General features: G+C 37.5%; 4 protein-coding genes across 5 annotated transcripts; 2 read left to right on the top strand and 2 right to left on the bottom strand.

The window, feature by feature from the left end:
- Positions 1-21264: 21264 nt before the first annotated feature.
- Positions 21265-195727, bottom strand: VPS13C (vacuolar protein sorting 13 homolog C). Of its 2 annotated transcripts, XM_045823142.1 has the most exons (84): positions 195533-195727; positions 183929-183972; positions 181795-181837; positions 178715-178810; positions 177018-177119; positions 162748-162813; positions 162360-162469; positions 159406-159465; positions 157000-157059; positions 155818-155898; positions 153853-153910; positions 152323-152450; positions 151203-151309; positions 150472-150643; positions 149197-149259; positions 145070-145199; positions 144318-144412; positions 138509-138651; positions 137473-137665; positions 136365-136479; positions 135594-135730; positions 134520-134643; positions 133066-133183; positions 131979-132108; positions 131085-131163; positions 128605-128744; positions 125026-125179; positions 122973-123052; positions 120931-120990; positions 119362-119524; positions 118121-118237; positions 117373-117476; positions 117002-117169; positions 116208-116512; positions 114551-114698; positions 113919-114027; positions 110275-110411; positions 107294-107450; positions 106686-106765; positions 106196-106255; positions 105382-105538; positions 103578-103694; positions 102203-102306; positions 101637-101804; positions 99898-100202; positions 98870-99017; positions 93388-93538; positions 90481-90590; positions 87657-87826; positions 86085-86341; positions 84723-84952; positions 82962-83054; positions 80383-80748; positions 79946-80032; positions 78541-78696; positions 78110-78374; positions 77220-77380; positions 76105-76226; positions 75266-75560; positions 73306-73695; positions 71563-71667; positions 68461-68625; positions 66960-67088; positions 66543-66676; positions 64359-64485; positions 60526-60761; positions 54857-54998; positions 53662-53802; positions 51816-51897; positions 51635-51704; positions 50143-50254; positions 49909-50022; positions 47096-47235; positions 45055-45136; positions 43950-44063; positions 42690-42765; positions 42102-42265; positions 40779-40824; positions 37429-37552; positions 35940-36054; positions 31606-31694; positions 24851-24974; positions 23449-23532; positions 21265-23189 (listed from the first exon to the last, which is right to left on the bottom strand). In XM_045823142.1, the coding sequence occupies exons 1-84, from the start codon at positions 195630-195632 to the stop codon at positions 23088-23090; spliced, it is 11205 nt and encodes a 3734-aa protein (XP_045679098.1). In that variant the 5' UTR covers positions 195633-195727; the 3' UTR covers positions 21265-23087. The 2 variants fall into 2 exon arrangements, with proteins under 2 accessions (XP_045679098.1, XP_045679099.1); XM_045823143.1 differs by lacking the exon at positions 162748-162813.
- LOC123808480 (60S ribosomal protein L36-like) lies at positions 141748-142066 on the top strand. The gene is given in 2 exon segments (XM_045823144.1): positions 141748-141924; positions 141926-142066. Coding segments are annotated over 2 exon segments (318 nt in total).
- A 7438-nt stretch (positions 195728-203165) lies between the features above and the next one.
- Positions 203166-207132, top strand: C2CD4A (C2 calcium dependent domain containing 4A). Its single transcript, XM_045823054.1, has 2 exons — positions 203166-203244; positions 203754-207132. Exon 2 carries the CDS (start codon positions 203803-203805, stop codon positions 204805-204807), a length of 1005 nt encoding a protein of 334 aa, XP_045679010.1. The 5' UTR covers positions 203166-203244; positions 203754-203802; the 3' UTR covers positions 204808-207132.
- A 75276-nt stretch (positions 207133-282408) lies between these two features.
- On the bottom strand, positions 282409-283865 carry C2CD4B (C2 calcium dependent domain containing 4B). The gene is given in 3 exon segments (XM_045823325.1): positions 282409-282722; positions 282724-283588; positions 283790-283865. Coding segments are annotated over 2 exon segments (1140 nt in total). The 5' UTR covers positions 283551-283588; positions 283790-283865; the 3' UTR covers position 282409.
- Positions 283866-288358: the final 4493 nt, after the last annotated feature.

The following is a 288358-nucleotide window of genomic DNA, read 5'->3' on the forward strand; positions in this document are numbered from 1 at the left end:
TCCCAGACAAGAAAAAACTAAAGGAGTTCATCATCACCAAACCATTATTATATGAAATGGTAAGGGGACTTATTTAAGAAAAAGAAGAAGATCAAAACTATGAACAATAAAATGGCAATAAATACCTATCTATCAACAATCAAATCTAAAAAACAAACTAAGCAAACAAGAAGAAGAGAGACAGAATCATGGATACGGTGAGTGTTTGGGTGGTTGTCAGAGGGAGGGGTATTTGGGAGATTGGGTGAAGAGGTGAGGAGATTAAGAAATATAAATAGGTAGTTACAGAATAGCCATGGGAATATAAAGTACAGTAGAGAAAATGGAGAAGCCAAAGAACTTACACATGACCCATGGATATGGACAATGGTGTGGGGATTGCCTGAGGGAGTGGGGGTGCTGGGTGGAGGGAGGTAAAGGAGGAAAAAAATGGGGACAACTGTAATAGCATAATCAATAAAATATAATTTTAAAAACTACACTTCTCCCCCTGCTTTACAGATTTGAAAACTGAGGCTCCTCGGGATGAAATATCTGCCAAGGGCACCTGACTAACGAACCAAGAACTCAAGCCTCTCAGCTCTCTAGTCCCGCCCCTCCTTCTGTATTTTCTTGCCACCTGGGGCTGCGGCCTTGGGCACTCACCTTCATTGTTGCCCTCTCTCCATCTCTCCCCCAGCAAACAGGCACTGAGCTGTGCACAAGGTCACCCACCTGCCCACAATCCTGGGTTTAGGGAAGCCTGAAGTCCGGGATGGAATTCAGCTCACAGCCTTTAGGATCCACCCTTGGTGGGAGTTATTCCACCCCCTGCTGAGAGTGTGGGGCTCACTGGTTCTCACCCAAAGTGATCTCCAGGTGCAGGGCTCCTCCCCACACACCTTCAGCAATAAAACTCTTAGGACCTGGGTAAGGGACAGCTCCATCAAGTCGCAGCTAAAACGTGCAGACAATACCTTCTCAGGGAAGCCTTTGCCCACAGGCACTGGCGTGGACCTGCATCCTGGTTCTGGGCTCTGAAAGGGGTTCCATGGCCTTGGCTACCTGAGAAGTGGGAGCTTAGTCAGCTCTAGAGGTGACCCCCTATGCCCTAAAATCTTCTCCACAAAAAAGGCATCCCTCTGTGTTTCTGAAGGTCATGCTCTCCTTGAGGGATTGCTGTTTCTGAAAAGACATAAAAGTGACACCTCAGGAAAACACAGCTCGCAGTGAGGCAAGCCATCAGACTCAGAGGCTACAGCAGGTGTCCCTCACCTTTGCCCCAAGCCCAGGAGGCCAGAACAATGGGTTCATCTCTGAGCTCATTCTGTTACCACTTCCCTCCCAAGTGGCCATGATGACATACCTCCTCAGCTCTCCGAACAGAAGCATCTGTGTCCAGTTCACCTTTAGTCCCCATGTTATCTGGTCCATAAGCACATAACAAGTATTTGTTTAAAAAGGATCTTGAGAACCTCTAGTTGACCAGAAAAAGGCACAATAGTAGTGGTTATGTTTTTACTGAGTTCCTTCTATGTGAGTGGTGGAAAGCCCTTGATAGTCACTTATTTGGTTCTGAGAACAACATATCAATGGGGCACTACTACTCTCCACCTGCTGATGAGGGATGAGGAAATGGAACCAACACCAGGGAGTGCTGGGCCGGGACCCACACCAGGCAGTCGCGCCCGAGCTTGCTTTCTCAGCCACACTGCACAGCACTGCTGGATTCCTACCAAACAAAGGAGGGTCCCCTGGGGTCTGCCTTTCCAGCATGATTCAGCTTCATGCTAATTTTCCTGGCACATAGTAGGTGTTCTATGAATATCTATAAAACATTAATAAATGAAAGACACCAATGTTGGCATAAAAGCAAATGTTGGAGAAATGCTAAATACATACAACCTGTTCTGAAACTCCAGGAGTCCTACCTCCCTGTAGGCATGTATGTTACATGTGTGGGTGTAGGTGTGTCTCACACACACACAAGTCTGTGACCTCAAATTTAAGAAACTGAATAATCACTTCTACAAAAAAAGTTATAGGTTCCTCCACCCTTAAAAAGATGTGCTTGAAAACGTCCCACACTGCAAATCAACGTTGATTCTGCTAATTTTGCTAAAATGACTAGAGCTAATGGCACCAAACCTCTACTGATTTCATATGACAGCACCCGGGGCTTGGCCGAACTACAGGAGGTGAAAGCCTAGAGCTCCCAGGTGGGCAGCAGTGGGGTCTGTCAGGCTCCTGCCCTGTCCCCCTACTTGTGGGAGCATGCGAAGACCCATAGCGTGTGGCCCAAGGTGCATGCCTGCACTGTGGTACACAAAGCAGGCACTTATAAATGCAGGTGCATCCATTGTCTTGTGTGTGTGGATATGTGCTGTGCCCACACGTCCCAGAGGTCCACATTAGTCCCACATTTAAATATTCTGTCACCATTCCCCTAATGCAGCCACACATGTCAGAAACACATGTCCAGTTTGGGGGTTCAGAAATGGGTTGTCGTACCACTGTACTGTACATTGTTTTGCCCCCCCCCCCACCTCCCCCCACCCCCAGTTTATAACACTTTCCCTAAGACATAATAAGCAAAAAAAGGGAGGGGAGCAAATAATCTATAAAAGTGGAGCTCAGAAAAGGAAGTTCAGAGAGAGACAGGGGCAAAGGCAATAGTTTTGGAATTCCTAAAGGTGAGCCTCCTCCGGAAAGATTTCACTCAGCATCTGCCAGTCAAAGGGACAGAGGGTCACTGGGCTGGGTTTGCCTCAGCCACTCAGCACTTTTTCCAGGAAGCCCCTTTACTTTAGAATTGGTCATCCCCTGTACCTCGAGACACTGGTATTCTGGAAGCAGAGTTCTTTCTTCTCCCCTTTTAACAGGTTCATAAATGTGAAGTCCGCGCCACTGCGAGCCAACTCTCAGTTGCTCCATTTTGCTCACTTTGGAGCTGAGTTTCTGTCCTAAAACTGAAAGTAAGAACCTTAAGTCACTCCGCCACCCTGTGGTCAGAGGAAGAACTGCGTTCTTCACGCGGGACAGAAGCTGTGCTTTGGAACAATGAGGTCTCAAGACAAATAGAATTTTTAATCTATAATATAAATGAGCACTTCCTAAAAGACTCCAAGGTAGTTATTAATTGGACTGTAAATTGCCTGTTTTCACACAATTATCCACAAATGATCATGTGCTAAAAGGGAGCGGTTTGTCTATTTCTGGGTGCTTTGTTCTATAGAACAGAATGGTTAGAAGCCACCTCCAGGATGTGTCCAGTTCATCCTCCTGCCTCCAGAAAGGATGCCCTTCAGCCTGCCCAGGGAAAATGCATCAATGCCATTTTCTGAAGAGTATCTGGAGGAAACGTCACACTCTTTTGATACCACACACCCATGTGAAGGCCAGGGAGACAGAAGGTCATCTCTGAAGTCAAATCCAAATTCCTACTGCTACAAAGACCTGAAAAAAATATGAGCAATCCCTTTGGAATCAAAACATGTGAGTTCAAGTCCTTGTTCAGCACTTACTTGCTCTGAGCCTTGTTTTTCTCATCTGTGAAGTGGGAAGGACAAGAGTCAGGCCTCATGGTTATATACCCATCGTTATACCCAACGACATAATGTTTGCAAAAGTGTGTTGTAAGGCATCAAGTGGCGTGGAAATGTGGCTCCTGGTTACTCTCATCAAATGTTTCAAAGAGGCAGGAGTAATTCATACCAGGCAGGTTGCTCAAAATGAGGTCCTCACCAGGAGAAAGAAGGAATGGGGCGGGCAGGACCAGACCCACAGACATTCATAATAGCCCTGCCTGGAGAGCATGCTGAGAGGGAGCCCACCCACAGCACAGGGACCTCTGACTGATCTGATGGTTAAAATTTAAGACAAGTGCAATCCACCTCACCCATAAAATGCCAGTGCAGGAGCAATGCTGGCAGGGGGCAGGGGGCCAGCAGCAGTGCTGTGACAGAGAGCCCACCCTGATCAGGGAAAACATCTGTTCTGGATTTTCTGGAGTTCTGGTTTCCAATATTCCAGTCTATTGCTCCCATATGGACATATGTGCTCACAGGGGTCTGGCCATCAGGGTTCTGAAGATAAAATCCCCAAAACCCTGGGATCCATCATAATTCATTCCTGCAGTGCCTTCTTTAAACAAAGAGAAAATTAAAAATGCAAAATCTTCACTGGGGTTTCCAAAATTCCAGCCCTGACGTGTACGACTTTCATAAGTCCCCACCCTCTTCAGGAAGTGGAAGGGTAACTTCTAGAGGGAGCCCTGAACTCCAACATGGACTCAGAATCCTCCGGAGTCTGGAGCTGGCCCCAACTGTCTCCTGCGAGGAGGATGAGAAAAGACCCCTATTTGGAGCACTGGAACAGCTGGTAGCTGGGCGTCCTCTAGTGGAAGATCAGAAAAAGACAGTCTGGAAATTTGCAAAATGAAACCTCAACATTTTGAGCCAAGTGAGGTTTTTTCTCCCAGATTTTCTTTCCTCTGCTGCAGAAGTGTCGGCACACATCTGCTTCCACGTTGACTGGGCTGCGGTGGCTCCTACCATCCAGTTCAGGGAACGACCTTCAATTCATAACAAATCACAGAAACCTTGGAAAATTTTCTGAACAGCAGCTCTCCCTGCCTCCAGGAAAAACAATGAAGTTCGGTTTTGGGGAAGCCTGACTCCCTTGATGTGTTTCCCAAATGGTTCTCCTGGTTCAGGGAACTTTCAAGTCTGGGCATCGAATCCAGGTGAAGCCCTTTCAAATAGGAGGTCTGGAACCCGAGACAAAGAGGGGTTGTTCTTTTTTAAATGCATCACTTCATTTGCCAAGCATTTTGGTCATTTTATTAGTCCCGTTAAAGCCTAAAATCCATCCTGCAGCGCACACCCCTTCCTATGAACCTGATTCCAGTAATGCTCCAAGCAGATGCACTCTGCTCTATTTTGCAGGCATGCACGGAGGTGGGCCTACATATTCATGAAAATTAAAAATTGTCATTAAAATGGAATTATTTCAGCACTGTGTATAAGGATTATGAATATTGGTATATAATAGATTTTTGCAGTTAATTTTGGCATGGTTTTAGATACTGATACAACCTATTAAATGTAATAGTATTTGAATATGGATATTTAACAGAAATATTGAGCAAAATTTATAAAATCAAAGATCACTTGGATATGACGATTAGCTCTCTTTTTACTTGGTTCCTTTGAGCATTGAGTGCAATGCCTGACAGTTCACACACATAATCTTGTTTAATCTTCTCAACACCTCTCCGAGGCAGGTATTATCTCCATCTGATTGTGAAGGAGACTAAGCAGAGCCACTAAACGACTGTGCAGGGATTCACAGCTGTCTGCTGCAAAAGCCCAGGGCCTCTGCACTCTGCTTTCCTGCCTCCTGGGTCTATGCTGTAAATGCTAGCAAGGAAAACCCACTTCTAAGTGCCCTAAACCAGAAGATGCTGATTGAATGAAAAAAAAAAATAAGACAAATAGAATTTCAAATCAGGAAGGTCAAAATAAAGTTAATGCTTAAAAGGAAAAGGATGTGCATTCACCATAGCATTATTTACAATGGTCCAAGATATGGAGGCAACCTGGGTATCCATCAGTAGATAACTGGACAAAGATGCAGTACATATACATAATGGAATACTACTCAGCCATAAAAAAGAATGAAATGCTATTTATGACAACATGGATGGACGCAGGGGGTATTGTGCTGAGCGATATAAATCAAAGACAAATACCATATGCTTTCACTTATACATAGAATCTAAAAACCAAAACAGAAACAGACTCATAGAGAACAGCAGAAGGGGGTGAGGGGAAGGGTGAGAAAGCTGAAGGGGAATAAGCAGTACACATTTCTAGTTATAAAATAAACAAGTGAAGGGGATGTAAAGTACAGCATGGGGAATATAGTCAATAATATCATAGTAACCTTGTACAGTGTCAGATGTGACTAATATAATATTGTATTTAACTATATTTTAATTTTTTAAAAGGAAAATCACATAGTGTAGACATTTGGCAGAAGGTTTTCATACAAACATGCCTTTATATAAGAAATGCGGTCCAATTCAAATGATACAAATACTTTGAACCTTGAGGACCAAAATCAAACTGTGCACAAAACGGTGGTAAGCCTGGCTGGCGTAGCTCAGTGGATTGAGCTCAGGCTGCGAACCAAAGTGTCGCAGGTTCAATTCCCAGTCAGGGTACATTCCTGGGTTGCAGGCCATGACCCCCAGCAACCGCACATTGATGTTTCTCTCTCTCTCTCTCTCTATGTCCCTCCCTTCCCTCTCTAAAAATAAATAAATAAAAATCTTTTAAAAAAAAAAAGGTGGTAAGGAGTCCCACAAACGCACAACATCCAAATCTACCACAAAGCACGGCTTCTGAATAACACATTCGAAAACACATACAGATGCTCCCTGCAAAAAGACTGTGGCTTTTCTCTGGGGCACTTACTAAAACACTATAAATAATGTAAAAAATAACTTACTATGATTAATTAATCTTAAACTTCACTTTTTCTAAAATTAAATGCCTCCAGTCGAAGGGCCTGGCTGCTTGGGCTGGAAGGAATTTAGTTAGCATTTATAAACTGTCAGTGTGAATCTCTTTTCAAAAGACACATGTGATTATTTTAATTCAAGAAGCCAATTCAGCGTTTATAAAAGGTAACTAAATCCATCAGCATGCCCATTCATATCACTTTTGCATTAATAAGACTGTGCTCCATAATTTAATTCTGAAGTATATACAATTCAAGTGTGTTTAGATTCATAATAATTATGCACATATTAATATATAAGTTTATTGCAAGAAAATTTAAATAAGAAAACTTCATTCTCACAATTTCAAGAGCAATGAAAATTGTGAAGTTTCATTAGACCTGAGGGTTTCTTGTTTACCTTGGTGCCTCCCCAGCCCGAGGGCCCAGGAGGCAGAGACTGGTTACGCCTGGGTCGCAGCGGGCACAAGGGTTGGCCCCTGGCAGGCGCTCCCTATGTGTTCCTTTAATTGACCTGAGCTAACAACTTCTGGGTTGCGGTTTTGATGTCTAGAAAAGTTTTTAAATTTCACCAGGGACAAGTGTGCCTGCCATTCTTTAAACGAACTCCACGCTCATTGCAGCGGGGGCTTTTTCCTCCAAGTTCAAACCGCCCAACCCCCTGAAGGGCTGGAAGAGCTTCAGAACCAGCCAGCTCCGTTCCAGACGGGGAGCGGGCTCGGGGGAGGCCGGCGCGGCCCGGACACGCTCCAGGCCTAGCAGCCAAACGCTGCTCCTCCCAGGCCGCCGTGCGCTGGGCCCTCGGGGGCGCCCTCACCACAGAAGAGCAGCCTGTGCCCGACACAGAGCGTCGACCTCCTTATCCGCAGCAGCTCGCCAGCTGTCCCGTTCTCCGAGCGGGGCAGCCAAGACAGACACAACCCGCAGACGCAGCACCTGGCCGGACGCTGAGGTGGGCGCGCTCTGAGTCGCGGCCCCGGGCCGCCGGGAACTCGGAAGGGGGCGGAGACCAGAGGGCAGGGGGCGGGGCGGGGCGGCGGCGGGGCGCGAGGGAAAGTCGGGTGTGGAACCACGTGCGGCTGGTGGGAGATTTGCCCGAGCCCCTCGAGCGCGGCAGGGTTGCCCTGGCTCGCCCCCTGAGCCGGTGGTCCCGGGAGGACCAGGGCCACTCTGAGGGGACGGACACTATTTCCTCACGCAAAGGCATGGCCGGTAGTTCTGTCACGGCAAGGATGAAAACTGAGGCCAGGTTCCTCTGAGGAAATGGGTGGGACATCATGTTCCTCCAGGAGACCACGCTACCCCTGTTTATCTTTGTGTGGACAAAGAGGTGGAATCAAAAGCAAACGTGTCTAGAAGCAACCAGCTAACCGCCCCAAAGCCCCGGTCTTAGTTCATGGGATCCGCCCTAAGGCATGTGTGTTTCCAATTGGGGCGCGGCGCGGGGGGCGGGGGGCGTGCTTTAGAAGAGGGAGATCTCCCACGGAAAGGTTCGGTTCGGGATCGAGGCCGAACGCGGTGGGCACGAAGGCGGGGCTGCGGAACCTGCGGGCGCCCGAGGCCAAAGCTTCCCCAGTGGGAGCCCGACTCCCGGCAGGCAGGCCGTCCGTCCGAGGTCCAGAAACGCTTCCTTACCCAGAACACCTCATTACCTCACGTTGCCCAAGTAATTCTATCAATGAAATAAAAAAGTTAGGTAGAGCTAATTAATAGTGTTAAGTACCACTTAAATTACCTTTCAAGCGTTCTCAATTACCTTAGGAGCAGCCATTGACAGTCGTTTGGTATGTGAGATATGAATCCACGTTAATTCACTCAGCGGGTCCCCCAGAGCCCCGGCCAGACCATCCCTGACAGCCTGGCTTCAGCTACCCAGCCGTTTGCACCAGAAAGCAATGGAATCGAGTGTCCCTAGGAATTCCCTGCCACCTAGTCTGACTGGGTACTTTTACTGCATCCTTCATGGTATTTGCATCTTCGAGGAAGAAAACAAAGCAGACGCCTGCACGACGGGCAGCGGTGTGAAGTCGGACTTCTCCTCACGGCTCTCCCGGCGGGCCCCTGCTTTCCCTGGGCGGATGGAGGTCGCCGCTCTGCAGAACGACGGCCTCGTCTTCCCTCCCAAGTTCACGGACGGTGCCCTGTGTTCGCACCAGCCGTCCTAGGTCAGAATCAAACTCGGCCACTTTTCTGGGAGACCTCAAACGTCAAAAATCTCCAATGTCAAAATCTCAAAATTTCGTGTGAATCAGTTTTTTCAGGGGAAGAAGAGAATACCGGTTTTCATCTCTGCGATTCTGGGCCTGAGGGCCAGTGTCTGGGGAGCTTGGGGGAAGGAAGCAGAGGCTGGGGGTCTGCTTAATCGAATTGGTAGTTTTTTCTTAACTGCTCCCCGTTTTCGGAGGGGCTCCTCACACTGCCCACCCCTGGGCCTGGTCCCAGAGCCAGAGCCTCCGGGGTCAGTCTCTCCAGGGTACAACCCCCCCCCCCCCCGCACCCCCGCCCCAACACACACACACCACACCCTGCACACCCTTCAAAGTCCAGAGAAAGATACCAGCTAGCTGGGGAGGGGACAAGGGAGAAGTGAGCGAGTCCTCATTACAGGATTCACTTTAAGGCTTGCAGGGAACCCTCCTGTTGTCAGTTCGCTACCAGCGGGGAGAGAGACCCGAGTCAGGAGCCCCCCCTCCCTGCATCATTGGCTCCTGTCTGGCTCCCAAAACACCAATTCAAGGGAGAGACAAACGTTGTATAGTGGAAATGAGATAGCAAGTTTATTTGTGAGATATAAACAAGCGCAAAGCTGCAGCAGGCACCCTAAATGCCCCACGTATAGAGGAGATGAAGTTGTTAGTAAGCTTGTCAGCAAATTTATTCTATACTTGAGCTGAGACTACAAGTGGATACTTAGCTAATCTAAGTACGCTGACTGTTGGGGTTCAGGGGTTACAAACCTTAGCTAGCTTCCAGGTACCCCTCCTTTCCCTTCTAAATCTTGAGAATAATGTACAGCTGCAAAGGCTTTCTTTCTCAGTTAGCAAAGGCTCTTTGTCTTAGTGAAACTGTTAGAGGCCCCCTTCCCAGCATAGGCCCCCCTCGGCCCCCTGTGCAGTCCCATTGTGATGTCCAGAACACCCTGCAGCCTCAGTGAGATTGGTACAGAAGCCCCTGTCCTCAGCACAGGCCCAAGGACTCCCGCCTCCTCCTGCGCCGTCGCCATGTTCAGGACCCATGGCAATCTTATCTCACCGAGCTCCGGGCTGCTGAGTTAATTGGTGAGACACATCTCCCTTTTGCTTCCACCCTCCTGTATTACGTTCTTTGTTAGATTGTAATGTCGGGAGCCCTGCCTTTATTTCCCTCTGGCTGCTCATTTCTAGCTGCTACCTAACAAGTTCCCCCAGACGTGGCTTCCTTCCTTTAAAAGGCTCCCCAGTGTTCCTCAGTAGGATCAGCTTCTCTCTGCTTTTGGGCACGCCCCACCCCACCAAACCCTCTTAAGGGTCTGCTCCACCTAGTTTGTTTAAGTGGATTACAGTCAAATCCCTAGACTTCCCTCATCTGCTGTTCTCTCCTTGGGGAGCCATACCTTTATAATTCATTTGCAATTGTCTGGGTGGGCTATGGGGAGCCAGCAGACAGGCTCAGGGATGCCACCTGATGCTTTTCAGCAGACACCCCCAGGGTGGACCCCTCTCCCCTCATCTCCCTGGCCTTTTACCAAGACCCAGAGCTACCTCAACCTTTGCTCTCTTCCACTCACAGCCTCCCCTCTCACTAGGTCACTCCTTTCTCTACAGAAGGTTGTGGGGCTCTGGTCTGTGACAGCTTTTGCTGCATTCTGGGCTCAGTTCAAGGTGGGGCAGGGTGTCCAGTTCCCCCAGCAGTGCTAACACAGTTCTTCAGTTCAAATATTATCACGACCACAAGGTCATGCTTCTTTCCCTTTCCTTCTTCCCTCCCTCTCTCTTCCTCCCACCTATCTGCCTTCCTTCCTTCCCTTCTTTTTTCATCTTTCTTTTTCTTCTTTTTTTCTTTCCTTCCTTCCTTCCCTTTCCTTCTTTCCTTTTTCCCTTCCATCTTCTTTGTTTCTCTTTTGTTCTTTTCTTCCCCCTCCCTCCCTTCCTTCCTTTTTTCCTTCCTCTCTCCCTCCCTCTCCCCCTTCTTTTCAAATATGAAATGTTTTGAGTACATAAAGTGTGAAAAATAATCCATAAACACACACATACCTACCACCTGTATTTGACATATGCTAACATTTTGTGTTTTTGCTGTCATTCACTCCCATTTATCCTGAATGAACAGATAGATCATCATGGACACACCTAAAGCCCATCCTTCTCCCCTCCTATTTCTTCTCTCACTCCTCCTGCCCCAAAATAGTCAGCGCCCTTAAGTCAGCATGTGTAATTTTCATGGGCCTTAAGTTTCTTGCAACTTACTTTCCCTCAACGTTTTGTTTTTTAGATTGTGTGTGAAGAGAAAGTGTTCATTTCTTATAGCTGCTAGTTTAGTATTCTTTTGCATGTTTTTTATCTACTACTGATACAGTTGTTTCCTTTTTTTTTTTAATTTAAAGTGTTGCACTGAACATCCCTGCATATCTACCTATTTTGTCTTTACTTATTTGAGAGTTTCTCTAGATTGGATACCTAGAACAGAATTGCTACTTTGCACATGTTCAGCTGTGGTGGTATTGGCAGACTGCTCCCTCCGGCGCTTTCACACCCCATCAGCACTGTTCTCCGGTGCGCACATCAGCCCATCCCTCGCGACTTCGGCTGTCCTGGAACTTCACATGTTTTCGCCAATCTGACAGATGTGAAAGCACGTCTCGTTTCAATGTGCACATTCTTGACTACTTTTCACATTTCCTCTTCTGTGAATTGTCTGTTCACTGTCTTTGCCCATTTTTCTATTAGGTGTTTTCTTTTTCTTACTGAGCTGAAAGAGTTTGTCATATAGTTTTCATATTAATCCTTTGTCATTTATACATGAGGTGTGTACATACTCTTTCCTGGTTTGTGACTTGTTAACTTTTTAAAAATATTTTATTTATTTTTTTTTTTAGAGAGAGGGGAAGGGAGGGAGAAAGAGAGGGAGAGAAACATCAATGTGTGGTTGCCTCTCACGTGGTCCCCTACTGGGAACCTGGCCCGCAACCCAGGGTTGCGGCATGCCTGATTCCCAGGCATGTGCCCTGGCTGGGAATCAAACTAGCGTTCCTTTGGTTCACAGCCCGAGCTCAATCCACTGAGCTACACCAGCCAGGGCATCGTTTAACTTTTTAATGAACTTTTCTCTCACAGAAAATTCTAGTTTCCCAAGACCATAAAGATATTCTCCTGTATTTTCTTCCATAAGTTTTAAAGTGCTGCTTTGTATATAGGTCTCTTACTCCTGGTATTTATTTTAGTGTGTGGTAGCAGGAAGAAATCCTACATTACATTTTGCCATATGGATAAATCAATTTCCCAAACAATATTTATTGAATAGTTTATTCTTGCTGGCTGAAATTTGTGTGTATGTGTGTCTGGATGTGTGTGTCTGGGTGCAATTTTTATTTTTTATGTGTAACATCTAGAGCTTATTTTCTTTTTAAGGCTCATTTTTAGTGTGAGAAGATGGCTGATGGCTTTTATTCCATATGAATGTGAAAATGTTTGGGGAATTGAAAATTGGCCAGCGTGGAGAAATGGAACAAAGCAATATTTAAAGAAAAAAGTCTTTATGTGTGGAAAGGGCAAAACAATCTTTATGTGTGGAAAGGGCAAAACACCACAGTTTAGCTCCTGAGAAATCCATCAGGAAGAAAAGATGTGAAATATTTCCAGTTTTCAAACTGCTACACAATAGGAAGGATGTGAATCTGAATAATTATCCAAGTTTAAAACTAAAGTTTGTTCTTGCCAATTTATAAAGTCCAGATTATTTTAGTCAATGAAATAAAGATGTATTTGGGGTGATGACTCCTTTCTCCTTTATCTTGTCCCTCCTGAGCCAGGTGGTATCTTGTCACATGGTGGGCAAGGACATTCGGCTCCGGGTCAGGGAGGGGCCTGCCGGGCCAGAGGCCAAGGGGCATCAGGTAAATTTGGGTACAATGGACAAGTTATGAAAAAAAATTCTCGTAATTTTTCTGGAGGTCTAAAACAACGGTGCCCCACCTTCCTTTCTGAAAGCTCTGGGGAAAATGACCATCTGGGTTTTTGGCATTCTTCAGTTCCTGAAAATTTATTGAGGTGAAATTCGTATTAACTACTAACCATTTAAAACCATACAGTTCAGGGGCATTTAGTGCACTCATGGCGTTGTGCAGCCACCACCTCTCTAGTTCCACGGTTTCTGTGTTGCCCCGACCGGCGTGCTCCCTTTAAGTAATAACTGCCATCACCACTGCCTGTCCTGGCCCCTGACGACCGCTAGTCTGCTTCTGTTTCTGCAGATTTGCCTATTCTGGATATTTAGTATCAAAGCAACCATGCAAATTGTGGTTTTCCATGTCTGGCTTCCTCACTGTAATGCTTTTGAGGGTCTGCCCCCGTGTAGGATGTATCGACACTCCATTCCTCCTCGTGACTGATGGGTGTCCCAGTGCATGTGTACACCACCATGTAGCTATCCACCCATCCCCCGGTGGACATTTCAGTTGTTTCCACCTTTTGGCCATTATGAGTGATGCTGCTGTGCTGGGCTGAAATTGAGTGTTGCCTTGGAGGATGAATGAATTAGAATATATAAATCACAACAGTGCCTTGGACTTACACAGCAAGAATCATATGCTTTATTTACTATTATTATTATTGTTTTATTACATATTTCCTTATATACATGGGTCTGTTGTTAGTATCTAAATTTGTTTCATTTACTGATTTCTCTGAAAATATAGTATTGTTTTAGTGACTAGTTTTTGTGGTGAGCTTTACAACCTGAAGAAACAAAACATGCCCTCTACTTGATATTCTTCAAATTGACTGGAACATTCTTGGCCTTTCACCCTTCCATGGGAATTTTTAGAACCGCCTTTCAAGTTCCACACAAAAAAATCATTTATATGTGTGTGTGTGCGGGGGATTTATATATATGGATTGGAAATTTGGGGTTGGCCAAAAAGTTAATCTAGTTTTTTCCATTAAAAAAACACACATTTTTCATTTTCACCAGTAACTTTACCAATTTGGCTATTTTGAGTATGTTGGCTATCTCCCACGTGGTATAATGCTGATTGTTCTCAATTAATGTCTTGATTTGATCACTATTAACTTTGACTCGTCTACCTGGCCATGGAGCATCATCATCCAGTGAGAAACCTCCAGCGTGAAATTTCACAGACCTCTTTTGACATGATTGATCCGTCACAGCACCTTTTCCCTGCACTGCACAAATTTTTTTTTTGCATTTCAGTTGCATGTTTACCTTTCTTGAAATAAAGCATAATATGCTGAAAATGTTGCTTATTTTCTTCCATCTTCAATATTGAAATGGCTACACAAAAGTTCATCAATTTTGATGGTTTTTTAAAAGCACACAGACATGACAGCTGTCACAATATAATCTAACAAAACTGTTCCAAATGGAGTTAAAGACAGCTAAGTGCTATTGCCCAGCCATTGTACGGGAAAAAACAATCAAACTTTTTGGCCAACCCACTGCAGTGGACATTCTCATTCTCTGTGTTGCTTCTCTTTATGCTTCCCTGTATTCCAGGAAATGTATTGAGTCGGTTCTGTTTTCCAGCCCAGTAATTCTTACCTCAGCCATGTTTACTGTTGGGGCTGTCCACTGACTTTTTGTTTCAATGGTATTTTTTTTTTTAGATTTTATTTATTTATTTTTAGGGAGGGAAGGGAGAGAGAGAGAGAGAAAGAGAAAGAGAGAGAGAGAAACATCATTGCTGGGGGTTATGGCCTGCAACCCAGGAATGTACCGGGGCTGGGAATCGAACCTGGGACACTTTGGTTCCCAGCCCGTGCTCAATCCACTGAGCTACGCCAGCCAGGGCCTCAATGGTATTTTTCATTTCTAGAAGACCTATTTGGTTCTTATTCAAATTTGCCCTTTTTTATAGTAACTTGCTTCAATCCTTCTCTTTAACTATATGTTTAAATATTTTTAAGCCTTATTTTTAACCACATCCATTTAATATTTTTTATTGGGTATTTCTTTTCCTAATTTCTGAGTGATCTAACCCTGGCAGTGACCTACCCTTTTTCTGATTTGGTAAATTAACCCATACAAATCAATCCACATGGTTAACATTTGCAATCCTTTATCCAATTTCAGATGACAGGGCTGGCCAGCAGGGGGGTTTCCTGAGAGAGGGTGATTGTCTTAGTCCATTTGGAAAACTATAGCCAATATACCACTAACGTGGGGGCCTATAAGCAACTAACGCTTATTTCTCACGGTTCTGGAGTCTGGGCAGTCCAAGACCAAGGTGCTGACAGCTCTGGTGTCTGGTGAGGGCCCACTTCTTCACAGACCAGGTGGCACCTTATCGCTGTGTCCTCACATGATGGAAGAGGGAAATGGGTATTTAACACAAATGGAATCATACAAAATGTGACCTTCGAGGTATCTTTACAAGGGCATGAATCTAATTCATGAGGGCCTCCTCCTTATACTCAATCATCTCCCAAAAGCCCTTTCGTAATACCATTAACTTGGGGGTTACAGTTTCAACATGAGAATCTAGGGGGGCGTAAACATTGAGTCCATTGCAGCAGTGTCTTCTGGAGAGCCTGTGTGGACCTGGCCTGAGCGACGACTGCATCACGCAGCATGGGTCCTCAGACAACGGAGGGCACTGCTGAGGGTGCGGCCCTCAGCGGGAAGAGCAGGGTTCCATTTTCACAGCGAGAGCCGGACTCCGGGGGGCGGGCGGGGGGGGGGGCGGGGGCGTGGCCATTTCTCTTTGCAGATCCTGGGCGCTTGGGTGCCTGCACTCTCCACGGTGGGCCGTCTTCTCTCCCAAAGCCTAGCAACAATGTCTCACATTCCCTCTTGTTGTTCTGTTAAAGTCTTTGAGGGTTTTTTAAGTTCATTGTTCAAAATATGTATTTAATGTCTAAAGGGATATTGTGAGAAATCCTTAAGTAACATCTCACACTTCAAAATAACAATTACAAAACCCATCATTTTATCAATATCTGTAAAATCCATAGAAATCACAAGAAAGTAGATCTGGTCCAAAGGTCTTATTTTCAAATGAAGAAACAGAGACGAAGGAATTTTTTTTCATGGTCATTGATTTTTAACTTTACAATACCACACAAATTCACTCAATTTTAATTAAAAAAAGATTAAAAGGATAACTCAATATTCTTGTGTAAGTTACTAGATTAGTAGATTGCAATAATGGGGAAAAGTATTACAAAATGGGAAAATTGTTTTATGTAATTACCTTAATAGGTTGGGATACTTGTTACTCTTAAAAAATTGGTGGAAAACAGGGAATTGTCCAAATGCCTCTCTGCCTTGGTTGGCTCCCACAGCACTCATTCAGACCAGTGTACCATGTCTGAGAGAGGCTCGGATCAACCGCTGTGTTTAGGGAAGAGCCATTGAGCTTATGGGATGCTGTAGGTAGAATGAGACCTTGGACTTCCATGGTTTACTGAATGAGGGGTAGGACATGAGGCCAGCCTTGGAGTCTAAGTATGCAGCACTCGTACATACAGGCTTCTACAGACAGAAGAAGAGTCTCTCTTAGTCTGATTTGGGACTGAGCTCAATGGATGGAAGCCACAGGAAGACAGATTTATGTTGAACATAAGAACCTTCCAATCTTGGGCGATTATAATTCTATGAACTTAAATACAACTAAAACAAAGGCCCTCAAGTGAATTATTTTCCCTCCGAAGTGATATGAAAATTAATCCACTTATAAGAATAAGACTACTGGTGCTTCTAAAAGAACTGCATTATAATTCAACGTTAATGGATTGAGTCATTAATTTTAGGCAGAATGGGCAATATATTCTCATTCACCAGCGAGTCATGGTTAATGTCTTAATGGTCCTTATGAGTGTTTTCAATAGTATCCATTCACCATCTGGATTGTAATAATAGTCATGCAAGATTTTACTGTTTATTGGGGGTTAATTCAAAAGAAGCATTTCCTAAGTCTCTACATTTAACCATAACATTTTTACATGGGCAAACAATTGTTTCCTGCATTGTATTTACGGTCGGTAATTTCAGATATATTAAAATGTCACATTAACCTTACAACTTATTCCAGATTCTCTCAAGTATGACTCCATTATCTTGGTTAAAAAAAATCTATTACTCCCATAACCCAGTCACTGATATTCAAGTGATTGCCGAGTCCAGAAAATCTTTTTTGAAAAAGAACTCTGTTAACCTGCAAATTCATATCCCCCCACCTTTTTTATTTAACTATTTTTGAAAATGTGAATCACCCTGAATTGAATTAATCAGAGATTTGATCCAAAGTGTCCAAGAATATTAAGAATCTTCAACAGCCCTCCAGTGTGAGGAGAAATGCTCTCTGTTCAAGTGTGGCATCTTAATCTAAATCATCAATAAGTGCTTGCTGAACTGATTTGCAGCAGCATCCTTGGGTGAAGCTAACACTATAACTTCCATCCAAACTGCCATCTTTGAACACCTGCTCACTCGTTACATTATTACCCCGTAATACGAGGTACTGTGCTTAAAGATACAATTTCCTCCTGGTGAGCCCCTAGCTAGCTGTGAACTCTCTAATGGTTTGATTATGGTAGAGCACCATGCACTGGATTCTTCTATTCTGGCTGTGCATTAGAAATAGAGGCAAGTTTCATGTCCTATCTCCAAAGTTTTTATTTCCTAATTTTTACACCTCAAAAACCATGTTTCCTAGTAAACTGCCACAATAATATTAGGTCGTATGTAAAAATTCTCTAAGAAATATTTAGGGGAAGGGCCAGGTTAGATTTTGAGTGTTACTATGGGAATTGCCTAAAACATAGATGAGAAAAAACATAGATAACGCTGATAAGAGCACATGAAGTTCTAAAAAAAAAATCCAAGAAGCCAGCATTGGCCACATTCTTTTGCATTTGACACAACTATCCTGCTTCTAGCAAGGAAGAAGAGGGAAAAGTGGAGATAACAGAGGGAGGATGGCAGTTATTGGGTCATAGTTCAGCTCCTATCTCACCATAGGATGTGGGGTAAACCAGTTAGTGTCTTGTTTCTATCCCAGCTGTAAGATTAATTATGTCGATAAACTTTTTCAGTGAAGGATCAGGTAGTAAATATTTTAGGTTTTGCCGGCTGTATTGTCTCTGCCACAACCACCCAACTCTGCCACTGTAGTGGGGAATAGTCATGCAAATGAATGGATGTGTCTAGGTTCCAATAAAACTTTATTTAAGAACAGATTACTGGGCTCATGCCCTGCTGTTTGCCAATTACTGACAAAATATCTACCTAATACAAGGAAATTAGTAATATTTAGAGAGTTACTGTAAAAAGAAAAGATAGGGAAAATAATGTATAAAGGATTTCTAATTTATAAAGACTTAAATGAAGATGACGAAAGAGGAAGGTGGTTTGTTGGAGAGAAAAACTGATGTTATCAAAATTTTCTAAAAAAAAAAACCCCAGTAAAACCCAATGACCAATATCTGAAATCTATTTTTGATGAAAATTATTTAGCACATAATTTAAACCACAACTGGGAAAAATTAAGCTTTACAGTCAGTCTCTGGGGAAGCCACATGGTTGTTCTTCAAGTTAAACAGAATCCTACAGAACTAAATCCTCTTTGTAAAGTGTCCACTATTATTTTAGCGAATAATACTGTCAACCTAGAATCATGCTGGCTTATTTCATTACCACTCTAATGACTTTCACACTGGCTGTGAATTCTAAAAACCTGTAATCTACCAGGTATTTACTGTATTTTGCCATGGAGAATGCACACTCACGTTTTTGTGCACATCATACCTGGGATTATGTACTTATTATATCCATGTATAATGCACATCCTTATTTTCCCTAAAAAATCTGGGCAAAAAAAGTGCACATTATACATGGCAAAATACAGTACTTAATATACAAGGGGGGCAGAAATCATGACTATATTCTTTGATTTGCACTTTTTCTCCAGTTTCCATAAATCTTTATGATGCACTATCTATCATATGACGGCGTTTCAGTCTCCTCTATGTCAGCAGCGATTACCTTGAACACATCATCAGAATAACTTGCAACTTACTGTGAAATGGAACTAGCATGGTCTGAAGAGGGAAGACTCTGTCCCTCATGCCTCCTCCTATAGTTTGTGATTCTTCTGAAATTTGAGAAGCAACTTAAATAAATTGATAATTTTGAGGGTATACAGATCTATAATCTCTTACCTGAAACTCTCGGGACCAGATGTGTTTCAGAATACAAACCCTTTCAAATTTTAGGAAGCAATTGACTTCACACACCAATAGCTCACACACCTCCAGCTAGCCTGCTGCAGCGCCCCTTAATCAAATGTATTCATCTTGCTGCCGCTAATAGAATAAAGACCACAATTAGCCTCATGTCAGTTTGGTTCAGAATTTTGCTGTCAAATGTCTTTTGCTTCAGACTTATGAAAAGCCTTTTGGTTTTCAGAGCTATTTGAATTTTGGTGAGGGACGTTGGGTCTGCACTATGCAAAAATAATACAAACAAAAAGCCTTTCTGAAGGCTTTTTCGGTTCAAAGAGTCCCACAATGTGGAGTATTTGAATACTGCAGACTTAGCTGAAGAAACTTTCAGGGATGAATTCAAGAACAATAGTCCTAAATTCTTACACTATAGGGAGAATTACCATTAGAAAAGTGCTCACTCTTAGCTGCTTTTCCCAGCCAACCCACTTTCATCAGTATTAGTGGGCAGTTGGGCAGAGATGCTCAACCAAAAGGACTCGTCCCTTGAGGACAGATGGTTCTGAGTAATCTCCTATCCTTTAAGAATCTTTAGTTTCCACCCCAATAAAAAGATGGTTCTTCTAGCTCTGGCAATGACTGCAACTCTCTATTTAACTGGCACTGGTGTTTGTAGCTCCTTAAAAGTTTAAGTACAGAACATTAATTTTTAGTCATGGCTGTACCTTAGAAACACACATGGAGCACTGTTAAATAGACAGACACAGGCAGCACCAGATCAACACACGCAGAGACCCTAAGCACCAAAAAGACGATAGCATCCTCTCTCATTTATAAGTCAAAACCAAACAATACTATATCACGAAACTCATGCAAGGAAATCTTTCCAATGATCTCCCCAGTGGAGAAAGGGGGTAGGTGGTGAGAACAAAAAAGACAAGAGACAGAAAGACTAATTGGGCAGAAGCTTCCCATCCTGTGTGGATCCACAAGGCTCCTTAAGAGTCTTCAAGCCAAAGTCTGCTGTCACAGGACTTCCATGTCTTCTGGGGATGGGCCTGTCCTGGCATCCTTGTCACTCACAGTCAATGTCTGACAGAAACCATAAAAGGCATGGCCTCATGCAAATCCAGCTGTGATTTCAAAGTGTGGCAGCTGGGCCCTTGGTCAACTACTGGGTTGGCCAAAAAGCCCATTTTTTCTGTATGATGGCTCTAGTAGTACTTTGTTGTATTTAACTTCATTCAAAACAATATTGTTAGATTGTATTGTCCCAGCTGTCATATCAGCGTGCATTATAAAAAACTTATCAAAATTAGTGAATTTTTGTGCACCCATTTGAATATTGAAGCTGGAAGAAGATACGTAACATTTTCAATGTATTATGCTTTAGTATTTCAAGAAAAGGAAAAAATGCAACTGAAATGCAAAAAAGGATTTATGCAGTGTATGGTGAAAGTGCTTTCACTGATCGAACTTGTCAAAAGTGGTTTGCAAGTTTCTTGATACTATTGATGTTTTGGCCAAATAATTCTTTGCTATAGGGCTGTCTTATGCATTGGAAGATGTTTAGCAGCACCCCTGGCCTCTACCCACTAGAAGCCAACAGCGGTCAATGGCTGACACACTCAAAATATGTAAATCAATAAAGTTATTGGTCACTAACAGACTTTTTGGCCAACACATTTTCTGTATTCTTCCTGTGGTCCTTCTGTGCCACCGACAGCCGAAGTGGTAAAGGGATTCAGTACCCTCAGGAAAACTGTTCCCTGATTAGCATCTTATAAAGCCCTCCATAACTATTTTTTAACTGAATTTATTGGGTTGACATTGGTTAATAAAATTACATAGGTTTCAGGCGTACAATTCTATAATATACATCATCTGTATATTGTATTGTGTTCGCCATCCAAAATCAAGTCTTTGTCCATCACCATTTATCTGCCTGTACCCTCGTCTACCTCCCCCACCCGCCTTGCCCTCTTGTAATCACCATACTGTTGTCTGTGTCTATGAGTTTGTTTGTTTTTTTTTTTTTTGCGGGGGGAGATTTGGCTTAATCCCCTCACCTTTTTACCCAGCTACCCACACCCTCCTCTCCTCCTCAGTTAGAGAAAAGACAAATGCCATATGATTTCACTTATACGTGGAATCTAATAAATAAAATGAACACACAAAATAGAAACAGACTCACAGATACAGAGAACAGACTGGTGGCTGGCAGAGCCCTCCATAACCATTCATCTAACTTCTCACTGTCAGAGGGTTGGGAGAGGAAAGGGGAAAGACATACAAAGTAAAAACAAATGTTACTTACACACCCACGAAGTTCTTACACCTATAAATATTTAACACAAAACCACAAAGTTTTCACATCTGTAAATAATATACCAAATGTTTTATTTCTCTCAGTAGTTCATACACAAATAATGGACTCTGAATGCATTTTAGAAACAGGAAAGACATTATTACACTTAACCAAGAAATTATTTATGTCCCAGGGGATTAAATCAAATTAAATGTTATCAATATTTGACAATTTTCAGAGATGAGGAATTTACAGGTTTCTATAAATTTTTCTTAGTTCCATGTTTTACATATCATCAGTAAAATAAAATTTCTTAAAGGACATTGTCAGTAACTGTGATTCACATAAAAACATAATTAGATATCTGAGTCCTGATTCAGTTTTACAACACAAAATGCTAGCTCATTTGCTATAAAATTATATTTGTACAGTTCCTTTTAATAAACAACAATTAACTACTGATAAATTCTGTTTAATCCCAGAACTTTTATATATAATACTTTTCTTCACAGAAAAAAATAATGATGTGGAAAAGGCAAAGACCACCCTCCTGTATCAAACATCAAAAATTTAAGGAAATAGTTATTACCTCGTCTTTTTGGGGAATCTGCAGTAAATAATAACTAGAAAAAATTTTAAACATTTTAAGGTCAGTCTCAAGAAACATGAATAACAATAGTAGAATCATTAACACGCGTAAACAAAAACAGAGCAAACCAAGTGTGTCCACATCTTCATTTCATAATTAATTCAGTGATTTGAAATAAGTGCCATGTTAAAAACCAAGAGCAAATTTAAAGATTTATCCAAGGAAATTAAGTACTTATAAGAATTTTTAAAAAAAGCTTTAGAAGGCAGTGTATCTTTGATCAGCATAAACAAGCTGCAGAAAAGGACAAAAATAATACTGGACTGAAATGATTCTCACAGGCATGCTCTCTAAAAAAACACACTTACCAATTACTTTCCACAGTGTTGTTAATATATGTCTGATTTTACGTATATGTGAAGCAACTAGAGATTTTTCATTGTTCCTAATAAGTATTTAAAATACACTTCTAGGTATGCATTATAATTAAGTATTAATTTATAATGCCCTTAAAATATTTCAACTTATAAAAAGCAATTTCTGGATATATAAAAATATGAATTTTTTCATATTTCTAAGTCATGAAAACAAAGTACAATATTTTCATGTATCAGCAAATTGTAATTGTGCCACATAGATTCATCTTGAAAGAGCGTGTAAGTGATTTCCAAAATTGTATACATGGTACATTACAGAGAACAGAGTATTGATATTTCAAGTTTTGTTTTTCTGTAGGTCTTTATATTATAGAAAAAGGAAGAAAAAGGAAGAAAAATAAGCACCAAAGTAAAACATTTTTATTAGGGGGACAATGTTTTCATGAAAATAAAATAGAAAGCATCATTTCTGCCTTTAGTATATTACCTAGTTTATCAAAAATGTTATCTCAGCTCACTATTGAATAAAGTATCCAATATTTTTCCAAAACCTCTCAAAGAACATTACTCATTCTAAGCTCCTTTCTTGTTCTTGAGTAAGGACTTTGTTTAATTAAAAAACAAAATTATCCTTTGCTTCACAATTGTAACATTAATGGAAATTTCACTCAGAGTCTGAAGTGGTATTTCTTTGAAGGTCTGACCCACTCAGGGGCAATGTAGAGTGGATTATTAACATATACGTGGTTACAAAATTACAGTCAAAAGTAAAGGGGAAAACATGGAAAACCCAATATCTAGCAATTTTAGCAAAAATATTAAAAAACTAAAGCACTGCTTTAAAAATCCTCTTCGGTAAGATAAAGAACAGTGATTTATAGACAAGACTAACGCTTGGTTCTCTCCAAGTAGCAGCCCCCGAGGATCTGTGATTAAAATGGTGTTTGGGGCCTGAGGAGTTTCAGTGACGACTGCTTCACCAGTTTTTGCTGGTGTCTCACTGACTGTGCATCCTCAATGGCATGACACGCTCTCTGTAAAATAAAATATTTATTATAAATTGTAAAGAGAAGTACAGGCTAATTTGATGGAGGAGAAAGGTGCAAAGGCAAGAGTTGGAGCACTCTTTGGAGCTACTAAGCTCAAAGCATATTATTTTAAGCTTATATATCCATTCAAATATAACTGGAAGATCTTCTGGGAGAAATAATGGGTGTCGTTAACTATAACACATTTTAAAAATATCTTTCAGCTACAAAACTGAGGCGATATTCTTTGAAAGAAACCGTTTACCTCTGCTGTGGTGGCATCCTGCAGCTGAATTTGCCGGACGTAGGCTTGATTGGCACTGTCTTTTTTGTGGAACAGACCCTGGTCCTATTTCAAAAGAAAGAATGACACAAAAATTATTCTGGGGAAGAAAAAAAATCATAACCTTTAATTGGATGCTTCTTAAATGTCAACTCTATTTTATAAGCATACAAAATACACACAGTCAGATGGAATAAAAGATAAATCATTTTGGTAGAAGAACAGCAGTTCCATATGTGAGCTCTTAGAATTTATGAAACTGTGTGAGTATACATCTATCTGTATAACATAATGGCTTTTTGCAGGCTATGATAAATAGCCTACAGGAACTCCACTTGATAACTCATTACATCTGACAAATCAAAAAAACCCTTCTTCATTTCCTTGGCTGATAGATAAAATTCTTATATAATGTAGAATACATTGAGTCAATTCATACCACTGATGTGAAAGAAAAGTGATAACCGAGGAACTGTAATATATATGCACAGTGACACGGCCTTTCCTAGCTTGAAACTATGTGTCATTTATTAAGGTACTCTTTGATAAAATTCTGACACTCTACAACGAAAGAAAACTGAAATATAAAATGGTATAGTTTCAAAGTTTCTTTCATTTGTAAACTCCTATGAAAGAAAACATAAATTAAAAATAATAGTATTTGTATCACTATTAAATTTTATGATAACTGTTTTTCAGGAAATTTGAGTAACAGAGATAAATAACATCATTATTATTCAGGAAAGAATACAGTATAGAAATTATCATCTATAGAATGACAATTTTTAGTTTCTTTTAAAGAGGTGAAAGTAAATATATTTTATTATCATATACAATAAAAAATTATGTATTTCAAAGCAGAATGAGTCTTGAGAACTGAGCAAAAGACAGGCTATCTTTTTTGTTAATTACCTGCTATGTAATGAAAAGTTCTTCCTTAGAAAATGATGGAGAGGAAAGACTTGAAAATATTATATACGTCAAAGGTTCTGGCATTCTACAAATGCCAATTCTAAAACATGAGTGTTTTAGACATAATATTTATAATAATCTCCTAAAAGCCTAAAAAAGGGAATCTTTCCAGAAGTATCTAGGATTAGACAGAGCAAAATAGGTATCCATATGAAATTAAAAAGATCTTTTATTTACTAATGCTTTATTCTCCCCAAAAGGAAGCACCAGCACCCTAATTCTATCAGTAGACAGACCTGATGTTTCACTCTACACAACCAAGGACTGTCAGAAAATAAGGTATAGTAGACAAGTAACAATAACAACCCTTCAAATACTTTGTGTAGTTAACTGTAAAAATGAGTCAAAAAGCATTCATTTCCACTCATTTAACAAATTCTTGGCTCTAGAAATGTGATTCAAGTTTCCTTACCTTAACTGAAATGTTTAGCGTATTTCTAATGACTCTAGGAGGAAATACAAAATCTTCAAATGGGTACTGCCAGTCTGTAGACATCAGGCTGAGGATCTCAACTTCCTTTATACACAGCACTCGCCTGGTTTGCAAAGGAAACAAAAATATAGTGAGTGATAAACACAATGATTACCTCTAATATTTCACTCTGATGGATGGGATAGCTAGTACTCAGTAAACAGTATAACCTGGCATTAAAAATAGTATGCTTCACATAAAAACGTCTAGATAACTGTCAAATAAGGAGCAAATATGGCACCTACCAATTAACAAAGCAGACTTTCAAAAATTCTGCTTCTGCCAATCTTGCAAAATTTATAAAAGTGTCATTTTTTTAATTGACAAAAAACTGAGATAATCTTTAAAACACATAGAAACAGGCTGTACTCTCCTCATCTGGGAAGCAATAGGCAGAAGCTCCTGAAAATGTCTTACTTGGAAAATTATTAATTGCTCTTTACTGTCAATCATTTATGCCTTCCAGTCAGGAACGAACGTGCAGGAAATGTCACACAAACCCCAAATGTCAGCAAAGATTCACAGCAAAGGTTTGAATGCGTTAACACTAATGTACTATATATCACAGAGTAAGTATTCTGTTTTACTCAACAGCAATAAAAATACAACAAAACCTTTAAAGGGTATGCACATTGATTTCCCACTGTCTGATTCAGATTAATCACTGATATAACTATACTTGACTAAAGTTTCTCCAAGAGAAAGCAAAACTAGGAAAGTTGACCTGTTAATTCTATAGCTATCTAGTGCCAGAGAAACAAAAAGACAGGGTTTCTGCATGAGAGGCACTCAGCAGCCAGAGGGGAAATAAACATGAAATAAATGCAACAACACAGGTAGGTAAGTGCAGTAGGTAATCTGGGGGGCACAGGAGAAGGGGGCTGAGTGTATTGGTGAAGTAGGTGGCCTGAGAGCTGATTCTTGAAAGGAGTTTCTAGGTGGGAAAGGGAAATTCAAGTCCAGACAAAGAGAACAGTGCATTGGCATATATGAGGGTACAAAAAAGGGAAGATTTACCTGAGGAATGTGGAGGACTGGCTGGAGGACCAGGTATATATGAAGATGAGAAAATTAGCTTAGTGCCAGATCTTAGAAGGATTTTTTTTTTTTTGCCATTTTAAGAAATTCTGACTTTAACCTACAGGTAATAGGAAACGACATGATACAATTTTACTTTAGAGTCATGACTCTGGCAGTCATGGGGTAGAGGTGGGATAGACCATCAAGGTAGAAGTTATTTTAATAGTCCCATCAGGAATCAGTGAGAGTCTCAATGAAAGCTATAGCTGTGAGGAGGGAAAAAGAGCTAGACTCCAGATGCTTATAAAGTAGAGTTGGATGCATTTGATGACCGATGGAGAACAGGAACCAAAACAGGCCTGTTGCATAATAATTCTCAGCAGAGGTGCTATTAAAATTTGGGGCTTGTGTGGGATTGTGTTGTACACTGTAAAACGTTCAGCATCCCCAGCCCCAGCCTGCTAAGTGCCCTTCAATCACTGTGACATCCTCCATTCCCCTACACATTCCAAACAGTCTCTAGGAATCGGGTTCCACTCCCTTCACCTCCTCCCCTGGTAGAGAATCAGATGATAGAGTGAAGAGGGAAAGCTAACCATTACAAATCACTGTGTCAGATGCAGTTCACCATTCTGATTGTCTCAGAACTCTCTCTTCTCTTGACCATACCAATAATATTTTTTTTATTTAGGGCAAACACTAACATTTTTAAAAAGATTTTATTTATTTATTTTTAGAGAGAGAGAAGGGGAGGGAGAAAGAGAGAGAGAACCATCAATGTATGGTTGCCTCTCACATGGCCCCCACTAGGCACCTGGTCCACAACCCAGGTATGTGCCCTGACTGGGAATCGAACTGGTAACTCTTTGGTTCACAGCCTGTACTCAATCCACCGAGCTACACCAGCCAGGAATAATATTGGTTTTCTACCACCTTAAATCCCCTTCATTTTCTTTCTCACTGTTTATCAGAGCTCAAATCTTGGCCATCTTCTATTTGACACACTCAGGGTCCAAGACTCAACTCCAAATCTTTATTCAAACATCAATGGTTTATATCTGTGTATCTGCTACTGAGGAATCTGTACTTTGATATCTCAAAGCTGCAACAAAGTTAGTCAATTCCAAAACAAAACAAAATCATCCTTTCCCTCAAAGTGCTATAAACAGTAATATCACTACTCTTGCTCCTTGATCCCCAAACCAGAAAGGTATCTTGCACTCCCTTCTCCTCCACATCCAATCAGCCACCAAGTCCTGGTCTTAGGGCTGCTCCCTTCTTTCTATTCTCACTCTTTTCGTTTTGGCCTCACCACTTCCTATCAGAACAGCAGCAGCAATCTCTGTGGTGGACAGGATTCTGAGATGTGTCCCAAGATCCCTCATTTCCTGATACACAACTCCATATAATCCCCAGGACTATGAATATGATGCATTTCACCCCTATGATTAGGTTTTGTTATAAGGCACAGGTGACTTTAAGGAAAAAGTTTATCTGGGTGGGCCTGACCCTTTAAATCTGGGTTAGAGACAGAGAAGTCGGAGATTCAAAGTGCTATTGCTGGTTTGAAGGTGGAGAATGCCACATAACAAGGAACGCAGGTATGCTCCAGGAGCTAAGGGCAGCTGCCATCTGACAGAGATGGAGGAAACGGGACTGTTGGTCCTTCAACTGCAAGGAACGGAATTCTACCAACAACATTAAAATAGCTTGGAAGGGGATTCTTCCCAGGAGTTTCCAGAAAGGAAGCCTTGTGAGACCCTAAACAGAATCCAGCCATGCCACACAGGACTGGAGACATGTAGAAATTGAGATAATAAATCTGTGTTGTTTTGAACTGCTAATTTTAAGGTAATTTGTTGTACAGCAACAGAACACTAATACAGTCTCTAACTGGCCTCCTTGCCTCTCTTCTGATCCTCATCCACCCAGCATTCGGACTGCTGCCAGAGATCTTTCTAAAGCACAATTTTTTTATGCTACTCCTTGCTTTCAGGCCTTCAGTGGGAAAGAACACCAGAGACTTATCTGTGTCCCATGCACATATATCTCTGTGTGAAAAGCTGCAATACTGAATAGTAAGTCTTCAATTTTAAAAAATTAATGATTTCCCATCACTTTAATGATGAAGCCTGAACCCTTCTGAGAATATAAACAGACATCTATGACTCTTGCGTCATCTCCCAGCACTTCCCTATGAACATCCTACTACTACCCAGCCATTCCAAACTGCTCTTATTATCAAAGTGCCATAATGTTCTATGTATCTGCTTGCCTCTTGTTTACCTGTATGACAGCTCCATACTCTACAGTACTCAGCATAAGTACCTCCTCATTAGAAAGCTCCCTAACACCCTCCCTATGACACCTTGGTTCCCACCTTACTGGACCAAGAGTCTTCAGCCTCTGTACATCACTTTATCTTAGCACCTATTACACTGTGATGTCATCAATAATTTGTAGTTCCCCCCTATAGATCAGGAGGGAACAGAAGATGTAACTTTCATCTCTGTGTCCCTATATGTTATACACCGATACTGCAATGAACTCACTGTTTATATTCCCACCTCCCCCAATTCATATGTTGAATCATAACCCCCAATGTGATATGCTGAGGTGGGACCTTTGGGAGGTGATTAAGTCATGAGGATAAAGTCCTTGTGAATTAATGCCCTTATGAAAGAGGCCCAAGAAAACTTCCTTGCACCTTCTGTCAATGTGAGGACACAGTGAGAAGAACCATCTATGAACCAGGAAGTGAGCCCTCACCAGACACACAGTCTGGCAGCACCTTGATCTTGAACTTCCCAGACTCCAGAACTGTGAGAAATAACGATTTGGTGTTTAAATCACCTGACGATGGTATTTTTGGAACAGCAGCCCAAACAGACTAAGACAGATGTTTTATTTTTTTTAAGTCTGCTCAGAGAACAAATTCCTAATGAAGATTACTAAAATAAAATATTACATAGGAGTTAGGACCAACTAGTGGAGCTACCTAATAAATTTAGGTTGTGAAAACTCATATTTTGTTTCTAATAACTGATTAAGAAAAAATATAGAGAGATCAAGTTTTGGATAAATTTCAATGTGAAAAAATTAAAAGCCCTATGTATTGAAAAACTCAATGATCATTAAAGTGTTAATAATACACTGAATAAAAAGGGCTAATGTCACTAATACATATAATGCTGTTAAACTCAGTACGCAAAATGCTAATATAATGAAAAACGAGTAAAAGATATGAAAAAGCAATTCATGGAATAAAAAATATAAATGGATGATGAGTGTATTAAAATGTTCATACTCATTAGCAATCAAGTAAATGCTAATTAAAACAAATTATTTTCTACCCATTAAATTAGCAAAAACAAAAAAGTTTAAATAACACCTAGTCTTAGCAAAACGTGCTTCTAGTTGTACGTAAAAGAACTGATACAGCCTTTCTGACAAATGGCAATAAATAGAAAGGGTCTCAAAAATCTTCACAACTTTTAAATCAACAATCCCACTGATAAGAATTTACATGAAGGAAATAATTACAGAAAAAATACTTAGCTGCAAAGATGTGTTTATAATAATACAATATTGGAAAAGAGAAAACTGAATGTCAAATATTTAGGCAGCATGGAAAATAAGGTAATATATCCATAAATACAATATCATGTAGTCATGAAATATCATGTTTTCAAAAAATATTTAATTGCTTGTGAAGATGACCAGAATATATACTATTAGGTGAAAAAACCCAGGTTAGTTCAATACACACGGTGCATTGTTTTGTACATAGTTTTTATAAATTACATATACTGCAAAAGTCTGATACACTAGCTAATATCTCTGCATAAAGGGATTGCTGGTAAAGACTATTTTTAGTGGTTAATGTATAATTGTTATTCAAACTAGAACATTTTTAAGAATGAAAAGGATAGCCACTAATAATTACCTGGGGACAAAAAGTACAAGCCAGCTCTGTCCAAGGCAAACTACAGCTTTAGTAATTTTCATTTTCTTAATTATTATCTGTATCAGGAGTGGGCAAACTATGGCCTGTAAGCCAAATCCCGGGCCTATTTTAGTAAATACAATTATACTGGAACACAGCCACCTCATTCATTTACATATTATCCACAGCTGCTTTCCCGCTACAAGGGCAGAGTTGAGTACAGATGGGAAGCATGAGACAGCCCTTGAAACCTAAAGTTTTTTTAAAGATTTTACTTATTTTTAGAGGGAAAGGGAGGGAGAGAGAAAAGAAATATCAATGTGCAAGAGAACCACTGATCAGTTGCCTCTCACAGTAACCCCAACTGGGGACCTGGCCCACAACCCAAGCATGTGCCCTGACAGGGAATCGAACTGGCAATCTTTCAGTTAGTGGGATGATGCCCAGCCCACTGAGCCACACCAGTCAGGGCTGAAGGCTAAATTTTTAGTATCTGGCTCTTTAAAGAAATTTTGTTGGCTCCTAAACTATACTATCTATAATAAATAAGCATAACTTTAGCAATAAAAATTAAGAGTTATTTTTTAAAATTCTAATTTTGGAATAAATGCTATTTTTGTGTAATCATTAAAGATCAAACAAATCAGTATAATGATAACTATGTCAATCAAAGAAATTTCTGTTAGAAAGAGTCTACTACGAGGAGACTAAGTCATTGTAGTGGTCAGGAATGTTATTTTTCTAACTGCCTCCTGAAAAGCTCTGTAAGTGACTATTTAAAATTAGCATGATTTTTCAATTTACTTGAAAACCCATATGTATAATACATTAATGTATACAGTGATATTTCCACAAATGAGTAATCAAACAAGTACTAAGTATTACCAAATAAAAAATAAAAATTTACTGGTTTACATTGCCCAGTGTTGATACACAATTTCAAGCTGAATTAATGCATTGCTATTGCAGCTAAACACGATACAAGATACACATAAACATTACTTTTGGTCTAATCGAATAGATATAACAGCTTGTAGGTTTAAGTGTGAATCCTATTATTTTAGGTTTCCTTTCTCTCCTTCCTAACCAAACATATTTAAACGCCTTAGTAGGGAACCTAAGGCAGATTTTGCCTACTCTAAGTACTTTGCCTCAGTCCTACAAAAATACATAACTTAAAAAGTTTAGAAAATTATTAATCTATAATTGTCATTTTAGAATAAGTGATGCAGGGAAAAATCTCAGGAAAATAAACAGTAGTTTGGTCAAAGTTCTTTTATTTAGAGGAATTACCTATAACTCCCAAAATATTCAGAAAAAACCCCACAGAAATGTCATCCTTTAAAAAAGGTGTGCTAATAATCCAAAATAAAACATAGTGAGAAAAAATGATTCATGAATTCGCCCTCCATAACTAGATTTATAATTCTCACATAACTGTACCACTACTGCACTTACATAAAGTCTGTTCTAGACCCCATTTCTCAGTAGCTGTGTAACTTGGAGATGCCACTCAACCAAGCTGAGCTGCAGCTGCAGCATCTCCAAAATGAAAGGGTCAGAACAGGTGATCTCGAAGGTCCCATCCAGATCTGTGTTTTTGTGATTCTATGACAATGAACATTTTGCAGTTGAGTATAGTTCTCCACATCCTCTACAATTTTAGTCTTCCAAATTCTTAAGGTTTATATAATTTACAATTGGAAAAATGTCACTTGAAAGTTAATACCTATTTGTAATCATAAGGATTGTCTTCTTGCTTCCAGAAACAGCACAGTGATATCGGTAAGTCTCTCCTTCTAACTTTTTGATATGATTCTGGGGGGAAAAAAACACAAGACTTAAGATTTGGGTAATGTGTGCATCCAAATAGTATTTCAAATACTGCATATTAGCTAATTATAATAACAATGCTAGTTAGGAAAATATTACTGGATGCAAAGCACAATTCTACATATTCGCACTTAAAGTTAGATACTCATCATGTATATATAAATTAAATTCTACTGTTCCTTAAAAGACAAATATGTATTACATGCTTACTAAGTGATCCTCTGGTAAATTCACATTTTGTTCTGTAATAACTTAGAAATTTTAGAATATCTACCAGAAATAATCACACATTTTCATTCACGAGAACATGAACATATGCTAATATAAACAGGAGACCTTAACATCACAGGGGTTCTTAACCTGGGGTCCATGGAAGCTCTTTTGGAGGACTATAAATTACCCAAAATAGAACATAAAGTTTAAAAAATGTAGTTCTGCAGCCTCTTTCAGAGGATGGTTCATATTTTTCATCAGATATTTATAAAATGCGTGTGATCATTCTCAAAGGTTAAGAACCATTGGTTTTACATAGAGGTAGAGATATACATAATAAAATTCCAAGATAACTGATATTTAATGTTTTTATAAGCCTTATAGATTAAATATTCATGAGCAGTATATGTATTTTATCAAATTATGTTCCTGATAAAGAAGGAAACTTAATAATATTAACACAAAGAACTTCTAAGCTTTCAAATAACTTACAATTTATTGTTAAAGACAATTACAAGCATAAAATAATTCAAGTATAAATAGTAGCACATTAAAATACATTTACTTTTCAACTACCTCAAAACTATTGTGTCTTGAATTAGTCAACACATTAAAAACCAACAAAATAGTTATTATTTATAATAAATGCTAATGAATTATTGATATTATCAATATCATATTGATATTAATATGATAAAATTAGATAATATAGATAAAAACACAAAACATAAATATAACTATAAATAACACCTTAACATTTTTCACCCCCCAAGATCTTAACATTTTCTAACCAAAAATAGTAAAAAACACAACACCAATATTAAAAGGATAATGAAATCAATAATAATCACAAGCAGAGAAGGCATACTTGCTATTATTTCAATGCATAAATACATGTTTTTTTAAAGTCCTTGGTTCCCAGTTATTTTTTGATAATTATGAAAATATGAACAAAGATGAATCCCCAAGGAACTGGGGTCTCATCTTCAGAATGAACTCAGAGAAGTGGAATTTAACAGTCAGTTGTTTTAAATCATGCCTGTGTGAATTAGCTGAAATCTTTTAACATCTACAACTTAATTTCTTTAATAAAGAGGAAATGAAAAATATATTCAGCACTGAAATTTAAATGTTCAAATATTTAGATTTGAGACACATTATACAAAAAAAACTACCAACTTTCCATCTTTTATGCATTTTCATTAGTTATCAATCTATTGCCATCTTTAATCCATTGAAAGCTTTTAAAGTATAATTTAACACCGTGACATACTACAGAAAGAAACCTTGTTTATGGCTCTACTAACAACCACGAAACTCCGAGATTCAGACGAAGATGTTCAGTCACTGATGGCAGCAGATTAGTTAATAAAATATTCATTCTCCCATCCCAAAATATAACTTGAGAAATTTACAATATTTAGCAAATGCATTCAATTTTAAAAGTAAATTCTAAGGAAATAATACAAGATATGAAAAAGCACTGTGTATAATGTTTATCACAGCATTATTACTGTTATTAAAATAACAAACAATTATAATGTCAAGAGCTGGGAATAGTCAAACATACAATACAGTTACCTCAACAGATGGTAATGCAAGAATTAAGAATGATGCATTTCTACGAACATGAATATAATTAAAATGAAAAAGCGAAGACACCATTTTAAAAATATCATCATAAATATGCAAACCAAGATGAATATTAAATAAAAACTGGCTATATATATCCCATATACACCTATGTATGTATATATGTGTGTGTCTGTATATATATATACACAAACAAACACACTTATGTAAACAGTAATTATTCTAGGAGAACAGAGGATAAGTAGAAGAGTATATCCTATAAAAACACAGTATTTGATTTAATAACTTTCAAAGCTGAGCATTAAAGAATACAGAGAAATACTCAGAAGAAAAAGAAAATGAAGAAAATCAAAAGATTCCCAAGTAAATTACTTAGAAGGTAGCCATATAACAATAAGGGCTAGGAGAAAAGAATTTTGTACTTTAGTGCTATTTAATAGTTACACATTTTCTTATGCATGGTCACTTAAAGACACCCTTAATTTCTCTTGTATATCCAGCATAGTCTAGATAACCAACACATGTATCATACATAACTGATGATAGCAAGAGGGGGAAGGGATGAAACAGCCTAAATTTCTTGATTCTCCATACCTACCCCTGCCACTCAATGAGAAAAACTACTAAATCCTCTCATTAATGTACAATCATTCTATTTCTTCCAGTAACATTAAGTTAATCAATCTTCTCAAAGGACTTAAAAGCAAAAAAGGTTGGCTTTTAAAAATAAAGATATCTATAAATTCAAGAGCAACATAAGCAGTTTGCCTAATTTACATGTTCAACTTTTATTTACAGTAGCTAAAACTAAAGTGACTTTGAAATTAGCATAACCAACAAGGAGATTCGATTTTTGAAAAGTATAAATGCTAAAGGCTGAGAATGTATGTAACACAATTATTAAATGGTTGCCATTTATCCAGTAAGAGTACCAAGAGTACCAGTAAAAAAGATAGAGATGAAGGGAACATATTCTCAAAATTCATGTGCCAACTCTTATTTGAGGTCTAATGACAGACCCAGAGCAAAGATACTTCAGTTATTAAAGCATATTCCCCCGAAGGGCACACAATGCAGTGCGCAAAGAATGTAAAAACATACACCTGAAATATGTATGGTTTTATGAACAGATGTCACCCCAATAAATTCAATAAAAATAAAAATAATAAAACACATGCCCCAGTTAACATTCTTATAAGCTGGGTAAATTTAGGGTGACTTGTGAAACAAAGTTATGTAATTCCATCATCAAGATTCACAAACAGAAGAACACATAATAGATTGGAATAGTTTGAACGTAATTTTCTTTTTTTTTACTTTATCTGAAATGCACATGAGTACCATGAGAAAGAAAAAAATTTCAAAATGACAGTTAAAGTGTATGCTTCTGAGCTCAATAAAGTTTTTCACCAACTAAATGGAGAAGAGAGTCAATTTCCTGAATCATTTAATCTTTTATATCAATCTCTTACTCCTGTCCTGTGAAGTGTTATCACAAATACCACCATTTTTATTTGTAGTCAAGCCACTACAATAAAAAGTTCAGATAGAGATGAGTGTTGTAAAGAAAACTTCATTAAAATGGAATCTTGATCTAAATAAACCAAAGATAGTCAATTAATACCACAAATTTGTTTTGATTTTTAAGGATGAAATCAAGTAGTAGTATAGGAGACATTTACTCCTGTATTTCCAGTTCTTGCTGTGTAGGCAGAAAAAGAAAGAAAATAAAGTTAGAAGCATGCAGAAAAATAAAATGTAATTATATATAATCAAAACCATAGGCTAATAACAATCAAGAGTCATTCTATTTTAAAGTCAAAGTAAGAAACATTAATAAATTTATTTTGGGGAAAGCTCACCATGGGAGTATATTTATAGAGGTATGTATTATTTAAATATAGTAAAGTTAAAACTGAAATAAAAGCAAAAAAAACTTTTAATTTTTTAAGGTTTGAAAATATTATAACTGCACATAATCTTTTTCTTTCCTCCAGCTTCTGTTCAGTTGAATAAATCTAGATTTACCGAGTAGTTCAAATTAATTTGGTTGAGAGAAAAGGAAGCAGTGAAATTCCAATAATTAGCTACAAAGCAGGAAACCAAAATTAACAATGTTAACTAAACAAACTACTGCACAAGTAGTAATAAAGCCTATGACTTCTTTTAACATTATCCTTTCTGTACAAAAAAAAACCTTTGTTCCTGTACAGAAAAAAAATTACCAGTTATTCCCACTTAGCAGATTACACTAAAATAAAACAAACAAATAAATAATCAAATTCTACTCTACAAACCATGTTCCCTGTGTAATCCCTAAAGAAGTTCATGAATCAGGAACTTTAATAACCACCCATGAAATTCTGACCGCATAAATCTTTAAAATCAAACGTCACTCATGACCATGAAGAACAGAATTTATACCTCAAATAAATCACAGCCCTCGGACGCCTGTCTGTCATAGGGGCGAATGACGCCATCTTCGTGGATCAGGCGAGGGGGGCGGAGCCTAGACACCTCCTCAGTTGACTCTGCTACCCTGTATAAGGCATTGGAATAAGTGTAAGAAAATACGTGAGAATCTTTCAAAATGATACAAATATATATGTTGATTAAATACTGTACTATGTTTAATATAGACACTTTTATTTTATTTGACTTTTTTTTTGAAGGAAATTGGAGGAGCTTGGAGTAAGGCAGACTTGGTTTTAATGCTTTTTGCATTATTTTGGGCAGGTTATTTAAAATTACTGTTTCTATCAAATATTGATATAATATGGAACATAGTACAGTCCTTTAATCAATAAACAAACAAGCAAATAAAATATAACCAGAGACACTGAAATTAACAACAAACTGACAGTAACCAGAGGGGAGGTGGCAGCGGGTAATCGGGGAAAGCGGGGAAGGGTTTTCGGGAACATGTAGGTATAAAGAACATGTGGACAAAACCAAGGAGGGGTGGGATCAAGGATGGGAAGTGGGGATGGCTGGGGTGGGGGGAATAGAGGGGAAAAATGGAGACAACTGTACTTGAACAACAATGTGAAAAATAAATAAGAAAAGAAAAAGAAAGGCAGTGACTAGGTTGTTCCCTCTTTGTGTCCTTAGTATCTAGCACGGTGCCTAGCATATAATAGGGATCAGTAAACGCTGGTCAAAAAAAAGAGAAACTGAGTCATAAAAAAGGTCTCCTCTTACTCCTTTCTGGAGGCACTCTACCTTGTGAACCTATCATAGAGCAGGCAAAATATTTACCCATTTATGTATTCCTAGCAACAATTAGCACATACAAGGGGCAATTAGCACATATGAGGGGGCCCTCCCAAAATATGGAATTATCTTCTGGAGGGTGGGCCCCCTGTAGTACAGGTTTCCCCCGCTTGGTGAGTGTTCTAGGAACCCATCCGTATCAGTGTACCAACAGGCACTATTGTCAGAGGCTGCATTTGGCTTCAGTGAATTATTTTTAAAGACTTAGTGTGTTTGTCCATTTCAAGATGGGTGATTTATGAGCTCAGCTGCCCAGTCCACACTGAGTGTTCAGCAGTTTTTGACCAAAAACGGCACAACTCCCATGTCCCACCTTCCCTATTCACCCTTTCTCATCCTGAGAGACTTTTCTTTTGTTTCCGCAGATGAACAGAGTCCTCAAAGGGAAATGTTTTGCTGGCATGGAAAAGGTGAAACAAAAATGGCAGAAGCACTAAAAGGCATCAAAATCAGGGAGTTCAAAAACTGTTCTGAGCAGTGGGAAAAATGTTCAATAGGTGTATTGCATCAAATGGAGAGTACACTGAAGGTGACTGAAGTTTAAACATGTAAGAATAAATACACAATTGTTTATAAATAAATTCTGGGTGCTTCTGGGTCCCCCCTCACAGACACATACCTTACACATATATTTAATTACCTCTGAATTCCTTGGAAGGTACTGCTGGCCATATCTATGATTCCTCCAGTAGGACCAGCCACGGCACCCACAAGCCCTTTTCCAATTCCTTTAAAGAATCCAGCGGCTCCTTCCTTTTTGGCACCTTCATAAAACCAGATAATGAATGTATAAAGATATTTTTAAATAATCAAGTTTGAACACAATAGAACCCTGAGCCAAATCCCAAACTGTTTTACATAGAAAGCATCTAAAATCTGGCTTTCTAAAGAAGTTAAATTTGACAATAATATAATGAAGAGTGGTTCTCAAAGTGTGTTAAAAATGCAAATTATTAGGTCCATCCCAGACCCACTGAATTAGAAACCCTGGGAGTAGAGTCCAGCGATCTGGGTTCAACAAACTCTCCAGGTAATCCTGGGGCATGCTCAAGTTTTACAACTAGTGATTCAGGAGTTCAGTCAGTACTTATGCCTAGAAGCTCTAAGAGCTGACCAGAAAACACACTTTTTTAAAAACAGATTATAATGGGGGGAAGGGAGAAGGGTTTTCAGGTACATCTATAAAGGTCAGATGGACAAAACCAAAGTGGAGTGGTGGAGGGAAAATGGAGACAACTGTACTTGAAAAACAATTAAAAAAAATTTTTAAGTCTGTTTATTTATTTTTAGAGAGAGGGGAAAGGAATGAGAAAGAGAGGGAGAGAAAATCAATGTGTGGCTGCCTCTTATGTATGCCCCTCACTGGAGACCTGGCCCACAACCCAGGCATGTGCCCTGACTGGGAATGGAACTGGTGACTTTTGGTTCACAAGCTGGCACTCAATCCACTGAGCCACACCAGCCAGGGCAATATATTCTTTTTTTTTATGCTAACCATCAGAAAATTTTTCAAGCAGTGTATTTTTAAAAATATGTATATAAAAACATTATTGAAATACAATTCACATACCATATAATCTACCCATTAAAGTATACAAATTATGGTTTTTAGCATATTCAGAGCTGTATAACCATCACCACAATCAATTTTAGAAAATTCCTATCCTCTCAAAAAGAGACCCTATGTCCATTAGCCATCATCCTGTTGGGAACCGCCCTGACTGGTATCAGAGGCTGAAACCCCCACCTAGCTAAGGCTAAGGGAACGCCCTTGGAACTGTAAGCCGGCAAGGAGATAAAAGCTTATCTTCCTGGCAGGAATGCTGCTTCTGCTGCTTTATTCATAACTGAACCCCCAAAAAGCTTGGTCGGTTAGCCAAAGACAGGTAAGATTCCCCACGGGGGAAACGACCTAAGCCAGGCACGATCACTTTTGGGAGGCCCCCCCAAAAGAAGGACTTGGGGGGCTGCAGCAAAAGGGGGTGATGGACCCTCGCTCCTCGGCTTTGAAATAGCCTGAGTTCTCAGCTTCTGGGAGAAAATCTCCTTATCTCTTGGTTACCTAGTTCCCTTGCTCCACCTAAGCCTAAAACAATGACAGGGTGGTGCAGCTCGGTACTGAGAAGTGCGGATTCCCTGGGTGATCAGGCCTAAGAAAGAACATGTAAATTACTGTGAAACCTCCTTTGTTTAGAATGCTCTCAGTTGAATGAGAAGGGTCTTAGGAGGAAGTTATTTTGTTCCTCAGTCTTACAGCTCTTTGACCCCAACTCAATAGACCAGCAGAGTTCTTTGTTTTCTATAGTTCCTTACTTCCCCCTAATGAGTACTGTACTTTACCTGAATTATTATGCAAAATGAGCCTAATAAAAGCAGGTATGGACGGTAAATCAGCGCGCTCCCCACTAGGGGGGTGGCCATTTCGTCCCTACTTCCCCACAGAAACTAGTTTGTCTCTGTGCATGTGTTGTTTTTTCTCGCGTGTGTTTCGGCGAGCCATCCACAGCGTTCCGTGGTCACTGCTGGCCGGTGACCCACGCGCAACATCATCCCCCATTTTCCCCAGCCCTTCCCCACCCAGTCCTATGCAATTTACCTCCTTCCTCCTACCAGTCGGACACAGACAGCCACTGATCTACTTTCTATCTCTATTGACTTGCCCAGTGTGGACCCTTCCTACAAATGGAATCATACAATATGTAGTATGTTTAATTAGCTTTTTCCACTTACCATCATCATGTCTTCAAGGTTCATCCATCTTGTATGTGTATCAGTACAGATAGTCTCAACTTACAATGGTTCGAATTATGATTTTTGACATTGCAGTGGTACAAAAGCAGTACCCATTCAGTAGAAACTGTACTTCAAATTTTGAAACTGGGTCTTTTCCTGGGCTAGCTATATGCAGTATGATACTGTCTCATGATGCTGGACAGCATCAGTAAGCCACAGCTCCCAGGTAGTCATGCGACCATGTGGATAAACAACCAACATTTTACAATGTACTAGTAAATGCATTCTCACCTATGACATTTTAAATTTAAAATGGGTTTATCAGGATATAACCCCATCATAAGTTGAAGAGCATCTGTACTTGATTTGTTTTTACAGCTGAACAATGTCTCACTGTATAAATGTGCCACATTTCATGTATCCATGTACTCGTTGATGAATATGTGGGTTGCTATTACCTTCTGGCTAAACATATCATGAACATATTTCTGTGAGTATTTAGGTACAAGTTTTTAGTGAACACACGTTTTTAATACTCCAGGATATATAGCTAGGAGTGGAACTGCTGGGTACATATGTATAAATTCTGTATTTATTTCCACTTGTCCCAGTATTGTTTGTTTAAAAGGCTATTCTTTCTTTATGGAATTATCTTGCCGACCTTCTCAAAGATAAATGAACCATTTATGTAAGGTTTTATTTCTGGAATCTCAATTCTACTCCACTGACCTATCTATATGTCTGTCCACATGCTAGTATCACACTGTCTTAGTTACTGTAACTTTACAGTAAGCTTTTAAATTGGATAGTGCAAGTCCTCAACTTTGTTCTGTTTTTTTTCAAGGTTTTTGGGCTATTTGGGGTCCTCTGAGGTCCTGTATAAATCTTAACATCAGCTTGTTAACTTCTGCAGAGAAGCCAATTGGGATTTTTATAGATATTGCACTAAAGTAAAGTGCTTTTTAAAATATGATAAAAATAAGTCAGTAGCTATTGAAGACCCAAAGGAATCTAGTTTATGAGCCTGCTTAAAATAGCATTCAAAGTCTAAACTGCAGTGCACTACTTAACCCCTCCACTTTCTGAGGCAAGTACATTACATTCATTAAACAACAATTTAGGACTATGAACACAAAATTAGTCAGAAGTTCTCCCAGTCAAATACCTGGTAGCAATAAAATCTACTATGTTTACCATGAATGAACTCTTCATGTACAACAGGAAAATTTGCACAACAAGGAAAGATTTTCAACCTACCCTCTACAGGTTTTGTTATTATTCCAGTCACCCCACCAACAACTCCCTGAAAGAGAAATCAATCATGAAGTCAAATCTGAATGGAAGGTGCTTAATTTTAAATCAACCACTAGGGGTCTCTACAGATGTACTAGAGAAGACTAAAAACAGGAGTTACATATCTGATAAAGTGAACATGTACACAAAGGTGAACATTATGATTTTTCAAATTATCACAGCAAATGTTAAATGAAAGCACCTTGTAGAAGTAAAATTTTACAATAGAAATAACAGTAAAGCAGGTGGAAAGATTCTTTTTTGTTATTTCATACAGTATTTTTTGTTTTATTTGTAATTTTATTCTTCAATTACAGTTTACATTCGCTTGATTATTTTGTATTTGTATTAGTTTTGTATTTGTATTTAGAAATCTTGGTTTCTATGTCAGAAAAATGAGTGAGTTGAGCCAAATATTCCTTAATATCTACTTATAATTTTAATGAGATTACTTTCTAACTTGGTGAAAATGTGGAAAATTGACAATGAAGGGACCTCTGAAAGGTAATAAATAATCTGACTCAGGAGACAACATACAAATTACAAATCACTGACACAAGCAGAGCGGTTATAGCTTCCTGAAATTTCTAAAATTAAAATAGTAACATGTTTACACATTCTTAATAACTGTCGAATAATGGAAGTAATTAAAACTACCTGCATATTATATAAACACACAGAAAGAGAACTGAAGGATACAGACCCTAATGAAGAGATCAGATACCCCTGCAAAGAGGTGAAGGGTGATCAAAGAGTACTTACAGCCTTACCTTAATGATTTCATTGCTTATTAAAAATTATGAGTTCTTATAGTTACTTAAAAGGAGAATATTCATATATTAGCTATAATTAAACCATATTCATATATTACATGTATAATTTTTAAAGTACTTAAAAGTAGTGAATGGCAGTTCCTGGTTTATAACCCAACTTTTATACCTTCCTTATAGAATTGTCCATTGATGATGCCCTAAAAAACTCCTCCTCCCCCCCACTTATCAACATTTACTGTATTTCTCTGCTTTATTTCTTCCCCTTCCACATTAGTGCTAACTTGCCATCATAATGGAGTTCTCACTCCAACCCAAGTGTCAAACTAAGTCTGCAATTTAGGGGATAGATCTGATGATGACAATGGGGAACGAGAGCAAAAGGGAAACAGAAAAGTCCACAATGTATCCCTACTGCTACTCTGACAGAACCTGACTCACAAGCAATACTGAGAAAGTATACATTGTAAGGTATATAAAGGTTGAGGGCTTCTTGAAGATTCAGGAGTAGACTTACACGCAGGAAACCCTTTCCTCCTCTGGCCAAGCTGTCTCCAAAATCTTTAGGTTGTCGCCCCATTTCTTCTCTTCTTTTTTGCTGATATTCCTTGTCCAATGTAATTGCTGCCAAACCTTTTCCAACAGAACCAGTGATTCGAGATACAACTCCTGCTGCACCGCCTATCAAAAGGCCCAGAGAGGTCAGTCACATTGTTTCTTGCAAGAGCATTACCACTATACACAGCACAGGACTGCTCTAAACTAACAGCTGCTTAAATGCCTCTTATACACAAAAATGCAAAAATTTATTTTTCTCATTTTCAATTTACCATGAAGAGAAATAAAACTAGTTAAAGTGTCGATACATGGACTGAACAATACAAAGACATATTTAAAAAAGCCAGCAAATCAGTGTTAAATCATTTTCCATTTAAGAACAAGAGAATACATCTTTTAGAAGGGATTATCAATAAAGTGATCACTATAAAATATAGTAATGTTTTTCATAAACAATGCATTCTTAATAATTATAATAAAATATACATATACATACATACATACATACACATATATATATACATACATATATATATATGATACATACCTACTGTGTGTCCAAAGAGACTTCTTACCCCAATCACTAACCCCTCAGCAAATTCTTCAGGGCCTTGTACAGCACCCTAGCCAGAAAAAACAAATTGCTATTTAAAATCTACATAAGTTTAAGACTTTTACTCTAGTATTTCTGAGTTTGCATGAAGATATAGAATCTGTAAAGAGCCATAATGTTGTGATGACACAGTTTTTGCCCTCAATTCCAAATATTGATGGAACACCTACAATTTTTGAAGACACTTCCGACCCATGTGATCTCAATATGCCCTTTAAGATGACAAAAACTGGATAGGAATAAATCACTGGCCTCAGTCACAATCTGAAGTTGGCCTCTCAGCACCAAGTTCCACCAGAACACTAAAGCAAGTCACACTGGTAACAAGACTAACAGCCCACATGGTATTGGCTCCCTTCTGTCATTTACTGCCTCTGCTTTGTCCTTCTAACACCCTCACTGCTTTGGGGTCCTGGATCCTTCAAATGGTGGAGAACAAGTTAAAGTCTTAACATGAAACAAAATCAACTTTTCATGCCCCATTAGCTCCTTCCATAGTGGTAAAACAACCCTGAAATGGTTTTAATCTATGTAGCACTCTTCCTTACAAGTACAATCAAACCCTGGAAAATGTGGACATGTTTTATTGCCCAGACACTAGAAGTGTTCAATTAATTCTAAAACAATCTTTTAATGTCACCTCAAGTAATTTTAAATAAAAATACATAACTGATATATTTAAAACATGTTATTAAACTGTTTGGGGTGACACTGACTAATAAGGTTACGGACAACACCAAAGGGGAGTAGGATCGAGGGTGGGACATGGGGACAGCTGGGGTGGGGGTGTATGTGGGGGGGAATGGAGACGACTGTACTTGAACAACAATAAAAAAATTAATTTAAAAAAAGATTATATAGGTTTCAAGTGTACGATTCCATAGTACATCATCTGTATAATTGCATTATAGTGTGTTCACCACCCAAAGTTAAACCTCCTTCTGTCACCAGATATTTAACTCCCTTTACTCTCATCTACTTCCTCCCACCCTCCTTTCCCTCTGGTAACCACCTTATATATCTATGAGTTTTTTGGTTTTTGTTTGTCTAGTTCATTTGTTGCTTTCTGTTTTATTTTGTTATCTGAATATTATTGTTTCCAGATACAGTTTAAATACAAATTATTTGTAATTAAAAAAAGAGAACATCCATTTTCCTATAACTATACTTAATATAAATAAAAGACCCCGATACCTGGAAGGGTTCATAGAACAAAGCTTCAACTCCTTCAGATAGACCTCTAAGTAATCCAAATGGGTTTCCAAGTACATCCAAGCCCAACACGAGAACATACATCTGTTTCAAGAACTAAGAAAAAGAAATTTAGGTCCTTTACAACTGTTGGAAGAAACAACATTAGGATGCAATAGAAAAAGAGGGAGTGCTGATTAAATTAGGTTGTTAAAGGAATACTATGCTAAATAACCACCACAATGTTCATTAGTTGACCTTTCACAATGTGCCAGGCATTATGCTAGTACTTTACATGGGGCTTTCAAATTAGACAGAACTAGGCTTGAGGCACAGCCCGCTATATAGCAGTTATATAACTTTACACAAGTCATTGAGTCCCTGGAGGCCTCAGTCTTCTCATCTGTAAAATGGGAGGTACATTTTACTGACCTTGCATAACTGCTTATGCATATTAAATGAATATATAATTCAGTAATTGTTATTCAGTTTTAATATTGTTATCACTATTAATATGAAACTACTTAAGGAAATAATAACGAAAACAAGAAACAAACGAATATCTATGCTTATTTGAACATTCAATAACCATAACGTCTATACACACCTTAGAAGAAAGGCCTTTCCAGCAGAGGAAGGAAAGGACATGTCACCCTGGAGTACCATGTTGTAGCAGTGGGGCCCTAGTGCCCTGAAACAACTTCTATGTTTCTGTGCATACGAATTGAACCAAGGATAACTGAGGCATGATGAGGAAGCTGGCTTAGAATTCCTCTGGCAATTCTCCTAGACTATGCTTAGAAACTGCAGTCATTGAAGAAATAAAGGGTAATGACTCCTAAATCACTATTCTTTCCCAAAGTGAGTAAATATATTATATAATTGCAAAGGTAAAAAGGCACCAGAAGAAACTTTTGAAAGTTATGTATAAGAGGAAAGAATTAAAGAAATAGAAACTAATCATTCAAGAAAACTACTAAGTAATGAGATTGCAAATTGAAGTAAATTAGGTAAACATTACTACACACACTGTATAATCATATATAAATGTTTTGTTACACTATTTTATGAAGCATATTCCTTATGAACTATTATGATGGAAAATTACCTGTTCACTATAATGTCTAATAACACTCCACATGAGCTGATCTCTCTTGTAAAACTGGTATCGAATTTCATAATAAGCAAGTCTAGGGAAAGAAAGAGAAATTCAAAAGCATTAGGATTATATTCTGAAAAAAGAAAACAAATTTCAATGATAAATAAATCAATGCTGTTTCTATCACAGTTAGATTTGTACATGTGCCACATATAATTTATTTTTGAGATCTTAATATTATGGTAACAAAATTATTTAAACAGTACATTCTCACAAAAGTCTTTCATAAATACATAACAAGTAAAAAGGTTTGAAAAAGTCAATCATAATTGTACCACATAGTGGATTTTTAAGTTTTTTCTTCTCTTGATTACCACTTTGAATCCTTTTCCTTCCTCTGTAATTTAAAAACATTAATATGCATTTTTACATAAAACATTGTGGATAAATATATCTATTACTCAAAATTCTATATAACCATTTTGTGGAAAGTATCATAACAATGTGCTGTGAAACATTTCTAAACTTTAACATAATAATTAATGTTGCCATGTATATTTTGAATATAACACTTTGGTTAATTTTAAAGGCTTTTGAACAAAATTTCCCCAAAAAGGGTTACTGAGTGAAAGACTAAAAACATTTAAGACTCTGGATATATATCACTTTCAACTCATACAAATATTTTTTTAAGTACCAACTTCTCAGACTCACCCCATCTACTTCTAGGGCTGCTCATACTTTTAAATCTTTTTAGAAAATTTTTATTTATTTTTAGAGAGAGGGGAAGGGAGGGGGAAAAAGGGAGAGACACACCCATGTGGAAGAGAAACATCAATCTGCTGCCTCGTGCATGTTCCTAGCTGGGACTCCGGACCACGACCCAGGCATGTGCCCTGACCTGGAATCAAACCTGCAACCTTGTGATTTGCAGGTCAACACCCAACCCACTGAGCCGCACCAGTCAGTGCTTCTAAATCTTTCATGATTTGCTTTAATTTTCACATATTATTTGGTAAACAATAAAATATAATATTTCAAATCTCTATCAGCCACTGTATCTTCCCTTTTGTGAGTTATGTCTTACTGTCCTCTGGTAATAATATGAAGTCTTTAGTTTTTTCTCATCAATGTTAAGAGTCTTAATCCTTTTTGTCATTATATTTTCCCAATTCTTTTTTGTTTTCATTGATTTTGTTAAAGTGTTTCCATTGCTTAAATTTCCTTTATTCAGAGATTTGATAGCAATTAACTTCTGTTTTTTTTACTCTTTTCAATTTGCATTTATATTTTAATTGAGTTCTATGAAATTTGATAGTGAACGAGTGAGTTGAAAATGATATAAATTATGTTTTTTCTCCAAGTAACTACTTGTTCCAATATTATCAATGAATATTCAATTCCATAAACAGTCATTGACTATACATATCTTTAGCACTTATTAAATACTATAGTATTAGATGTACAAGAAGCTATTATCTACTTTGCCTTATGATTATATTGAATTCTCACTCTGTAGCTACATATTTCTAAATATAATTGTCTTAAAACATGGTCGATATATAATATCTACTGAAATAATTCAATTTTTATTCCAGCCTTGGCTGGTGTGGTACAGTGGGTTAAGTGCCAGACTGCAAACCTAAAGGTCACCAGTTCAATTCCTGGTCAGGGCAAATGTCTGGACTGCCGGTCAGGTGGCTGGCTGGGATCATACAAGAGGCTACCAATCAACGTTTCCCCTACGCACACAAGGATATTTCTCTCCCTCTCTTTCTGCCTCCCTCCCCCTCTCTCTAAAATATACATAAAATCTTTATTCTACATTAATGTATTATCAAGATATTAATACCTGAAGGAAACATAAGATTCTTTATCTTTATGAGTAAAATTAGCATACAAAGAAAATAATTAGGAACCAAACTCTTCAAGAAGTAGCAAGGATTATCATTTTTTAAGGTAACATTCTAGTACAAATGGGGAAAATTAATATCCAGAAACATAACCTCAGTACAAAAGCCTCCCAATGCACTTTTAACATAAACCTTACTTGAATATAAGATCATCCACGTCAGTCAGGGTAGCACCTATGCTTTTCAATAGCAGATTGATGGAGTGAACTGCAATCATTTCTTGTTTTTCTTTGTCTGACTCTTCACCTCCAGAACCCAAAGACAGACTCAAATGCAACTAAAAGAAAAATAATGTTCAATAAGTAAAAGTTAAAAATAAATTTACATATGTAGAAACCAGATCTTTTATTTACTTATTTTTTCTTTAAAAAATTTTTTCTTGAATTTACAGGGATGACATTGGTTAATAAAATTATATAGATTTAGGTTTCAGATATATAATTCTATAATACATAAGAAATCTTTTTTAAATTATAGTTTACTGTTTATGCTATTACAGTTGTCCCAATTTTCCTCCTTTTTTACCTTTTGTATCTTTTAGATTCAGACAAATGTTATATCTTTCATTAGAGTCCTAAAGAAAGCTACTATTTGTTACTCTGCACATAAGTATCATAGAATAGCTCATTCCTAGCTGATGCTTGTATTTTCTTATAAAATAACAAATTAGTCTATTGAAATTTAGAACTATAATTTTATTCAGTGTATGAATATTATTGTGTTTATACGGAGGGGACCAAAACACTTTACAAAGATAGTATAATCACTTTAAGAAGAAAAACACATCAAAAAGCACACAAGTAGATTACCAGTCAAGATAATGAATAATCATTTATTTTCATCCAATTAAGGTAAATAACTTATGACAATAATTAGAACAATTGTTATAATTATAAGTAACAATAACAAGTAACAGTAAGTGACAATTATGGCAACAATTATCAAGCTGCTAAATGAAATTTTAAAGGGGCAGTAATTATGTTTTCAGCTTCCACAGAAGCCCTCCACTTCAGTACTTAAATATGAGACCTTCACATTCCCACTTAGCGTACTCTACTTTATGCTGTATCATTAGCGCAGCAGTGCCAGAAAACACAGGTCAAATTACCCCCTGTGTAAATACAGCAGATTCTCTCCTTTCTCACTCTGCCACTCCCTAGGCATTTAAAAAAAATTCTCACCTGCAAATATGTTTATTGATTTGAGAGACAGAGAGAGAGATGTCGACTGGTTGATTCCCATAGGTGCCCCAACCTGGGATTACCTGCAACCTAGGCATGTGCTCTGACCGGGAATCAAACCCGCAATGTTCTGATGTATGGGATGGTGCTCCAAACAACTGTGCTACCCGGCCAGAGCTCCCTTGGCATTTTACCTAAACAATATAGAACTCAACAGAGCAAACTTGGGGTAAGGCCAGGAAAGCCTGGTTGTTAGGTTTTTTTGTTTGATGTGGACTTTTGCCCAACTGCAGATTGGAGTGTGTTGGGACCCAGGAAAGGTGAGTTTAGGTGGACAGAGATCCAGCCTTTCTCTAGGGCAAAGTCACAATGAAATAAGAAAATAACTATGTACAACCCATGGACATGAACTAAGGCAGGGGGTAATTCTGGAGGGTTGGGGGTACAGAGTGGAGGGGGATTAAAGGGGAAAAATTGGGAAAACTGTAATAGCATAATCAATAAAAAATACTTAAGAAAATTTTAAAAAGAAAATAACTATGGTTCGTGATCTTAGTTATTCAACTTTATGGCACAATTCCCAGAGTGCCTTAAAACATAATTTATCAACCTTTTTTTTTAAGATTTTATTTATTTATTTTTAGAGAGGGAAGGGAAGGAGAAAGAGAGAGAGAGAAACATCAATGTGCGGTTGCTGGGGGTCATGGCCTGCAACCCAGGCATGTACCCTGACTGGGAATCAAACCTGCGATGCTTTGGTTCTCAGCCCATGTTCAATCCACTGAACTACGCCAGCCAGGGCAATTTATCAATCTTTAATACTCCCTTACATTATAAACTCCATGAAGTTACTTTATACCTCTCACAGCAACTCTGATAGTAGACTTTAAATAAATACTTGTTGAAGGTGTTGTTCAATCTCAAAAAAACCTTATTTTCACTTAATTGAGGAGAAATTGTGTATAAACTACAACATAAAACAATATCAATTTTAAACCTAACACTGTAAATGTCTGATACCACCAAACTATTACACCAATTTTAAATAATTCCATTTTATATATCCCTCACTTAGCTAAATGGATTGGAGAGTGCAATTAAAAAATAGTGTGCTGTGAACAATTTTTGAGAATGTAATGGATCATCAATTTTTTAAAGAGTTACTTAATTGTAAATCTGGCCCATTACACAAGTTTAGACCATTATGGTGGATAGCATTTGTGAATTTCCTGAGCAGTCACCTTCCCCTATAAAATCTAAAAAGAACAACAAAAGAAGAAAAGGAAATGGGTTCATAAAGTACAAAATCAGACAAATGAAAGGTATCCAATTTTCTACTCCCTTAGTTACAACCAAATGTTGGAAGGGGTAAAAACACCACATCAACAGTGTAACACCTACTTCAGCATTTTTACATTCTGGTGAGGGCACCCATTATAGCTTTCTGTTTAGACAGTATAGCAGTTACAAAGCGCAACCAAACGTTAAATGTTGTTGAGCACTTCTTTGCTTAATTAAGAAGTGCTTTTGTCAGCTTCTTCCTTGAATAAAGGGGTTATTAATTCAAGGCTAGAGAATGTGCTCTAGTGGTTTCTCTACAAGAACTATGGTTGTACATGTGCTGCAGAGAACTGTCTTAATTATTTCAATTTATCACACAAAATTCTCACTGAATATTTGATGCAACAAATTAAAACCCATGATTGTACACAGACCCTTTAAAAGTCCTACAATTCTGTTAAATGTTCAAAATGATAATTACAACAAACCTTAACAGGAGAAATATGGAAATGTTCAAAGAAACTAAGAATTGACATATCAGTCATTGAAGTCTCCATTAGTTCTGTGTTTAGAGCATCGATATCTTGCTGGATTAACTGTGTCTGAAAAAAATTAAATCAAGAATTTCTATTTTAATTTTTTTCTCTACTACAGTTATTTCAAAGTATTACTAACTTAATTTTTCTAATTTTATAATTTTCCCAAGAAATAAAAATTATTACCCGTTTTCTTTCGGCTTCAGGGTCAGTTGTTGGGGTGAATAGTGCAATTAGAGCTCCCAGAAAGCCCTGATCAACTTTTAAAGCCATTTCCTGAATGAGGACCATAAAATACCTAAGGGGAAAAAATTTTGAAATAAAAAAGTGTTTCTATACAACCTAGTAATTTTCAATGTTTAAACTTTGATTTCGGCCAAAAGCGCCAGTAAGATCTTACTCCTTCATCTCTTAAAAAGTGTTATGTTAACAATTTATTTCCTGGGCACCCTTTCTTAGGCACCTTCTGAAGGATCTGTTCCAAAAAAATTAGGAAATAAACTGAAACAGACAAAGACTTGGAATCAAAGTGGTAAAGAGAACAGCAAAAGAAAGACTTAAGGTTTTAAAGTAAACAGCTCATTTCAGAACCACTGAATAGAGAGTCTACAAAGGAAATCTCTAGAAGAGGTGGTAGGAGGCAAATAGAATTGAAACAGCATCTGACATGTCTGAGCCCTAGGAAAAATACTACTTACTAGACTATGGCAGATACATGGGAGCATGTAGCAATGGGAACACGCAAGACTAAACCAAAAAACAAGATAAATTATTACTGCCATAAAAATTAAAAAGTTGTCTTGTAAGGAAATATATTCATTGATCACTGCTTGGCTTGGCTTAGTAAAGATCAAGATGGTTCTGGAGAGCATTATGATAAGTGAAATCAGGTGGTAAAAGACAAATACCATATGATTTCACCTGTAAATGGAAACTAATCAATAAAACAAACAAGCAAGCACAATATAACCAGAGACATTGATTTAAGGACAAAATGACAGTAACCAGAAGGGAGGTAGGAGGGAGCAATGGGGGGAAAGTGGGGAGGATTTTCAGGAGCATGTATAAAGGACCCATGGACAAGACCGAAGGGGGTTAGGATAAAGGGTGGGAAGTGCGGATGGTTGAGGTGGGGGACAGTGGTGGGAGGAAAACAGAGACAACTGTATTTGAACAACAATAAAAAAAGTTAAAAAAATAAAAATAATAAAAAATAAACAAGATCAAAGTAAATTTAGATTGATTTTTTCCACTTAAGTAAAGATTTCACTAAAGGTAATACTTAGTATTTAAATCCCAAATCCCACATTTATGATATTACAGAACAGACAAATACAAGTAGATGATATAGCATGAATTGTCCAATTTTTAAAGCCCACAGCAACTGCTTTGAAGAACACACCTCACAAACATATATATCATTTATATTTCACTGATTACATGCATACTAGTTGGAGTTACAAAATGAAGAAGGTGGTTGAAGGGATTTTGTACTTTAAAATATATGGAGGCTATTATAAAAATAAGTTTCAACATAGAAAATTACTTGACCAAAAGTGGATTAGTATGCTCAGGTAGAAAATAATTTTTATGTAGAAGTCACTAAAGAGTAAAATTTATTTTCAAAGTAGATTCTCATTTTAAATTCCTTTAGATAAATAGGGGAGTAGTTACTTACTTGAACTGTAAGACTTTACTGTACTCATTAAATCTTGTGATGATGCTCACATCAATGAAAGGTTTAGGTTCTAAGAGGAAGATGGAAAACAAGAAGGCAATCAAGCTTTATGTCAGGTAAAAGTAATATTTACTTAACTTTTATAAATAGGGTATGCCTCAACTTATTTTTTGTTTTTTACCTGAATCCAAAGCAATAGACTTTGGAGGGGCCACAGGATGAAAGACAACAGGGAACATTGTACCTGGTAACTGACTATCAACCTGAAAAAAAAGAACAACTCACTCAGCAAGACTTAAAATAATTTAAACTTTTAGTTTCAGAGACGACATTACAGATGCTACTGATTTCATCATAATTAAGTACCTGTGTGTATATGTGATACTATTAGAAGTTTCACTTTAGAGTTTTATGCTCAAGGAAATAAGAGAAAGACAAATACCATATGATGTCACTTACATGTAGAATACAATGAACAAAATTACTAACAAACAAAATAGAGCTAGACTCATAGATACAGGGAACAGACTGACAGCTGTCAGGGGGCTGAGGGTAGGAGGGCTGGGTGAAAAGGTGAAGGGATTAAGGAAAAAACCCTTACAGACACACAACAGTACGGTGATTACCCAAGGGAAAGCAGAGTGAGGGGAGGCAGGCGAGTGTAAAGGGTAGCTAAATGGTGATGGAAGGAAACTTGACTGGGGGTGGTGAACACACCATATAATATACACATGGTGATCAGAATTATATACAGATACAGAATTATATGCCTGAAACCTATATAATTTTATTAACCAATGTCACCCCAATAAATTCAATAAAAATAAAAGATAAATAAATCCTTATACACCTCAGCAAGGGCAAGCTTTTTTTATATAAAGAAACATATAAATATCCTCATCACTGCATTAACATTGCGCAGCATGTACATAATTAATGGAAATACTTGTACCTATGGATCATGTGAGATTTTATTTTATATAAAAATTTTTTAAATTATTTATTGATTTGAGAGAGAAAGGTGGGGAGGGGGAGTGGGAGGGATAGTGGGGGAGAGAGAGAAAGACAGACAGACAGACATTGACTTGTCTCACTCACACATTCATTGCTTGACTTTATATGTGCCCTGACCAGAGACTAAACCCTCAACCATGGTGCACTGGAACACCACTCTAACCACCTGAACTACCTAGCTAGGGCATCATGTGAGGTTTTAACCATTTATAACTTAAGTAAAGTGTAAATGGAGACTGGATATGAAATCAAAGGAAGGGTGGAAAGAAGAAAAAGAATAAAAATGTCCTAAATAATATTTAGCAGTTAAAAGGAAGAGAGTGAAGGAAGAAAGAAGGGAATAAGCAAACAAGCAGCCAAAACAACCCCCAATAAAGCCCTCTCTCATTCCCAAGGAGAATGACAAAAGAAAACCTGATCTGGGGGCTCCCATGAAAAATTCAAAGGAGTAAAAATAACAACTGCAGTGCAAGGCAATACTGTTGCAGGATAATTAGTCAAATTAAATAATCTTAACAGTGAAAAGGGGTTTGGATTTCAATAGAAGGTCTGTTGAATCCACAGGAGAGGAGAATCCACCTGAGAGGAGACTACATATACAAACAAAAATGTTACAATAGATGTTTGAACTTTGTAAAAAAATTTCATCCCCAAAATTCCCAAAGTGATTTGATACAGATGCTCCTTCACTTACGATGGGGCTATGAGGTTACATCCCAATAAATACCGTAAGTCAAAACTACATTTAATACTATGCTGTGGAGTATCAGCTGTCACCCTTGCAATCGTGTGCCTGACTGGGAGCTGTGGCTTGCTGCTTCTGCCCAGCATCACAGGAGTATTGTACTACATATCGCTACTGTTGGGAAAATAACAGAATTCAAAATTCTAAGTATAGTTTCTACTGAATGCTGATTGCTTTCGCACCACTGTAAAGTCAAAAAATTATAATTCAAACCAACGTAAATCAGGAACTGCCTGTATGTGTACTGAATTGAGGAAGACGATGTTACCTGAAGCCAATACAACCTGGCCCTCAAACTTCTCTGGTGAGGAGACTGCTTAAATTCAATCTGAATTCCTGATAAAAAGTCTCGCTTTATAAGGCATTGAATAGGGTGGCGCATTTCCATTGGAACTTTATCAAAATTGACCTAGGAAAAAAGCACATGTGTTTGTGATGAGTGAGAATTAGCACTGTAGTCCATTTTAAAAACTGATTTTCACAGATTGAAAAGGCAAAATATCTTAATCTCTGTCTTATCAAATTATCTACCTCAGGTAATCTATAGTTGAAATGTCTGAAGAAGAATCATCACTTTTCTACCATAGTTATGAGGAAAGCAAGAAAACAACTGGGGAACTTCTCAATATCATAAATTATACTTAAAATAAGCCATGTTTTGTATTTAAAAAAAAAACCTCAGTAGTACTGGACAATCCTAGGTAATTTTTAAACTTTGTTTTAACAAAGTTAAACCATGAATATTTGATAGTTTATTTTTGTCTGACACTAATTGTACAGTGTTTTTATTTTCCTCTGAGTATGGCTGACATTTACTGGGAAGCAGTGGAGGTGGGGAGCATATCTGGTGCCCAAAGGGAACTCAACCATAAGACATCAAAGACAAAGAGTAACCTAAACTGTGTGACTGAATCGGAACAAGCTTGAAACTGCAGTCAAAATTCTGGGGTCATCTTGGAGCAAAAGCAACTTTCAGAGTCAACACTGTAAAGACTAATGTAGAAAAACCCTTTTATTTGTGGACATCTACCCATGTCCAACTATCATTCACATTTAATAAATTTAATTGAGCCAGTTTTCTATAGGGTTTCCATCATTAAAATATGTAATTTTGTGCAGTCTTTATTAGGCAATGCATATGGATATTATTCGAAATATATGAAGAAGTTTCAAGAAATCTTAAGTTTTCCATAATCTTCCTAAAAGCAAAGCAAATTCCATGAAACTATCTGCCTTATAAATAGAAATTATAAAAATGTATCACAGTATAACTTAATAACAATATATTTTAATTAAAATATACTAATAAATGTTAGTCATGCCATGCCAATCCTACTAATAAACAGTGTTTATTTACTAATAAATTAGCTTCTACAGACTGACTTTTACTTGGACAATGAAATTTTACTTACCACAACCAACAAAACACATATATAAAAAACAAAACAAAAAATTTGACATACCTCAAAATTATTGTCTAGTTTAATCCAGCCATGTTCTCTTTCTACTTGATATTTCTTATAGGATTGTTCCAGTAACATTATCTGCTTTTGACTAAAAGGCTTCCATTTCTGTTTTGGTTTCATCTCCCAAACAACACCAGAACTAAAATAATTCATAAAGAAAATTAAATTAGCAATATATATTTCAGTTTGTGGAACTGACATTCAACTCAAAATTACTGCAACTATCAATCTTCTATAAAAATTGTTATTTATATAAGAGACTTGTTAAACATCAAAGTACACCTGTGTTACACAAGACCATAAAGGAGCAAGGGGAAATGTTTTTCTATCACAAGTTGGCATCAATCAATTTTCACATGTGACAAATATAATTTTTCTTTTGATTTTAACCAACCATTTAAAAATATAAAAAAGTCATTCTTACATCAAGGACTGCACAAAAACAAGTAGCAGGTTAGACAGGCTCATGGGCCATACTATGCTAATTCCTGATTATACTGTTGGCATAATGATAAAATATGACTTCATCATATTTTTATCTATGCAGCTGGTCAGTATGGATAGTGTTTACAATGTCCACACCATATAATGTACTTAGGGAACAAGAGTCAATGAAGGTAATGAATAAAATATCTACTAAAAATCACATAGATCCAACACCAATTCATGGTATAAACTCAGGGCACAAATTAGGACAAAGGGGAACTTTTTCAAGTCGATACAGAAGATCTACAAAAAACCTATGGTTAACTTATATTCAATGGTCAGAAATTAGATGATTTTTGGCTAAAAAAAAGTGAACCTATACACTCTCACCACTTCTATTCAACATTGTGCAAAAATTCCTAGATAATGCAATAAGACAAGAAAATAAAGTAAAAGGTACATAGAATAAGGCAAGAAAATAAAGTAGAAGATGCACAGATTGGGAAGAAAGAAATAAAACTATCTTTGTTCTCAGATAACATGAATGTTTATGCAGAAAATCACAAAGAATCAACCAAAAACTCATATAACTAGTAAGTTTCAAGATATAAGGTTATATACAAAAGTCAATTGCTTTCTTCTCTACCAGCAACAACTGGAACTTAAATAAAAAGCATGATAATGTTTCCATTAATGCCAAAGAAATGAAATACTTCTGTATAAACAAAATTTAACAAATCTGTGCAAGATCTATATGAGGAAAACTATAAAAATCTCCTGAAAGAGATCAAAGATCTAAATAAAGAGAAATATTCATGTACATAAGACTTACTATTGTCAAGATACCACTTCTTCCCAAGTTGACCTATAGATAAAATGCAAACCCAATCAAAATCCCAGCTAATTATTATGTGGATATAAACAAACTGATTCTAAAATTTATATTGAAAGGCAACAGACTCAAAATAGTCAACACAATATTGTGTAAGAAAAGAGTTGGAGGACTGACACTTCCTGACTTCAAGATTGCTGTAACACTACAGTAATCAACAGAGTGTGACATTGGTGAAAGAATAGACACACATCAAGAAAACAGAATAGAGAGTCCAGAAATAGACCCAAACAAATATAATCAACCAACCTTTGAAAAGAAACAAAACCAATTCAATGAAGAAAGGACAGTCTTTTCAATAAATGGTGATAGAACGACTGGACATTCACATGCAAAAAATAAATCTAGACAGAGTTTGCACATTTCACAAATGTTAACTCAAAAAAAATTATAGATCTAAATATTAAACACAAAACTATAAATTCCTAGAAGATAACATAGGAGAGAATCAAAGTGACTTTGAATATGGCAATAACTTTTTTAAAAAAGATTTTATTTATTTATCTCTAGCAAGAGGGGAAAGGAGGGAGAAAGAGAGGAGAGAAACATCAATGTGAGAGAGAAGCATCGATTGGTTACATCTTATATGTACCCTGACTGGGGACCAAACCTGCACCCCAGGCAAGTGCCTTAACCAGGAACCAAACCAGTGACCTTTCACTTTGCCGGACAACTCCCAACCAACTGAGCCACACAGGGTAATAACTTTTAAAATATAACACCAAAAGCACAATCGATGGGAGAAAAATTGATACTGAACTTCATTAAAACTAAAAACTACTGCTCTACAAACGACACTATTCAAAAAGTAGAAAAACAAACCACAGCCCCAGCTGGTGTGGCTCTGTGGATTGAGTGCTGGCCTGCGGACCAAAAGGTTGCTGGTTAGATTCCCAGTCAGGGCACATGCCTAGCTTGCCAGCCAGGTTCCCCAGTGTGGGGCATGTAAGGGCAACCAGGCATTGATATTTCTCTCCCTCTCTTTCTCCCTCTCTAAAAATAAATAAATAAAAAATATTTTTAAAAAACACAGACTGGAAGAAACATTAGCAAAAAAATATCTGGAAAAAGTCTGGTACACAAAATATAAAAAGAATTCTTAAAACTCAAGGGTACGATTGGGGGACATCTGAAATAAGGTCAACAATAAAAGAAAATGTAACATTCAAAAATATACAAAAGATTTGAACTTCACGAAAATATATTCAGATGGCAATTAAGTGTATGAAAAGATGCTCAACATCATAGGTAATTAGGGGACTGCAAAGCCAAACAGAGAGATACCGCTACACATCTATTGTTACAGCCAGATCTGGAACACTGACAATGCCAAATGCTGGCAAGGGTGTGAAGCATCAGGAAACGACATTAATTCCTCATGGGAATGCAAAATTAGTGCAGCCACTTTAGAAGACAATTTGGCAGTTTCTTATAAAACTAAGAAAACTTAATTCATAATTGTCAGAACTTGGAAGCAACCAAGATTGTCTTTCAGTGCAGGGATAAGTAAAATATGGTATATCCAGACATGGAATATTACTCAGTGATAAAAATAAGTTATCAAGCCATAAATAAATGCTTATACCATGCACAAGAATAAATTCAAAGTGGATTAAGGATTAAAGACTTAAAGTGCAGACCCAAAACCATAGAATTCCTAGAAGAAAACACAGGCAGTAAAATCTTGGACATTTCTCATAGCAATATTGTTTCTGATATATCTCCTCAAGCAAGGGAAACAAAGAAAAAATAAACAAATGGTACTATATCAAACTAAAAAGTTTTTGCATAGCAAAGGAAACCATCAACAAAATGAAAAGACAACCCACTGAATGGGAAAACATATTTGCCAATGATACATCTGATAAAGGGCCAATATCCAAAATCTATGAAGAACTTATAAAACCCAACACCACAAAACAAACAACAATAACAAGTGGGCAAATGACCTGAATAGACACCTCTTCAAAGAGAACATACAGATAGCCAATAGAGATGAAAAGATGCTCAACATCACACTAATCATCAGAGAAATGCAAATTAGAGCCACAATGAGATGTCACCTCACACCTGTCACAGTGACAATAAATCAACAATCAAGTGCTGGTGAGGATGTGGAGAAAGGGGAACCCTTTTGCACTGTTGTTGGGAATGCAGACTGGTGCAAGCACTGTGGAAAGCAGTATGGAGATACCTCAAAAAATTAAAAATGGAACTTCCTTATGACCCAGCATTTCCACTTTTGGGACTTTATCCAAAGAAACCCAAAACATGAATTTGAAAGAACATAAGCACCCCTATGTTTACTGCAGCAGTATTTACAATCACCAAGGTAAGGGAGCAGTCCAAGTGTCCATCAGTAGATGAGTGGCTAAAACAACTATGGGACATTTACACAATGGAATACTACTTGGCTATAATAAAAAAGAAAAGAAAATTCTACCATTTGAGACAGCATGGATGGACCTGGAGAACATCATGCTAATTAAATAAGCCATTCAGAGAAAGACAAATACTGTGTGATTTCACTCATATGTGGAATCTAATGAACAAACTGAACTAACGAGCAAATCAGAGACAGACTCATAGATGGAGAGCAGGCTGACAGCTCTAAAGGGAGCACTTGGAGGCGGCAGTTAGAGGGTGGAGGGATCCAGCAAGAAGGAAAAGCACTCATGGACATGGACAACAGCGTGATGACTGGGGGGTAAGGGAGTATAGGAGAATAAATGATAATGGAAAAAATGCAAAAAAATAAAGTAAAATGAAACCAACTTGCAGTTTTAAGAAAATGAGGAACATTAAAAGGAAATTTTTAGGTGGAAAAGTATATTTGAAAAGGCTAAAAACTGTATGATTACAATAATATGACATCCTGGAAAGGGAAAAACTTTGGAGACAGTAAAAAAAATGAGAGGTTCAGGGAAGAGAGATAGGGATGAACAGACGAAGCATAGGTCATTTTTAGGGGAGTGAAACTTCTCCACATGATACTGTAATGGTGGATACATGTCATACACTTGTCAAAACCCACACAATTTACAATACACAAAGTGCATCTCTTACATAGACTAGGGACTTTAGATAATAATGTATCATTCTTAGTTCATCAATAGCAACAAATATATGCACTATTTCAAGATGTTAATAATAGGGAAAATGTGGGGAGTATATGGGAACTGTAGACTCAGTTTTTCTGTAAACCTAAAACTGCTCAAAAAACTAAATCTATTTTAAAATACAATGTCGCTGACTGACTTTTCCTCAGTGCACATCCTTATTGAATGTGTACTGAATGCGTAGTGTCAGAAAAAAAGATAGTCAAGTTCTTCTAGATGACATTTTAAGATGTCCATATAAATAAAGGTCAATCTGACAAAATCCTGTAACAGCATATATAATGTTAAGGTAAAAATAAGTTATCTCAGAGAACAAGAGAGGAAATTGGATTTATATAATTTAAAAATGATTTTCATATTTAGTGTAGAAATACTATACAATACTAAAATGTATAACCAAGAGAATGTATTATTCATATATACATAAATGTATTAATACTGTATTAATGGTATTGTAATAGCATTTACAGAAAGCTTAACAGTCATGTGTTGTACAAAGTGTATTATATACATGATATCTTTATTAACTCAATGTTTTAGTTCACTAAACACATAAATATCAATAGATTCTATGTTGCTTATACATGGTCACATTAACCACTCTACACATCAGCTTCCCAAAATCCTGACTTTTACCAAGCTTAGTGTAATTAGAAAAAAACAAAATAAATAAATTCAAATACTCTTCTTATACAGGCATAAGCAGAACCAGAGAAAATAACTGGCCCTACCACTATTAAAAAGTTCTAAGTGGCCCATAAACAATTATGTACCCATGTCAAACACCACCTCCTCTATGAACCTTGTTTCCAATTCATCTGACCCACTGCTGTTGGCTTCCCCAGACCCATGCCAGTTTCTCCAACCTCTGCTGCGCAAAACAAATCAGTTGCTTCTATCTTTGTATTTCCATTGTATGTGTGTATATGTCTTTGTAGCATTTCTCTGTGTCTTTATAATTCATTTAGAAAAATACATACAAACAACAAAGAAAGAAGCAAATCTTTTTCTTCCCACCTGAGGATGAGTACTGTAAGGGCATTATCTAAGCCATCTTTCTATCTTACGTGTTTTTCAACCATCTAGCAGTAAAAACAACTGTTAAATTCCTGAAAACATATACAGTATATCAAATTCAGAACAGGTAAATGTTTACTCTCATCAAATTTGATATTATGAACTCAATGTCTTTTAAAGATTTCTGATGTCTTATCTTCCTTCTTCCATACCTGGTTATCCCAATATATGAAACTTCTTGCTTCTTTTCATTGTTAACCAGTGAAAGCCCAAGACTGTGAAGAGAAAAGGTTATTTCATGATCAGCCTGCTCCATTTCTTCTGCCTGCAGTGCTTTGGAAACCAAGGCAACATCATCAGTGAAAAGTAAAACTCTCTGGCGCCCATCTAGGAATGACACCCAGTGTATCTGGCTGTTTGCATCATATGGAAACTGTCCACATTCATCCTGGGGAAAAGAGAGACTTTATATTAAACCCACAAATGGTTTTTGTTACATAAAGATGAACTGTAGTAATTGAGAAACTTTACAGAACTTTAAAAAGCAGGAATATAAATTGGAAAACTCTAACCATCAAAATGACAAATTAAAGTTATAATCTATTTGAAAACATGCACCAATTATTTCAAATAATAATGTTTAATAGTACTTAATTTTTTTATACCTTAGTTTGAATTACCAAGTTGGTGCTCAAAAGGCACTTGGCAGGAACGAGAATAGCCTTCAGTGGCACCAATGCTATAGCTGCTTACTTGTCTCCAACAGGGACAACAGAACAGTTCAGAAGCTTATCAGGTCTCAGGTGAAACTAATTTTTGTTTTAATATTTTATAACACTGCAAACACTGATATAAATTTTGGCTGAATTTCTCATATAACCATGAAAAATATGAGCCTTGATTTATTTGGTGTTTTCAGAGATTAAAATAATGACTCCTCTTCATTCTGGGCATGACATAAATATAACCATAGCTCATTTCAACAGGCAGTACTATGTGCTTTTCATCTCATGCTTTCTTCGGAAAAAAAAAAAAAAAAACCCCAAAAAACAAATAAAGGAAGTTACCAAGAATATAGAAATAGGTGGTTTTTACTATTGTTACAATTTAGCTACGGCTCTTATTTTTTTAATATATTTATTTATTTTTGAGAGAGAGGAAGGGAGGGAGAAAAACATCAATTAGTTGGCTTTTGCCAAGCCCCCAACTGTGGACCTGGCCAGCAACCCAGGCCTGTGCTCTGACCAGGAATCGAACCAGTAACTTTTCAGTTCACAGACAGGCACTCAATCCACTAAGCCTCATCAGCCAGGGTTATCTATTGCTTTTAACATATATCAAAGTAGCCTATCAAATTTTCTTTAAACTCTAATATGCAATTGAATTGTAAAGTGTTCAGACATACCTATTAAGATGGTGCATTCTCTTTTTGTAAACTACAAAATTTGGTATGTATGCTAGTTCAATCTTAGAAATTTAAATATTCTCTAATCTGTTTTTCATCTATTTGATGTTAAAAATGAAATGAGGTTTGTTAAAATATCCTCAGGTAACTGTGTTTCATTTGATTTCCAGCATTTTAAGCTTTGTACTTTGAGGCAATGTCACTCATTGCATGAGGTTAGAGCTATCATGCCTTCTTCGTGATATTATTATATACTATTTAACAGTATTTGCTTTGAATTAGAGTTGTTCAGAAATTAAAATCAACAACTTTGCTTTCTTTTTACATCTGTTTGCCTCTTAAATCTTTACTATATCTTTATGCTTACAGTTTTCTGTGTTAGTTTGGTTAAGATAGATCTCTTAAGCAAGCAACTTAGAGTTAGATACTATTTTTTAATTTAATCTAAGTGGTTTCTTGTCATTTACTAAAAGGATTTAAACCACTTTCACTTATTGACATAACTGACGGAAACATAGGTTAGTGTGAAAAGTCCATGACTATGAAGTCAGACAGATCTGGTTTTGAATTCTAACCAGCAGTTCTGAGTTCCAATCAGGGAGACCTGACCTGGGGTGGTGAACACAGTACACTGTACAGATGATGTTACACTTGAAACCCGTGTAATTTTGTTAACCAGTGTCATCCCAATAAATTCAATAAAAAAAAAGAATTAGAGCAATATATGAAACACATATATTAGAGTAATATATGAAACACATTAATATGTGATATATAATTAATAAGAGGTATTTGCTACTTATATACTCCCTTACGCTTCTTTTTACTTTAATGGCAAGATTTTCTTTATTTAATTTTCTCAATTGCTTTAAAATTCATTTACCAGTGATTTTAGTTCTAGTAATTGATAGGGGTTTTTTTTACAAAACCATAATCTTTTATTTCTCAAATTAAAATTGAGGATTAAGTGATATATATATATCACATATATATATAAATAAATTAAATGCATGGAATATATTGTTTTTCCACTCATATGTCACTTCATTTTGTTGGCTTTGGCTTTTATTTCACCACGCTTTCACCTATTTCATAGTTGTCCTTTCTTTATAATTCAGTTGAGGATGCCAGACACACATTTTGAAAATTTTCTTCTGGTCCTCGTGTAGTAAAAAATTTTCCAGAGGTATAATCACCCTCTGAATTTACAGGATAATGTTACATTTTTCTCTTGAAGTGTCTTTGTCATAAACCCCATGTTAATTTTTTCTGGTTTGTCCATACTTAAGGAGAAAAGACCTGTTCAGACTTAGTGTTTGCCAATAATGTATGGATTTGCTTTGAACTCCCTTTCCTGTCCAACAGGGCCTGAGCAGAACTTCCTTTCCAGATCAATTAAGTAGAGAAAAAAATGGACAACTGTCTTGCTTCTAGCTCAGTTTTCATAATCTGGCAGATTATCTCTTGATGGAGGTACAATTAGCTACTTTTCATACTGCCTGGTTCTATAATAGATGAGAAACAGTAAAAACCATAACCCCTTGCTTACACTATACCAGTATTCCTTATGAATCTGACTCTATATACAGACTTTGGTATTCTTCCCTAGGATGTTATTCCCCACTGTTTCCTCGGTGTGTGTACTATTTTCTTGGATTTGTGTTGCTGAGTAGCATTAAATGTGAGGACAGGGGAAATAACACCACATAGTACAGAAGCCTCTGGTAGAGATCCTGTGTCTCTGAGCCATGTAGTTAAAAGTATCAGAGAATTTAAGCCTCTATCTACCACTTATAAACCTTGAGAAGTTTCTCTGTTCTAAAAAGCATACCACAAGCAAGCCAACAGATGTCAGCAAACTGTCATGGTGAAAACCTCCCCAAGAATCTTATAACAGAGGAACTATCAGGCTCATTTTTATGGATATTTCAGAGGGAATATAGGAGAGGGCAATTCAGTCACTGTTGGCTAATTACCATCCTAAAGCAAAAGTCAAGAAAGCTTTTTTAACAAGTGGCATTGTCAGACAATGGAATACGACACTGTATGAACTTTTCATGATAGAATATATTCTTACAGAAACTAGATGGCTGATCATTATGCAAGAGCAATTTCTATCAGAGAAAGCTTGGTAAGATAAATTCTTACACCATTCTCAAAATCTAAGAGTCTAAGAAGTAACAAATGATTAATTTAGCTACCAAAATATTGTTTCCATACATATTTCATTAAATTCATATGGGAGAATTTGCATACTCTAAGACTCCTTTAATTAACAAAAGACAGCCTTGATTGGGAAACCATGCCTAAAACCTCACAGTCAACAGTGATATGCACATGTTCTGAATAAAGCTGTTTTTCATTTAGCCTTAAAATTCCTTCCTTTTAAAATCAAGTAAAAAAAAGGAAGTACTTTGCTGATCTTCATTTGGGCAAGATGAAGGTGGCCTATTTTTGAAACAGTAAATCCATTATTTTGACATTTCTAAGATAAATTATTGGTGTGAACTATTTGCAATATGAAGTTCAAAAGTAACTTATTCTGAAATATTTCCAATTCATTTTTAGTTCAAAAACTAAAGATAATTGTGTAGAACTAGCTTGTTTATTTCCTTTGCCATCATTTACATCACATGATACCTTTAAGAGATCCTGTTGCCCTGTATTTGTTTCATATCTCCACGTAAGTTTTCTGGTACCAGTAGGATCCACCCAGGCAAAAAGTCGAGCTTGTCTTGGCAGCAATTCCACTTCTTCTTGTGTCCCACTGAAAACACAGCCAAGGGAAGATTAAAATATCTGGACCTCAAGAAACCCAGACCTGTGTTTTATTGAGGTAGAGAATGGTACAAAAATCTTGTAAAATTGCCTTTGTTAATAAAACACAACTCTGCTTAAAAATAAGTACCCGGAAATGCCCAGTAAGCGAATGGCTTTGAAGCCTGAGGTAACAGAATATTGCCCTTTCTGAGGTTGCAGTATGCTCAATCGATGCAGGTAAGATCACTGAAGTAACAGACTGGCATGAGAGAGCACACCTGTAGAAAAAGCTATGAATAGCAGCAGTGCTTAAGGTTAAGCTTTTTAATCAAACGTAATTCATAAGAAATATGAGTTGCAGAGAAAGAAATAACTGGGTCCACACTGTTGCTACTCTAAGTGTGGTCTGTGGACCAGCAGAATCAGCATTACCTGGGGGCCTGCTGGAAACGCAAAATCCTGGACCCCATCTAAACCCACTAAATCAAAGTCTGCACTTTAACAAGATTTCCAGGAGATTTTGAAATTGATCATTAAAGTTTAAGAAGTATTGGCCTATATAATCTAAAAAACTTACCAGAGAACTAAAAAAAAGTAACCAACTTAGGTTTCAATCTGAGTCTGCACTTTTAAATTTCTCAGTGAATTCAACCCAAGCCATGAGAGTTAAGAATACCCAACCCTGGCCCTGGCCAGGTGGCTCAGTTAGTTGGAGCATCATCCCCTGCCCCACAAAGCTGCGGGTTCCATTCCCAATCAGGGCACATACCTAGGTGACAGATTTGGTCCCTGGTTGGGGTATGTACAGGAGGCAACCAATTGATATTTCTCTCTCTCTTGCTTTCTCTCCCTCCCTTCCCTCTTTCTCTAAATCAATAAATATATCCTCAAGTGAGAATTTTGAAAAAATAGACAAATCTGAAAGCATTATTTTATATTTACAAATAATTACATGTATAAAATTACTTTATAATAAAACAATGCAGATTTATAATTCTTTGCAAATATAAAATATTATACATTGTAAGGGTTTAAACCTATCATTACATAATGATATTATAAGGTAAATGGAGGCAGTCTGGTTTCCTCACCCAGGTGTCTGGGCAACTAAGGGAAGCAGTTTCCCATAACCTTGAGAATGGGCCTGGTAAGTAGTGTTCTCATAGCCTTGAGACTGGGTCTGATAAACTGTTCCCATAGCCTTGAGTGGGCTTGTGTGCATAGTATGAAGCTCTGTTGCATAAGATCTGTTGGCACCCTAATGGTTTTGTCTGTGTTCTATTATTTAAGAGGGTAGGGGCTCCCAGCTGGGTGCCACATAGAGGGGACAGGTGGCACGCAGGGACATGCAGGGGGACACACAGCTTGCAGCAGGCATGGATAGCCCACCCTTGAATAAAGGCACGTCAGACGTCCCAACGGCTCCATGAATATTCTTCTGTCCCCCCAAATCCCATGTACCTGCCTGGCCTTCACAGGCTACAACACAGGTTATCATCCAAGCCAAATGACAGCACAGGTAAGACCAAAAGAATTCCTATCAGTCTGTACTATCTACTCAATGTCCACTCACTTAATCTTACTATCCCTACCAAAAAGAAAACAAAAAAACACCTTAGATGTAAATTTATAGGGAGAGGTTCACTAAGCATTATCAGATTACAAAAGGAAAATAATGTTTAAACAGGTTCACAATTCCTTATATGTAATTCTAAAATTTAAAAAACTCCAAAAGACCAAAGATTTTGCTCTAAGTTTGGTGCCAACAGTCTTTTGGCAGCAAAATCTGACCTGAAATGATGTGAGGCTATTAATCATTTTTATTTATCCCACTTGGTCTGAGTATTCATATGTTTTGCTGCAGAAATATTAATGTGTTTGATTATAGAGACCTGTCTCAAAACCTGCTTAGGGTATTAGTAATAAACAACATGTGTTCCATATTACCTTTCTAAACTCCGAAAACATTTGGAATGCGAAACATTTAGTCTCAAGTGTTTCCTAAAAGCAATTTTGGACCAATAAAAGCAAATCAGATTTTCCATGAACTCTTTTTCAGCATACCTCTGTTTATATCTGAGGGTGTTCCATGGTGTGTGGTTTATTATGAGAGCAGGTGCAGATCCCTCATGGTAATCAGAGAAGGTTATGACAGTTGAATGCTCAGCGGTGTTTACATCCACCAAGAGGGCCCCATTCTATTATAGGAAAAGAAAAGTATGTTTGAGGTACTGCTTTACCCTGCACTTACATTTGGAATCTCAATCAGCTATGTATACACAAAAAGGTATGTTTTCTTAAATCCTCATTGAAAAGAGACTGGCTCTGATCTCTTACAAATGAATATAAGTATGGTATTACATATTGATACAATAGTACCTTCAAATAATTACAAGTAAATTTTATGGCATGTTTCAATAAAAGATTTTAATGCAAATTTTAAAAATAAAAGATATTGTATTTTAAAACATGAAACCTTACCAGATCTTCTAAGCTCAATAAAGTGCCATTATCCTGTTTGTTGTAAAAGAATGGTCTGGAGGATCCTTCACAGCCCACTACTCTCACACACAGTTTGCCTGACAGATTTTCAGGCCAAAATGGAAGACACTGAAAATATAAAAGAATATCAGACTTAAAACAATTCTGTAGTATAAATAAGATAGTGGCTAATTAAGTCTTCACCTCTAAATATCATCCTGTTTCAATTATTACTAACTTTCTTAAAAATATTCCCTCCACATCTCTAAACATTATCTTCCCAGCTGTTTGTTCTTAATCAGATCATACACCTTTTTGATCCTCACTTTTCTCATCAGTAAAATTGATATTTTAGCTAGTGAAAACGTCTCTCTGTTACAGAATATTGGGTAAATTTTGTTTCTGAATAAAAGTACTACTGTTATCAAACCCACATCAAATATAAAAAGATAATGAGCATTTATTTGTTGCCCAGTCTGTGGAGATCATTCTAAGTGCCTTGGAAAGCGCATGCCTCTTAGAACTCTAAATTTGCTTATGATTGGAATCCTTCCTCTTGAACTTTTTGTTAAATGAGTTTAAATATTTTCTTTTTGAGATGAATAGAAGAATGGCTGTATCCTTAAATTGACATCAGCTGGTTTGTCTTTGAACCTGCCCTTTCCCCCACTCTTTCCCTCTTTCTCCTCACCACTGCAGATCCTCTCCAGCCTGCAAAGTTTAGCTCAGGCCCTGTCTCATCTATGGAACTTTCCCCTTTCACACAGACCGCAGTGATCTCAATGTCCAATGACCTCTTTAACCTTAGAGCACTATGAGATTAAAAGTACTTCTCTGTAAAGTAAGGGGCTGAATTTTAGGAAATTTTCAAGGAGACTTCCAGCTAATCTATTCAGAAATATACAACCACCTATAACTTGGTATATACTATCTTTATTTTCCAATTGTTAATTTATGAGTCTTAAGCCCTCTAACAAGATTATAAGCTTCTTGAATATAGAATACATTCTCTTGATTATTGAGACAATACATAGTATATTATATGTATATCCACATTCTGTACATATAGGAAGAACTAGAGCCCTGGCTAGTGTGGCTCAGTGGACTGAGGTCCAGCCTGCAGACCAAAAGGTCTGGTTCAATTCCCAGTCAGGACACATGACTGGTTTGCAGGCCAAGTCCCTGGTTTGTGAGAAGAGACTGATCAATGTTTCTCTCCCTTCCTTCCCTCTCTCTAAAAATAAATAAATAAAATCTTTTAAAAAAAGAACTAGAGAATTAGTGTTACCATACAGACTTGGTTAGTAGTAAATAATCATCAACAATTTTCTTTTTTTAACATATGCTTACAATGTGTAAGCAAAGTCAAAGTTGGCTCATATATTTAACACTAACATGACAGCAAAGCGAGTATGACAAACAGGTATATACAATTTTTATTTCATATGTCTGTAGGTATTTGTACATTTTAGGAGCCAGTTATATTAAACAAAAATTTTACCTCTGAAGAAGCAATATAGTTCCACTTATTAGTTGGCATTGAGCCATCAGATGCAATTTCACCAACTTCTAGTTCTAATGATGACTTATTTGCAATGGTACAAAAAGGAGTCAAAGTAACTATTCTGGTAAGATTAAAACTGCTCATTTTGATGCTAACACCAACCTGTGAAAAGGAAACAAGAAAGCTTATTATTTCCCGATATTTTACAACAGCGAATTTGAAATACACATGCACATACACCATTCACACAAAGACTACTTAAAATATTTTAAAATACACTTCTGGCCAAGATGGAGGCATAGGTAGACACGCTTTGCCACCTCACACAACCATAAGAAGGATCACAACTAACTCCAAAACAAAATACAACCAGAAATGCCAGGAAATTGAACTGTATAGAAATCTAACCACCAAGGATTTAAAGAAGATATATTCATCCAGATGGACAGGAGGGACAGAGATGGGGAGCCAGGGTGGACAAAATGCAGTGTGGTCATGGTGAGGCAGCGGTGGCTGGCGGAATGGGCACTGCCACATTCATCTGTGGTAGATAAAAACCAGGAGGGACACCTAGGGAGTGAGCCATCCCAGCCCCAGGCCAGACTGCGCAGCCCAGGATTCTACTGCCAGAGAAATAAAGCCCCATAACTTCTGGCTGTAAAAACCAGTGGGGGTTGGGGCAGTGGAAGAAACTGCCAATCTGTCAAGAGAGCCTGTTTAAAAGACCCACACAGCCCTAGAAAGTACATAAACCCACCCACTCTAGGATTCAACACCAGGGCAGGAGCTAGAAGGGTGCCAGTTGCATACGGGAAGTGGCAGAAGTGACTGGAAATGGAGCTCAGCAAGTGACACTGTTCCCTCTCCAACCCCTCCCCCACCTACAGTGCCACAAAGCAGTGAAGCAAGTTACCCCACCCTGGCAAAATACCTAAGGCTCCACTCCTTACAACATAACAGCTGCACCAAGAGGATGTCAAAGCAGCTCTACCTAATACACAGAAACAAACACAGGGAGGCTCCCAAATTGAGGAGACAAACAGATATGGTGCAAATGAAAGAATAGATCACAACTCCAAAAAAAGAACTAAGCGAAACAGAAATAGCCAACCTATCAGATGCAGAGTTCAAAACACTGATGATAAGGATGCTTAGAGGTTTCATTGAGTACAGCAGATGCATAAGGGAAGAAATGAAGGCTACACTAAGTGAAATAATGAAGAATCTATAGGGAACCAACTGTGAAGGGAAGGAAGCAGGGTTCAAATCAATGATTTGTATGACAAGGAAGAAATAAACAGTCAACCAGTACAGAATGAAGAAACAAGATTTCAAAAAAATGAGGAGAGAATAAGACTCTCAGAAATCTCCAAACGTGCCAACATCTGAATCAGAGGGATGTCAGAAGAAGAGGAAGAGCAAGAAATTAAAAACTTATTTGAAAAAATAATGAAAAAAAATTTCCCTCATCTGGGGAAGGAAATAAACATACAAGTCCAGGAAGCACAGAGAGTCCTAAACAAGCTGGACCCAAAGAGGGCAACATCAAAACACATCATAATTAAAATGCCCAAGATTAAAGATAAAGAAAGAATCTTAAAAGCAGAAAGAGAAAAGGAGACAATGATCTACAAAGGAGTTCCCATAAGTCTACTGGCTGATTTCTCAAAAGAAACCTTGCAGACAAGCAGGGGCTGGAAAGAAGTATTCAAAGTCATGAAAAGCAAGGACCTACAACCAAGATTACTCTATCCAACAAAGCTACAACTTAGAACTGCAAGGCAGATCAAGCGCTTCCCAGACAAGGTAAAGGAAAAGGAGTTCATTATCACCAAGCCCGTATTATATGAAAAGAGACTTATCTAAGAAAAAGAGGATCAAAACCATGAACTATAAAATGATGACAAAATCACAACTATCAACAAATGAATCTAAAAAAAAAAAAAACTAAGTAACTAGAACAGGAACAGAATAATAGAAATGGAGACCACATGGAAGGTTATCAGTGGGGAGGGGGAAGGGGAAGAATGGGGGAAAAGGTACAGGGATTAAAAAGCATAACTGAGGCCCTGGCTGGTGTGGCCCGGTGGACTGAGTGCTGGTCTGCAAACAGAAGGGTTGCCAGTTCCATTCCCAGTCAGTGCACATGCCTTGGTTGTGGACCAGGTCCCCAGTTGGGGATGTGTGAGAGGCAGACAATCAATATTTCTCTCACATGTCAATGTTTATCTCCCTCTCTTTCTCCCTCCCTTTCTCTCTCTCTAAAAATAAATGAAATATATTTTTAAAAAGAAGCATAATTGGTAGGTTAGGGGAAAAATAAATAAGGGAGGTTAAGAATAGTATAAGAAATGGAGAAATCAAAGAACTTATATGAACGACCCATGGACATGAACTAAAGGGGGGGATTGCTGGAGGGAAGGAGATACTGGGAAGAAGGGGGGCAAAAAATTGGGACAACTGTAATAGCATAATCAATAAAATAAACTTCATGAATATTTTAAAATATGATTTCTTAAAGTAACTACTATAAATTATCTTCTAATAAAAATTCTGGTTTCTTAATTTGGCTCCATCGAAAAATCAACTCAAGAAATATCAACTAGCAATTTAACTAATGATGACTGGTAATAAGAAATTTAGTTTATATGTATTCTATACTTTTTAACATTCCAAACATAAGTTGTTTTATTACTACAGAGGCTCAAGTTTCACTGTATTTATTGTCTCTGTTGTTAATAAAACAAGGTAAAAATTTCAAAGTGGGACTAAACAGGTCAACTGGCATCAGAGTGTGCAAATTTTCAGTCAAATTTAAGAGTTAAGGAATGTTTGGCAGAAGAGTAGAATGGAAGAAGGATTCTAGTATGTGCTGAGTATTTACCAAGTTGCTTACTTGGATAAGATTCAAGTCAGTGTCTTCTTAATCTTTGACAAATTCTGGTTGTGCTATACTATTTAGTGGCCACAGAAATTTGTAGAGATAACAGTCTTTCACATAATACTCTGAATTCAAATTTCTGTACCCCTTCAGATACAGCTGGTTTACTGAAGGAAATATGAATAAAGGCAAAGGGAAATAAATAAACAGAATCTTACCAGGTATTCCATGTTGCTGGCAGGACACTTCACACACCCATAACTTCCCACTGTATCCAATGAAAAACCATTGGACCAGGCACTAGTTGAAATTTTTAATTGTACCTACAACAGAGAACACATACCATCACATCAAGAAGCTTAAAAAACTACATTAATTTTACTTGATGGAAAGTTGCTAGACCACTAGAAATTTATTTAGCATCATGGTACACAGAAAACATAGTCCAAGCCATATTGCAAATGGGTAACAGAACCACAGAAACTATGAGAGGCAATACAATAAAAGCAATATTCTGACCTTCTCATTCACCTATGCAATGAGTACAGTGAATTAAAAAATTTATACCAGTGAGTGTTTGTTATTTTAAAAAAGAACTATAATGAAAAATATTTTCCAGTGTCAGACTTATGATATACAGCTAAGAAATTAAGTTTTAGCACAAACTCATGCCTTTAACATTATTCAACAAACGCTAAATAAAAGGCATTGCGAGCCCTGGTCAGACAGATCAGTTGGTTAGAGTGTTGGCCGATCCCCAGTCAATGCACATGTGAGAAGCAACCAATGAACACATAAATAAGGGGAACAGAAAGCCGATGTTGCTTTCCCTCTCTCTCAAATGAATAAATCAAAAAAATCTTTAAAAAGGCATTGAAATAAGCAGAATAAAAGACCTGAGTGTGATAGGAGTCATACAAGAGGAACAAAATGCTATCATGGTGACAGGGTTGAAGGTTTACTTTTGGCTATGGGATTTAGATAAAGTTTTATAGAAGAGACCTAAGAGTGTTCCTGTATTAAGCTCCACCCACCCAACTATATTACAGAAAACTTGAGAACAACCAGGTCAGACACATAAACTGTTATTAAAATACCACCTATCAGATTAATCAACACTCTATGACAGTGGTTCTCAAAGTGTGGTGCCTGGACCAGCAACATGAGCATCACCTGGGAAATCATTAGAAGTGCAATTATCAGACCCTACCCAGATCTACTGAATCAAACTATGCGAGTATGACCCAGAAATCCATTTTAACAGCTTTCTAGGGGTGATTCTAATGCACACTGTAATTTGAGAACCACTGATCTAAGAGAACATAAATGGGACATTTAGCCTCACTTTAGATGGTCAGAAAATCCTTCACAAATGTAAGATGTGAGCAGAATGCCATAGTATAAAGAGCAGATAACCAGAAAGATGAGGCAGACAGGGAAAGCATAGAAGACGCATTCTAGGCAGAGGGTGCATATACAAAGGCCTAGAGGTAAGTACTTGTGAAGTGTGTGGTAAGCAACAATACCAAGTTCTGAGTCTGAAAAAGGAAGAAGGGACCAGAGTGTAAAGGAACAGGCTTAGGTATTAGTTTCTTTCTCAAAGGTCTGGCTTAGTCCTTCACATACAGAAGGTAATATTCACCAAATTCAACTGTTGGTTTTTTGAAATGCTGTTTCATCACTGATAAATTACATTAAATCAAACTTTCTACTTAACATTACTTCAAGAACATAAATAATTCTAGGTGCATTAGAGAAAAGTGTTAACTCTGCCTTGAAGACTGCTGTTGTTAGTTCCTAACATCTCACTTGATTATGTATTCATTAAAAGTCTCCGTGGACCTAATTCATGCCAATAGCACTAAGCAAATAGGTTAAAACATGATCTTAGGGAAAACTAGTGGCTCCCTAGTTTCAAAATTATGAATTTATTTTAACTTGTTATAGCAATAAAAACACACCTTATTTTTACTAAAAATGTTCTTCTTCTTGAAAGAGAATAAAATAATATCCCTAAAATCAGCTGGATGTTTCACATGAATATCTTCTGAACGATACTGGAGAACTCGAGAAGTCTTATTGATTAGCCAGTAGGGACTAAAGACAGATAGCACCATCCGACTGCCAATTCGTCTGACATGTACTGACAGGTCGACTGTCATCACTTCTGTGGAGTCAGAAGAAAAACACACAAGAAAGAATTCGGGAAGCGTGTCATATATACGAAAATGTCCTCTCCAGTTTTTGCCCTGATATTTCACCAGAACTAATTCCATTATTTCTCCACTGATTCTTGAATGTAGAACATCAGCCGTACTGCCTTCTGTTAGCTCATAAGCTTCTGCTGTTCCCTTAAAAAAAAAACACACACACACACACAAAATAAATTTGCTTAGTGATTTTTTATACTCCTGCAATAGGAACATCATATGTTATACAAATGCTAAATAACCTACCAGACTCAGATTACCTGACAAATCTTTAATAAAGTCATGTTTACATATTATGAATATCCAATAATCACTATGGACTAAAAAGAAAAGGCAAAAATTGTCTTCTGGCCATCAGTAGGCCAAGAGCAGTAAGTTTTGAGAAAAGTCAGACCTGTGCTAAGAATCAAAAGCTAGATTTAGGAACCCTGGCTATTTAAGTCATTAAAGAAGCCACTGAACCGCCTGGGTTTCAGCTTCACCCTCCATTCACATACTATGCCTAATGGTTCCCATATAAATTGATATAAGAAAGGTAATATCAAACTATTCTGACAAGCTATCTAAGCGAAGAAGGGTTATTTTTTAAATGAATACTAACATAATAAATTAGGCTTTCTTACTGAAAGCTTCTCTGGTATAAATGCTATTTACTTCATTTAATTAATTTTAGTATCCACAGATCAGGTTTGGCTCATTGTTCAAATAAGGAAAGTAAGTAAGTTAGGTTCCAAACACTTTCAGACTTTTGTATGTTAAAATGTGTGACATATAGAAATTTAAAAGTATTTATCATACTTTATTGCTAGAAAATGCTCCCTATTTTTTCTTAAGAAGGACAGTAATTATTTTTACATTGAATAGAAACTTAGAACAAATAATCATATTAACTTTAAAGTTAAGCTTAGAGTCCTGGCTGGGTAGCTCAGTTGGTTAGAGCACTGTACCAGTACACCAAGGTTGCAGGTTTGATCCCCAGTCAGGGCACGAATAAGAATCAACCAATTAATGCATAAATAAGTGGAACAATAAGGCGATCTCTTTCTCTAAAAATCAATCAATCAATCAATCAATAAAATTAACTTTAGAATTAACATGAAATATTTTTTCACTGTTTTTTTTCTATCCTTTAGAAAACAGGTTTTTAAGTATAGTCAAAAATATAGTAACTATGTATGGTATCAGATATGAATTAAACTTATTGAGGTGATCACTTCATAAGTTATTGAATGTCTAATCACTATGTTATATACCTGAAATTAATATAATATTGTATGTCAACCATAAATTAAAAATAAAAGATTATAAAAGAATAAAATAAAATAAATTATTACAGGGCAGATACAGCAGAGTTAGGTAGTAGGAAAAAGGAGCTAAACTGCCTATGTTCAAATTCCAGATCGACAATTTATTAGCTGTGGGATCTTGAGCCTGCCACTTAACCCCACTGTGACTCAGTTTCCTCATCTGAAAATGGGTCTAACAAGAGTGCCTATTTCAGGAAGTTACTATAAAGATGTGTGTTAACATATCTACAACACCCAATATAGTGGCTGACACAGAACAGATGGTATACCAATTTTTGTTGTTAGTAATATTATTAACTCATAAGTATGCTACATAAAACACTGACCTCAACTAAAAATACTATTAAAGGACTAGAATTCAGTTCGTGCAATAATAACAATCAAATAAAATGCAAGAGACAAACCTCAAGTAAGTATCTTAGGGAATATGGGAGAAGATTCCTCAAAGTGAGGGTAGGATAAAGATGAATAATGTAAGCTGGATCCCAGTCTTCCCCATGTGTACATATATAGCTTAATTCATCAGGCAGGGCAACTGTGTTGACTATGAGAGGTAAGAAGCTGACTTCTGCTGATGGACACTGCAGCATGCATCTGACTTCCCTGCTCCTGTGAAGTTCTTCCTTCCAGGAAATGTAAGTGGTAGATTCTCTGTACTGGTTCTCTAAGATACCAGCTGGCTGAACAAATAATTGACATCTACAGAAAAAGAAAACAAGGTGGAAAAAAAGTTTTTATTGAGAACTTAAGAAAAAGAATCTCATTAAATCTTGATAACTCTACAAGGTAAACACTATTGTCTCTATTTTTATATATGAGAAAACTAATGCTAAAATAGATTAGGAAGCTTGCCAAGTCACAATGCTAACAGATGGAGGAAATTCCTGGAAAAAAACTCTCTGTAAACAATAAACAAACTCTCTCTAAAACAAACTCTCTGTAAACTCTGTAAATTTTTAATTTATTAAAAAGTCATTTCAAAACAAAGATAATCTATTAAAAATAAGTCTAAGAAAAGTCTAAAATATCATACATACAACAAGAAATTTTCATCTGACAAATTCAATGATAATATAAATGTATTTCTCCATAACTCCATATATGCCTTAAAGCTGATTTTTCCAGATCTTTAGGTAATAAAAATATAAGGTTATCTTTTCTAAAGTATAAGTACCCAATTCATAGAATCAAAAACATATTATATACTTATTTTAAAGCTTAATATATTCAAGGAAGCATCTACCTATATGAATCTAAAGGAACCTGGAACTCCTCTTCAGGTCTTGCTATTCCAATGCGCTCCAATAGCTTAACATTCTTAACAGATTTATAAACAATGAATGCAATAGAGAAGTGGTTTTTAATCTGTTGGACAAAAAAACATACACTTTAAAATGATGTAGAAGTTCAAAAGAAAAGTGTGAACTGCATACAATTACTTTTAGATATAAAGAGTTTCAAGCCCAATATAGAAAGACATTTTTGTGGGTAAAGAAAAAATTTTAGAACATTTAGGTGTTATATATATATGAAACCTGATGTTTAAGTGGCAGTAGAAAATTAATATGATATCCACATGTTCTATGAATTACATGCTGATGTTTATTATGTATAATGTTATCTTTCCAATACATATTAACCTGAAAATTTCAGCCATACTATTTTCTCCATTACAACCTTTTATCAATGTACTATGTGACTATACAGAAAAGGATAGCACAGGAATTGTAAGAAAAAGCAGTACAACTCTCTTTTCTTGACTGCAAAGTGATGTAGGCTGGAGCTGATAGGAAACTGAGAGCTAACAATGGCCAAAATTTGAAATCCTGTCATTTTTATCTGATGTTACAAATAGGAAGAAATTTCTTTTGTTGACCATATACTGAACTCTGCAATAATGCACAGAAAAGGTAAGGGTGGATAAAGTCTTAAAATAAAACACATAGAAAAGATAAAAATTTTTTTTGGCAGGGGGAAGGGAAAGCATTCCCACACGCCTTCATATATACCTGAAAAATTCAATCCCAACTGATAACAAACAAAATGCAATGTTATCTTAACTGACAACCACATTATAAAAAATTGTTCAGTTCTGAATCTTTAAAAGAACAAAAAGCTTCATTAATTTTAAACCCAGGAAGTAAGAAAAATAGGCCCTAAATTAACAAGACTGTTTAATCAGACATTTAAAATAAAGAATATTACAAAAGCAAGTTGGATAGGAAACAGCTGCCAGTTCAATCTGTTATTTATTTCTGAATAACTAGTACTGACCTAATGAAGTTTTACTGTATTCCTACATTCACCTAAATATTAACCAATATACTTAAAGGGGCATAAGTCACTTTAATGCATTACCTGAAGAGGAGAGCGAACAGTAATTACTTTATTCCCTTCAGTTGCATCAATTTGTACCAGGACTGAGTCAGAATGACTGGCATTGGGATTCCGTACATTATACAACTGTCGACCAGGTCTGGCAATAGGGATTTTCGCAACTTCCGTATATCCATAAGGTACTAAAGCAGAGAATAAGTAAAAAGCATTCCAAATATTAATTTAACTATATTTCTCTTAGAAATAATCATGAATGCCTCAAAATAATGACAAGAGTATTCAACCTCATGCCAGAAATAATTCTCCAATATGCTTGTCTAAGACACAGGAACTAACAAAGAAAGAAAATTAGTTATTATTATAAAAATTTGGAAGCAAAATAATTTCTGTTGGGGTTTTGAATGTATGAAATCAAAATCCAACTTGTTCCTATCCCCTCCACTATACAGGAATTATGTCATCTTTTCTTTGTAATAGTGGTAAATACTACCAATATTTAAGGACTTCGGAACACAGTTTTTTTCTCTCCTCATTGAATTTCCACCCTTTTTGGAACATAGCATGTACTGTATTGTTTAAAAATAGGGTGGGGACTGACTGAAGGAGGACAGCAACGAGGGAGACATTGGGACAACTGTAATTGAACAACAATAAAAAATACATAAAAAATAAAAACAGAAAAAATCTAGAAATCTATTTTCAAAGGTAATTCTTAAATTAATCAAGTTTAATTTTCTCAAGTTTAAAGGAAGAAAACAAGAGACAAGAGCATATCATATATTTGTTTCAAGTCTTTAGAAATGTTGTCTCCCAAGGTATCTTCAAAACACCATTTCTTCCATATTTTGTCAAAAATAAGCCCACACCATCAATTCCAAAGATGCCCTTAATATAAAATAAATATAGCATACCAAAGGTCAGAGTGAAGAAGGAACTTTCTTGACAGCTCAATATAGATAGTTTCCCTTGACATGCAGGTACTGTGCTAGCATATTCCAATTCCAAATTCTGACCGGCATCAACATCATAAATGCCACTTTTATCAGGGGAGCCCATTACTCTGAGATTATGATTGGGCTGTACCTTAATGGGAACACCCAAAGCATTTTTTACTGTAAAAGGAGCCTTGTCTTTCAAAGAGTAGTCAAAAGTAGAAGCAGTGCCCTCTGAAAAACCCTGGAAAGGAACACAAAGTCACAAAATTTTTGCAAGATGCAAATTTTTTAAACAATTACACGATGACTACACATTTTAGAAACTAATTTTGATTACCAACAAAAATAATCCATATGTTTCAATTTAAAATTCCATTTGAAATATTCCAAACAAGAACCAAACATACTTTTGCTAAATTACTGAAAACATTAAGACAGCTTTTGGATATTGTTATATTCATTGTATCTCCTGAAGAAATATGAACTGCTGTTTGTGGCTCAGGAAAAACAATAAAATCATCTCCTGGCATCAGATTTTTATCCTGGACTGGATTCTTCTTTACCTGTGAGGATATATAATATAAATTCAAATTACTAGCTAATTAATAATAAAATTAAAATATTCTCAATACAGTTAAATTCTCCTAAATTAGTCATTGCATATTAAAGCTCCCAAAGTCCTCATTTCAAAAATATTCCGTGATTTAGTGCAGATTAGCATTCTTCCTTTCAGTGTGCAAGTACATGCAGAAATCTTTAGAGCTGTGCCACGAAAGCTATTACCCAATGCTGTACTGGTCATTATGTGTTGATGAACAACCTAAGGTTAACCTGATGTCTAAAACTGATTCTTATTGGAGTGAATACCTGGAATTCCTTCTATTTTTCACCCATTACAACCACAAATAAGTGATATGGTAAGTTGTCAACCAGCCATCAGACTCCATCATAGTTTTTATTCCAAGAGCATTTCAAAAGCCTTGTAAAAAACATTCTTCATTAACCTGACTATGCCAGAGAGAGGCAGGTCACAAATATTACTTCTGCTTTACTGAGAGGAAATCGGGACACAGGTTAAGTTGACTACTTGTCTTTAAAATAAGAATCTGCTGATTCCACTTCAGTGCTTCACACTGCAGTCAGGCTGCCAGAAAGGTGTGCTGTGACATTTGCTAAGGGTGTATAATGCATTTTCTTGAGAACACAGAAAAATGTACTTCAATATCTAGGCTTCTGAAGTGTTCTCAACAAGCACCATAAAAAGATAACATAAAGAATTCATGAACTAGAAAGCAGTTCTCAAATCACTGAGGATCCCAAAGAGCTTCACTTTGTATCTATCAATATGTGTACTCAAATTGCAGCTAACTGCTCTCAGCCTTTTGGCTAAGACCAAGTGCAGAAACTTAAACTGAGAAAAATTTAAATATTAATTTAAAAATAACAAGTTAACACAAATAATATTTTCATAGAAAATGACTATTCAACTATACTGTGAGAAGAGGGACACCAACGGCTCTCTTTAGTGTCTGTCTTAAACAAAGACAGGTGGGTTCTCATTTTCTGCTCTGCTTTCATTGTGTTGCAATATCACTTAGTCCTGGAAAATTCCACTGTATGCTCATGAGAGAATGAGAATGACAATGGTATGTAACATCTGAGTACTACTATGAAAAGAGTCTGAAACCCCATGGACTCCCTAAAAGGGTCTGAAGAATCCTAGACCAACACCTTAAGAATCGCTGCACTAAAAAAATATAAAGAAATGTACACAGTATCATTCTACACAAAGATATTTTCCGTTTTCCTTACATCAAGCCTTAAATTCCATTGTCTCTTCCCCTCCACTCTTTCAATCAGTGGCTCCCAAACAGCATGGATTTCATTGTAATAGTGAACCTGAAAAGGTACCAAATTATAATAAGACAACTTTCAACTTCAAATGTTTATTCCTATAATCAGTAGGAAAATATTGTTATATGTCAATAGCCATTTTAACAACACACCTAAAGACACAAAGAATATATATAAAGAGGGTGCATTTTTCCTCACTCTCTTACTTTATTTTCAAAAAAAAATTATTTGGCAAAAGAACCTTTAAAAATTAATGACCAAATAAATAATACTTCACACCAACAGATTAAATGTTAGAATCTATGTCCATGCACCAACAAAAAAGGTCACATCTTAGTTCTGTAACTGCACTTTTGAAAAGTTGGTTTTGGAGCTTCTAAATAATGTGTTCATACCTCTAGTGTCAAGTCAGCAGAAGCAGCCATGAGGGAAGTCCAATTTTTAATTTTTCCTGAAAATTTTGACTCTGTCAATAATAAAGGTACAGTTTGATGCCCAAGTCCACATTCTAAGGTAACTTGAACTGACTCTATAACAACAGCACAATTTTCCTCTATCAATGGATGTTCAATATCTTTGAAATTTTCTGTTATTTCTGTTGCCATGTCAACACCAAGAAACCAATAGTTATAATCACTAATAGATTTGACACCCCAAAGATTCTCTGTCTCCTTAGATGTATCTTTGAGTTCATCTTCTTTTGTCTTCGGAGACATGGCAGCCATGATTGTCATCACAGTATTAAGAATTATGGGTGAAATCTTTAAAAAAAGAAAGCAGGAAGATATTTAGAGTGAGCTCTTTACCACATGAGAAGAATTAATATAAAATACACAAGTGCAAAAGTAACTAATTAAAATTTTAAATATACTAAATTCTCAACTAAGAAAACCAATAGAAAACACAGAAAATCATGTGTCTATAGTCAACTACCCTCATAACAATGATTTCTGCACAGGTTACTCTGGAATTAAGTAACTAATGTTACACATCAATTGCCAAAACCTAAAGTTACACTGATCAGTTCAAAGTAAAATAGTGTTATATGACCAGAAAAATGCAAAAGTGTCACTGAAGTTTTCATTTTCAACTAGCTACAATAACTAAACCAAAGAGTGTGATCCTCATCAAGATTTACAGATACAGTTTTCATTTGGCTTATTGAAACAGGAAGCCAAAGAATCATCCATGATCCCTTTCACTTACCCTAAGATTTGCAAACTCTACTACTTATTATCTTTGGATAGTATCTTTGCTCACATGTTCATTCCTATCACTGTGCCTTAGTTCTACACTAGTGATGTCTTCTATTTCCAGTCAACACCCTCTAAGCCTACCCTCCACATTTCCACCAGCATGATTCTTCTGAAACCCAAATCTGGGCATGCCTATGCTTAAAGTCTTCAATAGCTTCCTATAACTTTCAGGATGAAATTCAAACTCTCTTTAGCTTAGGGCACAAAGCTCTTTGTGACCTGATATCTAATCAATTAGCTAGCCAAGATTTGCCAAAGTTTGGCAATACTGGATTAAATAAGTTAAGTGCATTCTCTTATTGTTCATTCTCACAACCTTATTTAATATGCTAAAGGTATGACTATATTGCCAAAAGAAGAATCTAATATACACTGTTTCCCAACCTTATCTGTTAACTGAATTCTTTTTTTTCCCATTATGTTACTAATGTCACCTGTAATTATTGCTCTCAATCTTACAATTCCATCGCACCATCCTCTCTAGCCACATGGGCATCCCTCTAAGTCCTTTTAAGGATTTTTCACACTTCTGCCTTTGTGTGCACTGCCAGTTCTGCATGGATAACCTCCCCTTGCCCATCCAACCTCCCTAGATGTTCAAAACTCAGTTCAAGCAGCCCAACTTCCAGACAGCTTTCCCAGGTGTCTTGGTCTGAGTTAGAAGACACTTGTCTGTGCTCCCAACAGCTCCTTATGCATGCCTCTAGCACCGAAAGCTGGAGTTCCTGATTTACTTCTTTCTCTCTCATATGTCATTAAGTTTTTTGAAGACAGGGACTATGTATCCCGCAATGCCTTGTACAGAAGATTTTTCATACATAGTTAGAGTTCAAAAAATGTCTGTTGACTAAACAAATAGATATACAAGAAAACAGAAAGACAACCTTCCCAGTGTCTTAGACAAAGTGCATGCAAATTCAGAGTTTCCCCTTATTTACTACTTTTAAAAAGTAAATCTGTTAAGAAAATACAATCTAAACTACTCAGTATTTTAAAATATTAAAACTACATTGTTATTTACATGGTAATTCAAATAACATTAGTTTGAGCCTTGGTTTAACTGCTATTCATTATTTACCTATAAAGTTACTAACAGAATTGGTATTAGCCACTCATTTTTGTGTCCTCTGGACAAAAAGAAATGTAACTTTTTGGAAATCATTCTATCTATTCCATGTATAACTGGTCATGAAGTCATACTTAAAGAATATGAATGCCAATGGAAAAGAGAGATTGTTTTCCCAATCTTTAAATGTAAGATATTTTTAAAAAAGGAAATCCCAATAATTTATTTCTAGCATATATCTGTCATTACAAATATTTTATAAGCTAAAAAAACACTTAATCATGTAATTATTACATTAATCAAAGTATACACTAAAGACTACAAATAACGTAGTATAAACAATAAAAATCTCATTTTTCATCCTTCCTTTCCTTCACTTTCTATCCTAGCTCTACTCTCCCCCAAACCCAAGTTCCCCAACACACACGAAATATAATTGATAAAAACTACCCCAAACATTTGTAGATATTTCAACATACTCTTTCAAAGAAAATAGAATGCAAATATTTGCATTAAAGAAAAATTGTTTTAATGTTAGAGATACTGATTACTGAGTATGTGACTAGCATAATGGTCTAGTTATGAGATACCAAATGATGTTGTTACAAAAATGAGAATAAATGTTCATCCAAGTAATATGATATGCACTAACCTTAATTATAAATTCTCCAACTACAATATTTATATTTTGTTTTCCTGAAGTCCATGTGCATTTTTCCATAAATAAAGAACAGGGCTGTAAGACCTAGAAACAAATAGATGAAATTCACATTTCCTTGGTAATAGAACTGTTATATATGCAACCACGTAAGAACATATCTTACTTATTAGCTTGAGATTTTTAACTATAACCTACTATACTAAAAGCAAAACAGCAAATTAGCTGAGACTCTCTTGTGAGAACTCTTCTAAACTAATGCAAGTCTATGAACATTGTTAAAAAACTTTAAGAAATTCTCATCAATTTCTTTATGCCAAATTCTTAACTAATGATGCATATTTACTATAAGAAATTGAAAAGTCTCCTTTTGCTGCAATATCTTTTAAATGATGCTCATTGTAAAATCCACTTTAAAGATACCTATAAAAATGAGCTACAGATTATGGTAAGATCTAACATTTGCAAAGAGGTACATGAGGAAATGAAATTGGTCATGTTGTTAAAATTTTTATGACCGCTGAATCACTTGAAATTGTTATTTTCAATAAACTGGCATTTTAACCTTCAAAAAAAAAGAGTATGGCCCTGGCTGGCATAGCTCAGTGGATTGAGCGTGGGCTGGGAACCAAAGTGTCCCAGGTTCGATTCCCAGCCAGGGTACATTCCTGGGTTGCAGGCCATAACCCCCAGCAACCGCACATTGATGTGTGTGTGTGTCTCTCTCTCTCCCTCTCCCTCCCTCCCTCCCTCCCTCCCTTCCCTCTCTAAAAATAAATAAATAAAAATCTTAAAAAAAAAAAAAAAAGAGTATGATGAGCTAAGTAAATGAACAATTTTCAGACTGCTTAATAAAAGGTCAGTCTTCAATATAATAAGGTCCTTATTATAATTTCAAGTCTTCAAATGTGATTCATTAAAGCTATGAAGCCCATATTCTCATATATCATTAACAAAATAAATAAAATAACCTTACACCTGAATTGCATGGGGGAATCAGTACTACATCAATTTTCATTTAAAAAATATCATGATGTGATTTTAATACAGTCATTAATAGAGCTTTCTACGACATATGAAAAGAAGATGATTATGCTAAGAATGTCTTGTGATAAAGTATAGACTAAGCCCAGCATTGCATTTCTTAATCGAGTCACTTTGTCTACAGACAATTCTAGTTTAAAACAACAATGCTAATGTATAGTGTTGTATAATGTATAGTATAATGTATAGAGTTGTATAATATAGTGATCTTCTTTAGTATAAAATTATCAATTTAATACCAAGAAATAATCAGTGTGATAATTAAATTAAAATAATTTTTTCAACAATAATGTGAAAATACAAGTGAAGATAACTTCTAATACAGCATAACTCCACATAATTCTATTGAATTTTTCAATGTCAGCTTTGAGATTTTAATACTGATTCATTCATTCATTGGGTATACTTTGGGGAATAAATGAAAACAGCTGAAAAAAAAAAACGATGGTTGTAATAAATTTTAAATTCAGTTCAATAGAAGATGGTATAATGAAAAGAAATGAGACTGGAGGGAGTCCCAGTTCTGTCACTAGCAGCCGTGGCTAAATCATTTAACTATTTTGGAATTTAACATCCTTGTCTATATAACCTCAAGTCTGTATATAGTAAACAATCTCTGAAGTCCTACAGAGTTTTCACATTCTAGTATTCTATGAAATCAACCATTTCTGCCATCTTCAATCTAAGCTTAAAATATAAGGTAATTCTTACTGTGGTAATATTTTTTCCTCTCTTTTCTCTGAGAAAAGGGCAAGCTAGCACTTTAAGATCTGTCACAGAAGCTTCCATCATCTGTTGCTGTTTGGATGTTGACAGAGAGAGGTCACACTGGAAAGAGGCCATCAGAGCAGGGGCATCAGCCTTTGTCAGGTTGGCAACAAACACCACTTCTGGATCTGTGATCCTGGCCTTTAACGTCATAGTTGGACTTACAGAGTCATCTGAAGCAACAAAAATAGGAACCAAAAGAGCAGTAGTGTAAATCTTGTCACTTGAGGATATGCTATCTACTTTTGCTAAATTATTTCTAATATCTTGCTTTAAAGGATACGGTAAAGTGAACAACATTAATAATTGACTGATATATACTAATAACAAATGATTATTAACAGATGCCAATTGTGCTGCATAATGCAAGCCGATTCCTGTCATCAGAATATCATTCCCTCTTTGACCTAGCAGGAATATTTTGTTTTGAAGCTTTTTGTCAGAATTAAGGTGTGTGCATGTATATGCACATAAGTGTGTGTTATTAGGTTATGACACAGGAGCAAGGAGGGGAAAACAGGACAGGAGAATATCAGGAAGAGGATAAGAGATCATGATAAAGTAGACAGATCATTATTATTTGTTTACATTGACTTTGCCATAAAGTATAGACCGTAGTCTGTGTCACACAATCTACAGCATAAATGTATTAAATGTATATATAAATACAAAGGTATGAGATGCAATTACTGTTTAATAAATGTAAATGGAAAAATAAAATTCTGACCTTGCCAGTAAGTGGTAGTTTTCCAGTCTTGCTGAGTTATACATTAGAGAGAAAAATGCCTGACCTTAGACAATTGCAACTTAACATAGAAAATGAGTGATCTACTCAGTAATGCGGGAATAAACAACGCAGCAGGGAAGTGGCTTCAGTGCACACCAAGACCAGACATTCGCAAACACTGAGTTGAAGGAGTCTAAGGTGATGTCCACAGGCATTATGTTGTCCTCCATTACCCCACCTTCTCTTTTTATCTGTTCAACTGCTCTTCAATATGCAAAATATTTTATTCAAGTGTTTTCTTTGAATAAAAGAGTTCCCCCCAATTGGACAGGAACCACTGACACAGATTAACTCACTTCCTCTATTCCTGAATGAACAAAGAAATGTTACTACAGAACTGGGAACAGAGGTTTCCTGGCTCCTAATCCTAAAACTTTTCTAGAAAATATGTTTAAATTTGAAGAGTAATTTTACATTCTTAAATTTACCATTTCAGTTATCCTTATTTGTGATTTTTGTTAAAATATACAAGTTGTCATACTCTGCTTACATACTCTGCTATGACATACTCTGCTTACCTCTCTCTGTCCTGACTTTTGCTGTAGAAATCTGTCGTGATTGAATCTGTAATTCTTTTAATTCTTTTGCCATATTTCCCGGACTTTGAGGCAGAGCCTTGATAAAAAAATCTGCTACAGTCATCAGAAATTCCACGCTGGCACACACATACAGCTTGTTGAGAACTGCATCAAGATGACTCTTTCCATTGCCGCCTTGTTTGTAGCTTACATCAATCATAGAACTGTTGTCATCTTGGTCATTCTTATCAATCATTCTGAAAACAACATATATTATTTTATTCCTGCTAAAATAATTAAAAATGAAAGACTCCATATATATACAAATAATCTTTCTTTCACCTTTTAGTTTCTAATCCAAACAGAAACAGGCCACTGTTAACTAGAGTCTAATTAATTAATTAGCATTCAAGACATGATCTCCTAATCTCTACAGCAAGATTCAGGTTATTGAGCAACTACAAAATATTTTACAATCATAGTACAATCCTAGAAAAACAAATCGATGGCTATTGGAAGAAATTTCAGCCCTTAACTAAACACATTAATGGGTCCCACAAAAATTAAGAGATACCTCTTTAGATTGTTTCACAAAATACAACCTCCTTCGAAAAATTTATCTCCAAAGATCATTCTATATAATTTGAGTCCAAAACTATTCAATATAATTCAAATCAGTCAGTGTTTATCAAGTGACTACAATGACAGTTCCCATACATCCTCACATGTGCTACAAAGACAAGACTACCAGAAACACGATGGCTTTTAATCACAGTCCCCCACATAGCTGTGACAGCTACCTCAAACACGAAATGGGAAAACCAGAAAAGCTGGATACATGATATCATTATTTTTTCATTTACTCATCTCTGAGAAAAACAAAGGGCTCAGAAGTATTCAGTATGTATTTCAATGGAGTCCAAGGTTAGGTAGCAGCATAATTAAAAAAAAAAGAAAGAAATAAAAAACAAAAATACTTTGCCGCATTATTTGAGAAAGAAATAAAAACATAATTAGGATATTAAAGTTACACATTTTTCTTTATAGCAGGCTGATATGAGTTAATCTTTCAAAAATAGACATTGCTAATGTACAAATGCTAGGGATTCCATTTCTACTAAAACTTTGAAAGAGATGTCAGAGAACTGTTTAGAGACAAAAAATAAATTTAAAAATTTAGATATAATTTATAAATTTATATAATTTTATGTAATTTATAAAATTATACATAATTTTAAGATTTTTAAAAAAGATTCTGTCTACTGGGAACAATTTAGAAAAACATATTACTAATGGATTTGGTAATGTTACCATGTGGATTTAACTATTAAAATTCGTACAGTTCTTGGTTCGTGCTTTTAAGGCAGTATTCCATTTTATTATTAAAGTTCTCTTTAATTCAAAATTTAAAGCAATTGTATTTGACATCAGCACTACTTCCTGATACTCTTCAAATTGCAATATGACCAAAGACCTCTTTTGATCATCCCAAGCCAGGCTTCAATGCCTGGTAGCAATGCCAGGTGTGATGCCAAGCTTAAATAATGTATAGCAAATTCAGAGATGAAAAACCTTGATGTTGCTCTTTCAATGCCTTCTCTGAGATCATCGAGGGTGCAGGACTTAAGTTTAATGCCGACAGTCATTGAGCCATCCTTAAACATCTTCCCTGAGGAGGCCATAAGATGAAGTCTGAGTTCACCAAGCCGCAAACTGTCATTATGAAATGAAAGTTTGGATTCCTGTGGTATTTTTCAAGCAAAAGAATAAATTATCTTTAAATACTATGTAATTACTTATAAACATTTCTTAATCAAGAAATTAAAGCAAATCAATATCACAAATTTTAAAAGAATGGGTGTTAAAACACAAACAACAAAACAGAATAATTGTGCTTGTCAGTATATACATACGTACAATAAATACACCTATGTATGTGCTGATATTTAACAATAGTAAACATAAAAATTTATCAGTTCAATGCAAAAGCAAACAAAAATAATCAGGAAATATTTTTGTCAATCAATCATCGTAACTAGTAGATACTTAATGAGTTCTTCTGTAAAAAACATCATGATAGAAACTATGGGGTTTACAAGAATGGCAAGGCATGGTAGGCAAGCTAAGTGAGCTTATACCCTAACTGAAAAAAAACAGAAATACATTACAAGGAACATCACTAGGAGATGCTATAAGTTGTAAATGATCACAAAATATCATGTAGTCATTTATTCAGATATATATCCTCCCATATTCCACAAAGGATAATAAGTGAAAAGGTAAAGAATATAAAGAGCAAAAGCTCAGAGGGTCAAAGTGATTTTTATGGGCTAGAAAAAAATCATGAAGGTGAGAACTTAATTGAGCCTCAGAGACTGAGTGGGATTAGACATGCTATGAGGGTGTAGAAGACACTCTAGATAGGGAGAAAACATGAACAAACAATTCAAGATGCTCTGAAGGCACAAGGTACAGGCTTGAATAGTTCAATTAAAGAACAGCAGGGAATAAGGGCTGGAGAGAATTATGGAGGCCTAATCGAGGTCTCAACTCCCAAACTAAAGATTTAAAATTTTATATATAGGAAAAAGGACCTCAATCTTTGTCATCAAAACATAGCTCGAAATTGTGTAGGTATGCCTAGACTTTAAAACCTAACCAAATAACCAAAAAGAAAAAAGTTTTTGGTTAAGTAAAGAACATTAACCCTAATAGCTGACTGAAGACCATGAGGGCACTTCTATGAGGGTGATTTGCAATTAATTATTGGCCTGTGTTTAACTCCACATTTTCTCTTATTTAACAGAGTGCATTGCATGCAAATGGGTCAAAATGACATTATTATTGACAAACTTGGAATGACTTTAATTTATAAAACTGCAAATAATTCACAAATTTCTGATTTGTAACTATGAATAGAAATTACCTGTGACATTATCTACTGATCACAATATATTAATGTCTGTGGTACAACTACTGATGTAGACAATTTGAAGTCACTGAACTTTTTTTTAGTAAGGTAAAATTTACACAGCACTGAATGTTTTTGTTTTTAAAGTAGAATAGGAAGTTGTAAATGGCTACATAAAAATCATGTAGGAATGATTTTTTTTATCATTTCCTACATGATGGGAAATTATTTTTTTATCATTTCCTACATGATTTTTCCTTGCACCAATGTCTAGGATGGATGAAAGGAAAAAGAGCAACAAACAAGGAAGCCATTACAGTACTAGAAGCAGCAGTGAGAACTGACAGGAAAAAACAAATGTTCAAAGAAAAAACTCAGAGTAATCAGTGTCTAAATGAATAATGGTCAACAAAGAGGGAACTAAAAGACAACAGAGATTCTAAAGGTGGGTAACCAGAAAAATGATGGTACCTTAAGTGAAATAAAGAAGATATTTAACTGTTCATTTTCCAGAAAGGTAAATTTTCTCACCTTTTAGTCAACATTAAAAAAATTAAGGCAGTTCGTTATACAAATAACAAATACTAATCAAGTTTCAACAGTAACAATGTATGATTATATAATTTTTAGAAAACAACATAAAATGTAAGATAACATATAAATGGACATTAACAGATATAATATCCACAATCAGAAAATATTATAAATTATGGGTATTAGCATACAGCAAAGGTATTATCCATATTAAACATAATTAATTGATATAATAAAAAAATTATTAAAAGACACTATTTACAGAATAAAAATAGCTTTCTAAAATACCACTGATGGCCCTAGCTGGTGTGCCTCAGGAGATTCAGTGCCAGCCTGCAAACCAAAGGGTATCCGGCTCGATTCCCAGTCAGGGCACAAGCCTGGGTTGCAGACCAGGTCCCCAGTAGCAGGGTGCGTGAGAGGCAACCACACATTAATGTTTCTTTCCCTCTCTTTCTCCCTCCCTTCCTCTCTCTCTAAAAATAAATGAATAAAGTCTTGAAAAAAAAAGAAAAATAAATAAAAAATAAAATACCACTGATACGTTATTTAGTTCATATCATTATGGTACAGGAACTTGATTCTTCAACTCACTAATGAGTATACTGAATACATATCTACTACATATAAAATTTATATATGTATTTTTAGCTATATAATAAAATTGTACCTATAATTAATTACTCATAAGTAAGATTTTTCTACTAGTGATAGATCAAAGTGTTTTAGTGCTAATGTAATTTAGAAAAAAAATTCCTTAGCCTAGTAATATTAAAAACAGTAACAAAGTGAAGTCAAAGAACAAGACCAATGTACAAAGTATTCTCTAGTCCAAATAGAATTTTAGAGACATACAATTTTTTAATGAACAGACATATCAAAAATGTCAATATTCTAAAATTCAATAAAAAGCTAAGGATTTATTTCTCAATACAGAAATTTAGTACATACCTGGTTGATATCACTGTTATAAAGCACAATGGAAAGAGATTCAAAGTGAAAGTCAAATTGAAGAGTGACATTCTGGTCCACAGAAAGCTTTGAGTCTATCAAATCTTGTTCTGATGGTTCAAACATAAATATAAAAATTTAAAAACTTTAATGCAGGTATATGACTTTATTTATATTCTAAAAGCTAGGATAACTTATTATTCTAAATTTGTATCATATTTTTTAGAATTCTTTAAATCATGTTATGAGACAATATAAATGCCAATGATTTATTCTATATATATTTAGAACAGGGCAAAATATCCACAGAGGCAGATTATCCACATTTTAAAAAACAGAGGGGGTCTTGCAAAGACTATCAAGACAAATTTTTTTAAAAGCCCCTCCAGAGCAAGACTACTTATTAGAGAGTAGATTTACAACTATCAAAGTATTTCATGTAACTGGTTACAAGACATTCTCAGTAGATCATAAAACTAGAGGCATAGAAAAGTAAAATAATTTGCCCTAATATAGACAGCTAATCAGTACCAGATTCTCTGCTAGCATAATGCACTTCCAACTACCTTTAATTACTGTATCGCACAACCCACTACCTTGACCAGAAGGACATAATATAACTCAGTAACAGAGTCAGGGAACCTTTGGAATTTTGAGACAAGGGAGATTTCAAGAGGTAATTTAGTGTTTTCCCTCATCTTTAGGCAGAAATTTTTTAGGCAGGTAAGTATAGATATTGCTTTCAATATGCTACAAAGATACTGGAAGATACTTCAATCACTCTTACAAAGTGATTCTATAATCTCTTTTGGGAATTAAATCTATTCTTTGGTCATTTATAGGAAAGTGTGTTCTTAAAAGTTAGTCTAACAGCAAGCACTGTATAACTTGAACCACATAAAGGCTTCTCCAAGTTGAAGAATGCTGGGGTTTTTTTCTTTACTTCTCTGAAAAATAATTTACACTCCAATCTTCACTATGTTTGCAGGTTTCATCTGAACTCCCAAGTTTTCCAAAGTATGGGCTGGCCAAAAAGTTCATTAGGTCTTTTTTTTTCCTGTAAGATGGCTCTACAGTAGCACGTAGGTGCCTTAACTTCGTTCAAAAACAATTTTGTAGACTGTATTGTGACAACGGTCATATCAGCATGCATTTAAAAAAACTAATCAAAATTGGTGAATTTTTGGGTAGCCACTTTAACACTGAAGATGGAAGGAAACACGTAACATTTTTGGTATATTATGCTTTATTATTTCAAGAAAGGTGAAAACACAACTGGAACACAAAAAAAAGTATTTGTGCAGTGTATGGAGAAGGTACTGTGACTGATCAAACATGTAAAATGTGGTTTGTGAAGTTTCGTGCTGCAGATTTCTGGCTGGGTGATGCACCATGGTTGAGTACAGCAATTGAAATTAATAGCAGTCAAATTAAGACATTAATTGAGAACAATCAAAGTTACACCACATGGTAGACAGCCAATATACTCAAAATATCCAAATCCATGAAGTCATTGGTGAAAATGAAAAATGTGTCTTTTATTTTACAGAAAAAACTAAATGGACTTTTTGACCAATCCAATATCACATTAATCAAATATCCAGAACTAAATACATAAATTGATCATAGCTGAACATAATGAGAGCATCAATCACATAAAGCTTGCCTGTACACAGTTCTGTGTCTAACCATAGCAACAGCCTGCTTATCTAGCATCTGTCTATATGGTGGCATTAACCTAACCTGGGGAGAAGACACTAGTCTCACCAAGCTCATATAGCACTCCTAACTAACCACCTGAACCAAAAACCTGATTTTGCTTACTGCTCCAATAATTTGTTTTGCTATCTCAAAACACATGGGTCCTTATTATGGCAGAAGCAGCATTGGTATGGTATTGTTAACAGGCAGTTATACAGGTGTAACAGGTGATGATCAAAGCATTATAAAAACACAACAGTCTAGGGACATTTATTATAAGGAGGAGAACTTCATCTCTTTTTAGCCATGGAAATATTAACCCATTCACAGTCTAATAAAAGATAATATTTATAGCAATGACTTAAAATTATGAAAAAGTAAAATTATATTCTATATAATCATTTAATAAGGCAAGAAGAAACCTTGTATTTTAGAAAACTTACTCTTTGAAAATGGCTGAATTTTAAAAGGTTCAGTGCTCTTAGAAGATTCATTTTTAATAACCTGGAAAATTCCCTTATGTATCTGACTACAGTGGTACCTCAGTAGTTGTTGTTAATTCATTCCAACAAGTGGTGAGCAAGAGACGACTGGTAAAGCATTTTCTCTTGTGGGGTGTCATTGTGACTCATACAAGTTCTAGCAAGTGTGGTGAGTGGCAAGCAGATGCTGAGTGCTGAAACACTTTTTCTCATCAAAGTGTGACAAGTACCAGATCTGACAAGTTCTCAAGCCAACAAGTAATGAGGTACCACTGTATGTCATTCTCCAATGAATCCAAATACATAAAGGTGTTAACTATATAAGAATACCTTCCTTTCTCATGGGCCAGTCATCTGAGTAAGATACCAAGGTCCTTTTCTCTCCTAATTATTTAGGAACCTTACTCTGCTGCATGACTAGTTTGCTTTTTAGAGAAAAAACAGTATACCACCGCAGTGCCTCTTGGGGTCAGCAAATTCAGCCTTCACAAGTAAAAGGCAAACATGCATCAAGCGGGCTACAACACGTAGCCCCCCTGCCCCCCCTTAGAGCAGACACTGAGCATACCTCCTTCCCCTGGGATCTTTTCCACAGTAAATAATATTGATACAATACTGAATCCGTTCATGCTATATTATGCAGGGCAACTAAAAAAACCTAAATGTAACAATGGCATTAATGCTAATTTTTCTCCATAATCAAAGTAAAAATCTTCATTTATACCTTTGCAGTGGTCAGGTCCACTTGAAACATCTTTTCTGACTCTTACAACCTCCTGGACAGATGTTGTAGGGCTTGGCTGTGAAGAAGCTTCTGCAAGATTTTCCAGCAAAATTTTCATTAAAACTGTTAAATCATCTTCACTGAGAGCAACCTAGAAACCAACAAGTTGTTACTGATATAAAGTAATTAAAATGCAGAATATCATATCAATGTCTTAACTTAGGGTTCCTCAAATTGTTTATTTAACTCAGCAATTGTTAACCTTTTTCATCTCACAGCACACATAAATAACTAAAATTCTGAGGCACACCCAAATATATCTCATATTTTTTGCCAATCTGACAAAAAAATTTATTCATTCACATAGAATGGCTATAGTTGTGTTGTCTATTATCATTTTTTATTTGACAATCTAAGGGAAAAGAGGTCAGTGCCCCTGACTACATAGTCCAGTATTCCATGTTTTAAAAATTCTTGCAGCACACTGGTTGAAAATCACTAATCTAACTTAAAAAGGGGTGGGGGGAGTTAGCTTATTCTCCACACATTTGTGGGGATTTTTGCTTCCTTTTTGGAGTTGATTTCTATTTTCAAAGCACTGTGACTGAAGAATATGCTTGGTATAGCTTCAATCTTCTTAAATGTGTTAAGGCTAGTTTTATGTCCCAACATATGGTCTATCCTTGAGAATGCTCCATGTGCACTAGAGAAGAATGTATAATCTGGTGTTCTGGGATGAAAGGCTCTATACATGTCAATTATGTCCATTTGGTCTAATTTGTCACTTAAGACCAAAATTTCTTTATGGATTTTCTTTTTGGATGATATGTCTATAGCTGTCAATGGGGTATTAATGTCCCCTACTCTGACTATGTCTTTGTCAGTTTCTCCCTTTTGTTCTGTTAGTACTTGCTTTACATATTCAGTGCTCCCTGATTGGGTACACATATATTGAGAAGCATTATGTCTTCTTGATGTAGTGTTCCTTTTATCATTATAAATGTCCATCTCTTTCTCATTACCTTTCTTTTTTCTTTTAAAGATTTTATTTATTTATTTTTAGAGAGAGGGGAAGGGAGAAAGAGAAGAAAAGAAACATCAATGTGTGGTTGCCTCTCACATGTCTCCCACTGAGGACCTGGCCCACAACCCAGGCATGTGCCCTGACTGGGAATCAAACTGGCAACCCTTTGCTTTGTAGCCCATGCTCAATCCACAAAGCCACACCAGCCAGGGCTAATTACCTTTCTTAGACTTCTTATTGAAATCTATTTTGTCAGATATAAGTATGGCTACACCTGCTTTTCTGTGAATGCCATTTCCTCTGAGAATCGTGTTCCATCTTTTCACTGAGTCTACATTTGTTTTTGTAGCATAGAAATGTCTCCCAAAGACAGCATATAATCGGGCTTTATTTTTTTATCTAATCTGCTACTCCATGCCTTTTCATTGCCAAATTCAAACAGTTTACAAGTCATATGCAAAGAATGAAACCAGACTACTACTTCTCCCCCTATACAAAAATTAACTCAAAATGGATCAAAGATCTAAATAGAAGATCTGAAACAAAAATTACATAGAAGACATAGGTACTAAAATTATGGACCTTGGACTTAGAGAAGATTTTATGAATTTGACTCCAAAGGCGAGGGAAGTAAAGACAAAAATAAATGAATGGGGCCATATCAAACTAAAAAGCTTCTACACAGCAAAAGAAACCAACAAAACAAAAAGGCAACCAACCAAGTGGGAGAAAATACTTACAAACAGCAGCTCCAACAAGGGGTTAAAATCTAAAATATATCAAGAACTCATACAACTTGACATAAAACAATCCAATTAAAAAATGGGCAGAGGACCTGAACAGACAACGCTTCTCCCAAAAAGACATAAATGACCAACAGATACATGAAAAAATGTTCCACTTCACTAGCTATAGGGAAATGCAAATCAAAACTACAATGAGATACCACCTCACACCTGTTAAAATGGCTACTATCAACAAAACAAACATTGTAATAACAAGCGTTGGAGAGGTTGTGGAGGAAAAAGAATCCTCTTTCACCGCTGATGGGAATGTAACCTGGTACTGCCACTCTGAAAACACTACGGAGGCTCCTCAAAAAATAAAGAATAGAGTTATCATATGACCCAGAAATCCCTCTTCTGGGTATCTACTCAAAAAACTTGAGAACACTTATTCACAAAGATATATGGACCCCTATGTTTACTGGAGCATTATTCATGATAGCCAAGACAGGGAAACAACTGGAGTGTCCTTTGTTAGCTGATTAGATAAAGAAGATGCAGTATATACAGACAATAGAATACTACTCAGCCATAAGAGAAGATGAAATGCTGCCATTTGTGACAACATGAATGGATCTTGAGAATACTATGCTAAGTGAAATAAATCAACAGAAAAAGTTAAGAACCACATGATTTACTCTTATGTGGGATTAAAACTGAAAGCAACAATGAACAAACAAGAAGAACAAACAAAAACTCATACATGCAGACAACAGTAGGCCAGAGGGAAGGAGGATAAAAGATAGTAAAGGACAATGGGGGATCAAATACATACTGACAGAAGATTTGACTTTGGGTAGTGAGCACACAATGCAATAATAAGATGGCGTATTATAGAACTGTACACTTGAAACCTATGTAATCTTATTAACCAATGTCACTCCAATAAATTTAATTTTTAAAGAAAGAGTTAGGGCCATAAATACCAAGAAAGAGTATTTCATGTTGTATAGTTATGAAACTTTCCTCCTGTGTGTAAACACACTTCTGTCTCTACCCATCTTCAAGCCACTGCCGCTGGCACTCCATCACCCTTCTGCTGTGTCTGTTATTCTCTGTTTCATCCCGTTCCTGGACCTGTGCCTCCCTTCCCTCTCCTAACCACCTCATCTCCATTCTGCCCCTCTCTCTTCTCACCAAATACTAGCACCTTCCTGCACATTATTATTTACTCTCCTCCCCACTCGATACAGGAAGAGTACTGTTTCAGTTTCTGGACTCTACCAACAAGTAAAAAGATGCTCTCCTATAATCCAGCTCTTATTCTCAGTACATAAGCATCTGGACATACATAAAACATTTGTTTAACTTATTAAGAAATGCCTCTTAGAAGAGTAACAAATGCATCTACAAAGTATTTTTAGCCCTGGCTGGTGCAGCTCAGTGGACTGAGTGCCAGCCTGTGAAACAAAGTGTCGCCAGTTCGATTCCCAGTCAGGGCACCTGCCTGGGTTGTGGACCAGGTCCCCAGTAGCGGGTATATGAGAGAAAACCACACAAAGTATTTTTAAAGCTAAAACACAAACCAGGAAATGAGTATCTTATTCATCACCTAATTTTATAAAAGGGTAATGTGGCAGAAAGGAATAAAGCTTTTATTCCTTTTCTGAATAGAAAAGGAGAATAGAGCTTTTGAGTCAGGCAGATCTCTATCAACTCTACCACTTTCAAGCTATATTGTTGGCCAAATTCCTTAGCTTCCTTAGTTCAAGTTTCTTAATGTTTAAAATATGAGTATGGGAGGGAGGTGGGGAGGGATGGGTGGGTGGGCTGGAATGGGAGTAAAGGACAGAAAACTGTACTTGAATAATGACTAAAATAAAATTTTAAAAATGCTAAAAAAAATAAAATATGAATAATATCCTGTTCCTCATAGGTGGCTGCAGAACATGAAGCAGAACAAACAAAGCTGTCATTAGTTGTCAAGATCCATTAAACCCTTTAATCCTTCTATCTTTTGTAGGTTTTCCTTACCTGTGGAGTGATTCAAATGGCCTGTTTCAAGTGCTTAAATACAAATTCCCATGAGCGTGTGTGCATTCGCAGCACTTTCTCCTCTGAACACCATAGTACCTTTTGTCCCCGAAATGAGGCCCCTATCACCAAACAAATTGCCTGATTCCCAGTCTAAATAAAAATTGAGAGATGATGTGGCATGAGATAATAACTAGGGACTACTCGTTTGCCCCAAGCCCCCGTCCTCATATAGCAGGTGTCACTTGAACTTCCTAGAACCTCCTTGTATATTCATCCTTGTGATACCAGCCAAGATACAGCTGCCTGAAAGAGCAGCTAACTTCACCGCCTCATTTGGTTTCCTGTGGGTGAAAAAAGCAACTGCATCATAGACACAGACTGACCTTCACTAACTCTGAAGGACAATGTGAGAGGCAGTCCCACAGTTCTTAAAGAACAGTCAAGCTGATCGACCCAAAACAACTTTTGATGTCACCTGCCTGATACCCTTTCTTAGCAGCACTCTGGACCCAAGAAAACTAATATTCTGACCAATGAGAGGTTGTTTAAAGAGGCCTGCATCTCCATCAAATTAGGTAATGAAAACCACACCCACTATGGCTGCATTCTTGATTTAATGGGAGTCCTTTTAGTTAGAGTGATGATCACCCTTTGCTGTTAAACTGTTGGACGATACTTTTTTCTTGCTTTCTTTTGAAATACAGAAAGCATAAAGGAAAAGCATGGAGAATACTATAATCCTCCCAGTATATCTACCATCTAGCTAAGTTGAGCCTCAACAAATTGCCATATTTGCTTCAGATCTCTTGTCCCCATTATAGATGTGGTTGAAGCCCTGTGTTCACTTCTCTGAGACCCCATTCCCTTCTCCTTTCCTCCTCAAAGAAAGATACTATTCTGAACTAGAGAATTATTCTTTCTATGAATACTTTCTTATATTTACCACTATCAACAATATAGAGTATTGTCCATTGGCTTATTGTTGTAAAATCTGAAATGATATAGAAAGGCACTATCATTTTGCAACACATTTTTTCATTAATATAAGATATACCTATTTTGCTTTGTACAGTTCTAGCTCCTTCACTTTATAATGTCCATTGTATGAATATACAAGAATTTGATCCACATTCTCCTACTGATAAGACATTTAAAATTAACTTTTGCTTTCAATCTTTGAAAGGAAGAAAAATGGGACAAGTATTAGCCCTGAGATCTAATATCTTAACAGTAAGAGAGATATTAAGTCATCCATAATCTGGAACAGAGAATTCTCTATGAATACCCTGAACAGACACTGTTCCTCATATAATGTATCTGCTCACATTACACACAGGGACATTCCTACAACAATTCAGTTGTAGGAATTGTAGGAAAATACTACTGAGGTACTCTGAATGTAGTATTTAAATATCAATCACATTATACTCATAATTTAATTGTCTTAAAACTTTATTTTCCAAAATTACTAATAATATTTTCAGTAGACTGCAAAAGGTTTTATCTCACACCTCTTGCTGGCTTTACCAAATGTTTGACTAAAATGAAATAAAGTATAGAAAACTGGATGAATTCATTTGCAGTGAAAGTATTCCCTTTTAAGGTAGCATCACTTCTGATGTACACCAGAACTGAACTATGACCAATGACAAAAGCCTATCTAGCAATTTTCACATATTTTGATACATATACTTACCTGCATAGGTTTTAGTTTTCCTTTTATTACCATCCCTGGAATTTGCAAATACCATGTTGCTGCTAAATTTCGCTGTACAGACAAAAGCATGTTGACTGGTTTTAAAATTTCAATGTCATGTTGTGGTAAGTCAGCCTGCAAGATGGTTCTGAAAAATAGATAAGAATATATTTTATATTTTTGAAGTGTATAGTTTAAAATGAAGACTATCATACTATTTAAGTTTCCACATTCAATTTTCCCGAACACTAACAGCTTCTATCGGAGTAAATCAAGTTTATGTGCAGAGCTATCTAAAACAGAGCCTACGCTTGCTCCAAGACACAAATCTCACGAAGAATGATTACAGCACTATTAACTGTCTTTCACAAGGACTATTTAACAACAGCAAATACTGCAATGTTAAAAATAGATGTTGCACCCTTCTAAAAATGGAGGAGCCTATTAGCCTATAGTTTTACGGTACTGGTACTTCTCCAAACTTAAAGGGAAAAATTCACCAAACCCAGAAGTTAAACAAAAACATAACACTCATTTCTAGCTTGCCTGATAACAACTATTTGCACACCAAGTAAGTACTCTTGTCATTTAAAAGAGCCAACACTTTCCCACTTGTATTCAATAATCCTTTACATACCTCATTGAGAATTCCCAAATGTGACTAGGTTTAAAAATGAGAAATAAATCTTAAATTTTATTGTATTTTAAGTTTTCTCCCATCTATAGAAAATAGTTATGTGCAAAGTAAAAATATAAATAAAAAGGAATCTAAATTATGTATTATTGAATAAACTGTAATTTTGTAACAGGAAATTTTTACAGAATGGAAAAACCACATTATAAATTGAATAAGATAAAATGCAGATACTGTGAGGTACTAACCACTGATGAGACACCAATAGTCAAGGTTTCATATATAGAAAAAATAAGCAATGAGAACCACAAATCACCAGAGAACTTTACCCCTGGAAAGAGTTTAAAAATCCTATTTATACTAAGTAATACACAGTTGGATGATATATTTATACCTGGAGAGTTTCAACTGAGTGAGCTGGATGTTCATTTTGTCAATGACTGGGGGAAGAAAACAATGTTCCATAGGAACTAAGCTAAATTTGTTTTCAACTTTGATTAAACCCAGATCTGCTATAACAGCATTAGGTGACACTGAAGACTGAGGAATGATAATAACTGGTGCTTTCAAATTGATATCCATCAAAAGGCGGAAACTCTTTTGAGCCAAGTCTTTCATGCTGGAGGCAGCTCTTTCCGCAGCCTGTACTGTGGCTGCGCTCAAAGCTTCTTTGGCAGTTTGGAAATTGTTGAGGAAGTTCTGTTGGAAGAGACTTATATTTAGAGTTCCCCAAAACAGGATTTATTTTAAAAAGTTAAAACTTTAAAAATTATTTACTTTAAAAAGAAAAACTAAATAAAAGCTAATATAAAAGGGATGTTTTCTATGATTTTGTTTATGGAAAGAGTAAAATCTAGAAAGATACACTCGGAGATATTAACAATAATTACTTCTAGGAAAGAAGAGTCCTTTAACTTTCATTTTATATATTCCAGAATTATTTAGTTCTTATACAAATTTTGGTAACAATTTTTAAAAATCTCCTTTTTAATCATGAATGTTGGTCATTTTAAATTCAAATTTAAATAAAGAGATGAAGGAAAGCATGTTACTGTTCCCAAATTAAGTTCAAATATATACCTCTAAGTCACTGGAATAAAGTTATTATTAGAAACTACAGTTCTGTCACCTTATTTCTGAAGATTTTTTAAAGTATACTGAGGCAAAGGATGCTTCAATGTCTATAATCTTGCTATCATTAAAAGAGTCAAAACTTCTTTATTTAGGGTAAGATGCATTTCATCTCAATTTCAAATAAAAACAGATTTTGAAAAAAGATTTGAAAAAAGATTTTTCCCAATAAAGAAAAGATCATTCTTAAAAGTAATATTCATGATACTCATCCATTAATAATACAAAGCAACTTAAACTCCCCTCACTCCAAATAAATTACTTTCCTTAAAAATAAAACATGATAGTTTAGGTAGAAATCAATGACTTGTAAGCTTTGAATTTTAGCCCTGCTAACAGGCATAAGTGTATTTAGCCCACCATAGTTACATGGAAATAAATAATTAAATTTTTTTAAAAATTCTGGCCTTGTTGATCACAAATACAACCACAAGCTGTAAATTCCAATATCAATCCTTCAAACTGCCTGATGAGTTCATCAAAAATTCTTTTAGCTCAATACCTTTAAGGGTATTCCATAAAACAAACAACAATGAAAAGCCCTACATTTTTTAAAAGTATTTTAAAATATTTAACTATGAAAATATTTAAGCATAATAGTTTGTATGTGCAAAACAATGATAACAAAAATTCATTTGTTTATCCATCATGTAAAGAATTTCCAGGCCCTGGCTGGTGTAGCTCAGTGGATTGAGCACGGGCTGCGAACCAAAGTGTCGCAGGTTCAATTCCCAGCCAGGGTACATGTCTGGGTTGCAGGCCATAACCCGCAGCAACCGCACATTGATGTCTCTCTCTATCTCCCTCCCTTCCCTCTCTAAAAATAAATAAATAAAATCTTTAAAAAAAAAAAAGAATTTCCTTAACTATAATATTCTGTTCAGCACCTAAGTATTTACATACAACCCTATTAGTAAAAATTTTGACTATCTAGGTTCAGATATATAGGCAAAAATATCTGGGGCCTCAATGAGAAATAAATATATTAAAAAATGAACTTACCAAAAGAGACATGAAGAATTTATGAACATAGACAATTTGAATACAACCCACTTTGAGACTGAGTTTGCTGTCCACTTTAGACATATCGGCGTAGGACTTCCCTTCCGTGGCATCTGGATAAAGAGTCATTTGGAACCTAAAGACTTCATCTCCCAAAATAGAGACAGTCTGAAAACATTAAATTAACTGGTTATTACATCAAAATAACAGTATCACTGTACTATAAATGTGTCCTTATTATGGAACCTGTGATATATGAAGAAGTGCCATTTAAAATCAACTTTCAACAAACTATTAAAAATATTATACTTGACAATAACTAACTTCTTCCTGTATCAATAAAATCTGTTTTATCAATGGAGAGATCAAGCACTTAATCAGTCAGAAATAACTTCCACAAATCACCTAGTCTACAATGTGAAAGCAGACTATGACCATATTCATGTTCAATCCCTAAAAAAGTACCTGACACATGACAGACAGTAAGTATATGCTGAATAAATAAAGGCATCTGAAACCCATAGGACAAAAATAAATTTCAATATAGACACCTTGTTTCTAATTACCTTTTTGTGAATGGACAGCAAATCCACATTTGTAACGATGATATCCTGAAGTCTGGCAAACATGTCAGTCTCCTTTGGCTTCATGGAAACAGAGGCATCCATTCCTGTGGGAAACATTTACAAACTTTTCACCCAATCCAGTGAACCAATTCGACAGTACTTAAGTTCAGAAATATACCACCAAAATACAGAATGAATAAAAATTAATCACTATTATATATTAAAAGTATCAACTTCTATGTATGAGATACCTAAGATTATAATATCTTTAAGTGCTATGGGTATCTCATAAATAAAAACTGTGAAAATTAAAAAAAAATTTCCAAAAACAATTAATTACAGATTGCCAAATACAAATACCCTATACATTGGCAAGATTCAGGAAGAAACATAGATTCAAGATTCATAATGTTCATTAAACAGCCATTTCATAAATATTACATTATGAACACTACTGCTCTAATAATAAATTATAATAAGTATAATTTGATGAATAAGTCCTATTCTTTCCATAATAAAATATATCTAAAATGCAATCTTCTAAGATTTCTCTCCAAAAACATTTTTGTCATTCATATAATTTCCAAAGGCATAATGATTTCTAAAACAGTTCCTCAGTACAGAGAGATGCCTACAGCTGAGATCCAGTAATAAGCCCAAACTATCACCATACCAACTATAAAACAGATAATGTAGCATTTGTTTAAAGAACTGGTTTTAACCTTTTTTTTAATGATTTGCTAAATACCAGGCAATTTTCTAATATGTGTAAACTTAATCCTCACAACAATCCCATAAATTATTATCATAGCTACCTCCATTTTACAGAAAAGGGAACTCAGGCACAGGAAAGTTAATTAATTTGCTCAAGGTCAGCGAGTATTAGAGTCAAAACTGACCCTTGGCAACTGGGTCCAGAACCCATGGAAATACATGAACTCATCCTTATATCAAGCTGATGGTGGGTAAAAGTTATAAAATTTCTTTTAAAAACTTCTTTTCTTGATGCCATATAAACACAAAATATGACAATAAGGATAATGACATTTTCTTTACCCAGGGAGATTTTACCATGTTATACATTTCACAGTTTAAAGTTCTATTATTCTGAAATGCAAACAGGACAAAAGAGGTTAAGTTAAGCCTTAGACTTATTCTAAAATTTTTTAAATACACACGACTATCCCATAACAGCCATGAATCATAACAAATTTACTTCTAACATTTCAAAGTACAACTTTGAAAAGTTTGCAAAAGTCTTCAATGTAATTAAAGCACAAGGTGACTCATGAAAAATCTACCATGCACAAGCTCATTCTTCCTAGAGGTCTAGGTAGGGAAACAGAAGTACGTGCACCAAGGAATTACTGCTTACCATGTATTCTAATATCTGCAATGTTACACTTCTGATCACAGACCAAGACATTAAATGAATTTAATTCAGCCATAACCTTTAAATCAAATACATCATCTTGAGAAGTACTGCTGGACACTGAAGAGCAACAGAAACCTTGTGATTAGCAAAGTGCAAAAATGATATAAGATGCAAAATCATCTCAAATTCACTAAAATAAAAGTATATTAGGACCTATGAACAATCAAAAGGCCTTCATTAAGATTATATATAATCAATACAAATTCTGAGTCAATTTTCAAATATCCATCAGACAAAAAAATGGCATGTTCCCCTCCAAATTCAGAATAAAGGCAGCCTTGAATAGCACCTTAAAAGTACAATTTGCTAGATGAAAACTTTAGTATAATTTTTCTTCTGGGGAAAAAATTCTCTACGTTCAAATTCTAGAATGGCATTGAAGCTAAATTATGACTTTGAATTCCTTTTCATATCATATATTAGATAAAAGAATATTTCATGAAAAACTAAAATACTGTTAATAAAATACATTTAATTAATTATGACACATACATGTTATTAACTATAGAATCAACTTATCTAGAATGCACACGATTTCTCCATAAAAAATCCTAAAATAAATTCTATGATGAATGAACATAAAGAGCTGAAGTTTAAAAAACAATTGTGCCCTGGCTGGCGTAGCTCAGTGGATTGAGCACGGGCTGCGAACCAAAGTGTCGCAGGTTCGATTCTCAGTCAGGGTACATGCCTGGGTTGCAGACCATGAACCCCAGCAACTGCACTTTGATGTTTCTCTCTCTCTTTCTCTCCCCCACTCCCTTCTCTCTCTAAAAACAAATAAATAAAATCTTTAAAAAATTATTTAAAAAAAAATTTGTGATGTCTGTGCATTTGTATGTGTATTAAGAGTCACAATCAAATAGATCCCCTTAACCCACTGTAGTCCAGGCCTTGATGGATAAACTCAGCATATATTTTCCTAGATCTTTGTCTTGCTTGAGGGAAACAGACTTTTTCCTATAAAATGGAAAAGCATGGCGACAGCAATCCTTAGCCACCAAGATGATAATGGGATTTTTTTTCCCCCTAAGAGGTAAAGTAGCATAATCAAACCTTAAAAACCAACTACACAGCATAACTGGAAGACTGTTTCTTTGGATTAATTTTTTTGTGTCCCGCAAAGGCACCTAAAAATTGTTGAGCACCTGGCAAGTTTCCTTGTCTGACTGAAATGGACCTTTGTTACTATGCATGATGATATTAGTATTTTAATTTCTTCCTTTCTCACTTTCATGGTGTGAAGGCTGCAGAGACATCAGTACAAATATATAAACAAATTTATGTAAAAGTGAAATAAAATATAAATACATGATTAATATTAAACATTTATTTAAAATCCCTCCCTAGCCTTGACCAGTGTGACTCAGTTGGTTGAGCATTGTCCCTCAAAGCGAAAGGTTGCTGGTTCTACTCCAGGTCAGGGCACATGCTAGGATGCAGGCCCAGTCCCTGGTTGGGGTGCACATGAGAAGCAACGAATCGATATTTCTCTCCTCTCCTTTTCCCTCCTTCCCCTCTCTATAAATATATATATTTAAGTAAAATCTTGAAAAAATAAAATCCCTCCCTAAATACCCTATAATGCCAAAGGGATAAAGTGTGCTTTCTTTTGAAAATAATCTAATCTGTCAGAGGTGCTGTAAAGTTAAGGCGCTCAATATTTACCTTCGCTTGAAAGTACACGTTATATGATTATTAAAATTGAGACAGAAATTATTAGACATGACTCAAAAGTTAATACCAGCTTTGACAATGATATTTCTGGACTCTCCCGCAAGTGGTTTCAGCTCAGGTTCCTTCTCAGAAGGTTCAGAGGATGGAACAGCAGATGATAAAAAACCCATGAGGGACAATAAAGCTTCCAAATGAAGTACTAAGTCTAAGGATGAAAATGAAACCTAAGATAATAAACAATCAGAGAGGCAGATTTCAGATATGGTAACATTTTTATGTTATGCTTCAAAATACACGAGTAGCACAAGAATCATTCAATTAAGGGCCTTAAAAAATTAAAAAAATAAAAAGAACTCACTATTGCAATGTCAATCCTTACAGTAATTCTAACCTCAACAGAACTTACTGGGTTTTAACTAAAAATACAGGAAGTACTACCAGGCCTTACTTAGGTCAATCACATTACATATGCTTTCCAAGACAAACTATCAATACTAAATGGACTGTGAACAATGTCTACACTGAGCCATGCTGTTAGCCTTGTCCTTACATTTATTCTAATCCTAAAATCAGTATATAATTTAAATGTTTCACACTTCCACAAAATAACCATAGTGAACAAATTCCCTTTAAAAGTGTATTATTTGTGTATTCAACAAGTAATCATTAATTCATATCTTAGAAACAAATAATCTTGTAGAAAATCAAATCAACTCTGTTAAGAATTTTATTTCAATTCTATATTCATTTCTCTTATCTATAAGATTACAGCTATTATTATTGCCACCCTTATTTTAATTTTAGAATTTATAATCTCACAACTAAAGATGGCTATAAAGCTAATTCACTCTTTAATATATAGTGAATTAGAAAAGACTTACCTTCAGTCTCTGTTTGGTATTGTCATGAATGGTTTTAAATTCTGGTCCATCACTGTCTGCCTACAAATAGCAGAGGGTTAAACCACTGGGTTGCAAACACTAAAAATTATATACAATCTTTACTTTTCAATACTATAAACATATTTCTTAAAGGCAAAGAATAACATGCAAAAAATTGCACACATACACATTTCTCACATTCTATGAAGCAAAAATTCAAAAGCAACAGGTACATGAAAATGCTAGTATATCCAGATTAAACACTTTGTTTTGAATGAAAATGGAACTTTATATGCTCTCACTTATTCAGAGCCAAAAGGTTAACTCAGAAGGTTATTGAGATTATCCAGGATTGTCAGATGCTTGCATAACTCACTATAATCACCCAGTCTTAGAATAAAAAAAAACTAGGGGAGAAAATTGAACTAGCAAACATGGGGGAATTGTATAACTTCATATATTAAAAAATCCTAGAAATGAAACTAGGTACCTTTGTCAATAACATCTTCAGAAGGGGTTCACCAGTTATACTAGAAGAGTTAACAATGTAAAGAGGTTCTCCTTTGGAGTCTAGAAGAAAAGAAGAGGGGGTAAATACTATTAAGTCTTTTTTTTCCTTTTTATGGAATGTACTGGGGGGGTGACACGGTTTAACAATATTATATGGGTTTCAGGTGCACAATTCCACAACACATCATCTGTATACTGTACTGTGTGCTCACCACTCCAGGTCAAGTCTCTGTCCATCGCCATTTATCCCCCCATACCCCTTCCACCTCCTCCCATGCAATCACCACACTGTTGTCCTTGGCCATGAGTTTTTTTCTTTTTTTTTTTTCTGTTTTGCTCAACCCCTTCAACCACTACCAGCATCCCCCATCAAGTGTTTTAAACAATTAAAACTGTTATAACATTTGGTACTACTAGTATTACATATTTGAACAAATCAGAATATACTAAAGAACAACTGTATTAATGTAATAAACATAAACTAAATAGTTATGCTGACACTAGTAAGTATGCTAATACTGATAAAAAGGTTGGGACTATCTGCCTATCACATGGATAATTTACAAAGACTTTGTACCTCACACTTACCAGTAAATTCAAAGCATCGCATACTAATTTTTTTTAGATAAGCGTTAGCTGTGAGGTCATAAGTTTTAACTCTAGCTTCCACTCCAAGCTGGAGGACATTTAGTTCATGTAAAGGCCTTCCCTTCTTTTCTGCTTTCTTCATCAGAGTAATCACAACCTAGAAAAAAGTACCAGTATAAACTATTTCATTAATATACAGTGAAAATAACTCAACTGAATAACCATCCATAGTGATATAATCCAAAATATCACACAATATAAAGACATTTACTTCCCCTTGTACCTAGAAATTGCCTACTGCTATTTACTTTGGAAGGCACATTTACTTGTTCAGATTTTTAAAGCTACTGATTTTCAAGGTAAAGTTAAAAAAAAAAAAAGCATCTCTTCCTAATTCCCAGAAGTAGTCCTACTCTGATGGATAGGCTTTCATCTGCAAGTATGTGGATAAACAGTCAATTTTTATACTACCCCTAAGGCAAGGTTTTTCGATCTTGGCATGACTGACATTCTAGGCTGGATAATTCCTTGTGGTGGGGAGCAGTCCTGTGCACTGCAGGGTGTTCAGTGGCATCACTGGCCACTACCCACGGGTAGCCAGTAGCTCTCCATCTCCCCAGGTAGTGACAACCAAAAATGTCTTCAGACAATGCCAACTATCAGCATGAGGGAAAGAGTGTAAACTGCTTCCCCCTACCCCAATCACTGTCCTAAGGAAAGGGAATTGTAATAATATGTATTACAGATGATCATTAAAAAGATTTACAGATTTTTCTATGTATATATGTTAATGAAGCCCACTTGCAGATAGAATGATTCATCTATCAATGTTTCAATTATCAAAGCTTAAAAATCTTCATAAATATTACTCAGAAAAAAAGCAAAGGTTTAACACGAAGTTAGTTTCAAAACATGTATTTTATATCAAAAAAGTAGAACTCATTTGTTTAAAAGTCTATTATTTTGAACTCAGGGAAAGAACAAAACGGACTATAACGAAGAGATTGTGGAGGAAGTTCTTGCGAGCCCCTGTATCCACTATGCTATCTCACACATTCACATTTTTATACCTGTTTTTCTTTCTCTCTACCCTGTCCTAACCCCTCCTGATCTCCATTTCTGAGACTGTATCCTAAAAATTCAGCTCAAAATGCCACTCCCTCCAGGAGATACTCCCTGACCCTGCCAGACTGCTGAGATGCCCTCTCCCCACCACCACAGCCACAAGCTCGACTAGGCACACAAACTTTAATGGGAGCACTAACAAAAATTTTAATTGTTGTTTTCTTTTTTTTAAGATTTTATTATTTATTTGTTTATTTTTAGAGAGGGAAGGGAGGGAGAAAGAGAGAGAAAGAGAGAGAGAGGGAAACTCAGGCATGTGCCCTGACTGGAAATCAAACCTGCAACACTTTGGTTCGCAGCCCAAGCTCAATCCACTGAGCTACGCCAGCCAGGGCTGAATTGTTGTTTTCTTGTTTGTATTCAGAGCCTGTGCCTTTTACCTCTGTATCCTTAGCATTAAGCACATGCAATGAATATTTCTTAAATATGTGAATACAGAAGAGGAAAATGCATTTAATCTTCCCTCAAGAATCTGCAGATAAACCATCAATAAAATAAAAAGACAACCCACAGAATGGGAGAACATATTTGTCAATACATCTGACAAGGGGTTAATACCCAAAATTTATAAAGAACCTACAAAACTCAACACCAAGAAAAGTAAACAATACAATTAAAAAATGGGTAAAGGACCTAAATAGACATTTCTCCAAAGAAGACATACAGAAGACCAAAAGACATATGAAAGAATCCCCAAAGTCACTTATCATCAAAGAAATGTAAATTAAAACCACAATGAGGTATCACCTCATACCTGTCACAATGGCTATCATCAATAAATCAACAATCAAGTGCTGGTGAGGATGTGGAGAAAGGGGAACACCTGTGCACTGTTGGTGGGAATGCAGACCGGAGCAAGCACTGTAGCAAGCAATATGGAAATACTTCAAAAAATTAAAAATGAAACTGCCTTTTGACCCATTGATCCCATGTCTGGGAATACTGGTATATCTGAAGTAACCCAGAACACTAATTCAAAAGAGCATAAGCACCCCTATGTTCACTGCAGCATTATTTATAATCACCAAGATATGGAATCAGCTCACATGTCCATCAGTAGATGAGTGAATAAAACCATGGGACATTTACACAATGAAATACTAGCTGGTCATAAAAGAAAGAAAATTTTATTCTTTGTGACAGCATGGACAGACTTGGGAACATTAAGTGAAATAAGCCAGTCAAAGAAAAACAAATACCATATGATTTCACTTATATGTGGACTCTAATGAACAAACTGAACTAACAAGCAAAAGAGACAGCTTCATAGAGCAATATGACAGCTACTGAAGGGGAGGATTTAAGGGGTGGAGGGATCAAGCAACAAGGAAAAAGGACTACTGCACATGGACAACTGTGGGGTGTGCAGGGGGGAGGGAGGTATAAGGGGATTAAATGGTAATGGAAAAAATACAATAAAGATAATGACAAAAAGTAAAAAAAAGAATCTTCAGATGAAAAACAAGTGGTAATGAAACATTTTTAAAATGTAGACATATCATGTTTTATTCGAGTAAGGATTTCTAAAATTTGCATAGGATATTTCTGTCATTTTTTCCCCTCCCTGACTTGCCTATATGAAATCCAAAGCAAGCCACATTCCATTTATCCTAAAATCATTTAACAAACATGTTACAGGGCATGCTACCATTGTCACTATGAAATATTATATTCCTCAAGTATAACTCATCTTTAACAAACTCTCAAATTTTGAAACATTACTCTTACATACAAATTATAAAGAGGCTATGTGATTTTTTTCATTTGTATCAATAATCTACAAGTTTATTTTAGTAGAGATAATTCTAAATATCCATTATTTATTCACTCTATAAAAGCAGACGCAAATTACATACCTCTTTAATTTCAAAATTCAGCAGCACATTAATGATGTCTACAGATCTAATTTCTTCTACTCCAGCTGTTAAAGTGTCTTGTGAAATACATACATCTTGTTGTGATGTAGAGATTTCAAGTGGCTCTTTAATTTCACCTAAAGGTATTTAAAAGACATTCAGTCACTTCTGTTCACACGTTTTTTTCCACAAATACTCACTGAGGACTTACACAAGTACTCTGGACCTGGTACAGCCACTGAAAATCCACAAATTATTTAGTAATATACAACTCCAACCCTTAGAAAGCTCATGGCTTGGTAAAAGAGACATATACTTTCATGTACAAACAAACAAAATAAGCAAGCTACACCTAGTCACATTAAGTCAACAAATGTTAATATAAAAATTCACAGAAAGCAAAGAACTAGACATGCCACTGTTATGAAAGGTCATGAAAAGTCTAATAGGGGAATATAGTTCAAGCAGACCTCCTCACACACAGCAAACATTCCAGGAATAAGAAAAGAGGTGGTGGAAAACCAGAGAGAGATAACATCCTGATAGGTTTCACAAACAGAATGGAGTTTTATATGGATAAATCATGAGGAGCGTAACAAGACTTAAGGCTAGAAAAGAAAAAAAGCAGGTGCAATTAGAGCCTCTTATCCATACCAAGAAGCAAAAGTAAAGCTATACAAATACAATGTCTTGAAATTTGCACACTTTAAGATGCAATAAAAATGTTCTCTAAACTATAATACACAGTACTAATAACAGGTTATCACCTGCTACACTGCTAGACAGTGTAGTAAGGACTATACATGGATTATCTCATTTAATTCTTATAACAAACTTTTGAGATAAAAACTTTATTGTCCTTATTTCACAGATGACCAAATTGAGGTTCCTACAGATTCATTACCTTGCCTAGTGTAAATTATACCAGAAACCCAGATGAAGTTACCTGTTATTACCTACTATTGTTATTGCCTTTGAGAAAGCAACGCATAGAGCAAGATTTCTTAATTATCACCTTATGCCAAGCACTGTTCTAAACATAATGTGATACAGGGAAAAAAATTCTAGCAACTATTTTACTTTTATAAAATAATTCTTAGAATAAGCAATGATGTCTTAAATAGAAAATAAAAAGCACTGATGGTTTTTTAGAAAACTCATTAAGAGTGAAAAGAAAAACCATAGGAGGGAGAAGATATTTCTGCACATACACATAATAACACATATAACCACCAAACTTGTATCCAGAATGAATAAAAAGTTCTCATATATTAATTAGAAAAAAAGACAAGCATACCATTAAACATAATGGTTAACAGACTTGAGTAGTAACATCACCAAAGAGGATATCCAAATGGCAAAGAACATATGAAAAGGTGTGCAATTTCATTAGTAATTAGGGAACATATAAAACCCATAGAAATATCACTGTATATCATCAAGATGGCTAAATTTTAAAAGACTGACAATATCAAATACTGATAAGGATGTGAAACAAAGGGAATTCTCATACTCTTATTGCTCGTAGGAAAGTAAACTGGTGTGACCACGTGAAAATCTTTTTGGTATAATCTGGAATAAATTACTGAAGCTAAACATACGCTAACATATGACCCAATAATTCTACCCCTAGCTATAGATCCAAATAAAAACAGTATTTATCTATTTCAAATAACATTCATAATAACACTCATGGCAACTTCATTCATGAGATTTTGATTCATTTGTATGACGAATACAGTGCAGGAATAAAAAGGGCAAACTGCTGCCACAAACAACGTGCATCCATCGCATACACAAAATGCTGAATGAAGGAAGGAAAAAACCAGAGTAAATTCCATGTGACTCCATTTATAAGAAACTCAAGAAAAGACAAAACTAACCTATACACAGCACTACAAATTAGAAGGTAGTTAATTCTGGGTGGATTTGGAGGCAGGGTAGGCATTCGGTTTTGACTGGGAAGGGGCACAGGGAGGCCTTCTGGGGTGCTACACTGAAAATATTCTGTATCTTAATCGTTGTGATTATACCAGTGAAGCCACGTGTGAAAATGCACTGAATTGTACGCTTAAGATTTCTGTGCTTTATTACATGTATTACCACACATACAGTAAAAAAAGGGTTTTATACCTAGCACTGGGTATTTTTCTTTTGATTTTCATTGTAATTAAGGTGTAACTTACATATGACATTATGTTAGGTTCAGATTTAAAAGATTTTTAAAAATGAAAAAAATAATGTGTGATACCATTTATCACTTAGCAAACTGGCAAAAAATTCAAAATCTGATGGTGCACTGTGTTAGAAAAGGCACACACACAAAAACAGTCTGGTAGGAGTGCAAAGGCAGCACAAGCTCTATGTGGGGTAACTGGCAAGATCTGTCAAAATTTAATTTTATTAAATGTGTAAATTAAATTATCATTGGTTCGATTAAAATTAAAATTTAAAAGTGTTTAATCCAGCAGTCCCAGCATTTCGCCAACACATATACATAAACTTGTAAAAGTGTATGTCCAAAGACAATCAATGCAACAAGAGTGAAAAACTGAAAACAACCTAAAATGTTCATCAACAGGAACTTCCTAAATAAACTGTAATACTTCAACAGAATTAACACCAGGCAGCCACTAACAACGATGAGGCAGTTCTTCTATATGTAGTATACAGATACAGATATAGAATGGACAGATATAGATAAAAACACTAAGATACAGTGCTAATTTTTTAAAAAGCCAAGTACAGCCCTGGCCAGTGTGGCTCAGCTGGCGGGAGCATCATCCCATAAACTGAAAGGTCGCAAATTCGATTTCTGATCAGGGTATGTGCCTACACTGCAAGTTCTGTCTCCAGACAGAAGCATATGAGAAACCTGATCAATGTTTCTCTCCTACATCAATATCTGTCTGTCTGTCTGTCTGTCTGTCTCCCCCCTTTCTCCCTCCCTCACTCCCTTCCCCTCTTCCTAACATCAATAAGCAGGTCCTTGCATAAGGATGATAAAAAAAAAAAGCACAGTGCAGAAATACACAAACATACACATATATACACATATACATAGATATAGGATGGTACCATGTTTGAAAAACTAAAAATTATATATTTGTATGTATATATGCATACATATAAAACAGCTTAATAAATCTGGTAGTTATTTTGCCTTTAAGTCAAAAGGACCACTGTAACTAATAATTTAAAGTCTTTGCATTTTTACTGAAATACAATTTTCTTAGTCTTTGTTGAATAGAAATTTATCAACCATTTCAATTCTTACACATATTTTACTACTAACCCTTTTTAAAAATCAGAACAAGTATGTTACCATAGCCTAGTGCCAACTTAAAAATTTTTTTCTATAAATGCAAATGTAATCATTATTCCAAGAATCAACCATCAATTTAAAACCCTTCTTTATGGCCTCCTCCTACAACATACAACTTAAAAGTCTGAAAATAAAACTACTTATTTGCTTAACTAAAAAGCAAACTATGGTTATATTCAATTATTTTATGTTTTCTTGTTACTACAAATTGCAATGTGTAAACAAACATTTGCTTACTTCATTTTTATTGTCTATCTCCCCCACCAAATTGTAAAATAAATAGACACATGGATTGTGCTGCCTACTATCAGCCTCTCACCTGTCTCTTGCATTCTTGGTTTCACTTTATTCAAGTCCCCAGGAGCCTCACCAAGATTTTCTGCTAGTATTCTAAATAAAAGATTAATATCTTCTTGATTTAGATTAACCTGTAACATATTAAGTTAAAAGATAAAGATACTCCATTTTTAAATGCAACAATTTTAATACAGAACATAACAAAACATCAAGGATAAAATAATCTTTGAAACAACTGAAAAATTATCTATTCATTACCCACTCAAGTATTTCAGTATTTATTTCTCAAAGTTTTTATTTTGAAAGATAAGAAAGTATCTGGAGAAAAATAATGGGATTTATGAGTCAGTATCAGTTTTCCTACTTATATGATTCTTAGTGAAAGATGATGACTATAGTAATCTGACAATTTTTTTTAAAAGTGATAAATTGAAACAACACACAAACTGCACTTTTAAACAATAACAATCTGAGTGAAATAAAAAGGCCATCTAAAATATAACAAATAGGCATTTCCCTGATTGCTATAATTACCTTAGTGGTATTTAGATATCGATCAGTAAAAAATTCCACATTTCATTTGGATTTATATGGAGAAAGTCTTCAGAGTCTAAAACTTCAGTAACAAAGATTTTTTTAAACTCTCATACTTACATTCATTGACTCAAGGTGTCCTTTAATTTCTACAACAGGCACCTTGTGGTACCAAGATGCAGCCAGATTCCGATTTACAGAAAACTCCAAATTAATTGGGTGTAACAGCTGAATATCAGGATGGGAAATGCCAGGCTGGATCATCGTCCTAATGAAAATATAATTGATATATATGCATAAACATAGGGAGGAAATGCATTAAAAAAACACAAAGTCAAAAGGTGCTACTCTAACACTAATTTGGAACAGTGCTGTTTGAGTGTTTTCTAAACTCAGTCTATCATTAACTTAACCTATAGTGCACTAGCAAGGACAGATGAAAATATGTTATATAATCAGCCATTAAGAAAACTTTTCCTTTAAGATAGGTGACAATAAATTTTAAAAATAAATTCATATTGTTGAAGATACGGGGGGAAATCATCAAATACAACTGTTCAAAAAGTGGTATGTGCACTGGGGCAGATTAAAGAAAAAAAATGGCAAGACAAAGTTAGCATTTCCTAAAGAGTTTCATAAAGTTCTTTACCAGGATTATTTCCTGGACTTTCTGTGTAATCATTCCCTTTTTATTCAGGATAATTAAATCTCTTTGGATGGGTTAGAAAATGATTTTAAAATGAATTATGTACAGACTTGCAAGTGTCCTCTGGCATGAGCCCTATCAACACAAAATTACTTACACAGTATTCCTCCCAAAAGTGTACGGCCAATTAAATAATGAAAAGATCACCAGACAAAAGAAAGTTGACAGTCGTTCTGTGAAATAACTAGATTGTAATCTTCAGAGCTGTCATTACCATGAAAAACAAAGAAAAGCTGAAGAGCTATTGCAAAACAAGTGTCTATCAGTACACAATTGCCCTTGGTAGAAAAGGACACAATTAAATGCCATATGTAATCCTGGGTCAAGGGAAAAATTATTATAATAAACATTCTTGGAACAACTCGTACTACATACTAGAGAACAGTATTGTATCAATGTTAAATTTCTAGAACTTATGTGACATTTGCATTATGGTTATGTAAGGGGATAAATATCCTTGTTCTAGGAAACACATGCTAAAGTGTTTAAGATTTCTCTTCTCAAGTGGTTTAGCAAAATGTATTTCATCTTCTAGTTATTAAATAAGTAAGTCCTGGGGGCATAACATAGAGCAGGGTGACTACAGTTAATAACACTGTGTTGTATATTTGAAAGCTTCTAAGAGCAGATCTTTGAAGTTCTCATCAAAAGAAAAACGTCTTTGTAACTATGTGTGATGATGGATGTTTAAACTAGACATCCTATGGGAATCACTGCTGTACATACAAGTACTGAATCATGTCAGCACGCTGCACACCTGAAACTCTGTAATGTTATATGTGCATTATATGCAATAAAAAATAAAAAATTTTAAATGTTATAAATGATAATAATATGTACATACAATTAGAACAAATGGAAACCATTGGTGAATCTAGGTGAAGAATAATGGGTACATTCATGACACTATTTTTACAATTTCTATAGGCTTGAGGTTTTTCAAAATAAAAAGTTAATTTTAAAAACCTGTTCTGTGCAATAGAAATATGTTGGGTATGGACTTCAATGGTCATAAAATTTCATGGAAAACATTAAATAATATTTAAATCCATAATTACTAAAAGAGTATACCTAGAAAGCTTAAGCTTTGTTAGTTGCACATCCATTCTATCAATTACTGGAGGGTTTAAGTAGTCTTCACCAGACACCAGACTGAAATGATTTTGAACTCTGATTAACCCAAGATCTACTACTACTGCGTTGGTGGAAATGGAAGACTGTGGGATGACAATAACTGGTGCCTTCAAATCAATATTGATAGAAACACGAAAACTCCTCTGGGCAAGATCTTTCACACTTGTGGCAGCCTTTTCTGCAGCCTGGGCAGTGGCAGCACTCAGAGCCTCTTTGGCTATCTGGAAATTGTTCAGGAAGTTCTGTGGACACAAAGTATAAAAGGAGACATTCAAACAGAGGACATGCACAGCATTAATAACACCATCTTCATTTTATTTATGTGCTAATTTTTTCCTAATACATAACTTTCAGTTGAGTGCTATTTTTCTAGAGTTAGAAAGGAATTACTAATTACCTACCCACATTTATGAGCTACTTGAGAAGGGCTTATTATAACTATAGTTATATGGCTGAGGAAAAGAGAAAAAAATATTTTCATAGTCTTCGTATTTAAGAATTTGGTTTCATTATGTTGTAACAAAAGCAATTTCATTTTTAGATAAAAATCATTAAATGATTCAGAATTTAGCTATTAAAGAGAGATTTTGACCTCCACATTAATGCACAAATAACATCTACAATCAAAACAATGCATACCCTAAAATCCAGAGTTTGTAAGCTGTGCAATCACAATTATCAGACTTCATTACTTCTAAGTTGAAAAGTCAATATATAAATAGTGATTTTACCAGGAGTGACATGAGGAATTTATGAAGATAGACAATCTGAATGCAGCCAACATTGAGAGATACCACTCCATCGACTTTGGACATGTCAGTGTAGAAATCTCCTTCGGTGGCATTCGGATACAAATCCAAATTAAAACGAAATACTTCATTTCCCATTATCGACACCGCCTGAAAAGCAGAGACTTTAAATGTATGTATTTATCCAAGAGGAAAACAACAAAATAAAGTTCTATTTAAAAAGAATTTATATTTATAATCATTATAGAAACACTTTTCTATCAATATATTTTTCATTGTTCTTTTTAAAATATATATTTTAAAATAACATCTCATACTGTCATTAAAAATATTAATTATTTATTATCACCTACTTTTTTATGAACTGTCTTAGGATCAACATCTGTGACAATAATATTTTCCAGTCTGGCAAATAGAGACTGCTTTCTTGACTGAAGAAAAAGAGAGGTATCGAGTCCTGAAAAAAATTTATTATTATAATTTCTTTAGATCTAACAAAGTAAGATCTTAATATGTTTCTTTCCATTGCATAATTTTATTTTAGGGGGTGATACATTTATAAATTCAATAATGTTTGAACCCCCAACTGATAACTAAGTTGCGATATTAGATATTTTTAGTTTTATAAACAATGGAACTTGTAAACTCATTAAAAAATAATTACTGAAATTTCAACCCTCTAAAAAGACTACATCTAGTGCTAACAGATTATCTTGGGATTTTAGTAAATCCTTTACACCTTATATCCAGTCATTTACATGGAAGCTATACAATTTTCATGAATTAAATTCAGACTAATAGATACAGTGCCAGTTTGGAGTGAATGAAGACAAAAACCCTACTTTTCCAGGTCTCACTGGTGTGGCTCAGTGGATTGAGCGCGAGCCTGCAAACCAAAGGGTCGCTAGTTCAACTCCCCTGAGGATAGGTGCCTGGGTTGCATGCAGGCCAGCTCCCTAGTAGGGGGCACAGGAGAGACAACCACACACTGATGTTTCTCGCCCTCTCCCTCCCTTCCTGTCTCTCTCTATAAATAAATAAATATTTTTTTTAAAAAACACCTTATCTTTTGAACAAATTTTAATACTGTGAGAACTTTACCTTGAATCTTGATTTCAGCAATATTATTCTTCTCTTCACAAACATTCACACAGAAAGCATTCAACTTGGCAAACAGCCTGAAGTCAATAATGTCACTATCTTTAGAGGATACAATCACTACAAATAAAACAAAGCATTGTATCATGGTGAATTCCTAATGATCTAGATTCTACTAAGGTTTCCTCCCTATATTAAGTGAACCACAATGCTGTTTTTAAAAACCACAATAAGTCAGAAAAAAAAACCAGAAGATGTTACTCATACATGGGACATAAACCTGAAAGCAACAAATGAGCAAATAAGAAAAACAAATAAAAACTCATAGACACAGACAACAGTATGGTGGTTACCAGGGGGCAGGGAGTGAGGGGTAATCAAGGGGAAAGAGGGTCAAATATATGCTGATGAAGACTTGACTTTGGGTGGTGGGCACACACTGCAATAATGAGATGACATATTATAGAACTGTACACTTGAAACCTATATAATCTTAGTAACAAATATCACCCCAATAAATTTGAAAAAAAAAAGAAAATTATAAAATTCTCAAGTTCTTGGAGATTTCAAATATTTTTACTTTATATGTTCTGTAGAGTTCTCATTTTAATAGTGATATGTGTTACTTTTAAGTTTAAAACAAAGAAAATATTTAAACAAAATAAGGACATTGAAACACATAGAAGTTCAATAATGTGCCCATGATCACATAGTTTTTAAGTAGCAGTTAGGATTTGAACTGAGTTCTCTCTCATTCAAAATCTAGGCTTTTAAATGGAAACAACTGTACTTGAACAACAATAAAAAAAAGAGAAGAAGAAAAAAATCTAAGCTTTTAACCGATTACGTGCTAACCCTACACCCCTGCCCTCATATTTCTGGATTTTGATTTCCTTATTTGTATAATGGCAGGGAAGGCTAACCCTCTCTGGAGCCCCTTCTGGAGCTACGAAGAAGGTATGTAAAACTCAGTGTACATACAGGTCTTTTCCCTCCTAAAGTCATCTCCCACCACTACCAATATAAGAACAAAACCAGACATTTTCAAAAACAAAAGAATTAATTATATTTAGTTTACATATCAGGTACCCTCAAATGATTGAGTTTGAAGAAAAGCAAACGAGTGAGTAAAATAGCTGTAAGTGACTAAACTAGATGGTCTCTTTAGATTACCCATAGAGCTCTTCTAGAATTCTAAAACTCTTACTAACAAGAAAAAAAATTTAAAAACCTGATTTTCATACCTTTCTGTAGAGCTGAACTTTTTTGCTGCTTTTCAGTTGAAATTTGTACTTCCTTGGTATCACCCATCTTTTGGCTATCTGATGGAATAATGGTTGTCAAGTAATTAATAGAAGAGAGAAGAGCTTGTGTTTGCAGCAACAGATTTAAAGATGAAAAAGCCACCTAGAAATGTTTAAAAGAGGAAATTAGTTTCCCAGGCCAATTTTACCAGTAGCCTTCAAGCATGACCCAAAAGGCCCCTCTCTAGCTAGGCTTACGTAACTGCCTTCCACAACTTGGAAGGAAGAGATAGACTAGGAATATTCACAACATACTCCTTAAATAGGAATATACAGAGAGTAAACTACACTTACATACTTTGGGGACTCATTTGAGTATCACACTAACCTAATTACTCTATTCCCTACCATAATTATCATGGAGCCTATAACATGTTTGTCATGGTCAACTCAATATTCAACATATTTATGGGTTTTTGGATCTGCAATCGAATATTTATTATGATTACAAAAAAACAGGTAAGTTAGAATATGAAGTTCCAGAAGGTAAGGAATGATTTCAAATGTGACATTTATGAGATTTAAATGTAAAAGTATATAAGTCAGTTCTCAATCACTAAATGATTCTTCTAAAACCACAATAATGGACCTATCAAATAAAAAAAAAAACAGCCCTGGCTGGTGTGGCTCAGCAGATTGAGTGCCACACTGTGACCCAAAGGGTTGCTGGTTTGATTTCTAGTCAGGGCACATACCTGGATTGCAGGCCAGGTCCCCTAGCCAGAGGTGTGTAAGAGGCAATCACACACTGATGTGTCTTTCCCTCTCCTTCTCCCTCCCTTCCCCTCTCTCTAAAAATAAATAAATAAAATCTTTAAATAAAAACCGAAGTATACTTAACACAGAAAAAACATTAATTTTTTTACACCAATGACTCCAGAAAGCTAAGAAAGCAACATAAATTGCTTTCAAGAGTATGTGTTTTAATAGTGAATTCGAAATTCTTTTAAATCTTTGTTTATACAAAAGAATTTCTTTTCATTACATCAAAACACTTGAGTGGACATAAAAATTATAAAAAGAAAGTTTAACAATAATAGATTCTCATCTCTCTCTAAAGTGTAATCTAAACTCATCTCTTTTGTTTTCTTTATAATGAAGCCTACAACTCATTTTGCCTCTTCTTCCTCTACCCAACTACCTTGGTATGGCCCCAGAAATACTCAAAATCTCTCCCTGTATTTCACATGCTTCCTCAGCCCTGCCTTAAACAACAGTTATCCAGTCTGCTGTATTAAAACTCTGTTCTTTGTAAATGGAAAGTTCCCTCATCTATAACATTTCCTTCTTTAGAAATAATTAGGATGTGATATAGTAAGTCAAAACAAAGGCTTTACTACACTGAATCATGAACAGAGCACAGGTAGGTATCTATAAGTTTAATTTACAATTTTATTGGTCCCTGATTACTTCATCAAATTACCCAGTCAACATTCCTTCAAGGATACTGGAGACTTGCAGAGTAGGTTACTTTCAAACAGGATATATTATTTTAGTAGAATTTCTTACCTTAACTGTTTGTTCAGTTTTTTCAAAAGTAGTTTGAAAACTAGGTCCATTTTTATCAGCCTAAAAAACAAATTAATACCAAATAAATCATTTATATCTCTAGTTAACTTGTTACACTGTATTTTATATACATTATATATTTAATATTATTGTCATTTTAGAGTCACATCCAAATAATTTATTTTCGTAGTACAAATGTGTCCTCTTCACACATATGAGAACATGACAGCATTTACTTCTGGAAAAATGCAGCTGGGGATCAGAATTATAAACTCTGAAAGTCAGAAGGTTTAAAACTCATCTAGCCCATGTAGTAGTTAATGCTTTATCCCTTATGAAGTGCCGCGTGCTCACTGGCCTGCAGTGATCGCAGAACGCTGCGGATGGCTCATCGAAACACGAGAAAAACATACACAGAGACAACCAGGTCCTGTGGGGAAGTAGGGACGGAATGGCCACTGTCTCTAGTGGGGAGCGTTCCGTTTCCATTCCCAAGCAGGTTTTTATTAAGAATACAGACTTAGTTTGTGGATTCACAGTCTGGCAGAAAAGATCAAAAGAAATAGGTGACTTTCAAAGATGCTGACAGAAGCCCCGCTGGATTCTGGGCAGAGTTTGGAGTTTTATCATTTGAAAGGACTACAGGGCCCAAAGGGCTGTTTTTGGTTTCCTGTCTGTGCCTTCAAATTCTAACTCAATAACATCCTCCAGCAAACAGATCTCACAGGATCTTGCATATTCTATGTCCCAGGCCTGATTACCCTAGGGGTCCGTCATCTCTGGTTTGGGCTGTACCCCTCTGTTATTTCCACAGGCCTGAGTCAACAGAGATGACAAAGGCAGCCAGGAGACTTGCATTTCTCACAACTAAGAACAAGGACTCAGGCTTTGACAAAGCCAAGGGGGCAGGGGTTGATGTCCATCACTCCTTCATTTGCACAGCCCCTGAGTCTCTTCCCAGAGGCCTCATAGTGATCATGCCTGTCTTAGGCGACTCCCTCTGTGGGAAATCTTACCCGTCATTGGCTAACTGATCAAGCCTAGGAGGCCAGGCACAGAACAGGCAGCGTTCATGCCAGGGGAATAAGTTTTGTCTCCTTAGTTGCTCCTGGTCTGGAGGTCTCTCACTCAGCCTAAGTCACAGGGGGTTACAGCTTCCTGAGACCAGGCAGGGCGGTCCCCAATAATGAAGTCTTTGACAAGTCTATTTTATGGTATCTTCAGTGAGAGAAAACCTCATTTTCTCACAAATTCAATATTTAGAAATCTTTGATTTAGTGAGCTCTTCATACTGAATCAAAAATCAAGCACCTATCCTAATGACTAGTTGGTTTAAGTTCTGCTCTTGGTAGTACTCACAGTAAATTCAAAGCTTTACCTTACGTGAGAAGGCACTGGCTGGGCCAGCCTCCCTGCCTCCCTGCCCCCACAATGTTTTGTGCTCTTCTTCATGGAAGTATCATCGCATCATATCTTAATCGTTGTTTACCTCTCTCCCTACTAGTGTTCACCTCTCTATCCCAAGTACCTAACAGAACTTGACACAGAAAGACATTTCAATAAAGTGTTCAATGATTAAACTAATCAACTAATCTTAAATAAAGCTAAATACCATCACTTCCTTCAGCATTTCTCATGTGATAAATTTTTGAGTCCTTTCCCAATTCTTCCAGTTCTCTACTGAACCCAATCCAATTTGACTCTATCCCTTTTGATACAGGACACTCAGCCAAATATAACCTACATTTACAATGAATGTAGGTAGGTGAATATACTCTAGAAGTTAGGAGTAGGGCTGCTGGGAAAACCCAGGCTTCCATCTTTCAGGACAAGGTGTTCAGTGGCTTTGTAAAAATCCTACCCTACTTTTGTACTTAAGTGAAAAAGAAAGGTGGTGTAGGAATGAAAGAGAAATAGTAAATATCCCTGTATTAAAACCTATGATATACACCCCGAACTTTTAGTAATCTATTGTCATGTTTTTCCTTTTAGAGGACAGCTTGAAGTATTTAATAAATACATAAACATTCTATGGTCCATACCTTAATATACTCCACTTTTAAAAGATCTAATCCAGTTTTGTCAGAAGAGCTAATCAAGTGAAGGGGCTTCTTTTTGGATCCTAGATTTAAAAAAAAGAAAAAGTGTTTCAAATAAATTGCTCTTTTTTAGGTTTAAAATTTTCAGGATGTCTTATCACTTGCAATGGTGAACATACAATACAGTGTGCAGATTATGTGTTGTGGAATTGAGCACCTGACACATCCATAATTTTGTTAACCAGTGAGAACCCAATGAATCCAATAAAAAGTTAAAAATTTAAAAAATATATTAAAAAATAAATTTTTCCAACACAATTATTTAATTTATTCCATGTCCTACTTTTGGAAGATTTATATTAGAAAGATAGGTGAGTTATCTGCCACCTAACTCATATGATTAGTGGGAAATAGCTGTTTGCAGAATATTGGAAATATAAGACCAAGAGGTCCTTTCATGGGTTTCCTCCCACCCCTGCCTGCCCTGGCCATGGATACAGCCTGTCCAGAGCACTCTCCCTGAAAGAATCCAGTCTGCACTCTTCCAACTAGAGAGAGAATGAAGCACTGAGCCAGGCTTTAAAAGACTATCTGCACTTATTTTCATGTTTATTAAATGCTAGGGTCATCATTGGTGAGGAAATAAATCAATCCAAATCTTTACCCTACTTTTGTCATCCAACTAACTTAGAAACATGCATATTTATTTTACACCTGTGTTAAAAAGCAATTAAAACTTCTCTAGATTTTTTAAGGCCATATAGGCATTGGTAAGGTGTAAGAATCAAGAAATGTGAATTCTAGTTCATTTCCTTTATCAAAAAATATTTAACTTCAGTTTTCTCAACTATATAACAAGGAGGTTGGACAACAATATATGCAATGTCCTGTTAAACTCTAAAATTCTTTGAACAAATATTTCCTTCATATTAAAAAATGTACGTAATTTTTCTTTGTTCAGACTAAGAGAAGGCTTACATAGAAAAAGGTTTTTTAGGGAAATGGAGTTGTTAAATTTCTTTGAATTTAAAAACCACAGGTACTAGCAGATGTCTTCTATGTCCTTACGTAGATGTGCCATGGAACCGCCTTGAGCAGCTGTGGAGGGAGAAGTGATTTATCCACCATTTAATCCATCTTTCATTATTTGTAGTTCTATAACTCCTGTTCTGAGACTTCTCAATTCCCTTGAACTAAGTCTCCCTAAAGGAAAAAATAGCCTACCAAATTTATTCAGTATTTGTATTGGTTTCCCTTAAAATAGTAACATAAACTCCATCTTAACACAGTGCTTATAGAAACTTACTAGTACATGACGTTTTTCTACTAAACTGAGATTTATTTTAATTTCAAATACTTTTGAAAAAATTAAAAATAGATCCTTGACTAAAATATTAGGTAATTTTAATTATTGTGGACTCACCCATTCTTTCATTACTTATATATCTCATACACACATAAGATGTATGCATATACTAAAATAAACTGTAAGCACTTCTGAAAGAATTAATTTTATGTCCCACCATTTTTATTTTTATAACCTGGTGCTGCTTCTTATACATGAACCCTGTTCAATAGAAAGAACAAGGACTTCAATATTATAAGCCCAGAAATAAATTATAGGTTTAGCCATTCAAAAGATGCATGATCTTGAGTAAGCCACTTAATCTGTTTATTTAACCATTTTTTCCAAAATGGGAGTAATATTCCCCACACAAAGGAGATTTATATGGACTCTCTGAGGAAGTAAACCATAGTAATTAAGAATACAGACCCTAGGACCAGTTTTCAAGGGTTCAGCCAATAGCTAGGATGAATGGCCTTAAATGAATTATATAAAGAATTTTGCCTTACTCCCCTCATGTGGAACCTGGAGACAACAACACTGCTTTTCTCATAGCATTGTTATAAGGATTAAATGTGTTATTATTTGCAAAATGCTTAGAACAGTGTTACCTATTATTTATTATAAATATTATTATATAAATGAAAGTATTCAGATTTGCAAAAGTGGTTTTATACTTATTATTATCATTTCCATTTTTATGGCTACTACCTTGAATTTCATGGTAATCCAAGCTGATTTTCTTTAGGTAAGATACTGCAGTTAAATCAAATGTTCTCACTGTAGCCTCTGTTCCTAGCTGAGTAACATTAAATACTAGAATTGTATCTTCTTCTTTCTGTTGTTTACTAAATTCCAAAATCACCTAAAAGAAATCAGGACAGCCAATGAAAAATTAAATAGTTTGAATCATACTGAAAAATATAAAAACAAAACCCTTCTTCATACATATCATCATGAGAATAGTAGAAATTTTGATCATACTTGTCTACTATGACTCTTATTTACTATGACTGGAAATTACCATATTAAGTTCTATTATTATAAACATTTCCATATAAAAGTCATGAGGAAATTTTGTATCCATTATTGATTTATATTTTTTAATTTAGTAAAAATAGAACGTGTGGATTCTTCCTTAATTTTCTTAAACCTGATTCTCAAAAGAGAAATCATGCTTGGTGGTATAAGAAACATTCCCATTAAAGTAAAAAGCAACATAAGGATGTTCACTATTATACAACTATTCAAATTTATTCTGGAAATGACAGCCAGTAAATTTAGCAGGTGAAAAATAAAACACATATGTGGCAATTTTTACAACATGCAAGTTCTTTAATATTCCATCAAGAGATGGAGCTCTCTGTCCCTTCAAATTTGGGCAGGCTGAACCTGGCCAGGTAACTCGGTTGGAGTGTTGTCCTGTAAACCAAAAAGTTGCAGGTTCAATTACCAGTCAAGGCACATACCTAGGTTGCAGGTTCGAGCCCCAGTTGGGGAATGTATGGGAAGCAACCAACTGATGTTCTCATATCAATGCTTCTTTCTCTCCCTCTGTCTCTCTTTTGTCTCTTACTCTCCTCCACCCCTTTCTCTCCCCCTCCCTGCCTTTCTGTGTCATCAATAAAAACATATCCTTGGGTAAGGATTAAATACAAACAGGCTTGTTATTTCTCTTAATCAACAGAGTATGAAGAAGTAATACCACAATGACTTCCAATATCAAAAAAGGCCATGAAACTCCCACCTGGGAATGTTGATTCTGAGGGTAGCTAGCTGCCAGACAAAAAGTTCATTTACCCTGAGACTACCTTACTTGGGAGGCAATGAGTAGGTATTTCAATCTGCAATCCTACCTGAGCTTCTAACCAATAGCCAGTAGTACCAACTGCTAGCCCTATGAGTGAGCCACCTCTGAGCCCCTCTGACACTTCAGGTCATTACAGCATTTAGTCAAATCTGACTATAAGCATGTGAAAGACTATACAGAAAAATTACTAAGTTTCACCCTTCCACAATTTCTAACCAGCAAAACTGAGCAAAATAAAATAGCTGTTTTGAGCTACTAAATTTTGGGGTAAACTGTGAGGCAGCAATAGTAACTAGAACAATATAAATGCTGAAAGAAAACAAAAATTAATATTAGCAGTGATAAAATTATATACTTAAAAAATTCAGGAGAAATGACAACTGAAAAACAGAAACTATAATACAATAAGATAGTCAATACAGAACTGATATACAAAAATAAATTTGAGATATATCAATGATTTACATGAAAGCATTGAAATAAAAAATTATTAAATCATCAGCAAATATTTTTGCAATAAATAATAATTTTCTAAATATATATTAAAACTAGGACATAAAGACAAGATTTGATAAATTTTACTACAGAAACATTTAAAACTTTAAAATGGCAAGAAAGTCAATGTGGGAAAAATATTTCAAAAAGTACTATCATGTTTTTTCTTAACAGATTCTGATTATTTATCACTGTAGTTCATTCATTCAATATTCAGTAAAATATTAATTGGGCATTATCTACCATGCATGAGGCTGCGCCAGCCACTGAACACACAGAAGTGACCCTGATAGACAAGGCATTCGTCTAGGGAGAGTGCAGGAAAATAAAGGTTGCTATTTTGTGCTGGGTGGTGAGGCCTGTTCAATACGATGGCATTTGAGTAAATGCCATATTTTCTATGCATAATGCAATCTTTGTGTATAACTGTGCATCCATGTTTTTGGTCCAAATTTTCCGGGAAAAAATCTTTCATTTTAATTTTTTTAATTTAATTTTTATTTATTTATATTTAGAAACAAAACTAATTACTGTATTCCAGGATATTATTTTACATACAGATATCATTATTGCTTTTTAGAGTTACATTTTTTATGCATAAGCATAAATAAAAGGGTTTAAAACATTTATATAGATGTGGAATTAGTACTACCCATGTATAATGTGCATCCTTATCCTCCCCTCAAAAATTTGGGCAAAAAGTGTGCATTATACATGGCAAAGTTTGCTATCTAAAGGAAATAAAGAATCAAGTCATGCAGGAAGACTATTCCAGGCAAAGGAAACAGCAAGCACAAAGAATGTGCTTTGGTATATTTAAGGGAGATCAAAAAGCAAGTGTAAGCGATATACGGCAAGAACTTTGCTGCCTGCTGTAGCTCCAGTATCTAAAATAATGCCTGGTACATACATGATGGCATTTGATATATTACTGAAGGAATGAATGTAATAGGGCTGCAGTAGACTGAGCATGGCAGAAAAGAATTGAAGATGAAGTCAAAGAAGCCACATGAAAGGCCTTGTAGGTCGTAGGAAGGATTTAGCCCTCTGCTCTGAGTGAGATGGGATGCCAGTGAAGGGCTGTGAGCAGACCAATGACATCATCTGAATTTCACTTTATTTTTTTTTTAATATTTTATTTATTTATTTCCAGAGAGGGAAGGGAGGGAGATAGAGAGAGAGAGAGAAACATCAATGTGCGGTTGCTGGGGGTTATGGCCTGCAACCCAGGCATGTACCCTGGCTGGGAATTGAACCTGGGACACTTTGGTTCCCAGCCCGTGCTCAATCCACTGAGCTACGCCAGCCAGGGCTGAATTTCACTTTAAAAGGACTACTCTGGCTGCTATGTGGAAAACAGAGTTAAGAGGCTATTGAAACAGTTCAAGCAAGAGATGATGGTGACTTGGACAGTGCAATAACAGTGGAAGAGAAAAGTAATCAGTTGAATGCATTTTGAAGTTAGAGTCAGGGGATTTTCTACTATTTTGGATGGGAATATGAAGGAAAAAGAGAAGTAAAAAAATACTAAAGGTACCAGAACATATCTTTCTATAAATAAATACCAATAGTAATTAGATTTGTATATACAATTAAAACCTGGTATTTTGGGCCCTGGTTGGTGTGGCTCAGTGGATTGAGTGCCAGCTTGAGAATCAAAGGGTCACTGGTTCAATTCCTAGTTAGGGCACAAGCTTGGGTTGCAAGCTAGGTCCCCAGTAGGGGGCACATGAGAGGGAGCCACACATTGATGTTTCTCTCCCTCCCTTTCCCTTTCTCTAAAAAATAAATAAATAAAAACTTTTTTAAAAATCTGGTATTTTTTATATATTTTAGGACATAATCACATTAGAATAAAAGGCAGTCAATAAGAAACACTAGGGAAGATTGAACACCACATTTTACATAATTTAAAGTTTCAGGTAGTTTACAAGGATAGTGATAACAAGAATACACTTATTTATAGACAAAATAAATATGCATACCTCTTTAATTTCAAACTTTAGTAGAAGATTAATGAGCTCCTCATTTGGGACCTCTGCAACTTTTTTTCTTTCTATTCCTTTCATACTTTTACCAGTCTGTATGTTTCCGTCTTCAGCATCAAAATACTCATCATCAGACTCTAAAGAAAGAAGACATTCATTTGACTTGAGAGAATGTACATTGAAAGTTGCATCAAAACGCTCAAATCTCTCAAAAATGGAATTTATTTATTAGATATAATACTAATGTTCAGAATCAGAATATTTTGTGTCTGCCAAGAAAACTTTAGGTTTTTTTCCATAAAATAAAAGATACATACTTCATTTTCACCAACAACTTTATTGATTTGAATATTTTGACTATGTCAGCTATCTCCCACTGTTGGCTTCTAGTGGGTAGAGGCCAGGGGAGCTGCTAAACATCTTCCAATGCATAACACAGCCCCACAGCAAAGAATTATTTGCCAAAAAGCCAATAGTACCAAGAAACTTTACAAACTACTTTTGACATGTTTGATCAGTCACAGCACCTTCTCCATACACTGCACAAATCTTTTTTTGCATTTTGTTGAGTTTCTACCTTTCTCGAAATAAAAAAGCATGATAGCTGAAAATGTTTTCTTCCAATAATATTATTTAAATATTATAATGGTTGCACAAAAATTCACCAATTGTGTTTTTTTAAATACACATTGATATGACAGCTGTCACAATACAATCTAAAAAATTGTTTCAAATGAGGTTAAAGACAACTAAGCACTACTAGAGCCACTGTACAAATAAAACTACAAGAACTTTTTGTCCAACCCAATAGTTACAGTGTTTTTCTAAGTCTCACAAAGTAACTCAACCTGGCAAGTGATAAGCATAAATAAAATCAAACTGCCCTGATTTTTTCACTTTAGTTCATTCATTCAATATTCAATAAACTATTTATTGGGTTATCATCTGTCATGTATCAGTCTGTACCAGCCACTAAGGACACCAGAGTGATAAGGACAGACATGACCCTGGTCCTCTTGAAGCTTACATTCCAGTTCAAAATTAAAAAGGATCAGTTAGGGAAAGCTAGAGAAAAGAACCACGTATGGATTCTTTGATTTTTGTATATATATTCATATTCCCTAGAACTATAAAATATAATCACTATCAGAAACTTCTATAGTTAAAATTTACATTTATTTCTCCCCTTACTAATCTTATATTTACTGATATAGTAACTAAGCAGAGCACAGTAACCCCACATTTGTTTCTGGAGTTAAGCTAAACACTAGATATAGTTGGGTTTTCTGCTACTGAAATGTTGATACTGCATGAGGACACCACTTAGACAAAGTTCACTATGAGCTCCTCTTCTTTTCTCATTCCAAGGACTCTCACTTCTTGTTTGCCTCCATGTTGGGTAACTGGGGCACCATGGGAAACACAGTAATACATATATTCTTGTAATACATAGTCTTACCAAGAATCCCTAAAGAAGGGAAAATTATGTTGTACACTGTCAGAATAACTTTAATGACACAAAAATCAGTCATTTTATATTTAACAGGGGATCTGATTACATATGGATAAAACTTTGGTGAACTCTAAATTGACATTAGTGTTTTCATTATTACAGGAACATCAAAATCCAGAGTCTCACTTTGTGACAGGCTGTCTAGAAACTCATCATATTAAGACTGAAGAAGACCTGAAAAAACTGTCTTGTGATGCCTGAAACATGTTCACAGTTTGTTTATGCCAGGAAGAGGGCCAGGAAGAATCCTGAAGGGTAGTCATCAGTTGTTAAGGGTTTCCTTTTCCAGGTAAGTTGTGTGTGGTACACTTCTCTATTATACACTGCACTTGCCAACATTTGTGTTACATCAGTCAGTTTTGTTTGGACAGTCTTTTCTTCATCTCCCTTTTTCCTTTATATTAAGGTGATCATCAACCCTATATAAGCACTCATAGACAACCCAATTTATTACCAGAACATTCAAGTACCAGATTGGAGCAAAAAAAAAGTAACTTATTTCAAATCTTTAAGCATTGTTATTCACAAAAATGGTTTTAATCAAATGAAGAAACTTGGGCTTAAAGGAAAAAGTGACTCAAAGTTACACTGTTGGTTAGTAGTACAACTAGAACTAAAGCCAGTAAATTACTCTAACACTTTCAAAATTCCTTTATTTTCTGAAAATTTTATCTCAATATACTAATTTTTTCATCCTCACCTGAAGACATACTCTCACTGGTTTTAGAGAGAGAGGAAGGGAGAAAAAGAGAGAGGGAAAGACAGAAACATCAGTTGGTTGGCTCCCATACGCACCCTAACAACCAGGGATTGAACCCGCAACCTAGGTATGTGTCTTGACAGGGGATCGAACCCACAACTTCTAGGTCCATGGAATGATGCCCCAACCAATTGAGCCACCCAACCAGAGCTCTACATACTAATTTATAGGTTTGGTTTAATAAAAATATATTACTTTCCTTACCTGATTCCACTCCATCTAGCAACAGTGATGTACCAAGTAGGTCTTTTGTCCTATCTGAAATAACTGGAATTGAGGATACCTAGAAAATAATACAAAAAATTTTCTTAACAAACTAATTTAGCAAGATTAAATGTACTTAACACAAATACTGAGAAAGTAATAGAGGATAGAGGGAAATGGAGAGACACATAAACACACAATATACTACTCTTCCATCAAAGCATATTATGCAATCAACTAAATAATGGTTGATTGGAGTTTACTAATTATTAAGACTACTACCTGCAGTTCTAAGGGCAAAACAGTGTACAACTCAAGTAGATGACTGTATTTATCATTCTGTGTCACTTAGTTGCTGCCTATCACAATATAAAGTGCATCTTTATTACAGGTTCCCGGAAAATGGAATAAGCATTAGCTGACTCTCTCAAATTTCATTTCAAAGTGTGAAAATCAAACATTTATTTTAGGTTGTAAAGTTCAACTACAATTAGTAATCTAGAAATTTTAAGTCTAACATATAAGTAAATTTTATACCAATCATTTTATTTTGCAACATTATAAAGATTTCTGTATCTAGTTTTATTTAAAATACATTTCATAAACTTGAAAGATAATTTTCTTTTCATTTGTTTTTGTTCCTTTGACTCCCTAAAACCAACTTGCTACCACCACTCTAATAAAACAGTAGTGAAAATAATAGGCTGCAGTCTTTATTTATTCAATGGCATATGCAGCTCTTTATAGAATCAACAAAATTAAACCTCAAAAGTGCACCAAAAATATAAACAGATCCTAAAAATATTGACAAATAAAACAGTTCACAGAAAACTAAACAAAACTCATCATAAACACAAATGTAAAGAGATCTGGCACTTTATTATAGCCATTTACCTGTCTCTCAGAAGACTGTACAGATGACTTCTGTGGCAAGGGTATACTGTTAAGCAAACATAGCACATCTTTCATCTTCTGGTCAGAAATTCTCACATGCATCAAAGGAAGCCCTCCTGATACTTTAAATCTGAAAATACAATTTGATGATAAGGTTTTTAAGGTTCCATTTCTCTGTATTAGGGAAGGGGAAGAGATTAGAGAAGAGACTACCTAATGAGGTCAAATTTACTTTGGACATGTTTTAATGTAATGACATTAACGCCTCATTTAGTCAATACTGTCAGGGAATAGGAAGTTCTACCTAAGCTGTTTCCAGATCATTTAAATGCATCCTCCTTAAGGAGCCAATCCTTCTTAACTAATTTGTATGAAAATATTTTCAAACACAATTGTCTACTTTTTAAAACCTAAAGCTCTATATACTTCAACATTTCTGGCATCAGAGATTTCTCATTACGAACATCAAAGTGTATTTGCCCCACCACTCTTCATCCCCTTGTCTTGCTTTATTTCCTGTGATAGCACTTATTAGTATCTGATGCATTATGTTTATACTTGTTTATTTTATGTCGACTCTGATTAAAATTTAAACTCCATTGAGGACATCTGTTTTGCTCACAACTGAATCACTATTGTGCTTTCATCAGCTGCTTACTTTTTAGCAGCTACTTCTATTCTGCTTCCCTGTTCAACCTAACTGCCTAGATTTGTTTGTCTCAATAGTTTTGTGGCAGCTGTTCACTGCTCACAAAGCTCTTTCAGGTTGTCATTTTATCTTTGACTTCCTAACTAACTACAGCAAACAGCTGTAGCTGACAGATGCCCAACCACAAACTGAAGAATGATTTTTCTGTACAATGCACAAATCATTAATGTTCACAGAGTCAAATCTGCTGTTCCTACCTAAAGAGATTGAACTTTCTGCAAAAGTACTCTGTAAATTGAAATTTTGAAAATTCTGTTGTAAAATAACCATTTCTTTCTGTTCTTCAGAAATCTAGCTTTTCTTTCTTAAAATTCAGATACTCATACAGCTATATTTCATCTTGTTGATTTTATAATATAAAGTGCATGCATACATTACCTGGCCATTCTAATGTCTTTTTCTACCATCGCCTTGGCCACATCAACATGAATATCCATAGGCTGCAAAATATGCATAGTTGATGGATGCTGAAACCGACACTGTTTCCAGTTTTCCTCTTTAAAAAATTTAAAAATTAATGACTTTTTAATTTATTAAATAATTACTTTTAGATCATCAAATATTCTGTGGGAAATACTCTAACTTATTAAAAATAGTTAATAAGCATATTCAATGAATGCCAACATTTACTTCTTTTAGCATGTAAGTTAAATAACCTATATTTTTTAAATACAAATTGAGAGGAGTTAAAGACTGTGATATAAAAGTAATTCAAATATTTATTTGAAAAATGTTTTTATTATAGCTTTCATTTTAAAGCCAACAGAAAAAACTCAGAAATTTACTGCCTTGATTACAAAATTATAGAGATCAGAGTGGTTGTTGCAGTGAAAAAATAAGAAAAAAAATGACAGAAAAAAAGGCTTCTGTGATTCCTAAGTGCAATTACACTAGTTTAGCACACAATTCTAAAGAAAAACTAAGTTTTACCAAGAAAGTTTTCAGGACAAAAAAGTGTAAAAATTACTTTACTTAAAATAGGAAGGCCCTCAAAACAGACGTTCCAATGACTAACAGGATCCTACACATGATCTTAACTGATGGCAATGACTGAATATCTTTTATCACTTGCAAATCAAGCAATTATTAAGTATATACAACAGAAAAAGCAAATTTAATGGTCTGTGTAGGTTCTTCCCTTTAGCAAATTAATAGGCTTCTAATATAAAAAAAACTAAGTAGAACATTATATATTACATTTTAAATCTCATTACTCCTGATGTAAGTGTATATTCTACAAACAAACATTGTCCTTTCCATTAATGACCTACTACAAAGTGATAAACCCAAGCATACTTAGGAAATACGTACTGCTTCTAGAAACTAAAGAAGTATAGAGAAACAGCCATCTTAACTTAAGCAGTAGAAAATACCAAAGCTTTTGAAAAATAACTTAATTACATTTAGGTTTTAAGACTATATCCATACTTCTCAGAAATAAAGACTAGGCTAATATAGTAAAATATTTAAAAATAAAGGCAGCAAGGGAGAACAACACTGAGACATCCCCGACACACTGGGACAGAGGAACTGAGCCAATAGCAACTTCCATTTTGTGTTCTGGGCAGTTTCACAGTCACATTATCAAAAAAGAAAAAAAAAAAAAAAGCAATGACTATACTTAGATTAAAAAGGTGTCAAGTACCATACCCTGAGAAGAACAGCCAAATCTTTAATCTCTATTTGTAACTGTGACAAGGATTTGCACCAATGGGCTCCTGCTTGATTTGAGTTCAAAACGTCACCGGACCTGATACACATGCACACATATATACATTTACCAAAGCTACTCAACATAATTTCAAGATCCTAAAAACTGAGCCACACATTACCTGCTCTTGCAAAGAGTAGTTGCATACTTTTTATTTCAACATCAAACTTGTCATATGCCTTATCCATTATTTCCTCCAGAGATGAATTAGTAGTTTTCTGCAAACCTTGATCTTTACTGTTAAGCTAACATGGAGGGAAAAAAATCTCAGTATTTTTAACAGAGAAGTACATAAATCAACAACATACTTCAGCTGTGTTTTCTTAAAACCAAACTAAAATGAAAACAGTACCCTTAATAAATTCACATTTTCCTTAGTTTCCTGGTAATTATTTGCAAATATTTTATTACAAATATAATATTTGAGCCTACATGTCTCTTCTGTTTGAGTAAAACATTACTTAGCACATCTGCACAAACAGTTGCACATCTATCTCAAATAATCTGTCTACACGTGCAACTCTTCTTGGCTTTCAGGAGTTACTGACACTTATGACCAGGTCCCCAACTACCTATCCTAAATTCTTCCAGATGAAATAGCAGGTTTTATTCCTTCTTCTCTCCACTACATACCTAGAATAACTAGTCCATTGGAATTCAGCTCCAATCTCTACTTCCTTTACCATCTTCTAAAGAAGCAAGAATTAATTCAGGACTATATATTTTTAAATCTCCATTTTTCCTCAGGGGCTTTGATTTCTATGAGGTTCAATACCCAAACAAAATCTTAAGTTCTCTTACTCTATCTAGTTGCTGGCCATGCTTTAACACACATATATTCATATGTGTATTATTTCATATCATCAAAATATAAAAATTAACAAGTAACACTCTGAAACTAACCTCTGGAAACCTGGGAGTGTTTGAAAACTATCAGTGCTTCTCTCCAATTACAAAAAGACAACAGTAACCCACTACTCAAGGTCAAATCATCTACCATTATAAAAAATTTTAGGGTTTTCTTTTATTTTTTTAATAACCATATAGCATATATAAAATAATCAATCTAAGATAGTCTTGACAAAATACTAAGAAGAAATAAGTCTAAGTTTAAGTAAATCTGAGGGGAAAAAATGAACTATCACACCGCTAGGTACCAAGCAGACCAAAAATGGGTAGACAGAAATGTACTTACCTGAAATGTACCAAAATCTAAAATGAGAAGATCTGACTTTTTATGGTAGAAGCCTGTCTGTGGAACTATTAGATAAGAAGGCTTTAGATTTATCTTTAAATCGAGGACTTTTCGAGTTTCAATAATATGTGTAAGTCCTAAAAAAAGAAAGAAAAGAAAGATAAGGTCAAGATGAAATATATAAGCCTATTATTAACAAGAATATAAATTGAAACATACTAGGATATGTTTCACAAGGATACTTCTCACAGGTTACAGTTTCAATTCAGCATGTGAAGTGAAATTGTATCTGGTCAATGGGAAACAATCAATCATGTCTTCGCACAGTACAGCAAACCCAACATAACTAGTACTGTACCCAGAGGTGGAATAATTCATTATTGCTTTAGTTAAGCAAGCAGATACAGTAATTAGCATCAGTTCAGAGGCAATGCTGTACAAAAGTATGTATCTTATATATCACAGAGTTTCTTAAGAACTGAGACAGAAAGATGTCTTCCATCCCAAGCTCATTCTTGTGTGCAAGTTCTTAAAGGTAATGGCAGAGAGAATCACCTGTACCCCATATTATTCTCTTTCTCAGTCAGTCTAGCTGGTATATTTGACTTTGGGTAAGCCATGTACCCACAATGCAATTCCACTGTAAAACACAGCCTGAATTTAAAACAAAGAAAAAAGCAACCTATACTGTTTTCAATACAATATTTACATTTGAATACACAAAGATTTGAGTATTTAGTTGATGTGCAGGCAGACAGGCAAATTCTTTACCTGTAGCTGTTCTCTCTTTAATTTCTTCCAGCTTCATCAATGTAGCTGATGTTATTTGCTCAAGATCTAATCCCTTATTTGATTGAAAGAATTCAACCACTGCATTAATGGTTTTCTGTAAAGCAATTTAAAATACAAGGATATTTTACACAGTACTTTCTACATTATAAATTTTAAATTTTCAACTTAATTCTAAACCACTGGGCTTTGAACTGAGGAGGTACCTCCAAAAACATTCTGCCCTACTGCATCTCCCTCTATAGTGAAAGTATTTAAATACGTTCTATGGTACCTCTGGTTTTAGCCTCCAATTGGCTAAAATGTGCAACTCCACTTCTTTATATTGAAATTAAATTCCCCTACACTTTGAAGTTTGCAAAGAAATAAGAAAGCTATTGAGCCCTTATTTACATCCAAAACTTGAGTGTAAAAAATTAGACATTTGCAAGATGGAATCGGTACTGGAGACTGGATGTGCAACAATGCGAATGTACCCATGATGTGAACCCACTTCTAAACTATAAAGTAAAAATAAGTTGGGATCTCAACAACAAGGTGGGGCAACTTGCAAGTGATGCAATGAGTAGTGAACCATGCCCATTCTGTTGGCTAGCTTGAGATGAGTTAAGAGTATGAGTAAAAGATGAAGCTATCATTACAGAACGCAAGCCCACACTTTCAACAAAAAGATGTTTTCTTCCAATATAAACAATACATAAAGTTCTTTCAATTACTTCTAAGGCTCTTTGAGTTGGTTCCAAACATTGAGGGGAAAAGGAGAATAAGCAAAAATAAACTTGAATAAAAAGTCAGTATGTAACAATTGGGAGTAGGTGATACAATAAACACAGACTTTTTAAATAATGATTAGATTTTTAAAATTTGACATAAGCATAGATACATATACCTTGCATCAGAAAACAACCTGTAGTATATATAAAAATCAAAATTAAATGATAAACATGTACTGCTTTTAAAATAAAAAAGTGTAAAAGTGTTAGTGAATTTGGCTTCTAAGTAAATAAATATGAAAGAGAAAATATAAAAAAGCCATATGTCGGATATATAAGATGGGTTTAATAAAGAGTCACTTTCTCTCTACACTTACAGCATCATAGATGACCTCCACAGGCTGAGACTGAACAACCAGAGTTTGGTCAGCAGTACTATTCTCTGGGTTGGTTTCAAATTCAATTTTAAGCAAGGATGATGCAGTATCACCAATTGAAGCCACAAGTGATGGTATAGTATCCTGCTGTCTCAGACCTGTTATGTACCAGTGTTCTAATTTTGCTTCCACCCTACAATCCAATGAAGAAATAAAAAGAAGTGATATAAACAAAATCCTTGTAATAAAATGGTTTAAAACACAAATTTTTCTTTAAAAATAAGAGCCTCAACCATGCCCATTACAGAGTTGAAGTCCATACTTCTTAGACTAGCATTCAATAACCCTCACTGTCTGAGGTGGGTTTTTTTTTTCCTTTTTTGGTTTGGTTTTTGTCCTTGTCATCCACATAAACAACCAACTGTAGCCAATTCCAGAACACTGTAGAACTTTCGATCACTGTAGCATGAATACAAACTACACTTAACTCACGAGACTCATATCCCTATTTTGCAACACCCTGAACGCTCCCCTGCTTCTCCTAGTGCTTTCCATTCAGCTAGCTTAAGCACCAGTTCTCCTGGGTGAAGTTTTTCTCTTCCACAACTGAATCTGTGTGACATTAACAATAAGGTATTTAATTTCACAGTACCTTCTCACTTATGAGCTCTCTGATATGCTATACAGATCTTAAATTATTAACTTTTTGAATATCCTCTCTTGTCAACTACAGCATAAACTTCTTAAAAACAGAAAGTTTTGCGCCTATAGCCTTCACAGTATCAAATCTATAAATTAAATAGTACCCAATAAATATGTATAAAGGAAAGAACAGTATAGAATAAATGATGAGCTCATCATGTAATTCTATAACAAAACAAACTCAAATATAAAATGACTAATCTTGACAAACACACACAAAAAAAAATTAGAGAAAGACTACTATTAACCAGTCTTTAAAACTAAATAACACTACATTTGGAGGGCCTAAAGCCATACAAAAAATAAAATTTGAAATAACTTTTTAAAAACTTACTTAAGTGCTTGTGCTCCTGGTCGCTGAGATACTTTGGTCCCAAGGCCAATTATCTGAATTTTTAGTATTTCTGGGATATTTTTGTTTTCTCTTATTGTAACAGAAGTGCTTAGTAATTTCAGTGTCATTATATGAGCAACATACTAAACAAAAGAATTAATAAAAATTGTTAAAGTTTAAGTAATGATTCCTTTAATTAGTAATTCACTTATTTAAATTTGTTGAATGACAGTGGTCTATGAAAATCAGAGGTTTCTGTATCAATATGCTCACTATAAAAAAGTAACATTGGAAAACTCAATGCAAATTGCTTGCTCAAATAGGACATTTACAAAATTTAAAACTAATTTTTCTTAAAGATAATAAAAATGCAACTTGATAAAATATTTTGTGGCATAAAGATTTAATTCAGAAGATTTTACTAAAGCAAACTAATTCAGATCAATTCTTGGGCTCAAAAACTGGACAACATAAAAAGAACAATTGCTTGATGGCTTTGGAGAGTTAATAAGACATTTAAAAAAATCCTGGCCCCAAAATTGGTAAGTCAAGACTAGAGGTAAAGCAGAGAACCAGGGAGGTGATTCTCATCAAACCACACAGGAAGATAGCAAGAGGAGAAGTAAGAATAAAGTATCTACAAAATAGAATAACTAACAAAATGTCAATAGTAAGCCCTTAGCTCTAATAACCACTTTAAATGTGAATGGTTTCAATTCTCCAGTCAAAACACACAGAGTGGAGAATGAATTAAAAAAATAAGATCAAACATTATGCTGCCTATAAGAGACTCACTTGAACTTTTAGGCCAAACATAGACTGAGAGTGAATGGATGGAAAATATATTACAAACAAGCATAATCAAAATAAAACAAAACAAAACAAAACGAAGGTAGCTACACTCACAACAGAAAAAAAAGACTTTAAGTTAAAAACAGTCCAAAGAGACAAAGAAAATCATTATATAATGACAGAGGGGTCCATCCATCAAGTACATATGCAATAACAATTATAAATATTTATGTTCCCATTGGAGCACTTAATGTAGGCTAACAGAACTAAACCACACACCAGAATAAACTGAAAATGGATGAAAGACTTGAATGTAAGACTTGAGACCATAAAAATTGTAGAAGAAGACATAGGCAGTAAAATATTGGTCATTTCTCCTAGCAATATTTTTTCTGATGTATCTCCTCAGGCAAGGGAAACAAGAGAAAAAAGTAAATGATGGGGACTACATCAAACTAAAACATTTTGCACAGTAAAGGAAACCAACAAAATGTAAAGATAACCCATTGAATGGAAGAACATATTTGTCCATCATACATGTGACAAAGGGTTAATATGCAAAAATTACAAAGAACTTCTAAAACTCAATACCAAAATAATAACACAATTTAAAAAATGGGCAAAGGACCTGAATGTACACTTCTCCAAAGAGGACACACCAATAGCCAACAGACATGAAAACATGTTCAGTGTCACTAATCAACAGAGAAATGCAAATTAAAACCACAATGAGATATGTCACACTTGTCAAAATGACTGTCATCAATAAATCAACAAACAAAAAGTGTTGGTGAGGATGTAGAGAAAAGAGAACTCGCGTGTACTTTTAGTGGGAATACAGATTGATGCAGTCACTGTGGAAAACAGTATGGAGTTTTCTCAAAAAATTAAAAATGGAACTGTCTATGACTGAGCAATTCCATTTCTAGGAATACATCCGAAGACACCCAAAACACTTGAAAGAAAATATGCACTCCTATGTTCACTGCAGTGTTATTTACAACAGCCAACATTTGGAAGCAGACCAATTGCCCATCAGCAGATGAGAGGATTAAAAAAAGCTGTGGCACATTTGCACAATAAAACACTACTCAGCTGCATAAAAAAAAAAAAGAAGGAAATCTTACCTTTGCAACAGCGTGGATGAACCTGGAGAGTTTTATGCTAAGTGAAATAAGCCAGTCAGATAAAGACAAATACTGTATGATTTCACTTGTATGTGAAATCTAATGAATAAAATAGGCTAACAAACAAATAGAAACAGATTCATAAATACAGAGAACAGACTGATAGCTGTTAGGGGGAGGGGGTTGGAGGACTGGGTGAAACAGGTGAAAGGATTAAGGAAAGAACAAACTCATAGACACAGACCGCAGTATGGTGATTAACAGAGGGAAAGGGGTGGGGGAGGAGGTAGAAGAGGGTAAAGGGGAGATAAATGGTGATGCAAGGAGACTTGACTTTGGGTAGTGAACACACAACAGAATTTATAGATGATGTATTCTAGGACTGTACACCTGAAACCTATGTAATTTTATTAACCAATGTCATGGCAATAAATTCAATAAAATTTTTTTAAATTAAAAAAAGGAAAAATAAACAGCAATATAGTATTAGTTGGGGACTTCAATAGCCCACTCTCAACAACAGATAGGTCAACTAGACAGAGAATCAGTAAGTAAACAGTGGATTTGAACAATGCTATATGCCAAGAAACTTAATAGACATACAAAGAACATTCCATCCTATAGTAGCAGAAAAAACATTCTTCTCAAATTCACACAAAATACTTTCTAGAACATATCCCATATTAGGCCAACAAACAAATCTCAAAAATTTCAAAATGATATAAATTATATAGAGTATCTTTTCCAACCACAATGGAATGAAATTAGAAATCAATTAATAGGAGGAAAGCTACAAAATTCACAAGAACATGGAAATTAAACAACACACTCCCAAACAACCAATGGATCAAAGAAGAAACCTACAGAAAAAAAAACATCAGGATACCAAAAAATATGAAAATGCAACATACCAAAAACTTATGGGATGCAGCAAAAGAAGTTCTAAAAGGGAAATTTATAGGAATAAATGCCTACATCAAGGAAAAATAAGATCTCAAACGATCTACCTTATACCTCAAAAAACTAGAAAAGAACAAACTGACATTAGAAGAAAATGTCTGAAGTTAGAGGAAAACAGGAAATGGTACAGATTAGAGCAGAAATAAATTGAGAATAGAAAAACATTAGAAAAAAATTAACCTAACCAAAAGTTGGTTCTTTGAAAAGACAAAATTGATAAACTTTCAGCTAGACTAAACAAGATAAAAAGAGAGAAAACACATATACATACAATTTAAAAATGAAAGAGGAGACATTACAACTGAAACTACAAGAGAGGGTCAGCCCTTCCACTATGGCCACCATTGAGGAACAGCAGCCATGGCTCTCTGCTACCCCATGGCTGTGGGCCTCAACAACAGCCACAAAATGACAAAGAATGTGAGCAAGCCGAGGCACAGCCACTGCCACAGGCACCTCAACAAGCACACCAAGTTCATGTGGGACATGATCCAAGAGGTGTGTGGCTTTGCCCCCTATGAGTGGGGCACCACAGAGCTAGCTGCTCAAGGTCTCTAAAGACAAGAGGGCCCTGAAATTCATCAAGAAAAAGGTGGGAACATATATCCGGGCCAAGAGGAAGAGAGAGGAGCTGAACAATGTCCTCACAGCCATGAGGAAGGCAGCAGCCAAGGATTGAGCCCCATCCCCTCTATGCAATAAAACCTGTTTAGAAAAAAAAGAAGAAACTAAGAGACTATTGTGAAAAACTATCCCTCAACAAATTGGACAACCTAGAAAGAATGGATAAATTGTAGATACATATACTCTACCAAGACTGAATCATGAAGAAATAGAAAATCTGAACAGACTAATGATAATGAATAAGGAGATTCAACAAGTAATGAAAAACCTCCCAACAACAAAAAAAAAGCCCACAGAGATGCATTCACTGGTATGTTCTACCATACATTTAAAGAATTTATTCTCATCCTTCTCATGCTCTTCCATAAAATTGTTACTGGAGGGAAAACTCCCAAATTCATTTTACAAGGCCAGCATTACCTTAATACCAAAGCCAGAAAAGAACACTGGCAGAAACAAAAACTATGGACCAACATCACTGATAAATATATATGCAAAAATTCTCATTTGCTAGCAAAATACTAGCAAACTGAATTCAAAAGCACATTAAAAGGATCACACCATAATCAAGTGGGATTCATCTCTGGGATGCAAGGATGAAAATCTGTAAATGTGACACATCACATAAATAGAATGAAAGATAAAAAGCACATGATCACTTCAATAGATGAAGAAAAGGCATTTGACAAAATATAGCATTCATTCATAATAAAAATTCTCTCAATAAGCTGAGTATAGAAGAATTGTACATCAACATAATAACTTCCATATCTGACAAGTCCACAACTAACATCATATACTCAATGGAGAAAGGTTGAAAGCTTTGCCTCTAAGATTAGCAACAAAACAAGGCTGCACACTCTCACTACTTCTATTCAATATAGCAATGGAAGTTCTAACTAGAGCAATAAGGCACCCAAATAAATTCAATAAAAAATAAAAAAAGCCCTAGCCAGATGGCTCAGTTGTTTGAAGCATCGTCTCATGCACCAAAAGTTAGAAGGTTCAATTTCTGGTCAGGGCACACATCTAGGTTGCAGTTCAAGCCCCAGGTGGGGCACATAAAGGAGGCAACCAATCAATCAATGTCTCTCTCTCACATCAATGTTTCTCTCTTTTCTCCTTCTCTCTCCCTCCCTAATCAATAAACATATCCTTAGGTAAGGATTAAAAAAAAGAAAAAGAAAATACTGTTGAAAATGTTAAGTACTGTCATCCTGACATTCAGCAAATAAACAGGAGAAAAAGAAGTAAAAACATCTCTGCTTGTAGATGGTATCATCTTATATGCAGAAAATACTACACTCCACCAAAAAAATGTTAGAACTAATAAACACATTCAGTAAGGTTACAAAATACAAAATCAAAACACAAAAATCAGTTGTGTTTCTATACACTAAAAATGAATTATCTGAAAAATGAAGAAAACAATTCATTTACAATAACATCAAAAATAATAAAATACTCAGGAATAAATTTAACCAAGGAAGTGAAAAATGTATACATTGAAAACTGTAAAGCAGGAGTATCAAACTCATTTTCACTGGGGGCCACATCAGCCTCGTGGTTGCCTTCAAAGGGCCGAATGTCATTTTAGGACTGTATGAATGTAACTGCTCCTTAACTAGGGGCAAAGAGTTCGGCGCTGTTGCCAGGCAGAAACAAGGCGCCGGGCTGCATAAAACAAGGTGGTGGGCCGGATTCGGCCCATGGGCCTTGTGTTTGCCACCTATGCTATAAAACAATCATGAAAAAGTTGAGGGAGATATAAAAATGGGAAGTTACAGATTGAAAGAATTAATATTGTTAAATGTCAATTCTACCCAAAGTAATCTATAGGTTCAATGCAATCCCTATCAAGAATCCAATGGTATTTTTTACAAAAATAGAAAAAACAATCCTAAAATTTGTATGGAACCACAAAAGACCCCAAATAGCCAAATAGCCAAAGCAATCTTGAGAAAGAATAACAAACCTAGAAACATCACACTTCTTGATTTCTAACTATATTACAAAGCTATAGTACTCAAAACAAATAGTCCTGGAATAAAAAACAGATACACAGACCAATGAAACAATCAAGAACCCAGAAGCAAACATATACATATACAGTCAATTAATATTTGATAAGGGAGCTAAGAATACTCATGAAGAAAAGATCTTCAGTAAGTGGTTCTAAAAGAACTAGATATTAAACTGGACCATTATTTCACACCACTCACAAAAACTGATTTGATAATACAAGTTACCACAAGATAGTACAATAAAATGAAACAAAATACCTCTTTGACAACCTAAATAATTACCTGCTTGGGTAAAGTTAGGTTGTGGCTGCTCTCACTATAACCAATAGCTGTGAAAAGCTTATCTTTTTCTTCTGCAGTCATAAAGTCATCAATAGCTACAAAGAAAACACAATATTTTAAGAAATCAATTGCTTCAGTTTTACATATACAATAAAAAAATTAAACCAAACTAACAAGTACCCTAAAATCAATAGAAACTAATGCTAAAACAAAGCAGCCAAATAATTTCTTCTAACATACTACTTTGACTAGTTAAAACAAACACCACATCTTTGCTTTTTAACATCAAAAAATGCTTAACAAAGCAGCCAAATAATTTCTTCTAACATACTACTTTGACTAGTTAAAACAAACACCACATCTTTGCTTTTTTTTGATGTAAAAAAGCAAAGAGACACAATACAAGAGAATTCAGGTCTCCTATAAGAATTTTAGAATTCCCTAGGTATTTTAAAAATTAAGTGAAACTTCTAATTAATTATCCATGTAAAAAGTAACAATTAGGAATTCTAAATATGGTGATTTCTGAATTTCAACTTTTTAAATCTCAAATAACTTTTCTTGAAAAAAAAATAAGTTTTGTTTCAATTTGATAAACACAAAAATGTGCCAGCCTGATGTATCTGCTTATATATCCACTGCACTGAGCTTTTATTTCAAAAGAATTATGAAATAAAATTCAACCGGCTAAAATACAATTTATATAGCTTTGTCTTATCAGTGTATAATCAATGACTTGACTTGGAACTTACTTTCAGGAATCAAAGATTCTTCATCTTGTTTCTTAGATTCCTTCTTACCCCAAAACCCACTAAACCAGCCTCCACGTTTCTCGCCTGTGTCAGTAGGCTTTTTCCTTAATTTCTGCCCAGACCGAATCACCTAAAAGATTAAAATTAAAAAGTTAAAAGTAAACTTCCTCTTCATTTTCAGTTGTAGTGAGGTAAGAACAATGGCTAACTTTTTTAAACACTACATTACGTTAAAAATAGTCAAGAAAGAGTTCCTTCTGAAACGATGCTCAACATGTGATTAATGTAATCTATTAACTTACTTTTCATACTTACTAATAGCACATTGTTGCATTTTGTTAAGAATATAGCCAAGGGTTCAAAACATTAAATTTTTCTGAGCAATCTGTCTCCCAAAATTTTTTAAAGATTTTATTTACTGTTTAGAGAGCAGGAAGGGAGGGAGAAAGAAACATTAATGGGAAGGAGAAACATCTCAATCAGTTGCCTCTGGTACATGCCGACTGGGACTGAACCTACAACCTAGGCATGTGCCCTGACCAGGAATAGAACCTGCAACCTTTTACTTTGCGAAATGACTCCCAACTAACTGAGCCACAGTGGCCCGGGCTCTTCCAAATTTTTAAGTTAAGGAGCCATTAGGACAGCATATTTCTGACCAATATTATCTTCCAAATATTTAAGTTAAAGGGCCATTATGGATGAAAGAATAATGCTTCCACAGTCACATTCCAATCCATTCCAATTTCAGAATTCACTTACATTCCTGGCTTGCTAACTATGGCTATGGTGGGGATAAATTATAAATAAAAACAGAAAGTCCTCGAATTTTATTTCATCCTGTTTTCTCAAAAACTCCTGGTTTTATTTTCTGCTGCTCCTTGTCTCTGCCTACTTCTCAGGGAAATATAGATGAAGAACCAAAAAGTAAAAACAGAAGGATAAAGATAATAAAAGGGTAAGTCATCTAGACTCTATCTTAATAATTTCCCAACTCGAATTTTTTTTAGGTGGCACAGTGCCTGGTGGGCCTCTATGGACTTTGAATATAAAATACTCCTTGTTTGGGATGTTACTTTGGCTCACCTATTCAGTGCCCCCAAAAGCTAACTGGTTTTTTAAATTAATTTATTATTTTATTTTTTCTTTTTAAATAAATATCCACATTCAATGTTATACTAGTTTCAGGTATACAGCATAGCAGTTGGACATTTATATAACTTACAAAGTGATCCCCCCCACAGATGTGGTACTCACCTGATACCATGTATAGTTATTACACTATTATTATTTTCCTTAGAAAGTACTTTACATCCCCATGACTACTGTGTAACTGCCAATTTGTATTTCTTAATCCCTTCACCTTTTTCAACCAGCCTACAAATCTCTCCTCCATCTGGCGACCATTCGTTTGTTCTCTGCATCTTTGAGTTTGTTTCTGCTTTGTTTGTTTGCTTCTTTTGTTTTTTAGATTCCACATATAAATCAAATACTACTGGTTTGGGCTTTATCTGTCTAACTTATTTCACTTAGCATAAAACCATCTATGTCCATCAGTTTCACAAAGGGTCAAGATTTCATTTTTCTATAGATGAAGAATATTCCATTGTATTTATGTACCACTTCTTCATTATTCAATCATATATTGATGGGCATTTAGGTTGCTTCCACATCTTGGCTATTGTAAATTAAACTGCAATGAACACAGGGGTGCACATATCCTTTCAAATTAGTGTTTTGGATTTCTATGGATAAATACCCAGATGTGGAATTGCCAGGTCATATGGTAGTTCTATTTTTAATTTTTTGAGAAACTTCCATACTCTTTCCGTAGTGGTGACACCAATTTTCAGTCCCACCAACAGTGCACAAGGGTTTCCTTTTCTCCACATCTTTGCCAATACTTGTTTTGTCAATATATTCATAACAGCCATGGTGGCAGGTGTGAGGTCATTGTGATTTTAATTTGCATTTCTCTGATGATAAGTGACATCCGCATCTTTTCATACGTCTATTGGCTATCTATACATCCTTTTGGAGGAAGTCTACTTTGGACTTCTACCCATTTTTTTAAATGAATTGTTTGTTTTCTGTATGTAAGTTGTACGAGTTCTTTATATATTTTATATGAACCTCTTACCAAATGTACCATTGGCAAATATTTTCTCCCATCAGTAGGTTGTATTTTCATTTTGTAGATGGTTTCCTTTGTTGTGCAAAAAACTCTTTATCTTGATGTAGTCCTATTTGTTTATGTTTTTCTTCTGGTTCCCTTGCTCAAGGAGACAAATCCAAAAATACAACACTAACAGCAATATCAGAGAGTTTACTGCCTATGTTTTCTTCCACAAGATAATTTAAGTATTTTAAATTGGTAGTGATTTGGTAGCATATTGCCAGCCTCTGTGTGTACCAAAAAGCGAAATCATCAAAAAATAGAAATTAAAAGAAAAGTGTTGAATTCTATAGTAAAAAGGATAGGTTTGAGTAACAACAGCTCAGTTTCAATTAGGTTAAATAAGTTATCTTTATCAAATAGATATTTAATAAATAATAAGGGAACAGGTCTACATCTTCCCACAAATCTATTAAAAGGTCCAAGTTATATCTCAGCTAAACTATCTTTTGTCAAGCTTACCAATTCATTTTCAGCAGTCAAAATGTAATGGGAAAAAATATATAGCTGACTAGTTTAAGTTCTATTTAAAATTACATTACACTTCTTTATTTTCTCAGCACAGAAGATTAGTGAGCTTTTCTACTTTTGATGTTAAATAAAATTTAGATGACTTATTTAATTTCTCTATGCCTCAATTTCCTGATATAAAGTGAAGATGATAATAGTATGTTCCTCAGAATTAACAGTACCAGTAATTTACACCAAAAAAGTTAGCTACTATTTTTTTCTTATTCTAAACTTTTTACTTAAAAATTTTATGCATACAAAGCTTCAGCAAAAGCAAATCAACTCTTAGCCACCAATATTTTGAGTTCATTACAGACTTAGGCACAATATTTTTAATCCAAGTGCTCCTGAAAACCCCAACAGCACATTGAGTACAATAGGCACTCAATATGATTTAAACCCATTTAAAAATGTAAGCACATATATGGAGATCTACCAGTGTAATGAAGACTAAAAGAATATACAGAAATATATTAACAATAGTTATCTTTGGTATGTGACACAAAGAGTGTTTCTACAATATTCTGCTTTTTGGGGAGCCATGTTTTCTAACTTTTTTAAATGTATTTATTTTTAGAGAGAGGGAAGAGAGGTAGAAAGAGAGGGAGAGAAACATCAATGTATGGTTGCCTCTCCTGCACCCCCTACTGGGGACCTGGCCCACAACTCAGGCATGTGCCCTAGACTGGGAATTGAACCAGCAACCCTTTGGTTCTCAGGCCACAGCTCAAGCCACTGAGCCACATCTTTGTAACTTTTCTATAATGATTTGTATTACATATTGTAACTTTTCTTATTTTGTAACTTTTCTATAATGAGTTGTATTACATTTTTAATTTATTTTTTAAACGCCAAAAAAAGTCATGTCATGTTACAGAATAATAGAAATAACACGGAATAAAGTCACTGGGATAAATCATGAATAAATTATGAAACATTATAAACAGATTGATTCCAATTTTGGAAAGAAAGAAGAGGTTGAGAGAAGGAGGGAGAGAGGAAAGACAAAATATCAGTAAAGGGAAAGAGGAAAAAATGGTGTGAAAAGAAAATAAACCAAAGATCAAGTGAAAAAATGGAGGATAAGAAGCATAAATAAGATCCATGACAGAAAAATTAAAAGTCCGTATGCCAAAATGTTAACAGTCAGCACTGTATATTGTTAGAATTATGGATGGCTTTTATTTACTTGCTTTGGGGGGTAGGGAGTTCAAATTTTTTGTTATAAAAATTTTAAAATGTTTGCCCTTTGTGTCACCTTTTTCCCCTAATATTTTGATTTTTTCTTCCTGAGACAGAATTAAGCTCTAAAAACTCAAGTTTTATTCTCATTTGAGTAAGTCTCAACAACTTCCCATGAAACTCAGATTTCCTGATCCTAGGTTTAAAGGAATTGTATTAACATGTTTAAAACATAAAATCAGCTAACAAAAATAATTACCTCAACTTGTGCTTGTTGCCTTGCTAAAATTATGTTAAAAACATCTAGAGTCTTCTCCAAATCCTATAAAATAAAGAGACACTTGTAAACAAGGAAAATGATCATTAGAAAGAATATTTTTTTGTCTATGATATCTAGGCTTACTAACAAACAGCATTTGTGAGCTAATGAAAGTTTAAGTATAAATTTAAACATGCACTTAGCTTTTACATTAACTTTTATAATATAAAAAGTAAGTTTTCCAAGAAAGTAAATCCCCATTGAATACAGAAGTGAGAGTTTTAATGAGACTATTACAATACACAGATAGCCAAATATGCAAATGAAAATAAGAATATTTAGAAGGGAGACTTGTTTTAGGTATTATGCTATGGTTCTTCTGACTCCCTCTATTGTAATATTGTTTTAAAACCACTGTATAAAGGCATCATTATAGAAGACAAAATTTTTAAGTGTAAAATTCTGCAAATCACATGTAATCTAAAGTAGAAACTGATTTGGGGAATTTACATCAAGTATGAAGAGGAATCTCGCATGTACTAGTGACCTGTGTGTCAGTGCTCTGTGTGTTCTCTCATGCACACCTCACAGTTCTGCAAAACAGATACCGCTTCCATTACATGCATGAGAACACAAGACCTGAGATGTTAAAAGATCCGATGCTTTTCTAATATATAATATTAAGGATTGCCACATACTTCAGAATAACAGGAATCCAATTTGTTACATTATGAATTTGTGGCACATCAGATGATATTAAGTAAATTATATATTCAGTGTGGTGTTTTTCTGTATTTTGAAAGGAGGTAAATAAGATTTCTATCTTGCAAATAAAAGCTATTTTTATAATACTTTGCTTTTTAAAAAGCCACTAACAAACCTAGTAATATATGTACTTCCAACTAATAATAAATAGCTCTAATGTTGATTTTCTAAATATTATTACCAATACCAAACATATTTCTCCAAATAGCTGATAGTAACCTCATTTTATCTGTTATTAGGATGAATGGGAAAGGCTCAACCCTGTGATGACTGCTGCAGGGAGAGAGGGTATAAGGGGACTGAATGGTAATGGAAAAAAAATACAATAAATATTAAACCAAAAAAATTTGGGAAAAAATACTATGCACTTTCCCATAAAATTCTCTTAAAAAGATAAACACTATTCTTTTTATTGAATAAAATTATATTTTAATGGAAATTAAATTTAAAAGAATTAATATTAACAAATGACAACAAATAATACCTTTCACCAATATATGCAAGATATACCTGAATTTGTTTCTGTATTTCTTCTGGGACTTTAGTCTGAGTTAGCTTGTTTTTATAGACGTTTTTATAACTCTTCAGCAACTGCCTATGCTTTTTTATGTTACTCCATGACCACATCTGTGTATACCTTCTTATATGAACCTCAAGAACAGAATCAATTGCATATTTCCACCTGCAGATCAAAAATATTTAAAGCATATCTGAATATAAAGGTTTAAGAAAAAGCAAGAAAACAGCTTTGACCTTTTAGACCTACCCTGTTATACTTATTGTTATTACCTGTTTTCTTGTAAGAGCTCAGCAGTAAGATTTCAATTCCCCAGTACAATTGTCTTATTTAAATAGATTGTGAAATGTGAAATGATAAAACCACTCCAGGAAGAGGGTTTATGAAAGCAAAATCACAAAGGCACAAAATGACATACTGTGCAAAATTGGTAGTACCCAGTGTGGTTTAACATCGAGTCCATGTGGATGACTAAAGGGCAGTAAAACCAAAAAATGTTGAAAGTCTTGAACACTAAGTTAAGAATTTGGAAATAATCTGGGAGCAGAAGTATAAAAGAATGTGTTTATAAAAAAAAGTAACAAGAACATAACATAAAAGATACCTGTCACATGCCTATATAAAAGAAAAAAGTAGCTTCATTACATGGCTTTAAAGGTGTCTTAACTCAGAGACCCACTAACTGCAACATGTTTCTTATTTAAAAACTAAAATTCTAACTTACCACTGTCGACCATTGGTATGAAGTGGTAAATAAGGTTTGTATTTTCTGTAAGGGGCATTTCTAACCATGTAATCCACTGATTCCAAAAGGTCAATCATACTTAAGTACTATTGAAACAAAAACAAAGTTACATTGATTAGACTGCACACATGAATGAACACTTAAATAAGATAAAGCTACTTAACTGCCCGTCTGACCGCCAACACAACAAATCTGTGTGTCTGATAAATACGACAGCTCCAATCGGGAAAACACACACACGTAACATGACTGTAGGCATGATAAAGAAAAGAGCAAGTCTAGCTGCTTCTCTATTTTTCATAATGCATTTCTACCTCAGGGTTACCATATGGCTATTTAGCACTTAATATGTGGACAGCCTGAACTCAAATATATTTTAAGTGTAAAATACACCTCAGATTTCAAAGGCTTACAAAAATAAAAGGATGTAAAATACCTTAACTTTTTATATGGATTACATGTTAAAACGGTAACACTCTAGATAGGTTAAAGAAAATGCTAATAATTTTGTTAATTATTCCATCTTTTCACTTTGCTAATGTAGCTACTAGAAAATTGAAAGTTATGTATATAACTCATATTGTATTTTTACTAGACTGCACAGGGCCAAAAGCTCAATTAGTTTAATCCTTGTCCTCCTTTCACTTCTCCAGGTCTGTTATCCAAACTCCTGGGCATGTAACCAAACTTGAGAAACAAATGGAAAAGAAAAGCCTGTCAACAGGCTTTAAAGAAAAAGTAAACAATATTTAATATGAGAGCCTGCTATTAAAATCTGAGGGGAAAAAACACATTAAAGTCTCCATCAACAATTGGAAATTAAATGGAAATAATGTCATTTACTATAATTTGATAAGATTCTCCAGCAATAAGGTAAATATCAGATAAAATACAACTACTTCTTAAATCTGATATATACTTTCTTTTTTAAACATATGTATAGTACATCTACTTTTACAAGTCAAATCTCAACATACCAAAGCAAGAGAACCATCAGAACAATCACAGGAATAATCACAGGAAAAGGAATAATCACAAATGACAAAAGCAGTCAAGGTTTGAGGCTAAGCAAAGTTATAAATGTCCAACTAAATCTTACCTGAGGTTTGGTTAGTTCAATAGCAATATTTTGGACTTCTATGTTCCCATCAAGTTTGGGTGTTTTTAGCTCTGTTTCTGCATAAGGATTCATGTAGAGTTTTGCAGAGGCTGATATTGGCTGGAAAACTGATACCACATTAGAAGTAAGATACCTTTATATGCTCTTACATATGAACAATTATAAATAATTATAAAAACAATGTTACCCTGAAAGTAAAATGATCAAAACTATGTAAAAAAATAACTACCAAAGGAGTATTTAAGTATCTATTTATTTGCATTGTACCAACTGTCAAGTTCAATGGTTAAAGTGGAATCCCCAAAAAGGTAATTAGGGTCCTATGCTTCTAAGTAAGAAATGCCCAATATACAAACAATTTACTCTTGGTAATTCACACTCTGGGTAAAATTAGGCTTTTCTTCCTTGCTACAAGACATTTAATGATTTTTTTATTCATTTAAAATACTAATACAAGGTAGGAAACAAACCTGATTAATTTCTTATTTAATCATTGGCAGAATTTAGGAACACAACCAAGAATAAAATTCACACTACCCAGAAAAAAGTTGTTTGCCACTTCATAATTTTCAAGACAAGCACTGCACAAATTCTTAGAATAAACTAAAGAAAATATTCTTGAAGTTGAGAAGTAGTATGAAAAGGTATACTAAAGAAGATAAAAAAGCAAAGTGATAAATATTAACTATGAATAGTATTAAAATTATATAAATTGCCGTACCTGATATAGTATATAACATGACAGTATAAAACTTTAACTAATTTAGATGTTATTTATAAGTGAAAGATGCCCAAGAATAAAGTTGCAGATTTTTCCTAGGTCTTTCATAAGTAAAAATGTTTCCACAAACTAGCAACATGTGAACACTTTGTCATCATTAAACAGAGAGATCAATGAACATAGAGAGAAAGCACCAACTCTCATGTAATGGCAATCCGTGGTAAAAGAATATGAAGAAAACAAGAGCTGAACCAGAGTAATATGGAATACAAAAGAACATGGGCATACATTTTGAGAATGAACATAAGGGGCATACTAAATATAAACAAACCAATCACTTCTTCAGAATGAAATGGAAATGTAGAAACAGATGAGATAAATAAGCAGGAAGACTTGTTAGAAATCTATTTAAAATTATAGTGAGGCTGCCAAGAAAAACTCACTTAAAAAAAATCTCTAATGTGGTTCATTTGTCTTAACACTGCAATAGTGACATACTAGAGGTGACCTGAATACCAAGATCTCTGAGAATTAGTTATTAAGCAAAGCAAAGCAAAGAAAGCCTAATTTCTAAAACAAAAATGGTAACAAAGTTTAAGAGGGAAACATGGAGGTCAAGGGGGGTTAGCTGTTGGATTAAAATCACTTTTAATCCAAACATGCTATATGATAAAATTAAGGTATAAAATACTCTTTGTCAAAGTAATTTTATCAGAAAAAATATACTAAAGTAAAATATTTAATAACAAGCTACCTATAATATGAAATAAACTTTTACCATTACTTACTATATTGGTGGTTTGGAAGTATATCATTACTTGTAAGAATTTCACTTTTCAGTTGATCCTAAACAAAAAATTTAAATTACATAAAAATTAAAAATAGAATATACACATACAAAAATATTTTGTCTTAAATCAGTATCTTTATTTCCCTCTTTATAATTAGTAATCCATTAAAAAGCCAAACATTATTTATAGATATATGTCCTTAGAATAAAATATAGAGAAGAGAATTTCTTTAATTACAAGTATCTAAAAACATTGCAACATTGTGACTTTAAAAATATATATTTATGTAAATGCCCATGAACATGGACCTCAATTTCTAGACAAAGGCAACTATTTGTGTTACAGTATCTGAGAAATAAGAGACAAAATCTTAGAAATAGTTCAGTTCCAAAATTCAATTACTCTTTTCTCCTCTAAATAAATAAACATGGCTTAGCACACAAAAGTTTTAAATTATCTTTCACTGTTTAGGAAATTATTATCACAAATGCTTAAAACATCTGCTAAGAATATAGTCTTGAGATCTGAAAGGTATCATCTTTATTTACAATACTCTTCAGACAAGATCAGACATGTTCAGGGTGGTACGGCCACACGATACTCTTTCAGTAATTATTTTCATATAAAACTGTGTAACCAGAAGCTATCAAAATGAGAGTGTATTGGACTGGCCAAAAAGTTCAGTTTTTAAGTAAAAGACACATTTTTCATTTTCACCAATAACTTTATTGAACAGCCTATTCACTGTTTTGTTCCACTACTTTCTACCATCTTTCAGGCAAATTCGTAATTCCATCTTCCCAAAACTTTTTATCTTTTTGGGCAAAGGACTATTCCAGGTGACTTTCACAGCCTTCCAAGGAACTGAATTTTTTTCCATTAAGAGAATTTTGTAAAGACTGAAATAAATGGAAATCTGCAGGTGCAACGTCTGGTGAATACAGTGGACGAATCAGAACTTCCCTACCAAGCTGTAACAGTTTTTGCCTGATCATGAAAAAACAAAAAGGTAGTCATGCATTTTCCAGATGGAATATTATGCATTTTCTGTTGACTAATTCCGGATGCTCTTCATCAAGTGCTACCTTCAGTTGGCTTAATTGGGAGCATTAGTTGTCATTAATCATTTGGTTTTCCGGATGGAGCTTATAATAGAGGACTCCCTTCCAGTACCACCATAAACATAGCATCATCATCTTTGGATGAAGACCGGCCTATTGGTGGTGGTTCAGTTTGCTCATCCCCATGATCTCTTCCATTCCACGTTGTTGTAAAGTATCCACTTTTCATTGCCTGTCACAATTTGTTTTAAAAATGGAATATTTTCATTATGTTTAAGTAGAGAATCACATGAGGGAATACAGTCAAGGTTTTTTTTGCTGAACTTACATGGAACCCAAACATCAAAGTGATTAACATAAGCACACGCATTTTCTTCCATCTTCAGTATTAAAATGGCTACTCAAAAATTCACCAATTTTGATAAGGGGATTAAATGGTAATAAAAAAAACACAATAAAAAACTGCCATATGTTTTTTTAAACAGATAAAAATCTGTCAACAATTAAAAATAAATAAACAAATGCACACCAATATGACAGCTGTCACAATAGCGTCTAACAAAACTGTTTCAAATGGAGTTAAAGACAACTGAGTGATACTAGAACTACCACAGGGAAAATAACCGAACGAACTTTTTGGCCAAACCAATAAAAACTTAAATGCAGTTTTGATTTAACAGTATAGGTTCTCATCTCACTCTCTAGTGAATGATCTCACAAAGATCTTCAAAAACAAGGGTGCTTTTTTTAAAATACAGAGTAGATACCAAATACTATATTTTATACTTCTGATTTAATTATATACAACATCAACAAAAGATGGTTATCCTGTCCTCATTAAAAATCTCCTCGTTAAATTTAATGAATGTAGTTAGCTCTTCCAGGTAAAAACAGAAATTACCAAAATCTGTTCCCTCGATCCCTGGTAAGACATGCTGCAGTTTACATTCCAGTAGGCACTGAGGCTATCAAGTCGGATAAGCTACAAAAGAAAAATTGAAAGAGGTCAAGCAATTAATACACTGAAATTATGAATCAATATTAAAAGATTCTTCTTGTGTTCAGTATTCTAAAATTATCCAATTGCCATTTTGAACTTCTAAAGGAAAGAAAGTAATGCAAAAATGGGGAAAATAATAGCTTCTTAGCCTTTTAGCTAAGTGTAAAAATGGGGGGAAATATATGCATGTTATTCAGACTTTATTATTAATCTAGTATTTGCTAAATTGTGCTTCCAGAAACACTATTTCCAAAGGAATCCATTCATTCAATAATCTAATATTTATTGAGAATTTGTTTTTTTAAAAGACATTTATTTATTTATTTTTAGACAGAGGGGAAGGGAGGGAGAAAGAGGGGGAGAGAAATGTTAATGCACGGTTGCCTCTTGCATGCCCCTACTGGAGTTCTGGCCTGCAACCCAGGCATGTACCCTTACTGGGAATTGAACCAGCAACTCTGGTTCACAGGCCAGTGCTCAATCCACTGAGCCACACCAGCCAGAGCGAGAATTTAGTTTTTAACAGCCCCTGTACATATTTTGCTGAATAAAACAGTATGATTCCTCCAAAGGATATGAATGGCTATTCACAGCAGAAAATTAGGTAAGAGGATTCTATGACCAACTAGGTGGGGAAAGCTACATACTAAATATCTCTTTTGAATATGCATAATGATTATTAGCATATTTAAAGTATTGTGGAGTTCTGTAGTTTAAAACAAAATGAAATATACCTATTTAACTGTGTGTAGCTTAATACTTTAGTCAGTAATCTTACCTGATCACAGAATATTTTTCTACAAATCCAATATCTCAATTATCTAATGCTTCATAAAATATAAGCTAGGATATGTTAATTTTGTAGAGTTTCTTTATGTGCTAGATGAAGAACCTGAACCTCAAAATAGTTAAGTGGTTTTAGACTGTTATATGACTTTTGGTATATTATGTAGCATTACCAAAACTAGACCCTAGATGTTTAACTCACACTCCAATAGCACATTCTGCTCCATTAAGGATTCTCAAGAAAATATACTGTGTTTACACCTAAGAAAATGAAGAAATTTTAATATAGTCTAATACCTTGTATATAATTTTTTCTGCTTCATTTAATACACATGGAGTCCAGTGTTCATTTGCAGTCTAAAAGAAAAAAAGAATTAACTGTGAAATAAAGTGTTTGTATATATATGTATCTCAGAATAGTACTCTACTAATTTGTAAACTATAACAAAGTAACTTAGGAAGAAAACACATATAGCTCATATTGGCCATTCCAGCAATCTGTTTCTTTACATATCTTTTAGACAAAAATCAAAGGAACAACAGTGAAAACAGAACTGAGTAGGTTCTAATTTAAATGAGTTAATTCATCCAGAAAATAATTATTGAGCTATTGTCTCAAGTATGAAAGGAACTGGGTATGAATAATAACAGAGAGCTTGCCTATAAGCTATTCAAAAAGGTCCACATTCTTTTTTTAGAAAAAATCAATTGATTATTGCAAAGTAGGAACAAAACCAGGAGAATATGGAAATCATAGCAAGACCATGTTTCCAGGAAATCAGCATGGTCGGCAATGCCAAATGCTGCCATGAAATAAACTAAATTAAACTTATTCATTCTATTTAGCTAGGGTGCTACCAATGAACTTGCTAAGAACAGTTTCAGTGGAGTATTAGAGTCAGAGCACAAAGGGTAGGGAGTCAGCAGGAGGTGGGGAAAGAAAGAAAAGGCAGGAAATTCTCTCAAGAAGTTTAGTTAGAAAAAAGAGAAAGAGAAGGCAGGTAGTTAGATGGGGCCTGGGTGGAATAGAAGGTTTAGAACAGGCTTTTAAAATTTTGTTGTAAGGAGATACTTGAATATATTTAAATGCTTACAAAAAGCAGTGTGGTGGAGGGAGGAAGTGCGGACAGAGGGAAGAGAGTTGAAGATTTAGGAAGGAAAAGGAAACTAACTGAAAAAAGAAAGATGAAGGCGAGGAGGGCTCCTGAGGACATGGGGAAGGACAGGATCCAGATCAGAGGTGGGGAGATTACGTACAGAGTTCAATTATAATTGGAAAGATAGGAGAAAGAAATGGTATGGACACAAAAAGAGGTAAGTTTACTGTTGTTACAATAGTCCATGTAGTAGCTGAAGCAAGAAACAATGTGCCAGCCAATGTGCCAAATGCTTTATTTTTTCAATACTGTATTTTATTTCATACTGTATCAATGAATGAATGAATGAATGTTAGTAGCAGGAGCCCAACATGGTAACCAGTCCAATAACATGTTACAGGTGCTTTCTTAAAATATAATGAGGAGCATAAAAGAAGGAATGATAAATTCTAAGAAGGAAATAAAAAAGGAACAAGAAAGAAGACAAGCTAATTATCTCACACATGCATTAAACTGTAAATAGAACTGCCAGGCAGGCAAAGGGAAGGGCATGATATACACAGAGAAAATAGCATGAGGAGCCTGAGCAAAGGTACAGAGAATCAGACAGCACACACTGAGAATGCTAGGCATCATTCTTATGCACTAGTATGCCTGTCTGTTATTAGTCAATGGCAAGTATTTGACTATTTCATTTTTTTTTGTTTTGTCACAAGTATGTTTCTACCTTCCAGGACACAGATTTAGGTCTTTTTAAAGGTATTCTTGATAGTTACTTCAAATTCACTTTGGAAATATGCAGAAGACAAACTGAATATTAAACATTAGCTTCCTGACTCCCTTTCCTGTTTCTCTAGTTCTTTTCCTTTAATGTTTCTGCTTTGGGCTTCCACTCAATATGTATCTCTACCTCTCTATGCATGTATTCTTTTTAAGGCTTCCATGTAAACATGTCCTTTTTTTCTGTTCCTCTGGCAGTCTACCTCTCTTTCACTTTTTCCTCTTCTTTCTCTAAGGCCCTATCCATATAACTAACCATAAGGCAAACATGTACCCAGTATGACTTACTGGTTACTGTCCTTAACTTTAAAACATGTTTCCTACCACCTTAGTTGTCCATAATGGAAAAAAATGGCTAATCCGGATATATACATTCTCCACCTTTAAAGATCTTTAAGAGAAAAACCAAACTACAATATAAAATACTTAATCAAAATTACTTACATACATCTCAGATGATACACATACGTACATACAAACACATACACACATACAAGTTACTTGGATATTCCATTTACCTAACCAAGAATAAGAACATGACTCTATAGAAATTTATCGTCCTCTACTTTCTCACATGTTTAAGAGACAGCTTTTATATTTCAGAATGTTTGATATTGATATTTGGGTATTTGTTAAATTCAAAAATAAATCAAAATAATTAGAGAATGTAATAGTAATCACTAAAGATTTTGAACTCCTAAAAAAGTTTTAGAAAGATGATACGTAAAATAGCTATTTGTAGCAAGAGTTGATTTTAGGCAATTGACCCCATGACTTAGGAATATTTTACAGGTTCCACAAATATTTAAAATAAGTCCAACATTACCAACAGACTAAGTTCTCCCAGTGTGACACCAAATGAAAGAGGCCGCTTTGGATCAGTAATCTATCAAAGAAGAAAAGGTGACGTTAAAATACACTGATGGTGAAGGTGAGTCCATGCTCCACTCTCTATAACAGGCAGCACAGAGGAATTAGCTTACAAATAAGTCTCACAAACCAAATGGACTGTGAAAAAGAAAGGGGAAGAAGGCAATAACATGGCTGAAAGTACCCATATTTTGTAGACATGACACTCACAATTCCCCAGTGAAACTCTTTTCTTACTAGAAGTAAGAAGACTCACTACAACTAAACAACTTCTTGTCAAGATAGTTAAAAAGAGAGTCTCTTTATGTATAACATTAAAGGTGTTCTTCGTAAATAAATAAAACAAAGTGTCACAGAGAATAACACTGCCACTAAATTTTTTTTAAATAGTTCAGATGTTCACACTTAAACATGTGAACTATCTCTTTAAGTTTTAATTTCCTTGACACTTTAAAAATTTCTTTTGACAGAAATGCCCAAGATTCTTAATATTTAATTTCCCTAGTCACTTAACCCAAAATCTGCCAATATTAAGCTTTTGTTCTATTTTTGATCTTCAATACCTAAGTTAAATCTACCCACAGTGCTTAAGCTGTGGCACAATGTGTACAGTGTCATTGTTTTAGACATCTAGAAGATGGCCAAGTCATAGTTTTTTGGTTGTGACAGAACCTAAGGAAACTAGAAAGAGGAGGAAAAACAATATTCTAAATCACCCAACAATGACTCCAGAGTTTAGTCACATAAACCCTTCTCAAATAGGAAATATGCAGGATGTGACAGAGCCGAAAGTACAAATAGCTTTATGAGCTTTGTTTTTAATATCAGATATATTATGATTATGGCAACATATTTTCCTTTATTCCCCCACTCATCTTTTTATACCTACAGATAACTAGCTCAAAATAACTTATACCTAATTAGAAGGAACTTCAGTGAAACATAAGTCCTCAGTTGCTGTATATTACTCACAAACTACTATCATCCAATGAGCAACTTTGTGATAAATTGTTACAGTGGGTTGGCTAAAAAGTTTACTTTTTTCTGTACAATGGCTCTAGTAGTGCTTAGTTGTCTTGAACTTCATTTGAAACAATTTTGTTAGACTATATTGTGACAGCTACCCAATCTGCATGCATTAAAAAAAAAACTATCAAAATTGGTGACTTTTTGTGCAGCCATTTTAATATTGAAAGTGAAGAAAATATGAACATTTTGGTATATTATGCTTTATTATTTCAAGAAAAGTAAAAAACACAACTGAAATGCAAAAGAAAAGATTTGTGCAGTATATTGAGGAGGTGCTGGGACTGATGGAACATGTCAAAAGTGGTTTGCAAAGTTTCTTGGTACTATTGACATTTGGGCAAACAATTCTTTGCTCTGGGGCTGTCTTATACATTGGAAGGTGTTTAGCAGCACCTCTGGCCTCTACCCACTGGAAGCCAATAGTGGGAGAAAGCCAACAGACTCAAAATATCCAAATCAATCAAGTTACTGGTAAAAATGAAAAATGTGTCTTTTATTTTATGGAAAAAACTAAACAGACTGTTTGGCCAACCCAGTACCTTCCTTACTCCCACTTCCTCTACTATATTTTTCATTATTCTTCTAGGTACAATAATTAAAGGTAAATCACATTGAAGACGAATCCACAATGAAGATTCCTTTACCATTTAAAATCATTTTCCTTTTAGATTATTTTAATATATTGTGTTGATGGCATCAATTTAAACATAAATTATATTATTTATCCCACTCCTGTGCATTTCTATATTCTTTTCATTAAAGAGAGAGAAATAGTGTACTTTTCTAATTGTACTTGCTCATTAACAAATGCTTAGTTTAAGTTCCAACTGAGGTTTCTCATTCATCAATATGCCATTAGCTTTAAGAATAATTCTCTCACTTCCATCATGTGTTGACTAGATTTCATTCTCTTAAGTTTGCTTTACATAAGGGAACTGATGAGTAGTTGGGTTTTTGAAACATTTATTTGTTAACAAAATCCAGCTTGATTACTACGTAAAACCAAAAGTATAAGTTAAAGATGATATGTACTAAAAAACTAAAGAAAAAATTTTAAAGAAGAAAAACTGCAAGCATGTCTTACTGAACATTAATTTATATAAGAAATTTATCAGAAAGGGGAAATAAAACCTATAATGTCAGTATTGCTTTAATTTAATTCAAACTTAAAAAGCAAATTAAAAACAAAAAAGAATGCCAATGCATCTTTGAAATAGAATAACATTTCCAGTTTCTTAGGTAAATGAAAAATCTCAAAGTTTCTTACATATGTTTCAAACTTTAAAACAAAGCAATATTTGTTACATTTTAACTAAAATTAATAAAATCAATAAATAAAATCAGTAAAATAGTTCTTAATCAACTACTATTAAACTCTGGGTTATAAATAAAGTTAGATCTTCAAATATATTGTTGCCTATGTACATGAGTCGATATGGGTATTCAGTCCAACCGGATGGAACATAAAGGGAATGGGACCAACAGTCGAGGGACTTGGGTTTTGTCCCCACCTTACCAACCACCATTATAATTGGTACTCCATCATCTCTTGGAATAATTTTTTGTCAGTATAAAAAGAAAATTAGTTCTTAAAGTTAGAGTAGTATAAGTTTTAAGACAAACAAAATTCAAAATAAATACTGAAGTCAAAATGAAATCTCATATATTAGCTTTAGAAAGGAACATACTGTAGTTTTATTACATATTTATACTCATAAGTGTCCCATCATAGGAAAGGAGAAATGGTAGTGTACTGATCAGAAAAAAAATCAATCATGGATTTAAAACTGGGCACAAATAATACATATGTAGACATATCAAAATTAATATAAAATACACATTTAATTACTTATCTAAACTAAGGAACCTGAAATTACTTACATCATCTTCATATTTAATATGAATGTCCGTGATTTTTACTTGTACATTTTTAATTACTTGAGTTGCCAGTTTTTCCAAAAATGTATCCTTTCTGGCTTCTTTTGGTTTATCTATAAAAAATAGAAATATACAAGCATAAGAGTTGAAATTCTCACAAACCTCATAATCAATGACCAAAGGATAGCTAAGGCACTACTCAATGGAAATCACACCCTTTTCTAGTATACTTGTTTTATTTTAGATTTATTTTAGGTTTGAATATGCATTTCCAATTTATTACTTATTTTTGAAGTTACGTTGTAATCTAACATTCATTTTACCTTAGAAGACAGAAATTAAGTGGCAATGTGTATACATAACACATGGCATAAAAACTACTTTTACCTACCTTTTGAGCGATCAAGACCTTTAAAAGGTTTCTTAAAATGTTTTTTGTGCTTTTTACGCTTACGTCCTTCTCAGTGGAAGCATTTTAGTGAGAAAAGGATAAAATTCAAGTTAGCAGACTAGAGGACAGAAAAGAAAGCAAGAGAATTCTTCCTGACATAAAATTCTAATTCAATTCACCTTATTTTATTCTAAGCTGATCCATTATTTCACTATAGAAATTCACAAACCTTCCTTAGTCTAGAATAACCAACCTTCTTTAATCTAGAAAATAATTTGGCAGGTACAATTACACAAAAATTGGGTAAAATATCCATACATAATTTCCTTTATAATATTTATGAATTTTCACAACAAAGTTTAATTTTAATTTCAATATTAACCAAAATATTGGAAATGTAATAATGACAGAATATAAAACTTTCAGATAAAGTTTTTGATTAACATGTGGTAGGGACAAAGGAATACAAATGTGATGAATGGGTAGGTTGGCGATGATGAATTCCTCTGGATGATAGATCTCAAAAGAAAAATCCTTTAATGACGTAGGGATATAAACATAAAAAGGGCATAAAACGTACATTGAACTGTACATTGCACCTGGCTTAATAATTTCATTAAAACCTAATCCCCTTTTATTTGGCACTGCCTCATTTTATGGCTTTACCCAGCACCTATCTCATCCAAAGTATAAATCTTTACATTCAACAAGACATCAACTGTACTCTGTACTTTTGAGGAAGTTTCTGTATGGCGTCCCCTACCTCCAATTCCCACTCTACTCCTACTGAACGTCCTTCTAGCCTACTACAAGACTATTATCTTCTAAAACACTAGTAACAGCTTGCTAGTCCCCTGTTCAAATTCTTTTAAAGGCAGGCTTCCAAATAAAAGACAGAAGGTCTTTTCATGACCTGACTCCATCTCCCTATTTTGTTCTATCCCTGCCACTCATCCATACACTGGATACTCCAGAAATATTTTTATTTTCCAAGACAAAATAAAACTTTCCAATGCCTAGTGTCTCTACATGTGTCATTCCCTGTGCCCTCCCTGATGTTCTTCACTAGGCAAACTCCCAGGAAGCTTACAAATCTCAGGTCCAGCAACAATGCCTATCTGAAGCCTCTATTCCAAGCAGCTCCAGGGCAGCTACTCCTTCACCAGACTTCTATTAATTAGTCATTACACTGTCCTTGAAGTATTTGCACAACTGTCTTGCCCCCAAGCTTCACAAGGACAGAGTTTATCCTAATATCTGGGCACAGAGCATGTAACTGTTCAAACAGATAAGAAAAAATACACATCTGAACATTATAATAAAATAGGTAAGTCCACTTAATGTGACATGTATTTCAAAAAGTATACACAAAATTTGCTTGGAATTTTAAATTTGTTCTACTCAATATTTTAAAGCAAATAGCCCTCCCATTATAAAAGCTAAGAACCAAATCCTGAATTACTAGAATAAAAGCCTGAGACTTTTTTTTTACTAAATTTATTGGTATGACATTGGTTAATAGGATCACATAGGTTTCAAGTGCACATTTCCATGATACATGATCTGTATATTGCATTATGCTCCCACCATTAAAAGTCAAATCATCTCCTGTCATCATATATTCGGTCCCCTATATCCTTTGCTCGCCCCCACTCCCTTCCCTCTGGTAACCACCATACTGTGGTCTATGTCCATGAGTTTCAGTTTTACATCCCACATATGAGTGAAATCACATGGTTCTTGGCTTTTTCTGACTTATTTCACTTAGCATAATATTCTCAAGGTCCATCCATATAGTCACAAATGGCAGCACTTCCTCTTTTCTTATGGCTGAGTAGAATTGCACAGTATATATGTACAACATCTTCTTTATCCAGTCCTCTATCAAAGGACACTTTGGTTGTATCCATGTCTTGGCCACCATGAATAAGGCTGCAATGAATATACGGGTGCACTATTTTTGAAGTAAGTATTTTCAAGTTTCTCAGGTAGATACCCAGAAGAGGGATAGCTGAGCCATATACTAACTCTATTCTTAGCTTTTTGAGGAACAACCATACTGTTTTCCATAGCACCTGTATCAGTTTACATTCCCACCAACAGTGAATGATGGTTCCTTTTCCCCCGCAACTTCTCCAACACTTGTCATAACCTGTCTTGTTTCTATGCCTTCTTGGAAGAGGTACCTGTTCAGATCTTCTGCCTGTTTTTTAATTAGATGGTTTGTTTGATGTTCAGTAATATGAGTTCTTTATATATTTTGGATATTAATCCTTGTCGGAGTTGTTGTTTGCAAATATATCTGCCAGTCAATTCATTGCCTTTTTGTTTTGTTGTTGGTTTCTTTCGCTGTACAGAAGCTTTTTAGTTTGCTATAGTCTCATTCACTTATTTTGGCCTTTACTTCCCTTCCCTTTGGGGTCAAATTCATAAAATGTTATCTACAACCAAGGTCCATAAGTTTAGTACCCATGTTTTCCTCTATGTAACTTACTGTTTCAGATCTTTTATCTAGGTCTTTGCTCTGTTTTGAAATAATTCATAAATATGGACAACCTGTAATTTAGTTTCATTCTTTTGCATGTAGCTTTACAATTTTCCCAGCACCATTCCTTGAACAGGTTTTCTTTTCTCCATTGTGTGGTTTTGGCTCCCTTGTCAAAAATTATTTGCCCATATACATATGGTTTTATTTCTAGGCTCCCAATTCTGTTCCATTGGTCTGTGTGTCTATTTTTCTGCCAATACCATGCTGTTTTGGTTATCATAGTTCTGCAGCATAATTTAAAGTCAGTTAGCATGATATCTGTCACTTTGTTCTTTCTTCTTAGGATTTCTTTGGCTCTTTAGGATCTTCTGTAGTTCCATACAAATCTGATGATTTTTTTGGTCTATTTCTTTAAAAAATGACTTTGGGATTTTGATGGGGACTGCATTAAATCTGTATGTAGCTTTTGGTAATACAGACATTTTAACTATGTTAATTCTTTCAATCCCTGAACATGGAACATCTTTCCATTTCATGTCTTTTTCAATCTCTTTTAATAATGCTCTGTAGTTTTCAGTATATAGGTTCTTCACATCCTTTGTTAAGTTTATACATAGGTATTTTATTCTTTTGGTTGCAATTGCAAAAGGAATTTTCTTCATTTCTATTTCTGAAGTTTTATTGTTAGTATAAAGGAAAGCAGCAGACTTCTGTACATTGACTTTTTATCTTGCAACTTAACTGAATTTGTTTGTTGCTTCTAATAGTTTGTTGGGAAGATCTTTAGGGTTTTCTATTAAAGAATCATGTCATCTGCAACAAGTGACACTTTTACTCCTTCCTTCCCAATTTGGATGACTTTTATTTCTTTCTCTTGCCTATTTGCTCTGGCTAGAACTACCAGAATATGCTGAATAAACTGGTGAGAGTGGGCATCCTTGGCTTCTTCCTGATTTTAGAGGAAAAGCTTTCAGTTTTTCACCACTGAGTATAAAACTGGCTGAGGGTTTGTCATATATGGCCATTAGTATGTTGAGGTACTTTCCTTCTATGCTCATTTTATTCAGTATTTTACTCATAAATAAATACTATATCTTATCAAATGCTTTTTCTGCATCTATTGATAAGATTGTATGATTTTTATCCTTTGTTTTGTTAATGTGGTATATTACACTGATCAATTTGTGTATGTTGAACCATCCCAGTGCCCCAGGAATGAACCCCACTTGATCATGATGATTATTTTTTTAAATGAATTCTTGTATTTCATTTGCTCATATTTTGTTTAAGATTTCTGCATCTGTATTATTCAGACATATTGGTCTGTGTGGTATTCTTGCCAGGTTTTGGTTATCAGGGTTATATGGTAGTATCATAAAATGTATTAGTAAGTATCGCCTCTTCTTCAGTTTTTTGAAAGAGTTTGAGAAGGATAGGTATCAAATCTTCTTTTAAACACCTGAGTTGCAAAAACAAAACATTTAAAAAATATGTAACAGAATCTGGACTTTGCTATAACCAGTATTTCTTGCACAGTTATGATCCCTAAATTTTTGTCATTCATAATTAAAACATTTAGAAAGTGTGGATAATTAAAACATTTAGAAAAAGACTGAGTTCTCAAAGAAATACCATTTAAAAAGAAACAACAAGGAAAAGCCAGAGTAGCCTTAAAAATCATCCCACTTGGTTAGAATAGCTTTCAGAGATAGAGGTTCAGCTGAATGGGTTTAGATTCCCCCATAACTCATTCTTCTCACCTGACCTCCCTATTGTATTTGATTTCACATTTGTTCTAGTACTGTGTTTCGCCTTTGATCTCACCATGTTTATTCTGTCCATATAGTTCTAAAATCTAACCTGAGTATTATACACTTCTTTAGAGAAAGAGTCTGTTTAATCTGATGAATAATAAATGTATGATTCCCAATCACTCTCTAATATTTTGGTCAATAATTTCAAATAGTTTGGTCTCAGGGCCCCTTTAACACACATAAAATTTGAGAACCATACACATCTTTTTACTGGTATGGATTGCAACTATTGATATTTCGATAATGGAAGTCAAAACTAAGAAAATTTTTTAAATGTTTATTAACTCATTTAAAAAACCATTACATGATAGTATAGATAGCATATATTTATGAAAAATAACTATTTTCCAAACAAAAAGTTGTAGTGAGAAAAATGACATGGTTTTAGATTCCTACAAATCTCTTTAATGTCTAGCTTAGTAAAAAGAAGCTGGAGTTGCATATACATTTCTGTTTTTGATCTGTTATGTGGTTTAGATAGAACCACATGAAGAAAATATGATTTAACTACAGATATGTAATAGTAAAAGGAGAAACATCGTTTCATGTAATTACGAATACTAAACCCAAACTCATCAAGTGGTTGTTTCTTAAAGGCTGATTTCATCTTAGAATCTGAAAAGTCTATTAATAAATTTTTCATCCAAATTAAAATCACTCCGCACTTTAAATGGACTTTTACACATGCCTAAATTTTCATCATGCCTTGGTAATATGGAAATATTACTTCAATTAACTATGCATATCTTCCAAATGTTGAGTCACTTCATTATTTAATATCAAAAATCACATTTGTTAACATCACTAGCAATCTCATCAGAAGAGTCTTTAAGTACTAGGCAGTTGTCAAGCTCATGGTGGCAAGTACAATAATAATGATTTTAATTTTTGCTCAAAAGCTCAAATCTTATCATGGCAACAAATACTGCCAGTTGTTTACCATGAACTTGGTTTTTTTTTTTTTAAGTATCTTCCAAACATCCAATATCATTCATTCTTCCAAGTGAAATGGTTTTCCTTGAAAAATGGAACTAGTTCAGGTAGCAAGACAAATAACTACCAAGTGCTTTTCTGTAAGACACTTACCTTACACTTCAGTGTGTATAAGTGGTTTATGTATACTTTCTCTTTTGTCACATGAAATATTGAAGAATCATGTCCTCAAGAGCTGAAGTTTATTAACATTTTCATCAATGGCATTTGTAAGTAAAATTGGGGGTTTTTATTTAGTTTTATTTTGTTTTTTACCGTGAGCACAAGGGAGTCAGAAATATAATGGCTATGAGCACTATTTGAGGCCACTGCTATGATTCCTGCTAAGGCAGCCGGCAATTTTACTCAACGTTCCCTTTGTACCATCAGTACCAAAGTCAACACTGTGAAAAGTCAAACAATGCCTTAGTATTATTATGGAAATAGTTTGACTTTTTGAGAACCATAGCTCTACAATTTTTAAAAATGACATCAAATAAGAAGGAATATATATTTAGAAAGTAAAATGATGAAAGGATCATAAAGTACACATTAAGTTCTAGCCAAATGAATAAAAATATCATCGATAAAATTATTCTCATTTCAGAATCATCAACATTCCAAGTCTAGTTTTTCACCCAGGCTAACATACCTTTCTTGAAAAAACAAAAAACTCTGAAATAATTAGATCCTCCTTCATAGTAACCTTTATATGTTTGTTTGTTTTTTAACAATGCTATCCAATGATTTTGTTGTATATTTAAATAGACCACTGAAATTCATTTCTATCTCGGAGGCAGGTTACTCCTAGTAGGAATAACATTGCCCATGGCAGACTACAGAAAGGTGGTTCAATTATAAGCAACAAAATTGGACAAAGAGCCATAAGTATCTCCATGCTAAAACATACAATCTTCTGAAACTAAATCATAAAGAAAGAGAAAGTCTGAATATACCAGTTATTATTAAGGAACTTGAATCAGCAATCAAAAAACTCCCAACAAACTGAAGTCCAGGACCAGACGGCTTCACGGTGAATTCTACCAAATATTCAAAGCAGATTTAATACCTATCCTACTTGAACTCTTAAAAAAAGACTTAAAAAGGAGGTATGCTCCCAAACACATTTTATAAAGCCAGTATTACCCTGATACCAAAACCAGACAGACACCACAAAAAGGGGAAAAAAATTATAGACCAATATCCCTGACAAACGTAGATATAAATATCCTCAGCAAAGTATTAATAAACTAAATCCTAAAATACATTAAAAGGATAATACACCATTATTGAGAAGGAATTATAAAATGCAAGGATGGTTCAACATCCACAAAATCAATTGTCTAAATAAAATGAAAGATAAAAACCATATGATCATTCCAACAGAAAAAGCATTTGACAAGTTCCACATCTGTTTATGATTTAAAAAATCTCTCAATAAATTGGATATAGACAGAACATATCTCAACATAATAAAGGCCACATATAACATGCCCACAGATAACATCACACTCAATGGTGAAAAGCTAAAAGCTTTTCCCTTAAGAACAGGAATGAGACAAGAACACCACTTTCACCACTCTTATTCAACACAGTATTGTAAGTCCTAGCCAGAGCAATTAGGCATGAGAAAGAAATAAAGGCATCCATATTGAAAAGAAAAAGTCAAACTCACTAATTGCTCATGACATGTTTTTATATATAGAAAACCCTTAGCCCTGGCTGGCATAGCTCAGTGGACTGAGCACAGGCCTGAGAAACAAAGGGCCGCTGGTTCAATTCCTGGCCTAGGGCACATGCCTGGTTGCAGAGTAGGTCCCCAGTAGAAGGTGCGTGAGAGGCAACCACACACTGATGTTTCTCTTCCTCTCTTTTTCCTTCCCTCCCCCTCTCTCTAAAACTAAGTATTTTTAAAAAGTGATAATGTTTTACATTATTAAAAATAAAAAAAAGGAAACCCTTAAAGGCTCCACCAAAAGACATTAGTTAGAACTAATAAACAAATTTAGTAAGTTGCAGGATACAAAATCAATATGTAAAAATCTGTTTTGTTTTATAGATACTAATAATGAACTACCAAAAAGAGAAATTAAAAAACAATCCCATTTACAATTGCATCAAAAAGAACACAATATGCCCTGGCCGGTGTGGCTCAGTTGGTTGAGTGCAGAGTAAAAAGAATACCCAGGAATAAATTTAACCAAGGAGGAGAAAGACCTGCACAATGAAAACTGTAAGTCACTGATGAAAGAAACTGAAGAAGACACAAATAATGAAAAGATATTCCATGCTCATGGATTGGAAAAATTAACATTATAAAACTGTCCATATTACCCAAAGCAATCTACAGATTCCATGCAACCCCTATAAAAATTCCAAAGGCATTTTTCACAGAAATAGAACAAACAATACTAAAATTTTTATGGAACAAAAAAAACCCCCAAAGAGTCAAAGCAATCTTGAGAGAGAAAGAAAAAGCTGAAGGCATCATACTCCCTGATTTAAAACTATATTAATATATAGCAAATTAATATATAACAAAGCTATAATAATAGGAAAAATGCTATTGGTATAAAAGCAAACACACAGATCAATGGAACAGAATAGCCCAGAAATAATGCACACATGTAGGATCAATTAATTTACAACAAATAAGGCAAGAACACATAATGAGGAAAGGATACAGTCTCTTCAAAAATGTAGCAGGGAAAACTGAACACTTGCAAAAAATTAAACTAGACCACTACCTTACATCATAAACAAAAATTATCTCAAAATGGACTAATGACTTAAATATAAGACAGAAACTATAAAACTCGTAGAACAAAATATAGGTAGGTAAGTTCCTTGACATTCTCTTGGGAATTTGGGGGGGGGATCTGACTCCAAAGGCAATGGCAACAAAAGCAAAAGTAAAAAAATGGAACTACAGCAAATGTAAAAGCTTCTACAGAGCAAAGGAAACCATCAGCAAAACAAAAACACAACCTACTGTATGGGAGAAAGTTTTTGCAACTCATGTATCTGACAAGGGGTTAAAATCCAAAACATATAAAGAACTCATTATACAGCTCAATAACAAAAAATGGGCAGCGGATTTGAAGAGACACTTTTCCAAACAAGACTTACAAATGGCCCATGTGCATATGCAAACATGTTCAACATCACTAATCAACAGGAAAATGCAAAGCAAACCACAATGAGGTATCATCTCACACATGTCAGAATGACTATTATCAAAAGAACAAGAAATAACAAGTGTTGACAAAAGTGTGTGGAAAAAGGGAACCCTCAGGCACAGTTGGTCAGAATGCAAATTGGTGCAGCCCCTATGGAAAAGATATGAAGGTTCCTTGAAAAAGAAAAAATAGAACTATCATAAGATCCAGCAATTCCAGTTCTGGATATTTATGTAAAAAAAAACAAAACAAAAAAAAAACAAAACACTAATTTGAAGAGATAAGTACACCCCTATTTTACTGTGATGTTATTTACAATAGTCAAGGCATGGGAACAACCTAAATGTCTATCAGTGGGTGAACTGATAGAAAAGATGTGGTATATAAAAACAATGGGATACTAATCAGCTCCCCCCTCAAAAAAAGAATAAAATCTTGCAATTTGCAACAACACAGATGGACCTTGAGGGGATTTTACTAAGTGTAAAATTCAGACAGAGAAAGATAAATACAATATAATTCCATTTATATGTGAAATCTTAAAAAAAAAATAAAAGAACAAAAAAGTCAAAGATACAGAGAATTGTGATGGCTGCCACACGGAAGGGAGGCTGGGAAATGAAATGGGTGAAGGAGATCAAGTGGCACAAACTTCCAGATATAAACAAGTAACGGGTATGTAATGTACAGCATGGTGACTACAGTCAGTGATGCCACACAGCGAATTGAAAAATTGCTAAGAAAATAAATGTTGAAAGTTCTTTTCACAAGAAAAATAAAATTTTTGTAACTTCATATGGCAATGGATAGTGGCTGGACTTACTATGGTGATGACTTTACAGTGCATACAAATGTCAAATCATTGTTGTATACCTGAAACTAATAGAGTGCAGTATGTCAATTATATCAATACTTCAATGAAAAAGTCAGAATTTTCTTAAAAGGAATGGAAATTTTATCTATAGATAAAGTTTTATCTATAGATAAAATTGTAAGCTTCTTCACAAGAGCAGTGGATGGTGTTTGTTTTACCCCATGAACCTTCACCATGATCATAGCACTAAATGTATAGCGAAAGAATGAATGATCGCAGAAGTAGGAAAAAGGAATGATGGTAAAGGGGAAAAACATGAATTACATTTCCATATTTTCTAAAATGGGGGCATGTTATCAGATGGACTCCATTAAAAGCACAAGCATGGATAAGAATATAATTTTTATATAGTTAAATACAATTAACCATGCATACCCACCAGGCTTGACGTCCTTGTAAACAAAGTTTTCCAAGCCATATATGAACTCCCCTGAATGTGCGCCTGCATCCGCATGGCAGCAGTAACCAAAATGCAAAGCGTTTAGATGACATCTTTAATTTCACATGTGAAACATGTCTAAACTTAATTCAAAGAATTACAAATATAACAGAACAAGTAAAATTCAGTGGCACCAAAATGATTTATTTCTAAGGTAACATCCAATGACATCATTTTTATTATTTCAACATAGAAGCTATTTTCATAATATTAAAACAAAATGTCCTAATAATTAAAATTATAAAAATAATTTCAAATTAAGCAAGGCAGACAAGTACCAATTATGGCTACTGTCTCATTAAATTATTTGACGAATTTTCAAACAGAGCAAGTCTGCTGTTTTGGTTCCCCTTTTGACTACCACTTTGTCCATTTTCAGAATGAAATATAACTTTCATAATTATACTAATTTTAGAGTTAGCTGAAGTGAACTCACCTTACTTTCGTCTCATCTGTTCCCTTCAGATATACTGTCTGAATCCTTTCTACCCATCCTGGCTAACAGTATCATCTTCCATTCCCCACACCCCCAAATCCAGCCTAGACACAGCAAGTTTAACCTTATTAAAACAGCTCTGATCACATCACTCTCAGGTTTTTAAAGAAAGCAAAGAGAAAAGTTACTGACTCTCCCATGGGCTAGATGAATGTCTATTAATGTTAGTTGTGTGACATAGGACAAGTTATTTAACCTCCAGCTTTTCTCAAATATTAAATGGGAATAATAACAGCCTTTATATCACAGTTATTAAATGAGTCAACTTCTGTAAAGCATTTTGAACAGTGAGTGGCAAACAGTAAATGCTCAATAAATGGCAGCTGCTACCATTGTCATTACCATTACCATGGCATTCAAATAGCTTAAAATTGACCTAAACATAGTTTTCTAACTTACCTCTAACTACACTCTATCAAATTCCCAAATTCTTAGCTGTTCCCATACATGCTCTACACTTTTACACCATCACTGACCCTTCTGGCCTAGAACGCCCTCTTCTCCTTTCTGCATACTCATACCTTAGACCCTGCTGAAATATACACCTTTGGTGTCTGTCCTGATCTCTTTGACTAAACCTATGTCCATTCCGAACTCCCTTAACACTCTATCTGTATTTCTTTGAAGGGACTCAACACTTTCTCCTGTTTATTATTTATTATACATGTCTTGTTTTTCCAGCTAAAATGTAAGGTCGTGAAGAGTAGGATCCCGGGATTTTCTAATTTTTGTTTCCAACAATGCATCAAGCAGATTTGCATCAGACCTCTCAAAAGTACTTATTAAGGCTTATAGTACCTAAAAGTACCTGAAAGGTACTGCTTTCAAAATTCTACTTTTAAAACTAGGATTATATCTCCAGCCAAATCAAACATGTGTGAAAGTAAAATACAAATACAAAATAAAATTTTGAGAGGATTTTTAAAAATGACATCCAGTGCATCCTTTCTTAAAAGCTGTAAGATATTTTCAATCAAAGGAACAAAAGGCAAGAGACCCAGAAAACAATGAATTAAACACGGAAGAGCAAAGAAGACCAGTCCCACGATAACAACTGTGGGGCAGGGCTAAAAAAACAATCAATTCAACTGAAGAGCTCCATGAGAATAAGGGGAACAGGGGACGAAAGCAATAAATGGGTTTGGCCAGTTGGGAAAGATGGTACTCAGATTTCAAATAGCATGTGAAAAGAATTAAACTCAAATTTACATATAAGACTAAGCAAATAGAAAAAGAAGCATTCATAAATTTTAAAAAATTGCAAAGAAAGGAAATATAATCATAGTCCATCATTTGGCCTATGCAGTGAACAATAGTTCTACTGTCATAATAATGTAAGTTTTTACTAGTAATTGGCCAAAAAGTATGATATAACTACATTATGAAGAATTAGGGAGGGAAATTTAGGGTGAAAGGATATGGTGAAAGAGGTGAACTCCTTGACTACCATAGGAAATCCTAGGTAATGTCTTACATTAGTAAATTAGATAAAGCAGAATGTGAGCATTTCTAAAATGATGAGGCCATCTAAGGGGTGTGTCTGAAGGGTGGAGAAGGGTGGAACAAGGGACTGACATTTGTCATCAGAAGTCTTTCTGGTAAAACTGTTTGATTATAAAGTGTGTGTATATATTACTTTGATAAATTTAATGGTTTAAATACAGAATCTATAGTATTTGGGAATTCTTTGGCCTCACAAGGAATTTGACCTTTTCTTTATAATAGCCTTGGAAAAGGCTATTATAAAGGAAATAGCCTTTTCCATGGAATAGCCATGGAAAATAAACTCACTACAATGAAATAAAAGGAGAAAAATATCAAGTTTATTTTTATAATTACACAAATTCTCTAGAAATGAACTCATATTTATACTTCAATTTTCTTTTTTCCCCACATGATGATGGGCAGCAGTCTGTTTTACTGAATGAAACAAATTAAGTAAAAAGATTTTTTTAGAGCAGATTGGCATGAGCCCTTTGTTTTCATTTTGTCATCTGCCGCTTAGAATTCAATCACTTCCTCTTCTCACATGAATCTCTACACATGTGTGATGGCGCTTTTGTGCTTTTAAAACCAAAAAGTATTGGGGAAAATAATAAGTCTGAAAAATAAATAAAGTATGGCCACTAAGTAATAACTATTAATTAATAATGGTGAAATGCAAAGCACCTCAAAGACCAAGGTTGTTTTTTATCATTCATGTTAATAATATTGTATAAAGGAGATATGACCCATATTCATATAAACTAAAAAAAAATGGTTATCTGAAGTCAAGACAATTAAATGTATTTAACAATAAAGGAAAAACAATCTCTTACCAACATATTTCCCCAATTCTAAATTCATCTCTTCTATTTGCTCAGAACACTTTTCTGACAAATCTAATATAATAATGTTAAAACTGAGTTTCACTTTCTGAATCTTAGTTCTCTCTCATCAAAACCTAAATTTTATCATCCAAGAAGCTACAGTGTAATTATTGTGTTATATAAGCCTGATAGTCCTACTGACATATATTTAATATGTCAACATATTTATGTCAATATATATATATGTCAATATATATATATGACATATATATGTCAATATATTTGATATATATTTAACATATAGATGTTCATTCCCTATAGTAATATCAAAACATCCTTAACAGAATCTCTGCCTGACCCAAACATGTAAGTTTTCTAAGCACTGAAGACACAGAAATAAAAATCTCATAGATACTCAACACAAAATGTGTAACAGGCATCATTTTGTCAAGTAAGCTGTCACCTACTAAAACAAGAGACTATTATACTATACTTTCTTACAGGTCACCGGAAACACTAAAATATTTTTTAAGCAATCTCTTATTTCCATCCTCCTCCCCCAAAACAGAAAACTTTTGGGGTTTATTTCTCAAAGGAGAAAAATATAACTTCACGATATATATAAAATAAATTCCTGTATCAGTATATCTAAGTATATGTCAAAGTAGCTATTGATGAGTATGTGTCAAGAAAATACATTTAATCTGAACTGTATCAAGAAAATCATGAAATTCTAGTGCTCTTCAAGGCTTTATCCTCATTTTCATAATACTATTTCCATATATACTAATTAACTAAAAGTGAATAAAAAGAAATAATTACATTGAATTGTCATAAATTCCCGCCTTGCTTTATCTGGCACATAATATGAATAGAAGAAAACTTTTCATGAAAATATCATCTTAAGCTTAGCAGAAATACAAAATATGCTGTCCTTGCTGGTGTGGCTCAGTGGGTTGGGCCCTGTACCACAAACCAAAGGGTCACCGGTTCAATTCCCAGTCAGGGCACATGGCTATATTGTGGGCCAGGTCCCCTGTTGGAGGTGTGGGCAAGACAACAGATCTATGTTTCTCTCTCACATCAATGTTTAGCTCTCCTTGTCTTTCTCCCTCCTTTCCCCTCTAAAAATAAATAAATAAAATATTTTTAAAAATACAAAATATGCTTAAGTATGAAAAAAGGAAAAGTATTTTTAGACTTTTTAAAATTTCTTCCATTAAGAGCACTTCTATATTATAAGTATTTTAGTAATTTTGTGTAAAAGAATAAATAATGCTATATAAGAGAAAAGGTAAAGGGGCAAAGGTAATTAGAATCACTAATAACAAATATTAATGAGCAAGCTATTTTAAAGACAGATTTCTTTTTGATTCAGTTAGATATCAGCATCTTAGGTTACAAAAGAAATCTTACTACATGTAAATATTTCTGTCATTTCTACTCAACATTTGTCATACATTTTGAGAGACTAAAGAGAAATGCCTTAGCAACAAGAGAAAAAAATCACAGAGAAAGGCGACAATTCCTTAATGTGAGTCATTAAAATATTTATTATCAATGTTTTGAGATACAATTTTAAAACAAGATTCTTTCTTTGGAACTACAGCTTATCAAGGTTTATGAAAGCTTCCTATTTACAGTGTACTGAATATATCTAAAATATATCTAAGTTTATCTAAAACATAAATCACTGTACCTTTCTCTGCTGCTTTTTGAAGGGCTTCTTCAATTCGGGACAGCTCTCTCTGTTTAATATCTTGCAAAGACTTATCTTCCTTTTCAGCATCATATTTAATACCTAAAAGTACATAGTTAATTCACAAAGAAAGTAATTAATAAATAAATAGGAAAAGTTCAGTCAGCCTCATAATTGTGTGTGTAATGTGTCATGTTTTGTTAAGTCAAAAAAACAGTTGCATCCTTCAGATTAGTTTTACAAAAAGTTCAAACAATAAATGATTTCTATTTCTTTACAAAGCTCATATCAAAAAGGGAAGGGAAGAAAGGAATTAAAAGGGAGAAAAAAATATTAAAAAGGATAAGTAAAGAAAAGAGTTGAAAAGTAAAAGGGAGAAACAGAGAACAGAAAATACATCAGAAAATGTCCAGTTATTATATGAGTGGTAAAATTTTGAGTAACTACAAAAAATATGAAATATCCAATATCAGCTGGTATCAGTACAGATTGATAAAAATACTTTTAGAAAGTAATTTAAGAATATTTATCAACAATCATGAATATACATGTCCTTTTTTTCTAGAAATCTCATTTCTGATAATGTATCCTAAGGAAATAACTCCAAAGAATAAAAAAGATATCTGTAAAAAGGAGGCAGTTATAATATCCACTGTAATAGCAAAAACAGTAGGCAGCCCACAATGGAATATCACAGCCTTTCAAAACTGTCACCATAAAAACTGAAACATATCAAAACACATAAAAAAGCCAGATTCATGTTGAACATATAATTTGATAAATGCTACATCAAATCAAGCATATATATGGTAAAGATTGCAAAGCAAAAAGGAAAAAGAAAAATTGTTTTATGATTGACAAAATAAATTTTTCCCTAAAATACCCAAACTTTCCTTAATATTATATTGTTCTTATAACCGAAAAAATATTAGTAATGAAAGGTATTAGTTAAATAATCACAGCTTTAAGATATTCATTAAAATTAAAATACTATAATTTACTTAAGCCCTGGCTGGCGTAGCTCAGTGGATTGAGCACAGGCTGCGAACCAAGTTCGATTCCCAGGGAGGGTACATGCCTGGGTTGCAGGCCATAACCCCCAGCAACCGCACATTGATATTTCTCTCTCTCTCTCTCTCTCTCTCTCTCTCTCTCTCTCTCTCTCTCTCTCAAAATAAATAAAATAAAATCTTTTAAAAAATACTATAATTTATCATTAAAAATTACCTATTTCACATACATTTTTGAGAGAATACCATTCAAAATCAGAAGAAATATAATGGGGAAATTTTTTCAATATTGAAACCTATAGATTAGCACATCAGTACATTTTTAAAACCTTAGTTCATTTCATTCTCTCATTGTAAGTCTGCCTAATGCATCTTAACTTAGTAGGAAACCTTAGTTAAAAAATAATGATTCATAAATAATTAGAACAGAATAAATTTTAAAAATGGTTGAAATTATTCTTTCCCATAACATAAAACTATTTTATATACAAATGTAATGATATGTATGTGGGTATATATGTAAAATATATATGCTGTAGGCATGTGCATAGGTATATATATGAATTGTTTATTTAAATTATCTTGTATTTTGCTAAACTATTTGCTAACTATTTAATAATAGTTAACCCATGTAACATTCAGTTTCACTGTGATGGCACTAAATGGTTACAACCTAAAGTAACATACTTGCTCCAGGAACGACAAGCAGGTATAATCCCTCTAGGGTTGCAACAACTGCTTCTCCATAGAGGTTCTTCCAAGGAATCTTCAAAGTTAATTTATCTGAAGAAACAAAATTTCAACCTTAAATTCTTACCTGTCTGTGCAAAAAGATACACATTTCTCATTTTCCATTAAAAGAAAAAATATAAGAAAACTGGTCATGCATATACTTTATCACTCAGAAAAAAATGAAAAAATTCAACACTAAAGTTTACAAACATCTTTTCCATATCATATTACTATTAGAAGTGACTATTCACATTGTGCATTCTACTTTTCAAAGCTTTTGATAACTATTATTTTATTTATAGTCCCAAATTGCAAGAAGAATGAGGCAGCTGTTACTTCAGTTCTTAGAAAAACTGGGAACTCAGTCCCAGAGAAGTTAAATTGCTTACCTAAGACCACCCAAGTCATCAGTGAGGATGCGGGAACCTGAATTGGTACTCTCCTCATCCAACAGCTAGCTGATGGTCTGAATGCTGAACATGTTGGTATATAGATACACCAACAAGCACATCTCTACCGCTCAAATGTAAAATAGTATCTGCACTAGACCCCAGGAACTGAAGTACAAACACAGAGTACCAAAAAAAAAAAGGACTTTGACAATATGCCTATTGCTACAATGGGATGAGGCCAGCTCTATAGGTAAGGTATGCTGTTTTATGATTAGCATTATGAGTTACAGACAGTTCAGACAAATTATATTCCAAATTTCTACTTTAAAATCACTAAAAACACATTTTCTCTCTTAGAAACAATGAAAGGTATTATTATCAGGTCCTTCAGAAACTAGCCTGCAAAAAAATTTTTTACTCATAATATAGATGAACTATGGCTCTAACTGTCACTGAGCCAAGTTTGGGGTTTTATGGGAAAAGGCTATGCAGAGCAGGAGAGAGAACACAGAAAGAGCATACTCTCGACTAAATTTTAAAATGGGCAAAATCTGTCTTTGGTATCTTTCCATATTCCTTTATTTTCATTTTTACTTTTTGTGCTGTTACAGTTGCTCCTGTTTTTTCTCCTTTTCCCTACCTCCACCGAGGCCCACCTTCACCCCTCCCCAAGACAATCCCCATATTGTTGTCCATGTCCATGGGCTGTGCATAAAAGTGCTTCTGTTAAACCTTCCACCATCTTTCATGGCATCCTGCATCCCCTTCTCTACTCATTTCCCAATCTCTAGTATACCCTCTTTCCGGGTCTCCAAGCAGCCAATGTCTGATCTGTCCTCAGCAATACCAGAGCAATGCTATCCAAACCTTTTCTAATACCCAAAATTTTCCATGTTCGGAAACCAAATACCTTCTCTTATCATAATTTTTAAAATAACAACCCTAAAAAGCCCTAATTCTCTTGTTGTTGATCAAGACTCTTCAGAGAAATAAATAAATCTGATTCAACCAGATCAGGCTAGTATGTGAATGGCTAAGCTGCTTACACCACCAGAATCACTGGCAGTTTTAAATAAAGTTGCTCAAAGTTCAAAGGAGTGTTCCAACAGTGTTAAGGAGAAATAATGCAGTGTAAGTAAGAATATTTTGATTCACCTGGATAGATATGTAGGTGAGCCAGTTTTACCTGGGAATCTATTCCCAGGGTTAAAATCTCAAATTACTTCTCTATTTTTCATTTTTCTTCAGCTTTTAAACCTACTGAGTTTCTTTTTTTTTAAGATTTTTTTTTATTTTTAGACAGTGCGGAAGGGAGAGAAAGAGAGGGAGAGAAACATCAACTGGTTGCTTCTCCTATGCACCCTAATCAGGAACCAAACCCACGACCCAGACATGCCCTGATGGGAAACTGAACAAGGGACCTTTCGCTTTGTAGGACAACAGCTAACCAACTGAGCCATACTGGTCAGGGCCTAAGTCTGGTGGCTTCACGCATAGTGAGTACCAACTATATTTATAACAGATACTATATATATGTATAATCATCTCATAAACTACTAGAAGACTGCTTTGATTACCTTCTAGGTGAGCATGAGACTGCAAAAGTGGAAAATGCCCTTTTAACTACCATACCAAAAAGGGATTGTCTGTTCTCTATTTTTCTTTCCATTTACCCTAAGCTATTGTCCTCCCATCCTTCATTATCCTGAATTCCACTGAAATTCACCTATTTATATTACTCTTCACCTAGTTATACTACCCTGACTCCCCCTTTCTTTAGTCAATAAAAATTTTTTAAAAAGAGACAAAAACATGAAAGTGTTACTTTATATTAAAATGAACAGATATAAGTGATATAAAATGGACTCCAACTGAAGTATTCGAGTAATTGTTAAGAGATGCCAGAGCAGTGAAAGCCAAGCCTTCCTTGAACACAATGGCCTATGAAGAAGGAAAGTGACATGGTGAAGCAGTGGAGTGATCAAAGTGGAAAGGAGGATGGTGGCATAAGTGAAAATTCTAATGTAATAGTATGTCATCTAGAGTTAAAGTTTGTATTTTTAAAAAAGTAAAAATCAGGTAGTATGAACAAGCGAACTTCACAGATTAAATTTACTATGAAAAATTTCTTCAAAAATGTATGCTCAGTTATGGATGATCTTGGTATAAGAGTTTAGCTGCAAAGAAAGACTCTACTTACCAAAACATATCCTCCATACCACATTGCTGCATGATATATCAAGTGAAATGGTTGAATAAAACATGAGGAAAATAAGCTACACTTAAATTTTATTTACCAGAATATGCTACTTTCACACACAAAGAAAAAGCACAAAATGTGCATACCAATTGTGCAATTATTTGTATGACCAATCAAAGCCTGAAAGGTATCACTGCAGTTCAAACATCCTTCCACTTTGGAGGGTACTTCTCTGCCCTACTGTCAAAAACCTGGAAGTTTATGTGTACTGTACAGTATACACATTAGGTTCAGAACTACAAATGTTCTAATCAAAATAAGTCAAAAAACTCTTACAAATTTTTTTATCCCAGATAAAAAAAAGGCATTTTAGATTAAATAACACTGGAAAAATAAAAACCTTTTGAACTAAAAATAACTCAAATAGAAACTGAAGTACTTACCAATTTGTCCAGCCTTGACTTTAAAAGGAACATCCAATTCACTCTGCGGAAGGAAAAAAAAATTTAAAGGACATCTTGAACTCTTAGCCCTCCCCCAAAATCACCTCTGTATCATCACTTAAATACACAATCATCCCTAAAGAAAAACATGAAACAACTTTTCTGTATTGAAATAACTCATAAAGGATGTTTTATGGCCAAAACAAAAAGTTTTTATTAACTTAAACTTTGACTTTAAAGAAAGAATTCATGAAAAAAAGCAACATTATAAATAGGAACAATAAAAAAGTTCACAGAGGGGATGCAGAGCAGAGGGGGAGTAAGGGGAGAAAAAATGGGACAACTATAATAGCATAATCAATAAAATATACTTTAAAATGTACACATAAAAAAAAACAGAAAGTAATTAGGTAAACTGGTTGTTTTAATAAACCAAACCAAGCCAGATGGAAATCCCATAAACTTTTAAAATAATAGGTGAACACCATTTATCTAAAATACTAGAACAGGAAAAGGAAGAGGTCCTTCAGGTAAACAAGTTGAAAACAGTAACTAAAAAACTCTTTCTCAAATAAATATTTAGTAAATGAATAAACAAAACAATCTTTAAAGAAAAGGCAGATTCCCAACATATTACTAACCAAATTAGCCTCTACTATAGATAATTACCAATAATAATAAACTTTCACTTTCTAGATTCCAAACCACTATAAAGTATAACTTTTTTATACACAGAGTACTAAACAATAACTGATCTTCACAGTGATCACCTGAGTCTTTAGAATTATTAAAAATTGAACCAATCAGAGTAGCCTTTCTGTCAGGTGTACTTTAGTATATACTAGTACTATCAAAATCTGGTGAATGAAATACAGTACTTTAGATAACAATTAACACAGTTATTTCTATGTGTGTTAAATATACATAATAATTCTATGTGTGTTAAATATACATCCTGTCACAACTCTATTTACACTTATTTCCTTCTAAAATGGAGAAAAAATAAAAGAAAGAAAGACAAATATTCCCATCTCTAGCAATAGAATCAAGTCCTAAACTTTGGAATAAATTTTTTAAAGTTGTAGCACCCTACATAGAGAGGGAAAGAAAACTTAAATATTTTGAATGCCCACTACTTGCCAGACTCTACTTTTCATCTTTTTCAAGCCACAAAGGCAGAGATATTATATTGTTTTGTACTATTAACTCCACTTAAATGATGATTAAACTAATGCTCAAATAACTTAAGAAACTTGCCAAAAGACACACAGCTGATAAAAGGTAGAGCTACCACTCAAACCCAGATCTTCCAAACTACAAGGCCCATGCCCTTTCCACTGTGTCAAACTTTTTGACAAAATTAAATGTTACTCCCTGTGACTAAGCCCTACTCCTAGCATCTTCAATATCCCAAATCAGCTTCCCTGGGACAAGTCAGGGAAGCATTTTCTGTACAATGTTCTCCCAAATAACACAGTTCATCATGCAGAAATCCAACCAGAAGTCAAAGATAGGATTTTAAAACATACTATAGGTTAATTAGAAATGTGACCTATTAGAGAATAAGTTAAAGAACAAATTAATTGATTTCACAAACTTAAATTAAGTCTAATACATTGACTAAAGCTTAATAGGGGGTCAGGGGTTGGGAGAATGGGTGTTCTTTCATTTTTAGCTCAATAGTAAATGGCACAAACCACTCTCTGGAGCTAAAGTCCAAAAAAATCTATTTAACCTCTTAATATGACCATAATATTATAAGGCTGGACTTCAAAATATTTCCAAAATACTATTATTCATTAGATAAGTTGTTAAAATCACTTACTTACCTGAAAAATAGGTAAAGATAATTCTGAAGAAAACTTTTTCAGTAAGACAAATGCCTGCTACAAAACTACACAGTCAATTTAGGTAAAAGAAAAATATTCCATTTCTAAGACATACAATTTTGATCATCAGGAAAAAAACGTATAAATCTTTAATATCAGATTTTCCTACAGCAAACAGTTAAACAAGTAATCCTTCTTTGAGTGACTCAACCACTATATCTGGTACCTGGTACCAGACACTGACTAACAAAGAGTTTCTAAGACCTTACCGAATTAAATGAGTAATAAGCACAGTTTAAACTTACCAGAGCATTTTCTTTTATCTTCAGGTTATCTAAAGCCACACTACCTTTAAAAAAAGAAGAAAACATAAAGTTAATATACCAGTAAGTAAAGCCTGTCAGTACCAAACACTGTGCTAAGACGACAATGGTGAGCAAAGCAAACTTCAAGAACTTAAAAAGCTACCAGCACAAAAGATTTGCTATACATGGACAAGAATTATTAGTTATAACATATTTTAGATCAGCCCAATAAAAAAGAAATTACAAAATATTTAAACTGCCTAATATTTAAATGACAGAATTTGGAGACTTTCAGACTGAAGAACTTTAGAACAAAAAAAGAATCCAGCATGTTGAATGATTAAGCCAAAATCTCAAAACAAGGACATCAAGAGATGACTATTAGAACAGATCAATGATCCTGTAACTCAGGAATTTTTCTTTATGTTGTCAATAAATATGTTCTACAAGAATCTGGTTTTGATCTTTTAAAACTCTAAATATCTGCCCTGGCTGGAGTGGCTCAGTAGATTGAGAGCCTGCCTAGGAACCAAAGAGTCACCAGTTTGATTCCCAGTCAGGGCACAGGCCTGGGTTTTGGGCCAGGGGGCGTGTGAAATGCAACCACACATTGATGTTCTCTCCCTCTCTTTTTCCTTCCTATCCCCTCTCTATAAATAAATAAATAAACAAATAAATAAATAAATAAAATCTTTTTACAAAACTCTAAACACCCTCCCAATGATTACTGGTTCTAACATTCTTTAATTAATCCAAATTTTCTTAAATATATTCAGGTGTTAAGTTATAAAACTAAAGCCATAATAATACTCTTAAATGACTCAAATTTTAAATACTGTGCTTATATTTGTCAATACACAATACTTAAATATTCTTACATAGAAACATAAGCAAAATTTTACTTACATCTCTCAAGGTTAATAAAACTATAGTTCCAACACTAAATATAATCAAATTCTTCAGTTTTATATATTCTTAATTACTCATGACACATTTATTTAAAAAAATACTATGCTTCCTATAGTCTTCATAAATATTTTCAATGAAGTAAATTTTTCCTCACAGTATTCTGGAGTGGATTAGAAGTATACTTAATTTTATTATGCCATTGTTAGAGATTTGTTTTCCTCCAGACCTTATATTTATTCAAACAAACATTTATTAAGCCCCTACTCTGAGTTAGGTCCTGGACAGAGAAAGGTGACTAGTACAACACCCCTTCTATGGAAGAGCTCACAGCCTAGCAAAGGAGACTAAATTTCTAAAATTTTGGAAATACTCTATTGTAAACTAAGAGTTTACAGGATCAAAGAAGGAACCACCTGACTCTGCCTAGGGAGATCAAGAATTTCACAAGAAAGTTTAGGCTAGATAGCTGAAGAAATATTTACCAGGTGGAAGAGAAAAGAGGGCAAGTAGACATCCATGAGTAAGACACATTTTAGAAACCACAAGTAAACGTTTGGTGTAGCTGGAGGGTGTGAGAAAAGAATAGAGAGAAAATCAGAAAGCCGATCAGAGGACAGACTAATAGTTTTTAGGATGAAAAGTTCAGACTGCTGACAACAAAGAAACGAAATATGTATAACAGAGATGACAAAATCAGAGTTATTTTAGAACCATTACTCTAGAACCCTCAAAATAACCATGAAACCGTCCAAACAATTTAGCTACCAGGATATTGCAAAACTGGTAATAGCAGCAGAAAGAATGGCTGGAAGCATAGATGATGGGAAGGAGGGAGGAAGGGCCTAAGGAACTAAATGTCCAAGAAACAAGGATAAATTATGATAAACCTATAAGATAGAGAAAAAATAGACAGACATGGAAAAATGTTCACAAGACATCAAGTTTTTTAATAAGGTTAAAAAATGCTCACTTCAATCCAATTAAAAAATTATATATGTACACATAAGCAGAAAAATAAATAACTATAAGACTAGATACTATAATCACAGTGGTTATCTTCATACAATACAGTTCATTTTCTGTATGTATGTATGTATATTTACATTTTTCTAAAATAAATTGTTGAAAACTACAATAAAAGAAGATGAGGAGGTAAGAAATGGGGAGAGAATACAGTAAGTAGTATTTTCTACTATTGGAAAGAAAAGGAAAGAAAAAGAATACAGGCAGCCAGGTAGCTTCTACAATATACTGAGGAGACACTGAAACTGGAAATAGGCAGTAATTTCAGATCTGAAGTAGAGTCAGAGTAAAATGTTATTTTAGAAATAGAATTGACTAAGATGTCATCACTAACCAAATGTAGGGATATTAAAGTACTCATGGAAAACTGACATGTTTGTGAATTGAAGATAAAAATTCTTAAGTATCATGTGAACAAAAACTATATAGAATAGAAAAATATTCCTGGATTTAATCCTTTCAAACAATGAATTACAAAAAAATTACAATTGGGAACTCTATTCAAATCAAAAGAAGGGATCTGCACAGATGTTATACGTATTTAAAGCAATCCAAACTGGTTTAACAAGATCTAAGGCCCACATGGAGACTCACAAACTTGCTCATAAATTTTGACTGTTCTACCCAGTGATACTCAACTAATGGGTTGAGTGTCACCAGAAGTGCTCTGCAGTAATCTGCATTACATATGAAGTATTTTTTAAACAGTTGTTAAGGCACTAACATAATTTGTATAAAAATATAAATGTCCTTATAAAAAGTGGGCTGTCTGTACAGCTGTGACACTTTGGCTCTTTTAACGAATAGATGGTATTTATTTAAGATGTGAAATACTGAAAACTTCCAATATGGCTAACAGAGTTAAGCAAGTATATTTAGAAAGACAAAGAAAAAGATAATATCACTAGGGGTAGGATTAAAGGATTTTCTTATTAATGTTTTTCAGTATGTTCAGTTTTTATAATAATCAGATACTACTTTTATATTAAAATTATTATACAAATTATAATAAATGGGGAAACAAAACAAAGGTAAATTCTAATGTCAATATGACCTCAATATGTTTTACATCAATTGCTTCTGTATCTGATATCTACCTTATCTGCAGACACATAAAAAAATATCTATTTCCGCTACTTACCATCTAGCAAACAAATGTATACTTCCTCTCTGAAAAATGGGATTATCTGACAAACAGTAAATATAACAATAAAATAAGAATGATACATTCAAAAACTTATTTGCACTGAAGGAGGAGCCACTAGTCCTAATGCAAAGAAAAGGGGAGGAACAGCAGCATATTTCAGATTAACACCAGGGTGAAAGTGCATTCATTCATTCAACCAGTAGAAGAGTGCCTTATCTGGTAGGGCACTGTGCTAACAATTATTCTTCCACTAAAGTACCTGCTTCTTTGCAGATACATATGTAAGGATTTCACTGTCTAGCCTATGAATGTCAAAAATTCTGTTAAAATAAGATAATTTAGAAACCTAAAATTAAATACCCTTCCTAAATATCAACCATTTTATATTTAACTGAATACTGAGGAAAATGTTAAGATTTAGCTTTGCATTTCTACATCAAGATTAACATCGTAGCCCTGGCTGGCATAGCTCAGTGGATTGAGCGTGGGCTGCGAACCAAAGTGTCGCAGGTTCGATTCCCAGTCAGGGTACATGCCTGGGTTGCAGGCCATGACCCCCAGCAACTGCACATTGATGTTTCTCTCTCTCTTTCTCCCTCCCTTCCCTCTCTAAAAATAAATAAATAAAATCTTAAAAAAATTTAAAAAATAAAAAGATTAACATCGTAATTCCATACACCTGCAAGTCACTTTACTACTATAGCCAGATTACCTGGGCTAAGAATACATAGAGGCCATAGGAAGTTCCTGAAAAACTGGAAGAAGGGTAAATATTTGTGTCTAATCTTAAAAGTGGAGTGGAGGAAATGACTGATAATTGGAGGTAGATAAACTTAACTCTGCCAGCAAAGACGGCACTAAAGCCAAAGCCCTCAATCCAGCGTCTCTAATCCCATAAAGTTTGGAAGAGACCAAGGTAACAAACAAGTAAGGAAATTCTACAAAGTAATTTTCTTCTATGATGGACTGACAGGCCTAAAGGGTGAGAGTAGAAAGCTTCAGAAGAGAAGGTTTCTGATTTTGACCCTGTATGATTCTCAGTAATAAACTAGAAACATTTTTGGATGAGCATACATGGCTGGAGAGTCAAACACATACGTGTCAAAGCTACTCTCGAAGGATATTTTAGGTGCCTTAAAAGGGTAAATACTAGATCAAAATTTGTCTCATAATTTTTACTAATGACCCAGAAGATAGAAATGGAAGTAAATCCACTAAATTAGGAAATAACACCAAGATAAGCAGAGTTGGAGGCATCTCAAAAAATATAATAGAAAAAGAAATGTTTGCTAAATTATAGAAAAAAAACAAGTTAGTATATTTATTAATAAAAATCAAGTGGTCCTGGAATACTAGGGAACAAGCCTGCCTAGGTCCAAGAATGGCTTTTAAAACACACACATTAAGAACCTACACAGTAAATGTAAGAAATATAGTACTGATGTCCAATGCCTGCAGTCAGAAATAATCTGTCTGAACTTTCACAGAGGTTTGGCTATACCTTTCTTATGGCACTTAACTATATAAATCCCCAACCTGATTTACAAACTCCTTTCTGATTCTCCTCATAGTAGGTGCTCAATAAATATTGACTTAATTGATTTAGGATGCATATTATTATACTGAGGTAGAAAAAATTATAAGACCTTTGTATTTTAGAAAACACTTCTCAGATCTTTTACATTACCTGATCCTCACAGCCTCCTGGTGAAGGAGGCAAGACATGTAGATTAAGCAAAGAAACTGAGGCTTAGAAGGGTTGAATGAACAATCTAAGAATACTATGTCAACCTAGTAAGTCAGGGGTGTCCAACTCATTTTCACCAGGGCCACATCAGCCTCACGGTTGCCTTTAAAGGGCCGAAAAAATTTTAGGACTGTATAAACGTAACTACTCCTTAGCTGTTAAGGAGCTAAAACTACACTTGGCCCTTTGAAGGCAACTGCGAAGCTGATGTGGCCCCTGGTGAAAAAGAGTTGGACACCCCTATAGTAAGTGGTAGAGCCAGGCCTCAAATCTGATGCCAATGCTGTGTTCAGAACATCACACTATCCCCTCCACAAAAAAAAAATAAAATAAAATAAAAAGCAAAAAGGGTAAAGGGTTTTAATTCAGAAGATTATTCTATCTCCCTTGAAGGAAAAGTGCCATATAAGAATTAGACTCAGCATTAAGGGCCCTGTGTAGCTGGTGGATTCACTTCTGGTTTCTGTATTTTAACAGTGTGAAGAAATTCAAAAACCAAAAGGGTAACTAAAATCAGTGCAACTAACAAGAAAATAACCAGAAAGTTGGATGGTCAAGGTTTATATCAGTATAGTATCACAGCAGAACACATACAAGCAGGAGCTAACACTGCAAAATGGCAGTGTTAGTACTTTTCAAAAATTTGCATTTTTCCAAAAATAAAAGACAAAAATTCACAAGTTATGATTTAGGACACCTTCGGACCATAAAGATATTTAAACCCTAATCTCCTCTCACTGGTACATGAAAAACTTAAAGCCTGATGTTACATAATTAATTTGTGGCAGTGCTAAGAATAAAGACCTGTGTCTCCTGACTCCCTGGTCAATGTTCCTAAAATAAAACATAGAAATTAATCCAAAACTGTGATTATAAACAAAAAATAAACCAACAAACAAAAATGCCATGCCCTAGAATATGAAACAAGTTCTGTATACTGTAAAATGATGAAAAAAATAATATGTAGTGCTTTGTATTTATTTTTAAGATTTCCTTTATGTATCTATAACATAAACATCAATTTAAAAGTATCAAAATATTTAAACATTCATTTTCCACAGAAGTAAGCTAAATGACTCAATAGTTTTTAAATAATAAATGAAGTTATTTTACTAACTAATGTTTTAGTAAATACCTAAGGAAACATTGTAGCAATTCATTTCTGTTGAATGTAATTCAACCCAAATTAACCTATCTAGACACCTTTTAATAGGAGTTCAGAGAGACTTTGTCTTGGAAAGGGAAAGCGGGAGAGGGGGAGGAAATAATTAACTCTTACTCTTTCCATTTCCCTACTGAAACAAGAAGTCTGGGCAAAGAAAACTGGAAATCTGCCATGTGACCACTGAACTTTCCCCTTTTCAAGTGTACTTCAGGGATCTCATAGCAGTATGCCAAAGCAGAAAGGTTATCAAAATACCAACTTCCAGTTTTATTTCTAAAAAGGGGGTGAATTTAAAATTTTTGATGCTATTTAAATCTGTGGAAAGGTGTTTTCAATTTAAATTTTTAACATTGCTTTAATTGGTGATGACTGAGCCTAAACATATACATTACAATATTGAACTTTTTGTTATATATTTTACATGCTATAGACAAGTTAATAAGAAACATGGACTTCACTACATCAAATGTTGGCTGGGAGGACAGGACTAAAAAAATTCCTTTATAGGTTTAGAAATACCTAGATGTGCCATGTTTTGTGTGTCAAGGTAAAAAGAAACAAAGAGGCCTGCTTTTTCTTGCTCCCTACAGCCACCTATTAAGATAGTGTAATATATAGATTTGGATTTGCAAACATCACCAAAAGACTGCAATTTATCTTCATTTATCCTGTCACATTTCATGACAGTGGCCTTTCTTCACCAGTACTTAGGGAACAACATGACAGAAAGATACATTATTTGACTACCATTTCTTACTGTAAAAGCAGAGCAAGTAGCAGTGTGACTTATCTAATGAAGAAACACACGCTGCTCTGAACTTGTTCAAATCACAAAAGTTTAAAGCCAGAAAAGATTACCCTGAATAACCCTCTCACTTATATAAAGAAGCCAGTGATCATTGTTCAGTAACTTGCCAAAAGCCACACACTTAGGCAGCATCGAAGATGGAATTAGATCCCAGGTTTCCTCCTTCCGTGTGCTGCTCTGCTCCAACAATAACCGGCAGGTGAGGTGAAGGACAGTATGGTAATCACAGGATGGTAATCAATCAGCACAGGCTCAGCCTGGTTTGCAGAGCTACAAACTTTGAGGGCACTCCACCTGGCACCTACTCTTGGTCACTATAGCCACACCTGACATCCAACACATCAAGACCTCTAAGGAACATTCTACTGGTCAAATGGAAATAAGAGAAACAAAATTCTGAATGGAGGATTTTCCTGACTTTACACAGTAAATCATTTTGAAAAATCAAATTGACAAAGGTTCTACATAACAAACAATACTATTTAAATCAAATTGCAAAAGATCTGATGTTTCAACATACCTTTACAAATATTTGTTACTCTTAAAACAATTATATCCTGGACACACCTCAAACTGCCAAAGGCTATGCAATACTGGCTAGATAAACCTTCCTACTTGCGTAGGCAGCAATATACCCACAAGACACTTTTCTAAAACTTTGAAAACCTGACTTACAAAGTAATTGGCAAGTAATAAAAGTATTTTAAGTGTAAATTTAAATGCAAATAGGTTGGTTTTGCTTAAGAAATCTGTATGGGAAATAAGAAATGTTTACCTACATGGTGTTAACTTTACACAAAATTATCACACTACAGACTATGAAAAACCTACAGTCTAAAGTCTAGAAGAAACATACTCATGAAAATAATGTAGAACAAAACAGGCTGTTTTCCCTCACTCAGGTTTGTTTAGTATCGCTATTTCTATCAGTATTAACAATTTAATGATTATAATTACAAAGGGTTTTCACACTTTTTATCTCACAGTGTTTTCGCCATTTCACAGCCATTTCACAGATAAGGAAACTGACAGTTAAAGAATGCTTCTCCAATTTAAAGACAATATCCACATAATACTTCCTGATTCTACACATTCAGGTAATTTCTCCATCCCTCTCACTCTGCAGCTTTTCATTTATTGTGGATTTCAGTGTGAAATATACATGTATGTGTATATATATGTATCTGTATATATATATATATATATGCATAGATATGAATGTATATACAGCACAATCTTTTTCATTTTGATTCTTAAAACTACTTCCTGATTTCATCTAAGCAAAGATTATGCCTTTTTGACACTGTATCTTTCAGTCACTTCTTAAGACATTTGTTTCTTAGTTGTAAATTTCATGAAATGCATGTCAAGTCCTTATTTACTTCTTTTATACTTTGGTCAGCACCTTTATGGTCTTCTATAAATGCAAAAACAATCTCAGTATTTTCCTTAGACTAGGGTTTCTCAACAAACATTTTGGGCTGGATAATTCTTTGTCCTGGGGTCTACCCACTAGACACCAGTAGCACACTTCCACCCCTTATTGTGACGATCAAAAATCTCTCAGACATTGCCTAATTCACCTGAGGGGGCAAAGTCATCCCTGGATGAAAATCACTGCCTTAGCCTAGTCAAATACCCCAGTGAAGAAGTATCAACTTAGTTCACCATTTGGAATAGTAAGATCACCTACGTGAAATTCAACAGGTTGAATTCTTCCCTTTCTCAAAGTGTTAAAATTTAACAAGAAAAAAAAAACGGAAAAGCCAAACCTTATAGCATGCATATAAACCATATTTGCTAAAGCAAATAGTTTTCAAATAAGATTATGTAAAAATTCCCATTCTTTATAAAATTTGTCTATACCATGGATATATAAAGATCAGCAATTTTATTAAATTGACTTAATATTCCCACTTGTTTACCATAAAAAGTCTAAATTTCTGCAAGGATATTTTCAAAGACTAGAAATAGCCAAGTCACATATTTTAACTTTCTACTTTAATGGGGCAATTGTGTTATAAATAAAATATTCTGATCAATAATGGTAAAAGTTCATGACTTCGAACTTCCTTTATAACAACCACAAAAATAAAAGGCAGCAAAACATTACAGAAGGGGACTCATAGAGTTGAGGGAATCCCTGATTGGACTTCCATTGGACATAATTCCTGAAAAAAAAAAAGTTTTATTTGCTCAGGCCTATTATGAAGTTGATGTTGGCCACCGGCAGAATACCTTATTCTAAAAGGAAGATGAGGTGGAAAAAAAGTCTTTTTTCATACATTTTGCCAAAAAAAAAAAGATGGAGTAAATGAAATAAAATTATGGCATTTTAATTTCAGTTGTGAAAAAGTTCAAAATCCTCAAGCAGCCTACTTCAAATTTTCACAGTAAAAACATTTACATTGGAATTATAGAGCATTGACAGTGGAAGGACCCTCAGATGTTACCTACTCCAATCCCTAATTCTGAAGAAAAATAAAAAAGAAAATAAGAGTTGGTAGGGAGGGAATCTTCGAAATCATCAATAAACTTTATTTCTTTAAACAATGTTGTCTGAGGTAAATAGGGCACAATGTTATAACTGATTCTCAATCGTGATTATATATGAATGTCATATTACCTGGTATGATTTTTAAATTAAGATGAAGAAACTAAAGCCCAGTAAGGTAAATGGCTTGTCCAACACAACCTATAATCCAGGTTTCCTAAATGCCCAGTGCATTTTCAGATTTCATATAATGTTGACAAACTAGAGAATAATTTGTATTATTTCACAGTATATTGAAGAAATACTTGGTTCCTGCAGAAGGCACTGGACATTTAATTCCTTAAATGTCTCCTTCTTTACTTGAGGCATCTGAACAAAGTATGTACTGTTGGGCAAACCACACTGAACCAATCAAATGATCAGTATTAAAAGCAGGCTGCTCCACACTTCAAGGTAGCACTCCACAGTTCTCTTAACAACACTGCCCCATATAAATATATACCATTCACATAAGAAATTACAGTTGACCCTTGAAAAAGACAGGTTTAAAAAAACCGAGTGTAAGTAGACCCACTTAGTTCACTTTCAAGGGTCAGGGATGTTTTTTAAGGTAAAAGAAACACAGGGAATAAATTTTAATACCAAAAGGGACCCAAAAATGGAATTTATTAAAAATTATGTATTTATTCTTACATGTTTAAACTTCAGTCACCTTCAGCATACTCTCCATTTGATGCAATACACCTATCAAGACTTTTTTTCATTGCTCTGAACAGTTTTTGAACTTGTTGACTTTGATGTCTTTTGTTGCTTCTTTCATTTTTTATTTCACCTCTTCCACATCAGCAAAATGTTTCCCTTTGAGGACTTTTTCATCAGGGAAACAAACAAACAAAAAAGGCACTTGGGGAGCGACCAGGTAAATAGCCAGGGTGGGGCATGCGGTCATGCTGTTTTCGATCAAAAACTGCTGAAGACTCAGCGTGGTGAGGGCCACTGTATTAGTAAAGCACCCATCAGGAAATGGGCAAACATGTTGAAAGGGTGATCCAAAAAAAAACACTGAGGCTGAACCCAGCCTCTCACAACAAGGCCACCTGATTCACTCATACAGAGGGCATCCTAGAACACTCAGATGGCCCTAAGGGGCCCGCCCCCCAGAAGATAATTCCAGGGGTTTTTTGAGTCCCCCTTCCTACACTGTATTTAATCCAATATAATGCTATCATTTCAACACAGAAAGTGATATTATTACATTCTTCCTCAGTATTTTCAAAACTTGGTATTTTATACTTAGAGCACGTTTCAATTCGCACTAACCTCATTTCAGGCGCTCAACAGCCACAGGCTATTCGTTGACTGAATTAAGAGCCGTTCCATCCTTTTGAGCAATTCTTTTGATCCCCCTCCAAACTTGACAAAAATTCCCAAAAGTCTTTGGTAGAGCTAGAAAGTATCCATACCTATGTCCCCAAAGCTCGACGCATAATTAGTGCAAATAATTAAGAGAGTGCAAACATACTATTTACTGTCTGTTTCTATCCACATAACCCCTAACGACAGACACATTGGCTACATTCTTGGGCATGCACCTCATTAGCGAGGCTTCTGGTCGTGGCTTTAATTCGTTTGTATCGCTCCAAAACAAAACTGAAAGTCGTCTTCTTTTTCAGGGAAAAGTAAACCCGATGGAAAGAAATCACTTCCTCTGAGGCTGGCAGTGTTAAAAACCAGAAGCCCTACCCACACGCCTTTCGCAATGGTCTTCCCTGCTCATCCCTTCCCAAACACTGCAATCCCAGAGGACGAAGCCAGCTCCAATCGCTATAAAATTTCAGCGAAGATAACTGCGAAACACAATTTTCTTTTTCCTTGATGCCACTTTATTTGAGTGTGTGCGACCACGCAACCATCCTCACTCCACGGGGTATAGCAGCAGAAAAGGTTTTTCTATGCTATGGAGCCAAAGGGCTCACGCTGAGGGCTGCGAGGGGACCCACCCCGCCAAGACAGGCAGGGCGGGACAGGACAGGGGCTTGGGCTTCAGAAACCCGGCCAGCGCGAGCGCGACCCTGCCGATCTCCCCAGCCTGACCCCGTCACTCGAGACTTAGGAAAGGCAGAGGCAGGCACGGGCCTCTCGGCGCCTAGCACCTGCCGCCCAGCGAGAGGACCCCGCCGACCGCCCTCCTCGGAGGCGGGGTCTCGGGCGGCAGGGGGAGCTGGGCAGAGGCTGGAGCCCGGGCGGGGAGCCCGCAGCGTGGGCCCGTTAGGCCGCTCCGGTAACCCACCAGCCGCGCCCTCTCGCTTACCGCCCCAGATCCCCAGCTTCAGCTGGGACTTGTTCAGGTTCTCCACATAGTCCCCCAGGAAGCGGTTCAGCAGATCCGCGACCACCGACTCCAACACCATGGTGGGGCTGAGGCGGCGGGAGAGGGAGGCGCCGGAACAGCCGGGTGCAGCGGTGGGCGGTAGTGAGCGCGACGACTGACAGCCCCTCGGGCGCCGGCCCGCCCCGGCGCGCGCGTGACCCGGCCTGTGCGCAGGCGCGTCGCCGTCGGGGACTCGGAGCTGCCTAGACCCGGCGCCAGTCTTCCATCCTCGTGCGGCTCCCCCCCCACCCCCCCCACCCCCCCCACCCCAGCCAGTCGAGGGCGGGCGGAGGGGCAGCAGGGAAGCCGGTTTGGGTCCTGCCTTGGCGGTTGTACCCGGGTGCTTGTACTAGTGCCTGTACTAGAGAAAAAGGATTTTTACTAGTGGAAGGGAGGCAGGAGTGACTGAGCACAGGGACAGCTCTGTGGCCGCTCTGCTAGCTCGCCCTCGCCTTCTGTTGCTGTCGGGTCCGTGGACGCTTCCCAGATCTGAGCAAACACCTCTTCCGGTGGGGAATGAGAGTTTCTGCACACTTGTTCTGCTACAGATCAACCACGCCTAGAACAAGGTCCTCTCTCCCCTATGCTGCTTTAAAACACACTTTTAACTATTTAAAAGTGGGAGGCGCAGGAATAGAGCCGCACCATGAGGTGGCAGATAGAATAGGAACTGAATATGCATTTTGTTCTTAACTCATTCTTTTATTCCCTCTGTCTGATTCGCTCTTAATTCAGAACCACTCCTTAGTTATCTGCCTCATTAAGAAAATAAAGAACAAATTGTGGTACTTCCTTTTTTTAGCTTACATGTGGGCTGCATAGGTGGGTTATTTACATATCACTTTCATGCTATCATTGAACTGTCTCTGATGTAGCAAGACATTGAAAGTAGTGCTTTTCTAATTCAAGAACTTTATGTTAGGGAAATTTAATTCTCTAGAGAACTGGACTTCTAAAATATATTTCAAAAAGCTGTGGAGGTACAGTAAACTAATAAACCTCAGAAACGGTAGGTTATTTGTAGTCCCTAGCATTTATTAAATGCTTTGCTACACATTAGATCTGGGAAACTGTGTAACTTGTTGTTAAACAACTCCTATAGGCTGAATGTGTCCTCCCAAAATTCATAAGCTGAAATCCTACCTCCCAATATGATGAAGTTAAGAATTGGGACATTTGGGAGGTCCTGATTGGATGGGTGATTAGGCAGACCCCTCATGAATGGAAGGTACCCTAACACGGAGACCCCAGAGAGTTCCTTCCCCCATCTGCCATGTGAAAAGATAAGAAGAAGACCACCTTTTCAGAACCAGGAGGTGGGCCCTCACCACATTGAATTGGCTGGCACTCTGATCTTGGTCCTCCCAGCCTCCAGAACTGTGAGAGATAAATTTGCATTGTTTTCCAACCACCCAGTCTATGAAACTTTGTTATAGCAGCCTGAAAGGACTAAGACAGAACCAAACAGAAAATTTTCTTAAATTCAAAGTCTATTGGAGAAAAAAAAAGTCAAATGTCTATAATTGATATTATGTAAAATTGATATAAAAGAACCAATTCTAACCAGTATTATCAATACCCACCTTTGTCCTCCACTTCTGCACACAGAAAATGAATTCTTCTTTTTTGATCTAATCTTTATTGTACTTTTTCCCAGAAAATGAATTCTTAACCATTTGCTTTTCCTAGCTCAGTTACCTTGAGAAAATACCTAGGAGCCGCTTTGCACTTCTTTCTTTCACCATCCACAACCTATTAACAGCCAAATCTGTCCATTTTGCTTTTGCCATATTTCCTAAATTCTCTTTATGTCTCACCTCAACCATGCAATCACAATCCAACTGGCTTTCTGGCCTTCAGTTTTTCCCTTCTTCATCCATGTGCACACTAGTGCTGAAGCTATTTTCCCAAAGCACAGGTGAGCTCAGGTTAGTCACCTGATCAAAAACACCCGATAACTTTACAGTGTTCAGAAAGCCCTTCTCAGTCTGTACCCAAGTTGTCCCTAGTCCACGCAGGCCCTTCAACAATCCCTCTCTCCTTGCACACTCCCACCAACTATGCCCTGAGGGGAATGCAAAAAATACAGAAGTTCTCATTGGGCTGGTCTAGTGCATCATAAAAAGTTTAGAAACAATGTATGAATAACAAAGATGACATGAAAGATGCCATGGGCAGAATAAAATGATCAGGTAAATGGAACAGAGGTGGGATCTGGTTGGAGAAGTGGACAATACTCATCCTTTGACAATAATAATTCCTTTTACTTCTATGACACTATACTTTTGAAAGCATAAAGCAAATGGGTGCATTTATATGCATTTTTCCTTTTTATTACCCTTCTCAGTTATATGGCATGAGCTATCATGCCGTTATGATACCAAGGTATGTCCTTTCATGTAATTATCACAAAGGATCTGTAAAATAAGTAATGCAGGTAGTAATATTCCCATTTTATAGGAAATCAAGGTCAGGAATATTAAGTGATTTACCCACAATTATACAACAGGTGTTAATTTCCTCTAGCTCCCTGAGCACTGCCACCCTTTTCTCATTCAATAACTACAGTTAAATCACCAAAGATTACTTTGAAAGATTAATGACAGACCTGAAAAATCTCAGGGTGGGAAATACAGCTCAAAATTGTCACTACAAATAATGCAGTCACCATATAGTATTAAAAGCTTTTAAATTTTAATATTTTCCTTTTTAACTGTGTTTTGAAGGATTGATTATTATGTGCACCACAGTAATGCCCCAAATCTTCCCTACTTCTTTTTTTTAGTGTAACTATGTATACATACAAAGTTTATTATTGGCTTTCTCACAGATTTTTAAAAATTTTTATTGTATTGTTCCCATTACCATTTAGTCCCCTTGCACTGCTCTTCCCCTGCAGTCACCGCACTGCTGTCCACGTGCAGTTCTCCTGGTTGCTCACTCCCTCTGCCCTCTAACATCCCCCCACTTAGCGGTCATAGCTCTCAGAGAACCTGCTCTCTGAGTCTGTCTCTATTTTGCTTGTTATTTCAGTTTGTTCATTAGATCCCACATATGAGTAAACTATGGTATTTGTCTTTCTCTGACTGGCTTTTTTCACTTAGCATAATGTTCTCCAGCTCCATCCATACTGCCGCAAAGGGTAAAACTCTCTTTTTTAGGGCCAAGTACTATAGAAAGCAGTATGGAGATACCTCAAAAAATTAAAAATGGATCTGCCTTTTGGCTCATAAGTCTCACTTCTGGGAATATTCTGAAGGAACCCAAAACACTAATTTGAAAGAACTTAAGCACTCCTATGTTCATTGCAGCATTATTTACAATAGCCAGGATATGGAAGCAGCCCAAGTGTCAATCCAAACGCATGGATAAAACAACCATGAGATAGTTACACAATGGAGTACCTCCCTAATTCTTGAAAAAGAAATTACAGTCCTTATCCAAAATAAACTATAACTAATGTCAAGAAACACCACTGTGTAGCTCAATACCCAAAGATCTATTTATGCTCACTTTGCAGAATTGGATACAGGTTATCTAAAGGAAAGGAACATTCCAATAATTATAGTTCTTAAATTAATTCTCGCTAAGAATAATGAGAGGGCCCTACCTGACCAGTGTGGCTCAGGGGGCTGGGCATCATCCGGCAAAGCAAAAGGTAGCCAGTTCAATTCCCAGTCAGAGCACAAGCCTAGGTTGCAGGTTTGGGTCCTGGTCGGGCACATAGGAGAGGCAACCAATTGATGATGTTTGTTTCTCACATGGATGTTTCTCTTCCTCTCTTGTGACCTCCCTCCCTCCCTTAAAAAAAAAAAAAAGAAGGGATAAAAAGGCAATTGCAAAACTAACTGCAATGAGAGATCAAGCAATAAACACAGATGAGCAAAATAGTTTTTTTCTGTTAAAAACAAAAGTCAAAATTAGTGACACTTTAAACAGTCACAACTCTTTCTTAAAAACAGAAAAGTAAGATATGCACTGGCTGGTGTGACTCAGTGGCTTGAGTGCTGGCCTATGAACTGAAAGGTCCCTAGTTTGAGTACCAGGCAGGCAGGGCACATGACTGCAGGCCAGGTCCCCAGTTAGGGGCATGCAAGAGGAAACTGATTGATACATCTCTCTCTACCTCTCTTTCTCCCTCCCTTCCCCCTCTCTCTAAAAAGTACATAAATAGAAGCTTTTAAGAAATAGAAAAATAAAAAATTCTAACTTCCCCTTACCCATGCCCCATGCAAGTGTTAGAACAAGGGGAAAACAAGTATCATCTGGTTGATCCAACCCTCTTATTTGACAGATGGAGATGTTGAGTGGCAAGAGAGAATTAATGGACTTGCTTAAGTCCCACAAGTTAGTCCCACAAGTTAGTGACCATCAGAGCTAAAACCCAAGACTTCTGGTCTGCATTCTTTCCATTACTCCATATTCCAGTGCTATTGAATGAGCTGGATAAATCACAATACCAGTATTGTGTATTGAAGTATTTTATTGGGTTGTAAACTTTCTCCTACTTGTTTCCTTTGGCATCCAACCTCCTATATATTATTTTTTAAGTCTGTTTTAAATATTCAGTTTGTTCCTACTCCTTTGCCCTTGATGGTTGGTGATCTATTTATGCTCACTTCACAGAAGTGTTTGCGGCTCCATCACTGGATGTCCCCATGGCTATAGCTAGGAGCTCAGAATGACCACAGTCTTCCTCCGAGTAGATCTGTGTGTTCCAGGCACAGGGCCTCATCCTTTTACACCATCCTCCCAGCACCACATGGCTTGTGCTTCCAAATGGGGTCAAAGAGACCAGCCATGCAAGGGTACGTCTCTGCTGTTTTTAAGAAATCTTACACAGGAAATACTTCTAAAGTGTTATTGAAACAGTGAATTGTTAACAAAAAACAAAGCAAGTCTGCTTTGTTTGGCCAAGAAGATAATTGTTTTTCAAAGAATCTATGTGTGAATCAGCTAATCCCTGGCCAAGCAAACCATTATAACAATAACTGGTAACTGTTAGCTAGCACTCACTGTGCGAGAGGCATTTCAGGCATTTTTGATCCTCATGACAATCTCATGTTATAAGTATTACCTCCATTATACAATGTGGGCTCAAAAAGGTTAATTAACTTTCCCACAGTCCTATAACTAAAAAGTTGCATAATAGATTTGAACCTAGGGCAGATTCACTCCAAAGTATTTATTTCTTCACCCCTACATCATTTCTCAGGCCCTGGCGCTTTTTCCTTTCTCCCACCACCACATAGGCTTTCTTAGCAACTCTCAGCCACCTTCTCAAATTGTGAGTCTCACCATTTTGACCAAGGGCTCTCTGGGCTCTCATGTGTAGAGCTAACAGCACAATTGCCTGAAAAGATAAGTCAAAACACATGCATGTGACTTACAAGTATATAACTTGGTAATTATTCCCCCACAGATTTAGCACTGGCTCCAGAATTTTGACCAGGAATGGAGCTGATACAAAGACCTTAAGTAGCTAGTCAAGGTCATGGTAAACCCAGGGACTCACCAAACCTGCCCCCTAGACTAAATATATAAGTAATGTTCAATAGTCTCTTCTCATTCCTGCCTTTGCCATGTGGAATTCAAATGTTTCACCCTCATCATTTCATTCCTCGTCTGACAGATGTACATAGCCAATGTGATCTTGAACAGCCTGGGTCCACCTGCCTAGTATGGTGGCTGGAACCCAGGAAGCATTCAGTAAATATTGCTTTGAATGAATAATTGAATTAATGAATTTTTGCCCTCTTCAGTAACAATAATAAATATCTGACACTATGTATGTCAGGGTCTCTATGCTAAATTCTTTATATGCATTGTCTTATTATATATTCATACAACTCTATAGGTAGGTTGGGATGATGAGGGTGGGTCTCTTATAAGGTCACTAATCCCATTACCTCCAAAAGGCTCCACCTCCTAATCTTATAATACTGTGGCTTAGAAAGGTTAAGTAACTTGTTCAAGGTCACATAGAGAGCAACCATTCTAGAATCAAAACCAGATTTGATTTCAGACTCTGTTTTCTTAATCACTATATTCTACAACTTCCCTTCTATTTTTATTAATAATTATGATCACTGCTTCTATGTATTTAGCACTTACCATGTCCCAAACACAATGCTAAGTATTTCACAGATTAGATTTATTTACTGCCCCAAACAACTCATTTATGTTCACTAGTATGTATCATTTCCTCCCTTTCCCATTACGATGTGAACTTGGATAATTTACTAAGAGTAATCATAATTTGCAGGGTTTATGTGACAATTCTAGAGACTTATGTAAGTCATCAAACATACTGCCTGTGTATGTATGTATATCCTGTAAATAAAAATGCACGATCCCATCCTGAAATCCCCTTTGCATGAATTCAATTTATTAAAAATTACTTGGATACAGGAACAAATATAAAGGACACATGGACAAAAACTAGGGGGAGTGGACATGGGAGGCAGGTGCGGAGGGATGGGTGGGTGCGCAGTAATGGGAGTAAAAGGCAGAAAGCTGTACTTGAACAATGACTAAAATAAAATAAAATAAATTACTTGGAAAAGCAATTAATTGGCAAGGCAGTATCGTGGGCAAAGCTAGCATACACTGGGCTCAAAGAGGTTAACAAGATCTGAACAAAATGCTCCGGATCTCTTCTAACCTGAGCTAGCTGGAAGCAGCCCTCATACTGAATTAACACATGTAAGTTTCAAAAGGAAGGAAAAAAAGGGTCTCAGATGGGCCCAACCTAGGAAAGCTGGATGTGGTCAGGGTGCCTCCAGAGTACGGTTCCAACAGCCCAGTTGTGTTCAGGAATGTATTTTCCCAATCAAAAATCAGCACTCTGGGACTCCTGCATCAAAAAAGCAGGGACTGATGGCCTGGCAGGGAACAGGGACTAGGACCTATAGGCCTCAAGTGGGTGGTGATTGCTTGAAAATAGAGGTATAAGATACATACAATCTTATAGGTAATCATTAATGTATACTAGATGATTTTTACATAGTGATACACCCCTGTAACCCCACCCAGATCAAGATGTGGAATATTTCCAGCCACCCCATAAAGTTCCCATACCCAGAGTGATTTATAATCAACAAAGATAAATCACTTGAAATCAGAAAAGAAAACCAGAAAGCAAGTTAAGAAACTTTGAAAGCTGGGCATGGAAAGGCCCAGTTTGGGAGAGGGTATTAAGTAAAAATTAGACAAACCCGACTTTTATCTTCTCTTAGTTGTGGATGTAGAGTGCTGTGAATTCAGTCATTGCGTCCCTGGATCCTCGCAATGACTCTGCAATATAGTAAAGATTTAGTCCTCTTTTGCACGTGAGGAAATAGAAACCTGTTCAGAATTTCTGAGGTAATCATCCCCACCCCAAGCAGGAGAGGAAAAGAACTGCATCTCTTGAATTTGACAAGCGGATCCAGCCACGTGGCAGAAGGAACTCGGGTGGGGGAGGCCTGGAGTCAGGTTACCAAGCTGTGTCGCTCCAGCCCGCTCATTGGCGGGCGTTCCAGGCCCCAGGTATAAAGGCTCAGGCCGACTGTCCTTGTACTTTAGTACTGAACCCGGCCGCCGCGCGCCCTTTGAATTTCCCAGAGGCTGCAGGCAGAACGGTGCGAGACTCATCGGACGCTGGACCTCAGGTACATAACATGGGACCCAAAACCTTGCTTAACTCCCCTGTGATTCATTTGAGGCTCTTTGCACCTAAAAGGGGAAGCCAAGCTGAACGTCCTAGAGAGGGTAATTATTTTAATTCTCTCTGAAGACTAGTGCAATAATCCAAGGATTCAGGAAACAATTGCACAAGCAAAGCACCTCTTGGCAACGAGGACAGCAGGAGGCCAACATTTTGAGAATCTCCGCTTTAGGTCAGTTAGGATAGATCGAGATTAAAGCAATAAGCTCCTTAGTGTACAAGACTACGGAATGGAGACAGAATAAAAGAAAAAAAGGTTGTTTTTCAGTTACCAAAACATAGTTTGCAATAGCAACGGGGTTAGTGGCGGGGGGGGGGGCGGGGGGACTCAGTTTACCTAGTCCCGAGGGAGGCAGGAGAAGGCACCCCAAAAGTAGAAGAAAAGAGAAAGGAATTGCTGTGCCCTGGGAGTGGGGCTCATTCTGACAACCCTTGTGCGCTTGTACGTCTCAGGCAGATCAGCTCCAGCAGAGAGTCGCCCAGATCTAGCACCTGCCTCTTGATGTCGTGCCTGGAGCGGCTCCGTTTGGGCCCCCAGCGCCTCCTGCGGGGCGGAAACTGGCGTCTCCAGGGTCGGGCCGGCGGAACCACTGCCAACACGCCCGTCAAGTGCGCAAACGTCCTCACCCCAGACAGCATTCCTGAGTTCTGCATACCCCCGAGACTCGCTCCCTGCCCCGCCCTGGCTGCAGTCCGAAACTCCTGGGTGAAAATAGCAGGGACGGACGACGGCGCCGGGCACACGGACTGGGACCCGCGCTCGCAGGCCGCGCTCTCGCTGCCTCACCTGCCCCGCACCCGCTCTGCCTACGGCTTCTGCGCGTTGCTGGAGAGCCCGCACACCCGCCGCAAGGAGTCGCTCTTCCTTGGGGACCCGGGAGCCGGAGTGCTCCTGCTGCTGCCCGCCGCCCCTCCCGCGCCCCGCCCCCGGGCCCACACCCACCACTGCAGCGGAGGAGGAGACGCCCCCCTCCAGCCCTGTGGTCGAGCCCCAGACACCACCCGTGCGGCTCCCGGCTGTCCCCGCCCGTCCCGTAGTACGCGTGCTCGACGTCCACTTGGCCACCGCCTCCTGCGCGCCTCCGAAAGAGTGCTCAACAGTGCGCTGAAGACCTCGAGGAGTCACGAGCAGGCCTGCGTCTGCTCTTTGTCCAGGGGGCACGAGGCTGAGAATAAGAAGCGCGGCGCCGACTCGGGGTCGCCGGCCTGGACCCTCTCCGAGGCCCCTCCATTGTCTCCCAGCCCGCGGTCGGAGCTCCTAGAAGCCGAGGGCACCGTGGCTCTGGGTCGTGCTGGCAGCGCTCTGAGCCTGGCTGCCGAGTACAGTCCGGCCAGCGGGCGCCTCCGCCTCCGCCTGCTCGGACCAGTGGGCCCGGCAGGAGGAGCCGCCGAGCCCCGCGCCGTAGCTGTCGGCTGCCGCGTCAGCCTGGTCCTGCAGCCACCCGGCAGGACTCGCCAGCAGCGCAACTCCTTGAGGCGCGGAAGCCGCAAGGCCGTCTTCGCCTAGGACTTCTGCTTCAAGGGACTCTCGGAGAATTGCGCCGTCTGGCGGTGTGTGCGAAGGCTGAGAAGAAGGGCAGTGGCCAGGGCGAGTTGCTGCTGGGCTCCCTCCTGCTGCCCTGAGGGCGCCCAGGCCTGAGGCCCTGCCCGCAGGGTGCTTTCTGCCTGCTGGGTACTCTCGGACACTGACAGCCGCTTTTTTCAAAATAAATGTCATTTATTCTTCTACGGAAGCCTTCAAGTGTAATATAGGCCGAGATTATACTGCATTAATTATCACTGAAAAGGATGTTACATTTTGTGTAGATACATTCAGAATTCTTTTTAACAAATGGTATGGTGTTCTGCAGTAGGGTTTTTAAATGCAGATAGCTGATTAATTGCATTTCATTTGTTCCCTACAGTCATATTGGGAGATACATGAGATCTTAAAACCAGAGGGTTTCTTGATGGTCTGCTTCGATCTCTTCCCTATGCCATTTGCTCATTCCACAACATCCCCTGAAACCATCTTAGAGAACTTACTAATTTTGAAGCATTGTTTAAGACCCTAGATAAGAACTTGAGGCCAAGAGAGGTGAAGTGACTTCTCCAAGTTCAACAGAGAATTAGTTGGAATTCTAAGCTGATACTCTTAGCAACATCGTGTTAGAACAGCATTGGAGGAATTAAAACCATTTTCGTATTCTAAGCTTAAATAACATAATAGTTTACAAGTGTTAGCTTGTAATTCTTAAAAGCCCCCTTAAGAATTAGGCATTGCAAAAAAAAAAAAAAAAAAGAAGAAGAAGTAAGAAGTAGGCATGACAATCTTCTAGGATGAGGGATTGAGGCACCAAATGAACAGCAGAGTCAGGATCTGCACCTGCTCAATCAGTATTGTACTGGTCGCTGTCTGTAAGTAATACTGCAGTGTCTCAAGGGCTCACCTCACTAGTGTTGTGAGAATGCAGCTTATATCTAACATTGCGAATGCTCATGTTGGGGTCTCCTCGCATTCCTCACCCTCCGATATACAAGCAAGTCAGTCAAATGAGTAATTCATCTCATGATAATGACTTCACACATTGAGATGAGCTGAGTCTAATATTCTGAAGAGAAAACTACTTGGCCTCCAAAGGGAAAAGGGTGCAGTCTTATTGGCACCACGTATGCTAACATGTCAGGGCAAGAAGTCAAGAGTGTACCCACAACAGTGTTCTACTTCTGGCTTTTGATAATAATAATAGGTTTAGTTTGTTTTGAAGGATGATTTTCCTTCACATTCACTGCCAGACAGGCATATTTTTTCCTTTCTTAGGCATATAGGAGGAAAAATGTCCTAAGTAAAATATTTAAATGTGTGGTGTGGTGTTAAATATATGGTGTATGACTACATTATCAGACTTGGTGCAGAAATAGTTTCTGCTTTCATTAAACTGTTTACAGTTTTATCCATTGGTGCTCGTGAAAAATGCTATTTAGAGAATATCCATTGTAGTCACAACTCAGGTACAGACTGACAATGGGTTATTGTGCTGGGTATCACAATACATGTGAAGAGTAACTGTGAATTCGTTGACCGTCAAAATCAGCCACATCCAGAAGCTAGGAGGGGTTGACCAAATGAGTGGTGGCATAGCAGCTGTTGAGACCTGTCACATGCTCCTCTGTCCGCGAAGTCACCATTTTCAGGGGTCTTCAAGGCAACAATTATTTTTTAAAATCATTAACCTTCCTGATTTTAGAACTTTAGTTGAGTAAGTAATACTGACTCCACACATATAATACTTTAAAAGGGAGATAAATGGAGAGTGAAAACCACTTGGCTATATATAAGATGATTCTTAGGTTTTATTTTTCTGCAAATAAGATACTTTGGTGGCTTAATTAGTAAAATCATACTTCAGAAAACATTACAATCACTATTGTCACTAGATTACATACAAATAATACTTTGGGGACAGAAGTGTGGTGTCATTAAGAAGGTAAATCAGTGCATTTCAGGGACCTAAATTTTCCATGAAATAACAGTGGGTATTTCCAAACAGATTTCCGCTTACATCATCAAGTTATGGTTGGTCAAATAATGTAAAAGCCTAAACAATGTAATTAAAAAATGACTAAAATAGAATCATAAACAATAAAACAGTGGAATTTTAAAGTGGAAAAAAACAGTAAGAATCATTCTGTGCAAATCTATGCACCAAAGAAAAGGGCCAGAGATGCAAATTGTACCTCAAATCACAATTAGTAAAAGAGCTGGGACTCTAACCAATTCTATTTTCATTTTGCTTTTCAATCTTGGATCACTAGTTTCATAATAAAAGGAGAAACATTTGTACATACATTATTTTATATCACTGAACTAATCTGAATTTTTTGCATTTAAGAAATCTTTGCAGTATAAATTTTTTGTGTGTGATAACAGCAGTCTGGGGGGGGCAGACATATTTATATTTGGTTTGTGCTTTTCTGCCCTCTAGTGGATTCCTCATGTGTTTTGTAAGTGGGTCTGTTTCCTGAGTATTAGACCATCTCCACTGAATATTAAGACCAATCTAATACCAGAACCCAATAACCTTGAAGATGTGTGCCAGCATCAGATTGTAGTGAAGATTTACATCATAAAATAACTAAATACAGCCACTTCAGTGTAGACGGTGCCAAAAACATTTGTATTAAAAAAGAAAATAGAAGAAAAACTTTTCCCGGCAGTAATGAAGCTGGGAGGGTGTGGCAACGGCATGTAGTTTGCAGGAAACTCTGTTAAGAGTTGTCATGTTTCTCATTGGGCTTTAGACATGTGCATCTCCTCCACAAATGAGAGGGCACAGAATTGCCTCTTGAATATGAGCATATGCAAAGAAAAACAGTCTGGCAACATACCAGTTTTAAAAGCATTACTTAAGTATGAATTAAAAAAATAAAGTCAACAGCTTTGGCATTTGGTTTTGCAAAGATAATGCATTCTACACCTAAAATGTTAGTTTTAATGTGGCTCAAACATGGCTAGAAGATTACTTCTTTAGAATCTAATTTTCTTTTACACACACTTCAACAGGTAATAAACATTTTCCCCAGGACTTAGGTCAAAATACTATTTTTGGTAAAGATGCTTAAAGATGTTAAAAGACAAAGCAAAAAGTGGGTACCAAGGGGTCTCTATAATGTTAAAGCAATAATATATGATATGTGGGTACAATATAATCTGATATGAGCACACATCTTTAAGATCATTGAGTTCTGGCATTAGATATGCCTACATGTAGATTTTTTGTTATTTATGCTCCTTGGTGGTCTCTTAGTTTCCTATATCTGTTCTTTGGTAATCAACTCTTTCATTTATTCCATTCTTTCTTCTCCTCCTGGTTTTCCAATTACTGACAAGCTATACCTGTTGAAATTATCTCACAGTTCTTGGGTGTTCTGTTCTGGGTGGGTTTCTTCATTATTTTTTCTCCTTACATTTCAATTTGCAAAGTTTCTATGGACATATCATAATTCTCACTGATTCTTTCTTTGCCTGTATCCAGTCTATTGGTGAACCCATCAGAATCTTCCTGCGTTTCTGATAAAGGATTTCAATTCTAACATTTCCTTTTGATTTCTTCCCCATCTCTCCATTTATATTACCAACCTGCTCTTGCATGTTTTCTACTTTTCCACTGGAGCCCTTAACATATTAATCATAGTTATTATAAATTCCCTGTTTATCATTTCAAAATCTCTATCATATCTGAGTCTGGTTCTAAATCTTTGTTTTGTCTCTTCAGACTACTTTCTCCTGCCTTTTAGCATGCCTTATAATGTTTTATTGAAAGTTGGACATGAAATACTGGATAATAGTAACTGAGATAAATAGGCATTCAGTGTCAGAGTTTATATTTATCTGGCAGAGTTTGCTGTAGCCATGGGTGTCGGAGGCTTCAATTTCCTGTAGTGCCTTGTTTTTGTCCTATCTGTATCTTTGGGTTTCCATAAGAATACCTTCTTAAACAAAGTATCTGTCTTGCAGCTTTCCCAGTCTTTATCCACTGACATGATATCAGAGCCCTGCTGGTACGGTGGTAGACACTGGGGAGGGGAGGCAGTCTACAATCCTGTGATTAGATCTCAGTCTTTCCATGGGCCTTTGTCCCTGGGCTGTGACCTTCACTTTTTTTTTTTTTTTTACTTTTTCTTCTTTAGTCGAGATGGGAAGAATAAATGGGTTAGCACTGGGTTGCCCTTCTCCCCAAGTCAACAAGGTTTGGGTACAATATTTTTCCCTATAAAGTAGTTTTTTGTTACAGAGAATGCACTAAGAGTATTTCAAAATGATCACTACTAAGGTTTTTGCTAGCTCTTCACCATGAGAACCTGGTGGAGTTCTTGGAGATAAAACCCATAAAAAGTATGCTACCCACCCCATCCACAATGTCTATGAAATGGCTTTAAAGTGCAATAAGAGTCACTGAGTTTCTTTCCCCAAACCATTTATTTTGTCATTTAAAACCAATACAAAGAGAAAAAACACATGGACATGAACAATATTGTGGTGATTGAGAGGGGAAGTAGGGTGGAGGTGGAGGGGGGTATGGGGGGAATACATAGTAATGAAAAAATACAATAGAAGTGATGTAAAAATAAAAAAATAAAATTACAAAAAAATAAAACCGATGCATATAAAAGAGATCTATCTTGGCACAGGATCAAATTTTGTGAGTCTGTTAAAGGATATAACAATTGTATCATTAGAGAAAAGTCTGAATGGAGATGGGGCTTGCGGACACCTGCTTTTTCTCCCGCTAGGCTAATGAAGATCACCTATGGTAAGGAGCCCACAGTCCCTCCTTTCCTTCCTGTATCACCCTGCAGCTGGTGAGCATAAATGTGAGCTCTTTAGGGACATCAGAGCTAGAACACTGCAGCAGAGCCAGTTTCTATCAGTCATTAATCAGAAAGCCACTTCATCTGCAAACCTGGCATTGAATAATGGGCCCTGGGTACTGTCTCACAACTCTACTAGTGTTGGTTGTTAGTAAATTCATGTTTTAAGAAGCATTTATATTCCAACTTGGAGAGATGTGTGTTCCAGATCTCAGTTGTTATTTCTAGCTGTGTCTCTGGGTCTTATTAAATAGTCTGTTTAAATGTCTTTTTTCCATTAGTAGAGAGGCAGTAATATTACCTACAGCATGGGATTTTTGTGAGAATTAAAGGAGATAATGTATTCAAAGTCGTCAGCACAATCCCTATTATGTAGAACCAGTCAATAAATTTTAGTTCTATTTTTGGCTTCTTCATAATGGATGTTAATAGATGATATTACTGGACTCCCCCTCTGAGCTTCTAGACTGTCGATAGGTGCATAACCTGTAGCTGTAGTCCTATATCTAAGAGATTTAGAGGGTAAGATATACTTCAGTGGATCATCTGAAAAACATTACAAAGTACGTGTTAAGTGTACAAACACTTGTGTTACAAATGACAGTGCTATAGACAAGGACTCGTAAAAAGATGGAATTGGGAAGTGAGAAAGGTTCTGACATTAATGTCTTACTAATTTCAACACTATGCTAGAGACACACTAAGTATTAAATCATCTTATTCCACAGCTATGTGAGGAAGGACTTCATAAGTAAATACTGATGCTTAGAGAAGGCACGTGGTCCCACAGCTGGGAAAGAGGAAGATGATTATTTGGAACCATGGGCATAAGACCACAAAGCCTCTGCTAGATCTTGGGTTCCCAAGAGGTGGACTGGATTTGGTTCTCAAGAGAAAAGAGAGAATGGTGGACTTGGACAAAGGACTGTATTGGATCCAAGATACATAAAATGTGTTCTGGAAACACTGCTTCTTTGGTTCCCAGCAGCTCCTGGGAGTATCTTTGGTGATCATATTGCCACCTGCTGGTAACTTTGACTTGCTGACTTCTTAGCCCAGAGAACTAAAATACAGGTACCATTGTGCCTTGAAACAATTAGAAGACAGCAGCTCATCCTTTGTCAACAGTTATGATTTATTCACTCATAATATCACATGGTTCTTGAATAACACTATTTCCCCATCTTTTAAATATATTTTATGGCATGATTAATTATATAATGAACAGCAGGTGAGACATATGAGCTTTTCTGAAGAGTGGATAAATCAAAGCCGTATGACTAGTTTTCAATCAGGACAGATATATTACTTTTTCTTTTATATAACACATCTCTAAGCCTGAGACTTTCTTTACTGGACCACATCCCTAAAATCTGACAAATGTTTACCATATTCAAACATTTAAAGCACTTCCAATATCCACTTAAATAAAGTAGAAAGTTCATGAAGGATAACAGAATTTAAAACAAGTCAACTTTCAAAAACATTGCTCAGTATTCTCCTTTTATAGATGAAAAAAGTGAGATCAGAGAGCGAAAGGGTGTTCCCGGATGACATTGGCGGTTAGTGGCACTTCTTTGCTCCCCAGCTGGGGCGCCTTCTGCTTTCATTTGCCATAATACTAACTACACTGGTGGACAGTTCATTTTTTGTATTATTAAAGAACATTTTGAAAAATTATCACCACCAAAACACAGCCATTCCCCTGCCACTTTGATTTAAATTATTTTTTGTCATTGTCCACTACTTACTTTCCAACCATTGTTTAGAAGTATACCTGTATTTACCTGGTTCCAAGAATAGTATATATACATACGGACTTTTTTCTACTTTTTTAACGATTTTAATTTAAGAGTTGCTCATGTTTCTACTAGTCTTTGGTATCATTGTCCTTGAAGTATGTATATAATAATGTGTATATTCCCCTATTTTAGGGGTTTTTCACTCTTCCTGATTTATTTATTTTTCTTCTTTCGACTTTTTCCCTAAGAATCAATTCTAAGTGATAAGATCACAGGACCAAAAGCTATGAACATTGCTGCAGCTCCTAATACATATTGACAAACTACCTTTTCTGGCTGGCTGTATTTTCTTTTCCCGAAGTGAAATGGAGAAAGGAAGGGCTGTGGGGGAAGGGAAAGAAAATTTCTAATTATAATGCTTGTGTTTAAAGAACTGAACCTGTTTATAGAGGGAACAGTTTTCCCAGGGATAACATAGCAAGTGAAAAGGAATGAGGGTGGCTTGGTTGCTATGGTAAGTAAAACTATTATTGTTATGTATTAATGGGTATTAGAAACTCTTTTTAAAAAGGATTTTCTGGTCTGTGTTGCTATTGTGCAAGGACCTCCCCTCTCTCTCACGTCAGGGTCTGATTTACACAACAGCCTTCAGAGAACAAAGATGCTGTTTATGTTGGGGGTTTAAAAACCTACTTCCTTTAATTACTGTTTTATTAAGTGCCCACTTAAGTGCCTGGGGAGAGAACCAAGAACAACAATTAACTCCGACACCTCAAACTCTGTATTAAATAATCTGAGGAAGATAAACTAATTCCATTGCAAATGGGATTTTAGACTCATGCTTTTTAAATCTAATTTTCATTGTGAATGTGATTGATGGATTTTTCCCATTGCTATATTTAACCAGGGGTGTTTTGTGTAATTAGTGACTCTTCATTTGTATGAATGGTGCAGATTTTGGCAAATGGTGAAGGGGAATATGTACTTTAACAGATTTTGGATATCCTTTGTGGCCCTCATTGTAGAAGAAAGAGTTTGGAAACGACAGACTTGAACTGAAATGTCAGTTAATTCATAATCATGAATTAAGCTGCCATGCCAGGCCAACCCAACAACATTAAACCACAATGTCAATAGTGTTGTGGAAATGCCCTGCTTTCCAAATACCTGAGTAAAGTCAGCCCTAGGAAGGATGGTCATCGGTGTTTGTGGAGCACCAAGTAGGAGCTCAGCAACTGTGTTAGGCACCCTTGGCCATATTAACACTGCAGTGTGTTTGGTGACACTGAAGAAGGAATGAGAACAAGGAAGAAGAGGCACGGGTTCTAGTTCTGGTTCTGTACTCCATGAGCAAGTCACTGCCTCTTTAGGTCTCAATTTCCTCATGTGGAAATGACAGAGTTGGAGTAGTTCCAGGATAGCAAGCAGCTGTCATCTAAGTGTAAGCTTCCCTGCAGGGATAGTGGCTGCCAAGAGTGATGTGGTGAAATTCAGAATACTAGGGCCTGGGCTGGGGGAGGTGGGGGAAGAGCACTGTGATTGATTAGCTATGTCTATACAGGTTCACACTGGGGTGTGCATGCTGCTACTATTTATGGACCCTGGGTTCTTGAGCTCTCCGGCTCTGATAGTCCTTGATGTTAAGGAAAATATGGGATTCTTGCTCTAAGTAATTTTAAATTAGTTTCGGAAAATAAGGTCAACAACCAGAAATTACAGTGAATAAATCAAGATGAAATAACTACAAGTCCTAAATTGAACAGTACAGATGATAAATGTCAAAATCCAGAAAATAGGAAAATCAATAAAGACTTGGATAAATCAAGGATATTTTCTCGGAGGAAAGAACATTAGAGTCAGGTCTTGAGGAACAGGGCAGGGACCATTTTGGCATATATCATCAAATTTTGAGAGGATTTCAAGTGTGTTTTGTATTTTCATGATGTTTATAATTTATAGAGTTTTCATAATCATTATAACATTTAATCTTCACAATAATCCTGGAGGTAGGTATCATTAGCCATAGCATACAAATAAGGAACTTACTGTTTAGTAATAGTGACTTTTTCAAGAAATGTCACAAACTTAATAAGGTCCATAGTGGGAAACAGACCTATAGTCTAGACTTCGACTAAGGAAAGTGTATCAGTTAGGGTTGAGGATTAAAGGTGATGCGATCACCAGCCGGCAGTGACCTTGGAATGCTGTGGGTGGCTCAACACATGAGAAAAACATACACAGAGACAACCAAGTCCTGTGGGGAAGTAGGAATGAAATGGCCACTCTCTCTGGTGGGGACAGCGCCCTGTTCCCTCACCAGAGAGGCTTTTTATTGGTTTCGTTTGCATAAGAATTCAGGTAAAGCTCATTACTCATTGCTAGGAAGTAAGGATCAAACAATAGGTAACAAGGAAGTCTGAGGGCCTATTTTGAGTCGGGGTCAAAGAGCTGTAAAAAACTTGAAGGAAGAAACTTACTTCTTCCCTGGACCCTCATCATTCAACTGAGAGCATTCTAAACAAAGCAGGTTTCACAAGATTTTACATATTCTTTCTTAGGCCTGATCACCTGGGGAACCTGCCCTTTTTAGCACAGAGTTGCACCACTCTGTCATTGTTTCAGGCTTAGGTGGAGCAAGGGAACTAAGGCAACCAAGGGATAAGGAGATTTTCTCCCAGATGAGGAGGACTCAGGCTACGTCAAAGCCGAGGAGCGAGGGTCCATCACCCCCTTTTGCTGTAGCCCCCAAAGTCCTTTCTTGGGGGCCTCCCACGTGATCGTGCCTGTCTTAGGTCGTTCCCCCCTTGGGGAATCTTACCCGTCATTGGCTAACTGACCAAGCATTGGGGTTCAGTTATGAATGAAGCAGCAGAAGCAGCGCTCCTGCCAGAGAGGTAAGCTTTTGTCTCCTTGGTGGCTTATGGTCCAAGGTCACTCCCTCAGCCTTAGCCTTGGTGGGGGTTACAGCTTATGATACCAGGCAGGGTGGTCCCCAACATAAAGGAAAAAAGACTTCCCATTAACCAGGAAAAGACTCATTGTTATATAACCATGGTAATGAGAAGACACCAAAATTGGTATTAAACCTGTTTAACTAACTTGCTCCAGGTAGACATGCTTTTGAAGGCCAATCCAATCAGGGTCAGCCCCCACTTCTAAAAGTTGGCCAGTCAGGGATGAACTCATTTCAAAAACATTCCTCTGAGTGATAGTCAAGCAACAGCTTAGCTTCTGCAGATAACTTCAACACATTTACGCTTCTAAAAGGCCTCCGACCCCTGAACTCCATGCTTTTCCAAAATCCTATACCATATTAGCAGACTCCCATACTCAGAGAGAATGTGCCTGTTCAGCATAGCTCTCTCTTACTATAGTAAACAGAAATTCAGCTTTTGAAAAACATTTCAGATATGGAATGGTTCTTTTATGATCTTGTAATGCTCCTGGAGGTCTAGCTAAGGTCATTTTGAAAGCCAGCTTGGCAGTATTCCAGGGCCAACATGCATACCCACTGGGCCCCCTGTGCCCAGCTCCACTGGTCTTTCAGAATCTGTTGCCAGGTGAGTGAGTCTGAACAACAATCTAAGTGTTAACTAGTTTCACTGCGCTGTCATTGCTTATTATAAGGAAGCAGGTCTGTCCCTTGCTTAGGTCACTTCCTTAGATCATGAGGCTTAGGTCTTTGTATTAAGTAATTAGACCTCCTGGTTTGGAGGTGCACTCCATGGTAAGTAATTAGACTTAGGTCTTTGCATAAAGTCATTACACATTTTTGTTTTGAAAGTACATTATTTGATAACTATTTTTACCATAAACCATCTTATTCTCCTGCTGTTTGCATTGATTTTGCTTTTACTTGTCTACATGTACAAAGCTGGTTCTGAGTATTTTTCTTTTGTTCTAGATTATCTTTTTTCTGTTAAATGCATGAGAATGTGGTCCGTAAAGAAGAGATGCAGGCAGAGGCCCGGTAAGTCTCTAGTCCAAGATAGCTCTGAGCACCAACAATAGGACAGCTTCCCGATCATCATCCAGTGTGCGAAAAGCTACTGGGCAAACTTTGCTTCAGACCCCCTAAAAACCTCTATGTGGACCTTCCTTGTGTTACAAAGTTATGAAGAAGTTTACTTTGCTTGGTCCTTATCTGAGGTCCTTGCTGAGTTACTGATCATGTGACCCTTCCTTGCCTCAGTGTAGTTAGGGTGCCGAGATACTGCTGAGAGCACACACTTTGATCAGAGTGGCCTCTCTCTTTTCACAGAGCTTTTCTATATCAAAATTTCAACTTCCTCTTGAAAGAGGTTGAAATATATAAAGCCATGTTCTTGCCCTAGCTGGTGTGGGTCAGTGGTTTGAGCACTGGCCTGAGAACCAAAGGGTCACTGATTTGATTCTCAGTCAGGGCACATGCCTGAGTTGCGGGCTAGATCCCCAGTTGGGGGCACACGAGAGGCAACCAGAGGCAACCACACATTGATGCTTTGCTCCCTCTCTTTCTCCTTCCCTTCTCCTCTCTCTGAAAATAAATAATAAAATAAAATATTTTTTTAAAAGCCATATTCCTAAGATTCTTACATTTTCCTTGGTAAAGGTAAAACATTTTGATTAGAGTAACTGGCTGTTGTGGGAAAACTTTGACAAAAAAATAAGTAGTCAGTATTTCTTTCTTTAATTGGTATGCTCAGGCCCCAAAATGAAAGCATAAATGCAAGATAATCTCTTTCAAAGCCTTTGTAACCTTCTGACCCCTACACTTGTGTTTCTCTTTCTTTCTATTCAACTGTACCTAACCTCCTTCATGAGCTACTCTTTCTTCAAGGTTTTCCTGGGAAAAAAACAATCCCATTGTAAACCAACTAGACCGGAATCAGATTTATAAAAGGAAAATTAAACCCTGGTCTAGAGCCAAATCGAGGGCTATAATTAAGAAGTTTCCTGAACTTCAAAACACAGGCAAAATATTGCTACAGAATTCAAACATTGTTAGATACTTATTATCGGGGACTGCAGACCTATACTAAGTAATTCAATTAATTTTTAGTCCCTGAAAAGGAAAAATATATTTGAAATTATCAAGGTAAAAAAGAAAAGATACAAATAATACAACTATATAAAATTTTAAATAAATAGAAAATATACTACATACGATAGTTTCAGAAGTCTTTCTTTTAAGGTTATATTAGGCTCAAAATTATAAAATAACAATGCAATGTTGCATGTTCATAGTGTGAATTAAAAATAAAGTTATTATTTTTTAAATTGGTAAACTTGCTCTGGTTGGTGTAGCTAACTCACTGGATTAGGCAGGGGCCTGCAAAGCAAAGGGTTATCAGTTGGATTCCCAGTCAGGGCACATGCTTGGGTTGCTTGCCAGGTCCCCTCTGGGGGGCACGCAAGAGGCCACTGCACATTGATGTTTCTCTCCCTCTCTTCCTCTCTCCCCTACCCTCTCTCTAAAAATAAATAAATTTTTAAAAAATTGGTAAACTCAAAAATAGAGATCAGTTCATTTCAAACAGTATTCTGGGATGAACCTAATACTGAAATAAAAGGGAAATTTGTTCTCTCTTTTTATAAATAGGCTTAAGTGTGAACTGAGGGATTTAATAAGGAAAAAATAAAAATGTTAAATTGCCAATTTAAAAATACTTAATATGTAGATAGACATTCCAACAGCCTTACTGAGCAGACACTCTAGAAACCAATACAATTTGTGGACCTCTGAATAAAACAACCCAAGAGCCTCTGTTCTGTGAGATCTGAGCCTGAGTATAGATAAGAGTACCCGGGAGGAGGATTACCATCACAGTACTGTGAGCAACATCTTACTGCAGTGCCTCTTTGTCAAACTGTTTCCTAAACAACAAAATCTCACTGAAGTAAGCATTAGCTACTCCTTTGAGGAATTTCTTTTTCTTTTTTATTTGAAGTCGGAAACAGGACAATGTCCACTTTGTGGTTGGATGATTGCCCAACTGCTTGCCAGTAAGATGCCATAAAGGAGAGAGTGGGGAGGTGCGGAAGGTTTGAGGGAAGATAATACAGAACAGATGGTGGTGTTTACCACTTCATTCACCTTTGCATATGCAAGCAATGCTTGCAAAATTTCTAGGAACTGGGCATTGCCAGAAAGAAAGAAAAAAATCTGATTATTAGTAATAACAGCATCCATAAACTTAATCACACCTGGGATAGTTGAGCTGGAATTAGAAAACCGAGCTTATCACCTGCTTATAAACCTGTCACTTGCGGTAATCAGGGCTTTAAAAAAGCGGGCAGAGGCGACTAGAGCATAGTTCATGTTACTACATCGTAGCAGTAAAACTCTTGATTAGACTAATTGAGAAATGCCATTTCTCTAAAAGCAGGTGTAAAGATTTAAGGCTGGAGCGGGGAAGGCGTTTAGGTGAGAATGATGAGTGGGAAACAGAACGAGGAAGGCTGAGTTTGTATCGGGAGAAGTGAGTTGTCTTCCAGTCCTGCTCTAACTGGATGCGTGACTCCTCTGGGCCAGGTTCCCCCATCTATGCGAAGGGAGGACTGGACCAGAGTGGTGCTTTCTGATGGACCTTTCAGCTGCTGAATCTTTTCTTCAAATGGAATTTTCTTTCAGAAGCCTAACATCAAAGCTGATTTTAAAGGTGAAATTGCTCTAGTTGATGACAAGGTGGTGGACCCAGAAACCCATTCATTCATTCATTCATTCATTCACTAATTCATTAAGTATTTTTTGAAATCCTATTATGTGCTAGGCAGTGTTCCCAATGCCTGGGAAACATCACTGAAAAACATCAGACAAATATTCCTGCCCTTATAGAACTCACTTGTTAGCAAGGGTAGGGGGCGGAGGGGCAAACACATGAGAAACCTAGTAAATCAGCAAATTAGGTGGTATGTTAGAAGGTGATACATATACCAGGAAAAAGAAAAATAAGCCAGAGAAAGGGGAATCCAGAGTGCCCAGATGATGTGGGAAGTTCGGGATGGCCTCATGAGAAAGTGAGGTTTGAACAAAGATTTCAAAAGGCAGTGAGGAAACCACGCAGCACTTGTCTGGGAGAAGAGCATCACAGGCACAGAGCAGCCTGAGCAAAGGTCCTGCGTGGGAGCACACCTGCACACTGGAAGGAGATCGGAGACTCCAGGATGGCAGGAGTGCAGGGAGCGAGGAGGAGCACAGTGGCAGAGGAGACTGGAGAGGTAATGGGGGCTAGATCATTCCAGGCCCTTGAGAGTCCTGCCAGGAATTTGGCTTTTATGCAGAGTAAAATGGGGAGTCACTGAGGGTTTTGAGCCAGGAAGTGGTGGCCTGATGTGACTTCTGTTTTAACAGGTTTGCTCTTGCTGCTGCACTGAGAACAGACCAGATGGCAATGGGGCTGAAAGCAAAGAGAACGGTTAGGAGGCTATTGCCTAATTCAGGCCAGAAATGAGGTGGCTCAGACCAGGGCATTAGCAGTGAAAATGATAAGAAATATGTTCAAGTCCCACCCCTCAGCCTCCTGCTCAATCCTACAGCTGCTTCTGGGGTACCCCCTGGAATGCCCCTGACTTGTAGGAGTACAGTTTGCCAATCTGTGGATGTCGTGACCTGCAAGTCTCCCTACTGGCTCTGGTGCCCATCTCCAGGGGAGCTTGAACACTAATGTTCAAGGAGTTCCCTATGCTATGATGTACTTAACTTTTTTCCAGCCTAAACATTTACATTTCAGATAATGAGAAACATTTTGGCTTGTAAGTCATCACCAAAGTCTACCCCAAACCTACCTTGACACCAGCAGTTCTGGCTTTGAGAATAGCCTCACGTGCCTCACTGAAGTAAGCGGTCTCTGGTGCGCAGGTTCCATCCCCACTTCTCCTCTGGACGATACCAAGGGGTCAGCACCCACTGGTCACCTCAAACCCAGATCCCTCCCCAGGCTGCCTCTGTGCTTTCTGCACTGTCGTATTTGTGATACTCCATCTATCACACATGGTGGCTTCTCAGAGGAAGTAGGTTGTTGTGATTCAAATCTATGGCAATGGTTCCACAATAAAACAATATTATAAGCAGAAAAATTGCAGTTTTAGGGTAGATGGATATTTGTTTTTATTCACTTTTGTCAGGTCTTATAGGCAGCTGCTTGTTGATATGATCTGAGGGGCCCAGAGGGCCCAGATGCCTAAATTATCTACCCCATAGGCTTCTATTATTTTTGGAATACTCCAAATTTAAGCCAGGATGTCAAATAAAATTTCTTTCTTTCTTTTTTTTTAATAAGAGTGGGGTCCAGTTTCATTCTTTTGCATGTGGGTATCCAATTTGCCCAGGACTATTTTTTTAAAGATTTTATTTATTTATTTTTAGAGAGGAAAGGGAGGGAGATAGAGAGAGAGAGAGAGAAACATCAATGTGCAGTTCCTGGGAGTCATGGCCTGCAACCCAGGCATGTACCCTGACTGGGAATCGAAACTGTGACACTTTGGTTCCCAGCCCGCGCTCAATCCACTGAGCTATGCCAGCCAGCGGTGGATTTATTTCTAATATCAAATGTGAACAGTTCTGAGGCTACCTGAAGCAACACATTGAGAAGGATAGAGAAGCCACATCCAGGTTCAACAACTACAAGAAAAAAATACTGTAATTGATTAATTAAGTTTGCCATGGGCACAGGGGTAGAAGGTATTGTTATACATTTTGTCCCCATTTTAAACCTTTCTTTTACATTATTTTCAGAAGGCACGAGTGAAAATACAAACATGAACAGAAACATTACCGGTAATAGAGCTCATTGAACAGTCATTCAAATATTATGAATTTTTTAAAATGTTTTATTTATTTATTTTTAGAGAGAGGGGAAGGGAGGGAAAAAGAGAGGGAGAGAAACATCAATGTGTGGTTGCCTCTCTCACGTCCTGCATTGGGGAAACTGGCCTGCGACCCTTTGGTTTGCAGGCTGGTGCTCAATCCACTGAGCCACACCAGCCGGAGCCAAATATTATGAATGTTTTGTGGAGCAAACTGCATTTCTTAAGTGTGAATTCTTAACCTGGCCTAGATCTGCTCAGTTAGGGAATAATTGTTGAACACAAAACTGGTAACATTTAACCCACAGTTTTGTCTATTGCCTTTTGGCACCATACCTTTTATGAAGGTTACTTTTTCAGCACTCACTATTTGCAAGGCACTGTTTAGGTGGTTTCCCTATATTATCTCAAATTCTAACCTCAAAGCAGAAAAGTAGGTGTGACTTATGTCCATGTTAAAGAGAAGACTCTGGAATGTCACACAGCTGTGGGAGGCAAATAAAGGTTCTGAAGCCAGTTCTGCTTACCTCTAACACTTCACTCTGTCCTTTTTAAAAACATCTGGAACTGGCCCTATGAGCTCATGCACGGCCTCTTGCAGAGGGGAATTGCCTACTAATGGCTGTCACCAGCTGACAAATGATGAGGCTGTTCATCTCCAAGATGACTCCAGAAGCTTAAGCCTGGTGATCTTTGTGATTTCACCAAGCCCTGAGAGTAATTAACACTGATTCAATAAAGGCCGAAGCCTCATATCCAGTCATTTGTTTGCATCTCTTCAATAAAGTGTAAATGTCAGCTGAAGTGACGTGCCTCATTCTGCCCTGATATTGTCAAGGATGTGACTGTTTTCTCGGAACTCACGTTTCCTCTCCGGCCCCCTCCGTTTCCCACTCCTCCCTAAGTTACCTCCCGCAGGAGCAGTTGCTGAGAAGAAGGGCAAGTTTCCAAATGCTGAGCCAGGAGTGGGAAGTTCCCTAGAAAGTGTGCCTGATTTTCAGGTCTGCATTTTTGGTCTTTATAGAACAGAAACATTTAATTATAGGATTCCACTGACATAGATAATATAATTTTAGGGAGTAAAAGCAAAATTCCAAATGGGCTTTTTTTGTCTTATGCATCTTTAATAATGCTTACAAATGGGGACACTGAGTTAAAACATGGCAGGCTTTGCCCACAACCATTTAACCCACCAATGCCTACTGTGTGATCCCTACGACACCAGCTTCTTAGAAGGTGCCAGGGGAGCAAGGGACCCAGGATTCACAGCACTTAAACTCCACTTGGGGAGGCAACATAGACAGCAAGTACATTTGGAAAACATCTGGATAATACGAGCCTACACTTACACAGCTATTTTTAATATGACAGATCCTGCTCTAAATACCTTATAATACCATATATTAACATACGTAATACTTAACTCACATCAGGAATTAGGTACTATATTTATTCCCACTTTACAACTGAGTAAACTGAGGCTGAGGTCACACTGCTAGTATTGCCTTGAACACAGACCTTAACCACGACTTTGTATTGCCTCTCACATTAATTACTTGATAAAGCAGCCATATGCACAAATAAAGCTGTGACACAGAAATTCAGTGTAGCCTCTGTAATGCTGGAGGGCTTCAAGGAGGAGGCATTAATCCCTGTGTCTGCATCTCTCTCTCATTGGAAGCTTAGACACCTGGCTGAGGCTCTGGCATCTGGCTTTCTCAGCTTGAATCCCAGCTTCACCTCTTACTATTTTTGTGAACTGGTATATATTTTTTAATCTCTCTGTGACTGTTTCCTCAACTATAAACTAGAAGTAGTGATTGAATCTATAAAAATTCTGTACTGGTTGTGAGAACAAAATATAACACTATAGGTAAAGAGCTTAGCAAAGCTTCATACATCAGACAAGCTCACTGAGTATTCAATGTTGTTCTTCTTACTGTTATTGTTTATGATCGGTTATAGGGTATGGATAACTGCTGCCTTACACTGGTGAGAAGGTGCACAAGGCAACTACTCTCCAGCAGGTCAGAAACTTGGATCTTCAAAAGAAGTTTGGCTATAGCGACCACTGTCTCTCTCTCTCTCTCTTTCTCTCTCTCTCCACCCCACACCCCCACCTCTACCTCCTCCTCTCCTACTGTGATCTAGCTTTTTCCAGGGAGTGGTGCGGAAAGCTGGTGAAGGCCTTGGTGTCAAAATTTCCAGCATATATCAAACTAGGCTAGTGACCCCAGCGGAAAGAAGAGCAACACAAACACAATGCCTAGGAAAGCCTTTGACTGGCCTGGCTTAGTCATGTGACATCCCTTGGCCAATCACTGTGACCAAGGGTACAGCAGTTGGCAATGGTATCAAGAATCACATGAAGAAGTGGAGGGACAGTTCATCTCAGGAAGGGGGTGCTGTGCCCGAAGAGAGAGGGCAGGGAAGGGAGGCAAAAACAACAGATGTTAGTCCTCCAACACCCACCCTTAGTACATAAAAACAAGCTTAGCTTGCCACACCTGGGTACATAAATTTAATAACCAAATAACATTCTTTATGATGAAAGAAAAATTACCATGTATATCAGCTTGGAAGCTTAAAACCAAAGCATCAAAGAAATGAAGAAGATATTTTGTCAATATAAAACAAATTTGAAGCTGTAAATCAGATCATTGTTAAATTTATAACTTCCTTTTGTTAGTTGCCTGGGGTTTAATGCTAAGTTGTGGTAATTTTTCTGTCATACAGAATTCCTTAACTAGGTTTTATAGTGGGAGGAGAGAAAACTTTGTGCTGTAGATACAGTGATGCAAGTTGTCAAAAATAAAATTTGTAATGAATATGCTTCAAAAACCCTTGTTCTCATTTCATGGTATGTAATGCTATTGCAGCAAATTTACAGGTGATTTCAGTTTCTCTTTTTGATGATTTTGGGTAAGGTGGTAATGGGATTGATATGATTTGCAGGTAATTTGAAAATATCTCTTGTACCTTTTGTCAAGTTTTTATTTATTGATTCAATAAACATTTCTTAAAGTTGTACTATGTTACTTTTACCAATTTGAATGAAATCTGTTGGAGCGGGAAATGCAAATGAGTCAGCACTTCCAGCCCTTGAACTTCTATGATTTTCTGAGTAGTCCCTTGAATTAAAACACTGCTGGGCACCTAAAAACAATCACACTAAGCCCTGGCTGGCATAGCTCAGTGGATTGAGCACGAGCTGCGAACCAAAGTGTCGCAGGTTCGATTCCCAGTCAGGGTACATGCCTGGGTTGCAGGCCATGACCCCCAGCAACCGCACATTGATGTTTCTCTCTTTCTCTTTCTCCCTCTCTTCCCTCTCAAAAGAAATAAATAAATAAAATCTTAAAAAAAAACAATCAGACTAGATCTAAGCATATTGATTAGCCAAAGCAGGTGATATAAAGTATTTAAAGTATCGATGAATAAATGCTTATCTTTCCGGGGAAAGGTGGGGTAGTCACTGAAAGGGGAACCAGAAGGGCTCTGGGTGCTTGCCATGTTCCATTTCTTTTCTTTTACCTTAATTTGTAAAGTTATTGTACAGTGAAATTGATTTTTTCTTTTGGTGTACAACTATATGATTTTTAACACATGTATAGATTATAACACCACCACAAACAGGATTTTGAGGTTCTGTCACCCAGAAAAACTCCCTTGTGCTAGCCCTTCACCACCACATCCTCCACCACACCTGTCCTCCTGGCAATCGCTGATCCGTCTTCTATCACTATGGTTTTGTTTTTTCAAGAACATCACATAAATGGAATCATATAGTATATAGCCTTTTGACACTTCTTTTATATACTTCCCATAGTGCTTTAGTGATTCATCCAAGTTGTTGCATGTATCAATAGTTAGTCCTTTTTTATTGCCAAGTAGTATTCCAGTGTGTGGACATACCACAGTTTGTTTATTCACTCACTCACTGAATGAATGAAATGATTGTCCACTTGTGTTGTTTTCAGTTTTGTGTGATTATGAAAAGAGCTGCTATAAATACTTGCATGCAGGTTGTAGTGTAAACATGTTTCATTTCCTGACAAGGGTGGTGTATACACAAGCATTTGCCTTATGATTAATCTATGGTCTGTACCTTTTCTTTCTTGTGCTCATTTCTCTGGGACAGCAATTTTCAGCCTTTTTTATTTCATGGCACACACAAACTAATTACTAAAATTCTGCAGCACACCAAGAAAAATATTATACTTTTACCTATTGGACAAAAAAATAAATATAACTTTGATTAATTCACACTGGATGGCTACTGTTGTGTTGGCTGTTATCATTTTTTTATTTCATAATTTAAGGGAAAAGAGGTCAGTGCCCCTGACTAAATAGTCAGTTATTGCATGTTTTAAAAATTCTTGTGGCACACCAGTTGAAAATCACTGTTCTAAGATGTTATATTTTATAATAAAAGAGGATTTAAAATATTATTGAGCCTGGTTAGTATCAAAGAAGGGAAATTTTCTGTGGAAGGAGGTGACTGAAAGATGTATTTTCATTTGGCCTCAGAACAGGAAAAATAAATTTCCATTTGGTCCATATACTTATAATATTATATGATTCTAACAAAGACCTCTACATCCCCTTGACTAAAAAAGAGGCCCAGCATCAAAGGGCTACCCATCACTGTGACACTTCTTTATCTTTACTGATTGTGACAAAAGCTCTGCCTAAAAGGCTGACAAAGATCAAAGCTCTTTAAGAGAAGCACTGGACTTGCTGGTGAAACTGATGCAGGACCTTTGATCTCTTTAGTATAAGTCACCGAGCAGGCTATATTCTATTCCATTAATGTCCTGAGGGGTAACTAATAAAAGAATGGCAGCAGTAGAGGAACTCCGAATTTTACAGAGTAATACAGTGATCAATGTTCATATTAACTTTTTTAAAAGATTTTTTAATTTATTTATTTTTAGAGAGGGAAGGGAGGGAGAAAGAGAGAGAGAGATATCAATGTGTGGTTGCTGGGGGCCATGGCCTGCAACCCAGGCACGTGCCCTGTCTGGGAATCGAATCTGCGATGCCTGGTTCGCAGCCTGCACTCAATCCACTGAGCTATCCCAGGCAGGGCTCCATATTAACTTTTTAATTAGTGCTATATGATTTGATCTTACAACTGCTCGGCCATTCAGAAATTAGGGAGGAATGACTTAAGTTCCCATGCAACTGACTGGGTGATATATTACCTTTAGGCCATTAGATGGAGCATAGATGTGCTTTGACATTTCCTCCTCCATCATCATGACAGAACAAAGCCAAATCAAAATGTCTGTAATGGAGCCATAATGCTATGGCCAGAGGTGAAAGAAAATGTAGTGAAAGTGAACTTGATACCTATGCAAGTACAATTTTGTTTTAGGACTAATATAATTAATTCAATACTCATTTCAAAATACAACAATCCATTCAATGGTTGAAATTTATACCAAGAGTCCCCAACTCATGGGCCATGGACTGGTACCAGTCCATAGGGTGTAGGAACCAAGTCGCACAGTAGGAGGTGAGTGGCGGGTGAGCAAGCAAAGCTTCACCTGTATTTCCAGATGTTCCCCATTGCTGGCATTACTGCCTGAGCTCCATCTCCTGTCAGATCAGGGAGGCATTAGATTCTCATACTATCGTGAACCCTACTTTGAACTGTGCATGTGAGGGATCTGAGTTGCGCGCTCCTTATGAGAATCTAGTGACTGATGATCTGAGGTGGAGCTGAGGCAGGGATGCTGGAACTGGGGAGCAGCAGCAAATACAGATCATCATTAGCAGAGAGGTTTGACTGCACAGAGACCTAATAAATCAACTGCCTGCAGACTCATATCAAAACCCTATCGCTGAGTGGCAAGTGACCATTAAGCTGCACCCGGTGACAGGCTTTAGAGTAGCCAGTGACTTGCTGTACTTCATTTGTACAGCGGCATCTGGTGGCAGGCTTTAAGTCAGAATCCAACACTTAATTATAGTCTGTGCATGGCCCGGCCATTATTTTATTCACCACTTCCATCCACACCTGTTTCCTGCCCTGTCGACTTGTCTTAGTCACAATTCCAGTAAACCCACAAGCTGACCCTATCCAAAGTGAGTAAAAAACAAACAGCACTGGAGAGCTTCTTTGAAAAGATGGGAAGACCCAATGATGAGACAGCAAAAAGCTGTAAGACTGTCAACAAAAAGAAAGCTGCATTTAAAAGAAAACACCAAGAGTCCTACTTAAATTATGAGTTCATTGCAACAGGTGATTCACATTCTCCGATCCCCCTTTGTGTAATATGTGGTGACCCTCTATCCAAAGAAGCCATGAAACCCTCAGAACTGTTTCCGCACATGGAGACAAACCCTGAATTAAAAGACAAGCCTTTGGAGTTCTTCAAAAGAAAAAAACATGAACATGAAGAACAGAAACCATTATTGAAGGCCACCACTTTATCAAATGTGTCTGAACTGAGAACGTCATTCTTAGTGGCTAACCACATTGCTAAAGCTAAGGAGCCCTTTACTATGGGGGAAGAGTTGATCCTGCCTGCTCTGAGGACATTTGTCGTGAACTTTTAGGAGAAGCTGCAGTTCAGAAGGTGGCGTGTGTTCCTGTTTTGGCTAGCACCAGAACTAGATGAACTGGTGAAACAGCAGAGGATACTGAGGCACAATCCTTGGAGAGGATAAATGAGTCTCCATGGTACACAATTCAGGTTGACGAGTCTGTCAATGTTGACCACAAGGCAACAATGCCTGTTTTCATGCTGTATATTTTTCAGGAGGATGTGCATGAGGATAAGTTATGTGCACTTTTGTTGCCAACCAACACCACAGCTGCAGAACTGTTCAAGTCTTTGAATGATTACATAGCAGGAAAATTGCATTGGTCATTTTGTGTGGGTATATACATGGATGGAGCTGCTGCCACGACTGGATGGCTTTCTGGTTTCACTAGTTGGGTCAAAGAGGTCACTTCTGAAGGTGAGTCTGTGCACTGTTTCATCCATACACAAATGCTGGCTAGCCAAAAAATGTCACCTGAACCTAATAGCATTTTGCAGGATGTTGAAGTACCTGCCCTTAACTCATGTCTATTCACACAGCTCTGTGAGGAGATGGACACAGAGCACACACGTCTTCTCTTACACACAGAAGTGGGCTGGCTTACCAAAGGTAGATCACTGGCCAGAGTTTCTGAGTTACGAGAGCCACTCCAGAGATTTCTTTTAGAAAAACAGTCACCGCTGGCAGCACATTTCAGTGACAGAGAACGGGTTACAAAACTTGCTTACTTGTGTGACACATTCAACCTGCTCAGTGGACTCAATCTGTCACTTCAGGGGAGAATGACAACTGTGTTCAAGTCAGCAGATAAAGTGGCTGCATTCAAAGCCAAAGTGGAATTAATGGGAGCAATGAGTGAACACTGGGATTTTTGACATGTTTCAAACATTAGCAGAGATTTTGAAAGAGACTGAGCCAGGGCCTCTTTCTCCCAGCTGGTGCCTGATCACCTATCTCAGCTTTCAGAAGAGTTTGAGCATTATCTCCCAACCACAAAAGACTCCCTGGATCAGGAAGGAATGGATCCATGACCCATTTGTGATTGTTCACGTGAGTCGACTTTGTCCGTGATAGAAGAGGATCAACTGCTTGAGATCGCAAATGATGGTGGCCTTAAATGTACGTTTGAGACTATTGCAAATCTTCATACATTCTAGATTAAAGTCAAGGCAGTAAAGAATATCCGGAGATTGCCACAGAAGCACTGAAAAGCCGGTTTCCATTTCCAGCATCCTATCTTTGTGACACAGGGTTTTCTGTAGTGATAGCAACTACAACAAGATTACAGAGTAAACTGGACATAAGCAATACATTTTGGGTGTCACTGTCTCCCATCACCCCCAAATGGGACCATCTAGTCACAGGAAAACAAGCTCAGGGCTCCCACTGATTCTGCATTATGATGAGTTGTATAATTATTTCATTATATATTACAATGTAATAATGTAGTAAATGATCACCACAGTAAGTTTAGTTAACATCCATCACAAAATATGACAATTTTTTTCTTGGGATGAGAACTTTAAAGCTCTACTCTCCTAGCAATTTTCAAATATATAATGCAGTATTGTTAACTACAGTCACCATGCTCTTGTACATTAGGTCCTGGAACTTATTTATCTTAAAACTTATTTATCTTAAAACTGGAAGTTTGTACCTTTTGTCCATCCCAAGCCCCCACCTCTAGCAAACACCAATCAGTTCTCTGTTTCTATGAGGTCATTTTTTTTTCAGACTTCACATATAAGTGAGGTCATATGGTATTTGCTTTTCTTTGTCTGACTCATTCACTTAGCATACGGCCCTCAAGATTCATCTCTGTCATGTTCACAAATGTCAGGATCACCTTATTTTTATGGTCAGATAATACTCCTCTGTGTGTGTAAGTGTGTAATATTTTCTTTATCCATTCATCCATTAATGGACACTTGGGTAGTTTCCACATCTTAGCGATTATAAATAACACTGCCATGAATGTGGGAGTGCAGACATCTCTCCATCATAGAGTTCTGTTTCCTTCAGGTATATGCCCAGAAGTGGAATTGCTAGATCATAGTTCTATTTTTAATTATTTGAGGAACCTCTATACTGTTTCCATAGTGGCTGAATCAATTTATATTCCCAGGTCTTGGCTTCTTAAGCAAGGGAAATGATATGTAGGTAATATGGCCATTTTAACAACATTAATATTTGTAATCCATGAACACAGAATATTTTTTCATCTCTTTGTACCTTCTTCAGTTTCTTTCAACAGTCTTGTAATACAAGTCTTCCACTTTGTTATATTTATTCCTAGGTATTTTATTCTTTGTGTTGCAATTGGACATGGGATTGTTATTTTTCTTTTCACTTTTCTTTCTGATATCTCATTGTTAAAATATAGGAATACAATTACATGTGGGATAGAAAACAAATTCATAGATACCTACAACAGACTGGCGGTCCCTAGAGGGAACAGGGGGTGGAGGGGAAGGAAGAGGGTAAAGGGGGCCAAACACAAGGTGACAGATGGAGACTGGACTCCAGGTGGTGAGCACACAAGAGAGTGTATCAGTATATACAATGATTTCCCAAGAATGCAGCCATTAGAAAGTTGTACACCTGAAATTTATATAATGTGATTAACCAATGATATCCTAATAAATTTAATTTAAAATTTTAAATAAGCAAAAGGCAATTATGTCCAAATATATGCTTTTGAGGAAACAGCCAAATGCTGTTGGATTTTTTAAAAATCTTTTAGAAAACAAGGGATGAAGATTGAAAAAGTGATGAAGATTAAAGTAAGATAAAACACATCCATGCTCCAATTACTCCTCTTAATCATTCCCTGAGAGAAGTAAATGTTTGCATGTCTTTAATGACCTTGCATCTGAACCATCTTCCTGGGTTTCAGAATCCCCCCTGGGTTTAAGGTATGGTAGAGTGCAGAGCCTCGCTGTCACTGCAGAAGCTGAATAGGCCAGACTCACTTTTCCAGCCTCTTTTGTAACTACAGCAGGAGCCCCGATTGATGTGGCCAATCAGATGTGTCCAGATGTCTCAGAGAAGCAGGACCAGGTGACTGGACTGCAGCACAGGCTCTCCACGGCAGTGGGGACAATGGCAGCAGTGCCAGGATCAGGGCTCATAAGGTGGCTGTGTCAGCATCTTCATTAATTGGGATTCACTGAGTGGCGGATGTGCCCTGAGCTCTTCTGACTACACAGATTCTCTGCCCTCACATTGCAAGCCTGATTCCCCCATCTCCCTAGAAATCCAATAAGAAACAAATATTTTGTCAATAAATTCCTTTTCTGCTTACATGACTAGAGTCTGTTTCAATTGTTTGCAACTGAGAACCCTGACTAGTACGGTAAAGGATCCCATGCCAGGCTTCCTAGGGACTTCTGCATGGTTTGCTCATCTTCCCAAGGTGGGGCAACTTTATTAGTGCACTTGAATCATGAGTACAGTGTTGAAGATTCTTGTATTTATGTAGAAGGAGTAATTAAACCCATCATTTTTTTCCTTATTACAGCCTGTAGTTTTCTCTGAGAAGAGCACATCCTGTATACATTCTCAGCTGAAAAAAATAAAAGAAGCTCACCAGGAAATTACTAGGAGAAAATGCTTGATAGATACTCTAGAAAATGGTATATCTTTCAGCTGCCCCCAAGATAAAATTGAGTCTCTTAAAAGGCAAAAGGGGGTACTTTCCCAGCAAGACTCAGATTCTAAAAAGGTTATGTTTATGTAGAAGGAAATCATGCAAGCTCCTGTTATTTTTAATGTCTACATTGTCTTATCTTTCTCCAAATCTTCATATCTCATGCAATTACTGTGACACTGGTAGGAGACCAGTGGAGTCTCTATTGGAAAACCATCTGCAGGGAGGTTAAGTAAATTATCTAATATCATGTTGCTGATAAAAGCAGCAACCAGGGCAATGTACAGCGTACTGTACTTTCTTTCCACAAAATTAAATTACAAATTTCTCAAGGGGCCATGTCTTGGTCTCTTTTATATTTCCACCTCACTGTTGAGCAGAGCCTTACACATACAGATGACTAATAGGTGCTTATTAATTTACTGCAAAGTCCCTTAAGTCACTGGAAGCAGGGAGGGGTAGCAAGAAGAATCCTGCAGAACACGCAATTATTACATTTGTGGTAAAAGTTTAGGGGCCGATACACTCATATTACATCATCTCAGGTGGCACATGACAGAAACCTCTGTTCCTCACTCTCTCTATGCGCATCCCAGTCAGTGGACTCTGAGCCACCGTTCCTAAATGGAGGTGTAGGTGAGAGAATGGGCTCTTAATAATGTGCAGAGCCACAGCAGCTGGATCGCATCCCAGAAAGCCACATCAACCAGGCGCTGGGGAACAGCTGTCCTCCCAGTCCTTGGAGTCGCCCACCGCGTGAGAGAGGGGGGATGGGCTCTGTATAAAACCACTGGGGAACGGGCAGATTAGATCATTTCATGGGCTAAAGCAGTGGTTCTCAAGGGGTGGTGTATCTTGGGGAGCATTTTGTTAATTTGAAGAGGAGTTTTTGGTCAGCACAGTGATTGGAGGAACATTGTCCATGTTTGGTGGGGAGACCGAGGATACTACATGACCTAGAACAACAGAGCAGTCCCACGCAATAAAAAATTTTCTCAGGTACGGCTTCACTTCTTTAATGCTACATCTGGTATTCACATAGTAGAAAAAACCTTTTCATAATGATATGGCCTACAACCGAGCTCCGTTTTACATATAACATGAAATCGTTTCTGCTGTGTTTTAATATGTACACTGATTTTTCCAAGAATGCAACTATTATGTAAATCAAAGGACATTTGTTCTTTGTTTTATTTGGAAATATACCAAGAGATGCTTATCATTGTGGAGAACCATGCCACATGCTTGCTGTGTGCTGTACACACCTCTGTTAGTCTGCATTTATAGCTGTCCCATGTAAAAATGGAACGAAAGAGATATGAGATTTCCTTTAGCAGATTTAGAAGATTTTCATCCAAATATTATTAAAATATGGTTAGACATTAAGTGCAAGAATCTCATGGCATTTCATTAATAAAAGTTTTTACTATTTAAAATTTACCATCATTATTATAATTATTTAGAACAATGATAGGAAATCTAGTACTATATTGAAATTATAGCTTTATTTTAGGGTGCCTATTTTTTTCCATTATTACCATCATTATTTCCATTTATTTCCATCATTACCCTAGTAATGACCCCCAGCGTCTACCCCTGAGTCACTGCTCTTTTTTCCAGTCTGTCTTATTGAAGTGTATGGTCCCCAAAGTCTTTATAACTCCATACAGGGCAGAATTTCAAGACAGGAAGTATGTTTTCCATGAAACTATGTCACCTCTCCGTCTGTCTCATAACAAAGGTAATAACTGGTACTATACCTGTAAATAAGCCTCAGCTCACCAGTGAGACTTCCTCATTTTCTCCTGTGTGTCTGTGTGTAGTTTATCTCGGCATGTTATCCCTACTTCAGTTATGGTTATTTCCCGCCTTCTCTTATCACAGACAAATACTTCTGGTCTGCTCTTATTAGGTATCCTAACCCTAGTCCCTACTTCAGTGTCCTTTACTGCTCTTTCATTTTCCTTTACATCTTGAACGTTGAGCGGTATCTTATCTGGTTCTTTCTCTTAAAGCCCAACTCATTTATTATGCACAGTTGCAATCACCTGACCAAGTCATTATGTCTTCTAGTGAAATCATACCTTACATTTACATGTTAAAATAAATGTTATCATTATTGCATTCATTTTATTATTCCATTGTATTATAGTTGTGGTGTTATATTCCTTTTTCTTAAGTTATAAGCATAGGTAGGTTTAACTACTATGAATTTTATTTCTGCACATAAGTCATTTGTTATGAAATCAAAAGAAACAAACTGCCAAGGCCAGGTGAAGAATACACTTTGGCTGGAATCCCCCAGGCGTCCGGGTTCTTGTCCTTCGTACAACTAGGCCAGATTTTATTTTCAGGCCTATAATCACTAAACAGCAATTAAGTGCAGGGCAGTGGAGGTGGTGGTGAGAGCTTCCTCCCTTCCTCCCACTGTGGTGGTGAGGTCCAGCGAGCCCTGTGCTCCGGGCAGTGACGTCAGGCCGCCACACAGCATTGGACCTGGAGAGTAGTTATGACGCTCGCTGCCTGTAAAATTAGGTCATCCAAGGCCCAGAGCCTGCATGTTAGTATTTTCTCAGACACTTTATTGATTGTTTACCTACTCACTTGGCTGTAGTTATTTATATCAAGTAACATGCAGCAAGGTGTTCTAACTGAACCCAATTAGGATTCTGAACATTACTCTGGGCCTGTGCCCCACCCACCCCACTCTATCAATCAGGGACCAACCAGAAAAATAGAAATGGCCTGAGTATTTAAAACCATGGGACTTTAATGCAGAGAACAAATTACACAGGTGTTGTAAAAGCAAAGAGCCAATAAAATGTGATGAGGCAACTCAGAGATTAACTACAGCGGACAAGCACTACGACCTCTAGATGAGAGACAAACAGGAGAAACTGGGACTATGGTGGGCCTGTCCTATAGGAGCTGGAGCCACCAAGGAAATACAGCTGCTGCCGGAGATGCCCCCCGAATTTGAGGAAAGCAAAGAAATACTCCAGCTTCTCCCTTCTACCCACCAATCTCTTCTACTAGTACCTCCCACTGGTAGCAGCCAGCTGATGTGGGAACTTGAGAAAAAACCTGGAGGGATCAGCTACCTTTTCTGAACCCCCTACTTTGCTCTCTATGACCCTTTTCCCCAGGGATACAGAGCTAAGAAGGGGAAAAGGAGGAAACATCCTAAGAACAAGCAAGCCCAGTGTATCCCAACATACACGGGTATCTCTGGGCATGTGTTGATAAGGAGGCAGAGGGAGAGATTAGAGCTAGAGATGGTAGTTTATCAACCTTCTAAATCAGTGATTTTCAACCTTTTTCATCTTGGCGCACATAAACTACTAAAATTCTGTGGCACACTGAAAAATACATATATATATTTGCCTATCTGACAAAAATGGCTGTAATTTCGATTTACTCACACTGGACGGCTATTGCTGTGTTGGCTGCCACCTTTTTTTATTTAACAATCTGAGGGAAAAGAGGTCAGTGGCCCTGACCAATAGTTAGATACTGAATGTTTTAAAAAGTCTTGTGGCACATGAGTTGAAAAGTGCTGCTCCAAATTAAGAAATGTAGGAGCCAGGAAGCAAGATAGGCTAGGATTTTCCATGAAAGTAGTGCTACTTTCTCAATAAATAGAGCTATGGGTTGGCCCTGGGTGATTTTATGTGACAGAATTTCCTCCAAGCACACAACGTAGGGGATACCTTTCTCTGGTTTCAGAGCTGATGCAGAATGTCTCCAATTTTTATCTCCCTTCGATCATTTGAGTCAGTCTTTAGGCATCTGTATATCTACCCTTTTACCCCTACGTTTCCCAGCATTCTCCCAATAGGTCCAGACCCCTGTGTATGCGGGTCAAATTTCCAGCAACCAAACCCAAATGGTCCATATCTCTCCCAAACCCAAATCAACAGATTTTAAGAGTGCTTTCATTATTCTTTTATTAAAATGCTGTACTTAATTACTTTTTCCATTAAATTGCTATGCACAAGAAAAGGGAGATGGAGCTCAGAGTGAGACATTTGCTAGTGATGTGATGTCCACATCAATGAACAGTTTTAAACCTTAGATTTCTCAATCCTAAAATAGGGATATCAAGCCTTTTCTAAACTGTCAGGATATAATAGATATCCAACAAATAGTAGGTTTTATTACCAAAATGAGCTGTGGCAGTATTTAATTTTCACTGAAATATTTGTGGCGATAGATGTAGAAAAACATTTGGTTAAATCACCTTAAAAACAGAAAAGCCCTCAAACTCAGTGGCTTTCTATTTTTTTATCATAACCCACAATAAATAATGCATCTATATCATAATATATTCCCTGTATGAAATTAAAACAAATGTTGCAAGGAATATCCCTTACTCTTACTACATGTAACAGATGCTATTTCCTATTCTATGTCACTCCATTCCATTCCCTGAAAAAAATAAAATTCTGGTCATGACCCAGACTCATGGTCTACTTGAGTGGAAAATTCTCACTCATTAGATTCATTTTTTAAAACGTGTTTAAGAGGAAGTCTGCCTAATTCACTGACGTCAGAGGAAGTCAAGCAGCTATGGACAACTCATAAGCTCTCCAGGAACTTAACATGAATGAAAACCCCAACCTTAGCTGCTACACTCATGGGGTTTTACTGCCAGAACACGAGTTCTAAATCATGCTTTACAAGTACTTGCCATGTAACATCTGGGCGATGCAGAGCAGTCCAACTGACATGAACTTTTCTCTGGCTGAGTCATTAAAACATGGCATGTGTCCCAACATCTCTATTTGTGTCCTTTGGGAGAGCATTAGTGGTTTTTCTATTTTAAGCAGTGAAGGATATGCCTTAGCATTCTGAGGCAATTTCTGGTCCCTCTAATTGCCAACAGCTTTGGTGCAATAGGTAAGCACTTAGTGAAGTCACATTACAAAATGAGTTGCTCAAATATTTAATCAGCTGTGTATGGGTTCCTTCTGTGTAGCCTTCTATCCATTGTGGCTAGGAGTTGGTTGCTATGGTTACAGCTCTCCCATCAAGTATGAGAAAGATGGATTTGGGAGGTGAGTTCCACTAATGACTTCCTCTTGACTGAGAAAGATGGGCACATAAGTCTTTTGGGTCTAGGGTCCAAAAGTCATGGATTCTTGTCACACCTGTCCTTAATAATTTGTTGGGAAATCATCAGTTTTTTTTCCTTAGTTTCATTTATTCAGGGGAAAGAACATATATTTTGCACCAAGCATGTGCTGGGAGCTTTCATAAAGATTGAAATAATTTGTCCATGTGGGAATGAGATTAAGAGCACTGGTACAAGGGATAACCTGTGAAAGGAGGAGACACACACTTTTGAAACTGAAGAGAGGAGCTATATAAAAATGTTTTTAAGTGAAGCAGTTGGAAAATGAGAAAGATCCTCTCTAATAACCCTCACCACTTTAGTAAAGCATAGGATAGGAAGTGTCATCATTAGAGAGGGTCACCAGCTTGGGGACCTGGTTCAGAGACTGAAGATTTCCAGAGATGTTTTTCCAAAATTCAAAGTTTAATATAGTTCACTAAAATAACATAACAGTTAAACAAGCTTAAAAAATAATTTGTCCAAGGATATCTAGTCAGCCAATGAAAGAACTGTGACTCTGAGCCTAAGTCTGTCTAGCTTACTTTGAGTGCCGGTATGTGCCAGGCATTGTTGGGGAAAGTGCAATATAAGCAAGATTTTTTGAAGGAGCTTGAAGTCCAGTGGGGGAGATAGACTCGTAAACACACTAACACAGACTAAGGAAAGGACTTCATGATTGGAATGTGGAAAGTACCTTGGGAAATCATAAGGCTGCACAACTAATTGTGTTTTGAGTTTCCATGATCTCTATATATAGATGGGGATTTCCCATGGCATGGGAAGTTTCATAAGCAAGATTAATAAAAACTACAAGTCAGGCCCTGGTTGGAGCATTGGTCTGTATACCAAAAAGATTTTGGGCTAGATTCCCAGTCAGGCGCATACCTAGACTGCAGGTTCCAGCACCAGATGGGGTGCATACGGGAGTTGACCAATTGGTATTGCTCTCTCACATCAATGTTCTCTCTCTTTCTCCCTTCCTTTCTCTCTAAAGTCAATAAACATATCATTGAGTGAAGATTTAAAACGTTATAAGTCAGACTCCCATTGAATATGAAATATATTTTTTAGTAATGAAATATGAGTATTTTTAAACCTTGGCTTATAAGAGGGGCCCTCACAACTTAAACATTCTGTGTGACTTGAAGTAGATGGGCCATTGGCTAATATTTATAAACCTTTTTTGGCTATAAAGACACCATGTTGTTTGCCCTTGGCTAGGCTCATCATTTACTTTTAAAGGTCAAGAAGTTGGCCCTGGCTGGTGTGGTTCAGTGGGTTGGAGTGTTGCCCCACAGACCAAAAGGCTGCAGATTCCATTCCCAGTCAGGGTACATGCCCAGGTTTTGGGTTTTATCACTGGTTGGGGCACATGCAAGAAGGTGACTGATCACTGTCTCTCTTTCACATTGTTTCTCTCTCTCTCTCTCTCTCTCTCTCTCTCTCTCTCTCTCTCTCTCTCTCCCCCCCTTTCTCTTTCTCCCTCCCTCCCTGCCTCTTTCTCTAAAAACCAATGAAAAAAGAATGACCTCAGGTGAGGATTTTAAAAAAGGTCAAGAAGCTGGATGTCTCTCCCTTTCTAAGAGAATCATATTCAGCCTTTTATTTATCTTCCTCATTCCTTGTCAGTGTCTTCCTTCCTTGGGCAGTAACCTTGACTAACATTGTCAGTCTGTCAGTCTAACAATGGAACATTACTTCCCTTCCCCCAATATTGCAAAAGTAGCAGAGAAGGCTAAGTTTAGCCCAGTTTCTCTCTCCCTCCAGCCTAGTTCACATACTCCTGCAATCCTTGGGATAATTGGATTATTTTTTCAGATCTCATATTTTCTCAGGAGATAGTGAGCATCTCTTCCCCAAGTTTCAACAAAAGACTAATAGAGTATGGAGAACTCTGAGTCTCATGCCCATCCCAGAGTCACAGGTGATGGCCAGGAAGAATGCAATGCATTACTGCTTTTGAGCATGGGATGTGTACTCTAATCTGGAATTTCAGAGGTGCGTCGCATTCAACTACATAATGGGGGAGGAGAGGAAAGACCAAAAATACCATCAGTAAAAATAGAGTGAATAGATGCTTGGGCTACCCCAAAATATCTACCACAAGCAAGTATATAAGGCCCTGCCCAGGTATTCCAGAAACCTTGGAGAGGGCATTTTATGTTTTACAAAGTCTGGAACAGAAATTTGAGCTTAAGTCTCACATAGATCTTAAAAGGCAGGGAGACATTATCTCATACATAGTTTATATTGGAGAAAGGAATTAGATAAGAGATAGATTTACCATAAAACTAATGAAGCTAAAAAGTTATCCATAATTTACAGTAACCCTAGAAGTATTACATGACATTACCAATAAGTAATGACACTGAAAAAACTTTTCTACACTACTGATAATAAAATATTTTAATCATCTATGCTAAAGGAAAGATTATTGTCTTGGCTGGTTGGCTCAGTGACTAGAGAGTCATCCTGTACACCACAAGGTTGGGGGTTTGATGCCTCATCAGGGTACATACCTAGGTTGCAGGTTCAATCCCTGGTCTGGGTGTGTATGGGAGGCAACCAATTGGTTTTCTCTATTACATCAATGTTTCACTCTCTCCCCCCTCTTTCTTCTCTCTAAAATCAATAAACATATTTAGAAAAAGAAAGACTATTTTTTTGTCCTTTATCTAAAAATATCACTAAATCTTGTCATATAAAGATATGATCAAATAGTACACAACCAAAAACATGGAAAAAGTACTTGAGAGGTGTGTCAGATATTAGTTAATAAAATGGCATGCTATTTACCCAGATTTTGTGATGTCTATGTCATTTGTCAGGTCTTTCTAATTCATGATTTGTTATAACTTCTTCTCTCATTCAACTTAATTCAGTTTTATTCTTTCTTATGTATTTATAATTATGTGTTCACCTTCTTAAAGAGAATGCCAAAACTGTGTAAGGTATAGACCTCACAGAATTTGCATCCACCCCTGCATTTCTTTTATGATTGGGTCCAGAGGGTGGCCTGTAGGTTCAAGTTCACTACTAGTAAGTCCCAGCAGTTCCTGACCATACAATTTCACACCATAACCCGAGAGGAGAAAAGTGTCTGCATTCCTGCATTCTCAGCTTCAGTCCTAAGTTCACTCTTCTTGGACAACCTTAATTGCTCACTTCTCGAACCAACCATCCTGTGGAGAAGAGATATATTGCCTGGTTTAAGCCAATCACTGACTATTACAGGAACTGGGGTAGAGTAGATCCTACCCAAACCACATAGTGAAGAATAGAGACAGAGGGATTGCTTGCAAAGGAAACGTGGCATATGGTACCAGGGTAAAGGGGAATAAATGCTGGACAGAACAATAGATACCCCAGAGCCGGGACTCACCTCCTATGTGAAATTTGAGTGGCCACCAAAAACTCAACCACAAGTTAAATAATATTTTATCAAACATTTAAAAAAGTCGAACTGGCACCCTGGCTGGCGTAGCTCAGTGGATTGAGTGCGGGCTGGGAACCAAAGTGTCCCAGGTTCGATTCCCAGCCAGGGTACATTCCTGGGTTGCAGGCCATAACCCCCAGCAACCGTACATTGATGTTTCTCTCTCTCTCTCTCTCTCTCTCTCTCTCTCTCTCTCTCTCTCTCTCCCTCCCTTCCCTCTCTAAAAAAATAAAAATAAAATAAAAAATAAAAAAAGTCGAACTGGCAAACTACAGCCTGCAGACCAGCTGTCTGTTTTTATAAGTAAACTTATATTACAGTAGCTGGCACCCTCCTTTGTGATACAGGCTCTGCTTCATCGTTGCCTATAAAGTTGTCGATGTTTTAGAAGAAAGTGTCTGGGCCCTGAGACCTCTTTTAACCCAGGAACTGTGGATTTTCTTATCCTATGACTCTGCTCTAAATTGGCCTTCTGCTTCAGGAAGGAGTGTGAAAGCAGAGGATGATCCATTTCACTAACAATGAGGATCCTGTCCCGTATTAACAGCACAAACCACTCACTAACAAATGATTTCGAAGAAATAGGAATGGTGTGGGGCCTTGGACTCAAGCTAAGCCTCTGTTTCTAGCTCCGCCCCCGAGGGCTCCGGAGATGTGCTGCAGATGGGTGGATGAAGAGGCAGACTGTCCTCCGTCTGCGGCCATCCCAAGGCAGGCCTTGCTCTTCTGTACGGGTGTATTGTGGCCTCAGTCACTGAGCCAGGCTTTCTATCTGTGACTGCTCGTAAAAAGTCAACCCACTCTCATGCTGCAGAAGCTGAATACCTGCATATAGCCGCAGGTGTTGATGAAAGGGAGAGAGACATCTTTCCTACTGGTCATATTGATAGGGGCTCAAAACTTGGAAAATTTTAGCTTAAGGTAAATAGTCATAAATCTAGCAAGTAATGTGTAATGTGTAAGTTTTTTGTCTCAGAAACTACAGATAAGGCCCATCTGGCACCTGAGAAAAAAAGTGGCTGACCTTCTGGGGTGCTGGCTAGAGATACCGCCTAGAGACATCCGTACCAGGCGACTACCCCTCCCCCTTGGAATTTCAAGGCTTTTGCCAACCCGTTTGTCCTCCCCCAACCCCCTTATAAAAGGTCTGGCCAGGAAAGAAAGGGGAAGATGATTTGTTAGGGTATGAACCCACCATCTTCTCAGATCGCTGGCCATCTGAATAAAGCACCTATAAAAGATTCAATCACTGTCATTGCTTATTGGATTTGATAGTGACAGGCAGCCCAAATGCTGATGTCTTTTCTGGTTACAATATGTGTGACCAGAAAGTCAGTATTTCATTAACAGGACCAAAGAGAACCAGTAGCAGTGACTACTAACTCATATGCTATCTAAATACATCATTTTAAGTAACAGTTTCTAGTTCATGCTAAGAAATGCAACCCTAGAATTACCGGTAACACTTCATTTATCAGTTCTGTGACCCTAGATGAGTCCATTGGACACTCACCCCTTTGGGCACTCAGTTTCCCTGGTTGTGAGATGAGGGGCAGGACGTGTGTGGTCATCTCTGAGGTCCTTTTCAGCTCTGGCATGGTCTGATTTGACCAGATGAAGGTCACTTCCCTTTCTCCCTTCCCAAGCAGTCCAAGACAGCTGTGGCACCCAGAAAATCAGGGTAGGAAACCTGTCTATACTGGCAAGTGGGACTTATGTCCAAAACAAATTTGAGCTTATTATTTTTACCCAAAAAAATATATCACCCAGTAGTAGATTTTATTTCTTAAAAATCTCAGGAAGATATTGTATTTGCAAATAATTTTTTTCTTCACATTTGTAGTAGTTTGGGTTCTCTGAGAAGTGGATTGCCAACATGGGCTTTGATACCCAGGAGACTGATTTTGGGAAACACCTGTGGGTCCAGGGAGCCAGAGGAGGTGGAGAGAGCCCTCAGGCCCCAGGGTGGTGTGCCACCTGTGAAAGGGGAGAGGGAGCACAGGGAGGCTGGGGATGGAAGAGTCTCAGACTGCAGCGCAGTTCTAAGAATGTTTAGTTAAACTGAAATTAGTTTACTAGGGCTGCCATAACAAAGGACCATGGACTGGAAGGCTTGAGCAAGAGACATTTTCTCACAAAGACTCGAAGTCTAAGATCAAAATGTTGGCAGGATTAGTTTTATTCTGAGGTTTTTCTTGTACATACACAGTTGTCTACTCCTTGTGTCTGCATGTCATTTTCCCTCTGTATAGGTCTGAGTCCTAACCCCCTCTTCTGATAAGGACTCCAGTCACATTGGATTAGGGCCTACCGTAATGACCTCATTTTAACTAAATTACCTCTTTAAAGACCCTATCTCTGAATACAGTCACATACTGAGGTACTGGGAGCTAGGACTTCAAAATATGAATTTGGGGAACAAAATTCAAGTAGGGTGATGCAGACACTGGCTCGCAGTGTCCACATCATTATGGATGAAATGAGACATTCACATGGACTACTGAGTCCGGTGGAGGAAAAGGGACAGCACGGCTTTTCTCTCAAGGGAAGCAAAAGCCGTGGCCTCCACCATGACAGGCCTTTATTTCTATCCCTCCCATTACATGATGGTCCTCATTGATGGTCCTCATTTACTATGCACAGGTTCATTTTAGGTGGTTACCTTTTACAGAAAACAAAGGAGCCAATGCTGCTAATCACATCACAGAAGAGGGATATTTGTAAATGAAAAGGCAAAAGTGGTTAAACCGGTTACACTCATCCTTGGAAGATTTAGCATGAATTTTAGGAAGTTACTTTGCAGTAAATGTCCTCAATTCAGGGTGAGGGAGTTTTTTTAGCAAGAGCAAGACTCAAAGTGGCCTAGGTATATTGCAGGCCTGATTGATTCCCCACGGGAGAACCTATCCGTGGGTGTGGGTCCTGTGCATCTCTGAGTGGGAGCTGGGCCCACACCACGCAGGATGGTCTCCTCCAGTAGGGTATCCTTAAGTCAAAGCTGCCCATCAGAGGAGTCCTGCATCTCACAGCAATGGGCCTCCATGAGTATCCCCACCGTGCTCTGTCACAGACTGGAAGCAGCGCACAGTAAGTGTGGTCTTGTGCAAACACAGTGCTAGATAGATGCAAAGAGGCCACAGCTGGGGCCTTTAGCTAATTATACTCCTGCAGCAGGAGATCTGCACAGCACGTTTCCATGGTCACTGCACATTCGATCTTTGTTTACTAAATTGCTCAAGAAAAATAAATTGACCATCTATCGGGTACTAGGTAAGTGGGTCTCAACCCTGATTATATTACAACAGAATTACCAGTGGAGATTTGGGGGTTTTTTAGTGCACTTTTCTGGGGCCCATCTCTGCAGGGGGTAACTGTGCTTGAGCACTGGTGTGTCAGGTGCTGGGAGTGGGAATGGGGCAGCCTCTGTCCATCAGGACATGACGTCTGCAGAGCCCTGTGTATGGAGTAGCAGCCACATGACATTACCACACCCCAGTTAAATCAGTAACTAGAATGAGCTGGGTGCAAGAAAGAGTTGTTGTGACTGATAGCAATCAGTAACAAATATAAAGTTCCACAAGAATAGGTTCAGAGAATCAGACTCATCTGGCTTTCTTCCTCAACTTTTCCTTCCCAGGAGCTCCATCTACATTTCTCCAGAGGAAAACCAGAAGATGTGGTCGAGCTCAGGGTGCAGTGTGATTCCCTGCAAAAGTCAAATCTAAGTGCTAATGAGTTCAGTTCTACAGTGCAGACCCTGTCACCTCCGGTTTCATCTGGTGTCTAGGCTGTGAGCACAATCTCCTAGTTAGAGCCAAAGGAAGAGAGGCTAAGGGCCTTTTCCTCTGCCCTGCTGTGGAATGTGAAGCAAAGGCCAGGTTCTTAATCCCCATTTGCCTTTTACCAGGCAGAACACTTAGAGTCAATTATATAATTTCTCAGCATGTCCACTTCCTCACTTGTAATTTGGAAATAACAGTAACTACTTTGCAAAGTTGTGGCAAGGATGAAGAGATCACACATGTGACAACGTCCCCCAGCACAATGAGCTCATAGCTGGCACTCTATAAATCCTGAGCCTCCTACCCTATCTGATTACCAAGAAATTACCTTTTCTAGAATTAGAACAAAAATTCTGTTGTCAAAACCATGGAGGAATATCAGAAAACTCCCATTTACACTGTCCTTGAAATTTCCCTTTTCTATTCCATTTTTGAAGCCAAAACCAACTCTCTGGAAAGATGCTAAAGCTGATCTTTCCTACCTCATGCTACTTCTCTGGAAGTTTCTTCTAAAAGCATGGCATGATAACTATTCACCCATATCAAAAACAAGAAAGACTTTGACTCTTGGTAAAGAAAACCACAGCAACATCAAAGACCCCTCTGGTGGCCCCTAATCCCACCAAATTCATGTCTCTCTCCTCCAGGGGTAGCCTCAGCTGGAATGGTGGAGGCATAAAGGCCCATCCTCCCAGGGGGCTGCAAACGCTTTTAGTAGGAACCATCTCTCTTCTTTCAAATGAAATCTTACCCTGGATCCTGATATTTGTAAAATATATACATATGTTTTATTAATATAAATTTATTTTAATTCAAACATAACTTTTGTTCATTGTAACCTGAAAAAAAAGTGTGTCCAAGAGACTATTTTGAAACTGGGACATGAAAGTTATATTTTTCTATCTACAATAACTTGTTGTTTCGGTTGCTCAGTTCAAGAAGGACCTACCACACAGGTAACTGTTAAATGGTTCTAGCCTTTTAACAACCTTCTCTCAGCCTTAGGAGACACCTTGACAAATCTGTCCTTAAAGCTTAAAGATTATATATACGTGGCACTAAGCACCTAGAAATCACAATAACATAATGCTCTCACGTTGCAATGTGTTTGGCACTCACTAATTATTACACAAATGAGAATTATTCTGTAACGAGAGTGTTTGCCAGGCAGATGCATCTAAGCTTGCAAGGACTGGATCCAGCGTGGAACCCAGGAGCTCTGGTCACCATGTGCAGAGTCCTGATCTTAAGATAAGACTGGTGAGCACTGACAACCGTCCAGGTCGGTACACATCTACAAGATATTTAAATATATTCACAGGATATGTCCAGACAAGATTTTTTCCAAGGCCACAGAATTAAGTTTACATGGAACCACAAATTAATGTGCTCATCTCTCCTATGGTTAAAATTGAAATGCAGTCTATTTGATTATTCTTGCTGTGCTATTACTATTTAAAGACACTTGAATATTTCAATGAGTTTGCAGATCCTCTGAAGCATCTCTGCTCAGTGGTTTGGAAGCCTCTGATCCCTACCCAATCCCAGCCCAATACAGAGGGAGGAACAAGGCCCAGAGAAGCACCAGGTCTTGCCCAGCTCACACAGCCCATTAGAGGCAGAACCACAATGAGAACTTAACCTTCAGCCTCCTCTGCCCCACAGTGCCAGGAGGCTCCCTGCACACCACAGCAGAAGCAGCAGGAAACATCAGCATGCAGTCAAGCATGAAATCCTCTCCTGTGTGCAAGAGAAAATCCTGAAATGACTGGAGGCCTTTATGACTCAGCCTGCACTGTGAAGCATGGAGGTATAATGGGTTTTTGTTTGTTTGTTGGTTTGTTTTGGTTTGGTTTGGTGTTTGAGAAAGAGAGAAGCCAAGACACATGACACCAATGTATGAAGGTGCTGGGGCTGTGCTGGGGAAGCCCCTCAGTAATGTGGGGAAAGGGGCGCTCTGCTCTGGACTGGGGTGGGAGGTGGGGGCTTGGGGGCCAGGTTTGAGTCTGTGCCAGGAGAAGAACGGCAAGCCCAGGAGGCTTGTGGCAATAATCTCTCCATCTGCCAGATAGTTGCAAGAGCTATTCTAGGCACTGGCCAGAGGCCAGCCTCTATAGATTTCAGCAATAAAATTACATGTTCCAAAGATCATGTGTTTTTGACCATAAATAACAAAGAGAGCTATTACAGAATGTCAGATTTGCCCTTCTGTTTGGGACAAGGTCTTCTGTATTGATATTTTCTTGGCCCCTACAAATGATTCATGTGGGGCCTCAGTATTACTGAGTCACTGTGAGAATAATTTACTCACATTTCTGTCATTATTTTATGTTCTCTGCTTGAGCCAAACACTATTCATGTTTCCCTTTGTACATGTTAATATTAAAGTCACTGATGAGCTGTTTTCTCTCTGCTGAGCTGAGATGTGGTAAACATGAGAATTAAATACAAATCATTTCCACTGTGTGAAACCCTGTTTTCAAAGGGCATGCCCACATTTTCTAGTCATGGAACAAAGGAACAATTATTAAACTTTGAATTACTTTTGTTTACACCTCAACTATTTAAATGACTTTTGGCTGCTTCTAGCCAAGATGGAGGCATAGGTACATACATTTTGCCTTCTTGCACAACCAAAAGAAGGACAACACATTTAAAAACAAAAAATAACCAGAACTGCCAGACAATCGAACAGTATGGAGATCCGACAGCCGAGGAATTAAAGAAGAAACATTCATCCAGACGGGCAAGAAGGGCGGAGACGGGCAGCCAGGGTGGGGAGGATGTGCAGCAAGGTGGAGGCTGGCAGACTGGGAGGGTGAGGTGGCAGCTGGAGAACTAGGCGGTCCCACATTTGCATGCAGATAAGCTGGGAGGAACAACTGGGGAGACAGAGCACACAACCCAGGGTTCTGCCACTGGAAAAGAAAGCCTCAAAACCTCTGGCTATAAAAAGCTGTGGAGGTTTCAGTGTCAACAGAAACTCCCAGCCTCAAAGGAGAGTTCATTGGAGAGACCCATGGGGTCCTAGAACAAACACAAACCCACTCACCTGGGAATCAGCACCAGAAGGGCCCAAGTTGCTTTCTGCAAAGTGACTGAAAGCCTGCCAAGAGCCAAGCAAGTAGCATTGTTCCCTTTCTGACCCCTCCCCTCATATAGTGCCATGATGCAGTGAGGTGGGTTGCCCTTCCCTGGAGAATACCTAAGGCTCTGCCCCTTACAACGTAACAGCTACACCAAGACAAAGAAATATCGCCCAAATGAAAGAACAGAGCAAAACTCCAAAAGTAGAACTAAGCGATAAAGAGATAGCCAACTTATCAGATGCAGAGTTCAAAACACTGGTAATCAGGATGCTCACACAAATGGTCGAGTATGGTTGCAAAATAGAAGAAAAAGTGAAGGCTATGAAAAGTGAAATAAAGGAAAATGTACAGGGAACCAACAGTGGTGAGAAGGAAATTGGGATTTAAATCAACAGAGTGGACCAGAAGGAAGAAATAAACATTCAACTGGAACAGAATGAAGAAACAAGAATTCAGAAAAATGAAGGAGGCTTAAAAACCTCTGGGACAACTTTAAATATTACAACATCCAAATCATAGGGGTGCCAGAAGGAGAACGGGAGGAGCAAGAAGTTGAAAACATAATAAAGGAAAACTTCCCCAGTCTGATAAAGGAAATAGACTTCCAGGAAGTCTACCAAGCTCAGAGAGTCCCAAAGAAGTTGGACCCAAGGAAACACACACCAAGACACATCATAATTACATTACCCAAGGTGAAAGATAAGGAGAGAATCTTAAAAGCAGCAAGAGAAAAGGAGAAGTTACCTACAAAGGAGTTCCCATAGGACTATCAGCTGATTCCTCAAAAGAAACTTTGCAGGCAAGAAGGGGCTGGAAAGAAATATTCCAAATCATGAAAGGCAAGGACCTACATCCAAGATTATCCAGCAAAGCTATTATTTAGAATGGAAGGGCAGAGAAAGTGCTTCTAAGATAAGGTCAAGTTAAAGGAGTTCATCATCACCAAGCCCTTATGATATGAAATGTTAAAGGGGCTTACCTAAAATAAAGAAGATCAAAAATACAAACAGCAAAATGACAACAAACTCACAACTATCAGCAACTGAAACTAAAAAAACACAAAAACAAAAACAAACTAAGCAAACAACTAGAACAGGAACAGAATCACAGAAATGGAGATCATATGGAGGCTTATCAGCAAGTAGGGGGAGAGGGGAGGGAAGGGAAAAAAGTACAGGGAATAAGAAGCATAAATGGCAGGTACAAAATAGACAGGGGAGATTAAGAATAATATAGGAAATATAGAAGCCAAAGAACTTATATGTATGACCCATGGACATGAACTAAGTGTTGAGGATGGGGAATGCTGGTGAGAGTGGGGTACAGGGAGGTGAGGAATAAAGGGGAGAAAAAATGGGACAACTGCAATAGCATAATCAACAAAATATACTAAAATATAAACATTTTTTAAAAACTTAACAAAAATAAAAATAAAATGCTTTTCTGGCCCTGTCCAGGTGGCTCAGTTGGTTAGAGTGTCATACCAAAAGGTTGTGGGTTTGATCCCCTACATGGAGCACACCTAGGTTACAGGTTCAACCCACCTTTAGCGCCCTGAGAGGCAACCAACTGATGTTTTCCTCTCTCTCTCCTTCTCTCTCTGTAAACATATCCTCAGATGATGATTAAATCAATTAATCAATCAATAAAGTATCTGTCTAGTGCTGCCTCAGTGAAACCAATTTTCCCTTTCTTCCCACAGGCACCTTCTCACTGCCCTGGGCTCAGGAAGCAAAGCTGCACCTTCCTGTCTGTTCAGACTCCCCTTCCCTTGGCAAATGCTATCATTTTATCCTTGTGTAGTGTGGGGATCTTAGCCAGGGAACATAGCACATAAACTCTGTTCAACTAGCTTAACAAAAAATGGGAACTATATTGGAGGGGAACTGGGATATCTGTTAGAAAGCCGAGCTCATGAGGAGACAAGGCGTATCTGGGAAACAACAAGGTGCATTCTCAACAGTTTAAGGTAGGAGCATCATATGGCTTCTGTAGGAAGGTTAGGTAAGTGTGATATAGGGGTCACTGTGTCTATCAGTGACCCATAACTGATATGCCATGGTCATATCAGTGATTGTAGAGACGGGGGTCAAACAGTTGCATACATCAACCCACCAGTTGCTTAAGTCCTGTCCTCAGCCAGGCCCCAAGCCCACCATCAGACACCCATGGACAGGCTTACTGATGTGCTGATGTTCCCCAGGGTTGACTGTGGCCATATTCTGGGCTCCAGGAAAACCCAAACTTCCTAGAATCCAGTTAGCTTCTCTCTTTACTACTCTAAATTGTTTCTTAAAAGCTTGCCTAATCATTGTTGGGGTTGATTTTATGACTTTATGTACAAGTAGTCTTGCTCTATACTGCCCCCAAAGTGGAAGACCAAAAGCTTGCATCGGATGAGAAGGAAGCTTTGCATCATTCATGCAGTGCACACCAGTGCTGCTAAGGTGTGTTCCCTCATGCCAGGAGGTGTGATGTCTACATGTGCATTTGAATTTAAGGTTTTGATTCTTCACCACTTAAAAAGTATGCTTATTTATTTTGAAAAGGAGTGCATATTTTTCCAAGGCATTCCTAAAAAATATGAACCAAGACTATTCATGAATGGAGGAGAGCAGAATAGATGCCCAAGGTCTGGAGAAGAGCTAGGTCAGAACTCTGGGAAGTCTATATAAACACCAAGTATGGGGGCAGTGGGGGCAAGGGGTCATGGTACAGGCCATGAGCCAAGAGTTGGGAGCCCAGTGGTGATGGGGCCTGAGCAGAAGTGGGTGGGAACAGGTGTTGGGTACAGTCTGGGCCACCTTATTGGCTGAATGGTTGGGATGCATGGGTGGTGGGGTGTAGGAACAGTCTGAGAAGAAAGGGCATGTGGGCAAGGCAAGAAAGTTAGCCTACATGGTTGCTAATAAGTGGAAGATAATTAGTGTTTAGAGACACCTTGCCCTGTGAAAAGAAAAAACAGACAAACCTCATTTAAACTAACTCTCTGAAGCTCTAGGTAGTTCCCTGGAAGGGAAGGGGGTTGTTAGGAACAACCACCATGTCGCCAGAAACTATATTCCATTTCTTGGACAAGGGGATAGTCTACTGAAATAATGACCCTGGAAGGTCAACTGGTGGCTATGACCTGCCAGGCACAGAGCTGTCAACCCTGGTGCCACTCACTTTGTCACTGTGGTGGGCTTCCTGTAGGAGTATTTGCTCCTGACTTGGCTTAGAAACGAGGCACTGCATTCAGCTGCAGTCAGCCCACCACAGTTAAGCAAATAAATGGAAAAGGAGAAAGGAAAACATAGAAGCAAAGCACCTGAGAATCCATTACTCCCCCCAACAACATTCGAGTCAGCATCATTGTCCCCTTCACACTAGAGAGGAAAGGGAGGCTCAAGAAGTTAAATGAACTTGCCTGAGGACACGGAATTGACTAGTGGCAGTGCCAGGATTTAAACCTGAGTTACTCTGGCCCTGGTTGGTGTGGTTTCATTGGTTGGTGCATTGTCCCATAACTGAAGGGTTGTGGGTTCAATTCCCGGTCAGGGCACATATCTAGGTTGCAGGTTTGTAAACATATCTTCAGATGTTGGGGTGTGTAGGGGAGGCAACCAATTGATGTTTCTCTCCCACATCTATGTTCCTCTCTCTGCTTTCCTCTCTCCCTTCCTCTCTTTCTAAAAGCAGTTTAAAAAAATGCTCTAGGGTGAGGATAAAAAATATTTAATTAATAAAATAAATAAACACAAGTCACTCTTGCTTCAAAGCTCGTGAGCACTAGTCACTGTCTCCACTCCCTGGGATTATCTCATTCCTCCTGTCTGACTGTCAAGTGATAATTAACTTGCAACTCCCTCATGTCTCATCCTTTCAGTTACCATCATCACCCCACATGAACACAGAACAAGCACTGCTATCTCTCCGTTAGCAGCTACTCACCCTATGGATGTCTGTCCCACTACTGGGCCTTTCATACAACACACCATCCATTCATCCCACCCATATGGTCCTTAAGGTGGCCCAGATTGTACCCAACACCTGCTCCCACCCACTTTTGCTCTGGTCCCATCTCCACTGGACTCCTAGCTCTTAGCTCTATGGCCTGTACCATGACCCCTTGTCCCCATACCCCCCACCCTCCAGGCTTGGCGTTTATACTGACCTCCCTGAGTTCAGACATAGTGCTTCTCCAGACTTCAGGTTTGTCCATGGCTCCAGTCCTCCAGCACCTGCTTTCCATGGAACCTGGTCCTGCCACAATTGCCCCGCCATCTTCTTGCCCTGTGAGAATTCCAGTATCTCAAGTAAGTCCTCCCTGCCCTGACCCCAACTCTCCTTCTCTAGTCGTGGCCTTTTTACCCAGATTCATGAAAATGTCTCTCATTTTCCCACAGTCCTCCCCTTTAGAAGCTTAACATTCCCAGGACTTTCAATAGTTCCTCATAGGGTACATGTAGGGCCCCAGTCACCCCAGTGGCCCTCTCTGGTGTGTCCTCCAGTGTGTCAAAGTCCCTTTTAACTTGCACCACCTAAAACTGAGCTCTGTGTTCCAGATGTCTGCCCCGCAAAACAAAGGATGGAATTTTTTTCATCCAGACATTATACTCCTGTTTTTTTAAAAATGTCATTCATTATTTTCTGGTTATTGGATACTAATACTCCCAATAAGATTTTGAGGCTTAAATTGGGTTTTCTGGTAGCCAGAACATATTGTTGGCTCTCACAGAGCTAGTTATCCATTGAAGCCCTAACTCACTCACCCACAGATAACTCTCAGCCCTCCTGTCCCCCACCCTCTGCTAGGGACACTAGCAGACGCGTGAAACCTTGTTGAAATCAGGCGACTGTTGCACTTGCTGAAATTATTTTGGGCCTTAATTCTACCATCAAACTCACATCATCCATTTTTATATGAAATTCACATTTAATAAGACACAGTATGAATCCAAGTCATTGATATGAACATTGAATATGACTGTTCAAGATAAAAGCTCTTAGAATGTACCTAAAAGTCTTCCAATTTGTCATCCATTCTTCAATCAATCTTTCCATCTTTCAAAAAGTTACAGATTAGTCTCTCTCTAATTCAATCAGCATGTCTTCATCTTGTGCCAAAATTATTATGAAAGAGTCTGTTTAATGCCTTCTTACAATCAAGACACCCCATGCCTGCTGGATACCACCAATCTGACCTGCCCATTGTCCTGATTAAAAGGGAAATAAGGTTCACTGGGCATGACTTAACAGTGAACCATTCACCAAGAAATTCGCTCTTGGTGAATTTCTATGCACTGAACTGATTTCACAAAGCATCCATTTAACAATTAGTTGCACAGTTTCTAGACTTCACTTTCTTTCCTTTTATGACGATTAGGACAGTGTTTTCCTGTCTCCAATCTTTTGCGACTTTCCTCTTTCCCATAATTCCTCAAATATTATTGACAGGCATTCTAGTCTATTTGTATATAATTTATCTGAACCAGGATATGAATTTATGCAAAACAATTAGGTGTTTTTCTGCCTTTATTTTCTGTATTTTGCGCTTCCATTTCCTGTTCTCCATGTTTTTCAGTCTGTAGATTTTATCACAGAAATCTTGATAGAGTGGCAAAGTTGAAAAACAGTTGTGTTTTCTCTTTGTCACCTGTAAACATTACATCATCTTCCGCAAACAATAGGCTGGTGCTTTTGTTGTTCTTCCTGCTCTGAACCAAATGAAAAACAGGAGTTATTATTATAGCCCTTCAAGCCTAAGTTCATCCTGTGTTTTAGTCATCCTGACTCTATTTAGAAATTTATTTGTTCATTCATCTACAAGACAAACTTTTGTTAGGAAATCTACATGAAACAGGACTTGCACTGGAAATACAGAGCTGGATAAATTATAGCCTTATTCTCAAAGAGCAGGGAGATAGACTCTTATATGTAACTTGCTCATAATTCAATCAGCATTTCTCCATCTTGTCCCCAGTTAAGATAATTAAGGTAATTACATCCTAGTGATGCATTTTCCTTTTGCCAAATTTGGGGGTTTGCGTATTTCTTCTACATGCCTTCCCAGCAACTAGAGAATCACTTATCACTTCTTTGGATATAATTAGGGAAAAGAAAAGCATTGCTGGAGAGAAAAGGGTGGTAGTTCATAAGGCAGGGCAGGAGGAAACATATTTACAAAACATCCTGCGGAAAGATTAAAAAATGACAAAAACTACACCCTGGCATTTAACTGCATTCCCCCATTCATGCAAAGGAAAAGAGTTAACATGTGTATTTACGTGGGCTTCTGAGACAAGGTGGGTACTGATGACAAGAGTCGCCAGCTTCAAGTCATAAAATCAGACAAGGAAAAAATACTTGTAGTTATACATATGAAGTAAATGTGTACATAAGCCTACCATTGAAACTGCAATGGAGGCAGCTCCTCAAACATTTCTAAGGAATTATTACTTAATGTGTGCAGAAATATTACTGATGATTTAGTAATGGTATACTTCCTATTCTTTTAGTTAAGTGCAAAAAGAAAAATAAGGTTGTTTTGTTGACATGTGACTGCAGTGTCTGAAATTCTGTTTTTCACAAGGCCTTTAATGATTTAAATGCAGAATTCTCCCATCCAATGGGGGTTTCAGACACCTAGTCTGCGGGCTTAAGGACTCACTGATGTTTCTATGTCTGGGAGCCATGTGGGCATAGTGGTTGAAGGAACTAACAAGGACTGGGTGAGTGAAGAAGCTTCTCTAGGCAGCAGCATTTGAAATAGACCTCCAAGGATAAGTGGCAGATGATGGTTTAGGGGTAAGGGCAATCAGCCTAAGCAGAGGTCCTGGCTAGTGGTGAGGCACGTGGGATAACACGCATGGCACATGAAGGGAAAGGCAGAGAGCCCACCAAGGGAAGCAGCTGCAGGAGGGAGGCCCGGGAGTGCACTGGGCCAATCTCTGCAGGGCATCCAATGTCACGGGAGGGAGCTTGGGATTTCTCCTGAACTAGCAGGACTGGTGAGCAGGGTAGCATGTCTTGAGCCAGCTCGGCTTGCTGTTTCAAAAGAGAAGGCAGGAGCCCTGGACAGGTTGCTCAGTTGGTTGTGGTGTCATCCTATACACCAAAAGGTTGTGGGTTTGCTTCCCAGTTAGGGCACATACTTAGGTTATGGGTTTGATCCCCAGTCCAGGTGTGTGCAGGAGGCAATTAACTGATGTTTCTCACATTGATGTTTCTCTCTCTCTCTCCCCCCCCCCAACCCTCTTCTCTCTCTCTAAAAAAAAAAAAGTCAATGAAAAACTACCCTCAAATGAGACTTAAAAGAAAAAAAAAAGATAAGGCAGGAGACAGTCTGTAACCTGTGCTCTCTGGAAAGCAGCTCTGGGAGGCTACGTCCTCAGCTTTGCCTTTGGGTGCCTCCTTCGTATATTATCTCTAAGACAATATCAACAGCCTACTGGGCCAGGCCATAAAATAGGAATTTACTCAGTTCTGTCTCTAAGAAGCCATGAATCACTCCTCTGGCTGAAGTTTCTCTGTCTGTTAAGCCAGGCCATAATACCTCCCCAGCTGCCTCACAGCCAAGAAGAGTTGCCATAGTTTTGACATCTTACTGTGTCCAGGCAGCGTGCACCTGCAGTGTCTCATTTAACCCTCATAACAACCTTAGCAGGAGTGAATTATTAATAAAGATGGAGAAATTGAGGTTCAAAGAGGGGACGTGACTTCCTTTAGGTCTAAGAGATATTAAGTGGCTGAGCCAGAAGATTCCTTGCCTGAATTTCCCAGTAACTCCAGGGCTCATGGTGGTGAGGCTGCACATGCCACTGGATTACAGGTATTACCGTGGTGGTAGGAAGCAGTAGAACATCCTTTCATCCCCCAAAAAAGAGTTTCACCTTCTGTACAGTGTGCTTCCTTCCCTTGTCTCTCCTGTCAAGCTGGTTCTTTCTGCCATGTGGGTTTTAAAATACGGGGTTACTGATTTTAATTGCAGCCCTTCTCTGGCCCCTGCAGAATCCAGCAGTTTGTAAACTGTAATTCGGCTCTCACCTTCATCAGTACTGTGACCCCACTTGCCTTCTGTCCACTTACTCATCACAACAATGATTCAGAAGCGTGTTGTTCTTATGGTAATTCACACTGTGCTATTGTGTACAGATGCTGGCCCAAACTTCCTGTCACGTACGTAGTGTGCTTATTTTTACCCAAACTAGGATTAAATGACTGAGCCTATAGCAAAAGTGGAACCCAGAGTCCCTGGAAACCTGGGGCAGAATTGGTCGAATGGTTCTGAATTTAAAATGTTCTCCTCTGATGGAAAATAAGGAAACAAAATAACATAAGTAAGACATATCAGTGGTGTGATGCAAAGAATGTCAGAGCTGAAGTCAGATGACTACTTTCTACTGAATTTGGTGTTAATTGAAATGTAATTGACATACCATAAAACTCACTCTTGAAAAGGGTGCAATTCAAGGTTTTATATATTCACAAAGTTGTACTGTCACCACCACTCTCTAGTTCCAGAAACTTTTTATCACCCCCTCCAAAATAACCACCTACTACTCATCAGCAGCCTCTCCTGATGCCACTTTACTGCATCAACCCCATCTACATTCATTTGCTCCTCCTCGCCCTACCCCCCTCACCCTGAATTCCCTACTTGTCACCAGCCAGGTCACCAGAGATGAGGTCCCTCTGGCTGAGCACAAGGCCAGGATTGTAGTCATTTCACTACCTATAAGGTGACTGCCATCCAGTGCAATGTCATCCCCGATGGAGAAGCCCCACCATGTTGCTACAACTGATTTCCAGAGTTAACAGGTGTGTAGGCAGTCAGAGAGGGCTAGGAAGCCTGAGTGTTGGTGGCCCCCTACTGCTGGCATGGTCCTCTGCAGCCCAACCCTGCTCGAGACATTGGCCTCCACGGTATACAATATCAGCCTGAGGGATTAGCAACACTGCGGTGCCCCTCACCTAGGGCACAAGTGTCAGCTTCTGATCTCACCCATGCTTCCTGCATTGCTGCTGTTGAAGGGAACACTTATTCCCCTAGCTCACGTTTTCATGGAGAGAAAGGAATTCATGCTCTGAGCCAGAGGAGGTACTGTAGGCAAGGGACACCTCTCTCTGGCCCCTCCTTCCCTCCTCCTAGGGCAGAGACTCAGCATCACCTTAAAAATATGTAAATATAATGCAATATGTTATATTATATATTGTATATTATATTGTAATTATACTTACATCTTTGTTTTTGTCTGTCCCTTCACTGGAACAGTGTCCAGGAGAGCAGAGCATGGGTTTCTCCTCCTCATTGTCCCACCTCCAGCACCAAGAGTTGTGCTGAAACACAGTGGATGCTCTGTAAATATGTGCTGAATAAAAGGAGGAGAGGGTCAGGAAAGTAGAGAAAGTGGCATGAAGTCAACGGCCAAAATTTAACACAGAAAAACTTGTCACTAATGTAAGAAGCTCTGAATGTCAAGGCTCACATTTCTCTAAAATGTGTATTTGTATCATGTTTTAAAATTTTGTAATCTATACTCAGCTCAATAAGACCGTTGTTTGGTGAGCCCAGCCTCAGAGCTAGAGGTAGCTGCTTCGGCCTCCCAGCCACTCTTCTGTTCTTAGGACTTCGGGATGGCCCATGCATGCTCAGCAGGCCTAGGAACTGTCCGACACTCCTCCCCTCTGAGGCTGAGCCCCAGTGTCGACTCAGAGAAGGCACCCAGGATTTTATTCCCTGGCATTACTAGTTCTCCCCTCAGCATAGCAGAGAGGGGCCAGCCAGTTGTTAACCCAGGGCAGCCCCTGTAAGGGGCACTGAAGTCCCACCAGAAATGCAATGATGTGGAGAACATTGTAGTTCTGGCAACTCCCCTCAGTACCATATGTGGTAATAAGATGCTTGACATAGGGCATAAAACCCCAAGGTGTATGCTGTGCTAACAACAGGCAGTAAGTACCTTGGCTGCCGTTGGATTTGGGCTTACTAGCAAGGTCTATGAGTCTGGACCCAGAGGCCACCTGCCCAGGCCAGGGAGTAGAGGCTCTTGGTGGTGACAGAACTGTTTCATTTCTCTTCTCCCAGGCAGGCCGTTGTTTTTGGTTTGGGGTTTGATTAAAATTTTTTTCAATTACAGTTTATATTTACATTACTTTGTATTAGGCTCACAGGCCACTTCTTTAAATGATCATTCAACAACTCTTTGAAAGAGCGTAAACTGTTATCCTGCCAGGGTGCTGCGTACCCCAGTCCGCTCGTCCCCCACCCATACCGCAGCTCACAGTGAGGCCATTCCTTCTGACCCACCTCAACTCCCCAACACCATCGTGGTTTCAGGTGCTGAGAACTAGCCCTGGGTGCAATGACATTTGTTTTAGCCAAATTTCCTCAAAGTAGGGGGGAAAATGTCCAATCTACATCTGATACTATCCAAGAGTATCCCAGGCTCAGCCTCAAATTTCATTTCACAGGTTCTTCATGGAGCCATTGGGCAATTCACAACGAATCTTCCACCCAATGGGACCTCTGCTTCTTAGTATCCACAGTAACCCAGGCAATCCAAATGTAAAAAGAGAAAGTAAAGGCGATATGAAAACTGGGTCAGCATCTCTTAATGATCGTGATTCAACACAGAATCTCGGTCAATGACATTTTGCCATTGTGCACATTGGTGTAGATCCAGTCAAGCTTGATTTGCTTGACCTTTTTAAAGAACACATTTCCCTTCATCCCTGCCAAAGTGGAAAAACATGTTTAGAAGTCGGTCTGCCAACATCAGCCTTAACAAGCTGGGCAACCTGCTTGGCACTAGGTTTTACTGATCACCACTTACCAAAGGGCATTTGGATGGTTGGTCTGCAGCTTCCATGAGTCAGTTTATAACCCAGTATTTTCAAGATAGAGGTTCTTTATCTCCCCCCCTTACCTAAACAACAAAACAATCACCAGAGTGCATTTAACAACAAAAGAATGAGGATAAACAAATATGATTTTAAGGCCATGACATCAAACAGAATAAACCATCAGTTTTGTTTTGCGTGTGGTTTCATGCAGGTTTGAGCCATGCTGGTTCACCCAGTGTCAGACTGTGAACTCCCTGACACCGTCCTACAGATACACAGAGTCTGTTAGACGAGGAAGTATGTTTGCCCCACAGGCAAATATACACAATAATCTGCTCCTGAGAATGTGATTGTGGCAAACATTGTTTTGTGCTACTAGTCTTACCACAGGAAATGACATTTACTATGATCTTTTCTTAACAGAACTAATACATGGGCTGTTAAAAGCAATTTTTAACAAAGTAAATTCAAGTCTACAAATATGTCACCACCCAAAAATGCACCTTCTGGTTTGCCAGTATCAGTTACTAACATTTTCCAGAATCTCTTGGTTATGAGGGTACTTTTTCACTGAAGAGTCAGGGTCAGCAGCCTTCTTGAGTCCCATGCCCCTGGGTGGCACCAACCACCTTGTTTCCTCCTCTTTACTGACACGTGCGGCCCTGCTGCCTCCAGTTTTGTCCATGTCAGCCTCCCCCACTGTTTCTTGAGCTTATTGAGGGTAAAGTTCATATTCTGGTCATCTTATCTGCTCAGTGCTTAGTATATAAATCCTGTTACAAAGTTGGCGCCAAATACATGTTTGTTGAATACATAAGCAAACAAAGTCTCTTGGAAAGGTGCAGAATGTGTGGTTTCTGCAGTCATTTTAATTTCTTCCATTAGCCAAACCATCACCAAAAATCAAGATTGAAAAGACTTGAAAGATAGACAACAACTTCCTGTTTCCTTCTGTCTACAAATTTTTCTTCCAAATAATCTTTTCTTTCAAAGAGCATTTAATTTTGAGATCCTTTTAAGAGTTTATATTATATAAAGCTATAAATTATACAGCACAAGTATAGTCAACAATGCAACAAGAGACTGTATTTTTGTGCAGTCTCTGACACTAACAGTGTTGCGTTAGGAAAGAATTCTGGAATTGGTTAGTGATATCTGTCATGGGTGTTGGTGAAAAAAGAATGATGGGAAATAGGCTGAATGTTTGCCATCCTGGTATAAATCTCAAGCATCCCTTTTAAGTTCTAAACTGATTTATTTGTTAGTAGTTCATGGACTACCCAGTATCTTTGAACATTTATAATATGTATGTTATATATGGCCAAGATGCATTTAGTATATACTAGATCCTGGCACCTTGCACAAGATTTTGCAAAATTGTCTCATTTCATTCTCATAACACTGCTTTGGAACCTATGCTACTATATTTCATATCATACCGGATGAGAGAACTGAGACTCAAAGACTTTGAATGGCTCACAGGGTCACATGGCTATAATAGTGAAGTCAGGATTCCCTCTGCGAGTTTTCTCCAGAAACTGTGTTCTGAATCATTTTGATGATGTAGCTGTTGCACTTTGGCTTCTTTCTCAACAAAAGGACTAAGATAAAGCCTTCAATAGAAGAAAACTAAAACTATTCAGGGGTTAGGAAAACGCTTCATTTTTTCAGTATTTTACTGAGAATGATTTGCAACTTTAAGTACCAGAGTACAAGTATTGACTGTTCCTGAGTCACTAATGTTATAGGTAAGCTATTTGAAATGCATGTGTCCCTGGGAAAATGCAGACATATAGAGTCATTTTTCAGTAGTATGGGTTAAAGAAGTTGTGATATTTTAGGTAAAATGAAACAGAAAATTATTTTTATCTCCCTTTTATTATGGAGAGAATGGTTAAGCACTTCAGTGGGGGCCTGAGTGAAATAGGCGACTATTTTGGGTGGTTGGTCGGCAACTTCTCCCGTGGCACAGCATCCTCAGCCCCTCTGTTCCTGGCACTCAGCTGACGATCTTCCTCTCATGTGTCCACTCTGTTCCCAGTCCTTTATGCCAAGGAGACTCACTTGGGCATTACACCCTGCCAGCCCACAAAGGCAAGCCTCACTGCCAGCAACTTTTCTAGGCTCAGGTCAGAAGAGGCTTGCTTTTGTAGAATTCAGCCTGAGGAGTTAGCAGAGATGCTACATTAGACCAGTTCTTCAAATTTGACTGACCAACAGGTGGAGCAGGGGACCTGGTCACACTTCCTTTCAACGAAGCCTGAGAAGTACCCCCCACCCTCCCATGGATGTCCAGCAAGTGAAATGATGTGCAAGCTACTTCACAGAGGAAGATGCTATCTTTTGCACATTAATTTTCTTCTGTTCTTATTCATGATTACCCCACTCCTGTCTATGCAAGATTAATCCTTATGTCATCTATGCTCTGGACCGCACTCTTTAACAGACCCTGCTCCCCTCCTATACTGGGGGTTGTGGGTTTAAGTTAACTTCCAAATACTCATTCACTCACTACACTAATGAATTCTCTGTTTAAGAAATTAAGATATTAGAGGCAAGGGTAAAGTTAGGTAGGTGGTTGAAAATATGGATCTTGAAGGAGAGGTCTGGAAATAGTAGCTTAAATGGTTGTTGGCCTTGTGGTCACTGTGGACATTCTGGAGAATATTTTCTCTTCTACGTTTTTAAAGGTTTAAAACCTTTTAAACCTTTCACATAAATAGCCTCAAATCACTCTCACCTTCAGAAACAAAACCAACATACAAAATTAAAACAACTCCCTTTTCCCTAACCCTCCTCTAGCTGTCACCTCTTTTCTCCTCTCGTCCCGTTCACCCCTTTGAAGGCTTGGTCTGGTCCTCCCACTTCTGTGGCTTCACTACGACATATTTTGATTTCATCTACGCTGGGTTAGACCTAATGACAAGGAACTCATACCTATGTCAAGAGTTTCAGTAAAAACCAAGTGTACTTTATTGCTGCCTTTCACTACCTTTGATCCAGAGTGCTGGGTGTAGGACAAGGAAGCCAGAAGACACCTGCACAATTATACTCATCCAGGCACAGTCTCAGCGAGACAGATTTCAGGCACCCTAAAGAGAAGGAGCAGCTTCTTCCCGCTCGGGATCATAGAACATTTGCATTCTGAGTTCCCAGAATTGGCAGCACTCCACTGAACACATAGCACAGCTGGAGAGCTGGTCATTGCTAAGGTAAGCACTTCCTTCGTCAGGAGCTTATCTGGGTGTAACTGTGATTATTACCAGAAGTGCGCAGCAAGCTCCCTTCTCCACTTTATCCCAGTCAATCAATCACCCTCATGAGTTCGCTCTTGCATCCTTATGTTAACATGTAAGCATAAAATTGTTTATATTTTTAAGCCTAAGAACCTTCTAATTTATTCTGGTGACCATCTAACAGGGATCTCAATATATGAGTATTAAGCCAGTAAAACCCATCTGGTTTTGTGAGTGAGCATGGAGAGGCTTCATAGAATGTGTGGGTCCCAAATGAGAAAGTCAACAGGTTCAGGAGAGGAGAAGGGCATGTCCAGTGAGGACAAAGGGATGGAGCCATAAAAGGGCTCCTGCAAGATCGGGGAGTGGTGGAGAGTGAAGTGCATGTGGCTGACATGTGGTTGAGAGAGGGTTAGACTGGGCTCGCTCACAAAGGACTTTGCCCCTGGATTGGAGAGCTGGTCAACAAGAATGGAGCAGAGTCTGTCTAAAAATTCACTCTTGATGTGCTGGGGTCATGGCAAACCCTTACCTTGTCGCCTGACTAGTGGTTGGGGTGGTTCACTGCAGACCAGAGAGAAGAACAGGCCTCTACCCTGACACTCTAAGGGTCCCCCACACCCCAGGTTTATCTCTGCAAAAGCCCAGCAGAAGTGACAGAGCCAGTGCAGCACCTCTGTGACCACTTAGGTAGGTACATCCTGGCCTGGGTGCTCATTCCCTCTGCAGACTCAGGCACTGCAGCAATAATCAGGACTTAGGGGATTTTCCTCTGTGTTAAAAACACTTCAGTTTTGCCTAGTGCCAGCGTTTGCCAGGTCTCAAAGTCTAGAGCCATCTACAAACAAGGCCCATTCAGATAACTACCAGGAGCCCTCTGCCCCCCTTAAACTAACAAAAACACTTTTATCTCTTAGCCAAAAAAAAAAAAAAATCCCCATCATTGTCCAAATGCACCAACTTCCTATTTTTCCTGGCCTGCTGCCCCTTCCTCTTCACTGCCTCCTCTTGGTTTCCCAGCAGCAGCCGACATCCCCCACAACTTGAGCTGCAGGGCGGGCAGCTCCTACCCAGGTGTGTGCAGGACACAAGGTGTGGGAGGCTTCTCGAGTTCTCCAAGAGCCAAAGGCATTTATGAGGCTGGTCTGGGGAGCTAACCTGCTCAAATAAGCATTTTGACCCCTGGCTGAAGTCACTGCAAGTCACACGTGTTCCAGGCTTCAGAGCTGACAAATCTATCTTTGATCTATTATCTCTCTTCATCCTCACAACAACCTAATGAAGCAGGATCTCATTTTTGTTTCAAAGATGAGGAAAACAAAACTCAAAGGATTTAAGTGGCTTTTCCCAATCACCCGGCAGAATCTGGAGGGGAATTTGCCACTTCTGACTAAATCCTGTGCTCTTGCTCTTACACTTAGCATCATAGAAAGGAAAAATGGCTTTGACCATTTGGCTCTAGGAGACGTGTGAGTACACACACATGTAACACACATACACAACTATTATGGTGCCCATTTCACTTTAAACCCATATTACATGAACCAAAGTACTTAGCACAGTGCCTGACCCCATACAATGCCTCACCTGGAAAAGAGACCACCTTAAGTTTACCATCAATTTTTATAAATGAACTTCACCGCAGTCTATCACACTGAATGGCAATTATTTGTCCAAGTCTGCTCCTCTCACTGGGCTGTGAGCTATTCAGGTCTCCACAGTAGCTTGCACACCATTGACCCTCAGGGCATACTCTTTAAAGAATGAGGTTGAGACGCATGAAGACAGATAAACTGCCCCTTCAGTCACCTTGCCAGGGCTATTATGCTAACATTAATTCTGCTCAACCAATAGCAAGCTCACAACCCTTCAGGTCAGGCTCGGTAGGATGGGGTGCAGGGAGCGGGTGTGCAGAGACACACTGAGGTGCATCAGGTAGATCTGGGCACTAGGTATCAAGTGGAGGTACACAGGCAATATTGAGCCAGGAGGCATCTTGAAATGAGCAGGGGAGAGGCCCAAGCTGGAAAATGGCAGAGCTGAAAAATAGCCAACTGGAAGCAAAGTGGAAAAGAAATCAGTCCTACCTGGCTAAGTAAGTGGAAAGTCATTAATATATAATATTTTCTTCATCTCCGTATTAAGAAAAAATGCCTCTGCTAGTTGCTTGGATAACGAGACGTCATGGGGGCACTTGCTATAATTACATGAGACAAAGGTTTTGTGTCGGATCCCAGAGCCCAGCAGAGCATAGCCTCTGAGAACGGAGCACCCAGGCAGGCTCCTCCTGGTGAGCAGGTGTGCTGCTCATCTGGCACAGCCCGGCAAATGTTGGCAATGGAGGAGAAGTAAGGATGCTCGAGTGACACCGTCTGGGCATCCCAACCAGTGAGTGGAGGCTGGAGACAAACAAGACAGGCAGAAGAGGTAGGTCTCTTTGACCCAAGTTGTGGGTCAAAGTCCCTTGAAGAGAACAAGGTTAAGGGCAGTTTACTAGAAGAGAGGTTTATGTATAGAAACTAAGGTCAAGGCGCAGTGAAAAGAATGGGGTAAATGGGAAGGCAGAATGCTCTCTCTCATCAAGGGGGTCTCAATGCCCAGAACACAGGATTGAACACAGGACTTTCAGCCACCAGAACACAGGTGGTTGAAAATCACTTGCCTCCATCTAGATTGGACCAGGTAACTGAGGATGAGGTGAATCCTGTGTGTGTAAGAATAAGCAATACCCAGCTATGGAAGGAAAACAGATTGCAGAAGATGGAACCCAGGCAGGGCCTGACACTATTGGATGATCTCAAACTAAGCTAAAACTCATCTGTAAAATAAGGTTATTGTTGACTGACTTTTCCTCCCAGCATTAAAGCTCTTCCAGGATGAAATTATAGAGACACTGGAACAACTGCCTCCCGTAGCCTCCTTCCCTGAAGTCATCGAAGGGGAGTGGAAGTGCTGGTGACACCTCCCATTGCTCCAGGAGAGGTGGAAGTCTAACCCCAACTGAGCAGAGAGGGGTAACGTGGACACTTTAACTCCATGATAGCCAGCAGACCAAAGCGTGGTAGAAAATGGACTGGCTTCAAATGACCCAGCTCTGAATCCCAGCCTCGATCTGACTCTCGGCCAGGAACAACAATGGAATGATGTCAGTCTCTGTTTTGGCTGACACTCCGAGACAGTAGGTGCCTTCACTCCCAGGTTCCAACGTGAAATACTGAACAGGATTTGAGAAAAGAAGTTTCAGAGACAAAAGCCTTTAGGGAAGAAAAGAAATTTACTTTTAAAGGAGCTCAAGGTCGTGAGACTTCAGAAAGACCAGCTGGCAAAAATAAAAAATAAAAATAAATTCATAGTAGATATTTACAGGTAGACAAAACCCCTCAGTGTTAGCAAGGTTACTTGGTTTATATTAGCCTGTCATGGTAGAAAGCAATGACTTTTTCACTGAGGACACGATTATCCTATCCGTAAAGTAATAACAAAAGGTCAGATGTCAGCATTGCAAAAGTCAAGGTAGAGTTCCTGTGAGAGTCTGGCAAAAGTCAAATGACAGCCCCCACCCCAGTGGGTGAGGAAGGGATTACAGAGGCTGGAAACCTATCTTTACTGGAGAAGTTCAAGGCTTTGTTTATGTAAAAGGTCTAGAACCTGACATAGTGAGCTTATTATTTTTGTCTTATCTCCCAGTGCAACCTGGATTGGTACCCCAAGCCCCCACTGTGAAAAAAACTGTGTTGTGTCACTGAACTAGCTGCAGGGCAAAGTGTTGATTTTATTTTCAAAGGACGTGGCTGAAAAGAAACCCTGGTAGTTCTTGCAAACCTTAGAGTTGCACTCAGAGAGCTGGAAGGACCTTGGAAACCGGAGGATCTCTTGTAAGAACTGCCAGTGTGCTGAGTCCCAGCCCTTATACTCCAAAGAGGAAAGGGTGTGGGGATGGGGTGGGGGGCAGATTTCTTTCTCCCTGCAGCCTCATTAGGGACATGAAAGGCTTGCTCAGAGGGCTTCATTTGTGGGAGAGACAGCTAAAGAAGAGAGGCTGGCGGAAGCTGTCTCGGGCAGCAGAGTGGGCTGAACTGGAGGCCCAAGGATGAGTTGGTGTTTGCCCAGGTCCAGAGGGGGACCCCAGCTTGCCTGTGACCAGCCAGAAGACACATATCCACCCCCAACAAGGGGATGGCAGGGAAAGGAATTTTAGCATCTCCAAGAATCCACAAAAGAGAAAATCATCCTTAAACACTTGCCAGGTCAGAGTCAAATAAAATCAGACAATGTTGGTCAAAAAAGACCCTTCTTGTTTTCTCTTTCTCTCTCCACTGCAACTCTTAAAAATTTTAATATTCCTCAGTTCACCTTCTAAAAATGGGTATATAGTAGATGTTGAATTAGAAAGTTGAAGCTATGACTTTATAAATCTGACTCCCAGGGTAGAACATGGAAATAATTTTTCATTAGATTAAGAAGCAATTTGGGGAAGACAAGAATTCCTAGGGGGAAGAGAAAGCTGCCAAAAAATTGCTAACAAGAGCACAAAAGCTTTGCCATTGATAGAATTATAACCCTTCCTAAGTAATGCAGTCTCAAGAATCAATACTTGCTACAACTGAAGAGGATGTCTTCCTTCTAAGGGACAAGCAGACTTCCATGTTTTTTTTTCCTTCTGAGCTTTGCTTTTTTTTTCATTTGGCAATATATACTGAATCTTTTTATTTCAAATAAAAAGCCAAGGAAAACATGTTTTACAATGAAGACATCTGAATATATTTGTGGGACAAGGGGAAGAAACCAGTGAGGAAAGCAAAAAGTAAAATATGTCCTTTTAGACTATAGTTATGAAGACTGTAACAGTGTGGAAGTATGTATCATGGTAGGGAGCATACAAGTGTAATTTTGAACAGCAAGCACATGGACAAACACGCAGGGGATGGGAAAGATTCTAACTGTTGTAGCAAGGTGGTAGCAGAAATGTGGCAGATAACTCCTCTAATTTTAAATTTCCTGAAACATTAGCATAGCCTTCAAATTAAAATAACTTCAGTACTTTATTTTTGATAAAAACAGTATAGATAAAGGCATATTAGTTGCAGTTGGAGACCCCCAAGCTTATGGTACTTTTGCTATCCTTCTTCTTAAAAATTTTACTAGGATTCCTGGTGGTTTTATCAGATCTTCCCCTGGTGTGACACGGAAAAACTTTTCTCATTCAGGTTAACCCATCTCTCTAAAAGCTATTTTTATTTTAATTAACAGACATCTTCTGTCATTCTCCTTAGCATTTTCACAATTTGTGGTTAAACCCCCAGCCTCCAGTCCATCACAAATCTCCACCTGGATATGAGGTCACACTGGTAACACCAGTTGTGCAGCTATGTCATCAGAATTCTTTTTTTTTTTTAATCATTGTTCAAATACAGTTTTCTCCTTTTTACTCCCAATCCATTGCCCCCTCCCATCCCTCCCCACTTCCCTCCCATTACCACCCTCCCCTTAGTTTATGACCATGTGTCCTTTAAGTTTGTTCCTGTGAACCCTTCCCACTGTCCCCTTAAATTCCCTCTTCTCTCCCCTGTGGTCACTGTCAGCCTGTCCTCCATTTCAGTGTCTTTGGTTACATTTTGTTTGTTTCTTTGTCTTGTTGTTTAGGTTCTTGTTAAAGGTGAGATCATATGGTATTTGTCTTTCACTGCCTGGCTTGTTTCGCTTAGCATAATATTTTCCAGCTCCATCCACGCTGTTGCATAGGGTAGGAGCTCCTTCTTTCTTTCTGCTGCATAGAATTCCATTGTGTAAATGTACCATAGTTTTTTGATCCATTCATTTACTGATGGGCGTCATCAGAATTCTTTAAAACCTCTGTGGTTCAAAATATCCCATAAAGATACTATTTACAAAATATGGTGGAATTGTAATAGGATTATCAACATAACCAGAAAAAAAAAATCAATAGCAGCAGAGTCCTTGTGTCCCTGGGCAAGCAGAAAGGTAGTTGGTTAGCAAATGTACCGTATTCTACCGTGTATAATGTGCACTTTTTTTGTCCAAATTTTTGAGGGAAAAATAAGGATGTGTATTATACATGGGTGGTACTAATTCTGTATCTATATAAATGTTTTAAATTCTTTTTTTTATGCTAATGAATTAAAAGTTTAACTCAAGAAAGCAATAGATGTCCATATACAAAATAATACCCTGGAATATCATAACCAATTTTGTTTCTAAATATAAATAAATAAAAATTGAATTAAAAAATTAAATTGAAAGATTTTTTTTCCTGAAAATTTAGGACAAAAACCTGAGTGCACACTATACACGGGAGCACAATGTACACGGAAAAATATGGTAATTTGTTATCTATGCCTGAAAGCCTTTTTTTTCCCTCTGTTAAAACACGTCCATTAATATCCAGTGGAAATGTAAATATCTTATCAGGAAACTAGGTTCTGCTCCCAGTATCAGACATTTCATCAATATCTTTCTTAACCTCTTTAAAACTTGGCCTCAGAGGCCCTACTATTATCTGACACAAAGAGAAAAAACAAATATATGAAATAATTTTGCACATGGTATTTGAGTACAACAGCCCCTCCAGATCCGTATCTTTCCATAGCTGGGTAATTAACTCTTTCTCATACAATGGTTTTGGCCCTTGGGCTTAAGAAATACCTTGGCTGACTTTATTTCATCCGGTTCTCACAGTACATTGAGAGCATCGTTACTGTCCTATTTTATATTTGGTAAGGAGATGGAGGATCAGAGAGGTAAGTGGCTTTTTAGGGAAGAGACTGGGCCCCTTGAATGTGGCTGGGGCTCCCCACTTTGCACACTGGCTATCGGGAGGTAGGACCATGGCAATAACATGAAGGCTACAGACCGTAAGAGAATCCATGTAGGTGTAAATCTAAATTATTTTTCTCAGATTCTGCACTAGGACTTTCAAATAGGTTCTTTCCACCTTCTAAAGACAGAACTGTTTCAAAAGTGAACCACGATCTTGTCAGACAGAGCTTTGGTGTCCCTCTGGACCTTTTGCCTTTGAATTGAGCCACCTTACCCGATGAACCCCACCCTCCATTTCAACCCTCACCCATGTCAGTCTGACCTCAGGCTCTTGCTAAGACCCTCATCCATCCTCTGATTCCCTCTGCCTCCAGCACTTTGGTGCTGCTCATCAGCTCCTCTGGGCCTCCCCAACCCTGGTCTGGAATTTCTGGCTGTGGTCCCTACAGGGGCTTCAGAGGGGAAACCACACCAAATACTTTGAACTTCCTGGATACTTTGATTCTCCCAAATGGAGAATCTCCCCCTCTCTCCCATTGTTTCTGACTCATGGCAAGGCAAAGTCTAGACCTCCTTTACAAAGACAATCATGGGGAATTAAGGAGTCCTGGGCCTTGTCCTATACACTCAAGCTGACGAGATTTAGAAGTTTCAGTAGAGAGAGAGGTCCTTCAGCATGGGGTTTCTGGGAGATAGGGGACATGGAGTACTTGGTGAGCAAAACCTCACATGAAAGGCATGTGAGCCATAGCTGTAAATGGGAAGGATCTAGGAGGTGGGGCAGGGGCTGGCATACAGCACTGACTTCAGAATCATCTTCCAGAGGAGTCCAGATCCATGGAAGCCTGTGGCAGGAAAGAGCAAGGGCATCTCCAAGCATCCCTCATGGTCCCTGCCTTGGCCACGAGCCACCCTGTCTCATATACTTCCCTTTCCCAATGAGAACTCCTAGACCCAGCTTCCAGCTCCACAATTATTCTCTTGCCATTTGACATGCAGGAACCAGGAAAATAACTTTTTTAAAATGTTATCTCAAGTCAAGTGTTTAAAATCATGTGATTTTAGCAAACCACCTAGAAGATGATTTTTCAATCTTTTTTGTAACTTGAAGGAACCAAGACCCATCAATTCACAGCGTGCATTTCCTAGGCATCAGTGAAAACATGAGTGATGTGCTTGACAGAAAGAAATATGCTACATAGTCCCTGACCAGCAGCCTTGGGCCAATAGGGCACACAGGCCTGTGGCACTCTTGTCACATTGTTACATTGCAATTCGAGACAGCAGATGCTGCTCCAGACTCTTGGACACAGCCTGTTTCCTGGCCAAAGCTGCAGGAACTGCAGCAGCTGGGTCCTCCTTGCTCCCAGCTCCAAGGCCCTATCTTGACCCAATGTGAAAAAACTTAATCAGACCAGCCACATATTATGGAGTTCAGCCGCAAGTCATCTTAGCAGCCAGTTTAGCCCCATGTCTAATAACTGAATTGTGGTGGTATCAAGCAGTCCTCTTTTGGAATACACCAATTCTTGCTCGGGAGTCAATTTTGGTATATTTTCCATTGAACTCTGAAGACCAGAGGTTTCCTCTATCCCCAGCCTCCTATTTGTGGTACCCAGTTGTCCTCCTGAACTCCTTGAGTATCCCCAAACCTAGATTTCTAGTCGACCTGCTCTGCCTACAGCTGAACATGTTTTGTTGCCACAAGAGCAACAAGATGATAAGATACAGCAGCCACTGAGACCCCAGGTTCTCATGTTACCCATCTGAGCATCAAAACCCTGCCTAAGAGGCACCTGCAGCAGCTGCATGTCATTGCCCTCAATGTCATAATACGCTGTTGAAAACAAAGCCAGACACTGGCTTATGTAACACAACCCTAGGTTTTCTCCTCAACCACCTGCTTCTCTAGAAACTGCCAACTCAGACCAAAGTTCAACCTGTTTATAACTCTAACAAGCAGCTGCATTTATGATAAATAATTAGTTATCAAATTAACTGCAGCCTTGGCACCTGCCATGCCAAACCAATTCACAATATTTTTAGGGAGCACATGTTTTAAGACTTTGTTTTAGTACTCATTTGCAATCACATGATTTGAAACACTTGACTTTAGATATCATAAAAGTTTTTTGGTGGGATTCCTGCATATAGTGTGTGTATATGTGTGTTGGGTTTAAGGTAACCCAGTAATTCCACATGTAAACATGGTGAATTCAGATTTAAACTCAGTTCAAGATGTTCCACCTTTTCTACCTTTTGTCTGTCTTTCCAGTGGGGAGGTATCTGTGCTGAGAGCCACTGTCAGGGGTGGCTGGCTCTGTTGCGCAGTAGCTTCATGGTCCTCATCTGGTCATCTTTATGAACTGGCCTCACTGCAGATGGCCATGCCTCACCATGGCCTCTGGCCACTGAGTCCCCTCACTCTGTTTCTTCCTGGTCCTGACACCAGGCCTTCCATGGTGGACAAGCTGGCAGCTCTCAGCTACTTCTGAGCAATCCTCTGGCTGCTGTGGGAATTCCATGACTCTTTCCTGTGCCTCCCAGAACATGTCACACAGTAAGCTTTCCCCTGGTCCACAGGCTGACTCTCACACAGGCCCCAAAAGGAGGCATTCATTTATTTACATTTAGTGTGATGTTGTCAGAGATTTAAAAAGAATGGACATACATAGATGTAGACACATTTCCTTACTTCCTTAAATAGTTCACTAGAAATCATCTGAATATACATTTATTAATCAGGAAATGTTTACTGAATGCCTACTACGTTCCAAGTACCATTCTAGGTGTGGGGATACAGTAATCAGCGAGACACAACATGAATCCTGATCTTGTGGAAATTTGATTCTCCCCTGTTAAGACAGATAATAAACAAGATCTCATTTCACAATGAAAACTGAGCTTATTTTGATTCTTACATCCAAACAACCCATGAAATATTAAACTTCCTCATCACCAAAACAGGACATTTCTGAAAGCTCTGTAAGTTCTGAGTGATTCTCACGATGTAAGAGTTACAAATTCCCAGTATTTGCTGTGGGTTATTTACCAGGGTGTTAAAATGTACAGAAAGGACCGTGTTTAAGACAACATAAATAGTTATCCATTACTGAGTGCTCAATGTGTGCCAGGCATTATGCCAGGGTTTTTCCATGGCTTATCTCTAATTCTTGGGGCAATCCTAAATTAGGTGAGTATTATTATCAGCCTCCATTTGCAAGTGAAAAAAATTAAGGTTAATATAATTTAAGTAAATTACCTGAAGTCACACAGGTATTAAGTGGATGAGTCTTAATGAGAGGCTCAGATAGTCTGACATCATTCTACCTCCCCACAAATAATAGAAAATTCATAAAAAGAAAAGCAAAATTGAAAAAAAAAATAAAAAAAGAAAAGCTAAATTATAAGTAGGGATTCTTAAAGTGTTCCTTTAAATAAAAACCTTGCCTTTACCCTTAAGAGTAATTAGGAAGAAGGTTGGCTTGGGAAAGAGAGGTTGAAATAGAGAAAGTTTGTTAAAGCTAAAATTTGTAGAAACACAACCGCAAAACAAGAAGAAATGGTAAAAACATCTCAGGAAGTATAATATAAGGAGGCATAAAAACAGACTCCATTTGACAAATATTCAGTTCCCAGACAAGCTTCTGGGAACGGAGAGGGTGGAGAAGACAGGGAAGCAGACCTGTTGCAACTGTTCCGTGGGCAAAGAGCCTACGCTAGGCATTGCCCCCAACGCTCCTCCTCACCAGGCTCTCTTCCCTTGTTCCTCACCCCCTGAAACTGAACGTGCCCTCTCCAGCCCCCAGTGAGCCAACCTTCCAACAAGATGGCAACCTCTTTTTTACATTCTAGGCCTTGGCTTGGATCTGGCTTCCCAGGCACACACAGGTTACCCTGGGCTATTCTGTCAGTCCAGACCTCCCTGTGCCCTGAGCAGACCCAGACCTCTAAGTGAACCTCTGTGAAAATCAAATTCTCTACCTGTGTCACCTTCCCTATGATGCCCTCAACGTGGGTAGAAGGGCAGCACCCTGTGAACTGAGTTCACATCAGAGTGAGCCCCAGGTGCTGCGTTCCCACCCGGGGAGCCAAGAGGGAGAAAGCAGAACAGCCCAGCCCCTGAGGGGGGCCTTGAAAGTCAGATCTAATCAGCCTTCATCTTCACATCTGCCTCTGCTGGAGAGCTTCCATTTTGTCTTGCCTTGTAGACATGCCTTCTCTCCTACAACATGCTAAGTTCCTTGAAGGTAGCACAGAGTAAGCACTCCATAAACCTTCTCTAATGCTCCATAAACATTCTCTCCTCTTTAGAAGAAGAAGAACTCCACCTTATTCTCTTTAAAACAGGAGGAACCCAGCAGTGGCCTGTTGTAAAAGGAAAACACTGTACAGACTATATAACACAATTTGAGAACATGAGAAAACCTCCCCTCCTCTCCACCCTCCAGCCTCCCTTGTTTTTCTCACCTTTCCCTTTCTGCATTTCTATTCCTTGGAACAAAAACGACATTGTGACCATGACCACATTATGGCGAATGGAAATACAAAGAACAGAACTGATTAAGCTGTTTGGAGTTTCTTGTCACATGACCTACGTGGAAACAAAACCACATCAGATATTCCATTCGTGGCCTTTCATGTTGTTTTTTATCCTCTTCTGTTAACTAATGTGTTATTTGTCTTCTTTCAAAGAATGCAGCTACTTTTTATTTTATTTTAGAGTGTCCTTAAGATAGCCATCTTCAGAAAAATTTCTGTTTGATTCCTGGTGCAGAGTAAACTGCATTAAGACAGTCTCTCTGGGCCTTGATTCGTGCAGGATTTTCTTTTTCAGGCTAGTGCCTGGGACAACATTGTGAGATAGACGAAGTTTGTTTTTAAATCCTCTCTTTTTTACCATCTCACTGTCCCTCAACTCCCCAACCCACCTGTCCCCGCCTGCTGCAGGACCCCAACCTTCATGTCTGGTCTTCGACAGAGAGGAGCTGGTGTCAAGAGCTTGACCTCTCATGCCAGCCTGTTTGGTTTCAAATTGAAGCTCTGCCCCTTCCTGACCTTGGGCAACTTGCTGGATTTCACTGTCACTCAATTTGCTTATCTGCAAAAGTAGGACTAGATTGCCATGAGGAAGAAATACCTTAATAAATTTAAAGCATTTAGAACAATACCTTGTACTCAGAATGAATTGAGAAATAATAACGGTACTTTTTAAAATTACAGCACTCCACCCAGATTAAACCTCCAAAAACAGTGCCGAAAATCATCCATCCCAACAGAGTCCTGATCTTATCCCAGATCGCACTTGACTCTCCTTCCTGCTCTCATCCCTTACCCCACTGACGTCATTGGACAGCTGCACCCAGACATGGCTGCTCCTGGGCTCCTTCGTTCTGCCCATCAGCCCTCCTGTTTTCACCCTGTCCGCTTGCACCACCAAAGTAGATGACATGACATCCCTGTTTCAAAATGAGAAAACCGAGGCATGGAGATAAAAATGTAAATCTCTGAGGGTCACATGGCTCATATGGAGAAGAGTTAACAGCTGGATTCCAAAATCTATGCTCTTAACCATGACCTTGAACAACCTGGGTTATAGACCTGGCTCTGCAACTGCTTCACTTGAAAATCTAGGCTTTGATTTCTTTCCATGCTCATTGCATGAGTAGAAGATTGTTGTGAGAATTAAAGAAATCTATGCATGGAAAATTCTTGAATGTCACCTTAATAGAAAACACACAATGAACTTTATTGACAATATCATCATTGTTTCTAATATTAAGTACCTGATCCCCACAAATCCATGTTGCCAGGTTTGGCTGCCTCTCGCCTTCTCCCTTGTCTGTGCCCTGCCCCAGGGTAGGCCCCTGGCAGCTCGCAGTCACTCCCCAGCTGCCTCCACTTCAGTTTCCAGGCGATTCTGGACAGCCCTTCATCTCCTTTGATCTTTAAAATAATCTCGTAATGTCGGTTGAGCTGAGGTTTATCCAGATTAAGTACTTTGCTCGAGGATCATTCTCTCAAGTTCTAAGGCATATCTCTGTAAAATTGAGTACAATGTTGTATTTTTTCAAACTATAAACTCAACTTTGGAAAATATTATGAATAAAGAAAACACATTACCCAATCCTATCATCCCAACACACCAATGATATTAATGTCATGTATTATATTACCAGGCTCTGTCCATCTCTGCAGAGATGGCCTTTCTCCTGACTTACAACCTTCTTAGAGCAACTGACAGCACTGCTCACCACAGTGCTGGGATGGCCCTGATACCCAACAAGGGTTTCTAGAGCAACTGTGTAATAAATCCAGAATGACTATACTTTGACCCCAGGGAAAGAAAATATAATCAAATGAGAATAATGAGTTGAGCAAGTGTCCCATTAGAGACAAATCAGAGCCTTTTTTGAGCTGTCACCTAAATATTTTTTTACTTAATTTATTTTTACAAATAAAAATTGTGTATATTTAAGGTGTACAATGTGGTATTTTAATGTATGTAGACATTGTGAAGTGATTACCACAATCAAACTGATTAATGAACCCATCACCTCCCATAGTTACTATTTGTGTGTGTGTGTGTGTGTGTGTGTGTGTGTGGTGAGAACACTTGGGATCTATTCCCTTAGCAGATTGCAGATATACAACATAGCATTATTAACTATATCACCATGCTGCATGTTAGGTTTCAAGAACTTATTCATCTTATAACTGCAGGTTTACACCCTTAATCAATATCTCTGAACCATTAGTTTTTAATCAAAACTACACTGCATCAAAATACTCTACTGTGAACTGTTAAAAATTATAGAGACATATTATCCATTCCTGTATTTATCAATTTATTTAGTAAACCAAAATCTAAGTTAAAATATGAACTTTAATCTTGTGTCTTTTTTTCTCCCATATCATTCACCACATCAAGTCTGGGTTTTTGTTTGTTTGTTTTTTACTTATACAGACTTTAATTTTTAAGTTAAGGGAGTTTTGGAAACGAGGGCCTCCTATAATAAACTTTACACAGAGTGGTAGAAATCTGTGCCCATCCACTATTAGTGTAGAGACCGACACCCAGACATCGTCTTATGTACAGTGCGGAAAGTCAGGGGCAGAATGGGGAAAGGACGGTCAGCGATGATAAAACTGTAATTTGCATTGAATATCCTCTCACTTCTTTCTAACTACCTGAAGTTCACCAGAGATTAACTAATTAAAAAGAGGAAAATAATAGGTTTACAGTGGAGAAACCTGATAAACACCACTACTTTAGTCAAACCATCAAAGTTAGCATCACTAGTTATAAGACAAATTGATATGTCTGCCTCTAATACAATGCACTGAGAAGACACATAACTTCTATGGTATTTCCACCAGAAACGCACAACCCAAATCTAACTACAAGGGAGCATCAGACAAATCTAAATGTGCTATTAACAAAACTGACCTGAACTTATAAAAAATATCAAGATCATAAAAGCTTGAGATTAAAGAAGATTAGAGACATACCATTTAAATGCAACTTGTGATCCAGGATTTCCTTTTCCTTAAAAACAAACAAACAAAAAAAAATATCTATTACTGACCAATTAAAAATTTTGAATAGAATCTGTAGACTATCCTAGTAGTATTGAACTAATATTAATTCCCCAATTTTTATGAGAGAATTATGGAAGAGAATATTTTTATTTTTAAGCAATACACACTGAAATGCCCCTTTTATTCCTAAATAAAGGAACTTTATAATAATATAAACAAATATGGTAAAATGTTAACATTTATAGAATCTGGGTGAAGGGTATTTGGGAATTTTTTGTACTCTTTTGGTGACTGTTCTGTAAATCTCACATTGTTCAGAAGTAAGAAACTTGATCAGGAGAGGAAGGCAGTGTAGAGCAGACTGAATAAAAGAGGAAGATATGGTGGCTCTGGTCCAGGTGACCAGGAGGGGGAGGAGACAAAGATCCAGATGCTGTATGGGCAGTTTAGACAAATGAAGCACTGTCTCCTGACAGACAGACAGCAATAGAAGATAGTGGTTCTTTTTTACCAATCTGGAAAAACAATGCTATTGTTTTTGCCAAATAAAATAAAACACGGATTTTCCCTGTCAGAATAAATATTAGTGTCTGGTCACATGAGAATATATCTCATCAAGCCCTTGACGTTCACAAATGTTGAAAAACTCGTAGGAATGGTTGGATTTTAGAGGCACACATCAGCTGAGCTGTTGTTCCTCTCTCTCTGGAACATGGCAGATGGAGTCTGAAGTGTACAACCAGTGGAATGGAAAGATGTAATTCTTCTGTTTGTATCATTTAGTGCAGTCACCCAAACGTGTTCCCAGTACAGTGACCTTTGTACAGACTTAGAGCCACAGATGTACGTAAAAGCTATTCAGCAAAATTGTACTTACCTGCATGAGCTAATGAGGGGATGTTCAATTTATATTTTAAAACAAAAGTGTCTCTACCCCTGTAACTACAAATCTTCCTATGACTAAGAGCAATTATCTTATTTAACCTTTGCCATTTTAATACCCAGTGCTTTATAAAAGACAAAACTGAGGACTTCCAGTCAAGATGGAGGTTTAGCAGACATGGCTCACCTCTTCACACCACCACATCAAAACTGAAACTAAAATATAGAACAAGCATCTCTCAGGAACATCAGAAATTGAACTTAATCGAAGTCTGACAACTATGAAATTGAGTTGAGTGAAGTCCAACAACTATGGAATTAAAGAAACCACATCCATCCAGACTGGCAGGAGTGGCACAGATGTGGAATGGCCTGGCCCCACACCCACATGAATAAAAAATTGGGAGGGATATCTCGGGAGCAAGGAGTCCCGGCCCTACACCTAGCCTCCCAGCCCAGGATTCCAGTTCCAGGAAGATAAGTCCCCACGACTTCTGACTGCAAAAACCAGTGGGGATTGAGTCTGTGGAAGAAACTTCTGGAGCCCCAAACACTTTCTCTTAAAGAACCCACACATGGGCTCACCTACTCAGAATCACTCCCTCTGAGCTCCAGCACTGGGGTAGCAGTTTGAAAGGCACCAGCGGTTTACAGGGAGAAACTGAAGTGTCTGGCATCAAGGCAAGCAAGGCCATTGTCCCTTTGCTAAACCCACCCCCCACAGAGCCAGTAAGGTGGTGCCATATATGAGACTCTATTAACCTGGCTAACACTGTTTGACCTGCCCTAGAAATCCCCAGAGGCTCTGTCCCACCCCAATTTACAGGCCCACCCAAGCTGCTTCTCCATAGGAATGGCTAGTGTTGGCTCCTAAATCCTATCAAACAAGCAACAGCTGACCTCAGTGAGCTCTAGTGGCAGCCAAACTAGATTCATAGTTTGCCTTCACCTGGGAATCAACAAGCCCAGCATAAGTAGCAGCCATCTCAGATCACTTTAGAGCTCAGGCTGGGTACCCCAGGCAAAACAAAGGTGGGGGCTAATCCTGCACCATCCGGGAAACCCCAAGGCCAGTGCACCCAGTGGATAGCTACAGACCACATTGGGGCACCATCACCCTGCCCCTGCATAGCACATCCTCCATGGATGGTGGAGGTTGGTGGTCAGTGGTCATAGCCAGTCCTTGCAGCTAGCTGACTGGCCTGGGTAAATCCCTCCCATTGATCTTCCAACAGCAACCAAGTTTCAACTACAAAAGGAGGGTATACTCAGCCCACACAGAGGGTACACCATGAGTACCCAGCTTGGGTGATAGGGGAGGCTATGCCATTGGACCCTATAGGACACCTACTACATTAGGCCACATTACCAAGACAGGGAGTCAAAGCAGCTCTACCTAATACATAAAAACAAACAGGGAGGCTGCCAAAACAAGAAGACAGAGAAACGTGGCCCAAATGAGCTCCAGTTGATGTGGCTCACTGGATTGAGCGCTTGTGTGCAAACCAAAGGGTCACCAGTTCAATTCCCAGTCAAGGCACATGCCTGGATTTCCAGCCAGGTCCCCAGTAGGCAGCGAGTAAGAGGCAACCACACATTGATGTTTCTTTCCCTTTCTTTCTCTCTCCCCTCCCCTCTGTCTAAAAAAAAAAAAAAAGAAAGAAACATGCCCAAATGAAAGAACAGATCAACACTCCAGAAAAAAAGAGCTAAACAAAGGAAGGTAAGCAATCTCTCAGATGCAGAGTTCAAACACACAGGTTATAAGGATGCTCAAGGAACTTAGTGAGGACCTCAGCAGCATAAAAAAGACCCAGCCAGAAATGAAGGATACACTATGAAAGAAAGAACAATTTACAGGGAAGCAACAGTGGAGTGGATGAAGCCAATAATCAAATCAATGATTTGGAACATAAGGAAGCAAAAAGCAATCACACAGAACAAGAAGAAAAAAGAATCCAAAAGGATAGTATAAACAGCCTCTGGGACAACTTCAAGATGTCCAACATTCACATCAAAGGGCTACCAGAAGGAGAAGAGAAAGAGCAAGAAGCTGGAAATCTCTCTGAAAAATTAGTGAAAGAGAACTACCTTCATTTGGTGAAGGAAATAGACATCCAAGACCAGGAAGTGCAGAGAATTCCAATTATGGTGGATGCAAAGAGGCCCACTCCAAGATACATCATTATTAAAAGGCCAAAAGTTAAAAATAAAGAGAGACTCTTAAAAGCAACAAGAGAAAAAAAGTTATTTACCAAATGGTTGCCAGATAGAAGTGGGGAGAGGGAGACAGGGTGAAGAGGTGAGGAGATTAAGAAGTACAAATAGGTAGTTAGGAATAGCCATGGGGATGTAAAGTGCAGTATAGGATATGCGGTAGCCAAAGAATTTATTTGCATGACGCATGAACATGAACAATGGTGGAAGGATTGCCTGAGGGGGTAAGGGGCGCTGGGTGGAGGGGGACAAAGGGAGAAAATCAGGACAAATGTAATAGCATAATCAATAAAATATAATTTTTAAGAAAGAAAAGACAAAACTGAAGTTCAAAGAAGTAAGTATTTGCCCAAAGATCACACCTAGTAGCAGAGTCTAGATTGGAATCTAGGTCCTTCTGATGACCTCAGACTTCCTGCTCTTTCTAATACTCCACCTCATTTCCCCTTTCTTACTTCCTGACAGGAAGAACCATTTCCCTCAGTAGATGCTAATCCTGCGCTCAACTAGAGATACGATACGCCGAGTAACTGTAAGACTAACACTGTTCCCTTTGTAGAGAATGGTTCATGATTGGGATTGCAATCCAATTTGGTCCAATAAAATATAGTAGTCCCCCACTTTATCTGCAGAGAGATGTGTTCCAAGGCGCCCAGTAGAAGCCTGGAACTGTGAATAGTGTTGAACCCTATTTATACCATGTTTTTTTCCCTATACATACATTCCTTTTCATTTAAAAAAGTACTGACTTTGTGGAATGATCACATTGTAAACTTCTCTTTGGCATATCCAAATTGCCAGCATCACTATTCTGGTGCTTTGAGGCCATCATTAAGTGAAACAAGGGTTACTTGAACACAAGCACTTTATATTGTGGCAGTGGATCTGATAACCAAGACAGCTTCTAAATGTCTATTGGGAAGGTAGCATATTCATCATGTAGATGCTGGACAAAGGGATGTTTCAAGTCCTGGATAGGATGGAGCAGGACAGTGGGAGATGCTATCATGCCTGCTGCTCAGAACGGCATGCAATTTAAAACTTATGAATTATTTTTTTCTGCAAGTTTCCTTTAAATATTTTCAGACCATTATTGACCATAGATAACTAAGAGCATAGAAAGCAAAACCATGGAAATCTAAACCATGGGTGAGGGGGGGCAGGAATTTGCTGGAGCCTTCTGGGTAAGGTCTTAGACTCAAATGAGTGCTTGCAGAAACAAGGCCTTCTCTGCAACATGGACTCTAATGAGAAATCATGGGGCAGTCAGAGCTGTTGTCGGCCAACATCGTAAAACTACAAGAGGGACCTGCCTTAGGGTGGAATGATGCTGTGGATGGCAGAGTAGAGATGTGGGAAAAGGAATGGATCAAGAGCATGGGTTCTAGATCATTGCTTCTGACCATGTGTGTTCTGGACACCCTCTTGGTTTTCCAAAGTCTGCTCCTACAGTTACTGATGGTTTTCTTTCTCTTCAGTGTTAATATCTCCCTCTATACTGTATATTTCAAATATGTGTTAGACTCCTTTATATTAAAATGTTGGGAACCGCCCTGCCTGGTATCAGAAGCTGTAACCCTTGCCAAGGCTGAGGCTGAGGGAATGACCTTGGACCATAAGCCACCAAGGAGACAAAAGCTTATCTCCCTGGCAAGAGCACTGCTTCTGCTCCTTTTACTTCACCCTGCCTGGCCCCCAATGCTTGGTCAGTTAGCCAATGACGGGTAAGATTCCCCAAGGGGGGAACGACCTAAGACAGGCACGGTCACATGGGAGGCCCCCAGGGAAGGACTTTGAGGGCTACAGCAAAAGGGGGTGATGGACCCTTGCCCCTCAGCTTTGACAAAGCCTGAGTCCTCATTGCCTGCAAGAAAACCTCCTAATCTCTTGGCTGCCTTACTTCCCTTGATCCACCTAAGCCTGAAACAATGACAGAGGGTGGTACAGCCCTGTGCTGGAAAGGGCGGGTTCCCCGGGTGACCAGGCCTAAGAAAGAATATGTAAAATCCTGTGAAACCTGCTTTGTTTAGAATGCTCTCAATTAACTGATAAGGGTCCAAGTAAGAAGTAAGTTTGTTCCTCAAAGTTTTACAGTTCTTTAGCTATCTGACCCTGACTCAAAATAGGCCCTCAGACTTCTTTGTTATCTATTGTTTGATCCTTCCTGGCAATGTTTAATGAGCTTTACCTGAATTCCTGTGTAAACAAACCCAATAAAATCCTGCTCAGGTGGGAGAATGGGGTGGTCTCCCTTAGGGAGGGTGGCCAAGGCGCTCCCCACTAGAGAGACTGTTCCATCCTTACTTCCCCACAGGACCTGGTTGTCTCTGTGTATGTTTTTCTCATGTTTCAATGAGCCATCCGCAGTGTTCTGCAGTCACTGCCGGTCAGTGGTCGCATCATTAAAACAAAATACATCTCTTTGACTCAGTATTCTCTTCCCACTATAGCCCTTTATCTCTCCTCCCCTTTTCAAAAGGTCCTGTTTGTACCTTCTCACATTCCATTTACATTTTGACCTACTCTAGTCTGGTTCCTGTTGTCACTACTCTCGTACAACTGTTCTTGATAAGTTCACTGCCAACCTTTATCTTGCCAATGCTACTGGGCATTTTTCTGCTCTTATTTTTCTTGGCTTCCATGACTCTACACTCTGCCGGTCTTTCCTTTGCCTCACTGGCTGCTGCTTCTCCTTCTCCTGCACTGATTTTTTCTCCTCTATTGAATTTCTAAATGTTGGTTTGTCTCATGGCTTGATCCTAGGTCCTCTACTCTTCATTATTTATTTGATCTCTTCTTATGCTTATTCAATAATCAATATTTATTGAGTGTTTACTATATGTCAGACTCTTTTCTAAGCACTAGAAATAAATGAAGTTCCTGCTTTTATAAAGCACACATTCTAGTGAAAGAGAAAATAAACAACAACAAAATGAGTGATTATATAACATCAGGTAGTGTTAAGTGCTATGAAGAATAATAAAGCACTAATAGTGACAATGATGATGTTTTTAGATGGGATGGCCAGGGAGGAAGCTCTAAGGAGGTTACATTTACATCTGAGACAAGTGGAATGTGTGAGAGAGAAGTTAAGGATTTTAGGTTCTTGGTTTGCGTGAAAGGAAGAATAATGGTGCCATTTACAGAAATGAGGAAGACTAAGGGAGGAAGACATTTGGGAGGGGCAAATCAAGAATTTTGGTTTGAGTGTATTAAGGGGTTATCTGGATACATTAAGTGGCTGTTTGGATAGATTAAGTTCCTCCCATGAATTATTCCTTTCTCAGGTTTTAGGGAGACCTTTTCTGATCTCTGAGAGCATCCCACCTGCCACTTGCTTTGCCCAGAATCTCTATCATCCTTTTTAGTTTATTGCCCTTATGATAGTCACCACAATCTGTAATAACAAAATTCGGCTATTGTTTGACTATCCCCACCACAATGATGTCGTGGGAAAACAGGAACCTTAGCTGTCTTGTCCACAGCTGCACCCCCTGGGGTTAATACTGTGCCTGTCACAGAGTAAAGGCTCAACAAATAATGGCTGAATGACAGAATAAAGGTAAGGCCAGTCCTCTGGTGAACCTAGGACAACTAGTTCTTGTCTGAGCTCAGCCAGTCACTGGCTATGTGGCTTTGGCCAAGTCACCTCTGCAGGATTTTCTCAGTTTTAGAAGCTGTTTAATTAGATGATTTCCAAGAGCTAACTTGTCTACTTTGAAATTGTGTTTAAAATCTAGGAGTTTTATTTGTTTGTTCTGACTAAATTTATACCCAGGATCTCATTCCAGTAATAACAATGTTGAAGGCCTTTCTGATGCAGAATGAGCGCAAATTATTGATTAGGGGGACATTTACCAGCAGGATCCTACAGGGCTCTCTAGTCCCACTCCTGGCCACATGCAATCCTCAGTCCCAGGGCGCGCTGTCCACTCCTCTAGGATCCCCCACAGGAACAGGAAGAAACAAGTGGAAATGAAGAAATGAGAGAGTCCATTTTCTGCAACATTATTCAGCACCTACTTACCAGTACAGTTCAAGCCTTTTGAGGTATACTGTCATATTTTATATGTATTTGGGGTTATTTGATTATTAAGTCCTGTTTTTAAAAAATCCTGTAAGTACTAATACTCCCATTTCATTGATGTAGGAAGTGAGGATCGGGGAGATTAACTGGTTCTCCCTAGTTCAGAGAAGTCGTAAGTGGCAGAAAAAAGATGCCTCTGTATCTCCCCACCTACTCACACACACCCATTGTGCTGTCCCCACACCACGCACAGATGCCTGCAGGCAAGGGCAAACCCTCCTGGGTATGATCAGTTTCTAGTGGACTCAAGTCTATTTGATGAATCAACAAATGAAAATTGAATTTAAATTGGATTTAAAAACTCTTAGAACTGGTTCAAAAAACCATTTACTCTTCAACTGCTCTGGGAAATGCTATTGCAAAGCCATTCATTACTATGTAATTTAGATACACAGGTAGATGGAAATAAGGCCACAAAAATATCAACTTGTTTAAGGAGGCAGGAAAGATTTCTGTTCTGAAATAGCATTTCCCAGGGCTGCTTTTGGAGGAGAAAGAGGGGGATGCCAGGAATATCTATTCCCTACATGGCCACCCTTGACAAGGTACTTCACTTTGTTTTCCTTTTTCTCAGCATTTCCTGAAGGCTTTACTTTTAAAAGAATCCTAATGCTTCTTAATGGCAAAGGAGTTATTTTCCCAATAAAATATCCTTACATGTCTTCTGCTCAGTGCATGTGTGTGCAGGAATGATGATATGAACCTATGCCACAACAAATGTGTAAAATTACATATGAATCTTAGCGTTGGGCCTGATTCTGAAGGGATAATTTTCCTTTTTAAACCCATAAACCACTTGGCATTGACATAAACCGGAGAGAAAGAACAACGCACATGGGGTGCAGTTCCTTTCTCTCTCTTCCAGCCTGGAAAGGAGGGTTGGATGTTGTGAATAGAGGAGGGCGTCAGTATTTTTTTTCCTTTCCTACAAATAAACAATGACAAAAGCAGACATTTAAGAAATAAAGTGTCAATAAAGCAAGATCATAAATAGAAAAATGAATAAATAACATTTATTTTGTACAAAGCGGCCGTCAGTGTCCGAGAGTCCTCAGCGGACAGAAAGCACCCTGCGGGCAGGGCCTTGAGGCCTGGGAGCCCTCAGGGCAGCAGGAGGGACCCAGCAGCAGCTCACCCGGGCCCAGCAGGCGGCCCGGCTCCTGGCCAGGGCCCTTGTTCTCAGTCTAGATGCGCACTGCCAGGAGGTGTACTTCGTCCTCCGAGAGTCCGCCGAAGCAGAAGTCCTGGCCGAAGACGGCCCTGTGGCTCCCTTGCATCCCGGCGCTGCGCTGCGAACGAGTCTTGCCGGGTGGTTGCAGGACCAGGCTGACGGAGCAGCCGACGGCGCAGCCGGATGCGGAGACGCCCCCTGGCCGGACTGTACTCGGCAGCCAAGTGCACGGCGCTGGCGGCGCGATCCAGAGTTACGGTGCTTTCGGCCTCCAAGTGCTCGAGCTTCGAGCTGGAGGATGACAGAGGGGGCGTGGAGAAGGTCCGGGCCGGCGACCCCGAGCCGGCGCTGCACTCCTCGTTCTCGTCCTCGTCCCCACTGGACACAGAGCGGGCGCGAACCAGGCCGCGATTCCTCCGGGCCCTCAGCGCGCGGCTCAGCAGCCCTTCGGAGGCGCGCAGGAGGCGGTGGCCGCGGGGACGCGGAGCGACTGTGTTACGGGGCGGGCGAGTGTCTTCGGGGGCTGTGGACTCAGGGACTCCGCCAGAGGGGCCAAGGGGGGCGTCTTCTCCGCAGCCGCCAAACGTGTGGGCACGCGGGCGGAGAGCCGATCGGGCTGCTTGCGGCTGCAGGAGCACTGCGGCTCTGGGGTCCCCGAGAAAGAGTGACTCCTTGCGGCGGGTGTGCGGACTTTCCAGCAGCGCGCAGAAGCCGTAGGCGGTGCGCGCGCGGGGCAGGTGAGGCAGCGAGAGCGCGGCTTGGGACCGCGGGTCCCAGTCCGTGTGTCCTGCGCCGTCGTCGCCTTCTCTGGGCCACAGGTCAGGCTCAGCCGCGCACCGCCGGGGCAGAGCGGCGGCCGGGATCGAAGAATCGGGCGCGCAGGGCGCGGGCAGCCGCGGCGGGATGCAGAACTCAGGTATGCGGCCGGGGGTGAGCACGTTGAAGGCCGGCTCCGTGGCTGCGCTGCCCGCTGCCGAGGCGCGGAGTTTCCCTAGAAGCCGCATCCTCAGAAGTCTGGCTGCTAGTGGCGGAAGAAGCGCTCCTGCAGGAGAGAGAAGCTGTTGAGTTTGGGCGCTCGGGGATCCTGGAGACAGGGCTGGACCCCAACCCCCGGACCCTCTGAGGGTATCGACGCGCCTACCACCCCGGCCAGTCTCACCGAGCTCTCGCGCACCCACAGACCCTGCCTTCCTTCCATTCATTGGTACTACAAACTAAATAAATGACAAACTAGAAATCAGACCTTTTGCTCTTCCTCGCTCACTGTGGGTCAAGAGTTGCAAGTTCAGTGCCTGTTGCCTCCAGGTAGCAGTGGCTGAGGCGTCAGCTTCAGCACTGTGGCCAGAACAGTGGCGCCCTGCTCTTATACCGGTAGCCGGAGTCCCGCCCCCAAGCTGGGAGCCCGACTCCTGCCGGCACTGGGCAGCCCGCCTCCCCGGCCCCGATTTCCCGGAGATGCTGGGCGGCCCTGCAGCACTCGTGTGTGAGCAAAGCTGTTTCCGGAGCTGTCACCCTCTGGTGCCTGGGACCTGCATGTGCTCCGCGTGCCCTCTGCGTGCTCAGAGCTCCTGACACAGGCCTGCGAAAGGTTGTAGGTGAAGAGAGGACGCCTCATCGCCCTGCCAAGGGACAATGGCAGCTGAAAATGATGGCGGCCTCTTGGAGAAGGTGAAACAGGATGAAGAAACAGAAAATTCCTTTTTGCTAGGAGCTAAATTCTGACACCCTGAAAGTGACTTACACGCCCTAGGGACTTGTTTTCTACCTCCTCTACACACCTGCTGTGTATAGACCAATATGGTTTCCATGGTATTTGTCTATTAGTTATTTACGTGTCTCCCTCTATTGGAGGATGGCTTCCTTAATAGCATAGGACCTAGCTCAGACAATGCCATAAATAGTGGTGAGGTGGGTGAACTAATGTATGCAAAATTTCCTGAATGACTACAGGTTCTGCCTGTCATCTTGATTGTCACAAAAGATGAGGTTTCTGGCTCATGCCCTAAAAATAACATTTGATATTTCCAAAGCCAGCCCTTTTCTCTCTTCTCCAGCATGTAGTTTATGCAGTTAGAAAGCACCTTACGGAACATCTCGGTTGCCTCTTTCCACCCCCAACTTTTCTGAGATGAGAAAACTGAAAGTTCAGAGGAACTTGAGGAAATTCCATAAAGGTTAAATTAAGCTAATTAATGGCAGGACCTGGAACTAGCAGTTTCCTGTTTATTTTGCTTTGTGTGATGCTTCCTGTTATCAGAAATGCCCTTCTCTGCCTTTTCTGTGGGAGCTCCTGCTTATTTCCCACAATTTAGCCAGACATCATCCCTCAGGGACTCTTTTCCCAACCTCCCACCATGGTTCATTAGCCCCTCCTTATTCTCTGCATACACATTCTGTGTAACACCATTGCTGCATTTACCACGTTGCTTTAGAAGTTGTGATTTACAAGTTTGTCTTCCCTAATAGACTATGAGTTTCTTGAGGACAATGACTGGGGCATCTCAACCAGCATGGAGTTTGGGGGACCTATTATGAATATGTGGAAAATATAAAATAAAAGTGCTACGACCCAGAACCTGGGTCTGCCTGCATCCCACTTGCCCTATCTCAGGACAAGCAAAGCTGTCTTACTTATCTCTTATCCAATTTCAGCACCCGGGGATACAATGCCGGGCAAAGAATAAGTACTCAGTAAACATTTGATGAATTTTATTGTGTTCTGCAGGTCTTATGACCATCAGGTGTTTTTAACCACATATCTCTCTAATTGTGTTATTCCATTTCGTTCTTACAACAAACCAGTAAGGTGGATATTGCTTCTGTTGACCAGATGAGAAACCGAGGCTCAGGTTAAGAGACTTGTCACTCAAACTATTTATCATAGCCCAATATGGTAAATCCTAGCTTTCTGCTCATTTGAAAGCCTATACCTTTGAAAGTATAACATTTAACACCAGTTTATGAAAAACATATGAAACAACTTTAAAAAATCCAAATTCCTTCCTTGTTCACATTGAAAGAGGTTCAAAGAATTACAGAATATTATTACAATTAAATGCTTATCAAGCTAGCAAATGAAAATCAAGTTTCATCAAAATGGTCTCCACTTTTTTTCCTAGGGAGCATCTAGATTCTTCCCATCATTCCTTTTATTTTGTTGTCTGTTCTCTCATACATATCTGCATACATTAGGTACTACTTCGTGGTCATTTTTTTTAAGATTTTATTTATTTATTTTTAGAGAGGGAAGGGAGGGAGAAAGAGAGAGAGAAACATCAATGTGTGGTTGCTGGGGGTCATGGCCTGCAACCCAGGCATGTACCCTGACTGGTAATCGAACCTGCAACACTTTGGTTCGCAGCCCACACTCAATCCACTGAGCTATGCCAGCCAGGGCTCGTGGTCATTTTTAAGTGCTACAAAATTGTCCCAGTTAACTTGCTTTTCATATTTTATGATGTCTTTTGAGAAATAGTTTTAAAATTTTAATGTATTAGATGTATCCATTTTTCCTTTGTGATTTTGCCTAACAAATAAGTCCCTGCCCCAAGGTCATAAAGATATTTTTCCTGTTCTGATATTTTAAACTAAAAGTTTTGCTTATTTGCTTTTAGGTTGTTAATACACCAATGAGCAGAAATTTCAGTCAGTGTTCTCTGAAGGTGCAAAAGGCTTCCTTAAGAGGCTGTATGCTCCCCATCTTTGGAGGTATTCAGGTAGTCTGGACCAGCATGAGGTAGGGATGTTACAAGGAAGATCTGAGGCTCACATGGATGTACAAACCATATTGTCTGTCTGGCCATCTAAGCACAACACAGTATTGCTGCAAAATAATCCAATATTTTCAAGTTTATCTGAAAGGTCACCCTTTCTTGACTACACTTAACTTACTGACCCTTGCTTGAAGCCACAGCTGACTCTACCAAATTGTCTAAAGCAGGGGTATCAAACTCATTTTCACCCGGGTCCACATCAGCTTTGCAGTTGCCTTCAAAGGGTAGAATGTAACTTTAGGACTGTATAAATGTAACTACTCCTTAACGGTTAAGCAAGAGCTCATTGCTGCCGCTGGGTAGAAAAAAGGTGCTGGGCCATATAAAACAAGGTGGAGGGCCAGATTCAGCCCTCGGGCCTTGTGTTTGCCCACTGTGATCTAAAGTTATGGGCAAGTCAGCAAATGCTGTAAGTTGACAAGCTGTGTCACCTGTTGGTAACTGTGAAGAATGAGATGTAAACAACCTGTATAGTTAGTTGTCTGCCTTGCAGCATAACAGTGCTCTAAACTCACGGTGGACACTGGGGACTGAATGTTACTCATTTTGACTTTTCACTACTAGGCACAGAAAACAGACTGCCTGGGCTCTTACTCCAGCTGCATCGCTATCTAGCTGTATGAGCTGGGGCAAATTTCTTCATTTACTTAAGCCTCGGTATTTTTTTTTTTCATCTATTCTGTGAAGATAATGGTTACAACCACATCCTACCTAGGGTTATGCTGATTCGTAATCCATATAAAGTCATTATGAGACAATGTCTGGCATTTATTTAGTAAATCTTACCTATTTTTTTTGCAGGTAGTAGTAAGGTGACAGTAGTATTTTGTCACCACACTCATTGTTATGATATCAGGTTAAAAGTTTTAGACACAGATGAGAACTTAAAAAGGAAGAAGGACAACTAACTTTAGTGGGCACCTGTTCTGAGTCACGCCCTTCACAAAAGATCCCTTACCTAATCCATCAATCCTGCAAAGTTACAATTGCTTTACTTTTAAAGATAAATTTTGCCTCAGAGACTTTAAATAACTCCTCCTCAAGTTACATGCTTGGTCTGTAACCACAGAGTGAGGATCTAAATGCTGATGCAAAAGCCCAAAGTCTGTGATGTTAATGCTGCCTTTCAGAAGGTACTTGAGGTTCCAACAAATTTATGGGCCTGTCACTGGGCTGGGCTGACTACAGTGAACTTCACTTTAAGAGTCCCCATTCTTTATATAGTCAGACATTTGTCTTTGGTCATAGTTTCCTGGTCTGTTGTAAGTTGACACCATTTGTATGTTTCAAGCCAGGTGGGGGTACACCAGCTTGAAGAAACCCCTTCTTCGCCACTGTGTTTGATTGTATGACAGAGACCAAACAAAGCAATAGAGCTGAACTGTCCAAGTTGAATGAAAAATGGATTCTAGATCTACTGGCATAGCAGGGATTTCCATTTCAGAAGAGTAGCTAATATGACCCGCCCCCCTCACATTTGGCACCTTGAGGCAGAGTTCTGTTGTAAAGGAGAACGCAGCATGGTTCCGGGGGGTCTGTGTGCCATGCACATACCTTTGAGAGCAGCAGGGCAAGTGGAGCCACAGAAAATATTGCCTGAATTTAAAATGTTAGCAAACCAATGGGCTAACCAATGGGCTAAATAACAAAGCTACCCACATGGGGTCCTGTTACATTCTAAATCGTGAAAGACCCTCTAATGATTAATATAGAACACTTCTTGCTTCTCCTTATAAGTGAGGTCTCCAAATAATATGACATTTTTGCATCCCAGGTAGCCAAAAAAAATCATGAAAAAATCCTTATCTATCACCAATAGAACCCAATACTATGTAATATATATTATCTTTGGAAGATGTTTCATACAAATAAATGCCTTCTCAGTTCATATGTCATCAAAAGTGCATTTTATTATAATGCCCTAATATCATTTCAAAGTATACACACTGTGAGACAGCAGACGCCTCAAGATTTTAATGCAACATTTATATATCGGACACTAGGCGAATAATGGCACATTTGTTCCATGAGCAGAAACG

The sequence above is a fragment of the Phyllostomus hastatus genome, unplaced genomic scaffold (assembly GCF_019186645.2).
Source record: "Phyllostomus hastatus isolate PE091 unplaced genomic scaffold, TTU_PhHast_1.1 phas_scaffold_501, whole genome shotgun sequence".
Lineage (NCBI taxonomy): Eukaryota > Metazoa > Chordata > Mammalia > Chiroptera > Phyllostomidae > Phyllostomus > Phyllostomus hastatus.

Bases quoted from the DNA above. Each gene is read 5' to 3' on its own strand.
- VPS13C (XM_045823142.1), bottom strand. From the start codon at position 195,632: ATGGTGTTGGAGTCGGTGGTCGCGGATCTGCTGAACCGCTTCCTGGGG. The intron at 102,307-103,577 runs GTAAGCAGTAAT...TGTTTCCCACAG, and splicing joins TGCAGATATTAGAATACATG to GAATGGATGCCTCTGTTTCC. The intron at 76,227-77,219 runs GTAATGCATTAA...TTTGTCCAACAG, and splicing joins CTGTTCGCTCTCCTCTTCAG to ATTAAAAACCACTTCTCTAT.
- C2CD4A (XM_045823054.1), top strand. From the start codon at position 203,803: ATGTCGTGCCTGGAGCGGCTCCGTTTGGGCCCCCAGCGCCTCCTGCGG.